The 284,039-nt window shown below is 47.0% G+C and overlaps 5 protein-coding genes across 7 annotated transcripts in view; 3 read left to right on the forward strand and 2 right to left on the reverse strand.

Annotated features, from left to right (window-relative positions):
* Positions 1-19,787: 19,787 nt before the first annotated feature.
* XDH (xanthine dehydrogenase) lies at positions 19,788-83,022 on the forward strand. 3 transcript variants are annotated; one of them, XM_027796451.2, is made up of 38 exons: positions 19,788-19,958; positions 23,589-23,693; positions 35,875-35,932; positions 37,731-37,827; positions 39,061-39,169; positions 40,816-40,942; positions 41,782-41,843; positions 44,006-44,074; positions 44,888-44,956; positions 45,398-45,484; positions 46,794-46,935; positions 47,710-47,802; positions 48,576-48,727; positions 49,663-49,756; positions 50,569-50,678; positions 54,402-54,586; positions 55,113-55,287; positions 55,749-55,838; positions 56,481-56,650; positions 59,856-59,979; positions 60,364-60,483; positions 61,709-61,805; positions 63,766-63,890; positions 64,659-64,792; positions 66,197-66,284; positions 66,913-66,999; positions 68,431-68,622; positions 69,112-69,257; positions 69,858-69,939; positions 70,515-70,610; positions 71,349-71,477; positions 72,377-72,451; positions 73,256-73,308; positions 74,417-74,531; positions 75,179-75,244; positions 76,992-77,180; positions 78,500-78,667; positions 79,631-83,022. In XM_027796451.2, the coding sequence occupies exons 4-38, from the start codon at positions 37,790-37,792 to the stop codon at positions 79,679-79,681; spliced, it is 3,909 nt and encodes a 1,302-aa protein (XP_027652252.2). In that variant the 5' UTR covers positions 19,788-19,958; positions 23,589-23,693; positions 35,875-35,932; positions 37,731-37,789; the 3' UTR covers positions 79,682-83,022. The 3 variants fall into 3 exon arrangements, 2 of the variants coding, with proteins under 2 accessions (XP_027652252.2, XP_005244292.2); XR_003557401.2 differs by lacking the exons at positions 19,788-19,958; positions 23,589-23,693 and adding an exon at positions 28,931-29,176 and having other exon boundaries at positions 79,631-79,919; positions 80,392-83,022; XM_005244235.3 differs by lacking the exons at positions 19,788-19,958; positions 23,589-23,693 and adding an exon at positions 28,931-29,176.
* Positions 82,889-87,728, reverse strand: LOC106112897 (carbohydrate sulfotransferase 9-like). The gene is made up of 2 exons (XM_013304727.3): positions 86,508-87,728; positions 82,889-85,046 (listed from the first exon to the last, which is right to left on the reverse strand). Exons 1-2 carry the CDS (start codon positions 86,605-86,607, stop codon positions 84,235-84,237), a joined length of 912 nt encoding a protein of 303 aa, XP_013160181.2. The 5' UTR covers positions 86,608-87,728; the 3' UTR covers positions 82,889-84,234.
* A 23,257-nt stretch (positions 87,729-110,985) lies between these two features.
* On the reverse strand, positions 110,986-142,807 carry EHD3 (EH domain containing 3). The gene is made up of 6 exons (XM_013304733.2): positions 142,201-142,807; positions 135,229-135,405; positions 129,235-129,332; positions 115,730-116,142; positions 114,577-114,741; positions 110,986-113,041 (listed from the first exon to the last, which is right to left on the reverse strand). Exons 1-6 carry the CDS (start codon positions 142,425-142,427, stop codon positions 112,514-112,516), a joined length of 1,608 nt encoding a protein of 535 aa, XP_013160187.1. The 5' UTR covers positions 142,428-142,807; the 3' UTR covers positions 110,986-112,513.
* Positions 142,808-150,475: 7,668 nt separating this feature from the next.
* Positions 150,476-172,992, forward strand: CAPN14 (calpain 14). The gene is made up of 20 exons (XM_055816680.1): positions 150,476-150,826; positions 153,265-153,334; positions 154,298-154,416; positions 155,020-155,156; positions 156,274-156,448; positions 157,129-157,194; positions 158,583-158,668; positions 159,927-160,001; positions 160,657-160,820; positions 161,509-161,680; positions 164,398-164,607; positions 165,158-165,194; positions 166,040-166,102; positions 167,699-167,756; positions 169,687-169,751; positions 170,206-170,274; positions 170,402-170,480; positions 171,626-171,742; positions 172,399-172,454; positions 172,735-172,992. Exons 1-20 carry the CDS (start codon positions 150,596-150,598, stop codon positions 172,759-172,761), a joined length of 2,076 nt encoding a protein of 691 aa, XP_055672655.1. The 5' UTR covers positions 150,476-150,595; the 3' UTR covers positions 172,762-172,992.
* A 16,942-nt stretch (positions 172,993-189,934) lies between these two features.
* The window catches only part of GALNT14 (polypeptide N-acetylgalactosaminyltransferase 14), a 101,187-nt gene continuing 7,082 nt past the window's right edge, over positions 189,935-284,039 (forward strand). The window contains exons 1-13 of the mRNA XM_055816541.1: positions 189,935-190,194; positions 226,465-226,634; positions 248,588-248,686; positions 257,959-258,026; positions 260,608-260,673; positions 262,723-262,844; positions 267,404-267,491; positions 268,173-268,257; positions 269,621-269,724; positions 274,200-274,326; positions 276,983-277,075; positions 278,626-278,709; positions 279,891-280,035. Coding sequence (XP_055672516.1) covers positions 190,066-190,194; positions 226,465-226,634; positions 248,588-248,686; positions 257,959-258,026; positions 260,608-260,673; positions 262,723-262,844; positions 267,404-267,491; positions 268,173-268,257; positions 269,621-269,724; positions 274,200-274,326; positions 276,983-277,075; positions 278,626-278,709; positions 279,891-280,035 — 1,380 coding nt within the window. The 5' untranslated portion in view covers positions 189,935-190,065. The remainder of the gene's footprint in view (positions 190,195-226,464; positions 226,635-248,587; positions 248,687-257,958; positions 258,027-260,607; positions 260,674-262,722; positions 262,845-267,403; positions 267,492-268,172; positions 268,258-269,620; positions 269,725-274,199; positions 274,327-276,982; positions 277,076-278,625; positions 278,710-279,890; positions 280,036-284,039) is intronic.

A 284,039-nucleotide genomic window follows, 5' to 3' on the forward strand; every position in this document is an offset into this window, starting at 1 on the left:
AGTTCCATTTCTGCTAGGGTGGTATGAGTCTTCTTCTGCAGCTCCCATTTTACAGTTCACAGTGCCTCCCACCTGTCCATCTTTCTGTGCTTCTCACTTTGCTGAGGAGGGCCTTACTCTTCCCAAACCTTCATACATGCACTAAGATACACTAAGTATCTGTTGTTATAGTTGCTGCTCAACTCAAAATTTAGAAAATGTTAATTGAATTTACAGTGTTAACTATCTGAGAAACAGACTTAATTGCACTTATCTGAGTAAAACTGATAGGCTTTTCAGCTTGGGCCTTAGAGACTTTGGGACAGAATCTAAGGTTGTTTTCTGTTCTCTGCATAAAGGGTAGTTACCATCATTTGTGCAAAGCTTTGCACACATGTAGCCCCAGACTTGGTTTATCTTTCACTGTGAATGAGAATCTATGAAACAGAACCATTATTTCTGAACTTGTTCATTCATTTTAGTGATTCAGCCACCAAAATTGTGTGAAGTTCAGGCCTGGATCCAGATTTTGCTTGCAAATGGATAACAGCAAAATCCGGAGTGAATGTGAGCAGTTTTCAGGATATTCAAAAAGGGAATCTGAGTTTTGAAAATGAAAACTACTTCCATAATAGTTAATTCTAAGGCTTTCCAGGGACCAGTATGCTGTGCAAGAGCTTCCTTCTTCAGCAAAATAAGCGATTCCTTCTTATTCAAGGCAAATGATCTCTTAAATCTGTAGGCTGAGTTCAGGCTGGTTTGTGGCCACAAGGGGACAGACAGTAACAGTCGAATAAGATGACATACCCCTGTCCTAGGTGGAATAAGTTCATTGACGGCAGTCAGTGCCACAGTATTAATTATTTCTGGAAAGTCTACAAAACAAATGTATCCTATGCAGTACAAATCATATACAAAAATATATCTGCTGAGTAGCACAGCTGAGATCAGAGAAATAAAGTACATATATATTCCAGATACAGCATAGGAAAAAATGCCATAAATATTTAAGTGCTTGTAATTAAAAAGTCCTTTAAGTTAGGAGATTGAAGGAACTTAAGAAGTGGTATATGGTACCTGTCAGACACTTTAGTCCTATAAAACAACCTGGAAGGAAAGGCATGAAGAGGAAGACTTAAAAAATAAGGGACAAATAATGGGATTTTAGGACCTCTTGTCTCATGTTCATAGATTCAAGTCCACAGTGCAGACTTAGTGTCAGTCAGGTACTACTCTCCGAGTGTAATCATATTTTTTTTAAGATCTTGTGGCACCATTGCTTGCAGCTCTGTGTCATGAGAAACAGTGGACCTCTGCCACAGCACCACAGGACTAATGTCCCCATCACCCTTTCTGGCTAACACCTCTGCAGGCAAAGAGCTTCATCCAGCCCAAAAACGTCAGGTCAGGGCTCAGTCTCCTTCATCAGTCAAATTGGGCTGCTTTGACCATTCGTTACTCTGTATAGTCACAGGAAAGCTACCTACTGACATAGCTGATTTCAGAGTGATTGAATTCATTTAGGTATTTCCTCTCTCTTCCTTCTGAAGCTGATCACATGAAGACTATCTTCAGTGCTTCCTGCATGAGAAATACCACTATACATACTTCATTCAATTTTCAGTGACCTTTTCTTTATATTTGTTTCATGAAGTACTAGATTCATTCACAGGGCTATTAATTAGTACTGAATTCAGTCATTTTGGATAATTTTGGTTTATTATCATCCTAAGGGTGGAGTACGATCTGGTGCAATAACTTGCTTTTATTTAGGTCCTTGGGAAAATAAAAGCGCTTAAACAGGGAGAGAAGTCAGCTGTAAAATAAAGGGAATAAAAATTGACCTTTCTTGACAAACTGTACGAATTTTCGTGACTTTCTCATGTCTTCATGCTGTGAGTAATGCAAGGAATGCTGCAAGCAGAATGCCTGCAAGCTCAGATAGTAAAAATAAAAGCTATACAAGCCAGTTGCAGTTTCCTCTATCCACTTTGAGTTTGCTCATTCTCTTTTTTTTTTTTTTTTTTTTTTCTCCTTACAAGAAAGCAAATTCTGGAGATTGTTCCCATATGAAACAGTCCCCAACATGGGTCTGTCAGTGCTGTCGGGTCCCTGACATAACATCCCACTGCTCCTAAGAGATCAGTGAGCACTTGCTGATACACCTTCGCCAGACTTCTCCTGTTTTATGAAAAAATACGGGTTTATTTAACTCCTTACAGACCAAGGGCTTGTTAGAGAGCTACAAAAGGCTGCAAAGCCCTTCCAACTGACCAAGGGTGAATTTCTGAGCATCTCCTGCCATCTTGTGGGATGGAGGAGAACATTCACTTTGCTTATTATCAGATGTCAGAGCATTTCTTGTGGCCCCCACTGACTAGTGAGCAAATGAGACACTGAGCATGGTGGTGCACCCTCTTCTGCAGGAACAGTTTGGGGGGAACCTGCTGACCTCAATGGGACTGCCCTCAAATTCTCCTGCTATGCCTGTGGCTGGGCTGGCCAATTATAGACACATTATCTAGTCGTTATTAGAGGAAGGGATCAAAGTATGTGGGGGCTTCTCTTGCTGTTGGTCATCTTGGGGGGTGCCTGTGCTGCCCGCTGAGGAAAATCTGCAACGGTATTGCCTCTATATTCAGCAAAATTGCCAGAGAGGTCAAATAACTTGAGCTTGTGGTTGGAAGCCAGGGACTCCTGCGTGCAACCCAGCTAACCCGCACTAACCCCAGCTACGGCCGTATGGGTGGCCGTGGACAAGGCTCTGAGCACAGAGAAAGAAGCCAATAATTCCTGAGTGATAATCCCATGTTTGTCCTTTCTTAAAACTTCCCACAGCAATGAGCAACAGGTTTTCTCTGTGTAAATAAAGTAAGAATGATTGCCAGTACATGAACCACGCTGTCCTACAGAGCTCGTCGGTTGTGCAACAATTAAAGCACGGCAAGGCTAGAATACCAGTGGCCGGCCCAGATGAATGCTCCCATCTAACAGTGGGAGACTGGAAAAAGTCACTGTGGCTTGGTGTGACTCCTGAGTGAGTGGCAACAGTATCTTCAATGTGACAAATTTGTTTTTGCACCCATGTACACCATGAGCCAGCCTGTCGGCTTTTTTTTTTTTGGTGTCTCACTAGGTGAAGCTAGCTGAAATCAGTGTGTATATTTGTTTGCTTTGGGCTGCTTTGGTTGAGCTCTTCTGCAGATTTTGGAATTGCTTTGGGGTGATTGATTCTGCAATGTCAAAAATGCTCCTTTCCTATTTTCAGCTCGTTTTAACATTTGCCCTGTTTGAAACCACAGCCAGGCTGAATAGAAGAGATTTCCTGAGACCACTGGTGAGCCCTCACCAGGAAGAGGCTGTCATGGCTTTTGCAGATCAGTAATAGAAGGGGTCAGGACTCTTTTCAAACAGGTGTCATTGGTGCCCTGTGACAGTGGGGAAGCTGAGGTCTTGCTTGCTGTTCCAGGCTTTGGAGAGGAATATTCTTGCGGACATAGATTTATCCATTCATTCTCCCACCTATTTATTACCTTCCATCCCTATTGCTTCCAGACATAATCTTTCTCTGTTAGTTCCCCTCTCTTTCTGTGTCCTTAACCTACATTCCTCCCTACTCTTAGTCCATTGCTTGCCCTCCAATTTCCGTTATTCTCCCTGGACCTTGAAGAGTCCTCCACGAATCTTTGCCCACTCTGTCCCAGGCTATGTTGCTGAGATACTTTTTCCCAATTTACTTTCCAGACTTTATTTCCCATGTTCTTGTTTTGGGTCCTGCTGTAATGAAGAAACATTCCTTCCCCATACTGACTGGCTATCAGCAGGAGGGACAGACAAACTGCCTCCTTGCTTTCCCTTGCCCTTGTACCACTCTGGCACAGAGATGCTGCAAATGGGTAGCTAGCACACAGAAAACACAGAAAACTTGGTTGTCCCACATGTAGGCCTGGGCTGTGTTTTTATGAGGATGGCATATAAACATACAGGTCAGTAACACAAAGGATCTGTGAAATTTATGCATGAACAGTTGGTCTGCAGGAGTGATGCATGCACAACCTTGGCACACAGAGGAGTTGTGGGAATGCATGCTCAGGATAAAATTCCAGCCATTAGATGAAACAATTAAACAACTGTACTGAAGACAAAGGACTGCTGTCACCCAATGGCTTTGCATTTTATGAAACATGGGCAGATTTTTCTGGGGAACACTGGGCCCAGGTAAAATTTAAACTCTCTTCTTCATAGAAAATGCTTCTCTAGCTTTCCTTTAGTAAAAATAAAAACCAACATACACCCCGCCGAAGAAAACAGCTTTTGTAATTTTTTAACATCAAAACCAACCCTTAGCCTTATTCTTAGAAATGGGTGGATAGTTTTGATTGAAGGTTTCCAAATAATGAGGTACTAAGGCTAATAGTTTTTCACCTAGTATGGAAAACTGCAACGCAGCAGGTTTGGCTGACAAATGCATAAGCAACTGAAATAGTTGCTTTGCAACGGGAAGCACTAGGCAGGTTTAAAAATAAGGAGTTCTATTAATCTTGCTTATTCAAAAGAATGTCTAGTTTTCTCAGGGCACATGTTCATTGCCCTGGTGAAGTAAGTCTGTAACTCCTTTTCACCTAACCTAGATGAAACCTTTTCCTGTTACCCAGGATTGCCAAATAATTGGACCTGCCTGTTAATTGGCTTATTTACAAGTAGTCTGTATTAGATGATGATATTATTATGAAGTTTAGAGGAAATACACAAAGGAACTAGTATCAATCTCCTGCAATAACTAGAGATGTCTGTCCCTTGTTGGAATATCTCCCATTACAGGGGACTTGCGGCATATGTTGCCATGTTTTCACTCATGGAAGCTGACAGCAACAAGGAATAGTTATGAGGCTGGACGATGCATAGGCAGTCTCTTTCTCTGAGCCTGATGTAAAACTAATCCTCACTTTTCTTACATTGCATATTGCCTGACAATGCCATCACTTTATATCTTTGGACAGCACAAGACAGATACTCTGGAATCAGTTTGGCAGCATCTGTCATTCTAATGACTTACCTTTCCTCCACACATACATATTGGGGGAGACTTAGGTGACATAAGTAATACTGAAAATAATCCTAGAAGTTATGATGTCTCTGAGTGCAGCATAGTAGAGGATTGAAGTAAAAGAGAATCTAATCCCAAAGCTGCATTAGTTCTCTGAATTCTATTAAGATTTTTGTCACATAATTTGCTGTATACTGAGAAACTGAAAGGCATCCCAGGAAAAAAGAAATCAGTATTTTAAGAGTTCAAGATACTTAATATAGTCCATACACCTATATATACGCAGAACTTTTTTCCGCCACCTCACAGTAATCAGTGGCTCATTTTTTTTCTTCTTCTAGGAGAAGCTGCCAATGTGACATACTAAGCTGTTGTAGCTTTGCAGAAATACAAGCAGAGGAAATCTGAGCCTGAAATGTTTGCCTGATATAATGAACACCTATGAGTATGTTGATGGTATTGAATCTTTAGAGTATAGATGCTAAAGGGTCAGTTATTTTGTGGCAAGTCTTGAGCAAGAACCAGTTATAAGCTTAATGGCCTAATTTTGCCTACATGCCTGTGACATAGGTGTTTTATGGAGAATTTGTTATCAATGCATAGTTCAGTGATGCAGAGGCTTTGAAGTGAAATGCACACTCTAAGGGAGAACAGAGAGTCCTGATTTTACCTGTTATTGATGAAAATTAATGTTCTCTCACTTTCTTTGTTAGTTAGAAAATACCAGGGCTATCTCTGGAATGAATATGAAATATATAAGTCTTATTGAGAAAGACAGGTAAGTGAAGCAAGGGAATTTAGTCTGTCAAGATCCCCTCACGTTAATTAATAGTCTGTATGGGTATGAACAAAAGATTTGCAATAGTTTTGATGACCGAAAGGTGATTTGAGAATTTAACCTTGGTACAACTACATTATACTTTTTTTTTCCTTTTCATTTCTTCATCTGTACACCTTTTTTAAGTATTTGTCTTTATATTGTCTTTTTTGTACATCACAAATTCATTTGTTTACAGGTTACATTAACCCGATGTGTATCTCGAGGCAGCTGCCTAGTGGCAAAACATTTCCTTATCCCAGAGGATGGTGAAGTTATAAACTGGGTTGCTGAGGCCTAAGTGTTAACAAGCACCTTCTGTTTGCAAGGAGTCTGTGTGGGATGGCTTGTCAGCTGATGTCCTCGGCTCACTTGGGGATCAGAGAGAATCCTTGAATCCCAATGTTCCTCTGGAAGTTTCAATGAGTTTGGTGTGTAGAAACTGCCATCTTACTCAGAAAGGCCCATCCAGTAATGTTGTTTGATAATTAGGAAAAAAATAAAGAAATTATGATTTTGTAAATAGGAACTTTTCTGATGCATGAGCTTTGTAGCAGCCACACCGAAGAAAGTAAAAGTTGTTTCATTGGACGCTATCAAATCTGAATCAGGTCTGACAATCAAACATGTACTTACCTTAACTTCTAGGTAGCATTTTAGCACTGGAGGATAGCAACTAATAAAAACTGTCACCATCTTTACTGCTGGTTCATAGTGTTTAAAGGTTACCCCAAGGCTGGACAGGACACAGTCATTTCCCATTTTATAGCTCATTCTGCTATTACAGTCTAGTGAAGAAACTCTTACAGTTTCAAAAGTAGTAGGTCTGGGAAACTCTGACATTACTTACTCTGGACCTGACAGGCTTTTTAAGGAGTCTTTTTTTTTTTGGGTGGTGGCAGATGAGGGCATATCCATGATGCAGCACTATCATCATTAATTCATCCAGCTCCCAGTAGCTGTGTATCAGGCCCTGGGTTTAAATGGGATGGCAACCTGTAAAAACAATTCAGAAACACCAGGTGGAAACATGACAAGGCAAAACAGGGAAGATAGAGACATGCACCATTATTAAAATGGACAACTATAATGACATAACAGCTCCTAGGGCTTTGATGTATAGGCAGTGTCTGCCAAATGGTGCATGGGCCAGGAATTAAACCTCAGAAATGAAGTAACATTGAGGAGGAGGAAGGCAGGAGGCAAAAAAGCGTTTCAGATGTACTGACTGGGACATGTAGGAATGAGGCCTCTGTGGTTAGCAACTAGATGCAGACTCACGTTTTGTTCTTCAGCTTGCCATAGGCCCCTTGACTGACCTTGGGAAAATAACTTAACTTCTTATTCCTCATTTCCAAACTGTCTCAACCTACTTAAATTTCAGTCATTTAGGGCTGGGTCTATGTACTCACAGGATGGAGGAGCTTATGACTTTATTGGAACTTATTGATGCCACTGTGATATGAATAATGCACCGTCCTAATGACAGTTTACATAGATTCCCTTCTTTCTGCAGGGAAGTGTTAATAACCTCTGTGGCAGTGATGGCTCTTTTCAATTGCCAAACTTTGCCTAAAGTTGCTCACCCAGTTTATGACAGGAGTGTGGTGTCTGCCCAGCTGGTAGGGTCGGATAAGTGCTGCCCAAATTAACTGAGCTGTCAGGTGGAGAGGAGTAAATAACTCGCTGGAAGCACGTGTATTTAAATGCAAGGCATAGCGATGCGATTCTTCATAGGGGAAAATAGAGGTCTGAGAAATTTCTGCCACAGGAGTTGCAGCCAAGGCAAAATACTCATGTCGATATTAGAAATAAAAAATAGATGAGAATGACAGGGAAAATGGAGGGTAAATAAGGCTTTTTGTCTCCAGTGGTACTCTGGGGTGACACACGGGCCCTGCTGTAGGTGGGCTGTGTTAGTGACAAATGACATTCACCTGTATATGGTTAATAAAGGCAGAGGAAAGGGAGGAAGGGGTTCTTTGGTACTTCTGTGTTTTGGTAGGAAGAGCTGTGGTCCCTCTGAGGAGGCGGGCTGAGGGGAGCGGTGGCAGTGGTCCCTGCTGGGGGTCTGGACAGCCCTGTGCTCCGGCATTTGCCTTCTGGCAGCGTCTGTGATTTCTGGGCTGGCTCGGTGCTGTGGGCCGCTGCAGGCCCAGGCTGTGTGCCTGGCAGGCTTTGGCTGGTGGGTAAGCAAAATGACCGCCTCATGCTGGCAGGCTGCAGTCCCCTTCCTCCTCTGGGGAGGTTTTTGGTGTCTCTGTGTGTGTGAACGTGCTTGTCCTTATTTAAAATGAAACAAAACTCTAGTATATTTTTGTGGTATGTTAGTAGATCGCTACTTACGCCTGGGCTGGGTGCTGTGTGTTTTAGGGTGGAGGTAGGCTGCTTTGGGCGATGTTGCCCACTTGCAAGTAGGGCCAGGGTCTGTGGCTGTCTGTGCCGGGAGCAGAGTGGGGGTGACAGCCCTGCAGCCAGGGTGCGTGTCACCTGGCACCCTCTGTCCGCTCTGCACTGCAGCTCCTTGTGATCAAGGCTCCAGAGGGGCTGCTGGAGGCACCGCTCGCTTGAGGACCAGTCCAGTGGTTCCTGCTGGCTTTCTCCCGTTGTGAGCCATGTCCTTGCTGCAGGGATGAGGTGTGTCTATGGGCTCCTTCTTGGGAGTCCTCCCAGCCTGGGCTGGCCCTGGCAGTGGGGTCTGTGTGTTTCGCCTGCACAGAGCAGTGCCCTGTAAAGAGGTGGGTGTCTCATGTCCTGGCCTTCCAGAGGAGTGGGGCAGAGTGCTGTGAGGTGGTATGTGCCTTCCCTGTGCTCAGGGTGCAGGTCCTGGGGGCTTTCTGTCCTGCTGGCAGCTTGCTTGGTGTAACCTTCCCATAAGTGAGGTTCAAGGTCAAGTGTGTGAGTCTTGGGTCTGAGACAAGTGGTGTGGAGCCTGATGTAATGCTAAAGCTGGCTGGTGCCCTGGTGTCCCTCAGCCAGCAGGCCTGGCTGCTGCACCTGTGGTTTAGCACCCCGTAAGCAGGACCAAAGCCTCTTCCTCTGTGGCTGGTCATGCCCTGCCTTAGATGCCTGCCACAGTGTTGTCAGAAACTTGGCAGCCCTGGCTCTGGTCAAGACTGCTGGCCCTCTCTTGCCTGGTGGGTGAGCAGCCCTGTGGCAGCTGCTGGTGAGTACAGGAAGTTTGAAAGAACAGACCCTACAGCTAACTGGTCTAGGTTAGTATATTAGGAGAGATTTGCTAATGTAAATTGATTTTTGCTGTCTGCAGAAGGCACTTTTGATTTCATGGAATTAATCTGCCTGCAGTGTAACTTTAATCTGCCTGCAGTGTAATTTTTCCTTTCTTTTTCAGTATATGCTTTTCAGGGCTACCAGAGGACAATTAGAATGTAGATGTCGTCTTTAGGAGCTAAAAGTAAACCAGGCTATTATCTTCCCTTTGAGAAAGAGAGCTGCAGTTGTATTGTCTGACTCGTGAAGTTTCCATGAAAGTTAAAAGCTCAGCCTGCAACCTATAAAGATCATTGGTAAAGTTTTTCTTGATTTTTGGTGGGAATAGAGTGGCTGGGAGAATTAGCAGTATTGTAAAGAAGCAGATTGCTCAGTGAGTAAAGATGAGCCCTGACAGCTATGCTCCTTTGTAGTGCTAGATGAAAAAGATTTCTCACCTTTGCTTGCGAAGTTCAGCTGAGGAAAACTTGCCTGATACATTGTACAGGCATAACTACTGTGGGTGCTTTGCAAAGCTCAGTGTTGCTCATTGTGAATTTAATGTTAGTGTCATACTCCAGCTGCTTTTAGAAATGCACTTAATAGGATATGTCTTTATGATAGGCTGGTGAAGTAACACAGTGCAAACTGACACCCAAGGTTCAATACATGTGTAGCTAGAGCAAAACAGAAAATGAAACTGAAGTTTTAAAGGTCTCCTATGCATAATTCCTGTAAACTAGATCCTACTGATAGACTGGTCCTGGAGGAAGTTCATTAGCAGGTCTTTTGGCAATCTACTCAATACTTTTTCTACATCCTTCTAAATCAAAGAATGTAGCTACTGTTGCTGCTTATGCCTTCTAAAAATGTTGGCATGTCTGAGGAGCTGCATGTCATGAATGGCTTACACCTTCACTCTATTTTATACATATTACCTAATCAGATTTCATGGCTAAAGATGCAGCTGGATTCACCTGCTTGGAAAAGTAGTGAGTGGGCTGAACTAATGTTGAGAAATATGAGGAATGATCTTTCTTGACTGGCTTGCTCAAAAAACATTCCCCCCACCCAAAAAAAACCCAACAAAACAACCAACTCAGCAACAGGCCCACAACATTGTTAGCAGTTTTGCTGCCTGACTCACCTGAGCTTCTGACTGAAATTGAAGGGTGAAAAGGTGTCTGAAACAGCAGTGTGTCCTGGAACTTTAGGGCATTCCTAAGATTTTTGATCTTAGATTTATGGGGCAAAAATGCTACCTTAACAAGTTGGAAGGATACTTTCTTAGGGCAAGTGGGGAGTGTAGTCTGTACACTCCACATATACATTCTTTGGGACAGCTAGCAAGACTACCTGAAAGAGATGTGACCAGTGTAGGGTAAATCCAAGCTATGATCTTGTTTTTGTGATGCAGTTTGAAACAGGGCACACGAGCTCCCTCTCCCTTGGCTCTGCTGATGCAGCAACACTTAGGGTGGAAACCAGGCCTCCTGTGTCAGCTGTACACGGCAGTTTTTGTCAGGAAAGTCTTTAATGGATGCGATCTGCTGATTTCTACTGGCTAAAAAGTATTAGCACTGCCACTGCAGCGGATACAGACCAGGGAAGTTCACGGCATCGTGTAGATAAACATCAGATATGTCCTTGCCTTGTGCTTAGCTGCATGCTTAGTTCATGGGAAAAGTAACTTGGAATTTATGGGAACTTGGGTTTGGAAGGGAATTGGTGGAGTATAGCAAGTGGTTGTCTTTGCAAAGAGCACAACCTGCATAATCAACATGGATGGGTGACAGACTGCAGGGAAGTGCTCTCCTGACGTGCTGTGGTGTCTAGGTGCCTTAGAGAAGAAAATCTGTAATGTGGCGATGATGAAGATATGCTTGCACATGCTTTGATATTTAGAAAAAAATGAAAGGAAAAGCAAGGAGTAGAACAGAAAATTATTTAGCTTCTGAAAGGTAGTATGATTGCCTTTGGAGACAGATTAAATGGCTCAAGTTAGTTCATGCAGTGTTTAGCCAGGGTAAATACACAGACTGCTTCCCACAACTTCTACGCTATGACAGATACTGTCTTTAGACGGATATAACGAATAATTTTTTCAGGGAGTGCCTGTCTCAACAATACATAGTGTGTCCAGGAAATTCTAGGTCTGACACTTGAACTTGCAAGAAGGTGTGACTGGAAGATTTGACAAGCTCTGCATGGTTGAACACACTTTATGAAACAACCAAGGGCAACCTGAACTAGGAAAATATTCAGTATCAATTTCATCCTCTTTTGAAAGATTTGTGTGGCTTTTCCCCGCACTGTTCTCTTAATCATGGACATAGAAAACTTATGTAATACTTTCCAAAAAAAGAAGAGCATATATTTCCCCAATGTGGTTAATTTAAGTGTTGCAAGGAATACTAAACTAGGGAGGGACTAGATGATAGCACTGTTCCTAACAAACTCTTCCCTGAAGACATAAGATAGGGCGACTGTGACTGCTGTAACTGTAGGTAAGGTCACTGAGTTTCATCAGAACATGCTTTTTGTGTTTGGTGCTCATCGTGTTTGGGCAAAATCTTGATCTTCAGCAGCATTCTTAAAAAGCTTTAGTTCCAGCATTTTCTAGTTCTCCCATTTCCCAAGGGGATTAATGACATGGATGTTCCTGTTACAAATAATCCTTAAGCCAGCCGTGTGCTGTGGGAACAGTAAAATGCTTGGTGAATGTTCCAAAGTGCGTTGGCTCTGCTCAGGGTTGCGCCATTCACCTGAAGTAGGGAAGAGGCTGGAAAGGTGTTGCAAGCTGCAACTGATAGGTCATCTAGACATTTGCTACACAAGGATGGATCAAGGTCATGATAATTCTTCTCATACTCATCTCAAAACAACAGGTTACTTAAATCAGTCAATGTTTGCTCTTCTGTGATTGCAGTGGGAAAACACACATCTAAAAATGACCTCCTAACAGTGACGTTAGGCTTTCTGAGGTGTGTCTGTCAATTGGAAGCCATGGGAGTAATTTGCTTTTACTGTGGTTAGGCACAAGCGGAAGCTAGTCAGGTAGTAATGAGTGCTTTCATATGACTTATTAAAGTGTTAGCATCAATTATTTATTGCAAATGATGGATTTGTAATCTAAAAAGATCTCATGATAATGGACACCTCATTATGTTCTTTATTAATAGAAGCGGGGGAAAAAGCAGAACTAGTTTGAATTGCTTCAGTCTACTGTGGTCTCACCAAGTGGTTGTAAACACATCTTTGTACGATATTTCACTATCTGAGCTGGAAATAGAATGGACACCGTTACCTGTAAAGTAATCATTACTGGCTTGATGCTGCTTGTAACTGTCTTCATTATAACTACGGAATCAAGTGTCATCTGCACTTCAGGCACAAAATCTCATTGTACTAGTTCTAGAATGACTATGAGTGCCTTATTGATTATATCATTATGAGGATTAGTGAACTTCAGGGTGTTTAATTTGTTACAGCCATACAGAGAATGAATGTTGAGCCTAAGTGCTAAGACCAAAGTTGTATTAGTTGTCCAACCTGGCACATAAAGCTTTATGTGGAACTTCTGAATGTTAAAATTTAATCAAAATCTTAGATAGCATCTTCCTAATTGCATAAGCTTGCAGATTTTATCAGCCCTAGACCGAATACACAGGAAAACTCAATCACTGGTAACCATGGATATTAATTTAGAAGGAGTGGTAAGAAGTACACATCTCCTTCAGGCAGCAGCAAACCTTTTCAGATTCTTAATTGGCATAAATCAATGAAGAGCACTTTGAGTGGGATATGTCCTCTATTTAAAAGAAACAAACTTCAAGAGGCAGAATTGCTGAAATCTGAAGAAACAAAAGGCAAGATTTAATTGCAGTGGAGTTGGTGTAACTGTTAAGGGCTCTGGTTACCTTAGAGGAATTAGTAAAATATCAACTAGGAAATAGTTACCTAAACTTAAGAGGAACACTAGCAGCTTAATTAAGCAGAAGATACTGATTTTTTTACAAATGCTTCAGTTTTCACTTTATTCTGAGTTCTGGCTTTCAACCAGAGACAAGTTAGCACTGGCCCATCAAACTGCAGGAGAAATTTAATCAGCACCACTTTCCAACTATTGTGCAAACAAATTGGCAAGATAAAATGACAAGTAAGTTCTACAAAGCTTGTGCAATTGGTAGTCCCTGGAGCAATTTGTATAACTATTCAGTTTCATGTCCCTTGGTGAAGGCCACCAAACTTTTGCAATTTTTGATTGAATGGACTTTTAATAATCAAAAATTAAACCTTCAAAAGAGTTGTAAACACATCTGGAAATGATCCTTATACATGATGGGAATGTTTGGACTGGTATGTGGACTGGGTTTGTCTCTGCAAGACAAATCTTCCTGGTTGGCCATGTTTATTTCAGGAGCGTGATCATTGCCTCTTGAAAGAATGTGGGGCAGGGTGAGATTGAGGGCTTGCTTTTCCCTGAGTTTGTGCATGCCAGATCTTCCTCTGAGGAGGGCTCTGCAGTGGACAGCTGATGTTCTGCTCTAAAAACGTTAGAGCAGAATAACTTACTGATACGTGGGAAAGTAGAGCTGTAATGAAAAGTCCTAGATGGTCTTGGGTAACATCGAGCCAATGTAATTATTGGGAAAGAGGAAGAATTTGCAGGCAAAAGGGGAGTGAAGAGCTTTAGCTATAATCAGTGATTTTTCCTGTGGTCTGTTGCTGGATCAGCTGGGACAGTCTGGTGGAAATGTCTTTGTGTAGACTTGTGAATGCTCTGTATAGACCTGGAAAAATTGTCTTCCCTGCCTGCTCTGCCACAGATGCAGGTGGGAGCTGGAAATGAAATCATGGGAACATTCTTAATTTAGCTCTGCAGTATTGAAGTTTCTGCTTTCTAAGAATTCAAGAAGGAATACTGATTTTTCTTTCAAGAATCTAGAGTAAATGAAAATCAAACCCATCGGAATTGGGTCCATTTCAACAAATTAATTTAAAGCAGTATTTTGAAGTGATAGAATTAGTTGGATGGTCTAGTAACTTTAAAAGCTCCTAGTACAGACATTGTAGAAATGGGAGTGTGGATTGATTGCTTCTATTTCTGTGCTACTGCTGATTTACTATATAATCTAAGAGTTCCTCTTAGTGCCTCAGCTTTTCCTGTCTGTAAAACTGCAAGTAACAACATTACAGGGTGTTGTGCAAATGTTAATTAATGTTCATTAGATTATTTTGGTAGCTCTTGGTAACATAGCAACATGAAGTTATTACAGGGAGAAATAATAATATGTGGCCCAGTACCAGCAATGTGCGAAACCGAATGAATATACCTGTTAAAGTTTTTAAAGCATAGATCCAATCAAATCAACCTTAAACAATGGGTAAAATAGACTTAAAGAAATCCTGTTACTTCTTACAAACTCTTCTCAAATCATTAATATGCACATTGAAGATGTAAAATTTCAGGTTTGAATTGCAACTTTAATTCCAAGCCTTTATTGACTTTGGGAGCTTAATTGGGAAGGTATGGGGTACATAAGGTCAAGTTTATAATTCTCCTGAGGATGTATACCCTACAAAACACCAAATGAAAATAACAATTGATGCTTTGTAGAAAAAAAATTCTGTATGGGGGGGTTTAGGATTTTTTTAATAAACAGTTCAATTGACCAAAACTACCCTTTCATTGAGGTCTGATAAGGTGCTTCCTCTGTGATGATACAATTCTACATCTTTGTACAGGTATAGCTTTGAAGTCACTGTTGTAGTTGGATTACGTTCCCCAACAACGTCTTAGGTGTAACAGTATGAATAAATAACACAGAAACACTTCCATTCTGTTGTCTTGCAGGTTTTCTTGGCAACTTTTGTGCCCTGATACTTTTTCTGGCAAAGTTTTCTTTGGTAAAATGTCAATATATTTTGTATGTGCTTTTTCATCTGTAAGGTGTAGTTTTTGGTCTGTATCTGTTAGGTAAATTGGGTTACAGTCAGACTGTTTTAAGTTTACTGTTCATATTCTATTAATTTCATAGCTAAACTAGGAGAATACGACGGGATTATGTTGCATTCACAACATCTCCTTTGGTTTGCCAATTTATAAACAGTCCCTGGGTAATTATAAACACTTGTATAAACTTTCCAGAATGACATCATTGACAGTGTACCATTGAGTCATTTGAGGCATCCTATAATATGAATGAGTCAGAGCAGGAATCTTATTTGCTTTGTTTCTAGTATACTCTTTGAAGGATCTGTCTCTAGCATGTGTAGTATCCCACGTCTGACTTTGCAGTTCCTCTGCCATGTCTGTTTCCCAGCTAGGTTTTGTCACATGGGATTGCATAACTTGAGAAGAGGAATATGGTATTTCCAAATATTAATTTCTTCTCGCATCTCCAGTTAGGCTTTGGAGCATTTCTCACTCTGCTCTAGTGGATGATGAGGTGACACTTCAGTCCCTTGCTTTCCAGCAGCGAGGTAGCTATCTTGGCTCATTGAGACTCTAGCTCTCAGTCAATATTGGACTTGGGCCGTCCTGGCAATCCACATACCTCATGCACATTTATTACAATGAAATGTAGTTGGTTGTGGAGGGTTTGCCATGAGTCAAGCATAACTTTCATTTCAGGATTCAGTCAATGTTAATATTTGCTTAACTAGCAAATAGTTAGCGGGGCATTCTTTAATGTGCTTAAAGATTTTGTAATATTGATACCTGATCCTTATGAAAGTACAATAAATCAAGCAATGGGGCAGGTGCTGCCTCCATGCATTATCCTGTTGTTCTGGTATCATTTAGATAGTTTAAATGAACCGGTGCCTTCCTGTAGGTGCTGCCTCACTCCTCAGCAGGATGAGGCCCTTGTCTGAAGGAGCTGGAAACGGGTGTGGCAGACTGCATGATGCCCAAGTAGAGAGACACAAAAGGGAAGTGTCCAAGAATTCTAGCAAGAAGAGGTTGCTATGCTTTTGGGGCTCCCACTGCACTGGTTTAACTGATACATCATTTGATATGGAGTGAGACAGAAATGGAAGCTGTAAGTGGTGAAGACGTTCTTTATTAGAAGAAATTGTCTGGGCTAGAGAAATCATACCTAGGTCTAAATTGCTCCTCTCTGAGACTCGCGTGCGTATTGGAAAAGTTATGGAGGCTGGGCAAAGCAGGTAGGGATGCTCCATTTCAGGGCTTCCTGTCTAGCAGAGCAGGGACCTCACACACAGAGCTCATGAAGCCGAATATGTGTGAGAAGGAAGAAGCTCATCTGGGGTCTTCTGCTGTTTTATGCCTGAAAAGCTTGCTGTCATCCAGCTGTTTACTTCTAACAAATAGAGAAATAGTAAACTATGCTAGATTGCAGGCTTTTTTTTCTTAAGCTATTAAGAGGTGTCTAGGGTGACAAAAACCAAAATTAACCATTGTTTCTTTGGCAGAGACCGTCTGACAGGTTGGAGAGGACAGCAGGTGCCTATTTTCTACCTCTCAAGGGGTGAAAACAAAGCACTCTGTCGCTGTTGCTGTTTCTGTCTTTGTCTCTGGAGCTCTTCACCTTGCTTCTGGTCCTGACTTGTTGGAAATGTAGTTCTGATACTTTTGTTAAAGAATTCCAGGTAAGAGGTACCACCCAAGGTGAAACATGCCAGTTGGAAATGAGCTACAACAGCTACTGTAGGTGGTGACTGAATTGCAAATGTGGGAGCACATGTTTTTGTCTGCAGGACAATCAGGCTGGAAGAAGCCATCTGGCTTGGTCCTGGAATGCACCCACACTGCTGTGAGGGGGAGAATCCATTGCTTCACACTGAGGAGCCAGACACCTGGCCATCCCGCTTGGCAGATGGTTGTCTTTTCTGCAACCAAGCCTCCTCTCCACTGAGGTCAGAAATAAGAAGGGAGAGGCAGAGGAGCACTCCATATCCAAGGATGGAGGTGCACTGTCTTCACTCTCAAGGAAGTCGAGAAGGGTTAATGATTCCAGACTTGGGTCCGTAAGCTGCAGAGTAGAAGTAGGTGGCTGAGTAGGGGACAAATGTAAAGGGAAACACATCATCACCTTTCCAGATAAAAAGCCTAGCTCAGAAAGGTAATCAACCTTCTTTTGACAGTATGGTCAGAACTTGGAGGCAGCATGATCTGCTGTAGAGTGATTCTGCAGGCTAGCAAGTAGCAGATGTGGTCTGGAGAGACTGAAACACATGGCATGTGTCCTAAATCAACCAGGATTTTCAGGAAATCATAATAATCAGTGGAGATCCACAAGATGGATTAGATACTGTAGTGGCATCTGTTCAAGAAACTTCTCTAAGGGAATTGCTGTCAAAGTGTATTTATGATTCCTCTGTTTGGAATCTTTGATGGAACTTTTGAAGTCACAGTTTTGGATTAATCGAAGATAAAGTGGATCCTGAGTAAGAACTCAACTGAAAGGGGTAAGGGTCATGTCATAAGACAATGATTATGAAGGAGTAAGACTAAAAGCTGAAGTAAATAAGAACAAGAAGGAAACACTGAGATTTATCTGTTCCACCCTTTCCTTTCTTGCACTCAGAAGTTCTGTGGACCTAGATGGGAAACTCAAAATACCTAGTCAGAACCATAGATGAATGCCCGACTGTGGGAACACTGTGACCCCTGCTGGACTTGGTCTGTGGGCATATTTGTGCAGACAGTCCCCTGTGTTGAACTTGGGTGCATTCAACTCAGTGGAGTGAGACTGCCTGGCTCCAAGAGCCCTTTAAGATCAGTTTCCCTGTTGTGGAACTGCTCAGCCCAGGCTCAATGCTAGGATACCTGGGAAGACTCTTAAAATATAGAATATGACATCAAGTAAGTGTCTTCTGACATGTCACTGGAAAAAAGCTCTAGAACTTTTTTACGTGAAAACTCACTTGGTACCTCTTCATCAGAGCATTGCCATATTTGGAGAACATTGCCTATCTGTGCTTTTCCAGGCATGGGCTTTGCCTTGTTAAAGACTGTGTCATCTGGATGGTTCCTCCTTTCCCTTGAGGAAAGGGAGTTCCAATGCATTGCCATAACTTGACACCAGCTCTTCATTCTGACTCTCACTCTTGTAACTCAAAGATGTTTATTCAAAATAGTGTGTGAAATGTGGGATAAACAGATCAGCAGTTTAATAATTCTGGAGTATGCTGTGATATTGAGACATCCTTTATACAGAAAGGCTGGAACAACAATGCTGGATTTGGTCTTGATAATTTTTTTTGTTGGGGGGGGTCAATTAAGAGCGTTATAAAGTCTCACCAAGCAATAGTGACAAGAGTTTGCTTCTCCAGGTGAGGCGATGAATACTATCAATTGTATGATGGTATTTAAATGATTGAACAGTATCCAAAATTGTAAGTGGTCAGTTAGAATTGTTTGGAAACTTTGTGCATTGTGGAGCATGCTTCCAGGAGTCTGCATTATCAATACATCAAGAACAATTTGCTGGAATGATTTGTGAAGACTTTTTTAAAAATAAAAAGCATACAGGAAAATTCTCATTGTTTTGCCAGGACATAAATTGAAAAGAGGAAGGAAAAAAGTAATGTGGATTATTTATCCTGGTTTATCTCGATTGCCAGATTTCGGATCCCTTTCAGCTTTTACAGTGGAATAAACAAACAACTGTTTGTGTTAGGTTTTTTGAAGTTCAACATTAGTCAAGCTGTATGACAGAATCTGAATGAGTATTTTTAAAAATGTTTTTCTTTTCTTCCAGCCTAGGAGTTTCATATTTTAAATCAAATTTAGCTTATGCTATGTCTGTTTTTCCCAATGTTTTCCATCTCATGTGTGAAAGCTAGAAGACAATCAGCTTGCTGAGGTGTATTCTGGGTGTCCCGATGTAACACGTCTCAATTGCATAAATGGATTTTGTAATCTTTTCGCTCTGTTGCTTGCACAATATGGATTAAGTTAATTATTTATAGCTTGTCAGGGCAGCTGTTGAAGTGTCCCATGCAATGCAAAAGAAATTGATTCTGATAGGAAGCCATCCAACTGTGCCTTGTCAGTGCAGTTAGGGCCAGAAGACTTTTGAATTAATAGATGAATTTAGAAATTTTTTTCCAGAGAAACGAATGTATCCTATTTGTTCCATCGAATAATTTTCCTGTGTTCATAATTTCTTTTTGAAATGCTTTACAAGTGTCTCTGTTGCTCCCTTTAGCGACTGGCGGAGCAGCCGCCAGGTGGCGGGCGGCCCGCCGGGGCGCAGCGTGCCCAGGGACCCCTCACCAGCATCACTTAGAGGAGCGGGGGGGATGCCCCATCACTTTTTTTCTTGCAGGTCCTTTTTCTTCTCTTAATGTCTGCTGATGAGAGGGGTCACTGCATTTAAGCTGGCCTTCACAAACTCTTAGCCTGGAGGAGCTGCCATAAGTGGATGGTCAACTGTATCTCACCGTTGGGGTCCCACTGTGGAGTGAGCAGGGCAGGCAAGAGAATTACCCTGGTGGTGCCCCCCTGGCCATCCCTGCCTGCCCTCACCGGGCACAGGGCCCGGGTGCTGCCTGCCAGGCCCTTGACCTTCTCCTGCAGTCCTGCCGCTGACCTCTCCAGCTGACCAGCTCTGGGATCCGCTCCCCCTCCTCGCCCAATAGGGGCTTGCTTTTTGCAAAGTCGCTGCTGAGTCAGGCTGTCACAGATCAGCAGACACTGACCATGAAAGTTCTTAATTATTTTTTTTCTGTAGTTTATCCTGAACATCGTGTCATCTTTCTGCGTCCAAACTTCCTCTGACGTCAGTGCAAGTAAGGGATCAGGGTCAATTTTTTTTTTCTTACAAGAAATGCTGACCTGAACACTCATCAGGTTAGGAGACCTGAGAAACTTGAAGCGTGAGAAAAATACCTCATAAAATCAAAGATGTCGTCAATGGTGCCCCAAAACTGGTGGGTACTCAATTTTATTTATATATGGGTTTTTTAGTGGTTTTAACGTAAAAACCATTTCTTGTGCTAAAGGGATCTTCCTGAGATACAAAGAAGAGATGTGAATAACTACAAACTAAACCAGTTTGTATCTTAGACTGCAACATTACTTGAGTTGAGTGGCTGCACTCACTACAAATCTTTATCCAAATAAGATGTAATGGACATCTAGGACTTGTGATAACAGATTATACTCTGAACTCTCTAAACTCTCCTGCTCTTGGAAATTCACTGGATTATGCATTATGGAATAAGCTACTCACTCCATAGTTGTTTCTTAATTGAGAAAACAAAACTGTTCCAGGAAAATTGGTAGTACTTGCGCTGTTCTTCAAGCTTATGTTGCTTTCTCAGTGTGGGAAAACAGTCCAATGTGTTTACTTTTGTTTTAATTGATCTTTTTTTGACTTTGCATCCTTTTTTCTGGGACGTCAGTGCTGGGAACTGTAAACACAGTGAAGATATGTACATGTTATGTTTCTGTCAACAGAGTATAGGTTCTGGGTTCAGATTCTAGTCTCAGTGAAAACGGTGGGTGGTTTCCCCACTAGGTGGAATTCAGAAAGCATTTGATGTTTTATTTAACTTCTCTCCCACTGAGTACAGTGAGAAAGGAGCTCAGCTCTCAGTACTCCTGAAAATTTCACCCTTGATGTCATCACTATTTGTCCTGCCGTTTGGTCAGGTTCTCTAACTTCTCTGTACTGCAATAATTTCTTCAGTAAGATAAGAAACTCAAACTAGCTCTTTTAAATCCATGTAGAAATGAGAAGTGTGATGTGTAAAAAGGCTGGTTTTATAAGAATGTTCCTTTTCAAGGGATAGTTTTGTACATTTTATGATACTAGGAAAGTTAGATATAACTAAACTTTTTTTGTCCAAATAACAGTTCTACTCATAGAACTCATACATAGTGCAGACTACTCAATGCGTGACTCCAATAAATGGATCAAAATAGGTGTTTGAAGGCCAGCCTGGTGAAAGTCTGCATCCCATAAAGGAAGAGGCAACTATTAGAAATGGACCTTGCCTTTGAAGAATAAAATGTAGCTTCCAGAACAGTCTAGTGAGAGCCTGTCTACCATCACTTTTTGCTATTTCTAAAGTAACAATCATCATGTATCTAATTGGCTGCCACTCCTTGATCTTATGGGTGTTTGCTAGATTGTGATTCTTCCCCTAGTCTGTAGCTGCTTTGTCTAAAGTGGAAGAAGTGGAAGTGGTGACGCAGATACTCCGTGCTCTGAACTGCCGAAGAGACTGCCAGAGTGGGGCCCTGTTCTTGATCTTTGTTCAGTCACAGTAGAAGTGACTGACAATAATAAACTTCTGGACTAGGGGGAAAAAATTTAAAAAGTAAAATCTATGAATACAGGCAAATATTAGCTGACCAGTTCAACAGATAAGTTTCATAAAATAAAGATCTGATTAAAAAATTGCTTCTGCCATGCACAGCTGTGATGTTGTGGTGATGGAAAAAGATCTGAGTACTTAATATCTATGGCTTGGTGTTGATGCTAGAATCCTGTCAGTTCTTACTTATTTCACCTGTCTGTGCAGGCTACTGTTTGTATTTTTGTGCTTAATATTCTGTCATGTGTGGAATCTGCAGGAGGTTGCATGTTACAGACTCTACTGGCTTCTAAAAGCTATTATCTGCTGCAGTAATCAGTATCATAAAAATAACAACTACGTCTTTCCTCTGGGATCTCATAGCCTTTTTTTTTTTTTTTCCTTCAGAGGCTTTTGGTTTAGTAGTTTAGATTGCAAACTTTGTGGCACAGAAACTGAAATGTCTCCCTCTTATTGGAAGTATTCTATTGTGGTAATATACCCAATAATACTATAGAACCACTGCTGCAACTCTCCTGGGACAGAAATGTCAGAGCATTTATGTATGGAATCCAGTTTAGGATTAGAACCATCAAAGTCTTCAAGGGAGATGGATTTGAAATTCTGGGTTCAACTCCACTGTGTTTCTATTTATATAAAATAGCTTCTACTTTGTTCAAGGGAATAAAAGCTTTCTGTGCCATCTTTAATAAAGTGTCTAATATTGGCCTCTCTGCATGCTTGAGATGCATCTGATTTATCTTCTGGAAGGATCACTGAAAAAGCATTGCAAAGAAACCATGGGTTTGCTCAGCAGAAACCAGACAGAGGTGCGATCGCACATTCCTGTATTGCTAGTAAGAGAGATAACAGAGAGCAGAAAACAGCTAGGAGTTGGTTATCAATTTCTACAGTCCCAACCTTGTGTAACCATTAGGGCACACTTACCTTGTCCTGGGAAAAGCAGCTTTGAGAATTCCTATATATGCATATCTTTATACCTTATCTTCTCTTTTATCATTTTTCTCAAGTAGTTTTCTAAGCTGTTTGGTTAAAGCCTATCTTATCGTCTTAAATTAACAAGGTTGGTAATCATGTTTACATCGAGATACATCAGCAGCATTCTCCTGAAAGTACAGGTATATCTGTACTCTAGTTAGGTGTCTGCATTAGTCATGCTGGATATTTTATTGCAACAGCCCTGTAATTCATTTGTTGGTAAATATCTCAGCCTTGTTTTGCTGGCTTGAGTTCTACAAAGTAATCTCCTGCCAACTGTGAAAACTGTCAGCTCTGTCTTTTCTATGCAGATATAAAATAATACAGGATACAAAATAAGTGGGGGAAAACAGTTTTAATAAAAAAGGAAGCCACTCCAGTTCAAAAGGGAGATGAAAACAGTGGTATTTGTCATCAGGTGGTATAAAGGGCAATCATGGTAAATGATCAGAAATATTTTGGGTCTAAGTTCATCATGCAAATATAGGAAGAAGCATAACAGAGGGAATACATTAATTTCTATTTTAACTGGTTTTCTAGTGAATACTTGAAAAGTGGAGGTAACTTATTCTTCATGAATTGGAAAGCTTCAAGAATGATGAAGATGTAAGCTTTCTGTTTAGTGCCTTTAAATGCCCATACCTGGGCACAAAGTCTGTCACTGAAAGCAGCAAGTCTGACTGAGGTACTTATAAATGAAAATAATCCAGGTAATTAATATATCTCTTCTGAGTAGTCAGGGATTTGTAGACATGTTTAAGATGTACATAATTCCAGGCTTTCCATGTGCAGTCATCTTTCTTCCCTGTCTAATAAAATAATTTTGGGAGTATGAAGGCTTTTTTATTCCAGGTTAAGATTGTAGGATATCAGGAACATGACTTAAGAAAATCTGTCTTTCGGGTGTGAGGTAAGATTGAAGGGGAAACACAGGACTTGAAGTAATTTGAGTAATATTTGTAACTTCTGTAATATATGCACAACATATTATCCAGTTTGTAGGCTGTTCAAGGTTCATTTTGAAAGCAGTTCATCTCTTCTTTCATGCACTGCTCTTGGAAGGGTGTTCTTCAATGTTACTGCTATAATGTTTATGGCTTTTCTAATTTTCACCTTAAATGATTCATGCTGAGTTTGTAGCAATTGATCTTGAGCCAGCACTGCCCATGATTTTCCAGTGGGTCTTCTGCTTTCCTGCCTGATGTTTGTCTGTTAATATTTACGTAGTGGCAAATTATTTAAAATGAATTTGTTTTGAAGGTAAATCAGTCTGGGTGATACAAGCTGACCACAATGGCTGTAATTGAGACAACTATCCTGCTTCAGTGATGATGATGATGGCATCTGCTCTCCTGCATTATACTGGTAACAAAACTCTCCTGAAATTCTCTGGGGGACTGGCTTGCCATACTTGTTCAGTCTAGAAAAGTACTTTTGCCAAGTGTCAGTCTTCTTAATGGTAGAAGCCAGTTGGGACCTATAAGGAAATCCTAGTACAAGGTACTAAGAGGTACAGGTCTGTGCAGGGAGGCAGTCTTTTTCTTAGACAAACTTAAGTAGCTGGAGAATGCTCACAAGCTTTTGGTATGCAAATCCTTCCTAGACACAGCAGTCAAATATTAGGTTGATTCAGGAATCCTTCTTTTGTTAACAGAAGCAGCTGTGGATGATTTATTTTGAACAAACTGTCCACCAAAATACTGCATTCTAAAATGAGAAAGTGATTAACAGTGAGATACACAGGGCAGCCAGAGGAGTTGTGCAGATGCCTAGACAGGTTTAGGACAGTATACTAAATAGAAATTTACATCATATAGCTGGTACCACTGTTTCAAAAAAGGAGCTGTGTGCTGGACTGCATCCGGTGTATAGACAAGAGAAAACTAGATTAAATGATCTCTTGAACAAAATTCACCCATCCCTTCACCGGGACAGAAGAAAATAAGTGAGGCAGACCTCTGTGTAGAGACTGTCTCCTAGGAAGAAAAGCAGTGGAAAATTAGCCATGTAGGGTATGGGGTGGGAACAAGCTTTTACTGACTTAGGCTGATCCAGAAGCTCCTACTTGCCTGCTCAGGGATCTTGGAATATCAGGGCATTATTTGATGCCAGAGAGGAGGTGCTTTAGTAGCTGTTCAGAAGAATGAAGAGCTTTACATGGTCGTTGCAGCTGTCCCCTCCCCTTTCCTCCTTGAAATGCTGGAGATGGTGCTTCCACGTGTGACAAAGAGCAGCCAGTCTCTGCAAGAGGACTCTGCTGCTTTCATCCTAGGACAGAGGTACTCCTAGAATGTCAGCAGATGAAAAGGAAGAAAGGCCAAGAAGAAAGTTTAAAATACCTTACTGATTTTATTGAGTTATATTAGCAGGGCAGGGGTCTGCAGTTTCTCTTTCATGATACCCTGGAAGCAAGTAAAAGATGCCTGATAGGTGTCAAGTTAGCTGCTGCTGCTGAAGACAAGGAACACGCATTAACATGTCTGCTTGGAAAGAAGTTGCCTTTTGGGTCAGATATCTGAAACAACCTTTATTTGGTCTGCTGGAGCTAGGTAATGAAAGAAAAACTGCAAATAGAATTAATGCAAAAGTCTTGTTTCGCTAATAGTTCTGAAAACTAGTGACAACCGGTACTTCTCAACAGAAGGCAGAATTAACTAACTTAGTTCATTTCTTCTTGCTGCCAGAGGAAGCCAGGTGGTAGGACAAGGAAAAGAACTATAATTAAACTCCACCCATTTTCAAATGCAGCTGAAGAGATCATAATTCATGAAATTAATCCATACAATTAGACAATATTCATACAATTATAAACTGAACACTGAATGATTAGTGATTCATGAATAATGAGGTAGTATCCACTCACAAACCTCATGAGGAGATCCAATTTGTATTTGCTTTGTGACCATGATCCTTTTTAAACCTGTATCTGTAACCAGCAAATAATTTAGACACCTCATAAGAAAGTGCATGAAACTTAGGGGTTTTTTTTTGTTTTTACTCTGAGAAATGCCTTTGCAATAAGAAAAAAAATCTATGAAATTGCCATATGAGTATGAAAGTAAGGTATTGCGTATTTTTTCAAAGTAGCAAGTTTACTGCCTGGATTAAGATCCTGAAGATTCCATTTCTTTGAGATCTTTTGGGAGACTTTATTGGCAAAGTATGAATGTTCCTATCCAGTCAGATAAAAAGTCCACTTATTTCAGGAGCCAGTCTTCCACAGTGGTCAATAGGTGATGTCAGGGAGATCAGGCATCCTCAGGCAATACTCTGCCTTCACATTCACAGTCTATAATCAATACTATGTGATTATTTATTTTTTTTTATTTACACAGAGAACGCTCACAAGAAAACGCAACCACCAGTAGTTCATGCTCTGAAGAAGAATCTCTAAGAAGTAAGATATGGTGTGTAAAGCCCTAAGTAGCCTGGTGTGCCCTTATAACTGACTCTGATTGCAGCAGGTGGAGATCTCTTGAGACGTCTGGAAAGAGTGCTAGTGCATGTTTCCAGAAAGGCTATCTGTGCCAGCCACGGATCTAAAGCAAACAAGTTGTTTCCACTGGAAGGTGCTGTACACATGCTTTAGCAACAGTAGATACTTCATAAATTTGTAGAAGTAGTTTGACTATTAGAGAGAGGCAGCAGGCCTGCAGAGTTAATGTGAAAACCCTGGAAGCTTGATGCATGGGATACTGCATCAATGACTTGGGACTTTTTCTTTACTATTTGCTTTACAGAATTGCTCCTCGTAAATCCCTCCACAGAATCCTTTTCAGAACTGTCTGTTCTATTTGTTCTTTCCTTCTATTTTCCACAAAAGGAACAGGAGAACAAAGCAACACACCACCTTACCTTTGTTTTAAACCTTTTCCTTTTCTACCTCTGGCACTGGTTTGTTGTACTTTCATGTGTTTACCTAATTTTGTCAGTAAACTCCTTAGGTAGGAATGGGGTTTCTGTAAATTTTACCGTATTTATTGAGCTACACATATGGTCATCTGCCGAACAGATTATCATTATGATTGCAACAGCCAGGTCTGTGGGATTAATCAGTCAGAATGAGAAAAGCCAGCTGCTTTTTTAAAAAAATATTATTCTTGACTAATATCTATTGCTTTCTGAGCTTTTTACTGAGAGAGACTGCAGAAAATTTTGAGCTTCTAAACCATACCTATCTCTTAAGTTATGAATGGGCAAAGGGATGGTTTCTAAAATGGGAAACCTTTTAGACTTTGACTGACTGGTAAGTCAGAATGCTTTGTCTCATAACCAATTTGCATCTGATTGGCAAATTTTTTTAGTTTTAGCTCACTTGAGTTCTACACTAATAGAGATGTTCTTATGTTATAGAAGTTTACTGAGAGTTGGTGGCCTTCCTTTTTCACTCCTTTCTGTCACTTCTGGCAATCCATTGTTCTGTTTTGGGTGGGTTTCCAAAAATGGCTAGGAGACATCAATAGCACAAGCACTCTCATGCTCCAGAGTTATTTAGAGGATTTGGAAAACTCCTCTCCTAGGTGTCTTGGTTTGCTGCCTGTGAAATGGGTATGGTAATAGACTATCCCATCAGGTTGAGGACAGAATGAATGGATTTGGTACTGTATGATCAGTGACACTGCTGAGGTGTGGTCTGAAGTTTTATATTACGGTGTAATCTGCCTATAGAGGTCACTATTACGGATGTGTTTATTTTTATATTACATACATCGGAGATTGATGGGTCAAAAATAAACATTATGATGGCATATCACAAGATGCTGTTTCTGGTTTAGCAGAAAGGGGTATTTTAGCTAAGGCTAGGCAAAAATTTGCACATGGGATTCCTTAAAAAAGAGATGACTTGATTACAGGTGTTCTTTAAACCTAAGAACAACATTATGCGTTATGGAAAACACAGATTAGGAAATTAAGTACGTTTGATTTTGGTGTTAATGCTGTAATGGTTAGTTGCTTTAAGATTGCTGTAACACGTTACCTGTGGTTATGAGTAATAATTATTTTAAATATTTCAAAACTACTTATGAGTACTAGGCTTGTACACTAATTTTGAGATTGATGCTTGCTACGTGAGGGTAGTGCTTGTGTAAATTTGCACAGATACAAGGCAACACAGCCAAAGATTTGGAGAAAAGTGTCATTTTTCCAATACTCTTACACCACAAAGTGGGAGGTGCCAGACAATAGGTGTCAGCACTAGTTCAGCTATGCACAACTTTACTGCAAATGTAGATTAACAGCTGGTGTTAAGCACAAGTTTGCTGTGAACTATGCTTTCAGCAAACTGAATGCCTGTAAGGAAGTGCTGAGACAATGTTTGACACTTGTTATAAAATAGCTTTTCTAAAGGATAAACTGGGCAATAGAATACATGAGTCAGAAGAGAAAAGCTGGTAAAAATAATGTGTGTATTGTATTCACTCTGACACATTTCCAAAATACTGAAGGAAGGACTTTTTCTTAGGCTTATGATGGGACTCAGTGATCTTAAGGGTCTTTTCCAACCTAAATGATTCTATGAAAATAATAATTTGATTAGGTTTTGTTGTTTTGTGAATTGTTCAGAGAGGTTCCTGGGAGGAAGACTTTGATGTAATGCTTTCCCAGGGACTTTAAGAAAACAAAAGGAAACCCACCTAATTGAAACTAACAAGCCTGGTATGCTGAAGAAGGAAAGCAAAGTCACAAAAATCAGAATGGAGCAGACAGGATTAAGTACAGTGCTAGGAAATTTCCATGAAACTTTAGAATTGTTGTTTTGTGGAAGAACTTAAAACTGGAATTAGGGGTTTAGAGTTCTTGTTTGTGAAACCAACACATGCCATATTTGGCATCTGTGGACAATTCTGTGAAAATTTCAGAAGAAAAACCAGGAAAACTTTATGCAAAATGTATGGTTGTGTAATGGAGAAACCAGAAGAAACCACCACCAAGAAACTGAAAGACAAAACATTCTTCAAAGAATTGGCTTTCCTTTTTGTTTCGCTGGCAACATGCAACTAAGTTTGAGGATGTGAGGATTAAGCTGAAAAAGGTAAGCCTAAATGCTTTAAGAACCCAGTGAAAACATTGTGGTCTTAGCCCAGCACCTCTTTTGAGGTGCTGGATCAGAATGTCAGTTCTGTAGAATTGCTTTTATCTGGACAAAAATACATGTTTAAATTATGTCCTTGCAGATAGTGTACTGTAGCTTTAAAACTGTAAGGAAAATAGTGAATTAGTCTTGTAGTCTGTCTCCTGGCTGATGTGCATGTATTGAAGAGTTTTTAGATAAGCAGGCGCTCTTGTTAGGGATCTGGGCATGGTGGATGCCCAGTGAATGGCTATAAACAGAGCTTTTTCTTGTCAATATTCAGTGAGGGATAGTTGGGAGACACACACGCACACCCCTCCTCCAGAGTTTGCCTTGTATTGCAAAATACTGTGAATTCCTGGCAGCTGTTGCAGTGGCACACTGAGTGCCCCAAGCCTGGCAGTATACTCTAAAGGGAATGCAGCTGAATTGTGATCTATTGCTATATAAAAGGGGGCGGGTCATTCTGCTCTTTCCAGCTCCTTTTCTGTCATTACTGCTGCAGAAGCACCAACCAAACGCAGCTGGCACGCCTCTTCGTTGGCTCTTATATAATATGGGGTTACACAGGGCAATGATGTAGAAATAAAGTCAAACATTCTTTAGGCAGACTCATATTACTTGTCGTATCGCTGGTGCTCACTTCACTGTGGGGCATAGGGCTGCTCTTGGAAGGGTGATCTGTGACCCTATTTGAGTGAATTTTGGAAAGGTGTGCAGGATGGCTCCAAACGAGATGGGGGATGAACTAGTGTTCTTTGTGAATGGTAAAAAGGTAAGGAAGATTCCAGCTTTCTGTACGGCTTGCTCCTGGAATGTAGCTTGATTACTTATTTTTTCTAGTCATCTTTTTCCTCTAAAGTTTTCTGATACTGTCACAATTGCCATGGCTTTTAAATATTAAACTGTGAAGACTATTGGTTTGCTAAGTGGCTTTTTTCTCTTCTTTGACTGACTTTATGTTCCTTTTACATTTTAGATTTGTTGGCAATTTTGTTGCAGAATTTACTGCAATTCTGAGATAACTACTTTTTAAATAAAGGTGCACTGACTTAATACAGGCATTTCCAATAGAAATAATTTTAGTAATTACAACAGATCTGGAAAACCTAACTCAAATATAGGCATCTATATATAATTCATATGTTCAGTAAGTAATTCTGACATTTGATTTTTAAAAGGGATTTAAGTAAAATCAATGTTTGTTCCGTTTCTGTTTAAGAAGCTAGAAAACTTTAAAATCAAAGCCCATGAACTGATACTGTTTCCTACACCAACTGCTGATAACTACCTAAGAAGGGGCTGTGTCTCACAGGAGTGTGGGGTTGTCCTTGCACATGCTGGACACCTTTGAACAGTTTGTCCCAGAGCCTCCTCTTTCACTTTGGGCTTCCCCTGGCTAGCATTGCAGCCTTGACTCTTCAAAAGCTTGTAACAAGTCAAGGCTGCTTCTTTTATGAACTACTAGTGCCAAGTTCTGTTTCTGAGCTCAGCTCAATGCTAATCTTGCCCCTCGCGCCCCCTCCTTGCCTAGATACTTGGGCAGGGAAACTTATGCCAAAGCAGCTTCCAGCTGGGAAGCTTGGGGAGGGGAGAGGGGTGCATGTCTACTGGGTACTGTGGGGCTAAGAGTTTGTGGACCTTGCCTGTGCCCTGCTTAGGGGTAAATTACATGCAGCACTAATTTTGGGCTACAGAATTTTTTAATTCCTTGAGGGATCGCACAATATCCTTAGTTGGTTAGAAAGCTCTGTGCCCTGCCCTACAGACTGGCACAGGATTATTACCAATTTTGCTTTTGTTGATCTTTCATGCTAGTTTAGTCAAGTGTAAACGTGGATGAGATTGTTGCTACAATTAGGGTATTATAGTTATAAATTTGATCCTAAACTGGATTGGAATTTGAACTTTCCAAGGTACTAAAATATCAAAGTTTTGCTTTATGTAAGTATTCATAGTTAGGTGAAGAATGAAGTTTATCTAGTATGGATTCTAAGTTAAAGAGCTCTGAAATGTAATACTAATGTGGAAGCCAGCCCCGATTCTGAGGTTTTATAAAGAAGGACTGAAGAACTGAAGCTGTGTTCACACAGATTAGTAATGGTTCATATGTCAATGTTAATTGACATATCAGCTATTCATTGTTTCTAGAGAAAGGTGGAAACTTGAACCTCCATGTTAATCGTGACTAGCTAATTGAGTCTGGCAATCGAGATAGTGAAGCAGTGGCACAGGATGATCTGTGAATTTGATGAATTTTCTGCTATGATGGGCACAGATGGTATACCATTAACTTGTCTTCTTGCTCTGTGAATATTTTGGTGACTCCAGATCCCTCCTCTGTGAACATCAATTTTTAGGTGGAAAACTAGGAGCTTTTTGAGTCTTGCAGTAGGAGGCTGCCACAAGTGTGCTGGGCAATCCAGATCCTGATACAGACCAAGTGTGCTATCTTCTTTTCTTTTTCTGGTATGCTCTAATGAAAGAGAATTGTAGTTCTGGTGCTGGACCAGCTAAGATTCAAAACCAGTATGCCACTCATGGTAGGTATGAAGAGTTTATAAACAAATTCCTATATATGTTTACAGCTGGTGCTTCAGCACTGGCTTGTGCTCAGGTATTGCAGGAGCTCTGTGTAAATCAGTAGAAAAGCCCTTCTTCTTGGAGGAGACTCTGGGCTAACATATGAAAATGTGTATTAGTTAAAGCAAAAGAGAAGATGCTGAGCTGCACAGAACTGGATCTATGGGACCCTCTTCTATGCATGTGGGGTGAGGCAGAGAAGGGGAGAAAGAGCAGCCTAGACCCTAAAGGCTAGCAGCAGAAGACAACTAGTTCCTTTTATATCTGTTCTTGCTGTGTCCTGGAGCTAATGAGCATGCTGTGAATGGCATTGACCTTGGTGTGTTTCAGCAACTTTATGGAACTGCAGTTCTTGTTTACAAGAGCCACATCTTGTAGTTGACCTTGTGCACGTGTAAAGATTTATCACAGTGTGATCTTGCAGTTGTTGGCTAAAAAAATGCACCAGGGAACGATTAATACTACCAACAGTACCAACTCATTCCACGTGTCCAGATTATCTCAGCATCCTTCCCTGCTGGCTCATGGAAGGGGCAGTGCTAGCAAAGGAGCAGGTTCCACTTGATCAGAGAGGAGAGGGCTTCCTGGGTTGTGCTCTGCCCAGAGCCTCTTTTTTTTTTTTTTTTTTTTTTTTTTTTTTCCTATTCCCTTTTTGGGTGTGCTGTCAAAGTGGCTTGAGGTACACCACCACCACAGCTCCCCAAATGCAGGTTTAAGGGAGAATTGGACTCATGGGGCAATCTGATTTGTGGCAACAAATGTGGAGTTTGTTGGGATATTTCTGCACACGAGAGGTTATGTGATGGAGGGGGTGGTGGGAGTTGGCCGGGCAAGGCTGCTGAAACAGCAGGAAAGCAAGTTAGGGTATGGCTCCATCCATCTGGAGTCCTGACTAAATACTCCAGTCAGTTCCCTGCAAAGAATGTGATAGCATGGCCAGTGGGAAAGGTTACTGCTGTGTGAATTCGTGACAGCTTGACATTGCTAATGGGCTGCTGATATTCTGTCACAGTACAAAACTGCTTGATAAGAGGTGGTTGATAAGATAGGGACTTTCACGGCAGCAAATCCTTCTCCTGCATTAGCTCAGACTGCAATGTTGTCATGAAAAAGTCTCCTCAGAACAGCTGAGCATACTTCACATTCAGGATTGTTTATTTTAAGCACCTGTTTACTTCATGGGCATAAAGTTTGGCACACTGCTAAGGCAAAGTTATCTTGATAGCCTGCCTAGGCTAGAATGGAAAACACCACACACAATTTAAAGCTAATAATGGCAATTTTGTTTTCCTCAGCTGACGAATCTGTCTCATGCATATGTAACAAGTAATTTTAGTTCAAACATGTGGAGTCAATATTTCAATTTCTATCCTGAATATTAAGAGGGGTTCCGTGCTGGAAGCCACATTAGACCTCTTTCAGAGCCTATGGATCTTTGATTGCAGATAGGAGCAGACAAAATACAGGATTTTTTTGAGCTTTGGGACCCTCTGGGTCCTACACAGTGAATTACAAGTTCTCAGTTTGTTGGTTTAAAGCAGACAAAATGTTCTCGTGACCAGTAACAGATTTACATTGTGTGGTAATATTAATTTTTTTCATCTCTGTTCTTATCTTTTTCCCTAGTAAATGAATTTGAAATCTCTTAATGACTTTAGGAATACATACTCACAGATTTTAAGGTCCTAGGAGACCTTTGCTGTCAACTAGTCTAATGCTGCATGGCAGCCTGGTTAAAACCTTTCACCTTCCCTTCTTGCAACTAATTGAGTAACTAGGGACTAGTGATTGAATGGGAGCTTGTCATTCAGAAAAACATCTGTTTCTCATTTATAGACCCTGGCTGATGGAAAGGTTAGTGTGTTGTTTGGTAAACTGGGAAAGTTTCTGTTTTCTTTTCCTTTTTGTTCCTTTATTTACCTTGCACAGATACTGTTCTTTCAAATTAGTATACCCAGAAAGTTAGAGAGGATTTTTCAATTTAAATATGATGCTTTATGTAGTAAAAAGTTATCTGAGTTAGTGAAAAGCTGGTAGAGAAGATGGCAAAGAAAATACTGAGAGCCAAGATTTGTACATGAAATCACGGGGAAGTGAGCTCAACACCTCTCTGGACCACCAATGGGCTCTAGGAGTGTGGAGTACTGCTTAGGAATTTGTTCCGTGTAGTACTTGAAGCCTGAAGAACTACAGAGCCAGACCAGGCTCCCTGCTGAGATGATCTGAGTGCTTAGATTCCTAGAATCAGTGGACGAATAGATGTGCAGTACAGAGCAGATCTGTTGGGAGTCATGACTGTCAGTGCCATCCTGACATTTCCGACAAAGTTTCTGCATTTGATTAATTTTTAAGCTACCACATACAGTATAAGCCATAGTTTTGAATCTGTCAAAATGAAGCCATCAATCTGATGCAATATGAGGTTTGGTTTAAAAAAAACAAAACCAAAAACCTGAAATCCAGTAACTGAGCAAAAAGGAAATATTTATTTAATCACAATATCTAAGGAGGCCGATCCTACTCCCACTGAAGGCAATGGATAATTCGGTTTCTGTACAAGGACACTGATGGAGGTGAGAAAGAATTGTTTTGATGGGTAAGATATTCAGCTGTGAATCATATTGTTCTGGGCATCAGACAAGAGAAGATGTTATCCCCACCCACAGAGTTTTAAAATATTTTAAGAACAAATCACAGCAGGTGATTGTAACAAACCACTGGAGGAGTGACATGTTGCAGGATAAAACCAGCATCAATGACAACGAACAAAAGACAGGAACAGAGAGACTCATAAACAAGCATCCCTCCGTCAGGGATCTGAGGGCAAAGAAATGACCCCTTGCTCTCTGATGTGTGAGATTTGGTTTAATCCAGAACGCTCTCCAAACTCTTACCCCTTATCTCCCTCCTATCCCAAGCCTCTGCCAATATTGCAGATATACAGCTGCAGTGGAGCAGTTTGAAGTGACTGAAGTAGGAATCCTGGGCTATTGGTTTGAATAGGGTAAGAGTGTGGATTGTTCAGGATGTATTCTACTGCATAGTGGGAACCACTTTCTGATAAAGGTGAACAGAAGTTTGACTTTGGGACTTAACACATGCTCAAGTACTTCATTACAAGTCTGTGGAGCTGAGTGGCTAAATGAAGGCTTAGGGCTGCGTTTTCTTTCTTAACTTCCTGAAAAGGAGCCGTTGGACCAAACTTTTAATGGCTTGATTTGAGTACACAATGCGAGTGCTTCTTGAATTCTTTCCTTGAAAACTTCTTGAGACGTTTTCTCTGATCTAAGCATAGAATAATGTCAATGGTCTTTAATATTCTGAAGCTTTTTCTCTGTGCCTGGCTATCTTGGAAGCTGCTTTGGAAGGGTTTGCAATGGCTGTTGGCACAGCCCTGAGGAAGCAACTGAGTTTGACAGTGAGGGTATGAGTTGCTGGTGAAGGGTCTTTGACTGTGAAATGGCTCTGAAAGACCTTTTGTCCATGGGACATTTTTGGAATTATGTGCTCATGCCTGTTTACCAAACTACTGCAGAGGCATATACATGCTTAGTTTGAAACAGCTGGTCATGAAAGAGCCAACGTATGCTCTTACTTGGTTTTATGCATCCAGAAGGTGAGGGAACAGGAGCAGTCTGCTCTGAATAGCAGCAATATGAGTGCTATATGATTTACAGGGAGACATCCCCAAGCTAGAGGAATGAAATCTTGTTTCCTTGTAGATTATTCCCAGTGTAGGAATCAGATGTGCAAAAAGTGACCAGTTGTGTTTTGTAGCAGTGGCTTTATCAGGTATGATAAAAATGTGAACTCAAATAGGATGTATTAACTATGTCTCTTTAGAATAACCCTGTCACATGTAAAGGAATAAAACTGAAGCAGTACACAGGTTATGGAGGTTTCTTATCGGTAAGAAGAAAGGCTTACACGAATGACCTCTGTTCAATTTGCCCTTCAAACTGGGAGTGATTAATTTAAATAACCCGTAACTATTGTACTTAGGACTTGCACATGCGAGAGCCAAGAACACATGATTACATTCTGGCACACAGTGAATATGGAAAAGTTTCTTGATGCTCTATTAATAACAGAAAAAGGGGAAGACAAGCTCTGCAGCCATTTGGAGGCAAGGGGCAGAACTTTGGTTTCTGACCATTGGGCAGAGGTTGAGGTAAAATCTAATTTTATGTCTAATAGGTAACTACTAATAGTGTTGTTCACTAATAGCATGGAGCAGACTCAAAGTGCAGAAAAAATTTCTCCTTGGTTGGAATTCCACATTCCCACATTTAAGATGGCTACTAATGTCACACTGATTGATTTAACATTAGCAGGGAAGAAAGAGAAAATTCAAGATAATTGGTACTTGCTGGCTGTCCTGCAGCACCTGTATTGGTCATGTTAGGGTTTCCACTGTCATTTTTTTTCTCTGTGAAGTCTACTATTGATGCAGTTTCTGTCATTCTGTTTATCTGGTCATTTTCTCTGTCTCGTAATAGTGAGAAGGAGAAGGGACAGAGGTCAGTTATGCATGGTCAATAAAGATGAGATGCTATTTGGGGAGATGTCAGGAATTCAAAAGTCAAGCACAAAACAGTTCTTTATCTGCTCACCACTTACTCTGTTTGCCATTTTTGTTGAAGGGTTTTTTAAAATTTGCATCAGTGTGCCATGGCTGAAAACCTGACATATATAATGCTTATACTTTTCTTTGTCACACTAAATTCAGGGAAATGTCGTGTCTGGATACCTGTGCTGAACATAGTGAGGGGAGTTAATCACTGGTTCTGCTTCCTGCTTTGGAAAAGAAGAAAAGGCCAAACTTTCTCCTTCCAACATACCTGTGTTGTAAAGCCTTCTGTGTGTAACAGTACCTTTCCCTTCTTGCAGGTGGTGGAAAAAGATGTGGACCCAGAAACAACTCTTCTAACCTATCTACGAAGAAAATGTATCCAATGTCAGAAGAAATAGCAGAAGGGTTTAAATGCCTGCAGTATTTCATAATTGTTTACTGTTCTGCCTGTCACTTGAGTGCTAGGCAGAACTTGTGCACAGAGTTTAACCCGGAAAAGATTACAGCTGGTATTCTAAGCTTAAGCAATAACAAATTTTAAATAATATACTTTAAATAAAGTTTAAAGAATTCATTAGTGTTTTAAAGGGAAAACTCTCCGCAATTCTAGGAATTAGAATATGATGGAAAGAAAGCAATATTGAGATGACAATAAAATTGAAGGGAAGTTTAGTTTTTTCTATGCAAATTGTAAAGAAATTTCTGGCCAAAACATTACAGCCGCTTGAGCTGCTTGCTGTATCATCCAATAACTTGGTTATTACCGGATAGTTAATATCCAATAGCTTGGTTATCCTGTGGCCTGTTTATCAGATGACCTAGGGATGCAAACTCAGAGGCAAGGGTTCCCACCACATACTATGGGCATGTTTACGTGAGCGGATGCAAATGGTCACGTTTCACTCCTGTTTGAAACTGGTCGCCTCATGAGTCAGATTAGCCTCAGGAGCTGGGTAGCTATTACTGTGATGACCAGGCTGGCTATACCAGGTCTAGTTCAGTAGGCAGTGTCATCCCATCTTTTCTGAGTTTTTGTCTGACCAGCTGGGTGTGTACATTTGCCAAATGGTTCACATCTGTGTTGGTGTATTTCTTAAAAAGAATCATGCATATTTCCTTCACCATGCTGCCATGTCCTGTTTGTCTGGGTTCTGAAAGAAGTATGGGGGTGTAAAACACAATCCTCTTTGGGGTTTCCAGCAGATCAACAGCCCTATTTTGTCTGACTAACTTGGGTGGGTAAAGTTCAAGAGGAAAAATAAATGGCATGACTTGTGCCTGTGTGCACTTTTACTGCTAGACCTGTTATGTTTAAGTTCATTATTATCTAGTGCAAACAGCTTTGTGAAGAGGTAGTCGGAGCTCTTCAAAAGCTTCTGATCTTCTACTGACTTCTAATGGCTGGTGAGCTTATTTCATAGATATCTGGTCAAATACTTTGAGAAATATGTTTTATTGGGGCAGATTAGCACTGTTGTCAAGAGAAATGTTGAAAGGCATAGGAAAGCTGTATTTCTGCTGAAGCAGGGATGTGACTGTATGAAAAGTAGACATGGTGCTTAGGGACATGGTTCAGCGGTAGACTTGCCTGTTGTGGTTGGACCTGATGATCTTAAAGGTCTTTTTCCAACCTAAGTAATCCCATGATTGCTACGATTCTATGAAAATAGCCTGTTCCAGAATCTTTGCAGTAAAAAATTATTTGTAATTTCATTGTTACCAACGAAATTACAAATAATATGCAACATGAATTTTACACACAAGGAGGAGTCATCTTTGCAACAAGTCGAATTCTTGTGGTAGATTTCCTTACTGACAGAATTGTTGAATCGTTACTCATAAAGTTGAGCTCCTGCTCAACATTACTGAGTGCTTTGTCTCCCTGATGTCATTTACTTTTTTGAGTCTAATGGAAAGTGGGAACTGTTAAAGTTCAGAATTTTTTTGTTTATTCTAAGAATCTATTGGAATGTAGAATGCCTCCATATTAGGGCTTTGGGTGTTGATCTCAAGGCTCACATGCCAGCACTTGAAGCTTTGCTTATGTTAAATCATTAACATAACAAGAGTGCTTGGTTTCCAGCAAGAACTCCTTGTTAAGCCTTGATTGACATCTGTTTGAGCAGGCTGCTGCCAACAGTTTTTGTGTTTTCCTTGATTCCTGGTCTCTCAGTGGGCCTATGTGGAACCAAACTAGGCTGTGGAGAAGGTGGATGTGGTGCTTGCACTGTTATGATATCCAAGTATGATCCCTTTCGGAAGAAAATCCTGTATCCTTTGCAATTTGAACTCTTCAACAGAGAAATGAAATGAGGACACATCCAGGTTCTTGACATTCCAGACATGGTACTAATTTAAAAAAAAAAAAGTTATATAATGTATGTTTCTGCCAAAACATAATTCTTCACTTTCAGAGCATAAACTCAGAAGGCTAATGTGAGAACATATTTTTTTCTACAGCATTGCACAGTGTTGATAGGGAACTATTTTATTGTGCCCTAAAATATTTGCACTGACTCTAGCATGCAGGCTATCTGCTTTTCCCAATTCAGAAAACCTTTATTTTTTTTCTCTTGTAATGTAATAAACTTTTTGTTGTGATGACCCAAATAATTATTACTGTGATAAAATCTTTATTGCTGTTGTATTACTATAATAATCTGGTTTCTGTATGCCAGCAGATACTAACATTTTCTCTATTTCTATTATAACCTTCAGAATTACTCGTATTACCTGAAACAAACTTTCTTCCTGTTCTTACTTTAATTAATGGAAGAGTGAAGCAATGGAATCAAACAAAAAAGGGAATGGAAAGAGAGGATAAACAGGGATAGGCCAGGACAGGCCCTGGTTTATTTTTACTGGGGGGGAATGGAAAGCACTGAAATCTTGGATTTATTTGGAATAATGTTTGGAGCTACTTTGACTTGGGATCATTTAACTCTAGTGGTTCTGCTTAGGAATGTGGCCTTGAATAAGGTATCTTTAGGGTCATTATTCTGCCTTGATAGAAATGAAATAAAATAGCTAGTTCCTGTAAGAATTTTGGCAACATTATTCTGTTTTCCTTCAGCCTGGACTCCTTCCCCATGTGTACCATCTAGAAATGGTTTCCTAGGTAAAAGGCCAAGAGCTCTGTGCCTTTATGTAACTTTGTGAGTGGGCCAGGCCAGCTGTGTGACATCTTGGTATTTGTAGTCCACCCCTATAAATTACTTACATGGGTTCTGTAGCTTAACATGCAATGAGAATGTTTAAAGTTGTTATTTCTAGGTCAAACCCTATGGTGCATACTCAGTTTAAATTTCAAGCGAAGTTGATGAGAACTTCAGCTGACTAGGTGCTAAAAGATTTGCCTTGTAACTAATACCTGAATCGGATCTATTTAAGTTCTCCTATTGTGTCCACTGCTACAGTTTCTGAGTACTCTTTAATCCTCCGGTTCCCTTTTTTCTTTGTTGAGCAGCAATGTCAAATGAAGTGACCTTAATTTATTATTTTAGTCACCATACTGCCAACGCTTGCCTCTTCCCTGTTTGTGCTCTGCATCATGTAGCTGTAACTACTGTTGAAGGTATAGGAAACACAAAATCCAGGCTGCACCCAGCCCAGGTAAGATATTAATACCGGAACTTTCAAACCCTCTATTCATGTTTTCTTATGTTAATCCTGTTCCAGGGTGCTGGGACTTCCATCATGATGTGAAATTTGGGAGTGTGACTTTCCACATGAGTAGTCTTTACTTGCAGGAATGATTAAATGATGGAATCAAACTCCCGGGTCAATGCTGGAGCTCTGTTTTGCCCTAACAAGTTAACTGGTGCTATCCTAATGGTGCTAATTAGCACTTAACTGGTGCCAATGATTTCGTTCTAGGGCTACATGGCTGGACTTGGTCCAAACCTTCGTTCTAGGGCTACATGGCTGGATTTGGTCCAAACCTGGACAAATCCCGGGAACTGGGAAGACTGATGTGGTGAAAGCCTATATAAAGACTTGGAGCCAAGAAATCTGAGTTAGGTTTTGGCTTTCCTATGGCCTTCCATGAATGGCCTTGACTTCTTGTCTTGCATAGTTAGGAACCTTCACTGCAGTAACATTTGGTTCAGCAACGTTTCTGGAGTCCCAGAATATTCTTTGTGGGGAGGAGTGACAGGAATGCGAAGTCTTGCTCTTCTAGCAAGGTGTTATAATGCACTTTTTATGGAAGCAGACGTGCCTCGGCGTTTTCAGAGATACTGCTCCTTTAAAGGGAAACTATGATTTATCTCAGTTGGTACAGTGGGCAGGACTTGTGCCAATAACTATCTAAGACAGTAAACAACAAAGTGAAAAATAAGTTAGACACGCATGAATGAATGGCACCTAGTTTGACCTTTGTTTGCTTGTTGTCTTTCACTTCCCTTCCCTGCAGATTCTAACGGCTAAGCTTTGAAATTCAGACTCAGGTCTATACAGGTAGCTCCAGCTTTTCTAGCATGGTAAATCTGAAGAACTCCTAATCTCATTCTACTCCAGTCTCATAAGACCTTACCTGGAGTACTGCATTCAGCTCTGGGGCCCCAAGCATAAGAATGACCTGGACCTGTTGGAGTGAGTCCAGAGGAGGCCACAAAGATGATGGGAGAGCTGGAGCACCTCTCCCATGAAGACAGGCTGAGAGAGTTGGGGTTGCTCAGCCTGGAGAAGAGAAGGCTGTGGGGAGACCTTATAGGGGGGCTTATAAGAAAGATGGGGACAGACTATTTAGTAGAGCCTGTAGCTATAGGACAAGGGGTAGTGGTTTGCAACAAAATGTTCATAAATTTAGATTAGCTATTAGGAAGAAATTCTTTACTACAAGGGTGGTGAGACACTGGAACAAGTTGCCCAGAGAGACTGGATGCTCCAACTGTGGAGGTGTTCAAGGCCAGGTTGGATGGGGCTTCGAGCAACCTGGTCTAGTGGAAGGTGTCCCTGCCTGTGGTGGGCAGGTTGGAACTAGATGATCTTTAAGGTCCCTTCCAACCCAACCCATTCTGTGATTCACTGGAGGCTTCTAGTCGCTTTCAGTTACAGTGGGAGTTCAAAGCATAGATGCAAAGTGTTCCCTTCTTTGAAGTCTGCTTCACAGATTAATTGACCATCTCATCAGAGAACATTTGATGATAATCTCGGCTCCTCTAGCGAGATTGTATTTTAACAGGGATGTTACAGAAACAAGCACAATAAACTCACATTGATACTATCAGCTGATAATTGTTGTTACTTTTTCTCAGGAGAGAATAGCAAAAAGTCATGGGTCCCAGTGTGGCTTCTGCACTCCAGGCATTGTCATGTCCATGTATACATTGCTTCGGAACAAACCTGAGCCCAGAATGGAGGACATAGAAGATGCTTTCCAAGGTAAATGCTCATAGCCCTGCAAGAGATGAAACCTGCTTTGCTTTCATTACCCCTGCTTCACCAAAAGGGATGGAGGTGCACCTTTGTTTAATGTATTTTGTTAAAGACAACTGATTATTATGAGGTTAAGAACTAGCTTTTCTGCTAGGAGATTGGCCAGGTGCTATGAAGTGAACAAAAATGGCCTGTAGAAGATCTCACAGAAGCTCATTGTTTGCTCTGAAGCAGGCACAAGTGGCCTCAGTCTTGGATTAGGACCTCACTAAACGGAGACCAAAATGTGACCTGTTCATGGGGGGGGGGGCTTGTAAGAGCCTCCACACCTTCTTGTTTATTCATTGCTGTCACAAGAGCCTGCAGAGGTGACAGAGAGCATTTGGGCCAGCCAACCTCAAGTAAAGGACCAAGACAGCAATATAGGTGATGGAATGGGGCAGAATCCAGCTGAGTAAATCACCTGAGAGGCTGCTGTTATCGCTGAGCTAGAACTGTTACCATGCTTCCAGCAGTGACCTGAGGGGAAATGAGATGCAGGAGAAAGCAACCTCTTTGTAATTCAGGAGTTGGTATACTGATTAGGCTCACACAATTGAGGTAAATGAATACTGAATAGGGCAGACTGATAATTTTTTTTTAATTAATTTCAATTTAAAATTTCAACAAAAAGGGATGGTGGGATTGTTGCAAGATTACTAATGAAATTTTCCTTCTCCCGTTTTTTTTCATTAGCTTTATCTAGATTTGACCAGCTTTTGTGAGAAACAATAAAAGGTTCTAAAAGAAGAGAAGTTCTCAGCCAAATGACATAAAATCTTTATCCTTTTGTTTTGGCAATGCAGGGAACTTGTGTCGGTGCACAGGGTACAGACCAATTCTGGAAGGATACAGGACATTTGCTAAAGTAAGTGGCTTCAGATAATGTTTAAAAAAATACACCACGAGCTGAAATGGGGAAGAAGGAAACATACATGCTACAGCCACCCAGCTACAACAACACTGCTCCAACTCTTGACCCCTTTGTGTGTACTTCATGCATTAATAATGCAGGAAGACCAACTCTTTTACTCATTCCACTTGTTGGAATTGCAGCACTTTAATAAGATCTGCCCAATTGTCCCTTTTTTGTGTGTCTCTGAAAAACTCACTATCTCTGCATAATACAGCTTGCAGATAGATGATCCTTGACGTGGAAAAAGTGCAAAGGTATGGTGCATGAAAATGCACATACTGTGGGGGGGAATCTGATGAGAAAGTTGCTTTCTTGGAAGATCAGCTGCAGAGCAGAATAGCTCTGGAAAGAAAGTGGAGTCACTTCTGTATAGCTCCTGACTGGAATTAATCTGTTGGTTTGGGTGAGGTACGAAGCTTTGCCATAAGTTTTCACTAGTCCTTTTGTTCCTGAAGGACTACTGGAGGCTGTGAAGAAAAGTAGATCATTAGGTACTTCAGTGATTACTAGCCACTTGTGAGGCAACACCGGTATTAAATGTCAGAAGTAAAGAATTTAGAATGCTGCCCACTAATTCCGTTTCATTGTCTGGAATGATGATCACCAAAAGAGAATACAAGCAGTAGTGAAATCTATTACAATGGCTGGTAAACCCAGTTGATACAGTTGGGTTTCCAACAGGCTTTGTACAGTGTCTCACCAAAGGCTTTTAAAGACAATAAGCAGCCATGGGGTAAGAGGGAAGATCTCTGTATGGATGAAACATTGGTTAAAAGGTGGGAAATGACAGGTAGGAGAAAATGGTGTAGTTTTACAATGAAGGGAGGTCACTGGTGGATTTCTGCTGGGAGCTGTGGTGGGAGCAAGGTTGTTCAAGACATCCCTAAATGCAGTGGAAAATTGAGTAGTGATGTGAGAGAGTGAGTTAACTGATGTCAAGTTAGTCTGGGTAGTGAAAACAGTAACAGATTTTGAGGAACTTCAGAAGGACTTTATGAACCTGAGCGACTGAAGAACGGAATGGGATACAAAGCTCAGGGCAAATAAATGTGAAGCAAGTTACAGAATGAAAGGCAGTCCTCATTTCACATGTAAAATGACAGGCTGTGAGCAGACACAAGATCATCTTCCTGTTACCATGCAGGAAGATGATCTTGGAGGTATGGTAGACAGTTCCACGGAAGCATGAATTCAGTGCTCACTGGCAAACAAAACAAGTCAAAGGCTAGAGAGCAAACCAGAAAACACTGTCATGCCACTGTCTGCATCATGATTCTTCCTGCACTTGAGCGCTTTGTGCGGTTCTGGTCCTCTCATCTCTAATAGAGTATAGCAGAATAGGAAAAGATTCAGAGAAGTGGAATAAGGATCATATCTGTGGTAATCTGGCTTCCATACAAGTAGTCTGGGATGCTTCAGCCTGGAAAAAAGATGCCAGGGAGGGGAAGGGGCTCTACACAACCCTTACAGCGGTTTGTGTTGACCTCTGACAGAGAGCTACAAAATTGTGACTGTCAGGTGGAATGTGGACAGGCATCTGCTGTTTGCTGGCTCTTCCAATATAGAAGCAGTGTCAAGAAATGAAACTAGTAGGAGTAAGGTTGAAAACAAAGGCAGATGGTCTACCACCAGGTAGCTGACCTGCAGAACTCACCAAAGAGTGTTGTGGGTATCAAAAACTTACAGAGGCTCCAGGGGACTCTTAACAGGTACTTGGACAGAGCTACTAAAGAGACAGAAACCATACTGGGCTCAGGTAGTCCCCTGAGCTGAATGCAATTAGATGCAGGTGGGGTACCAGGGGTTGTATTGTATGTGCTGGTCCCTTTTCTCTGGGTATATCCTTTCAGCTCCAGCTGGACCAGAGATACTGGCTGAATGGTCAGAGTAGTTCTAAACCAGGTCTATCAGTAGACTGGATATGACCTAGACATCACGCTGCAGGACACTGCCTTCCACTGGCAAGGGAGACACCTACTTGCTTGGCACCTTCCATCTCCCATTCCTGCTTTGGGTATAATAAACGTGGGATCAATTTCTCTCTAAAGCGAATCAGGTCTACTTCATTTCTTTGGAATCTGCACGTTTTTTTCTCAGAGTTTTTGTCCCCACAGGACTTGAATTGCTGTGGCAGAGTAGCCAATGGCACTGGATGCTGTCGTAGTGAGAGGGAAAATAGCATGGTAAGCTGAATTTTAAAAGCCATAACCTCAATTTGCAATACAGTACTAGAGTTTTGATGCATTAGTCACCTCTCTGGCCCTACTGTGGTATACTGGCACATATTCAGAGCTGTCTGAGCTGGTCTGAATGTCTGCTTCTTAGAAAACACTGTGACTGCATATGTCCTGGTTAGCATGGCTAGCCATCATGACACAGGTTCTACTTCAGTGTGCTACATATGTTCCTTCTGAATCTGTGCGGTGCAACGCTTTCGTGAAATAAAATGGTGACAACTACAAGCAATGTCACTAGCTTCTGGTATATTGAAGTGATCCATCTTTCTGTGAAAACAGATCTGAAACCCACTTAATTCTGCAGTGTAATCTTTCTCAAACTTTGTAGTCCAATGATGAATGAAACCATTTAATCACCATTCCAATAAATTGCACAATTGGAGCATTTTGGTGTATCTGAAGGAAAAAAGTAAATCATATTTAATGTACTAGTTGAGGCACAAACAATGGAGGGCTGAAACCAAGGAACTGGGGCATAAGGTAGTATGAGTATAAAATGAGTTTAGGAAAGAGAGAATATAATTAAATTATTTTCCAGGAAATTCCAGTGAATTCCTGTGGATTCTTTTTTAGGAAGCATCCAGCATTGCATGGATTACTCCAGCAATTAAGGCTGCTTAGAGTTCTTTAGTCAAAGTAGTTTATTAATGAAAAGTATTACTGCAAATTTTTGTGATTGATAAAAGAGGAGGAATATATCCTGTAAACATTGGAATGTTGTGACTGTGTAGAATAGCTGAAGCATGCTTGTTTGTTCAGAATGGGGGCTGCTGTGGAGGAAAAGCCAATGGTCCAGGCTGCTGCATGAATGGAAAAGAAGACAATATGGTAAGGTGCCTCTCAAATATTACTTTTTTCTCTATTTCTGATGTTTTGAAGTCTTAGCTCTGTCTTGTTCTGTGCCAAAGCTCCATACTTCTAATTTATCTGTATTTATGTAAAGCAGTTTTTATATTTTATGGTGGTCTTGCCTCAAAAGAGGTACCTAAGATGTAATTTAACATGCCAATGTGGAAGTGATATCACTTTTGATTAGCAAAAGCCTGTTAGTGTGTTCAGGGTTCAGGTTTCTGACCAGACATGCGCTGTTATCAGAAAAAGATGACTGAAGAGCCTGAAATGCTGGTTCAGGTGGTATCTTTACACTGCATTTGCCATTCTTTGCTCCATGAAATAATAATAGGGATTTGACTGGAAAGAGGAATGAGTTAGGGCTGTATGTGGATAGCTTTCTCTGCTGCCCAGCCATTTGCTTTTTCTCCCTCATAGGCAATGATCTCCTCCAGCCTCTTCAACACTTCTGAGTTCCAGCCATTGGACCCTACACAGGAGCCAATCTTCCCACCAGAGCTAATGGTAAGTACATTCAAACAGAAATAGTATGTGGTTCCTTGGTTTTGTTGCTCTGCCCAGGGTTTGAGTGCCTGCAGTGTCTCTGCCTTGAGGAAAAGGCAGTACACAAGATGGCTGCTGGTGAAAGAAGATGCGTGGGCATGAACGTTCCTGTTTTATAAAAGGGAAGGCTTTTAAGCCAGGGTGGCTTGAAAGATACGCAGGCCAAGTGGCTGCCCCAGCTGGCTGGCTTTCCTCTCTTTCTTACCATACGTGCTTGCTCTTGGGTTGCCCTCCTTTCCGGTCACTGCCTCCCCAGGGGTGAAACAGTGGCTGACATCTAGATTTCAGTTTAATAGGTCAGATGTGAACTTCTACATTAGACAGCCGTATCTGAACTAATCACCCTGTGCTCCCTTTATAGTGTAGGAAGAGAAGCATGAGCTATGGGATGCAGCTGAATGTTTCAACTAGATGACCTCCCAAAAGCACCAACTTCTCTCCACTCAGTGTAGCAGGAGTAGAAGTTGGCTGGCTCACACTGACATAAAAAGTTAAATGTGATTAGTTTCTCTCCAGGTTTCGTTCCTGTCTTTTTTTGCGGGTAGTTTTCTCCTAAGTAAATGTGTCCCAGACAGGAATCTAGTCCAGCATATGGCATGTTTACAGCTTTCTTCACATTTAACAAACAACTGAAATCCAGCCCTTAATTCTGCTGCTGCACCCAGCCTAAACATGTCAGGAGCTGCAGCATGAGTAGGTTCCCATAGACCATAGCATAATATATATTTAGCTTGAGGTAAGTCCCCTCTGTTTCCTCTCTTAGACGTTTTCCTACCTAAGGTTGATCTAATGTTGCTGAGAGGCAGCCATGTTAGGCTGGTTTCTTCAGTCACTGGATGAAGGAATTAAAAAGGGAACCAGAATGTGGGCTTGCAGCTAGTAACTAAAATTCAGTGGTGCTAAAGACTGACATTTTTGCAGTGAGATAAGAATAGAAAACCCATTACTTCTAAGAATGCTGAAGCCATGGGCATCTACCAGAACTTTGGTCAGATGGAGCTTGCTGGAGAGGTCTTGCTGGGGAGATGTGGCAGCAGGATGCACCTGGCAGTATTAGGAAGGGAAAACTTTTGTCAGCATGAAAAAGACCCTTGTCACTGCTAGCGGAAGGATGGGGAATGGCTAACTGCCAACAGCAGTGTGGATATCACAGCCACCTATCAGTAACTCGACTGAAATGGAGCTGAGCCTGGCATAGGCGTGGGCAGCATGTGAGCGGGGATTCTTGGCTCGATGTAGGGTCTGAGCTCTATCTGAACTCACTTTGCAGACTCAGAGTAACAAGCAGCAGAAACAGATGTGTTTCAAAGGCGAGCGTGTAATGTGGATCCAGCCTACAACTCTCAAGGAACTGGTGGCTCTCAAATCGCAGTACCCCAGTGCCAAGCTTGTTGTGGGGAACACAGAAGTGGGTAAGAGCAGTTGGAACACTTTACATGGAGTATTTTGTGAGAACAGTGCAAATGTAAACCTCCTTCATGCCATTGCTGTTAATAATCTTTAGGATGTATGTAGGAACAAATTTTCTTCTCAGGTAGATTAATCTCACAGTGATGTTTTTCCATGGTGTTTGCTGTGTTGAGCAAAAAAAAAAATAAAAATGTGGTTATCTAGACCTGAGCTTTTGTGCTAGTTTTGTGGAATTTTGAGAAGAGGGGAGTGACACAGCATTAGTGTCCCTGTAATCGCATGAATTCAGATGTGAAACCTGTGTTTTGGAAGATTTTTCAGTGAATAAACTCAAAACTTGAAATCTTACTGTTTTTCCCCTGAAAATATATACTCCTGCATACATACATGCTGAGGAGGAGAGTTCAGATGTATTAGTAATTCTGTTATCCTGAGCAATTGGTTCAGGAAACAATCCTCAAACTTTGTATGGCTGATTGTATTCATTGTTCTTTCCTGAAGGATCATGTACAACAATAGCCTGGTTGCACAAGCACTAAACAGTGTATTTATGATTATTGTAATCCTAGAAAAGAGTCTCTAAAACTTCTCTGATGGAATTCTGGTATTAGTGAGAAAACAGCTTTTAGTCTGGTATATCTGTGACCTTACATAGTCTCTGTAACAGATGGTCAATGAACTGGCTCTTTAATAGTCTTGTTGCCATTTCTTTGGGAAACAGTTAACTTAAGCTTTGTCACCTGCACGTAACTGAAGGACTCTTCTTTTTCCTTAAGGTATTGAGATGAGATTAAAGAACATGCTGTATCCAGTGATCATAGCACCAGCATGGATCTCCGAAATGAATGCTGTTCAGCACACTGAAACAGGTGAGTAAAAAAGAGGCAGAATACCTGTGAAGTGAGTCGGGACTCCACAGAATGACAAAGAGGATATGAAGGAAAATCCCCAGTCTAAAAACTGCTTTCTGTATGCATTGATGCCTCTCCTGTGCAGGGAATCGAGTGAGTGATATATATATATAAAATAATTTGAGAATCAGAGGGCTTTCACTAGTATATCAGACATTTTATGTTTGGTGTTTTACGTATATTGACTGGGTTAATAATGGGTTTCAGTGGACAATCTTTTTATTTAGAAAGATTTTAAAATTAGTAACTGGGGGAAAGATGCTGGATTTGACAAGTCTAAGTGACTAAGTATTGCATTTATATTTGTGGTGGAAATAGGTCAACCTTACAAATAAAGTAATTAGGACAATGTAGTGCATGTGGCCCAATGTCTGGTAGCATGTTTAAGGTGTAGAAACTGGAGAGGAGGTGGAGTTCACTTCTTAAAGGCCAAACTAATACCTATAGGAGGGTGATATCGTTCATAATATAATACACTGAGGCAAAAGGGCGGTGGGTTACTTTCATGTGAGGGGCAGTACCACTATAAGCTGTGACTTAAATGTGAATTTTTTACTGAGAATGTGATGTTGACATGCAGTGTATACAAAATAGTCTAGTGTGACTGAATGTCTTCTCTAAACCCTGCTCTTTGATTAGACTCAGTGGCATCTAAGTTTTATAGATAGTTATAACTGTCTTCCTGTAGCTTAATGTTTGGGAGAGCAACAATTCTTTTTGTTTGTTTACAGGGGTAATCTTTGGTGCTGCCTGTACCCTGAGCTCAGTAGAGGAGGTTCTGAGAAAAGCAGTGGCAGAGCTTCCTCCTTACAAAACAGAGATCTTCCATGCTGTCCTTGAACAGCTGCGCTGGTTTGCAGGGCCACAGATCAGGAATGTTGCCGTAAGTGACTCAGGAGCATTAGGGACTGGAATTGAAAGAGTCTGAGCAGCTGGCCTGCCTCATCCAGTGTCGGTGTGCCTTGTGCTTCTCGCACAAGAGCATTTGCAAACCTAGGCAAAGCAGCTAGTGCACATAAACCAACCCCAGGAAATGATAGCAACGTAGGTCTTAGCTGGTGTCTGTGCTATACTGGTATCGCAGACTTAGCAAGCAAGGGAAACCTGGCAGTTGTCCAGCTATTCCACTTCTGTTATCAGGATAAGTAGGGGAAACAGTAGTGAGATTTGACTAGTTTAACAAAAATGTATTTAGAGTGCTGGAAAAACTTCAAAGAAGCAGGAGTGTAGATTTTTGCCAGCTCAACTATGGTAGTTGTAGTGCTAATGTATCAGATTGGCCAAATTTTCCTCTAGTTTTAAAGGGAAAAGAGGAAGTGGGTTTGGTGTGTTCAAACTCGTTATACTAAAAGAAAAAAATATCAAGCAAGCAGATGAACCAACCTACCAAACACAAAATTTTGTTCCACAAGATACTGTGCCATACACTTATTGTAGCCAAAAAACTTAGGTTCCTGAATGTTACTGAAAAGATGCTCTATACTTTCATGACTCTTCCTTTAATTGCAGCTACAGTGATTGAATTTTGGCATTGTTGGGCGTATGTGGTTTGAGCACGAGGTGGTTTTGATGCATTACCCAAAGACTGTTCCTAAAACTGTTTGGGGCGAGTGTTAGTATTGACTGGGACAGCAATTGATTTCATGGGGTTTACATTTTCCCACTTCATTAGGGGCCTAAAATTGCTGAGTGAACAAAAAGCATTTATCAGAGCTAACCTCTAATGCACTGTGTATGTAGCAGTGCAGGATTACAAGATACTATGACTGTATCTTCAGTTTTTTAAATATTTATCTGATGCATATATTATCACTCTAGGCTCTTGGTGGTAACATAATGACAGCAAGCCCCATCTCTGACTTAAATCCTGTGTTAATGGCAAGTGGAAGCAAACTGACTCTGGTATCAAATGGTGAGTTCCTTAATTTCCTCGTGGCACTGTGGGGAGTCGGATAGTTAACAGACCTTTGCCATGGATTGTTAGGTCAGGTCAGAACTTGAAAGTGGAAGTTAACATTAAGTAAAATAGGCTTAGTCTGAGTCTGAGCCCTTTTTAAGGCTGAATTCCTAAAGATAGGCCTAGGTTTGGCTTCCTAAAGCATTTTGAACTTCTATGCCATAATGAATTGCTGGTACTGTGTATGTATGTGTATGTTACAGACATGTCCTTGTGAAGAGCTGGTTGTAGATGTCTATTGATGTAAAAAAATAGACATGACGTTGTTTCTGTCACTATCATACCTTGATCATTGTGGATTTTTCAGATAAAGATTTGTTTTTTCTGTGAAGAAGGCCAAATGTCTCAGTATTTGCTCTTAGGAAGATTTCTTTTTTTAATAGATTTCTTGAAGTGGACTGTCTGATCAGTGACTTTCTCTTGTACTGGTTTGTGTGCAGCTTAGGGAAAGGGGAAAGAGGGAATTATGTTGGGATGTTGGAAACTGGTTCACCTGGAGGCTCAGCTTTAATTAGATAAAGGAGGGAGGTCTCTTTGATCAGTTCCTGGGCAAACAAATTGTGTGTAGGCAGAAGATGTCATAGATTCCATAAGGACCAAAGTAAATCTGAGAAAATCCTTCCTGATTTGGTGAAAGAGGGTGGAAAAATGAAAACTGCTATCATATCATGAGTAATTTGTGTAGGTTGAAGGCTTTCACGCATACAGTTTCCGTTCTTCAGCTAAGTTGTTCATTCATCTGCCATTGATCTCTCCTTGCTGTACAGAGGGCAAAAGGACTATCACAATGGATGAGAAGTTTTTCACCGGATATAGAAAGACAATAGTTAAGCCTGAAGAAATACTTCTCTCTGTTGAAATACCCTACAGCAAGAAGGTAAGCTTGTAGGAAAAGACTTCAATGTCCATGGAGCTAAATCACTGTTATCTGAGTGTAATTTTTAGCATTAGGCACCTTTTTCCATGGAGACTGACCTCCAAACGCAGTGTAGTTCCAAGTGGACCAGGAAGCAGCTAAATTATGTCATAAAAATCTAGCAACATGCTGGTTTTGGCAAGCAAGGAGAACTGGGCTTCATGGTAAAATACACTAAGCCCAAGTGCAAAGAATATAAATTTCATTTTGTCCGAAGCTTTTTGAATGGATTCAGTTATGATGAAAGGTGATGTTCCCAGAGGTCTCAGTTTTGTTGGCAAAATAGTACAGCAAAGGTGCTAGCAGTTCCTGAAGTTCTTGCTTAAATTCTGTGAACTGAAATGGGGAAAAGAAGTGGGGAAAGGTGTGTATGGATAAGAGGGAAGTTCAGTATCTGCATCCTTGCCTTGCAAGACTGAAACTACAAGGACTGATTATTGGGGCAATGATTAGCAATAAGGACTGATTATTATTTTGGCAATGTGGAGTTGCAACTTCAAATGTGCCTGCAAAACTTCCTTCAAACAGAGCAATGAACACCTCTTCTGTAGCCGCACTAACCATAACTAATTCAGAGTGTCTAAGAGAGAAACCTCTTTTTTCCCTTTAGGGCTGAGAACATCAGGCTGTAGTTTTATGGCTGTGAAGGTATTTACCTTTTTAGGGCTTAGAGCTAGAAGATGCAAGGATTCACAGTGTAGTGACACATTTTCTTTATAAATGGAAAACACTGACATACTTGAAATGTCATCATTTTATGAGGTAGAACCAATAAATCCTTTGTCTATCCTTTTTAGTTTTTCTAACTATAAAGAAAACACAGCTATTTTGTTTATGGTGTTTTCCCATCCATTTCTGAATAATTCTTCTTTGATCTTGTGATAATTGCAGGAAGCATTGCCTTTTGCCAAAATCAGAAACATGCTTGAGGTAGTCAATGGAAATCACCATATTCCTCCACCCATATGACAGTCATGGCAATTACCCAAAACAAATGTCTTGCAGCAGGGCAATGGCTTCACCCCTAGGTTATATGCAGCTCATTGATCTGAAAAACTAAAACAACTTTTGAACTTGCTACTTCATGGTTTCTTGGCTGATCTTTGCTCACAATCATCAAGTCAGAGAGACTAAAGCTCATCAGAGGATGTCTGAAGGTGCTGGCACGTGGCAGGCAAAGTCTTCTGGAACTGTGATTTCCTCACAACTGGAAGCAGAGCTGTGTCAGCACACAGCTAGATCAAATTTTTTGGTTTGTTTAAAACTGGTGTTGCCTCTTGCATTGATGTGGCTTGTCACACCAAGGGTAAGACTGGTGAAACAGACAGAATTATGCTAAAGAAGTTTAGTAGTTTATGAGATTCAGTGTTACTGCAGGGGAACTGAGCTCCAGGTAGTTTTTATCGCAGAGCGGCTGTTAAGGGAGAGGAGCTAACACTTTTATTTCCTGCAAGTTTGTGTGTCAGATATTTAAGATATTCAGGGAATAAAGATTTTTGAGTCTATACTTAGAAGGGGATTGAAGCTGAGCAAAGATAGTATTTAGAAAAGGAAACAGCTCACTGGATTAGAGGTAAAATATAAACAGATACCAGAAAAGAAAATTTGTATATAACAAGGCATTCCTAGAAGGACATAACCTTTGTTTAACAACCCTCTTTCTCTTCTGGACTATAAAAACATTCCTTGTGTTCCAGATAATGTTCGCAAATGTTATGATATTGCTTACTTAGCGACCATCATTTTTTTTATGTCCTTTCCCTTGCATACATCTTTCTCTATCACATTTGTCACTGTTACTTGATTTTTATTATAATAGTGTTCTATATTGCATAGATGTTTACTGGTTTTCAAATAGAAAAAGCCTGACAACACAATACTTATCTTTGAAAACCAATCTTAACCTACTGTTTGCTCAGTATTCCTGTCATAGGGTCATAGTATTGACCTGCTGAAGAGGCAGAAAGTAGTCATAAAGTCTTACTTCATCCTTATAGTTAGTATCCTCCAACCTTCATCTGTTATTGATCTCTGTATTCCACAGGGGTAGACTGAAAAAATTGACATAGAAACAATGTTTTTGCAGTTATGACTATTGCCTATGAATCTTTTTGATCCTGTGGATTTCTTTATGTGCTCCTACCTGGGTTTGCGTCTTATCCAGAAGGCAAGAGGGGAGACTAACCTACGTCCCCAATATGCAACAAGGGTTTCTTGGTTTTCCTGTGAGAATAACTAACAGAAAAACTTAGAAACTTTCACTGTGATAGTTTAGAGGGGACATGCTCTGTTGTTTTACCAAGAGGTAGGGAAGACATGGACAGCTGATGTGATGGTTACTTTACCTACACCTGGTAAGGAAAAATACACAGTACCTTTCCTCCCACAGAACTCTGTACTAAGAAAACTAAGGTGTCTTGTGAGGAGTGAAGGCAAATATTGGCCTTTTGTTGTAGTCATAGTATTGGAAGTCTTCTCTGAAGTGTGCAGTGAGAGAAAAGGCTGCTTTTTCTCCTCTTTAAAATGTAATTGGTTTAACAAGCAGAGTTGCAGAATGTCCTCATTGGGAGGATGCTATTGATGCTCCTCTGCTATTATCTGCTGGCTGCCTACTAATTACTTGAATTCAGGAAATGAAACACACCCTTTGGTTATATCTCCAGTAACAAGTTCTCTGTGCACAAAAGGGGTCTCTTGTGAAACTCTTCTCATTGCCAACAATAGAGGAATTGTTCTTTACAATAATGAAAGAATTGCTGTCCACTTCTGATTAGAAATAATTAATGGAACAAACTGCTATGCTCTGCAGAGTCACTTGGATAAGCTATTAGAGAAGAAACTTGGCAGAAAACTCTCCAGAAGGGCTGTACAAAGACATCAGATCCGATTCCTCTCTTAGTCTGCAGGATGCCTTAACAGCAATTTGTCCTAATCTGCCGGACAGGCAAGGGGAAAAACTGACTATACTGTGACTCCAGGATGACACTATCACTTGGCGTAGACTGGTGGAGTGTTAATCTCATATTTACTGCCACTCTTCATAGGAGAGCTGCTGAGTTTTGTGAGTTGTAGTCACTGGTGGATTTACAAGAATTTCCCCACTCTGTGGAGATCAGCAGAGGATTCAGAGTAGTTACTGAGAACTGTATTTGCAATAACAGATTGAAATTGTCTTATATTAATTAGTCTGGTCTGTTCTAGAACTGTGAGACATCTGTTATTATTTCAGTTCTTGCAGAGTTGAAAGACTTCTGAAGGGGTTTAGAATATGAGTTTTACTGATTAGGTTTCCATCTTAGCAGCCTGGAAGAAAGAAAAAGTTGCTGAGGAACTGTAAGCTTGTTTACTAAAAAAAAAAATAATAAAATAATCTGTCTTGGTTCTTCCTCTTAAGATATAGAAAAAAATGTGATAGATGCAAGCAGATCTGTCAGAGCTCATTTCCCACACAGTCCTAGGTTGCTAATAACCATTGTTCCAATACATTGGAATTAATCATTGAATGATGTGAAAATATACAGCGCTACCTGAACAAACACGTTGTGCTTGGCCCTGCAAGATGAACCAACCAGATATAGTTCCCTGGAATAGCTCATTCATATAGAAATAGGTTAACACCTTGTCATATTTATACTCCAAAGCATGCCAAGGCAGAGAATAAATAAATATTTTCCTGTCTTCTAGGGTGAATACTTCTCAGCTTTCAAGCAGGCTTCTCGTCGGGAGGATGACATTGCTATTGTGACCTGTGGGATGAGAGTCCTGTTCCAAGATGGCACTAGCCGAGTGGAGGAGATAAAACTAAGCTATGGAGGAATGGCTCCTACAACGGTCCTGGCACTAAAAACTTGCCAGGAGCTTACTGGCAGGTAGGAATTTTTCTGTGATAAGAAAGGCTCTCTGATGTGAAGGTGGTGAATTTTACAGGATACTGTAAATACTATAAATTCTTTCTGATAGGACACAGAAGGAGCAAGTGGAAGAAGCGTAGCTATACTTCTGTGGCTGGCTGTGTTTTGTGTGATGCCCTGCTGACTCCAGTACTCCTTACCCTCAAAGATCCATGTCAGTCCCTCACTGAGCACAGTTTTCTTGCTAAATTTGTTCATCCATTGAAGTGGGCAGAAGCTAGATGTGGGGATGACCTACAAAACTGATTTTCTTTCAAACTGGGTTAAGAAATCTGTAGTCTTATCATTTAATAACTTTGCCACATCTTTAGAAAAGATGATAGGAGCTCAAGATGAGAGCGAAGCTGACACATATACTATAAACAGAGATAGAACAGGGGGCTGTTGCTTGAGAGCTTGCGGGGGCTGCCATGTCAAAAGAGTTAGTCTTTCTCCATGATATTTAGGTCTGAGTATGGGCTCTGTCACCTTTGTTCCCTTGCAGAGACTGGAATGAGAAGCTGCTGCAGGATGCCTGCCGCTTATTGGCGGGTGAGATGGATCTGTCTCCTTCTGCACCTGGTGGGATGGTGGATTTCCGACGCACGCTTACACTCAGCTTCTTTTTCAAGTTCTACCTGACGGTCCTTCAGAAACTGAGCAAGAACCACAATGGCACTGTGAGTGCTGCTAGGGAAGGCAGATTTTAGGAAGAACCACCTGTATGTACCGTCCTGTTGGGGAGGCATGGGGAGGGTTCAGATTCAAGCAGAGTCATACCTGATGGTAAACTCCATGTTGCAATAGCTGCCAGAGCTACTCTGCTCCTTATGCTGCGCAACAGTGACTAGTCTATCTTCCCACCTGCTTTCCTGGGGCATCCCCGCCTGTGCTGTGGAAGGATGTTGATTTGTGGGTTCTCAGGAGGATTCCTGGACTTCTCCACTTGGTTGCATTACAGCTGCCCTCATGGGTCTGTGGCTGTTCTTTGCACAGAGCCTGAGCTTTGTTTGCCTTTCACCCAGTAAAAGTTGAATTATCTTCACTGGAAGATGGAGAATGGAGAATATCCTGGGCCACTGGGGAACGTGAGAAAGGGACTGGCAGGGAAGATGATTGTTCTTTAATATGTCTCTGGCAGAAAAACCTGTGTGAGCCCATCCCCCTGAACTACATCAGTGCTACAGAGCTGTTTCACAAAGATCCCATTGCAAATGCCCAGCTCTTCCAAGTAAGTAGCAGTACCTGCATGATGTAGACCCAGGCTTTTCTGCGCTTCTCCCTTCTCAGGTCGTCCCTCTGAGTATGGGCAACACATGAACTTATATAATGCCGTTCCTGAGGCTTATATTTGGGTCTCGGTCCCTTCCTTGCTTTAGGGTACAATGTCCTTTCCTGTTGTTGCCCAAGACTGTTCCTGACATGTACAGCTTCAAAAAAATTGCTGCAGGTAGCACTTTCCTCTTGCAGCCAGCTCCACATCGAAGCTCAAATTGCCCTGCTGCTTTTCCCCACTTACAGCCTGCTTTTCTTTGTATCTCTCAGACTTCACATTCAGGATATATCTGCTTCCTTATTTCTCTGTTAATGACCTGTTCTCTTCAGCTTTCAGAATAGAAACTAGCTTCAGAACTTGAACCTTTCATGCAAGCTGTCACATAGCAGTTTGAAAAACCCGAATCCCTTTCACTTCTTTCTCTGTAGCCCCCTCTGTGTAGCCACTCCATCTTGTTTACCATTCTTTCCCACAGGGCTGAGTCCCCATCCCGTTCCCCATCTCTCTAGAATGTCTCATGGTGCCTTTTGCTCTCCCATCAATGCTTCTGTCTCCTGCAACCTAAGCAGTAGTAGTCAGTTATGTGTTTTACTCCAGGAAGTGCCCAGGGGGCAGGCAGTTGAAGATATGGTGGGTCGGCCTTTTGTGCACGTTTCAGCAGCCAAACAAGCATGTGGAGAAGCTGTTTACTGCGATGACATCCCTCACTATGAGAATGAGCTGTATCTAACACTGGTGACCAGCACCAAAGCCCACGCTAAGATCCTGTAAGTGTTGCTTCTGAGTTTGAGCTGTTGGAAGCATCCAGTGCCTGGTGGCTTAGAAAACAATGATCTGCCAAGTTGTGGGTGATGGAAAGGTTTTTGCCTTAGTGGGAACTCCAGTTCATTGCACATTGTTACGTGGAGGAGAGCTGTATGTGTTACAGCTGCCTTGCAAGTCTGCATGTGTAGGAGTATGAGGGAATTAACACCAGACTTGGAGCTTTGCTGAAGCACAAATCCCTCAGCCCTTGGCAACCTTCTTGCATGTCCCATCTCTTCTACTCAAGCATGAGGATTAAAAAGGAGCAGGGTAGGAAAGCATCACAGTGTCTAAGGAGATGCCATTTTAATCACTAACCAGAGCATGCAGTTTGAATGTGCTCTTTCTACCTGAAAATTTAGATTGTAACGTGTGGTTCCACCACAGCACTCCAGCTGGTGAGTCAGCTGTGTGTGTACTGTCTTCTGGTTTTTGCCTTGCACGGTGCTTGCTTGCACTGACTATGATCAAGCCCCCTGCATAACAGTCCTATGTGAGTTAGCTTCAGCTGTTCGACACAGACCTGTTTGTGCTTCGCTGTAGCAAGGTGGATAGGTCAGTGTTTGGAAGTGCAGCTGTCTTTGAATCTTGTCTGTGCAGGGTATGACCGATGCATAATTTATAACAGTAGTGACTAACCAACTCTAAAATGCCTATCCTGGCAGGTAATGTCATCTATGTTCTCGTATGAGTTTTAATGCTGTTATGTCGCAGGACTGATGGCCCCCCACAATCCTTGATTGTGCTTATGCTGTGGTGGCTCTGCGGGCTCTCATCTGCCCTCAGCTGCTTTGGTGTGGGACATCGCATTACATTGCCTGGTGTCACCCTCAATAGCATTGCAACGTGCTGTTCATTTCTCAGGCAATACTTCCTGCCTATTTAAGCTTTGTGTCCAGAGGTTTCCCACAATGGTCAAACATGGGGTGGGCACCATGGTGGTCATGGATGCACAGATGTAGCAGTTGACTCCCAGGTTATGAAAGAAATTGCTCTGTCATCATACTTGAACCATAGGTATTGCAGTGTGGTCATTGATGAGGGCTGCAAATGCATAAGCATTATTACTACTTCCAGTGCAGATGGGGCAATAGAGAAAGCACCTGTCCCTCTGACCACAGTATTTTCTAGAAGTTGCTGTACACATTCTCTTGCATTTGCATTGCATGCTCGTATTTCAGGCTGTAAGCCTGTATTGTTCTGTAAAGGAAGTACTAGAATATGTCATCAGGTGACGGAAGTATGTCAGCCTATGATTTTGGCACTCAAAATATTGGCTCTGAAAGCTTCTACTTCACCCGCATCAGATTTTGACCACTGAGTGGAAATTAGAAGTCATCAGCCTCTGTATTTCTAACTAAAGGAAACTGTCAGGGGGCTGTTTCTCAGGCGTCACTGCAGAACCACGGGAAAGTGAACTTTCCAAAGAAAAATAGCATTGTCTTCGGTTCCTGGTGTCTAAGAGTTCATGTGGGAAAGTTCATTCAGACATTTAATGTCTTTTTGAAAAAGTCTGTAGCTCACTGGGATGCATAAACAGCTACTTTCAGGCACAGTTTGCACTGGAGTTTCAGGAATCTAAACAAGCATGCTGAAAAAATTGCAACAATTTACAGAAAACAATAAATCATTCAGCAGAGACAAAGCCACAGCTTTTCTATTTGCAACAATTCCCTTGTAAAGCAAGCCAATTATATAGCCAGTGTACAAAACATTGCAAAAGAAGCTTGAAAGTATTTTGTAATATATTTTTTATGAAGTGCTGCTTATAAATTAAATTGTTTCACTTTTCTAATTACTTTTTCTTGCTTGTCAATTAGTTTTAAGTCTGTAAATGATTCAAACGATTTTTTTGTTAGATACCTCTTTTGCTACCGAAGAAAAAGCCTTTCATGAAGCTTATTGGCTCTTGGAGCATCTTTCTTTTGCATCCTTTTAAATACCCTACCACTTCCTCGTGATTGATACTCAACTTCTCCCTGACTCACAGCCACATTTTTTTCTAGAGTTGAACCCACAGTAGATGATATATTTCTGCAGTAAAATTTCGTGTTTATCAATAGACAGAGAGGAATTTTGCCTTAACAGAATCATGGCAGCTAAGACCACAGTGGAGACATGCCATCACTAACATCCATCTGTCTTTGCTAAAGGGTATCAAGGGATACAGGTTAGGGGTTAACCTGCTGGGAGGCAGCTCTGCGGAGAAGGACCTGGGAGTGCTGGTGGGCAGCAGGTTGCCCATGAGCCAGCAGCGTGCCCTGGTGGCCCAGAAGGCCGGTGGGATCCTGGGGTGCATTGGGAGCAGCGTGGCCAGCAGGGCGAGGGGGGTGACCCTCCCCCTCTACTCTGCCTGGTGAGGCCACACCTGCAGTGCTGTGCCCAGTGCTGGGCTGCCCAGGTCAAGGGAGACGGGGAGCTACTGGAGAGGGTCCAGCGGGGGCTGTGAAGATGATGAGGGGGCTGGAGCATCTCCCTGCTGAGGAAAGGCTGAGAGCGCTGGGGCTGTTCAGCCTGGAGAAGGCTGAGGGGGATCTTATCGATGCAAACAAATGTCTTCAGGGCGAGTGTCAAGGGGACGGGGCCAGGCTCTGTTCAGTGGTGCCCAGCGACAGGACAAGGGGCAATGGGCACAAACTGCAACACAAGGAGGTTCTTCTGAATATGAGGAAGAACTTTGAGGATGACAGAACACTGGGACAGGCTGCCCAGAGAGGCTGTGGGGTCTCCTGCTCTAGAGACTTTCAAAACCTGCCTGGATGAGACTGTGCAACCTGCTCTAGATGAACCTGCTTTAGTGAGGGCTTGGACTAGATGATCTCCAGAGGTACCTCCCAACTGTGACCATTCTGGGATCTATAGTACATGTGGTAATAGGATCAAGTTCAGGTACGCCTTAGGGAAAAGATGTATGATACAGTATAATCCAAAGAAGCAGACTAGTGATCAGACTCAGTCAGGATTCAGATTATCCATATAGATCCCAAATGATTTTAGTCTAATGTTGCCCTTTCTGCCTTGGTCTCACATGATATTCAGGTGACAAATTCCTTCTCTTCTGCAGAACCAAACTTCAGGGAATCAAGCCTGAAAATGTATTGGTATCTCATAAGCGCTGTCAAAAACAAAAATGAGAAATAATAACACTGCCTCTCCTCCTTTCTTTAGTTCTGTAGATGCATCTGAAGCCCAGTGTGTTCCTGGGTTTGTGTGTTTTGTCTCCGCCAAGGATGTTCCTGGCAGTAACATCACTGGCATCGGTAATGATGAGACCGTCTTTGCTGAGGACGTGGTATGTGGTTAAAAATAGCCTTTTCCAATCACACTGCTCAGGAGATAGGATTTATTTCTGTATAAGGTAGAGGAGTTCACTAGACAATAAGAAATCTTAACTGCCTAATTCAACAAGGCCTGAGTCCCTTTGCCCCACACCCCTCTCCTCTGTGTTACCTGCTTTATTCTTCTCTAAGCTGTAGGCTACTGGGACAGGCTCGTTCACTTGGTTACTGTCCAAAGTTGTTTGTGATTGTTTTCCCTTGACTGGTTTTAAACAGACCAGTCTGAACAAACCAGTGAAAAACTGCCCAAAAGGAGCAGATGAACAGAATTATCATGAGCCTCTCAGTAACTGCATATATACACTCCAAATAACGGTGGGTCCTAATCTTGCCTGTAGGTCACTTGTGTTGGTCATATCATTGGTGCAGTTCTTGCAGACACACAAGAACATTCCAGAAGAGCAGCTAAAGCTGTAAAGATTAAGTATGAAGAACTCAAACCTATTGTCACAATTCAGGTAAGATGGCTCAGATCTGCTTCTGCATTTAGCTTGGGGACCCCCTGGTGTCTAGTTAACTTCTGTTCTCACACATGGTTATTTAGCCACATCTTTTGCTAGTCTTTGTGGGTGCAGCAGGATTTAGATAGAAGGAATCTGCATATTTAAAGAGGACACACCTTTATGTGGTACTGATTGGGTGTACGCTAACTTGTTCTGTGTTATTTAAAGCCAAGATAAACCAAACTCTGGTATATAAATTGTGCTCAGCAAAAATTTGTTTAAATTAACAAGGTTACTATCAGTTACATTCTTACCTGCAGGTGCTTGCTTTCAATAGTCTCTGGTATGGTCCTGCTGACTTCATTGGTATTCATTCATTCTTCATTCTCTGGTTTATAACACTTAATAATAGGATGTGAAAACATCTCTTCTAGCTCTCACTGCACTGCTTTTCTCAGATTTCTGCAGACCACTTCTTTAGTTTCTAAGCTCATGAAATTAATTTTCAAGACTTCACTCTCCACTGTGAACATTTCCACTGACTGTATGGACACAGCCCTTAAGTGGCTTTTCTCAAAGATGAAGAAAGTAATGTCAACAATTTGTGTCATTTCATGCTTTTTTTTTTAACTAGTAGAGTTGTTGACAAGATTTCCTTAGGTGAAAGTAAAAGCAAATGATAATATCTAATACAGCATTCACATCTAGAAATGAGAAACACTGTATGAAGCTGTTATTGGGTAGAAATTAGGACCATGGGTTTCTAATTATTTGTTTAACGGTCAGTATTTCATACCATGTATTTTGTAATGTGAATTGTATTCATGTAAATACAAAGACTCTGAATTGTCTAGTACAGACATTGGTACTGTCATCTGTGGACAGAGGTTTTGGGTTGTTTGTTTGATTTCTGGGTTCACAAATGTGTGAGAACTTTTCCTTTTCTGAGACTTCTAGTTGTTTATTCAACCAGAGAAGATGAGAGTGGAGCCAAAAATGTGCTGCTGATGATGTTGTTTGATCGTTCTGTGGATCTGGGTTGTGTTGTGGGTTTTTTTATTATGGAAAGCTTCAGTTCTGGCAAAAGTGAAATGTCTTTGTAGAGCTTCCCCAAGAAAAGTTATTGTATATTAGCTCAGAAGTTCTTGTGCTTTTTATCTTGGATATTTTTTCCTCAGTCAGAGAAAGCTTTGTTTTCACCCTGCTTCCACAAAAATTTCATTGTGTCATTGTTTCCTAGGAAGCCATTGAGAAACAATCCTTTCTTAAGACTATAAAGAGGATTAAGAAGGGAGATGTGAAGAAAGGATTTGAAGAATCTGATCACATTTTGGAAGGTGAGAATAAGCATTTATACTTCTTTTAAAATAGGATAGTTTGTGACAAAAGTCGAGCTATCAGCCTCCTTTTTATGCATATGAGACAGAATTCATGAAGTGAGGCTTGTGGGGCTAAATTAGTTTAATATTAAGTCTCAGCTAACTGTTTATATACAAATAGCTCATGAATGATTTAATTTCAATTTCAAACAGACTTGGATGCTCCCAGCTGTGCCCCTGTAAACACTCTCTTCCAATGAAAGGACACTTTTTTTTTAAAGCAAATATTCTACAAAGTGATTTTTTTTTTTTGAAACTTATCCATATAGGAGCTTTTTTGCTGTCCATACATAGTCTGGTCTGAATCTTCTAGACAGTCAGATTCCTTTAACCTGGTATACGATTTATGAAAATGGGACATAAATGCATCTGAAAATCTGATCCACTAACATTGGTGGCTGTAGGTGTCATGAAGAACATGGCACTGCCCTGTAACGCTTTCTCAACATTGACCGTTGGTCGGTCTCTGAGGACAGGTTTTTTTTGGTGGGCTGCTTGGTTTCATTTAGTTGGAGTCTGCCGAGCAGGCTGTACAGACATGGGTTAACACAGCAATTATCAACAGTTGTTTAAAATCGTTGAGTTAGAAGGGGAGAGTGCCAGAGCCGTGAACTAGAATATTCTGTCAGACCAATGTTATTGCTTGGTGTATGTATCACGATCAATAGCTCCCGAGAGGAGGAGTCTCAAACATTGGACCTTTTGAAGGATTATGTATTTATCAATAAAAGGGTGTTGTATTCCTCTTATAGATCTGAGAGGGAAGTTTAATCAGTTACAGACACAAAGCCTGCTACGAAGGGATTATCTCAAAGATCACAGGGAAGCAAAAACCCCTTACCTCCTTGTGGAGGAAGAGGGAAGTTATTTAACAGAAACACCCATTTCCAGGTCTGTTGTTTGCTGTATTTTGATAGGCATTGCTGAGACTTTGCTCTGCAGTCAGCCACTGGTGCTGGCACTTCAAAGGTGTCAGAAGCTGTTAACTGTTTCTTGTAGTGCACCATATTGCACAAAATGAAACCACCGTGCCAGGCAAGGCAGAAATTGTTCTCAGCTAGAAGAATAGCTTATTTGAAAGGCTGCAGTACTGTGTGAATGCCAGGCCAACCCCGTCGAGGAGACAAGAGAAGGGCCCCTGCTACATATCAGAGTAGGCGTTCTCATACACGTGCCCATTTCTCACTGATGTACCTAATGAAGGCAGCTATTTTGTTGTTGCTGAATTGAATAAAAGGAAGAGAGGAACAGGATTTCACGAACTGCTCTGAATATTAATTTTGGCAGCTGAATAGACCAGGGCCATGACTGAGAAAGGAGGTTGATTCTGACATTTAATAGCATGTAGCATGACTGGAAATTGTACCCTCAGCACTGCCAGGTAGGATGTCCTGGGAAAGAGCCACTGGCAGTGACAGAGAGATGATTCGAAGTTAGATCTTCTTAAGGCATTTTGGCTTTCTATTTTTGTTCCCCTGTTTCAAAGTGTGTAACCTTGTACTTGATCTGCTCAGCTAAACTATGCTTGATTTATTTTTATCCTTCATCTCAGTGGTGTTATGAGGGCAGTCTGAAAGGCACCAAATACTGCATCTTAAGGGATGCTAGGTTAATGGCATGGCGTGCAGGATTATTTTTGAAATGCCAGCCACTTCCACTTGTGGTTTTGGACTGAAGATTTCTGGAAAGTGGAGATAGGGGGCAGTATCTGGGGTGCTTTTGGGTTTTAGGGTTTATTTTTGTAATGTTGAACCAGAAGTATCAATTTTAGAACTAGGGATATCCAATGCTGGGCAATGCAAAGGGATTTCATTTTACACTTGTCAAAAAGGCAATAGCTTACGAGCAGTATGTGACAAGAGACAACTTAAAACACCAGGGACACCTTATTTTTGAGGCATTTCTTTCCATTTTCTAGGTGAGATGTACCTTGGTGGGCAAGAGCATTTCTATCTGGAAACTCATGCTACTGTGGCTGTGCCAAAGGGGGAAGATGGTGAGATGGAACTCTTTGTGTCAACACAAAACCTAATGAAGACACAGGTACTGCCTCGTTGACCTGCTACCTAAAAGGCATTTGTTTCTCAGTTTCAGACTAGATAAATGGTTGTTTTACAGTTGGTCCTATCTTGTCTTGAATTAAAAAAAAAAAAACCAACCAAACCAACAACACCACATAGACTTAGAGTTGGGTACTGGATCCAAAGTCCGTATCTATCCCACTTGTGTCCTGAATCTGCTTCCAGGTGACAGAGATGTTTCTGTTGGCAGCACATCTTTGTCACCAGGGATTGAATGCTTAACCCTTTCTAGAGAGGGTGCCAGCTGGTCAGTAGGCATGGCTGTTGAATGACATGTCAGAAAGAGGTGGTATAAGCACTGACTACATATACCAACTCTGCCATCTTGTGAGAGAGGCTGCTGGCACTATGGGGTGTCTTTGGCCTGTTTACTGACTCACCAAGACTGCCCAAAGGTCTCATAATAGAGTGAGGAGAATGGACAGAGTGGTATGGATGTCAGACTCTGTGCTAAATGAGACCTGTGTCTTGGTAACCTCACCTCATGTCAGTTTCTTCCTGAATCTGGTGCTGTCTGCTGAAGCACTGCGTGCCTTCCCACCTCAGAGATGAAATACTGAACTTACTGGTTCCAATTGCACCAAATCCAATTGCAGGACCAATAGGACTTGCAATATAACGGAGTATTTGCACTGCTGCTTTGATTGCAGAAAGGCAATATCTTGGTATCGTATCTAGTTCTCAACACAGCTCAGCTCTGTACGTGTTCTGCTGTTCCATTTTCCTTTAGGAGTTTGCTGCTAATGCATTGGGAGTCCCATCAAATCGGATTGTGGTTCGAGTGAAAAGAATGGGAGGAGGGTTTGGAGGAAAAGAGACTAGGAACACTATTTTGACAACTGCAGTAGCTGTTGCAGCCTTCAAGTAAGTTTGGGTGTGGGGAACAGGGCTTTTCCTTTCAGACTGGTCCAGCCTGCATCTTTCTGGGACACTATTTGCACTGGAGCACTTTCAAGACTCTTCATGCCTTGTTACTGTAGAGCTTATAGGAGGAATTGAACCAGCTCGGAGGGGCTAATCTTATGCGTGAATGTCAGCTTTTAATAGCAAAGGGGGAAAACTCCTTACTCTGCTCTGAAAACCCTTGTATCACAAATTATCTGCCTCTCCATCACAAACCTTTTAAAAATCCAGCACTAGCCATGCTTGCTTTGTGTAATAGGGTATGAGAGTCTCTTCCTTGCTTTGAAACTCCACTACACCAACCTTGGACCACTGTTTCTCTGCTCTTCTACAAACTGTCTCTTTGGGTTTTTGCCTTGGAAGGGTGGCAGGCCACTGAACAGAAATCCACACTTTTCAAACCCCTAAAAACTCAGGGAATGGACCTAGGCTATAACCATTTGTGAAGCATAGATTTGAAATGTTCTTCTGGTTTCTGAAGTTTTGATATAGGCTCGTCTTTAACTGTGCAAGTTTCTGTGGTTGTGAGGGAACACAACCTCTGAGATGACATTTGTGTAGCGTGCATAACACCACCCTCCCCAATACGGCCCTTGTAGTTCAGGATGCATCCCACTGGCAATGCTAGGTGGGTCTTGCAACGCAGTAGCAATTTAGTAAAGTACCTTTGGAAAAGGAGAGCCAAAATGAAGCTCCTGTACTTAAATCAGCTTTGTTTTTCCTGCTTTGAGCAAACCACCTGCTTTCTCTCATTAATCAGTAATACATCTGCATTTTTCTTTCCTTTATCTCCGCCAGCCAAACTGCTGTTTTATATCCCAAAGGTTATGAAATAAAATCTATGGCATTCCCTAGATATTTGTACAACCTGAAGAGAGTCACTGGGAAGGCAGAATTGTTAGAAAATGAAGAGCAACTCCTCTGCTCCTTGTTTTCCTCCTTGGATAATAAATAAGCAGATAAACAAGGTCAAATTGAAGGCTAGTTCATACTTAGCATTATTATATAACTCCGTATGGCCTTCTCTTTTGCAAAGCTGAGAGAGTGCCTTGAGAAATAATCTGGAAAATGGTGATTGCTCAGTTATTAGCATCTGTCTCTGTAAGAGATTCTTTTTAATACAAGAGTCTCCACAAGAGTTTTAATGAACCAGGTCCCAACCTGAAGTTCTTAATTTTTTTTTTCCCTTTTTTCTCAGTCTTGCCATCTTCTTAAGAGGAAGATATGTAAACCAAGCAGTTTACCCCTAACTCCCCATTGCCACTCTGGAAAGACAATGCTCACCAAAAAGAGGAGAGTCTTGCTCTGTAGGGCCTGTATTGTGGTGTGTTTCAGGCTTTGCCTGATAAATATATCCTTTAACAGAACTGGCCGCCCAGTAAGGTGCATGCTGGATCGAGATGAGGACATGCTGATAAGTGGTGGCAGACATCCCTTCCTGGGGAGGTACAAGGTATGCATACATATGAAATGAATGCATGTTGACTCGGTGTCGTCACCTGAAATGTCAGAGTAGTAAAAGGCTGTGAAAAAATTGCTGCTCCGGTTGTTTCACTGCTGATCTCCCCTGCTGCAAACAGATCAGGTCAGCTGGATTATAGCATTTTTTCTGTTAAAGTACTGCAGAGGTTCTTTTGGCTTAGATGGTTCCCTTCTTGTGACCTCAGCACAAATACTTCCCTCTTCCTTGTGACTGAGGTTCTGCCCCTTTCATAATCCCATCTCTTTTAGATGCTCCCCCATTGTTTATGGTATAATTCTACTGTTTGTTTTGACAAATTTCCTTTCCTCTTCAATCCCTATGCAACTGCTTCTGCTCTTCAAAACAAAAACCTGTTAAGGAAAGTGTGGCTGTGACAACTGGCCAGCACTTATTTTAGAAGAGGTCTCTGAAGCAAGATTAAGATGCATACGCAGACCCTTTACTGGGAAGCTTCCTCAGCTGCTGCCTGTGCTTGTCCTGTACTGCAGCAGAGGACAAGCCAGCCTTTTGCCTGCGTAAGGTCCATTCACTTTTTGGAGGGAAGCATGAAACGGAGCATTCTATAGGAAACAGATCACTGAGGACACTCTCTTGACAGGTTGGTTTCATGAAGAATGGGAAAGTCAAGAGTCTGGAGGTGTCATACTACAGCAATGGGGGCAACTCTGTAGACCTCTCTTATGGTGTAAGTAAAACTTTGATGGCTAACTAGACAGAAGATATTTCCCTGTGCAACCTTTTACTCTGACTTCAGAGAGTTGTTGGCTACAGCATTGCTTGCACATCTTGCTCTCTGACATGACTGAAACCAGACCTTGCTAGGTTTCTGAAGCTTCTACAGCTGCTCTCTGTGCCAACTGACCTGCCTTGGCATGTGCCACATAATTCTTATGGATGCTGTAATAGCTTGGATTAGGCAAAAGGGTCAAGAAAGTTTGCTTTGCATTACAGGGAGCTGTGATGGGAAACTTGTTGCACAATGCAAGATGACTGACAGTTCCCCAGCTTTGGGAAAAGCTAGTTCCTTGGTATTAGAAACATCCAAGTTAGTAGGCTGATCAGGGCAGAGTGCCTAAATCAGCAAGCTGCTTAAGGACTGGCTAAAATTAACATTGCATTCACAGGCACTAAGAATAGGCCTGACTTACACATTTGTCTCCAAGAATTTTTGTGCTCATGAGTAAAAAACTTTCCTTTTCTGTTGTCCGAGTGACCAACCCAATAGCCTAGCGTCAGTCAAGTTTATTCTAGCTCCCTTTCCTAGTCCACTGAGTCTTTGATCATTTTCTGCAAAAATGAATCAATTTTAGTAGGAGAGAACTGCAAAATCTCTTGACCATAGCCAATTTGACGCTAGCAATGTGGTTGGTGCTGGGCAAAGCAGAATTGCAGAGAACTGTCTTTGTGTAAACCAAGGGCCTGTCTGAGAGTACATCTATGGGAACTGTCTTTTTGACCGTGTCTGAATCGGGGAACTAGCAAGTGCTCCATGTTGAAATAAGGTTGGGGTGTGCATAATCTCCTCTCTGTGCTGCTGCTGGAAGGGAGATCTGGGAACACAAACCAGAAAGAAGCTCTTGTCCTTTCCCAGTTTGGACCATTAGAGGACAAAGATCTCAAACCTTGCAGTTTAGATGTAGCTACTGAAAATCTTTATTTCATATAGCTGCCCTTACTGCCATAGCCCAGTTGCTGAGTCACTTAATATCAGCAAGCTTTCTTTTCCAGTAACAGATTACTCAGTGTAATTAAAAGAATATTCTGGTTCTTCCACGTGGATAATGGTATTTAGTAGCAGTTTGGCTCAGCATGAGCCCGTGGCCAACAAAGGACTTTGAAGCTCAATCTGTCCCAGGGTCTCAAGTCTCAACAGAGAAGTATGCTTACTGTCCTGGCCTTCAGGAGGGTACCACTTGACACACCATTGCAGATGGACGGAGTACTGACTGCACCGCAGTGCTCATCCAGCTGTGGTGACTACAGAATTGCAGGATACAAGAGAAAGTGCTGGTTGTAAATTAGCTTCAGAGCTTTCTGTCTGGTTTTGGTAGCTAGTAGGAAGTCTGACATGATTCATGGAAAATGTATTCACCCCCATTTTCCTTCTCTTCACCAGGTTATAGAGAGAGCCCTGTTTCATTTGGATAACTCCTACAACATTCCTAATGTCAACAGTGTGGGCATTGTTTGCAAGACCAACTTGCCTTCCAACACAGCCTTCCGTGGCTTTGGAGGGCCCCAAGGAATGATGATCGCTGAGTGCTGGATGAGCGACATTGCTCAGAAGTGTGGCCTGCCACCTGAGGAGGTACAGATCCACTGACACATTTCAGGGTGGTGCTGCCTTTGAGTAATCTCAGGGAACTGAACTACAGAAAATCACTAAGCATAAGAACTTTTGCTTCATTTTTGCTAAGCCCTTAGCAGAATCTCAAACTTTCTGTAAATCTGCCACATTATAGCATGGATTATCTTCTGCTTCATTATATTCCCTGAATAGCTTCAGTTGTGAAACACCTGCTTTAAGGATAGATATTAAAAAATAAAAAGTCCAAAGGCACTAAGTACCTTAATCTTATTTACAATGTGCTTAAGTCCGAACCTCTACTGAAAATTCCCAGCCTTAATGTTTTAGTCCCCCTTTCCCATAAACAGATACATGTCTGTTAATTCTATTGTCCTGTAGAGTGAGGGGAGGAATAACACTAGGAACCAACATGTTTTTGATGTCATCTATTAAAAAGACCTAGTCTGAAACATTAAACTTGGCATGTCCTTCATATGTCTCTTTGGGAAGGTGCGAAAGCTCAATCTTTATAACGAAGGAGACCTGACTCATTTTAACCAAAAGCTGGAGGGATTTACTCTACGAAGATGCTGGGATGAATGTTTGTCAAGCTCTAGCTATCATGCCAGGAAGAAATTAATTGAAGAATTCAACAAGTAGGTGTTCTGGAGCTGTCCTGTTACTGAGTGCGCCTGTTGCCTACTAACCTCTGAAGTTTTCTTAGCAGCTTGAGTGATATGAAGTCAGACCTTATATTTGCATTGACTTCTAAAAATTTCTCTGTTTGAAATATATGCATGTTCACTGTGGGAAGAAACTTCTATCAGTGAGCTGGTAGCTTAAATAAGGCAGAATTCAGATCTAGCATGACACAAATTTGTAAGGGAAATGTAGAAAAGGGAGAGGGTGTTTGCTAAGTCCAAGTAGGCTTTTCAAATGGCTATCAAGGTAATTTGCTTAGGCTTTCCCCTGCCTTATAGTCTTTTTTTTTTTTTCCTAGTTGGCTTGTATGCACAACTGAATAGTTAATAATCCAGACAATTGCTTCTATAATGCCTCGGGAGCACCTTCAGTTTGGATTTCTTCCTGTTAGAACCCATGAACAAGCCAATTTTTCATAAAAATTACTGATTAACTCAGTCTATATTGCATTCAGGTATTTGATTTCTGCTTTGAAACCCAAGCTGTTGGAGGGAAGCGTAGTATTGAACTGCGATGAAAGCCTCATGAGTATGAGTAATGTTCTTTCCTTGCAGGCAGAATCGCTGGAAGAAGAGGGGGATGTGTATCATTCCTACCAAATTTGGCATCAGTTTCACTATCCCATTTCTGAACCAGGTCTGTAAGTGTCATTCATCTTTCCAGTAGAGAAGCTAGATTTATGCTGCCTCCTCCAGGCCCTCCTCTGTTTGTACCAAACGGGAGCCTTTCACAGAAGTAGTAAATTAGTGAAGAGCACGTATTTTTCAAACCAAAATGAGCAATGCAACAGTTACCAGTTTATATTGTCAAAAGACACCACAGTGCAGCTATGTTTCCATGGTATTGTGTTGTGTTAATTTCCCTGCCTATTCCTTCTTCCTCAATAGACTAAACACTGTTCCTGTATTTGACCTGACTTGATGGACTGTCAGTGGTATTTGCAAGTTTAGGTGAAGGGGCAGATTTAGGTTACTTCACTGGCTTTCTGAGCTGAAAATACTGACTGAGATTTGTTGGGTCGTTGGAACTTCTAGTGAGTTGGTGAGATTAAACCAAACTCACCTCAAGTGTAAGTTAGTGGCTTGAATTACACTGAATAATGATTTTGGTCTAGTTCTGCATTAATTCTCTCTATAATTTGTAACTGAAATCTGCTAAGGATTTCCCTAGATCATTTATGATGACTCTTGAATTAATGTTTCCTTTTATAGGCTGGAGCTCTGATTCATGTGTATACAGATGGCTCTGTGTTACTTACACATGGAGGGACTGAGATGGGCCAAGGACTTCACACCAAAATGATTCAGGTAATAATGAGTTTGGAGTTAACCACATGAGACATCTTTTCAGAAAAATTACACTCACTGTATAGTACTGCCTCAGACAGTTTGGCACTTCCTCTATGTGCATGCATAGGGTAAAAAATCATGACTAATTTCTCTTAATTGTTTCAGCAGCAGTGCTAGATTTCCAGAGTATTCTCACATTTAAGTATGAGAATTAGATTCTTCATCATCTTAACTCTTATTATCTAGATAATACAGTTTATGCTCACAATCTTCTTAGGCTTACAAACTTCTGTGGCAATTTCATTTCATCCCATAAAAATACAGTTTACATATGCTTGCAACATGACTTTTTAAAAAAAATATATCTATCTGCGTATGCTAACAGCTTTGTACTTAAAAAGGCCTAAGGGAGCAACACTGCTTTGGCATGGAAATGAAAGGGGAATCTAATAGGCCTCTTTATCCTCTGATTCTTATAATTGTTGAGAGAGGAATTTAGTCTCACAATAGTGAAGTGAATGTCTGTGTGGCAAAAGTGTACATGTATGTGCTTGCACACATTCAGTCTGTGAAGGGCAAACCTAACAATGTTCTCATTAGCTTTCAGTCACCAAATTAAATGGGACTTGAACAAAAACGAAATTTGGGACGGGAGAGGGTAGAGGTTGCGGTGTGGATCCTAGCAGTGTAAGCAGTGAATGATAATGCTCATGTATCAGAAGAGCTGCTTACCAATTGTTTACCTTTGCTCTGCAGGTTGCTAGTAGGACACTGGGCATCCCAACCTCCAAAATTTACATCAGTGAGACCAGCACAAACACTGTCCCCAATACCTCCCCGACAGCCGCATCTGTCAGCGCGGACATCAATGGAATGGCCGTTCATGTATGGAAACGGAGTTATTTAAACTAGCGGGTTATAAGCTAGGACTCTAGAACATGAGAAGCTGATATGTATTTACTGCTTAAGGAAAACATAACCATCAAAAGGCAATTCCAGGCTAAGGATACCTTTAAGTTCTTTACCTACTATAACTACCAGCGGTGTTAGGTGATGAATGACCATATTTTTTTCAGGTTGTTCAAAATTAACAGAACAAAACATCCATTTAAATAGCTAGCTAGCTTCATAATTAATGCAGCCTTATCTATAACAAATATATTGTGTTACAAATATTAATAGTAGATGGTTTGTGGGCTGTGCTCCAGAACCTCTAAGTGTTGCCACACTCAGCTCTGATGTAGTGGTTACGGATACAAATATTTGCAGGGTATGTGACTTTTCCACTGAAAAAAAGGAATTTAGGACTGCTCATTCTCAGCTTTAAAGAAAAGGGGAAGAGTAATCCACAAAGTAAAATAATCAGGCTGTTTTTATTCTCTGCACAGATTGTCTGAGTAGGTTGAATTTTGCAAGGTATTTTTTTTGTGTGTTACAGATAATCTTGCTAGATATGTTAAGATGTCCTGCTATGACTTGGCACGGAAAAAGTTACTGTATAAATAGGTGGACTTCTGATATTTTGTGTCATGCTATGGGAAGTTCTGTGCTGTATTTGGGATTTCCTTCTGCTATCGGCACAGCCAATCTGCTTTAAAATCTTTTTCAGTCAACATTTCTTCCTATATAGCATGACATCTGTTAGTGAACTTTATTCCTTGTTGTGATACACTGAAGGCAATATTGATTTAAACAGAAGGTTCTTTGAAACTCTTACAGGGCTCTTAATACTATAAGCTGACTTTTCAAATCTTAAAATACTGCTTCTCTCTCTTTGTTTCTAGAACGCGTGTCAGACTATCTTAAAAAGACTTGAGCCGATCAAACAGTCTAATCCCAAAGGATCCTGGGAAGACTGGGTAAGCTGTTTGTGTCTGTCACAAGACAAGGGGGCATTGTCAATGATCATTCTAATTACCAAACCCTGTATGCAGGTGTATTCGCCAGGCCTTCTGCATCTTGCTAGCAAAGACAGTGAAACAGAAACTAAAACATCAGTTATGACTTTAATACTGAGATTTCTCCCAATCCTGGGGCCTGCCTGTGACAAACTTGACCAAATAAGTCTTGAGTGTTTATATATATCTTTCTATTTAGGCTATAGTCTTGGGCAGGAAAAAATCTGATTTGTAGTGAAGGGATTCTGTAATAAAGATGACTTTTTGTTGAGCTGCTGTCCGCCTCCTGTAGTGCTCCTTGGCTGCAATTTTTCTGTACCCTCAACAGTAAGAGATCGGGGTGCTGTAAGCCTCTCGGGCCATTTTCAGATCTAAGGTGGTCTTTTCATGGGAGAAGCTTTGACTTGATGATTTGAAAGTCAGGAAAAGATTCCCTGTGGCCTCACTGAAGTCAAGATGACTGTCAGTTTAACCTTTGTCTCTGAGGTTGAAAGTCTAACCTGTAGCTGAGAGCTGAATAAACAAGAGCAAGTCTTATCCCTCTGCCAACAGGCAAGTTCTGGCCTTGGTAGCTGCTGACGGGGCTATTTGGGGAAGCAACTGCATCATGACGTTTCCCTTGGCACTGCTGGTGCTGGGTAGCATGACAGCTGTCTGTCACTAGACACCTTCTATTCATGCTCTCCTGGAAATGTGTTTGAGGCAGCTATTTTGCAGGGACTGGCTGGGCAACTACTGTTTTCAAACTCTTGTTCACTTTCCCAGATTAAAGCTGCCTATGAGAACTGCGTTAGCCTGTCGGCCACGGGGTTTTATAGGTGAGTGAATATTCACACTGCAGAGGCACAGCTTTTACTCGATTGCATGGGTTGCAGCCAGGGAAATTCTGGGAGGATTTACAGCCCCTATCCCCCCCGTCACTGCTCTGATTTAGGGCTGTGTTCCCTTTCCTACCTAGAAATGTTAAGCTGAGGAGAATCGGTTCCTGATGGAGCACAGCCCTGGGGGCCAAGTTGAGATCTCATGTAAACCTGAAGTAGATCTAACTTCACTCTAGCTGACCTAGGTCTGAGAAGGCATAAATGAAAACAGAGCTTTGCCTGGGGCTCTGCTCTGCATCAGCCTCGTGATTAGATTAGAGCTGCACTAGAACGGTGCAGGGAAAAAGGGGGCAGGAGTTGTCCTTGAGAGCAAAGCTGCTTACGGCAATTGGCTGGAGTGAGTGTTTTCAATTTCATTCTCCCATTTAAGCTCTTACTGGTTCCTGTGCTGTTCTGAAATGAGGCACTTTTCTTAGTCAGCTTTGTTGCTGGAGGAAGAGAGATCCATCATCTTTGAGGCAGAGGGATTGACATAAAAAACTAAACACAGTTTTCAGATAAGCCTATTTAGGACTAAAATACACTGTGAGCTCATTTCTGTTGCATCTCTGAAATGTGTTTTTTCTCTTAACTAAGTGACTGTCAGTATTTTAATAAACGAGTGCTCAGATAAGGTATTAATACCAGATACAAAGTTTGTCTTGAACTGTGCTTAAAATCCGTTCTTGGCTTAATCCAGTTTTTGGTTCAACTTGATTACGCTCTGAAATTTCATGACCTCCAACAAACATTCAACTACACTCTAAATGCGAAAGATTTCTTACTGGATTGGTGGGAATGAGGTCATAATGGTCATCACAAGCACTAAGATTCATGGGAAAATAAAGATGGCTGAAATAGTTTGATAGTTTCAGTCAGGGTTTGGAATACAGAACAGGTTTAGCAGATTACTATTTACAGTTTACACTTTTCATTTCTGCATGGGCTTGATGGAAGGGATGAAACAAAAGTGAATAAGGATTTCAACGTTGCAATGTATTTGTATTCAGTTTGACTGTTCATGGAAGGCTTGTGTTCATGTGGCTTTGTTTTTCTTTGCATCAAGAATTCCTGACCTTGGCTACAACTTTGAAAAGAATGAAGGGAGACCATTCTGCTACTTCAGTTATGGTGTTGCTTGCTCCGAGGTTGAGATAGATTGCCTGACAGGTGACCACAAGGTGAGGGGGTCAGCAATGAAATAACCCTCTGTGTTTAGGTGAAGGAAACATTCACAGGGAGCTAGAACAAACACTGGGTGTCAGCCTGTTCCTAGCTCTGCCATTGGTCTGGTGTGACCTTCAGTAAATTTCTTAACTCCTCTGTTCCACAGTGCAACAATCCGTAAAATATAATAAAATGATAATTATCTACCCAGTGGCAGGGATATTAGGAGGCTTAATGAATGATTGCAAAAGTTATTGGATTTGCTTAAGTAAGAGATAGCAGCACTGTGTTAGCACAAAAGAACAGAAACATACTGGAATTGAGTTAATGATTAAAAATAGCACTGAAGACTTTTAGAAAGGAAAAAAAAAATAATCAGAATCTGACCTAGTTGCTTATGCTCAAGTACAGAGCACTGGTGCTAGAAGCTTGGAACTGATATAAATTGGGTCCACTGGATCTCTGGGGAAAACTGCAGTGAGTCCCGTTGATTTACTTTAGGGATGAACTCAGATTAAAAATCAATACAAAGAGTTGAGCTGAAATAGATTGTTGAACACTGACCAAGTGTGGGTGGTAGTTGGATACCTTACTCGTACAACACCATGGTGTACAGATTTCAGTGTTCTGTGCTGATTTATTCTTTATTTCTGCCTTTTAGAACATTCGCACAGACATTGTTATGGATGTTGGTACCAGTCTGAACCCAGCCATAGACATAGGACAGGTAAGCAAAATAGTGCTGCTATTTCCACCATGTTAAAGCGATCATACTGCTCTCAGGCTTTTCTAGATAAGCCATTATCCCTCTCCAGGTTGTGCCTTTGCGAACAGAGCACTTTCAGTTTGGGCATCCAATGAGGTGTTTTAGGCTAGCTATGAAAACAGTTTGACCTATGCTTAACTCTGCAATAGGCACAGAATTATGTAGGAAAATATCCTGTTGGGGCTTTTTTGCCTTGGATTTTAAGACTACAGGATATTCCCCAGTTACCACCACATTGATGCTTTTTAGCATCTGCCTTGCCTAAGAAATGAATCCAGAGAATACTTATATGATGGAATGATCTCATCCCAGGCTTAATTTCTACAGTGTGACATGTGAGACTAAATCCCACACCTGGATTTTTTATACTCCTATCTGTCAATATCAAGTCCTACTTAACTCAGTGAAAATTCTGTGAATAAAGAACTAGGGTGGTAGATTTTGTCCTCCAGCTACTGCTGTGTAGGAATCTCAGTAGAAAATTGAATCAGTCACTTAGCTTGCAAATTCCTTGGGCAGGGATAAGTTTACTTCCATATTTTGTGCGGTAATAATCACAATGATACCTCTCAGCAAATAAAGGTAATAAACACAGGGTTGTTTGATACACCAACAGATGAATCATTAGACACTCACGTGTGCTCATCTAGCCATCTTGGCTCTCTTGCGAACTTTAGATGTTGATATGGTGTAACTCCAGTGAAACTGCTGCAGGATGTGGGGTTTACAGGAGAGCACAAGTTGCAGAGCTCTGCTATAGTTAAAATGAAACTTCTTTGAAGTGACTTTTTTTTTCTGAAAGAGACTTTTTTTGGAAGTGGCCAAGGAGACAAGGAGCCTTCCTGTCTTCACAGCCTGTCAGTTGGGTCTGGGAGTAGAGAGATCTATACAGAGCCTGTCAAAGGAGTCGTCTCCATTTCCTGTGTCCTTACATGAAACGCTGCAGAGGGTCTGGGGGCACGGGAGAGAGAGGATCTGCTGTGACTGGAGGAGCACAAGTACACAGAGCTGGGTTAATGAATGTCTGTGCCAAATCTTTGGACTGATCTGCCTGTCAGATCTCTGTGGGTGCAAAGCTTCTTCACATAAGGTTGTTCAGGCACATCCTCCTCTCATAGCTGTTCCCTTTTCTCTTTTTTTTTTTTAATTATTTACTTTATTCTCCTAAAGTTGACAGTAGAAAAATTATGCAAAGAAATCTTTAGTACTTGAATGGATCTGGAGGTGTTTTTGCAGGTGTCTGTGCTGATGACCTGAGAATGTGCAGGCACTTAGAAAAGCATTTATACTGAAATAGAAAGTGTGAAATAGTTTGTCTTCATATATGTCATCTTCAGTCCTTTTAGTCTTCTTGTCCTTTGAATTACCAGCAAGTACAACTCAGTGTTAATCTGCCTGTGAAGGAATCAATATTTTGGCATTGGGTTTTTTCCTTGTTTCATCAGAAAATTCTTGTCCTGCATTTACAGTATATCTGTTTGCTTGTATTTGTAAACTGCTTCACCCGACAGTGAAATACAGTCACATCCATATGGGAACACAGGAATTGTGCAAAGTGCTGAGCTGTACTCAGCAGAAGGGACATGAGACAAAAACTGGGGAATTAGGAGGGGAGGGCTGAAAACTCTGGTGGAAATTGTTGCTGCTCTTGTGCAGGGAAGAACGACAACAAAAAAAAGAATGTAACTTTGTTTGGATGCATTTGTAGATAGAAGGAGCATTTGTCCAAGGCCTTGGGCTCTTCACCATGGAGGAGCTGCGCTATTCCCCTGAAGGGAACTTGTACACTCGAGGACCTGGGATGTACAAAATCCCAGCATTCGGAGACATCCCAACAGAATTCTATGTGTCTCTTCTCCGTGACTGTCCAAACAGCAAAGCGGTTTATTCATCCAAGGTATACCTGCAAGAGCTGCAGGCCTCCCACTGCTCTAGAATTATGTGAAGCTGAGTGATAATGATGCATGTGTGTAAATAGTTAATCTTGTTACGCTGGCTTTATTCTGGTGTCAGGAAGTTTTCCCATTCCTTACCAGAAATATTTACACTGTCCCTTATAGGTAGGAAGAACTGAAATAACCAGCACAATGCCACCCTGATTGTCCATCAGAGAGAACTGAAGTGGCTTAGCTGTGCCAGTTGTGCTGTCACAGAGGCTGCCAGCCTTCCCCTGCATGTCAGCTCCCTGGTTGCCCTTCCCTGGCACCGCAGCCACCGCTACGGGATAACATTTCCAGCACTGTCATCCCCCAGATCTGATATACCAAGATCCTGTGTCTGAGTTCTCACGTTTTGCTTTCTTTACTGTTTCACAGTGCTTATATCACCCTTAAAGCTTCATTATTAATCCACGTGTCCTTCTGCTGTTTCCACTGCAGTCAGTGCTGTTCTCTGCAGTTAGCGAGGGCTGCACAGAGCAGGGCTGAGTGTAGAGTGTCAATGAATTTGCTTTACTTATGGTTTAACGGTTTAACAGCGCATTTGGAGAGGCCACCCCTATCTGTATATGCCCAGCCTGCCTCCTTACAGTTTCCCATTTCCCTTCCATCCACAGGAACATCTTCATCAATGAGGAGAACTTTTTGGGTGATTGGTGCTGAACACTTTGGGTGATAGTGCTGATGACAGAATTAAGAAAAATGGGGCTGGCAGGGACCTCAGTACTAGATAATACTTGTATAAACCCCAAGGGAAGCATTCCTGCTAGTTTGCAGGGACCTTCAGTGATGGAACAACACACTTTCTGGCCAGTCAACTCACCGCTGTCTCCTTATCTGATTCCCTTTCCTGCAGTTTTGGCACCATCCAAAAACCTGTGAAAATGTGTTAATCCCTCTTACCTTCACAACAGCCTTGCTGTGTCAGAAAGCTTACATTCTCCTCCTGTCTCTTCTTTAAATGGACTGGGTGTTGTTTTAGCTCAGTCTTTCCTCACTAATCACACCTGGCAGACTGGAGGCTGTTTCAGCTTTGTGTTTCCTCACAGGTAATATCAGGTAGACTGAAGTTCACTTCTGGAAGGCAAGGAGCTGTTTTGGCTTGGCCTTTCCTTCCTGATCACATCTGGGAGACTGAGAAGTTACAAAAAAGGAATGAGGAGTGGGAACAATTCCTGATTGTCAGTGGGGCTTGCTCATCTTTCTGTTAGCTCATTAGTCTTTCCAGGGCCAAGACTGTTTTGGGCTGCAGCCTCACTCTTGCTTGTGCTCTGTCTAGGCTGTGGGAGAGCCACCTCTGTTCCTGTCTGCCTCAGTGTTTTATGCCATTAAAGATGCCATCTACTCAGCGAGGAAGGAGTCTGGCCTGACTGAACTGTTCAGGCTGGACAGCCCTGCCACCCCAGAGAGGATCCGCAACGCTTGCGTGGATATCTTCACCAAAATGGTAACAGCTTCTGGTTTCACAGCCTGCTCCCTAGCCAGCCTACCCCACGTGGAATGTGTGTACTGGTCACAGTGGCCCAGGTCTGGGATTAGAACAGGATGGGGAGGCTGTGGCCCTGCGTAGCAGATCATTTTTATTTCAGGGATGTTACCCTTCGTTAAGATGCCACCAAATAAGAGAAATCCACAGAGTATGGGTCCCATTGCTAGAAGGGCTGCCGTACATTATCAATGGAATTGCAGTTCATCCTTCCATCCTCCAAGTGCTGTCTGTAGAACAAAGGCACTAACTTGTTATCCTGATGCTCCTGATTATCATCTCTTGGGGGATCACCACCACTAACATACCTTGCAGGTCCACTCTGTGATTTAGTGGTATCCCTCAGGGAGGAAGGGAGGGGAAGGTGTTACTGAAAATGCTTCCTTCTCTGGAGTATTGTAACCGCAGAGGAGCCTCCTTAGACGACATCTGACAGAGTGCAAGAGTTAACCCTGTCACTGTCTTTTCATGGGCTCCTCCTCTGTTACAGTGTCGTGACAGCACATCATAGGCGTGAGGCCCCACAGAGTCCTGCTGATTCCTGTGTGGCTGATAACATAGCTGTCTTGTCCATGCGGGCATCCTTCAGGCTTTCGTAAGCTTGAGCCCCACTGTGGTTAATTGCAAAACCTGTATGTCTTAGTCCTCCTCACCTAACACCTGCATCACTGTCTGGGGAGAAGGACTCAGAAACGGTTTTGAGAATTTGTACAAACTGCTGGTTGTCAGGCCTCCAGCTAGAGCCAGACACAGCTGCTGACAGGAGTGCCAGGAGACAGACACCTCTGTGCTTTGAAAGGCTGGGATATCAGCTCAGATCTTCAATGGGACACAGTCACCCATCTCAAAGGGAGCGTGGTGGGGCATGCTGAACCCAGGCCAGGACCCTCATTTGTTGCTAACTTTTGTTTTTTCTCTTTACAGTGCCCTTCTGCTGAGCCAGGGACCTTTAAACCATGGTCTGTGCGTGTGTAAATGGGAAGTCTGCAGAGTAAACTCTTCCTCGTGAAAATGAGCTTACACCAGAGGGACCACAATACAGTACGACTAGGGGGGGGGGGGGGTGGGGAAGAAAAAAGAAAAAAAGTAATCTGTGTTCATGCAGCTCATCCACTGATTAACGGAGCTTTCACATTTAAATGTCCAATCTTTGTTTTCTCTAGGAGAGGGAATTGCTGCAAGATTATAGCTGTGATGTAAATTCAAATGAAGAGTAAGTGGAAGATGATATTATCCAGGTGTAATTGAATAATCTTACAGGTTTCATTTAAAATTGCTGCAAGGACAGGAGACACGCTTATTGCCAGTGTGAAATGGCAGGATGGTTGTTTCTCTTTTTTTCTATTATGGGGAAAAGATGGATCACCTTGTGATGCTATGGCAAGAAGGACTTACATGCATTGAACCCAGACAGACAGTTCTTTAGCTGAGATGGGGGAAGGCATGAGAGGCACTGAGGGCTGGACCCTCCTGTGTCCCCTCTGCACACAAGCCAGATAGGAGGAAGAAGAGGAGGAGTTTTGAACTAATGAAGATGGTCTTACCTATGTAACAAAGTGGTTTAGAGGAAAACCCTACAATGTGACCAATAGCTGATTTATCCTAAGTTAAATGATGATTGCTTTGCCTGCATCAGGGCTTTAATGAATTCTTAGTTCACATGCTACCTTGCCTTCTCGATTAAGGATAAAAACTAGAGATACCAAGAGGACTTCCAGCAAGACGCTGCTTCGTTTGACACAGCCTTTTCCTGCCCCACACCTCCGCGTCTTTCCCCATCTTTTAAATAGCAAAGTGCATCACAGACCGCGGAGCGACAGAGAAAGTTACTCATTGTTGTTCCCAAGGCAATTTATACCGGCCCAGGCGAGGAACAGAGGATGGACACAGCTGTGGCCTAGCTGGCTCTGGGTGCCCTTTAAGGTCAATCCCTTGCTGTCATGCTATGGCCTTGCTTTCTTTTCAAGACAACTCGTAGTTTTGCTGAATGTAAGAGAATGGATACATTTTGCTGCAGGGACTGCTGGTCTGAAAAATGTGCTGACTACATGATGACCTCATGTCTTCTGGGTTGAATGCATTTTTCATGTTGGATTTAATGTTGGGCATCCCTCTTCACAGGTTTTGTCACTGTCAGGTTTAACACTGTAGCATCGTGTTATCTCTAGATGATGTCAGCCACGTACTGTACCTGCTCATCATGTGCAAACTTTTATCTGTTTCTCTGGCCCACAGCTTTATGAAAATGTCCTATTTTCTATTTTTGCACTCCCAGGGCCATCAAAAAAATATGGTGCATGAGGATGTAACTCCATTACCTTATATGAAATTTTGCTCACAAACAAACTGCTTAAAATTGGCCTCCATTGTAGGACTTAACAATGCGTGCACAGTTTGAAATATTTTTTTCAAGCACTCCGGGGTATATAGCTTGGAAATGTGTAGATTTATTTCTCAGCCTAAAATACTATGGTTCTACCATCTAGAAGTTGTGAGTTGCAGAACGTATTTTGTGTCTGTTGGGCTTGCTATGTAATTATTTTGTTAATTGAAATATGATATTGGTGTTTTGTAAGCTCTGAGGTACTGGGTAAGAACACATTTTTGTTCTGAAAGTTGGCAATATGTAAAAAAACCTCTTAGAGAAGAAAATGTCATCATTTGTGTGCAAGAACAGCAATCGGAGCCAGCATATTCATGTTCTTGGATGTCCAGGGAGGGATGCAAAATACACAGCCTGTGAGGCAGAGTGGCGCCAACGCTGTTTCTGTGGCATCTGCCTCACGGGATCGCTGTACATGCGAATTCAGACCAGGCCAAGAAGAAATACAGAGGGAACGTAATGTGTGTTAATGCAGAACGCGGGAGCTACAGGCAGAGCGCGTGATACTGAGGAGCTTCCAGCGTCATTTCTGGGGAAAGCTGCCAGCATTCACCAGAGGCCCCCTCCCTGTGAGGGTCCTGGGACGTGACAGGGTGTCACTAGCAGGGTGAGTAAGGACTCTTGATCCCCCCCAAGTTCTGGGGACACCTTTTTCATAATTGCACAATGGGTTTGTGGCATCTCACATTGCCACAGTGACTGCCTGGTCAGGTGAAAATTTTTAAATTAGATGTATCAAGTCTCTCTTCAGTGATTTGCTTTGTGCATTAATTTGAAGTGTATTTGCCAAGTCGTGTGTACATGCTGTGTTCAGAGCAGGCTGCTTCAGTGCAAACTTTAGCCTGTGCAGCCATTTTTGCTGCAGCATCACGAGCCGCTGTTTCCCAGGCGCCAGTCCTTGCCCACCTCGAGCCCACCCCAGCCCAGAGCCCTCTTACTACCCTTCCACAGCCAGTAGCTGATGGAAGGAGGAAACACCTTCCTTTTGGGGTGCACTGGGATTGAATGTAGATATCAAACACCTGAGGGGGGGCAGTGGTATAAAAGCAGGGTTGCAAAGCACTCAGAGATACGGGTTTTAAGGGTGTAAGGAAGAAGGGAAGCTTGAGGACTAATAGGAATTTACAGTGAGATGATGGTAAAGCCTGGTTGGGCTGTGGGCGTGACAGGGACCCTAAGGGACGCGAAGCTGAGACTTTGCATTTCACTTCTCCATCTTTAACGTTTCATTACATTGCTTTCCCATAGAACTAAGTGCCAGGCACCTCAGGGAAGGACTGAGACTTGCTGCAGAGGGCTGGCAGGAAAAGATGCTGCTGTAGGGTAGCCCCACTTAAACCGTGGCCTGTGCCACAAAGCGGTCCAAGGGCAGCTCTCCTTTGGGAGTGCACGGCGCTGCCCTCCACTAGGTGCTGCGTCGGATCTTGTCACGCACATCGCACATCTGGCTGCACGGGATTTCAGCTTGCAAGGGACAAGCTGCTTACGGAGAGAAAAACGCTCCTTTCCTAGTACTTGTCAGTGAGATACAGCACGGATGCTTGACTCCAATGCTATGTGTGATTGGAAATTTGCTGCTTCTCTCCTTCCAGAGCTGTGCCCTCAGAAGGGGAGCAATGCCATCTTGCTAAACCGTGAAGTATTACGCACAGTAAAGGCACTTCAGTAACAATGGCTGTAACTGGATAGTTTGAGGGAGGGTGAAAGGTGGCCACCTGATCTGATGTCTTCATACTATTAATTGCATGTCCCTCGATGAGAAGGGGAGGCCAAGTTTTCAATAAATATTTTTAGATCAGTTCTAATCAACAGCTTTTGCTATTGTTCTTTAATGAGCATTGTCAAATCAATGTGTCTTTGTCACATGAATGCATGCGGGATTCTCTGTGAATGTCACAACATTGCAAAATAAAGCTAAAAAACATTCTGAAAACTGGTATGCTCTGGTAAAAGTCTGTCACAATTTGAAAGCTGGACAACTTCATCTCATCCTTGGTGTTTGGCAAGGACGGACTCTTTCCAGAGGCTGCGAGGTGGTTCACCTCTGTGGCCACAGCTGGCAGAGGCCAGGTGATTGCTCTGGGCTACCCAGCGGGACACAAGCCAGCTGAAGAGCCAGGGTGTCCCCCAGCCACGCTGGCAGCCAGCTCTGAAAGCCAGCAGTCAGCCCTCATGCTGCTCTACCAGGAGGAGCTTGCAGCAGGGAGCTGCATCGTGTTTTCCACACAGTGATGCATCCTGATGCTCTGAGGCACCTTCACGGGGCCTGCCAGCTGCTGGGACCAGGTGGAAGGCTGGCTGGCCAAGTGGTGTGGCTGCTACGTGGTCCAGGCTGCCGAATCCTTGTCTCGTTGCTAGTGAGTAGAGCTGAAAGCCAGGCTTGGCCTCTCTGAGTCAGCCCTGTGAAGGAGGGATCCTCACCCAAAACTTGCAAAGGGAGCAAGCGTGAAGTTGCATCCCTGGGGCCCTCTTGAGCCTAAACGCACAGATGTGAGGTCATAAAACAGGAACCGTTGACAGAACAAATAAGACCAAGTGAGGGGCTGGGCTGGCCTTCCTGAGCATGACAGGATTGGGAACATCACCAGTGGTTCCCCAGGTAGGTGTCCCACTCTGTGTCCTCTCTCACCTACCTGTACAGAGTAGACAGGCTCCAGGTGACCTGCTCCTTCGGGAGCACTTCTTGTTATCTGCACTGGGGGGGGGGGGGGGGGTGTCATGAAGAAGCCATTGCCAAACCTCTTGGCCCAAAAGGGAGCCCAGAATGCCAAATGGTACAACAGGCAGAGGGTGTGCGAGTGCTGCTGTGGCCTGTGGCGGTTCCACCCCACCCCAAACCACCAGGTTTGCCGAGAGCTCTTTACCCCAGCACAGTTCAGCTCACGCAGTTTTCCAAGCTCCAAAGCCTTGTGCTCCCCTAGTGCCTGCTTTTGCTGTATTGAAACACAATTCAGCTGCGTGAAGAACGTTGACTCCCTGTCCGTGGCCTGTCCCTGCTCTCTGATGTGCTGTTTGGAGCTGTGACATGGACAAGCATGCTGCCTGCAGCTGTGGTGCAAGGGTCTGTCTGTGACCCAGCTGGTATCCTGAAGCACTTGCGTTTGGATTAACGTTCTCTGAAACAGTCCCTCCAGCCGGGGTACTTCTACCAGGTCTCTGGGGTGCTGAGGAGGTCTGACAGAAAACTGCTAGGAAATGGGAAAGCAGCAAGATCCCCGCGATAGAAATGAGACAGTTGCTGCTTCTGTTGGAGGGACAGCTCGCTGAACATCTGCTCGGATAACCAGCTGTAGGTCCACTGCACTTGGGTGTCAGTGAACTTGGAGAGGAGGCTGTCCGCGGGCAGCCCAGCCCGCCGCAGCAGATGAGCCAGCTCCTGCCTCAGGAAGCCAAACACCACCACGTAGTCATACTGCACCAGACAGGGCCGGCAGAGGCTGACCAGTGGTTTCCAAGCCGCTCTAGCCTTCTTCTGTCCGCTGTCTAAAACATCCTGGACAAAGCTGCTGAAGGAAGGGTTGGTGCCCAAGCCTTGCATGAACGTGGAGATCAGCCTCTGGAAAGGGTCCCTGACAAAGAGCACCTTGGTGTAAGACCCTAACATGGCCTCGATCTCCGTCAGGTTGAACTGGCTCAGCTGTGTCTTTGGACCGTGCCGCCAAGGGTAGGGAAGCGGTACTGGGAGTGTCACGTTCTCCTCCTCCTCTAGCTTCTCCAAAAGCTGCTGCCATTCCTCCATCCCTGTCGATGGCACTTGGCAGTAGAGGAGGTCCAGCTTGGTGCTTACCCTCAGACTCGAGAGCAGGTAGGCTTTTTCCTCCCTGCTCCTTGGCATCCTGGTGACTTTGCCTGATCGGCTGCAAAAAGCTCTCAGTCTCTTCTTCCTGAGCTGCTGAACGTGTAAGAAGGTGTCCAGTGTCAAAGTGAAACCCTCCTCCGCCTCGGGGGCCAGGTCACCTGGAAACACCATTTGGAGATGAAGGTGAGGAAAGTCCGTATTAGACCTCTGCCCTGAGCTGGCACCCAGTGCAGGATGCTGTAGCAGGCTCTTTTCCAGTTATTCCAGTGTGGAAAGGACACGGCATGGACAAAGAAGATGGCGAGGAGAGAGGAGACCAGCCCCAGCAAAGGGCTCAGGTTTGCTGAGAAATGAGGTTGTGTCCCCATGACCATGTGAGATCGTGGACACCCGGACCCCCCTTTCCCCAAACTGCTGTGTCCCAGAGGCGATCTTGACCGTAGCTTTGTGCCACAGACCTGTTCTCCACTAAATCAAGTATTGCTTTGAACTCCTCACTTCTGACTGGGCTTAACTGAGGTGAGTTTACCAAAGACAGTCAGAAATATTCTGAGAGACTGAGTAGTAGTAAATTGGTTTGTTTTCACAACGCCCTGCAAAACTTTTTTGCATCTCTTAATTGGTTAACAGCTATCAAAGATCTGTGAAAGCAAAAGATTATTTCTAATGGCTGGGGGCAATTCAAGGATCCAAATGACGGAACTTCTTGCCTCACTTCCATATGTAAATTTTTTCTCCTGTAGATAGAAAGGCAAAAGCAAATAAAAAGCAAAAAGCAAATAGAAGCAGGAGGACAGCAAAGCAAATATAAAAGGCAAAAGCAAATAAAAAGGCTCCATGACAGCCTGTTTAATTTCTCAGATTTCAGCTTTGCTCTTTACTCTTTTTCTTCTTATTTTTGATGTAAAGAGGCCATAATGAGTTTGAATACAGACAAAGAATGCCTGCCTTGCTATTTTTTTTTACTTCTAGCAGCAGCTAATCTGCCTCTCCTGCTCAGTGTAGGCATTTGGCAGCCCTGTGGGGGCGGTTTGATGGTTTCTCCTGGCTCCTTGGGAAGTTAAATATTTCACACTGATTTGGGGACGCTGCTGCACAGGGAAGAGAAGCACAGTTAAAGTTAGGAAAAGGACACCAGGAACGAAGGCACAGCGGTGCCTGAAGCTGTCCTGGGCTGCTCGTTGACTCACCCAGCCCCAGACTGACAGTGTCTGCAAAAACTAGCGATGACTTTGTCCTGGATTGACCAGGACTGGAGAGGGGAGGATGCGCTTTTTAGGTAAGAGAGGCATTAATCACTGACGTCCTTGCTCCCTTTGCCTCCCCAACAGCATTTCTGCCTTCCCAGCGAAGGTTTTGGGAGGTACCTCCAGCAGTCTGACACCTCCTTTCCCCACCACACCTGAGATCGGTGGCCTCGCTAAGGACATAAAGCTGCAGGGCTCCACAGCGGGGGCTTTCTCCACAGGTTATCCTGCCCCTGGCACTGTGCAAACAGGGTTTTCTGTGCCGTAGGCATTTGCCCCCCAAGGACCTCTAAAAAAAAGCTCTGGGACATTTTCCCCACAGCATAGACATGCTGCCAGCCCTGCAGAGCTGTCGCGGCGCCCAGGCGTTACCTCCTTGGCCGGCAGCCGGGCTCTGGAGAAGCAGCCTCCAGCTCAGGAAGGTGGCGATGCCCAGGGCGGCTGAGATGACGAGACGTTGAAGGAATCGCATTTTTCAGGTGCTGCTGTGGCACTGGGAGCCCAAGACCATGCCAGCAAGCAGGTGGGGACCTGGAGGAAGGTTCTGGGGAACTTCCTGTGTTTATTTAAGCAGAAACACACCCAGAGCTGGGTTAAAGTACTGTTTGGGCAGCAGCTCTGCTAGGGGCAGGGGAATGGCCTGAGCCACAAAAGCTGCCCCCTGCCCTCTTTACAACACGAGCTTTTGAGCCAGAACCTGCCTCTGTATTCAAGGCCTGTGATACCCACAGTGCTTGGCCACGCCAGGTGACTATGGTCCCTGTGAGAAATGAGCCCTGCACCCACAGCCCCGTGCAGGTCCTGCAGAACCTGGTGGTGAGGTGTCCCCAGTCCCTTGATGCACCTGGTTCTCCACTGGCTTCGCTTCTTAGGGGAATGCCTCTGCCGGGACTGGGGATCAATAGGTGGGCCGTGGGTCCTGCCTTTGTGGTGCTGGTGGATCTTTTAAGGTAGAAGCTAGGGCAGGGGAGGTGATGTGATGGAGCGCATCCAGCAGGTCCATAACTAACCAGGGAGTGGAAGTGCTGAGCTGCTGCCTGTGCCCTTTCTGCTGGGGGCTGCTTAAAACTGGTGGCTGCTGCTTGTTTTGTGAGAGCAGCTGGAGACCCCAGGCAGAGTGGCAGCCCCGTTATACCGAGAAGGGGGGGCACACGCATGTGGGCAGACACATGTGCTGTTCCTCCTCTTCCCCAGGGAGCCACAGCCAGAGCAGGGAGTGTGACAACTGTGAAGACCAAGGTAAAGGGGACTGCAACGGCCTGGGGAGCGTGACCTGCTCCTGTCCAGCCTCATGGTCATCCCAGCTACAAAGACATCAAAATCAGAATGATTATTTACAAATGACCTTGTTGTAGCGAGAGTTGCCACCTGCTGCCAGCAGCATCCCTCTGGCAGCCAGGCATGGGCTGGCGTGCCGCAGGGACGAGGTCTGGCTGAAAGACCCCGCAGCAGCGAGGGGCTGCGGTGGCCGAAGGAGAAGGGATCGGTGCCCCAGAGCTCGGGGCGAGCAGGTGGGCACGCCGGGCACACAGACCGGGACACCGAGCCAGGCAGTGCCCAGCGGGTGGGCCCCGGGGCTGGGCTGCATGGGGGCCTGCCGGTGACAGCCCCCCTCCCAGAGACGGGGCGGAAGCCAGCGCTGTGCCGAGGTGGGTTTGCTCTCCCTTGGACAGCCGCGACTTTCCCACCAGAGGGCGCTCCGCACCCGAGGACCCCCCGCCCGCCTGCGGGCGGTGGCCGAGCTGGGCTGGGTACCGTGCGGCAAGTGCTACACGCAGCTGTGGCGTAAAGAGCAAACCTCACGGCCATCGCAGCCACGTTTGTGACTTGTAAAGCCTGCTGGGTCTCCTTCGAGCCTTGGGAAAGCTGCTGGGACTCTGGGAAAGGCTGTGACGTGCTTTCCACCTCTCAGCTAGGAGGGCAGCTTGCCTAGGTCCCTCTGGGTGGTGGGATCCCCGTGTCGGCAGGTCAAGTCTCGCGGCCAGACCCTGCAGCCTGTCCCCCCAAACCCAGGAGAAGCACGGGACAGCCCGAGGGGGGTGCACGGGGGCAGGGGTGGACGGCCACCCTTTTCTTCCCTTCCCAGCAGAAGACATGCATTTTACTTCAAGCTGCAGTGCCACGCTTACTCCTCCCAGCCCGATGGGTCTTGGGGCAGGAGGGTGGCAGAGTGAAGGGTAAATATTAATTGAAAAAAAGCGTTTCTTGTGTTACTGTAGTGCTGATCGCCCTGCAAGGGCTGCATGGTCATCGGGACGTGACCGCAGCGCGAGGTTCTGTACCAGGCAGCACACCCTGCTTTTCCCTGGAGCAGGTGAGCTCTGTCAGCACAGAGGTTAGCAGGTTAGCCAGTGCAGAGAGCAGCTCTGGGGGACCAAACTGGTGCTCAGCAGCACTTCTCTGCAGCTCCCAAAGCTGCTCTTCGGCAGCTGGGCAGCATCATCTGTGGCCTGGCTGCACGCGGGAGTGGCAGAGCCCTGCAGGGGCTGCAGCAGGAACCCGTCCAGCTGCCAGCAGACCCAGCTGCAGCACGAGGAGGTCCTTTTTGTTAAAGGTCTGCAGTGAGGTTAATAAATAAAAGGGCAGAAGGAACTCTGCAAGTCCTCTTAGCTAAGCAGGTGGCAGCAGCACGTGCCTTCCTGTGTTAAAATATAACATTTCAGCAGGGGCTGTCCCAACCGCAGCCCTGGTGAGCTAAAGTGCAGCTGAAACTAGTAGAGAGAAATGCAATTTATTTTTATTTTACAGTCATAAGGTGAAAGCAAAGATATGTTCTCTGAGGGAAGAAAAAAAACAGGGAAAAAAAACCCCCTTTGCTTTGCATTGCCAGAAACAGCCCTTGCAGTTTTATCAGCGTGGGTCTCTTCAGAGTACAAGATAGAGCAGCGTCTGCGGTGCCTTTGGGACCTGCAAACAGGACGAAACTGCTCCTGAGCTGCTTGGGGCTGGGGCTGGGCAGCAGCTGCTCCGCCGGGGCTGCTTCAGGAGGGGCTGCCCAGGGGCTTGTGCCCCAGATGCAGATTTCCCTTTGTCAGCAGATGGTAACTGGCTCAGTTCGGTAACTGGAGGTCTGATTCCCTCTGGGTGCAGGCAGTGCTGGGGCTGCCGAAGCCCTGTCGGCCAGCGATGCCCGTGGGAGCTCCTGTTAGCGTCCAAGCACCACTCGGATGCTGCTGGTGGTCTCCGTCTTCCTCCTAATCAACAGCAACACTAACGGGCCGGGGGGTACAAGGACCTGGCACATCTGGCCTTACCCCATGGCTGCAGAGCCACCTCCCAAATCTGAGACTGCTGTGGAGGTGGATACAGGGAAGAAAGAAGCAGGGAAGCTCTCCTCAGCCATTTCAATGGTTAATGCAGTGATTTTCTGCTCCCCACCCCTCCCCGGTTTTCTTGTTGGGTTTTTTGGGTTGGTTTTTTTTTTGGTGCTGCAAAGTTTTCCCAAGTGTCTGTAGACACATTGCATTTAAACTTACTGCTGGGCTCTCCCTGCTCGTCTTCCATTCACTGCTTGGAGGTGGTCAACAAGGCTGAGGCTGCAGCTCTTGACCTGGAAGGCTTCCTGCCCTGCGCCCTGGGGAGGCAGCCCCCTCCTGGGCACAGGGGCTGAGCCAGGCATGGAAAGCCACTTCCATCCTACTATTTAATGCAATCACACAAGGGAATTAATTAGGAAATTCATTTGAAGTTTCACCTTATTTAGGAAAACTCTTACTGCTGTGAACGTGAGAAAAAGCTATTATCTTTTTCTTTCCACCAGCAATAAGATCGCCTGAATAAGGATTTCCAGATTTAGCCCCACTGATGGCTTGAACTGGATTGCCTCAAGCTCCCTTTTTTTTTTTTTTTTTTCTTATAGGACACAAACCCTTTGGAGATATTCTTATATGTTAATAAACATCCTCGTCTTCAGCCTTCCCGCATTCCTCCCACACTTCCAAATTTTGCAAAGTATTGTCTTGTGTGACCATGACCCGCGGGCACTGGTGTGCCGGTCCTCCCCCGCCCGCCCCTGTTCCTTGTTCCTCCTCTTGCCTGCCTGCGCTTGTGGGAATGTGAACTTTGCAAAGTGATGGCAAACACCGCCATCAGCGAGGGATGTTTTTACATCGAGAGCAAAGGAAGAGCAGATAGGAAACCTTCTTCTGCTGCTTCTTGTTTGAAAACTCAGATACGCCGTCCATGTTTTGCCTGCGCAGCTGGGCCCGTTGCTCAGCAGAAACACAGGAGCATCCGGACAAGGAAGGAGCTGCCCCATTCCCAGAGCATCATCTAACATAGAAAGTCATTTGCCTTCCAGAAGGACAGTCCTGAGAGCAGGGCTGCCAGGCTGCTGGCTGGGGATACGTTGCACTGGCTGGAGGAGGATTCCTTGGAATCAAACCAAAAAGTCAAGGGGTGGGGGTGGGTATTTGTGGATAAACTGGGTGCGCTGCAGCCTGAGCGGGGAGCCTCTTCTCCATAACATCTCCTGATTCCCTGAGCTCCTCTCTGTGTGCTCACGGAGAAGCTTGGCTGCCCAGCTTGCTTTGGCCCCAGGGCACAGAGCTCCCCACTGCCTGCCCACAGGACTGCCGGAGTCTCAGGGGTTGCTTGGAATGAGGTTTGGTGTCTTAAATGCATGAACTAGAGCACATCTATAAACATCAGCTCTCGTGGTCCTCTAAGAGATTTGGCCAAAAGCATCTGTTCTTGGCTGCTTCCTAGTGGGGAAGGTTTGGGACTTTCTTCTACCTAGCTCCTGCCAGCTGTGGGCAGCTGTGGGGTGAGCCAGCCTGCCCAGCACCCTGGGCCCATCTCCATCTTCTCCAGTGCTTGCATTCAGTGCTGCCACCGAGCTGCCAGTGTTCGTGGTGGGTTAGAAAGGGGTGTCCTGCTGCACCGGACAGAGAGCGCCAGGCTGGCTTTAGGCAGGTGTGGAGAGGCTGGAGGCCACAGGGACCAACCGATGCAGCAGCATCCTGGGACTGGCCAGTTCTGGACCAGAAATAGTTACGCAAGGCAGAAAGGAAAGGAAAGCAAGTTCACATTGCACCCAAGGAGCGGAGCAGGTAGGACAATGTTTGGAGTGGTTGTACAACTCCGGCGCTTCCTGTTTTCCCGTGGGCAGGAGCTGTGATTGTCACTTCTTATTCAGCTCCTCATCCTGGGAGGAAGGCAGTATCGGGCTGTCCGGGGCAGCAGGATGTTTATGTGGTAGGCTGAGTCAAGGTGCTGCTTTTAATACTCCCCAGAGCAGAGTCATTGGGGGAAACATACATTTTAAATATTTATTTTTTTTAAAAAAAAAAGGCTCATAAACACCCAAAGCACTTTGGAATTGCCATGCTGGCTGCGTGGCTTGCTGCCAGCGCCAAGTGTCATTTTTTTTTCTAAGGCTATTACAGAAGGATTTTACAAGGTGCCATGAACTATTGGTAATTTAGGGAGGATTCATGTAATTAGCGATGCTATATTGAGAAGCTTTGCTTAATTACTACATAAGCTGTTAAACTCTGCATCGACTCCAGCTGGGCCCGCAACAACGTGAACACCTAACAGTGGTGGAGGGAGGCTGGGGCCGCCACACAACCTCCACCTCATGCCTGCCCAGAGGAGCCCTCTCTTCCTTCCCTCTTTATTAAGGACAAGTGCATTTTCCTGGGAGAGGGGCACCAGGGGACTCCATGGGCCTGACCTTCCTAAAAACTGAGGGATTGCAGTCATCATCTCCCCGTGGAGGCAGATGGGAATCCCATGGGAAAAAAAATACAGCATGTTTGGATCTACACATGCAGGGGAAGGATGCTCATGGTGATGAGCAGCATCACCTCCATCCCATCATCTGCCGTGGGACTAGCAGACAGCTGTCCCACCACCTCCATCCCATCACCTCCCACGGGACCAGCAGCCGTCGCCTCCATCCCAGCAGCTCCTCATGGAGCTTTGCAGTGCTGCCTGAACAGTGCAGGACCTTTCCCCGCTGAGCATTTCTCTAACCAGATCTCAGTCCTGCTTTGTGTCCCGGGTACCTCCCAGCTCCTCCTGGCCTTCCTCTCCCTTCCTCTGCCTGTTACAACACGGCAGCACTGCAGGGAGAAACCCCAAGTGCTCGCAGAGAAACCAGGCAGCACCTGTGCATGCCTGGTAATTTGGAAAATCTAGTCCTCCACCTTTTCTTTCTCGTTTTTTTTTACTATGAAGCAAGCCTCGCCCTGGCTGTTGTGTTCCGTGTGCTTTAGGGTGCGACTCCCGGCTGCCCTTTGCGTTTTAGGGCCCTGACTGTGAGCAATTAGTGCAGGCAGATGCTTCTTTATTTCATCCAGATGCTTCTCCTCTTTGGACCACTCTTCCCTTTGGGACCACAGGAAGAGGGGGATTCTCAAAGCGCCTTCAGGAGCCATTTCCCCACCCCACCAACGTGGGGGCAGAGCCTCTGCTCGGCCCCCAGCTTCACGGAGGTTGCAGGGTATTCCTTGGCTGGCCGCAGCGGTGCTGCTGGGGGCTGCACAGAGGAGACTGGGCTCTGAAACATCTCAGGACCTCCTGGAAAAGAGGTGGTAGTGGTGAAAAATGTTGGAATAGCGGGAAGGAAACCTCAGATGTAAAACGTCACTCACTGGAGCCAGACTTTGATCTCCCTCCTGCAGTCCCTGAAGGGAAGGGGAGGTGTGGGCTGAGAGGAGAAGGGCAAAGCAAGGTGGGATCTCATGGGGTTTGGGCTCCTGTCTCCAGTGGGTCCTCTTTTCCTGAGCCTTGGCTCCCTCACTGAAAAATGAGGAGCCCTTCCCCAGGCTTCACACCCTGTGCCTGCTCCATTTTTGTGGGGGGAAGTCCTTTTGCTTTACCTTTACGGCAGCATTTTTCCCTTTTCGCCTCTTTTTCTGTGCCGCTGCCTGGCTGGGTGAGGAAGGCTCTCGCACAGCCCGGTTGCTGGACATGAGGGGATGGTGTCTCAGGAGCTTTTGGCCCAGGGCCTGGCTTTTCCTGGTGCTCCCCAAAAGCTGAGCTTGTTTGAGGGCTCAGCCAGACGCCTGCCCCTCGCTCCTGGCCTCTCCCAGGGGATGCTGCCACACGATGCTGCTGGCTGCTACATTTACTGCCTTGCTGGTTGTTTCCACTATTCATGCAGCAACTCGTTCAATATTCGGAGATCTCTGACTCTTTCTGAGTGACTTTTAGAGGAGGCAGCAGCACAGCTCGCTTGGGCTACCTCCACACCTGGCTCTGCGGGATGCTATTTCCGATGAGCAACTTTTTTTTGGAATTCTTGAGTCTCTGTTTTACTGTACCAGAAGTGGCAAGGGGAAAAGGGTTTAAGGTCTGTTTGTTTTACTTTTTTGTCCAGACAATAAGCCAGCAAATACTCCCAGGTTGTTTATATTTGGATAAGGCTGCTCTGCGTCCTGTGAAAGGAAAATGACACATCTACTTCTCCTGGGGAGAGACAGCGTAGGACAAACGGACCTCGCTGCAGGCACGGAGGCCAGAAGCCTCTTGATGCCACTCAAGTGATGCACAGGGTGGTCTGGCCACATTGGTCCAGACAGGGAGGGCACAGCAGGCACCGAATGCCTGGTTTTTCCCTGTTGGTGGCATTAAGGTCGGGGGCAGATGCACAGGAGGGGCAGAGCTTGGTCCCCTGCACTAGCCCCACGCTGCTGCTGCTGCCTCCTCTCCCACTGTCTCCTGTGGGATGCAGGGCTGGGGGCACTGGGACGTGGCCTCATCGTTTTGCCCATCCAACAAGTTGTTTTCAGAGTCTGGGATGCGAACCACAAACCAAAATCCTGCTCCTCTGCATTTTTCCCAAAAGTGCAGCCCCTCTTGGCATGACGCTGTGTGGGGAGAGGACAGGAGGCACCGCAGCAATCCAGCCGCAGGGCTCTCAGCTGGCTCTGCTCGGCTCCCCCCCCCCCCCCCCGGGCACTGACCCCACCTGGGGACACCCCCACCCCTCAATGGCCCTGAGCCTCGCACCTTCCCGCAGCTGATGGGATTTATCTGCTGCAGACAGGACTGGCAGCAAAGCCAGGACCCAGCCAGCGGGGGTCAATGCCTGACGCTACACCAGGCAGCTGGCGGAGCCCCTCGCCTCAACACAGACCTTCTCCCAGCGTCAGAGACTGCAGGACTCATGTGGGGATGCACCACACACAGCATCCCCCGCGGTGATACCCTCCCAGGGCCAGGCCCCGGGGGCTGTGCGAGCCTCTGGCCCCCATCCAGCTGTGCAGAGCCGAGGGATGCTCTGCCCTCCTCTCCTCTCCGCTGCCAGGCTCCCGCAAACCAAACACAGACCTGAGATGCTTTCACAGGAGCTGGGCAGCCCCTCCCGGCCAGGCACAAACAGCAATGTTAGAAAAACAACCCCAAAACATTTTTTTTTTTTATCTATTTTTTAAATTACTCACTTGGAGACAGCACTAGCTGCTTGCCTGACAGAGAAAGGTCGGGAAGAGGGAAAAACATGCGACCCCAAGGCCCCACCACACCACCGGTGCCGGGACGTGTCAGGGGAGAGGAATTTTCTTGGCTGGGGATCGAGCGCCTGGTTTGCCCTCGTGGAGCCTCGGCAGCTCCCGGGCGAGCTCTGCCAGCTTCACCCTGGAGCTCAGACAGCTCCAGCTGCGCCCAGCAGCGTCCTTCTGGATCTCAAAATTGGTCAGAATTTTTTTTTTTTTTTTTTTAATTTCCTCACGGTTATTTTTATCTAAAAGTGAAGAAAAGAGAAAATTCTCTCTCTATTGTTTTTTCCCAGAGTTTTTAGAAGAAGGAAGAGGGGAAATTACTTTCCTCCCTCACTCAAAGCTGGAAAACGCTGCTGAAAATTGCCTCCTCCTCCCATTATTTTACTTTTATTAGTAAACCTTGCCTGACTGTCTGTAAATTGGGAATTTCTGCAGATATTGTCATTCTGTGAAAAAACCCTCTCCCCTGCCTCTCCCCTCTGAAGAGCCTACGTGGCTGCTGGAGATCCAGAGGACTGCTTTCCATGAGCTCAGGGCTTCGATGGACCCGTCTGGGGGTACCTGGGGAGATGGGAATGCAAGAGCCCTGCACTTCTATCACTCCTGTTTATCCACATCTTCATCTGTACATCTCGGCTGACAAGAAGCTGCCTCATTGCAAAATCTTCCATCACCGGCTGCCTACCACCCTCCCAGCCACCTCCGCCGCTCCATAAAGGACACCGCCAGCAGCATGGCTGGTCACCAACCCCGACAGCGAGTGACCCCTCCGTGCTGCCTCCTCCATTCTGGGGTGCAGCTATTACAACATGGCAGCATACTGTGTTAAATTACATGGATTTAAATATGATATATTCTCCCTATCCCCCTTCAAACAGTTGCTCTCAAACGGTTGTGACAATATTTTTCAGTGGGATCACATTTATGTCCCTGCAGGTGCTGAGGTGCATTTGATTTAAATCTTTCCAAACAGGCTGGAGACAAGGGAAGAGGCTTCTTATCGCCTGCAGCACTGCAGAACAAAAACGCGATGGTATGAATGAAAGGGCCTGGAAACACTGAAAAATCATTTGAGAAGAAAAACCATGCAAAAGAGCAAATGGCCGTTTCACACACAGGGATGATTAAGGAAGTGCTAGATCCCAGAGTCAAGGCAGTCTGGGTCTGAAAAAGCCCGAAGGATTTCAGCTCTGCTTCCCAGTGCAGGGCATAAAATGCAGCAGCTGTTAAAAGTCACGCTCTGGTGCTCCACCTGCCCCGTGTGCTGAATTCAAAAGCAGGCAAGGAAACTCTTAACAGGGCAAGAAAGGTACGAAATGGAGGAGCAGAGACCTCCGTGCCTGAAGGAAAGGTCCAGGAGGGGTGAAGGGCTGTCCCACCCCAACAGCTGCCTGGATCTATGAGCCTTCATCTTCGCCCCTACCTATTTCCACTGAAGGTGGCGGGTGGGAGCAGGTCCCATTTTGGGAGCTCTTTGGAAGCAGGGATTTCAGAGGCACCATTGGTAACCCTTCCTGAAGACCTTGCGGCAGGTTTGGCCTCTGGGAGCTCATGACCCTGGCTGAGCATCCTCAGCTGATTCTCCTGGTGAAGATGAAGAAGGATGCAAAGAAGATGGGTGATGGAGAGGTGGGTCCCTTGGGAAAGACACCTGCAAGCAGGCATTCACTGCTTGCTTCAGCCCCTGAAGGAGGGCAGGTCAGCAGGGAAGGGGTGGGAAGGTGCAGCAGACCCAATGCCAGAGCAGTGCTGCAATGCTCTGAACAGCTCCCGAGCGGTGGGAACAGGCATCACTGCTGGCATGGAAGTGCCACCTCAGCTCCCGGGGTTTAACAGGAACAGAGGACTGACATGCCCCTGAGACCTGGCTCTTGGGTCCTCCTGGCTTTTTTAGACCCTTGGCTGGTAGTTTGGTGTTGCTCCAGCACATTCCCTCTCCCTTGCTCCTTCGCCAGCAGCCCCCTTGCAGAAGACCATGCTGGTGTCCCCAGAGAGCTGCCGGTGCCAGCTGCCTCTATAAATACTCCTGCTATAAATTCAGCACGCTCGGTCCCTGACAGGCACAGCCCTGCCTACGATCACCGCGTTGCAGGGTGCTGGGCTGGAAACACCGAGGCTGTGCGCACTGCCGCATGAGAAACAGCTATTAACATCTTGTTAGAAGGCTTACTTTTTTATTTGCAATAGATTAATATAAGCGAATGCAATGGTGGCTCTCTTGTACTGCAACATTTCTGTCCCCTTGGTCTTATTGAATTCAAGTATTTTGATTTTTCTACCAGAATAAATCGTATTTAGAAAGCAAACTAAGACACGGAGGCACGCAAAAGCACTGTAGGCTCCGTGGCAATGGGCTGGGCTTAGGTGTAGGTGTGCTGGGGTCACACCTGTGGGTCTTTCACCATTTCTTTGAGGAGTCAGCGTGAAGCTCCCCCTGGTTGCAGGATACGTCCTCCCATGCCAAAGGCTGGAGAATCCTCAGCGGTAGGGGGCTGAAGGCAGCTCTTGCCCCCCTGCCCCACTCGCTCTCCCCAGCCTGGGGAGAAATGCTGCCACAGCAGGATCTCTCAGGGTCACCTAAGGGACATTTCTTTGCGGGGTCCTTGCCCAGATTTGCTTTCTGAGCCTTTTCACATGGCGAGGCCAAGCACCCAGGAATGGCCCCGCTGGATTAAAATCCCTGTGAGGAGGAGGAGGAGGAGGAGAAGGAGGAAAGCCTCGTGCCCACATGTCTCTGCGAGCCCCCCCCCCCCCGGTTCCAAAGGGTCTCAGGGCTGGGCTGCAGCCAGAGCCGCTCTCGGTCCCGAGTGCCACATTTGCTACATCCACAGCCCCAGTGAGAGAATCGAGATTCATTCTTAAAAGGAAAAGACCATGCACTCTTCCTGTTCTCAGGGAAAACTTTCGCTCCCTTTTCCTCGCTTGCCAGGAGGAACAGCGTGCTGAGGGTTGAGGGAAGCTGCTGCTCGAGACCCAGGAAACATGTGAATTCCTTTTCACGTTCCTCTTGGCGCAGCTCCTTTTAGTACTTGAGGATTTCTTCCCTGGTTGTGGAGAAAAGCTGGCAAGAAGGCAGTAGGAGCCGGCAGGTGGCAGAGCCCTTGCTAGCCTTGTCCTTTCCTAAACGATGCTACTGACCTTGGTGGCTTTGAAATAAGGTTTTGGGGTGTGAGTGGCTGCCCAGGGCAGACATAGCTAAGAAGAGCAATGCTTTTGTGTTACAGGAGACTGGAAATCATCGGCATCCACGCTCAAAACCGCCTGTCCTGAAGTTGTGGTACTCCTGTGTCCTGCAGAGCATGGGCAGAGGTGGGGAGCAACCCTGGGGAGCATCCTCACATGTCCTGGTCCTCCATGTAGCACCGGGAGCTGGGCTGGGGAGCATGGGGGCTGTGTCATGGGGGAGTGGGAAAGGTGGCGGAATGACTGCTCTCCTGTGCTTAAATTTATCTCCCGATTGACGATCAGGCTCAAAAGACAGGATACACCTCTCTGGAGCCTGACAGACTCACAAACATCTACCTGGGAAGGATGGAAACCCAAACCCTGCTACTAAAAATACTCAGGCAAACAGAGATTTTCCAAAACAGAGTTCCGGAAATGCTAAATTTGGTGGCGATTCATGGAGGGAGGGGGATACAGCTGCTTTATTTTTTTTCCCTAAGACGAGCGGGAACAATGTAAATCCCAAACACCGTTCATCCTACCCCCTTGGCTGGGCTGCAGTGCTTTGAAGCGCCCATCAATAACCACGTAGGCACCGAATTCCCAAGAAGGCAGATTTGCTGCAAAAACAGGAATCCCTTATCGGGCGGCAGGAAATTCTATTTTTACATGAAGTTCAGATTAAAAATAAAAGGGAAAGATAGACACCGCGGGTGCCAGCTAAAATTAAACCTTGAGCTTCTCCCCTGCTGGTTGGCTCCTGCTGCTCGCCTGATTGAGAAACCGATGGTGAACACCAAGGAGCCCATTGTCACCAGCTGCTCTTGGTGGGATTTGCTCTGCTATGGTGCGTTTCTCCTCCCAGCGAGCTTTGAGTGTGGCTTAAATAAACCACCTTGGACCACTCCTGTGTCTTGAGCAAGTGGGAAGAGGCTCTTCAGTGTCTTCTTCATGTGGCTCCTTGACATATTTCTGAGCCAAAGTCTTCAGTTTCTGACTGCTTGGTGAGCTGCCCTGACCTACACTCAGCTCAAGCCTTTCTTTGAACAAAATTTCTGGATCCAGGTGGTCCAACATGATGTACTCATGCATCACGTGGGTTTGTCTTGCTCGAGTGGCTCCACCATTGCTAGCTTTGCTCTGCTCCTCTGCAAGGGATGGACCAGCACATCTGGTCTGTATTTTGAGCATCGCTTTACGAAGTTCCTTGTGATCCTCAGTAATGAAACAAGCCCTGAACCACAGTCCCCAAATCACTTCCTTTCCTGCAGTCCAACACTGAAAAGCAGCTGCCAAAACAGCGCTGTGGCCGTGTGTTTTCATTACCGCTGTGATTTGTACAGCAGACACGGCCCGTTTGCAGCCAGGCTTTTGCTGTTCGGCACCTGAGGGCTCTTCCAGCTGGAGCTGCTCTCAGGGCTTTCCTCTGGGCTGCACCAGCTTCACCGGCAGGGTGGCAAGTCCCACAGGGACCGTCGGTGGCGAAGGTGGCCCTGTGGCACCCTGTCAGCAGCTCTGTCAGGCAGCTCGGTGCAGGCTTAGCTGTACAGGGCCTTGGACTAAAAGGCTTTTTGCTTGGCTTGCAAAAAGCAATTAAGATGTATCCAGAAAAGTCACCTCGTAAAATAAATGCATGAGGTGCACATCTCCTGGCTAACCACATTATTTTTTATGTATATATATATACATCTATATGTATGTATGAGTACAATCTACCTCCTGCCTTTCAAATGTCTGTAGAAAGCAGGAGGGCTTTAGAGCTCAGGTGGGGGCTCTTTGCACCACCACAGGGTTTCCAGCTGGGTGAGAGATGCCCAAACACCACAGAGGGCTAAACCCAGCTCTTTAGGGGCTGCAGAGGCAGCAGGACACCTCCAGCTCACTTCATTGTCACGAGGTCAGGGATGAGTGCTTTGGGGACCAGCAGCACGGGAGTACAGCCTGTAAACGTTGCCGCAGCCCAGAGAAGCAGCGGGAGGAATGCAAAAGGCAGGCAGAGATGATAAACTGCATGTGCAAGTCCAATGTTTTGAAGCTCAACAGGAGCAATGGAGCCAATGTTTTGAGGTGGAGGGCCTCAGCCACCGCTTGCCCTGGGGGGGCCACCGCCAGCTGTGCCCAGGCTGACCCTACACAACTGTCCCCAACAGCTCCTCCGATTTGCCTGTTCCAAGAGGGGGCACGGCAAAAGCACATGGTGACCTTTTTGTGCAGCAAAGCTTTGCCCTGAGCCTTTGGCTACAACATACACCCTGAAAGGTTGCTTGGCTTGGGAGAGGTGCTTGAGGGCGCTTGCAGCCTTCACCAGGAGAAGAAAGGCCAGAAAAATTGAGTGGGGCAGCCTGAGTTAGCTAGAGCCCTGGAAATGCTCAGCAAAGGCTTGGCTGGCCAGGTGAACAGGAGTTGGAGAGCAGAATTTCTTTCACCTGAGCTGGTCTCCTCCTACTTAACACAATTACAGGCAGGTTGGAAAGGCTGGGGAGAGAAGACTGGTGTTGGGATGCTGCTGAGAGACGGGTTGTGCCATTGGAACAGCCTTTGGAGAACAGGTAGGGAAGGAGAAGGTGGGAGGGTGAATGATGACAATATATTTGGTGCTGGTTTTGGATACTCTTGGATGCTCAGGGTTGGTGGAAGCTGCCTGGGTTGGTGGTTCAGCCACAGGGTCTTTTTTAGAAGATGGCTTTTTGATCATGGAGATGGTAGGGATGCAGTACCTGTTGCTGCTTGGGTTTGTGGCTGGCCTGGTCAGCTGTGTGTGTTGAAATTCAATGTTGTAGCATTGTTTGCTTTGCCTGTTGGCTTGTGCGCTGCAGCAGGGGTGTGGGAAGAGCCCTTGCCAACCTTGCTAGCTACTGGGGGCAAGAAATTAAACTGTGTTGGGCAACCTCGTGTGTGAATTGCCACATGTGGCTTACGTGCAGTGGAAAATGGATGTCTAAAAGCCCACAACAATGTAAGTCTGTGATCTCTGCTATGTTGTGTAAGTTACTTCTCGCTTCTGTAAGATGAAGTGGTGAAATCTGGCTTAAAGGAAAAGTGATGTGAAAAGGTGCCTGGTCTGATTTGGAAAAAACTACCGATCAAAGGGCTGCTCTTCCTCCGTGGAGTGCTCTCTATTTTGAGCTTCACTCTGTACAAATATCTTGCTTATGCATAAAAGGTTTTGCTTTGCATGGTACCACCTTGCTGTTTTGCCCCCTTGAAACCACTGTCACAACTGTCCAGGCTGCTCCTGTGCTGCAGAAGATGGGGGGCTCTGCCACTGCCTTCGCCCTTCCCAGGGGCAGGGGTCACCTACCAGAGGATAAATGGAGCACTTAAATATGTTTTTACTTCATCTTCTGGAATATACTGAACTTTTAGCTATCTATATTTTGTTGAATCAAGTGCATGCAGTGATTTTTTTTTTCCCTTTCTGAAGAAGAAAGGTTTGTGAGGCCATGAAAACAGAGGTGCGCGTGAATGCCTTCGGGCTGGGACTGGGGTGGGGGGGGAAAATCCTCCACCAAAAGCCCCCTGGGCAGGGTAGCACTTACAGGGGAGGGCAACTGAAAGGTACCCCTTTCTCTGATACAGCCTGTTCAGCCCAGGTAGAGGAGCAATGGTCTGACCCCAGTAATCAGGAATAGTGGGTCTGGGAGGTGCGGTGAGGTGATGGAGAGGAGAGGGCTTCCCACAGAGGCCGTTGGGATCCCCGGGCTGCTGCGAACACAGGGCAATCTGCTCGGGAGCGCTCGGTGGCGACTTTGGGCTTTCAGGTGAAAGCCTGTGTCCGAGATCCCCGCGGGAATGTAGGGCAGGCTGGCAGTAAGCAGGAATAGTCGCCCATCTAGTGGCTTTCCTCAAGCATGCGTATGTGCCCCAACGTGACGGAGGTCGTGCCGCCCCCAATGAGACCAGTAAATGCAGAGCTCGCGTCCCTCCAGGTTTCAGCTGCTTCTGCCTGTGCTAGAAAGAGTGAGTGTGGCTAGAGGCGGTGCGAAATGCAGAACTTGAGAGAGCGCGGGGGAGGACCAAAGGTGTGTGCCGAAGCTGATCCATCATCCCCAAGCGGTGATGGACTCTGCACGCTCCTCTCGCCTGCTGCCTCAGCTGACGCACTCAGGTTTCTTGGACCTGGTCCCCATTTCTCATTCAGCAAAACAGAACGGATTTTGCAATACAATGTGTTTGGGGGAGGAGGAAAAAAAACCAACCAAAACCTGTCACTCCTTCCTTTCTGAGATGTTTGAGAGAGTCAATTTTTATCAGGGGAAAAAAAAAATTAAAAATACAAAAAACCAACCCAAAACTCAAAACAGGAAACTCTTATCAGCTTGCCAGGAAGCTCTATTGCTTTGTGGAAGTGTTACGCTACGGTCATTGCTACTTTCAGTAGCTGTTTGTGAGTAATTTATGGCTTTAAGATGGGCGTCAATCTTCCATGCAAGCAGGGGAGAGGCCCTAAAGCTGGAAGGGGTAGTGGTAGGAGCGGAGGGTGGAGGGGAAATACCAAGGAACAGGATTTGTATTATCTTACTACATATATTTACAACGATAAGATTTTCATTGTCTTCTATGGTAAATTATGATCCTGTTTTTGTTCTGTATTTGGATCAGGAAACAACAAACCTATGCCTTCAAAAAAAATGCCCAGGCTTCGTCTTAGTGACTGTTATTCAGCAGAAGTAATTGAGGGACTCGGGATGATATGTAATTTCTTGGCAGGGGAATTCTGAAATTATTGCCTTATGAAATTCTGTGTGCTCGTATTCCAAATGTGTGCAGGTGTCTCTGTGCAACTATATATATATATATATATATATAAAAAAAAAACTTCTAGTGAGGTTTGCTGGTGCTTTTTCATGCCCCAGTTTTGGTGTGCCCATCTCCAACACAGAGGGCTTGTTCATGCCCAGAAGTAACTTCTTTTAAAATAGTGTTCGTCCAAAGTGCCTTTGGATTAACAAAAAAAAAAAAAAAAAAAGTGATATGCAAGGTAGTAAAAAGTATCTGAAAACTCTGTGTGCGTGTGTTATATATAGAGCTCCTGAGCTCTAAATTCGAATCTACTGGGTAGTTGTGCTGAACAGTGCTGGCTCCTTGCCCATTATTTCCTTTTTTTTTTTTTTTTTTTTTTTTTTTTTTGTCCCTAGTGTATCTGTTCAAGTGCTCTGTGGATTGCTGTCACCCAACATTATGGCCATCTTTCCAACAGAGCTATTTCATGTCCTGCGAGCTGTACTCGGCAGACCTGATGCGAAGAAGGAAGCCCAGTGCTTCTGCCAGGTTATCGGCTTTGTCGCCTTGACTGCTGACTAAAGTGCTTGTTTTATCTTTTAATTTGTGCTGGCAAATCTCTTTTGCTTAAAAACAACAATTAAACTTTTGTCTGGAAAGCTGAGCTTCTGGACCATGAAGGAAAAAGGGAATTTCTGAGTACGTAACCCATGACCAGCTCTCGTAAAGGCGGTTTGGCAGCGGGGGGCGTGCGGGGGAGCCCGGCCAGTATCCCAGTTAAGCTTGCTGGGTGCCACCAGCCGTGCAGAGCCCGGTTCTGTGGGTTCCTGAGCTCTGGCCTGGCATTTAGCAATGCACTGTGGTGTGACCAGGCTTTGGGAGTGTGGGGAGCGATGGGTTTTCCTGGGAGCAATGCATTTCTCTGCACGGCTTGGGCTCCTTCTCGGCTGCAGGAGCCCCTGTGAAAGCAGCATTGGCGAGGTTAAAGATCTCCATCCATCTGTCTCATAACAGATAACGAGCACGCTTTGAAAACTGGCTTCTGGCCCAATACCTCTCTCTGAAATGGATACTTAAATAGAAAGATCAACTTCCCCCCCTCCCCAGTTTCTAAATGATGCTCTTGAACCTCGTGGCACAGAGCGCCCTGGGTTCAGCATGTCGGCATCCAGCGCTTCTGGGAAGGAGGGTGGTTCCATTGCTCCGGGTCTCTGGGCAGGCGTAGCTGATACGCGGAGGTGCAGCATAATGACCGTGCTCGTGTGTGAACTCATTTTTCCCCTTTAATATGCACTTATCTTTCTAATAGCGCATTTGAAGACATTTGTCTGGAACCCAGTAAGCAGTGGCCTTTTTCTCTCCTTGGATGACACTCGGTGTTTGCAGTAGCACTTTGTTAGGAAGTAAATAGCTGTTTGCTGGGGCTGTAAAAAAAAATAAAAATAAATAAATCCCTCTTCCTTTCCTTGTACCTTATCTCGTCTTCCTGGGCAAAAGTCAAGAGCCTCTTTCTTTCCCCCCACCCCTTCCCTCTTGGATATACAATCGGATACAAATGATCCAAGGGCTATGACATGCCAGGTATTTTGCACACTCATCTCTGGGAAGCTGATAACAGCAGCCTGGTTTTCTTGGAAATGGCCTCTTGGCCTGCACGCTCTTGCTGGAGTCAGCAGCTGCTTGCGGGGCCGGGGGGTGCTCCGCTCCCTCACCCCTCCCGTGAGGCGCTTGGGGGCAGGCAGGGAGGTTGCATCTCAGTGCCTCAAGAATAATTAATGCTGTTAGCTCATTAGTAGGTCTGGTGGCTTAATTGCAAACCTCCATCCAGGGTGGTGGGGTCCTTAAAAGGTATTTTCTCAGGCAAAGGAGGGGGGAAAATTGGACTAAGAAAAGATCTGACCAGCTGTGGAGCTGGTGGGAAGCCAGGTCTGAGCATCCTGTGTCTCCAGGTGGCTGAGGTGAGCCTGCAAGCCCTGTGTCATCCTGACCCTGGCAGACTTTCCATGTAAATCACAGCTCGGACACTCATGTCTGCAGCAAGATGCTGTATGAGTAAATACCCTTCTGGGGAGAGGGGAAGGGCTGCAGCCTGCTCGGCGTGTGGGGGGACCGTGCCAGCTTCTGTTCGTAACCGTCCTCCTGAAAGGAAGCGGTGAAAGGCCGCCAGCCCGTCCTTATTTCTGTGAAATGAAGTGAAATGAGTGAGGCGACCCATCGGAAGCAGATCATTAGAAATATTCATGACCTTATGTGATCCCTACAGGGCTGGGATAGAGGCTGCTGGAAAGGGTAACGTGTCCTCGTTTGTCACATTAGCAGTATATCATCTCCTGCTCTGCAGGGCTTAGTTCTCTCCCCTGTGAAGGAGAGACCCATGTTTCCTGCTGGATGTGGAGTAGCCACTCCAGGATGGTCGGGCAGACCCTCCACAGAGGCATGACCTGCTTTCAACACACTACTTGTACCAGCCTGCATGGACGTGGCACCTTGACCAACTCCCAGGAGTTTCTCCTTATCTCCTGGTCCCACCTCTGACCCCCTTGGGCTCCCTTCATGCCCGTGGCAGCTTCTCCTGAAGGCTGAGCTTGGAAACCACCTCAGCTGTGTTGCTTTGGGACCTGGCACGGACTGGCTTTCTTCAGGGGGCTGCAGGACAAGGGCCATCACTCTTGCCTGTCTCAGAAGGTCTTTGGCGTGTCAGGATAAGCACTTTTCTTGACCTCCTTCCCACTAACTGTGTAGGTTAGAGGGAGATCTGTACGTCCCCAAAGCCCTAGTGGGAGGAAAAGGAGGACAGAAAAGCCTCGAGAAGAGAAATCGCTATGAAAAACCACACAGAAGGCCTGTAACTGCTCCTTCCAGGTTCTCGTGGGAGATGTGGGACTCTGACCTTGGGTCTGTATGGAAATGCTGCCAAGGCTGAGATGATGTGATGCTTCTGGGGTTTGTCTGAGCTGTGTAGAGGACTGACTGAGAGGGAAAAACTATTCAAGCCTGGATTTTGCTGCTTTATAGGCAGCACGTGGTCTCTTCTCTGTGCTTTTCTACTGAAGTGCCTGAGGCTTGGCAGAGTCTCCTCCCCGACATCCCCTCTCCTCATAGACATGGGAACGTAGCTTGGAAGGCTGGGAAAGTACTGCAGGTGAAGGGCTGGAGCAATTGAATCAGCAGAGTTTTTCCTCTGAATTACTTATGCTCAAGAATTACTCAAGGAAAGTAATTCTGCCAGACCTCGCTGCCTCATCAGCCACCTCGCCTGCAAAGTGTTTTTGGGGAAAAATCCCAAATGACCGAAACCTCCACCACCATAAAGGTCACATGGTTGCACAGTCAGCTTTGAGACCATCAGTTTTCCATGGACTGCAGTGTGCTCCCTGTAGGCCTGGATGTTTACAAGGCAATCGGCCACTTTTGTTGCGTGGCGTTGCTGTACTGGACGGCTGCAACTGGTAAGGCGGAGGACCTGTGCGGCTCTGTGAAGAGCTAACTGCTGGCTGTAGCATGGACTGCCTACCTTGGGCTGAAGCAGGTCTGAACCAGAGCTTAAGAATGTGGTCCCAATGAATCATCAGTATTTTATCCATGTACTGATCAGGATTCCCTCTGAGACCTGGGCTGACATTCACCACTTGCGTAACTCTTATTCTGTCAAGACCTCTGTCCTCTCCTGTGCATGCAAAGCATCTCCGGGCAGTAAAACTTCTTTCTCAATTGCTCTTCTAGTTGCTGGATTATCTAGTGGCCTGGAAGAGCCTACAAAGTTCCAGACCAGCATTGAATGGCGACCACTAGAACATATCCTTTCCCCTTCCAAGGCTGCTCAGTTTCAGATGGAAGAGTCCGGTGTTGCGTGGCTCAGTGGGAAGAAAAGTTTTAGGTGTGCTTTGCAAACCGATGTTGGTGATGGCTGGTGGGACCCTGGGAAGCATGCCACCATTTTTTATAGTTTAGTTTGCAAGCTGTGATTTCTTGGCAGAGAGGATGGTCATGGGTCTGCTTTTATCCCTTTGGCATCCCTGAGTCATTAAAATGATGATGATATTAATTGGAGAACTAATCTTCATTTGCGGTAAACGGCATGGGTTTCCTAGTTTGCCAAGTGTCTAGTCCACACTAGAACTGGATCGGTGGGTGCTATTAGTCGTTATGGCTGCTTAAACTGCTTATGATCTTTCTGTGTCTATAAAGGAATTAAAACTCCTAATTGGCATATGAAGGGACTTTTTACTGAGGGATTGGGTCCTTCCACCTAACCAAGGAGCAATTTTGCTTTTGAGAATTTAACATACCCGTTAGCTGCCAGCTGGGAGCCCAGCTGCGCAGTGTGGTACACACTGGAGTTGCCTTTGCTGTGTGATATACAGGATTTAAAGCTGGTTGGATGCAGACGATGCCCCCTTGCCTGTTTTGTGAACGGCTTCAGCATGGTCGGCAGGAAACGAGCTCTTATTTTGATACCTTTCCACTGTCTTTAGGAAAAAAGCTGCTGAAAACTAGCAGTTGAGGGAGTTAAGTGGCCGGAGAGCTTTCCCTGGGAGCCGTACTTTCTTCTGGACTCTGCGCTCCCAGCACCTTATAGGGACCTTCTGTGACCACCACCATGCTGATAAATGCGTAGGGTGGTAGACTGAGTGGGGGGTAAAAGCTTTTTAGAGTTTTGGGTTGGCGTTTGCTTGCAGTGATCTTGTGCGGTGTAAGGAGAAGAATTCTGTGCATAAGCCCTTTGTTTGTCCGTGCAGCAGCGGAGGCAAGGAGGACAGTATAATCCAGGACCTATAAATATCTCCCACGTCCGTGTCTTCGGAAGACGTTAATGGAGCCCTTGCTGGTGCCTGTTTACACAACACGTAACTAGCTGGAGAAGAGCCCATTTCAAACCTAGCAACTCGTACAGTGTTTGAGGTGTTCCTGGCCAGCGGAGGCATGGGCGCAACGGGCACGCTGCGGAGAACGTGCGCTGTGCTCACCAGGCACTTCTGTCCCTTCGGGCAGAGACGAACTGTTTCGAAGCACATTTGTCCTGCTTTCAATACCGGCTTTGTCACGCTACCTGCGGTGCCCAAAGGGACTGGAAAGCTACCCAGCCATTGACCTGCCTGCACTAGCCGTGAACTTATGCTGGGTTTCCAGACTTAGCCTTGTTCACCCCCACCACCCTTGCACAGACTGGGAAGAGGAGGGAAAGGCTCATAAGCACAGGGAAGGAAAGGGAAAGACCAGAAAATAATAGGTGCTGTATTATGAAAACTTCACAAAATATCTCGGGTGTTGTAGTCAAGCTGCTCCTCTGGAATAACTCAATGCTGTTCTCCATGAGTGCTCCCAAACACCCACCTGTCAACCTTTGAAGCACTTGAGGGCTTCTGAGCCTAGGAGGGTGTTAAACCATGTCCTTTGATTTGCTGAAGCCTAAATGGGGGGTTACCTAATCCCTCTTCCCACATCTTGTCCCTATAGTAAGAGAAAGATTGAGATAAACAGTAGCAGAGGAGGAAGCTGTCAGTGATGCAAGAGGTATAGCGTGTTCTGAGGTGAATCCTGGAGCAGCTTGCCCTGGTTCCTGCTGGGCTTGAGGATCAGTCGCTCTGTGCAAGGTCAGCTGGCCCATCACTCTGTGTCCCCCACCAAAGGTTGCTGTCAGATGGACAAAGCATTAAGGCATAACCAGGACAGCAAGTTGAAAGAAGTTTCCAGGCCTGAATCTGAATTTTATTGTTGTGTGAAGTTTATGAAGGAACTTAAGATGATGGAAAAACTGATTCTAACCTTCCCTGTTTGATTAAAAATCCCTCTGAGCTCCAGCACGCTGGCTAAATTCCAGCTCACAGAAATAATTGCCTTTTCCTAAACTATGCACCTCCTGCCAAATCTTATTCGGGGAACTCGGTGTAATTACTATCCTTCCCCTTCAAATAAACGGTTGTATAGCACTGTTGATCCAATCTGCCTGTCATGTTCTATAGTAGAGAGAACTTAATTTTTCAACTAACTCATATAGCATGTAGGTACAGATTTTTCCTCTCTAAACCCTTCCCAGAAAGGAAGAGAAAAGAAAGACCAAATGCAGTTCCTTCTAGAGGAAAGAGAAAGGGATTCCTTGTTCTTCTGACCTCGTGGAAGCTCTTCTGTCCGAGGATGGGTAGAGAGGGGCAGGAGGGGATCAGGAGCGAGCGATACTGGCATGTTCATGTGATAATCCCCCACCCACGGGCATGAGCAAATGAATAGGTTCCTCTGTGTAATGTCGTGGGGAAACCTTGTCCAGTAATTGAGAGCTGCCCTGAGGAAAAGGCAGCTCTGTGGGACGCGGGTGATCGCCTTTGGGTGCGTGCGTCAATGAACCGGCCAGAATGCCCACAAGCCAGAGGGTTGTGTGCGCAGCCTCGAGTCCTGGTGGGCTGGAGAAGTCACGTATTTGCTGCAGATGTGAGAAACAGGACAGGTGGCTGGGATTGCCCAAATAGCTGTAACTCTGCAGGGAAATGAAAAGGGGAAAAAAACCAAAAAAAGGGTGCGGGGGTGTGCAGCTGCTGTCTGTGGGAAGGGGGTGGAGGAAATGTATGCATTCAAGGCCACGCTGGAGAGTCGGGCTGCTGTGCTTTTGTACAGAGAACTTCAGGGCGCTTGAGATTTGGTGTGGGGTTGTTGGTTGGTTGGTTTGGTTTGTGCGTTTGGTGTGTTGTGGGTATTTGTAGGTTTTTTTGTTTTGTTTTTTGTTTTGGTTTTTTTTTTTTTTAAGCTTCCTGAAGACCTTAGCAAAAGTGAAATGTGCTGCCTAAACTTACCTGAGTATGGAGGACTGCTCGTAAACTGCCTCGCTGCAAACAGCCTCTCAAGTTGCTGTCCCCTCTGTGACAGGGTTGCTTTGTCCCCTGCCTTGTTGCTGAACATCAGTGCAATCGCGTTAAGTAACTCCGAGCTGATCACTAAAATGCTCATGTTGGTTTTCCCCCTCCAACACGACGGGGGAAGTTGCACTCTGACAGCGCAAGTGGTTTCTAAGTGAGTGTCGAAAGAAAACCCCCACGCCACAGTGCTGCGGTGGTGTTCTGTGCACTGGAGCTGTGCTGACAGGGTGTCGCTCCCGAGTGAATCCTGCCCAGGCACCCCAGAGGCTGCCGTGGGGAGACGGAGCAGGAGCCTCAGCATGATGCGCAGAGGCAGGAGCTGCGGCAGGTGCTGTAGTGCTGGCATGCCCTAGCTGTGGTGTGGGGGGTGAATGTTGCTGCCAGTGACACAGAGAATCTCTTGCTGTCTTCTGTTTAAGAGCAAACTTTTTTTTTTTGAGATGGCTAAAGCACAATTGCTGTCCGTGCGATGAAAAGTAAACTACTACACGCTTTAACAACAGGCTAGTGGTTTGGTTTGTGAACTTGTACGCCCAAACAAGCAAACACAGGCGGCTTTGTGCCCTGAAAGCTGTTTGATACGTACTACAATGAATTTTTGGCCAAGCAGCTTGCCGGTGTGTACTGGAAAAAGACTAATAGACCTTTACCTTCTGCTGTCCCCTTTGAGAGAACCAGTAATTTTCTGCTTTTAAAAAAAAAGCGTTAAATTTTAGCATGATACAACTGGCACGAGCGGACATCAGAAAACCATGCCTGCGCAGTGGTAGGGGCTGATCCAGGGTGCTCTGTTCAGCCTCAGCCTGGAGTCAGATGGATGCAAATTCCACAGCAAAACCTGGACAGCGTTAGCAGACTGCACACTGTAACGCCTGCTAACCCAGGGGTTACTGGATAGTTGAACTGGAGTGACATTCAGTCTGCTGACTTTTCTCTAAATTTGCATTTATTGGTTCTTGCTCCCCACCCTACGATTTCCTCTCGCCCCTCTCATCCTGTGCAATGCCGTATGGAAACCCTGGCAGCCACTGCAGCTCACAGCCTTTATCCCCCAGCACCACCCTAACTGCTCTCGCTGCCTTAGTTGGTGCATCTCACTGTCCCTTTCTGGGGACAATGATCACTGTAACGAACCTGTAAAGAAAGGGCGATGAAAACAGAAGTAAAATTAAAGCCAGCAAGATTTAAGACTAAGGGTTTTTTGTGTTCTTTCCAGATCTTGATAAATCTGTAGCATTCCCATCTGTGACTGGCAGGAGGAAACTCTTTCGATATATTCCTTACCCTATATATGAAATAATAATTGAATATGAATGAAATAATAAAAAAATGAAATAATGAAGTATTTCTTTGGTTGTTACTTCTGTCCTGCGTTGAACAAGGCGAATCGTGGGTACAATTCCACTTGCTTCAGCAAGTGTCAAGGTCGTGATTAGGCTGCCCAAAGAGAAAGGAGACACTGCGTATGTTACCCAGCCATTCAGCAGTGCACACCCGACTCTGGCAAGCCTGATCTGTACATGCACGTTTGGGAAATGCGCTAAGAATCATTTCCTCATTCTGTTGCGTGTGAAAATGAGTTGGGTTTTTTGGTGTTTTTTTTTTTTTTTTTTTTTTTTTTTCCCAGCTGCACTTCATTTTGCCATGTAAAGAAATAGACAGATCTGGCCTTTCTTTTTTAATAATGTTTTAGGACCAGGGTACAAAAAAGGTTAATGCATTAATTCTTAAGACAGGTGATAAATGTACTGCAATAAGCACATCCTACATACACAGAATATATTTCTCTATAGAATATGAACACAGAGATATAAAATAAGTTATACTTGTCTTGGTTTTTCATCACAGTAGGAGCTCAGCTTATATAAAGTGACAACAGGAATTGGAACAACACGCTGCTCCAGAGCAACAACAAAACCCAGAAGAGTGCCTGCGAGTGTGTGTGTGTGTGTGTGTTTGGGAAATAAAATAGGAAATCAAGGGATTTCTGCCAAAATCAAGTCTTGGAAACAAAAATTTCATAGAGCGTGAACGAGCAGGGGAAGGTCTCTTGGCTCAGGGTAGGGGTTCTGGAGGGAATAGAGTGTTACTGTTTGGTGAGGAGAGTGGGTGAAGGCTGTCAACATCTCCGCTACACCTGTCGGGGACTCGGGCAGTAGAGCAAGCTCTGCCACTGCCCTACCGAGTTCTCTGCTGTTATGGACCATCTACCTGACAGTGCGGGGTTTCTATCTTTACAGAAAGAATGGGACTTAGCAGCTTTCACTGTGCAAGGTGAGAATAAACTTATCACTTCGCAGGAATGATAGCCACCACCATTGTTCAGAGGGAAAACGCTATCCACCAGTTGTGAAACACTCAGTGAGCCTGGGAGCGGTACTCCTCCCTCCCAGCCCACCTGATGTCTACCTCTAGTGCCCCCTCCTTCTGTTCCCCTTGCGGGGGTGGTTCTCTTGGCTGTGCCTGCAGAACAAATCTCCCCCAGGGACTGAATGGAAGGTAGAGAGGACTGGAAATCCTTAGTGCTTGTCCCACAGTGAACAATGAGGAGCTCCAGTTGCCCAGTTCAAAGCTGTTTCAGATTTTATTTATTATTTTTTTCTTTAAGGACAGGGAAACATTTGTAAAATTTGCATCTAACAGTGAATCGAGGTTCCTAAAATTCTGACCTCTGGGGTTTAGTATCTAGTATTTTAGTGTGGTCTTATATTCATTAGGAAGTACTCTTTTTAGTTTGGCCAATAGCTTGGAGAACTTGTAGTTTCCTCTTCCCCATCAAGATCTCAGTCTCCTGAGGTTTGCGAGACCCATTAAACAGCAGAAGGTGCAGCCAAAGCTCAGGAGCGATACTGGCAGTTAGGAGATTTCTATCTGTGCCTACCCCACTCTCAAAACCATGCAGCCCACTTCAGGTTTTTCTTCTATTCCCACTTAACAGATTCTGTTAGTCTCAACATCCTTTCTTTACCTTCATCTTTACAGACTACACATGAGAAAGCAGGGACGTTACACTGGAAGAGTTAATTGCATATTATCACGAAGAAGATTGGACCTTTTTGTTCTGCTTTTGTTTTTTTCATACAGCAAAATAAGTACAAATCCAAAGGTGATCTCACATCTAAAGTATAATTTAAGTAAACATGTTTTTCTAGATCTTTTTTCCCCCCCTTCCCTCTGCCCTGTAACCTTCCTTTCACTCTGTTATTTTCCTTTTGGATGGAGGGAGGAGATGGGAAGGGAGCTCATTTGGCAGCTCATGACCCTCCAACTTGACTTTAATGAGATGATTCGCCAAGGCAAACTCCTCATCATCCAGCATGCCATCTTTGTCGATGTCAGCCAGTTTCCATATCTTGCCCAGCACCGTGTTGGGCAGCTTAGACCTTACCATCTCCTTCTTTGCATTGGCACCAGTTATTTTACCATCAACAGGTGACAGTGTGTAGAAGATCTCATCATACATGGGCTTGTCCCTGGCCACCACCCACTCAGCATCATCGATCCCTTCACCAGCGCCTTCGCCGTAGCCATGGCCGAATGGACCATGCAAGGTGCCCTCAAAGGCTCCTCCCTTCACCATCTGCGTTGGCCGCTGCGACTCTTCCTGGCGTACGAGCACCATGAGCTGGGCGATGTCATTAGCCAGCATGTCTTCCACAGTCTCCAGCAGCTTGCTCTTCAGCGGCTGGAACTTGCTAAAATCCTGGGCTTGCAACTGATCCTTAAAGTGGGACAACATAGCAAGAGGTGAGTGACATGGCCATGCACAGTGCAGTGACAGTGTAGAGTGGGATGCCTGTCTCCTGTCGGGCTCAGAACCCTGCTATTGCAGAGGAAGAGTGGGGAGCTCAGCGTTCCCTCCTCTGATAGCCCTGCTCCTCAGCATGTGATGGGGTCTCCCTGGTTGGCCTTGCTCTTACCTAAATCCTCTTTAGGTCCTACAGAAAATGACCTTCTCAGCTTACAAAGAGGGGCTGACATGGTACAGAGAGGGGACGTAGTTTACTTGTGATGGCCATATGCAAGTAAGACTCCTCCTTTCCAAGCCACACAGAAGCAATCTCCTTGAAGACCAAATTGTTCAAGGCAAACTGGTTATGCAGCTCTTGCTACATCTTGCAGCCAGTGCTCTGCATTCCCTCCCACTCTGTACTCTGGGAAGGAGATGTGCATCTCTCTGATGCCATAAAGACAGCAGCACATCTATAAAGAGGTGAGCACGTCTTTACAGCATGGCTCAGTTTCTGTAATTTTCACAGCTAAGCAAATTGCTTTGAGCAGGGCCTGCAGATAATACCTGCAAAATAACCTACAGCTTTATCCTTTACCTTCTGCTTGATAAATCTAGACTACTCACTCCTACTGGATTGGAATGTCACGTTTAAATGCTTAAACACACATTTTTAACTAGCAGTGAATGGGATCCTTTATTGGACACACTCTATAGATCCCATTCCCAAGAACTTACAGAAAATATACTTTCAAAAAAGAGCAAATGTTGTGTTTTCCATACGAAGCTAGTAATGACTTCAACAGCTAGCAGCAACTCGGAACAGGTTTCTGCTTGGACTGAAGCCACACAGCAATGTATCAGTGTCCAGCATTGTTTGAATATACAATACAAGGCTCTGATCCAAGGCCCTTTGAAGTCTCTGACTGACTTGAACACTGGGTCAAGTCTCAGCTCTGTGAACAGAAAACCTGCTTCTCTGCTTAAAATAGAAAAGGGGCTGTGAGTTTTCACAGCCCCCTTTCTCTCCTAGAAGCAGAGTGAAGCAGAAGACTTAAAAAATACAGCTCTTGAGGAAAGGGGCATATGTAGGCTTTTTGGGATACAGCTTTCCTTTCGATATAAATTAACAGTATTCTTAGGCCTGAAAATATGCAAAAGGAACCTAGAATTAAAAATAAAGAAAAACAGAAGAAATTATTTGGTGTAAAGTGCTATTCAGGCAAAGATTTGAGAAATGCAGGCAGCTGTAGCTTCACATGAGCTCTAGGTGCAAAAAGTGTTCATGCCCGAATATCGCCTGCAACATTATTCCAAGGCCCGTTTCAATTCATTTGTTCAATTTCATTTTCAAATTCAATTCAACAAAAAAAATATTTCAATTTTCAATTCAAAAAAACATATTCAAGGCCTTTCCCACAAGCAACGACAATCGATGTCTGCATGGTTTCTGTCATAGTCCCTGCGATTACTGTCATGCTCTTTCCTTGGATGTCTGGTGCTCCAGCCAAGATGCCACTGCTTACCTGCATCTTTCTCAGATTAGGGAAGTCTCCTGGTGAGATCTGATGCTCCCGTTCAATCCGGGCATAAATCTCTCCCAAGTTGTTAACAAGCTCTTTCTTTTTATTGTCTTTCCCAAACATCGATGGCATTTCTTTCTTTAGGGAACTGATGATGTAGGCGTGGACCTGAAGGGCATTAAATGATACAGAATAAAGACGACGGGTGTTAAAGAGCACACCACAAAATTCTTCCCAACTGAGTATCTGTGCCCAGGACTTCAACCCTATCTTGTCCCACCCTGAAGAGCAAGCCCAGCTCCTCAGCTTGCCTGTACCTACTGGTTATTACTCCAGTGCTAAGTGCAGCTCAGCTGTGCACACTGTGCTGAGATGAGGTGTGAGGACAGCGTATGAGTCCTGGGCATACAGACAGTGATGTTCATACACACCTCCTGGAGGGGAGTGATGGTTTTTTTCTTCCACTGGGCATGGCCTTCCAGGGAATAGCCCCTTTTCAGTCCAAACCATACAGGTTTTGGAGCTCCCTAGACTTAAATGTTTTAGTACAAATACCAGTCCTTAATTTATGTGACATTCTGGCTTTTTTTTAATAGTGGACTAAATGTTTTCTCTTAGAAATGAAGACCTTTGCGCAGAAAGCTTTTTACAGATATTTTGATCTCTTTTCTCCACTGATGTGGGGTTATTCCCTGTATTCTGAGGAGCTTCATTCAGCTCATTTCAAATATTCAGAGATACAGCAGGCTTATTTGCCGTTCTTGTGAGTCTCCACCTCCTCTCTGTCCATCTAAGCCAGGTATCTCTCTTGGCTAAGAAAGTTTAAGGCAAAAGACCTAGAGCTTACCAATTCCCTTGGTATGTGATTCTGACATACTGAATTGGTCCTAAATCAGTTAGAGCAACTGCTTTCAGATCCCTTCAAGTGCTACCTGCTAGATACAGATCTGTGGCTATCTTCCTTGCTCTGGCCTGTTTACTCACCAAGCAAAGGAGATGCTTTCTGCCCTGAAGTGCCTAGGCCTGAGTGAAATGGGCTGGAAACAGCAGGATCCATGAGCTTTGCACGTCGAACCGGCCCAAACCACTTCCCCATAGCCTACATACTGCAGACAGCCCGAACTGAATGCTTGAGGGTTTCTATGCCAACACCCACCTTGGCCAGCCGTGCTCGCTTGATGAGATCATTCAGCTTCCTCAGGGCTGCGTTGCGGGGCAGGCTCTGGATATCCCTGAACAGGTCCTGCTCCTCTGCCTCAAACAACTTGCGGTTGTCGGGGATGAGCAATGGATGGGACCAGAAGGAGCCAATGTAAACCCTGATGACCTCAGGAGTGTTGACAATCTTTCCTAGGGACCACATGAGGGCACCGTACACCCGCATCAGCTGTTGAGTCTCTATCTGGTCGGCCTTGTTGAGGACAACTCTCATCTTGTCCTCGTGGTTCTTCAGGGCCTTGATGACCTCAGAGAACTCATCAGAGATGTCCAGCTTGTGTGCGTCAAAAAGAAGAATGATGCGGTCAACCCGCTCTGCAAACCACTCCAGTACAGCAGCGAAGTCATAACCTGTGAGGGGGGGTAGAGGAAAAACAGAGATGTACATGCATAGGAGTAGGGAAGCCTCCCTGCTGTACCTGGCCTATGCCACCTGAGGATAAGCTTGCAATGAGGAAGCTTCCCCAGTAGATCAGGTAGCTTGGTAAAGGAAACATGAAACATCATTCTTTGTCCCAAAGAAGGTGGAGATGAGGCACTGATCCTCACACTGAAATGCCCAAGATGCGCGCAGTTAAGGATAGCTCTCATCTTCTCTGCATTAAGAGATCACTCAAAGAAGTCTTAAATTTGTGATACAGACGCTTCATTCAAATGCATATAAGGAGAAAATGGCCATATTTAAGCAGCTGCTGCAGAAGCCTTGCATGTGGCAACAGAGGCAGTCTAGTTTCTGGATTGCTGGCCATCAGCATAGCCTACAAAAGGCTGCAGAAAGCTGGATAATTGCAGTACTTGCACCCAGACTGGTTTGAGATGCATATCTCTACTGCGTCATAACTCTCAGGTCTTGTTTGGTTGTGCGAGACTAACTCTGTCCCATCCAATTCAAAACCCAGGATGCAAATAACCTGCCTTACCTGAGCGATTGTCCTGTCATACCTGCTGCATGTGTACGAAGCAAAATGACTTGTGTTTACTTTGCTGAGCCCTTGACGCTTAGAAGGCAGCATTGCTGTGAACACCAGAGGTGGACTCAAGCTGCGAACAGCGGGTTCAAATTTCCTATGCCTCAGAACCAAGGATAACGGCTGCGCAGGGTTAGGCTTGGGTTCATCTCTAGGCAATATAGGGCGTGATAAATAGTGTGTGGAGATGTTTTTAAAACAACAGTAATGACAGCAACAAAATGACCTTCTTTCCTAGCTCTGTAGTGCGTTTTCACCTTCTTCAAAGCCTCACTGAGAGACTTGTGCTCTCCCTCTGCTCTGTCAGATTGCTCTCTTATGTTGTGCAACACTTGAGGTTATCTGTGTTGCCAGAGTGCTCCACTGTTAGGAGCGTTCTGGACAGAGCATAAGCTATTTGCATTCAAATAATTTAACATACTATTTTAATCTTGGCTTTCATGAATAAATGTATGATAATTATTAGTTCAGTGCCCCCCCCCCACCTCCATTTTCTTTTTTTTTTTTTTTCTTTCTGCCCTCTCCAAAACCTAGAAGGCAACCAGTACATCCTAGTCTTTAGAGCAGAATGACAAAAGGGAGGATGACTAAGCTCTGATCTTGACTTACCAATGGTCTTTTCTCCCTTGTGATTAAGCAAACTGGGGTGAAATGCTGGCTCTCAAGTCAGTAGTAAAGCCTACGTGAACTTTCTCTTCAGCAGGATAAATTGGTATTAACTATTTTCCAGTGAGAACTTTTATACAACTGCAAGGTATTATTACTTGGTAGTGTTTTGTTTCAGTCAGTTATAGTTTGCTCCTTACAAGAAAAGGGTAGGAGAGGGGAGCACTCTTGGATGAGGACAGCTTGCCCTGCTCTCTTTCATGGGATCTACAGACACTGTAGATGGAAACGATAGATGTTTGTCCTACCAGCGGCCTTCTGCTCGCTTAGGACACTGGTGCCTTCCCTAGCAGCAGCAGGTAATGCTGGGCCCTGTCTCTTTGCTCAGCTATGTTTGATGCCGAGAACTTCAGAGAATTCAGAATTAGTATTGCCTGCTGAGCATTCAATATATTACATTGATATCTGTATATCTTGCCTGGTCTCACCTCAGCAACAATCATGAGTCAGACCCTCTTACAACCAAAATAAACTTGGTCCTGCTTGCTTTCAGATAATAGTAGCCTTTTAACATTAGATGTTCTCACTGTATGGAGCTTGCCTCTGTTATCTGCTGTAAAGCTACGCATGCTGACTCGTTCCCAAATTGTGCTAGGAGGCAGTGGCAGCAGGGCAAAGTCAATGCCAGCACCTCATTTCACTTGGACTGGGTTCAGGCTGCAAGCTGTCCTTCTGCAAGCAGATCAATGAATTTGCAAGTGGGGACCCCCCATGGCATGCACACCCACACCTAATGTTTTGTTCTGCCTGGGCTGTACTGAAAGTCATCCAGCATGGCAGGATAGTTTATTCTTCATACACAGAGCTACACAGTTTGCTTTTTCACCATGGAAGCAATGAGTCAGGGCATCTCAATTGTTGTGGAGATGTTTGTGCATTTAATCTTGTCAATCTCATTGACTGGGATGCTTTCTTGTTGAGCTGGCACGTGTTTGAATTGCACCATGACTACTATTTTCAACCTTTTTCTTGGGGGTGTGTGTGTGTGTGTGTGTGTGTGTGAATCAAGAGGGAAACAGAGTTATTCTCTCTAGGGCGCCTTGTAATGCTACAGTGATGTCCTGCCACAGATCACCTGAGTGGTTTCCTTCTGACAGCAGAGGAACAGCCACTGTTAGGCTCTCTGTTGTTAACAGCAGCTGGGATGAGGTGTGGAGTGTCTGCACCTGACAATCACCCCACCTTTTAGTGATTCAGTGGAAGTGGGGACTTATTATTTAGGTAAGAAAAAAAAAAAAGGTGACATTGGAGTTTTGGTATTAGCTGAGGACTTGGGAGACTGCCCTTAGCCCTTTGATCTGTCTGGGTCACAGGGTTTGTCCAAAAGTATCTTTAGGTGCTTAGCTCTGACTTTTACCATGCATCAAGCCTGGATCCACAGTAGCACTTCCAGAGTATCTGCTCTGTGAGCCTCTCTTTCCTATTCACAAACCAAAATGTTGCTTTACCCAACGAAAGGGAATTAATATCTGCTCAGACCTTTTGTATGTTCCCAGCTGCTACAGTAATACACACAGAGTCTTGAATGCCCCTGTGGACTTCATTAAATGTCTAGATTGATTAGCAGACTTTCTTTCCCAGCTTCTTTGTTTGTTTGGAGACAATCTTCTGACAGTGGTCTCCTACATACCTCTATTAAACAGAACAAAGCCCTGGGGAGTAACACTTGGCGATGTTTCAGAGCAGTCACATCAGCATGGACTCATCTGCATCCCATGCTGGGACAAAAGCCCAACCTACACATTCCTCTTGTACGTCCTGCTTGCTTTGGTGCTTAGGGAATGTGGGAGACCTAAGCAAGAAATCAATCTCTCTCTCTGCAGTTCTAACAAGTGCTCGTTGCACCTGCATTCTCCTGTATGGAGGTATTTGGCAGGAAAACCAAGGCGAAAGCATATGTATTTTGATCTTAAGTGACAAAACACTTCAGAGGAAAACTATCGTGAGTGGTACAAGTGTTCCTTACTGTGTAGCATGACATGTGGAAAGGGCAGGTGGGCAGGTTGTCTGTTGACAGCTCTCTGCTTGGAGTCACTGACTGTGATGGTGTTTTCTCCATCAGATAAGTACTTAGAGAATTGCTACATAGATGATTCATAGGGTTGACACTCCAGTTTTGCTTTTAGCATATAAAAGAATAGACTGTTAAAACATTTGGATAGCAGGGTAACAATGTAAAACCCTAATGGCAAGCCATTAATAAAGCTGTTTAAATTAGGTCTTAAATAAATTAGGTCTTAAATAAAGGTCTTAAATTCATGTTTTAATGTTTATTTCAGAGCTTTCATTTCTGGAGGACTCTTCAATAGCATAGAGAACTCAGGACATTTTGCCTGACTCCAGCTAGCACTGGAGGTGCTCAATACCTGAAAACATATGAAGCTCATTCTGTAACTAAATCTAAGCATTATAGCCTCACTTTGATCTCTCCTCCCTGCCCCTTTTGTATTTCACAGAGGCATGGGGCCTGACTCTTCTGGCAGTTTATTAGTGTGTGAGCTTAGACCAAGAACTGATCTTGATCCAGAGACAAATTAGGAGTTTTTGAAGTTCCACTCTAAACGAGTTAAGTCTCTTTACACCCTCTCTCAGTGTTGTAGAGTGTTGCTAAGGCCTCTCACAAAAGCAGCCAGTTACTATCTCTGATTTGGCAGTGTTTCAGTGATGGGTGAAGCTATCCACATAACATAGCACAGCTTTATTATGAAGTTACAGGGCATTTGGGAAGCCATCTGCTTGCCAAAGCTGCACAAATACAAACCCATTATTACAGGGATGTTCAGACAGAAATGTAGAGGGGAGAATTTTCTGTTCAGTAATTCCTGTCTGTTTGTGGTTACACTTGCATTTCTGTTGAAAAATATGATGCATATTTAAACATTCTCTAGTATCACTGATGCAGCTTCTTTCACAACCTCCAGATAAGGTGAACACGAATAGAAAATTAATCCTAACCATACAGTACTAGAAGGACAAGATGAACATGATAATAATTTTGTTCAATCGGACATTTTTTCATGGGACAGATTTCCTTCTGACTGAAAAGGACTCAACAGATTTAGCACAAAGCTGACAAGTCAGCAGAACTGTCAGTGGATCCAGTCTACAGAGAAAATGATCTTTCAGACACCCTGCCACCTAGACTCCATAAGGCAGACTGGCTTAATGAATACTTGTCTGTGCACTACTGGAATACCTGGCAGCATGCATTTCACTAAGATCTAGCAGGATGATGCAATTACATTTCTGTCAAGTCAGACCAGGCATGATACAGTCTTTATGCTGACTGGGGGAAGGAGGATGATACCTGACCCAGCAGAAAATCTGCCTGGCTGTAACATTTTTAAGCCAATTTAAACCAGCAATGAGTGTGCATGTATTGGTTCAGCATTTCTAACTGTGTAGCTAGACTGGTTGGTTGGGGTTTTTTTTGTCTGATAGTAAACACGCTACTGGATTTCCTGTCTTGTGGAACCATGGCCACAGCCATGGGGGGATGGAATGGGAATAGTAAGATCATGAAATACTGAAAAACCTAAAGCTGCTGCTTTGCACCAGGTATCTCACAGCTTGCTGTCACTACTGCTTTTAGCAATACACCTCTTTCCTGCTGAATTTTAGTCAATGGGAGCTCCCTTCTCATCCTTATAAAGCTGCTGTTTATCCAGTGACTGAAAATTCACTAGATCATGGCCCACTATAGAGCTGAGTTTTATGGTTGTGTCCCTATTTGTCAACGGATAGATTGGTTTTGTGTGTCTGAGGACAGCATCAGAAGATGGGTTGGTTGGCATAGTGAACACTGACTACCTAGAGAAAAAGCAGCTCTTGGAGATGAAACAAATGCTATTCCGGGGAGCTAATTACTTGATCTGTATTTTTAAATTGATTAAGAGGGGTTTGGGAGGCTTAGTCTAACTGGTCACAGTGATACCCTGCCTGAAAGCCCTTCAAAGTCCAGGGAAGAGGACTATGTCATGGCAAAACAAGCAGGCAGCCCACACTGGAGGGGGAGAATGTGCCAGGAGGGGCAGGTGTTACCTGAGCGTGACAGATGGCTGTAAGCAAAGAAGGAAGGTGGTGACACAATGGTCAGAAGAAGAAAATGCAGGGAGGAAGGGAGGGGGAAGTGATACATCTCTTTAAGGAGACACAGAGTGGGAAGGAGGGTGGGTGCCTGTTGTGAGACCCAGGGAGGGATGGCACAGTGCAGAGATGAGGGTGCTGGGAAGAATATGAGAGATGAAACAGCTGGGACTGGGTGGAGGAACAGTAATTTGGGCAAGTTTCTCTCAAGGTGAGGAGCTGGCGGTGCCAGCAAGGAAAGGACAGAAGGGAAGATGAAAAGCGAAGGATGGGTATTGGATATACATTGCAGCTCGTCATAAACCAGCTTTGTAAAAAGCTGCCATACTCCTCTCTGGAAGTGGCTGCCTTCCAAAGGGATATAAAGAGATTCCTGTAATGTATGTCTGTGGGTGTGTTGGGAAGTAGACAGAAGTCCCTCATGATGAAAAGATTTCTATGAGTGTTACAGGTCATAATTTCTAGAGCAGGTCTCAGCTTGCCGATCACTTTTGCCTTTGCCTATATCCAAAGCAGCACTCTGTCCTGGAGCTGCTGATTCACAGCACTAGGAGCTACATCCCCCAGCCAGTGCTCTGCATTTCTTCCTCCTCAGTACCAGGAACTAATGGAAACATTACGTATGTTTTGGAGACTTAAAGGTTTCCAAAGCAAAGGCAAAAGGACTCAAAGCACAGCAAATCTGCGTTCTCCACTAGGAAAGATGGGTGGGTGTCGGACTTCTAATGCTAACATTTACATTAACCAGTACCTGGAGTGGCAGACTGGCCTTTTGCTTTCATGTTGTTTACTGCAAGGGTTTCAGGGTTGGGAAGACTGGGAGCCTTACAGGGCCCTTGCTTTATGTCAGTGGAAATTGTGTGAAACCTCACTTGGCATATTCAAATCAGGTGGAGCGAAACTGATGACAGCATTGCCCAGAGCAAAGTTTCCTTATAACAGCCTGTTTAGCTTCTATGTACGCACAGCAGAACTTGTCCCCTCTACCCTTTACATATTTACGTCTTTGTCATTTGTGACAGATGGATCGAGTGTTTCTTCGTACTCAGGCCAATCCTGAAAACAGTTCCTAGCCAGATTTCGAGACCTCAGAAGGCATCTGAATATAGGCCAAGTTTTCCGGAGAGGTCAGTGCACAGCAGTGCTGAGGCATAGCTGTAATTCCAAGGAAGTTTCTTTACCATAGTGTCCAAACACAAACTAAATTCTCCCAGTACACATAGTTTAAGCCTGGGGAGAAATCGTGTTTGAAAACCTGGCCATCAGTAACTGATAGCTGCTGCCAGTGACCAGGAAACACAGTCATCCTCCACTGTTACTCAGGATGCTGAAAGAATACATGATGGGCATAAATAATGCAAATTGATGAGATAGTGATGGGCACAACTATCTTTCCTTGATGAAATAGATACTTAAGATATTTTTGGAGTGCACAGTGCACAATAAAATGGACAAACTGAACAGCTGTTCTAAAAATCAGACTTGTTTGGTAACACAAATTAAGTGCTTATTATATGTTAAACAGGAATTAAAAAAAAAAAAGTGCAGCCCTTTCTATCTGTGCAACTATTTAATCTCAGTTCTTTTGCATTCTTTTTTTTCTCTTCCAGTTCTGGAAGTGCAAAATATAGCAGTATTTCCAAATTAAATCATGGAGACAGCCCCTCCACCCCCCTCCCTGAACAAAATCATGGTTTGGTTTTCCCCAAACCCAAATATAATCTTAAGCTGTTGTCTGCATCCTGCTTTCAGGTCAGAAGAGTTAGGCTCGTGGCTTCGCATATTCCTATGAATAAAAGGGATTACAGCTGTGCAGATTTTCCCCTCATTTTTGCATTGCTCTTAGAGGAAGCGCAGAACTGTGACTGTAGGAGCTGAGCCTTTCAGTGCAACACTATGTGTTTGTCAGATTGTGATAAAATCAGGCAAGTTGGCAGAGCAGCTACTGCACTGCAGCAATGGAGGTGAACTGGGAAGTCAAAACTACACAGTGCACTTTCACCTTCCCAGGCAGAGTGAAATACAAAATATAAGCAAACATCACCAGCAGGGAGTATTATAGCAAATATTTGAAATGCCTCCCTTTTAGAGTCTTTCAGGGTGGATGCTTTCAGTTGTGTATCATGCTGTTACTAGCACATGTGACAAAACTCTTTGGGAAAAGTATTTTCTTGTTGCCATTGTACCCTAAATGTGTTGCGTGAAGTGGGAGAACATCAATTCCCTTGGTGTTTGCCTTTTCCTTCCAAGCATGGCTATTTGAGACACAGTCAGTCTGAGAGCTCTGCACCGCCTAATACTGTTGCCATTAGCATTTTTCTTACTGTCAGGCTGCTGAGTGACTAAATATCCTTGGTGCTGAAGCTGCTGGTCATTTGGGAATTTTTCCTTCCCAGGAGACACTGTAAGGCTAGTGTGTGTGTGTATGGTTTGGTTTTGATTTTTTTTTTTTTTTTTTTCCCTTGGCTACGGGAAACCTGGGCTGCACTGCAGCCAGCAGAATGGAACTGGGTGGAAGGCTGGAAAAAGGCTGGAATAGTGTGTACTGGAAAGAAAGCCAATGGGGAATGATGCTGCCAGTCCTCCTGGGTAGGCCCTTGTGCTCACTGCTAACACAGTAAAGGGAGGAGGTGACATATATAGGGTGAAGATGAAGTAAGTGTTCACGACATACTCAGGAAGTACTACCCTGAAACAGGGATCAAACGCAACTTGTCCAGGGCATCACCCAACTTGGCAGACTTGGATCTGCTTAGCTCAGGGCATGTGTAGGTTGAGACGGATGGTTAGTGGAGCATGTAATGCTCAGCCCCCAGGGATGGCCCTGCGACTCAAGTGTATGAGCTGCTGTTACCAGGTGGCTCAATTAGTGTGGCAGGCTGCACAAGATGATGAATTACGAGGAATTCCTAACTCCTGCCCTGGCTCTGCTGTACTGCATGACCTGACCCGTGGTCATTCCCTTCATCCTCATTTATTTCAGTACAGTCATCCCTTTCTCATCCTCCCTCCCAGCAGGGTGGCCTGGGCTCATTATGTGACACTAGAACAGTGTTTTGCAAATGGATAGCATCTGTATTACTATCAAATTGTCAAAGCAGCCAAGACTGTGCTACTTTGGTACAAATATCTCCCCTATGGGCACCTCTGCAGCCTGCTGTTGCCTCAGGCTTAGCTGGAAACAATAAAAAACCAGAAGGACACAGTGTGAGGGGCATGTGGACATTGTCACATAAGAGGGCATGGATCTAAGACCAGAGAAGAAATGGCTGTTCTCCAGGCAAGGACCATTCAGAAGAGTGAAGGGCAGGATGCTTTGGGCCATGACATCCTGGGAACTTCCCAGGCCTGTAAATGAAACCTGTATATCCTAGGGGTCTAGCTACCATACCTGTGACACCATGGGTGCCCACCATGAAGAACTGCATGAGTCACAGGAGCTCAGCAGGACAAAAGTACTGCAGGCAGCTCCTTGGCTACATGTTTTACTAGAGCCTGAGTGCAGCAGCTGTGTCAGTGCTGGTGATCTCACTGCATGCCAAGGGGACGTGGACTTCAGCTATGACAGACTGCATCACCCTCAACTGCTTGACAGGCCTAAACTTGTTGGTCTGCTACTGGGAAACTTCATGGGCTGCTCTGTGGGGGGAAGGTGGCTCTTAGGATCATGTACTGGTGTCCTGGAAGAGAGCCAGCACAGTACTCCGTTTCTCAGGACGACACAGCATTCCCTGGAGGAAAGTTTTCTACCCACTTGCAAAGCCCTGCTGCTGGCTACACAAGGCTGACTGCAGTAACACTGGTGCTTCTGCACACTGGCTCATCGGGGAAGGGACTGAGTTATCTGTCATGTTAGTCTTTCCAACAGCAACAAGGCAGTGAATTTAATTCAGAGTTGAGTTCAGACAAATGCAAAGCTTCAGAACCTGGTCTTGGCCCCTGAATCATTCCTTTAAACTCCATTTCCTCACTCCTGCTACTTGAAACATGGATGTAGTAACAGCAACAGCTATTGCCTTGAAATGCAGGGGTATAAGGTGGCCCTCGTGGGTTGCTAAGCTTTGATACATGGTATTCTGCTAAGCTGGCACTGTAGATTAACTAATGCTCTTGACGTCTAATGCGAAAGGAGACAGACTTGCGATGTTCCCAGTGAAAGGAATTTCCTATTTTTAGAAATACTGCTGTTTCTCATGGGATGGGCAGGCTGGGAAAGTCTGCCACATCTTTTGCATTTTTACTTTTCCCTTCAATCTTATGACAGAAAGCTGCTTTACTGTCTACTCCCTTCCCTGACCCTGCTTCACAGGTACCCCGGTCTGAGGGTCTTAAAACCTACTAGTATCAAAGGGTAAGGAGCTCCGCTGTTCCCGGCAGTGAAAAAATTTCTAAGTGTCTCTTGGGAAACCTCTGCGAGACTCCCTCAGGTCTTGCTTCATTCCCAAGTGAAATCCGAGCAGGCTGGAAAGGTATAGAAGGGCAGAGGCACTTTGTTGTGTCAGCAGTTTTAAGCACTGTCTTGTTTTCTGCCTAGAAACCACGTTATTGCTCTATCTGCCTCCAAAATCAACTTGCTAATGAGGGCAGCAGGCTTCTTAGCTTGGTAGCAAATGCACCAGCCTCCACTTTTTCCTATTCCTCTTCCATGGAAGCTGGGAAGTGAGCACTCCATTTCAAACACCAGCTTCCTAGAGATAACTTCAAGCAAATGCTGGCAGCAGCCCTTCCTAAACATAAGCACCCCAGCATTCTTTTGACTCTTTCTGCTCCCTGGGCTGGATCCCCTGCAGACAGAAATTGCTGGAGTTCTGCCAGCTTCAACAAAGCTATGTTCTTCTAAACCAGATGAGGATCTTGCCCTGTAACTATTGAAAGGCCATCCGACATAACCCATGTGACCAGTTTCAGGCTGCCCTGGATATAAATGGTGACGTACTGAGATCCCATCTACCCTGTACTTTTAACTGCTGTCACTAGGTCAGTCAACAGCCAGGATGTGACAGTCCCCTTGTCTGGTTAGAGGTGTAGCAGAGCAAATTCTTGGGATGGCAGGATGAGCAGGAGGTGGCTGGGCTCTGTCTAGAGTTCTCATCTCCTGGCAAAAGGGTGGAGTGACCACACACTGTAGTCACAGGACCAATGCATAAGCACTTAATTGCACTAAGGGCAGAAAAGTTGTCCAGGAAGAATTTGCCCCATGTGCTGAGACAGGCCTCCAGTTCTACAACTAGGTATAGCTTAAAGAATCGGGACTCCCCTTTAGCTTTCTCTGCTTATGAGGAACATTCCCTTAGCTGTTTCCAGATGTCTGGGGAGGCGTTATTGGCTTGGGTCAAAATGCACCAGTGAGCTTCCTAACAGCGTACAGCTGTGCATCACTGTGTTCTGGCATTGCTGGCATTTACCAGAGTAGCTGCAGGAATCACAGAATCCTTTAGATTGGAAAAGACCTTTAAGATCACAGAGACCAACTGTTACCCTAGCACTGCCAAGTCCACCACTGAACATGTCCCTAAGCACCACATCTGTATGCCTTTTAAATATCTCTAGGGACAGTGACTCCACCACATCCCTGAGCAGCCTGTTCCAATGCTTGACAACCCTTTTGGTGAAGAAACTTTTCCTCACATCCAATCTAAACCTCCCCTGGCATAACGTGAGGCCATCTCCTCTTGTCCTATGGCTTGCTATCTGGGAGAAGAGACCAACTCCCACCTCACTACAACCTCCTTTCCAGGTAGTGGTAGACAGCGATAAGGTCTCCCCTCAGTCTCCTTTTCTCCAGACTAAACAACCCCAGTTCCCTCAGTTGCTCCTCACAAGATTAGTGCTCCAGACCCTTCCCCAGCTTCACTGCCCTGCTCTGCACACACTCCAGCACCTCAACGTTTCTCCAGGAAAATGCTGTGGGAAATGGTGTCAAAGGCTTTCCTAAAGCCTAGGCAGACAACATCCACGGCCTTTCCCTCATTCACTAAGCAGGTCACCTTGTCGTAGAAGCATATCAGGTTAGTCAAGCAGGACCTGCCTTTCATCAACCCATGCTGGCTGGGCCTGATCCCCTGGTCATCCTGTACCTGCCGTGGGATGGCGCTCAAGACGATCTGCTCCATAACCTTCCCTGGCACCAAGGTCAGGCTGACAGGGCTGTAAAATGGGACACCATGGCTCACTGGGAAGCTGATAAGAGAAATTTTGCAAAAGGAGGAGCAGTACGTTTTGCAGGAGGATATTTTTAGTACTGGAAGTAGCTGGAAAATAGGAAAATCTTGCAATATATGTCAGGATTTGAACTGGTGAGGAGATTTGGGAAAGGGGTTATGGAAACTTCTTTAGGGATTTGAAATGGGTCCATTTTGACTTGCTTTTTTTTTTTTTATTGTATGAGGGAACAAAAATATTTCCTCCTAAGCAAGTTTTCTTCATAGTGGTAGGTCCACAAGAGAACTGAGTTGCTTTCAGTGGCATTTTTTGACTGAAAAATGTTTACATCGTGTAATACATATTTTTGTTTACCTCTACTTCTAAACACTTTCTGCTGAAAGGAGGAATGCTTGTACAGCATGTTTTTCAGCCTTCTGATGATGAAGGCTTGTGCGTCTTGCTACCTTTTGTAGACTGCCTGGAAGGAATTTATGATCACTTAGTAGTGCAGAGACCCATGGTGAAAGAGCTTAATGTGAGTCTTCAGCTAACTCTAGCTGTCCTTTATAGCTTTATTGGTGCTTCTTTAACTAAGGTTCCTGTGGTGGAAGATCCCAGTAAAACAAACTTGGCTCTGTGCAAGGTAGCTGCTCAATTAAGAGAAAAGAACTTGCAAGAACAATTTTAATTCAAAGGAGCATTATAAAAGTGGGAAAGGCATGAGTCATCAGAAATCTTATGGGACAGAACACTGAAACATGGGAAAGGCCTCAACACTTTGGGTAGAGCCTGTGCTGCTGCAACTTAATTGTGCATTGTTAATAGGCAGTGTGAATGAGAACTGATCTTTCCAAACCTGAATGCTGTGATTACTACTCTTAGCTTTCTTCCAATGAAATGATGGAAAACTACCAACTTTGTCTAAGGAACCAGCAAGAAACTAACTATAGTTTCTTACAGAGTAAGAAAGTGACCACAGATGTTAGGTTTAAAGCATCAAGATGTTGCCCACTTCAGAGTGCCAGCCCGAGACACTCAGAAGGTCACTGAAAGACTCTGCTATTCATCAGATCCATTTAGCATCCCGAGGATTTCCAGATTCCCCATTGCAATGAGGAACCTGGGTGCCAATGGCTCTTAATCCCAATCCAGTCCCATGCTAGGTTTAGGGAGCCTGGCCAGTACAAGAAGCCTGCTAGGTCAACTGGAAAGAAACCAGGTTGATTGCAATGGGGGCCTTGCCCATGGCTTATCAGTAAGTCACTGGAAGCAAGTGTTTCTGCAAAGCAGGTAGGTATTAATTGACTCTTTCTGATGGAAATCAGTTCCCCTGGGAAATACCTGACCGTGACGGAGGTACTGCTGACCTTGTCACCAACCTTCCCTGAAACCATTTAAATTCTTTATAGCAGATTACCTACATTCCTTTGGACTCAATTTGCAAAGTCGTGCTGTACATCTGAGAGGCTCCTACTAGTGTTTCCGTCCACATCCTGTACAGCTTGAGGTGAAACTCCTATATAGAGTCCCTTTGGTTTTCAGTGCTGTTGTTTAGAAGAGAACTGAACTTGGGACTTACCTCTGCTAATTCTCTGTTTTTCTCCAGAAAGGATTCCTGGTGTATCAATGACGCTGATGCTCTCTAACACGGGATTAGGTAGCTGAGCACAAACAAACCTGTGTTTGAAATAAAAGAAAAAGGTATCTATGATGTGCTGAACATCACGGGCAGTATGGGACAAGCCAGGCTCTGATCTCACAACTCTTCTGTTGGAGCTTGGAGCTACTGCTGATTTAAAGAAATGAGAAAAAAGCTAAACCTGAGCACTTTCTCTTACTATTTTGTTGCTTCTGGAACATGGGTCTCAGTGATGACCTATGACAGGGTTTTTTTTATGTGACCCCCAAATTGTGAATTATTAATGAAAATGTGGAAATCCAAATGTCTTCATTTGCTCTTTAGATTTTAGAGTGAAGTGGTATTTGTTTTTCTTCACTTTAGCGTTCCCCTGCAGAGTCCTGAACTCAAGTGAACTGAAATAACTCGTTAAAAAAAAAATAAATCAGCAATGTTGTAAGATATTCATTCTTTTTCAAATCTGTTCTTAAACAGACAAAGTGTGCTATTCTTGCACCATGGAAATCCTAAAGCATAGGCAGCATGAGATCTCAGGAGGTGGTTTAGTCTATCCTCTGGCCTCAAGGCAGATCAATCAGATGTTTGTCTAAAGTGTTCTTCAAATCCCTAACGATGTAGACTCACCAACCTTTGCTGGGAGTCTACTCCATTGCTTAATTATCCTTACAAAAAAACCGCTTTCTTAATGTCTACTCTGAACCTCCCATGCTACAATGCCTTTGTCTCAAATACAGTAGACATGGAAAATGATGTATTTTTCCCCTCCTGTCACAACATATATTACTGTCATCCTGTCTTGCCTCAGTCTTTCCTTTAAAGAAAACAGTTTGGGTTCCCATCCCCATCCACCCCACCCCCAATCTCTTTCAGTTCTCTCTAGCTGCCTTTCCAGCTCATTTCTAAATCCCTGAAGACCCTTGCGGTTTTCCTTTGAGTCCTCTCAAACTGCTCCGTATACTTCTTCAGGCATGATGCCCCAAGCTGACATGGCACTCCAGCTGTGACCTTGCCAGTGGTGAATACAGTGGATGGATTGCTCCTTACCTCTTACATATGACAGTCCCGTCATATCTTAGTAAGATGACTGCTTTTTTAACAATAGTATGACACTGTTGACTTACATTGTTTGTAATTCACTCTTCCCCCCTCTGCAGCTTGATTTCTGTGTAATTGCTCTTTAGCTAGTTGTTCCTGTCTCGTATCTGTGCAAATCACTGCTGAAGAGTAACTTGCACTTGTTCGTAAGTGGGTTGCAGCTCATCTATTTCAGTTGCTGGTAACAGCAAAGGACAGTAAAAGCCTATCCACTGACATGGTTGGCAGTTAGCATTTCATGGATAGCCTTTTTGTGGTGGCATTCCAGGCAGCTATAAATACGTGTATGTATATGTACATACGCATATTAATAACGTGGTGTGACATCCAGGCATAAAAACACATGTTACTGTGGGAGGAAGCAGAACCATATAAAGGATGGGGGTTGGCACAAGGGCCACTAGATGCAGTCATGGCAGAGCCCTGCAGTGCTCTGACAAGTGGCTGGTTCTGTTGAAGTCCCTGCATTTATGAACTCCTCCAGGCTAAAACCTCACCCCAATTTTTCTACTTGTATGACTCTGAGATGATTCTAACAAGAGTGAATCCTCATGGGTTAGATTAGTGTCTTCTCTCCCTAAGCTGTCAGCTAATTCAGACCACATATTACAGTCTCTCTCTCCCACATCCACAGCTTTGCAGGTGGCAGCAAGGAGCGTTTTTGAGTGTGTAACACTTCATGTAGAAGTAGGGAGCTGGCTTGATTCTCCTGTTGAGTGCCAGGCACTGCAGCAGAGAACAAAAGGCTCAGGAGGTCATGTTATTTCCCTGTCCTGTCAGCCCAGGTTTGCTCTCCCATTGTCATAGCACTACACATTCCTTGTGGTCTAATATTAAATGGCTCAGGCAAGGGGATTTTCCACCAGCTTCTCTAGGGAAAGTACTCCACGGGAGATTTCAGATATAAGGTCAGAGGCCAGCATGAGTGAGTGCATTCTGGCTCTGTTGGCAAGATTGTTAAAGTTGCTGCCTTCCTGCTGTCCCAGCAGAACTGCAGGACCTCAGGGAGCATGACCTAATTGTATCTGGGGCCATACGAACATGGTGCCAGACTAGACTTTCACTACCTCTACAGGCAGAGCATGGGGGTGAAGGAAGAACCTGTTACCCATGATGTCTCCCACTGCTGACAGAACAAAAGCAGGACTAACTCCACCTTAGTTTCCCAAGACAGACTTTGGTGGTAGAAGGAATCTTACAACCAAGCCAATGTGATATGAAAGTAATGGCTGAGATTCCTGATTTTGCTCCAGGTCGCTGGTGCCAAACGAGTCCTCCTGATAACGAGGTGCAACCTGTAATCTCTCTGCTGGGATCCTTCCAGAGCTGTGGTACTGCCAGCAGAGCTGGACTGAGGAAAACAAGTCCTCTCAACACCCAGGAACCACCTGGGGCAAGGAGAGGTGGACAACAGACAGGGTACTGCAAAGCTGCTATCCTCCTCTCAGCCCTGTCTCTGCCCTTAGCCAGGAAGGTATGGGCAGGCGTTCCATCTCCGGGGAATGAAGGGAGGGAGGAGACAGGCTCTGGGCAGCACAATTAGCTGCTGTCTCCCAGCCAAATCCTGACTGTATCACTCTTCCCTTACTTCCTGGAAGGCAGCAGATCCTAGTCTCTGCCAGGAAAGGAGTACCAGTTGAGGCTGGATGCTCACTCCTGCTCCTCCATTTAGCTCCCCTGGAGCAGCAGGCTCTGCACCCACAGTGATGTAATAATCATTCACTTTAAGAAAGAAATATGTAAATATCTATAATGAAAACCAAGAAAGAATTTGAAAAACAGAGGATGTTAATCAACCCTTGCAAATGGGTTAACAAGACATGGCCTTGGGAGAAGGAATAGATACTGTAAATAAGTCAAGCTTAGAAATAACAAGATAAGCTCAAGAAGAATCAAAATGTTTTACTGTGTGTTAAGAGTTGCGCTGTGTTTGTGGATTTACCACCTAGAACCCATCTCTGCACTGATAGGCAACAAACAAGCATCTCTGTTCTGTGTGTGGATTAGCACATAGGGTGAAGAACCCAGATTTGGAACAACAACAGGACACGGGGCTGTGGGCCACAACCAGCAGGTCGGTGTGAATGCTACTGCCTTGTGCTGTTCTGTTCCTTTCCACTGATGCCCCTGTCAATCATCATCTTTAACCATCCACCGGTAAAATTGACTTGCCCTCTCTTATCTCAGCTTAGAGGCATGGCTTTTGGAGATTACTTCCCTTCTACAGATTTCTTGCTCCCTGCCTCCTAGCTGAGGTCAGTGCCTCAGCATACGCATAGCAGCAGCAAGATCTGTGGAAAGCAGAGACAGCTCTGCATTCTCTTGCCAAGAGGCCAGGCCCACAACAGGAGTAAGTGTGGGTGGCTCAACCCAGTCCAGTGAGTGCATCCTGACTTACATTTGCTAAATTTTTGGCCCTCTGAGTCAATTCTTGCATGTGCTTAATTTCCTAATTAGCTGGGTATTAGCATCTGCATTTTCAGCACTGTGAAGCTCATGCTGCTGATCTAGTCCCCCTTAGCATGTCTTCCTCTGCCAGTTTAGAAATCATTACCCCCTTGTGGTTTTCTTTCAATCTGTCAGCAGAAAAGGCATTAATTAACTGTTGTGGCTACTCCCTGCATTACTAGCAGGACTGCCCTTCTGCTGCTGAATCACTGCTGTGCTCCTCTACCCTACTGTCCTCACAGGCACATGCATGACTCCTTCCTCACAGGACAAGGAAGAGTAGTAGGAGAGTAACAGGAGCACAGCATGATGCAGTGAACTAAGCTAATGGACACATATTCCTTGCTGTGTTAGGAACAAACTGCACTCTGGACACATCAATCAACCAGTTCAGGAGCCTTTGCTTTTTTGCCCTCCATGTCTGGCTTTCTTACTCCTTATGTTGCTTCTCCTCTGCAGTGAACTGGTGGCCAGCTGTGGCTGTTCCTGGCTAGCAGCAGAGCTGCTCTGAATGATATTCTCTTCATCTACAGCCATGAGGCCTGTTATTTTCTTCGAGCAAACCACCTTCCTCCCTTGGTGTAGGGAGTGGGCAGACCCCACTGTTGGCCAGGTGCAGATGTTCTGAACCCTCTAAAACATTGAAAACATCTCCAAGTCTCTCTGGTGCAGGACCATGTTGAGGTATTTGAACGATGAGCCTGTGAAATGATCTGACGTTGCTTCCAAGTCACCCTGAGGCACTGTGAGGTTCTCTGCACCGTAGCAACGCGGTTGTCCCACAAGCAGGTTCCATTACCTGGTGTGCAGCACTGATGCGCACACCGACTTGAGGTATTTCGATCTTTTTATTCTAGTTTGCATGAAGTTGGGAGCTAGTTGGTAATCCACAAAAACTAGCTCCTCTCCTCACACATAGTAAAACATTTCATACATTTTGAACAATTGTTTACAATTAGGTTTAGTCACACAATTCTCATTGGTTCTTACGAGCCTCTTCTCCATTTAAAAGTACAGTATTATTTTTTTTCACCTCACGTTCTGTGGGGAGGGGGCTTTGTTAGTAGGGGTCTTTCTTTGCTCAAGGATGGATCTTTTAGTATGCTAACTGGGACAGTTTACAGGTAGTTCAAGTAATTTTGTTTGGTCTCATTAACCATTTGGTTCTCCTTGAGCTTATCTTGTTATGCCCCAGCCTGACATTTTTATGATGTCTATTCCCTCTTCCAAGGCTATGTTTTGTTAACTGTTTGTAACATTCTGTTTTTCAAATTCTTTGTTTTTCATTATAGACATTTACCTATTTTGTCTAAATTTCAAGTTAAGTAACAGACTAGCCTTCTATTAATCACTTATCTAAGACCTGGTCCCTACATCTACAGCCCCCGGATCTACAGCTCCAGCTAGGTCCCTCTTCCCTCATCGAGCTTCTCCCCACGCAGGTCCCTTTCCCAGTCTTGCTGCAGTCCACACCAGCACTCTCATGGTCAGTACTGGTAGGAGATGCTGTACTCTCAAGATAGATAGTCTATGCTCAGAAGTTAGAAAGGGAGCAAAAAACAGGCTTTCCTGGTCGTTTGGCTGAGCAGCTGCCATGTTTGCAATGTCTCCCACACTGTGTTAGCAGGGAAGGCGTCGATGATGGGTGTAGTCAAACAGTTTGTTCCCATCTGCCTGTAGTAGCACAGTGTGTGCTCATCTAGGATATGGGTGTGTGTTATCAGCTTCCTGCAAGGCCTAGATCCAAAATTCACTACGGTTGGGCTAGGTCTAGGGGTTGGAAAGGTTACATTTCTCATGTCTCAGAGCCACTGTCCAAACTCCCTGCTACATTTTCTTTTTTTACAGTAAAGACATTAGAGTTGTCATCAGTTTGCACCTGAAGTTATATGTGTAAGGCATCAGAATGGAGAGGGCCTGGTATTGTTACAAGGGGGATATTCAAGCAATGCTTAAAAATGCAAAAAACCAAAGGTGTGCATTCTTGTGCCAGTTCCACTTCTCTGCTGACTTCAGTGGCTACATCTGGTTGGACTATGTAGTTTCAGGGAACTGAACTGATTGCAGAATGGAAAAAGCTAGGAATATAAAAGCAAGGGAGAGCAAAGTGTAATAGAAATTTATCTCTAGACTCCTACAGGATGAGCTTAACAGGCTGTGCTGTAGTTTTGTTTGTTCAAGTAAAATGAAAGTTTGTCCCATCTGAATTTGTTAATCTGCTCTTCAGTGGCTTACGTGCACCTGGTAGGACTGTAATGGTTTTGCATCAACCATGTAAATTTGGAAAAAAGGAAGAATAGTGTAATGCCTCTATCCCTTTAAATTGCTAGCTATGCTGCTCATTAGGTTCTAGTTTTATTCTCCAGAGCAACTAAGTTCTTGAGTACTGACCTGTTCAAAAAGGCATTGCCAAAGGCGTTGAGTTTCCTGAATGGTTTTTTGGGATCCACAACCAACGCATTTCCAGGAACAATTCCTTCCACATCTCCTTGCATAACTGCTATAAAGGAGTCAGTTGTAGGCTCCGGTCCAATCCTCATCCCTGGGAAATCCTGCTCCAGCAGGTACCTGTAGGTGAAAAAACAGGGTGTGGGCATGAGACATGAGCTGCCTAAGTCCTAAGTGAGTTGTACCAAAGATTGCACTGTAATTATGAAGCTCAAGAGCATGGATACTTCTGAGACTATTTTTAGCATTGTCACTGAATCGTTTGATAAATGTCATAGTAGCTTTTCTACTCAGGATCTCCACATTTAAAGCTTTCCTATTTCAGGTAGATTAAGAAATCAAGATGATTATAGCTGCTAGGAAGAGATTCTCATGGTGTTTGATCATTTTGTGTATTTTAATCCTTAAGACATTTGGAACAGATTTAGCACAGCAAAGTAAAAACAGCAGTTCACTGCAGAGTTAATCCCAAAACCTTACTGGCCTTTGGTGCCAATATCAATTACTTCACTGCTGCTCATTTCAGCAGACTCATCCAACTAATGTGCTTAGCCCCCAGTCCAAATCAGTTGCTCAAATGCTAACTTCTCCTGTACTTGATTGGTGGAAGTCTCAAATCTCCCTTCCTGCATGCTTCTGCAATGCAGCTACAGGTTTGCATTACAAATTGCTCAAGCATATTGAACACTAAGCATGTGGGTAGCAAAGTATACCCCAATATTTGTTATCAAGCTAAATAGTACAGTAAGCATCCCTTATTACTTCCTAAGCCCCTGACAGCCTCTCTAAAGACAGTGTCTGGCAAATTCCAGGGAAAAATGGCACTCATGGGGCTGTAGGACTTTGAATAGGACTCTGGCAGCACATTCTGACTTACCCTGCCAAATTCAGGGTGGGTTAATGGTATGCACGGGACAGTTCCCTGTGGTTCATGAAGGAGCCAAATGCTATCATTGAGGTCAGGTCTGTGCTTGTGTGTGCAGAAGTCATCATACCTGCTGGTCCTCTGCTGAAAACTAAGACCACTGCATCCATGTGGCTTGCAAAAAGTACCTAGAGCTGGTCTAGCTCTCAGTATGGGATGGTGTTAGACTACCTGACCTGGTGATAAGCTATTGACTGTTAGATGAGGAACATGCCTGCCAGGTTATGGAATTTAGTGTAATACTGTGTGGCTTGTTGCCAGAAGATAGCTGACATTTCCTCTTCCATTGCTTTGACCTAGTATGTATTTATCTTTTCTACCTACTAAAGATTTGCTGTGATGTTAGAAGTAGATTCAGGGGATGGGGAAGAAAGAAAATGGAAGGGCTGAGGATTTTTCATGACTGAGACCAGTGTGTTTAACTCAGGTGAGTCTTACCAAAGAGGGTAAGTTCCTATGTGAGGTACTATAGGACCACTGGCATGGAGGCTTGTGGTAATTTAGGGGTTCCTGCTTTCACAGTCATTTTAACAGACTTAATCACCAGTGTTTGAGGAACAACAAAATATTGTGCTTATTCAGCATGGCCCTTTATTGACACCATGTTAGCAAACGTGTCTTCAATTCCCAATGGACCTAAAGGTAAAACAAGCAAATGTGCACTCAAGACATACTGTGAATCATGCTACTTATCTGGCTTAGTGCACCTGAACAGCTGCAGCAAGAATAATTCCAGTAATAATATCCATATTTCCCTTAGGAGCTGACCACCTCCTTTATTGGTATTTTATCATGCATTTTCTTTTTCATCCAAAGGGATTTTTCAAGTCTTCTGCTCACCAGAATGCCACCAGAAGTGACTTCTCTTAAGGGGAGCAACTCTGAGATAAAACAGCAGCTGTTTAGCAGTTCCCAAAATACTGAAACAATCCAGGAAGGCAAATAGCCTTCTGACCTCCTATACTAGGGTGGGTACAGCCTACCTACCCAAAGCCTATACAGAGATTCCTCAAACTTTTATAGGAAAGTAGCTCATTACTTAACAAAAGCTGACTGCAGCTAATGCTGGGGTGTGCCACCTCTGTGGCTGGTGACCACAATACACCTTCCTGGCAGCTACAGTTACTTATCTCTAGCTTGAAGCAGCTGAGAACAGGGAGGAGCTACTTCTCTCCCACCGAGGACTCTGTAGACTATCAAATGAATGTTCTTGGCTCCATTCCCTGGAAAGCTCTTCACACCGAAACAACCATTTGCTAGGTTAGAAGCCACTTGGCCAGACTCTGGAAACTAAGTTCAAGCTTGCCTGATGGCATTTCCAAAGCGTTAGCTCCTGATGGACACTGCTGTGATGCTAGTTACTGCTACTGGCTTTCCTCTGCTCCTGCTTTGTATTTCACTTTTTGTCTGACATAATATATTTAAGAGTGATATACAGATGGGCAGTCACTGAATCCATAGAAATCATTGACCTCTCCCCTTGCAAATACTGGAAAGAAAAGAAACAGGTAGGGTTAACAACTGTCAATGCAACAAGTGAAGCACTTCTGAGAAACACCCCTTACTCCCAATGCTAGGTCACAGCCTTGCCATAACAATAACTTGTTTTTTACAGGTTTGAGATGCACACAGTATACAACAGCTTTTGAGCAGCAGGGAAAAAAAATGCCTGAGGGTTTTCTGTCATTTATGGGCAAAGCTTCTGAGAAAGACTAAGCAGAAGTCCTGCATGTAATAGAAACATTCCTCCTCCAGCCAGGCTGCTCAAAAGTATTTTATCACAGCTCCACACAGCTAGTGTTTCAAAGCATTTCTGTGTTTCTTGTATAATTTTAAAACAACCCAAAAAAACCAACCAAAAAATCCCAACAAAAGCACTCTCATGCAGAAGTAGTTACAAACCAATGTTAATTGACTTAATGTGCAACAAGTACTATGAAATCAGAGAGATTATTTGCACTGCCTAGCATCATAGCATCTATTTTAAGTAAGGCTTCTCTGGGAGATTCGGGTACATTATGCAGCAGGGTGGCTGCAGCACAAGAATCTCATTGTACACAGGATAAATACAAGGGGATTTATTGACACTGTCTGATGAGGGGGGAGAAAGGCACTTCTGCTAGGCAGTGCCACAGTCTGCCTCTGCTAACTCAAGCAAGCTGGAGAACACATGCAATTGTCCCATTTGTAGGGATTTCTGGGAGAGAAGAGCAAACAATAGCTGTAGAAAACACCAGCCAACAGTGAGCAACTTCCCCTTCCAGTATAGGGTGCCTTACTCTGAGCTGCTGAACACCTTCAAGGGCCTGGGGGAGTGACCTCCAGGCAGGCTGGAAGCCTGCACAGGGTGCCAAGCAAGAGGTGAATGGTTTATTTTAATGATGAAACTGCCTTTTGGAGAATTGTCTGGAGTTGGTATGTGGCTGGGAACATCATACTGTTTGCCCCATTTCAGGCCTGTCCCTGCTCCTGGCAGGGGAAGGTGAAGGACAAGGGCAGGAAAGCTGTATTAGTGCCAGCCTGGCTTTGGGTACCCTTTCCCAGGTAGGTCTGGAGCAGTGTAGGAGCCAGGCAAGGAGATCCCGGGCTCTCTGGGCAGGAGTGCCTGCAGGATGTGGGGGAAGGGGCTGTTTGCCCGCGATGAGTCATGCAGGAGCTGTGCAGGATGCTGCTGTGTGTGGCAGCAGAGGTGATGCAGAGCAGGAAAGGGAAGAAGGGCAGAGCAGGAGGAAGTGGAGACAACAGTCTAGTGCAAGCAGAAATGAAAGGTTCAGGGCCACAGGGGGAGGTCACACCAGAGCTCTGTGGGTAGCCTGTGACAAAACAGTATGGAGAGACCAGGACAGAAATGATTAGCTGCAGGAGGAAGGGGTGGCTACACCAGAAAAGCAAGCCATGTTGACAGTTTGTAGGGCTCTAGCAGGCTTGTTTGTTTTATTAGCAGGATGGCTGGACACAAGCCAGGACTATTTTTAGAAAAGACCACAGAATCTAAGTTAATTAGGAGAGTAATGTTCTGTCCTGTACTCCCACCCTCTTACAGGAAACATAAAAAGCAATAACGTTATCAAGGCAAGCTCCAGTGACATCCTGCTGTGGCTGTCAGATATTCCCAGGTAGAGGTGTTGCCTTGTCCTCACCGTCACAGCCTTTCAGATTTCAGCTCTGCAGAAAAGCCTCAGCCAAATGCATGCTGAGGAAAGAAATGGGAGTGAGCAAGAAGAGAGGATACAGCAGGAAGCAGGAATGGAAGAGCTGCAGTTAGCAATGCTACATCTTTCACACAGCAAAGCAAGGCTCAGTTCTCTGGGTTCCTGAAAGCAGGAGAGAGAATAGCTTAGTTCCACAGAAAACAAGCCAGTGCTCTGGTCTTGCTTCACTGGCTTTGACCCACACAACTTACCTCCCTCCTCCCCACCTCAGCCTTAGGAATGTTTCTCACTGCTGACCTTGACTGCTCTCCTTCCACCAGCAGCTCCTGACACAAGAAGCATCTTGCCTCATTGCAAGATGCTGCAGAGCCTTGCATTTCTTCCTTGTTTCACCTCCGATTCCCCAAGAACAAGGAAAGATGTTTGGGACAAACCCACCTTAGATGGACAAAGGACCTTAAGTCACTTATTTTTTAATGGTGTACTGGGATCTAGGTGAACCAGGACCAAGTTCAGTGCCACTAAATACTCATGTGGAATAAGTCATCTCCCTAAATTGCATGCCAGTACAAGCAGGATACAATATAAGAGTGGGATGGATACATAAGGATAACACTAATTATACCCATCCTGACAAGATTATGGAAGAGATGTCCAGAGGTTGTTTCTTGCTTCACTACTGCCAAGACATAATGGTTGTCTCCCCTCCCACTTCTTCCCCCAGTTGCCTTTAACTCCTCCCTGTTCTCAGTTCTAGCTCCCACTCACCTTCCCACAATAACTCTGGATGTTAATCTGATGCTTATCTCTGCTCTCTGATGACCAGTGCCTGCAAGCTGATGCTGGAAGCCTATCACAAGCAACACTTAGTCTTCCACCACCATCTGCCCTTCTTTGGTTGGGAACGTATTGGAGTAAGATCCTCACATCCCTCCTATTATTACAAGCCCTGGGGTTCTCCACGAGTTCTCAACTTTCACCTTTTTATGCACTATTTTACACAGGGAATACTCTGTCTTCCTGGAAGGCCTTCTCAGGTCCATTTTGCACTCCTGTGAAGCAGAAGCTCCTGGTCACTTCTGCTTGACCATAGTCTCTGGCTAGGCTCATCCCAGTACTTCCCACAGAAAAGCCTGGGAGAAGAGGACAGAACCATGAATGAAATCCCGTGGTCAGAGAGGCTCAGATCAGCTTGCTTACAGCAAAGCAAAGGGGGTGCTGCCATCCCACATGCTTCAGGCAACCAAAACTTCTTATAAAATGAGCTAAGGCTTACAGGAAAAGGACTTCACTGAGCAGAGAGGGGCAAAGGCAGGAAGTCTGCAAACAACAGCATGCAGGTGAGACTGCAGGGAAATGCTGATGCTGGCAGTTTGGAAAGAAGCATTAGGAAGAGATGCTCTAGTTGCACCACCAGCAACATGGATATTCAGCAACCTCCTGGTGTTCAGCAGAGGTTCTGTTCTGAGTGTCAGTAACCCAGAGGACAGAAAAAGCCTTTCAAATTGGTTCCACCCCAGATCTTTGTTCTGTGATTTGGTACCAAACCTGACAGCTACGCTATCCAAGCTAGCCTCTCTAATTTTCAGAGGAGTAACTCCCCTTCCACCCAGCTGCCAAACGCTTCTTTGCGTCATTCATGCCCATTCATCATCTACCTGACCTGCTCAGGTGAGCAAGGCCTATTTTACTCAAACTTTGTTTTCCAGGTACATGAAAAGGTAGCAGAAATGTATTCTGTTCTTGGCTCCTGGCTGGGACGCTAAGTAGCAGGAATACTACAATACACAACCCCCCCCACCTGCATTTCTCAAGGTCACTCCTTAAGAAGTGCAGTCAATTTGATTCACCTCTTTCTACTTTCCACAGCCCCCGCCTCCACCAAGAAATACTGGTAGAACAAAGGGCTGGCTGCTTGTGGCTTGCGTCCAGATTTACACTGGGGTAATTCCACAGATTTCAACACAGCCACACCAGAAAAAGACTGGAATTTAACGCTAAGCTTATGAATCACATAGGAAACACAGACAGCGCAGCTTCAGCTATGATCCCAAGAGACTGCCTGCTGCAAGTTGAACTAGCAGCCCGAATAGAGATCCCTGCAACCAAGTCCAGCTGGAAAAGTTTAACCCTTTCTTTGACAGTTTCACATCAAACCTGCTACTGGCAGCTGCTCGCTCTTTATAGTTAGGAACGAGCTTGCCACTCCCAGAATCTCAGCAAAGCAGGCCACAGTTAAAACAGGGCTAACTTCTGGAGCCCTGAAGATGGGCAGGTTTCTCTTGTGCACACCCCCCCACACACCCGAGCACATGTGCTTCTCAAACTAGGCTCTGTGCATCACCTCTGGGCACAGCGCGGAGAAAAAGACACAAGGGTGAGACACAGACTCTCACAAACCCAAGCACACACTTTAAGGTTCCCTAGCTCATAGGTTGCCCCACCACCCAAATGCTACATCAAGTTGAAAAGAAGGGCTGTTAGAAGGGCTACCCTGCCTCAAGCGGTCACGGAGCAGCCCTTGCACTTTGAACGCGCAAGGGCCCCAAGTGACTCACATCTCTGCTCCAGCGCCCTGCCCGCACTCCTCAGCCCTCCCCTGGGCTACTTTTTGCCACGTTGGTGTTTCACGGCACCTCTCACACCACCCTGTCCCTGCGAAGGGATACTGCCAGAGTTTAAGTGGAGGCAGCTTTTCAGTTGAAAGCTGTTGATGGGTACCGGGGGCACAGGGGGGGGAACAGAAGAGGGATGCAGGTAGCAGGGACCCCTTCTGCCCCACGGCAGGCGTCGAGGGTGCAGGCACACCCGGGAGGGAAGCAGGCAGGTGGGTTTTACCTGATGAAGGTGGTCTTCCCAGTGGAGTACTGCCCCACAAGGAGCACCATGGGCTTGTTGTCGAAGTCGGCATCCTCCAGGGCCGGCGAGTGGAACTCGTGGAACTTGTAGTGCTCTTCCAAGGGCAGCAGTTTGGTTTTGTAGAGCTTTTTCAGGCCCTCGCTGACCGTCTGAAACACCTCGGGGTCCTTCCTCCGGCGGTCATCGGTGCCCAGCCAGCTGAACATCTTGGGGCTGCCTGAGGCCAGTTCCGCAGCGAGCGCCGAGGCTGGGCCGGGGGGCGGCACGGCTGTGGCTGCCGGCGTGGGCTACCCCTGCATGCCCGCCCAAGCCGGGCGGGCGGCGGGGCTCAGGGGACGGCCTGGCAGGCCTCGCTCCCCTCGGGCGCCCACCCGGGAGGGCCGCCTTCCGTTACGCGACCCGCACCGGCGGCCTCAGGCAGAAAACGGTCCCCGCGGGAGGCTAAAAAAGCCGCTTCTCCTCACAGCCTCGGCCGCGCGGCGCCGGTGGACGCCGCCTACCCTTCACGCCGCCGGCTCCCGGCGTGGGCATGCCGCGGAGGCGGGGCGGGCGGTGGCGGCGGCAGCGCTCTGCGAGCGCGGCGGGCGGTGTTTAAGGGCGGCCCTCCAGGAAATGGGCCGGCGCCGGAAGTCGACGGCTCCTGGCAGGCGCCGCCCGTTCTTCCCGGCGGGTGAAGCCGCAGCGGACGGCGCCATGTTGAGACGGGGCACGACGCGGAGGAAAAGCGGGAGGGGCCGGGCCCGCTCCGCGGGGTGCGGCGACGCACAGCGCCCCCTGGGGGACACTGCGGGCATTTGTAGCCCGGCCGCCATTTTCTTCCCCTTCTCCCCTCACTTTAAAGTAAACCCCTGCATGCGCAAATTTGACAGGACTGACAAGTCAGGGCTGACAGGACAGCTGCCGAGTGAAGGCAGAAGCGCTTTGGCCAAAGCCTGGACGGGTTTTCCAGCGGCGGCCTGTCTCCCGGGCCGTGTCCTGTCAGCCGTGTTGCTGGGCTCTCCACATCACTGCTGAGTAGGTGGGACAGGGCAGGGCATTTTTCCTAAAATATCTCCAAATGTCGTTTTCACTTGAGTTGATCCAGCGACCGGGAGATATGTGGCACAAGCAGTTCTGGAAGTGGCCCTGCCGTGTGGCTGGCTCCTGCCCTTCCCCGCCATTTGCAGGCAGGAGGAGCCCAGGCCCAGCCTGCTGTAACTGGAGGCAGTGGTGCAGTTGTTTTTCATGGGCCGGGGGACACCCAAAGACACCGAACAACCATCCAGGTCCCATTCTATGCACCTGGCTGTAGCAGCAGGCATTTTCCTGGCTGTTCCTGTTGTGTGATCCCAAGCACTTGTGTGCTCTGCAGCTGTGAGGTAAGAGCCACGGCTCCAGGGACCGGGTTTCTTTTTCTGGAAAAAAAATAGCAAGCTGACTGTATTTTCTGAAGGTCAGGCTTCTCTGCTTTCCTGCCAATGCCTAAAGCTAGTCTGAAAATGGAACTATGTTTTGAAACCTCTTTAAGAGTAACTTTCCTCGTTTCTTTGGTTTTATAAATAGAGACTTTTGGCTTTAAGAGTTTGATGACTCCTTTCCAGTAAAAACTCTTGAAAGGCCCATAGAAATCAGCATGATTTGGCAAGATTTCCTCATTTTGTAGGAAAAAAAAATCACTTTCATCTTCTAGATAGTTCTGCCATTTAAGGGCTGTGCTTCTCTGATGCTGTGGTGGTATTTCTGCAGCTATATATGGAGCCTCTTTGGTGCTTGCCTGTGATATCCTCAGAGCTGAGTAAAGGTCAGGCCAGGAAGCCTTTGATTGTAAATCTCCCCAGGCCACCTTGATGCCCTTCCTGAATACAATGAATGGGGGAGGAAAGCAAGGTTTCTGTTGGGCAAGCTGCAGGAGTTGACTCTTCAGGTATGGTGGAGGCACGCTTGTCCCACATTTACAAGCAGAGGATATGTATTAATCATGAAGTTGCACTAAAGATAAAGATGTATACCCGATGGCTAAACGGCCAAAAAAATGTTTCCTTGCCTTGTCTGAAGAGAGTCCCTTTCCTTTGGATTCTTTATCACCGAGGCAGATCACAAGGAATCTTGACAGGTTTTATAGACTTTCTGTAGGTGTCTCACAAACATTGCACAATTTTATTTATTTTTCAGTCTGCTTTCTTAGCCATTTCTCTCTGAAAGGCTGACTTCCTCAAGAACTCTCTTTACCTTAAACCACAGTGCTTGTCAGAAACAAAGGAAAGTAAAATTAGGCAAGGAAGTTCAGAGTATAATTAGGTTTTTCTTTTTGCCAGAATTCAAACTGAAAATTTTAATCTGTTTTCATTGTTTAGTCCTTTTCATTTCTTAAACAGGGCTGTTTTAATGGATGGCTTTCTGTTGGACAGATTGGTCTTACGGTGCAATCTTTAGGCATTTTTTTTAAATAATTTACATTTTTGTAGTTTTGAGAGCAGAAGATGAACAAAACCAATTAAATCTTTTTTCCAAATGATGGTTTTTCATTTAAAATATCACTGCTGGAAGAAGGGCTGATTTTCTTGAAAGTTTCTGAGCTGTTCAAATAGAAACCACTCTGCTGCAGTGCCCAGGACATACACATATCTGATACTGATGGGGGTCTGCTACTGCCCTCTACTATAGAATTTATCTTTTTCTGTCACGCTGTGACAGATTAAACTTTTAGCTTTGTATTTTCTTAGCCATGTCCCTGCTGTTGGTAACATGGCTGGCAGTCACTTAGCTGGATGCTTGCCTTGACTGGGAAGAGAGAGACTTTGCTGGAGAAGATTCACTTCCCTGTTCCTGGAAGTGAATGAGGCTGGACTAAGTCATGTAGTATCTGCATTCAAAATGAAACCTCATTTTTGGGGGTGAAACACAATGTTGTATAACTGAAACTCATTTAATGTGATACCAAGTCATGGTGATGCGTGTGTTTGTTTATCTCCTGCCTTAGAATGAATAGGTTTTCTTCCTACGAAAAGATCGTCTGAGGTTGGGGACGTTAGGAAGTCACCATGTTTGAAAAGAGGTGGTGACTCAGTCAGTACTGTAACACTTTGACTGTTTGAAAAATCTTGTGGGAGCAGTGTAGTTCAGTAAAATTAACTTCCTGCTAGTGTAGTTACTGTCACTGTTCATTACCAAGTAAGAAACCCGAAAACCCAGTGTCAAAAGTTCAGGTGGTGATGGGTTCAACAGGGAATAGCTAGGTTTGTGGAAAAGGGATGAGGGGAGAGGAAGATGCAGTGGGCCCCCAGAATTAAACCAAATATGCCAATTTGAGAAGTAAGAGAAGGAGAATTTCCTCTGGTTCAGCTAGATCAAACTTCCCAATCGCTTGCTGTGCCATGCGGCCTAGGAATAAAATAATCTCCAGCGTAGTCTATCCTTTTCCTTACTCATTGCTTTGGTTTTACAACTCAGAAAGCTGCGGCCTTCCTTTCCTGTCCTCATATGCTCCTTCATATTCCTATGAAATATTTTACTTTATGTTTCTCTTACCATTTTTTGAAGGTGGCTTGGTATGCATATGCTGTCCTTTTCCCTGCCCTCTCCATGCTGCTGTTACCCCCTGATTGCCTGGAGTGGAACAAGGTGCTGGTACCCAGAAGTGCACCAGAAATAGAAAATGTAGGGTTGGATAATGTATTCCCACAGTGAGTGGGAAGCATGCTTGCCTCCAGAGAATTCACTCCTTAAATATATGCAGCAAAGGAAGCGTATTGCACATAGGGGACCTGACCCTGTGATGTCTGCAATAGTGCCTAATAAGCACTAATAGAAAGAAAAATTCTCATGAGTCCTTCACCGTGCTTGCAGTGAAGAAACTTGGAGGTTTCTCCTGTAATTCTTGGATGGTTTTGACTGTCTCTGTCATAGGACGTTTACTTCCTTCAAACTTCTATAAATCTTCTTTTTAGAAATTGTTACGATTTAGTGATTGACAAAGTGGATAGACTGTCATGGCCCTGTCTGTTCTGAAAAAATGTGGGGGTTTTGAGTGTATTTCCTTTCTGAGCTTTTTCTTACCTCAAAGCAGAAATCCTGTTCTACCTCGTCAGTGATGTATGGAGAGTTGTGGAGTTTTGTGCTTTGAATAGTCAAATGGCTAAATAAACAAGGAAGCTGCCATCCACTGAAGCAATGGGTGAGTCAAACGGTAGTCTGCACGATGGGCTGACCTCTTCTTTCATGCCTTCTGTGGAATATTTCGCACTGGGTTCTTCAGAATTTTTCTGGCATTACTCAATATGCTTTTTTTCCCCACCTCCTGCTTCTAACACAGTGCTTGATAGGGTAGAACGCTCTCAGGGTTACGTAAGCGAGAGAGGGAGATACATAAATACACACATAGGTAAAGATAACATATATACTATTTATAAGTAGCAGGCATCATTGCCAGTGGAATAATTATCCTTCGCTGTGAGGACACACCTGGAGAAGGTAGGACATCAAACGCCAAGTGCTGTGTAGAGGGATTTGGTGCTGGCATTCAGCAGTCATCTGTGGCTAGCAACAGTCAGGATTTTCCAGGGGTTTGAAAGGAGCAGAACTCTGTCACCATAGTATGCTGTTGAGAGGAAGCTGTGCTCTGGGACATAATGGGTGTATTAGTTATATGATGCTGCTGGCCTTGCTGAATGCAGCAGCTGCTGCTTTACTTTTTTACTTTTTTTTTTTTTTTTTTTTAACTTTTACTTCTGGAAGTGTCCAAGGGAAAGATAAAGAGTTTGTATCAGCAAACCCGAGAAGAATGGGTGCGATGTAAAGCAACTAGATGAGATACATCAGCTGCCCTGCATGTGACAGCTCTGAAGTTTCTGCCTGCCAAATGGTTGGGAACACAGGCTAGTGCTAACCTAGATTTTGTGCGCCCTTGTTCTCTCAGGTTTGCTGTTTAGAGGCAGTTTAGCAGATACTTGATCACAAAGTATTCTGCAGAGGTCAAAAGTTTCATCTCACTTCAAAGGGCTTTGTGGGCAGTCAGAATCTGTAATGATTAGGATGATTATGAATAGGGTGTTGTAACCTTAAGTGCTAAAGCACAGACCTTAAATAAATGGGATTTTTCTATTTCCACTGATTTTGATGTAGCTTGGACAATTTACATAGCAAAGAATATGTATTTTATGTTCTCAACCAGTCTGTAAAAGTAAATCTTTGGTCAGAAGGTATTGTTTGAAATTCTGAAAGCCATCCAGGCATTTTTGCTAGACCTTTTGTTAACATCAGCAGGACGGTCTGGGACAGGCTCACTGCTCGGCCTTGAAAATCTCAGCACCAGAAGGTGTTTGTCAACTTTTGGGCCAATAATCTAAGCACTAGAAATTCAGGGCAAGGTCCTCCACCTTTCTGTATGTTCATTTGTTTTGTGAGAAAGCACAGTTCAATGTTTCTTTTCAGGATATCTCTATTTGCTAGAAAGCCCACAAGAGTGGGAGGCAGATCTGAGTTTTTATTTCTGAAATACACCACTATGTTTAATCAATCTTTAATCAAAGGCTTGAAATTGTACCTGCAAGTGCCATTTTCATACTGTGTGTTTAGAGACTAATAAAGATTAACAAAGCCTAATACAGTCACATTTCTATTCTAATGACTGCTAATTTCTGTAGCTAATGTTCTGCTGTATTACAAGAATGGTTATAAAAGGTGGCCCTGCATCGTTTGTTCTGTTCACCTTAAAATTTATTATTTTGCATGCAAGTATTTGCTCTGTTCCACACAATCAGGAGTGGCTCCTCAGTGCAGATACAGATTGTCTTCATCGAACCAGAGGAGCTGGACTGAGCTCTGTCAGCTCCAGGTTTAGCCCTCGAATTGCCAACTGCCCCAGTGTTACCCGAGATAAATCCTCTCACAGAGAGAGTAAGAGGCTCTCAGAGAATTATTTCATGGTCCAATTCCTTTTACTGAAAGCAAAGGGTTTGCTGTGGATACTTCAGATTCTCATTTTAAGGCCTAGGGACGAGGCATCTGAGATGCTGAGAAAGATCAGAGGAGATCATAGGATGCTAATGTAGTAGAAGGACTTGTGTCAGATGGCAAACATTAACTAGGGGAATGTGCAAAGAATAGAGAATCAAATCCATCGAACCTACTGGTTCCTGGGTTCCGTCTAAAGCTTTTAACCTCTGTCTGCTACACTTGGCTGCTTTCCCTTAGAAATTTTAATTGCTGGAAGAGATACATATGCACACACTCTGCTCCACCTGTGCCAGAGGACACGGTGGGACACTGATTCAGTCTGGTTCAGTCAGTAACGTTTCTGTGATTTCCAGGTATACCTTGGCTCATCTAAAACTGTATCTGGCATCTGCTTGTACACATGGGTGCAGCCAGACAGCAGGCAGAAGGTTAAAACACGAGGTGGAACAGCCTGTGGCTGTCTAAGCAGTGACTGTTCACGACACATAAAATGCTTCATTACATCTTTTGATCAAAGATTTCTAGGTAATTTGGAAAAGAGTTTAAAACAATACACCTACAGGCAGGTTCACTTGGGAGGTTTTCAAAACACATAAAGTAGCTGCATCATTGACTCTCAACATACACTGTTACAGTTGGGGCTGCTGGCTGAGTTTCTCAAAAATAAGGCTATGTATTCAGGTGATTTAAAGCTCCTTTTTTGAAAGGCTTGGTTTTTTTCATGCTATCTCTGGGTTTCAAGGTCTATCTATAACATTTAGTTCTTTTTCAAATAAATGCCAGACTGAGGTGAGAACTAGTGAATGATTTTATCAGGCATTGTGCTCTGCACATCGCCAAATCAAGTCTCAAGTATTTGCTCTTCAGTGTAGATCTAAGTATGTCAATTCCTCACCAATTCTTTCCTTGGGGAGCAACAAAATGAGAAATTCTTTCACATACATGTTTTGTCTGTCTATATAAAGTACAGCTAGTATCCAGTCTGTTTTCTTCCCCTTGTTTTTCTCTTAAATCTATCTATCTCTCTGTTGCTCATATTGTTGTAGCCGTGAAGGTCAATGGCTGTAAAAAAGGCAAGGTTTGGAGGGAGGGACAGTATTTTTCATCTGGAGCAAAACCAGACAAGTTGTTAGGCACTTAAATCCTTCTTCAGGTCTGAAATGTCTACGGTACAATAGAAAATTGAATTTTTGTTTCCAGGGTTATAATGTGAAGATTTTCTCTTGGTTGCCCTTGAGGATTAAGTCTTGTGGATCAGTTGTAGAGTGGTTTTATAATGAATGAGGGCTCTGTGTGGGAGGACAGCACAATCGGAACACCGGAGAGCTTCAGCTTTGATGGGAGTAACAATCAACTGGTTCCTAACTGGTTTCCTGGGGTGCCTGGGGCAGTGATTTTGAGTCTCAGAGCCTCCTCTGCAGGGAAGCCTTCCAAATACTGTATAATTATGGCCTGTGAACCATTTATTGAACTTTATAGCCCAATTCATTTTTTCAGTCCACACAATAATGAGAAGGCTATGATTATGATCACCTTCTTACCACTGATAGGCATGATTTGCCTGCTGAGATTTTAATCATGATTTCTCCCAGGAGCCCACCACTTGCAGGAAAAGGTGATAGCTGCTAGTGTTTAACATAGCTGCTAATATTTAAAAAGGGCTGTGAGATCACTTTTTGCTGTTTTCAGTGGTGGGATGAGAAACATCTGTCTTGGATGTCACAAGAAAAAATACCTCAGCATGCGATTTCATGTGTGGATCTGTGGTAATCAGCAAGATGGAATGTGATCTCTTGGGGAAGATTGTATCATTCTCCAAAATGAGGAAAAAATGGCAAAAAACTATTGGGAGGATTGTGAGTAATAACTTTGTAACATCTAATGTATTCCATTTTTCTGTTAGTCTTTGGTTTCTCTTGCCTTTTTTTTTGAGGGGGGGTTGGGGGTGGGGGGGAAGGGAGTGGTGGAAATAACCACATGCCAGAATGTGATTGAATAAAGGCTGTCGTTCATATTGCAGCAAGTTATAAAAATATCCTGGAGAGCCTAAAATAGTCCAGAGAGAGACTGAAAATAGCCATGTGTATGGTTTCAAAGCCCCAGTAAAAATCAGTGGGGTCACTCATTTTGATTGCACTCAGCTCTACAGCAAATGTAAAGCCTTGAAAACACAGTGATAGGTGCTGGTTTAGATTTGGGTGGGTCCCCACTCCTCCTGGGAGTGCCACCCCTCCTACCCCCCCTCCCCCCAGCTAAGAAGGAAATTCTAAAAGCCATGATTAAATTGACTTTTTATACTTGTTTTAATCATCAGGAATTCTTCTGGAGAAGGTGTGCCTCATCCCAAGAAACCAGGAGTTTCCAGCAGGACTGTGCAGGGTGAGATCCCTGCAGAATCCTCTGTGGGAAAAATTATCCTGGTATTGCTGTGGACATTGCCATGCCTTTTCTGCTTTGCTTGAAAAAAAAGAAGTCACCTGTGCCTTTAGGCAGGAGTATCTTTCAAAAACACACCCCACCCATTCAGCACAACTACCAGACTCTGCTGGAGACCTGCTTGAAGAACAAATGCCTGTTCACAGATGACACCTTCCCTGCTCACATAAGTTCTATTGGAACAGGAGCACTGCTAAAGAAGCTACCCCAAAATTTACAGTGGAAGAGGCCACATGTAAGTGATTTGCAGTGAATACTCTAGTGTAGTAGGGTAATTTCAGCTGATAGCCAGCAAATAGATTTAGCATTTAGCAGACTGCTTTTAGACTTTGATTTAGGTGTGCTTTAATGCTTCCAGAGATTATACCAAAATGACACAAAGCTATCATTTTGGAAGCTGGAGTACATGGAGCTTCATAATTGCCTTTAAAGCATTTGTTGCCCAAAATCATAATTGGCCTTATTCAGTTTATATCCAGTAATGCTTGGAGCAGGTAGGGAGAGCAGACGGAGGGAGCAGGGGGAGTGTGTGTCCTTGGAGCTCACATCTCCAGTGATCCCATCATCTTTTCACGATGACAGTTTTCATGCCAGTGATCCTGCTCCCCAAAAATCAAGATCTTGACCTTTTAGATTGCTGACTTTCTAGACAGTTCTTAGCCTTTGACCTCTCTCCCATGGACAACAAACCATTGTGATGCTGGAGGCTGCTACTTTCACAGGCAGTGGCAGGTGCCTTATCTTCTTGCTGGGCTGCTTTTTTTTCTGCTTAACTGTTTAGTCTATTGTACTTGGAGCAGTCTTTTCCCAGCTCTCAAGGCTGAGCTTTGATCAGGACCAGTAACTGGCTATCAGTGAGTTGTTTGTAGTTCTGGGGCCTCTGTTTTCTGCTTGTGCCCATATTTCCAAGGCCTTTGCTGGTATCCCATGCTTGAACTGAACATCACGAGAGACCAGGTTGTAAGGGCTGGTCACAGAGCAAGTTCTCATAACAAATAGATAGATAGCAAGCCTAGGAGGCCAGGCCAGGAGCCTGGCACAGTTAGATAAGGCCTTTTACTAGCAATGGCAGTTCTGTTCTTACTGAGCCGCTGAGAAACATACAGACAGTTAGATCTTCCTAAAAGCAATGTATAGAATTAACCAAAAATTTCAGTAACACTGACTCCTTACGTTACTGTGTCTGTAAGGCAGTTCTGCCAGGTAATAGCAGATATCTCCTAGCTAAGTTATTTTCTAGCTGTCACATTTTGTCAGAGTTAACTAATTTCGTAGAAGGGCTGAGTTTCTGCAAAACTCATGAAAATTACCAGGAAATTAGGAGTACATTTGCAAAGCAAGCAGGAGACCTTGGGAACAGCAGACCTGGTTCTCAGAGTTTCATATGTAATTTGGTCTCACAGACAGTTTGTATTAAGTCAGGATCTGCAGGCAGAGAAAGAGTGGAGTCCTCAGGGACCTGAGCTGGGTTGTGCTGGGCACTGCAGCTGAGGCAGCTGTATCAGCATAGAGGTATTTGGGAGGGAAAGGTTAACATGAGTCCTGGCCTCTACAAAGCCCTTCAGGTGTCCCTCCACCCCAGAGATACTGAAATGGACTTGACACCTCCTGTGTCTCTCAGTCCACTGTTCTGCTGCTCTAAAACTGCCTCGTGAAGAAGGCTGGCATTTGCTCTGAATACCAAACTTAGCCCAGCAAAGGCTCTCTGCGGATGGATGCTGTGCATCCTTCAGTCCCTGTACTGCAGATGAAATGCTGAGATTCTGCTGTTCAGCCTGCAGGCTTGTAGCTTGCTGCATCTATGACTGATGGCCTGCAAACTCAACACCCAAATTCACCGAGGATAGGGGTTGGTGTCTAATTACTCTAAGTGTCTTCTGAGGGTTTGCTGTTTCTCTGCTACTGCCTGAAGGGGAAACCAACAGTGTGAAAACTAGCTTGAGCAATTTGTGGGTCATTCAAGTGAAACATAAGTTTGACACTTAGGTTATTAATTTAACCCCAGAGGCAGCTGTGAGAAGAAAAAAATATCAACATTATTTCTTTCTCAACAATTATTCACAGACCCACTCTTGTCACAGTAACAGGAACTTCTGTAGCAGCCATTGGTTAGTCTGTAGCTTGATTGTCAGTCAAATTGTGGAGATGTCAGCTAGGTTAGCTGAAAGTTTGAACAGTTATGCTATGCCATTTTAGTTTCTTTTAGCAGAAATTTGTTGGTAATTGTGGAGGAGCAGGGCTGGCAGGTCTGAAGGGTTGTCTTCCAAGCAAGGTGTTTGTGGAGACCAATGATAATGTATCTCAGCACCAGTGGCTTAAATTAGAGACAAAATTCAGTGTAGACCAAGCACAAATGCTTGCCCAGGCTTGTGTCAGGTTAGTCAGAGCACATAACGTTAGAGTTATACACAAAGCAAACAATGTCTGCTGGAACAAAAGGGACCCTAAGTATTTTGAAAGCTTTGAACAGGCAGAAGGAGTGTTTTGTGTCAATATCCATGAGGGTTTTACACCCTAGACTAGGAACTCACTGGATTTCCCATCTTAGAAAATTTCAGCTCTGCACGCAGAAAGTCCTTGACTTCAAGCTAAACCAGCTCATATTACTACTGACTTGACTCTTTTCCTCCTTTTTTTTTTTTTTTTTTTTTTTTTTGGTTGTGTGCTTCCTAGGCTTTGCACAGAAGTCCAGTATTTTATGCTGCAAACAGAAAGCAACTTGATCTCTGCCAAGGATTGGTGGGTGAGGAAGCTCGTTTGTAAAAATATCTTAAGTGTTCTTACACAAGGTGACATTTTTCATGTAATTTTTGACTGTATAAAACTTGACATAGAAATAGAAGGTGTGCATATCCTTATCTCTTCACTTGGCATGGGGTGGATGAAGCAATCATTAAGATGGGAGAAGCTCAGTAAAAATCCTGGCAAGCTTCAAGGTGGGATGTGAGGGGGTGAGAGGTGTCTCCACAAGCTGAAATTGCCACTCTGTGTTGCTTCTGTGCGTGCTAATACTGCAATAGGAAGTGATCCTGTGCTCTTAATCCTCTGTAATGCTGCTGTTTGATGATTGAACAGAGACCACAGAAGCAGCAAAATCTGAGACTTTTGCTATCTTTGTATCTCAGGTTTAGTGTGTGTGTTCTCTTCTCAGCTTTGCAGTTAGAAAAATGATTTTTATGCCCATGTTACCTAAAGTAAAAGGACATAGTCATCTGCAAAACAGGTAGGAGCTGGACTACATTAATTTTTAAGTGTTTTAAGCCCCTGAACAGGAAGTCTGATAAATACAGTCTTACATGTGAGAGCCATTAGAAATTATTTTTATTTTCTGAAAAAATTAATGTTTTCAAAGAAAAAGGGAAAAGTTTGGGTTTTTTTTTTATAGTATGCCTTTACAGAGAACAAAAACCCCACACAATGTCAGTTAAAACCAAGAAAGTTTCCATTGAGAGCTATTTCTTGCTAAATTTCTTACTTAACCAAACAGTATCCAAATGCAAAGATCATGACAGTACAATTATAAACCAATCATGGTTAGGTTAAGTAAACACACATCTGGATCGTCTCATTTTCTGTGTATGATTTGTTATAATTGTAAAGACATCAGCATGACAGCTCTTCTGCTAGGATCTTGGTGGTGTTCCTGAACTTGGCTGACAACTTGTGCTTTTCAGCCAACTGCATGTGTCCGTTTGTCTTGGCACAGAGAACTGCTGGTTCCTGGCGGCCCTGGAAGCCCTGACGTTCCACCAGGACATCTTGGCTGCAGTCGTGCCACAAAACCAGAGCTTTGAGAGGAAATATGCTGGCATTTTCCACTTCCGGGTACTTCTGCTCCCGCAGAATGCAGGAGGTTTTCAGAAATCCTGTTCCATTTTATGTCACAACCTTAGATAATTTGTGTGCAGTTCCCCTTGGCGAGGGGCAAGTAGCCAGAGGGTATCCCAGCCTGGAGAGTAGCCCACCTGCCTCCCACAAAGCAGTGCAGGCAGCGGATCAATGACAAGCCACTCTGAGGATATACCTCTGCTTAGTCCTTCTCTCCAGCTGTGCCCTACCTATATTTTAATCCAGGCAAAATTCTTCCTCTATAGTAGCAAGGGTCAGAAGGACTTGAGCACATCTGCTCCGACCTGCTGCCCCTTTGCCCAGCTCTTGATGTAATGCCACTACCCTGCAGTTAGGAGCTCCTTCCCCAGAAGCCCATCTGTGCCTAATTTTCCCTGCTTCATCCTTTTACACCTGATGCATGATTTGTTTTCTCCTCTGGCAAGGTGGGGCTGAGGAGTTGGTTCTGTAGGTGAGTTAGTGCAGCTTACTGACCCAAAGCAACTTGCTCTGTGCCCATAGCTAAGCTGTCTTGTCTTTCCTGTTATTTCAAGGGGAGGTCCCTTCCAAGGGAAACAGCTCATTTCTTTCCCTTGACAGTTCTGGCACTTTGGTGAATGGGTTGATGTGGTGGTTGATGATCGCCTGCCAGTGAACACGGTGGGGGAGCTGGTCTTTGTTTCCTCAGTCTATAAGAATGTGTTCTGGGGAGCCCTTCTGGAGAAGGCATATGCTAAGTAAGTGACTCATTCCAAGTTATGCAAATAGTGTCTCTAAAATATGTTGGTTGGTGCCTACACAGTTTGTTCTTGTTTATAAATGCATCTCCTAGGCCTTGTCATATTTGGAGTGTAGTAAATGGTTCTCATCTTTCTATTATTACGCAGTAAAAGCTGCCACTGCAGTAGCTGTTATCAATCCAGGCTTTTCAGTTTAAGGGTTTAGGAGTAGGTGTGAAAACAGACTGTCCTCTGAGTGTTATCACTGTTTGGGCTGTACTGGCTAGGCTGATGCCTTCATGTAGATACTACAGAGGAGTGGAAGGCCACAGATAGGGATTTTCAAAGGTAAATGTTTTCTGATGCCTCCCTTGATGTATTACCAGTCTGAGAAACTTCCAAGGAGTTTCATTTTGGGGGTCTGCTGAAACATTGTACTTTGGTTTTGGTAGAAGTTCCTGCTCTTGGGTCCCCCAGAACTGAGGCATTTAATAAGTCATGTGGCATGGTAAGAATACTGGCTTCTTTACAGGGTGTTTTATCTAGAGTTGTTTATCAGGGCTAAGAAGAAAGCACAAGGCATATCTGATAAATTTTGTTAATATTGGGTTGAAATAATCTCTGCAGAGCAGGGGAAAAAAACTAGTTAACATTGAGAGAAAGATCACAACAAAGGTGGGAAAGTTCAGTTATTTTCATTTGATGTTAACATTAGAACAAAAAGACTGATGAAAGTTGTGCTGCAATGGTAAAGAAAATCAGATTGGAGATTGAGCTCTCCAGACAGCACGTCCCTCAAGGCACTATAACTTAGATACAGCGTGGCGTCTGGTGATGAAGTGAGGTGACATTTGTTAAGGCACAGTTATCAAAGAAGTAGCGATGGGCATGTTCTCACTACTGTGCAGTGGGAGATGACAGCGAGTGAAGAGTCCCTTTCAGACTATGGGCAATCGTAGAGACAATTTGCTATGATCCCCTTTTCCTAAATATCCAAGGTTCCCCTAAGATTAAACATGAGTTACAGCCTTCCTTTTGCTTTTGCAGACCTTTGTTGTATGTTTTCATTGGTATGCTGTTCTCAACCTATCATCTGTGACTATAACCCCAAGAATATATTGATGTCTCTTGCTAGGCTGTACGGCTCCTATGAAGATCTGCAGATTGGGCAAGTTTCAGAAGCCTTGGTGGATTTTACAGGTGGTGTTAATATAAGGATAAAGCTTGCAGCAGCTCCTCCTGATCTGTGGGGTATCCTGACAAGAGCAACCTACAGCAGATCTCTCATGGGCTGTCAGACACATTTAGGGGTGAGACTTGGAGTGACAACAATTGGCTTCACAGCTAAAAGCCTTTGCAAACCCTCTGCTCAGCTAGTCATTGTGGCTTAAAATGTATCAAAACTGCCACATGTGACTTAGTAGAAATCACATTCTTAATGTTAAACTTTGCACATGGATTGATTCCCTGCTGCTCTCAGCTCCCTGTTGTTATGTTAGGAACTGGTTAATCCATCAAAGAACCTCTATTAAATAAGGACCTACTGCATTTTCCTGTTTTTGTTAAATATTTTTTCCATTTTTGCACATGATGCAGTGACAGAGACTCATGGAATAAGCTTATAGCTAAGAGAGAGGTGTGTAGTTCGGAACATGAATTCAAATCTTGGCATCTAAGCCTTATGCTAATACTTTAGCTGTTGGGAAACCCTACCATTCTGCAAATCAAAGCCTGACCTCCTGGACTTTTAAAAATGAGATGGTCTCTAGCCAAAGATCCACAATTTAGGAACCGAAGATCCACAATTTAGGAAGGGACCTTCCCAATCAACCTTTCAGTTCCAAGCATACTGCAAACTATGGCTGTTGGGAGTTTAGACTTAAATTTTTGTTTCAGTTCAAACCATTCTCCATAGTGGTATGAGTCTGCTGTGTAAGTAAGGATAGAATAAAAAGTTTATTTTCATTCGGTTTCTCTTCCTTGTGTACAGGCAACAAAGGTCCTGAAGAATGGGCTTGTTGCTGGCCATGCCTACACAGTAACCGGTATTAGAAAGGTAAGACTAGCCTTGATGTCCAGGGTCCAGATTTGTTTGGATGTCAGCAATTTTTATTGCAGTCATAGGTTCAACCCTTAAGCAGGGCAACTGTGGTGTCTCCTCCCCCAGTGCTCTTCTCTTTGTCCAAGAGACTAAAAGAGACTGCATGTTTTGCAGAGATTCACCTTCAAGTATGTCCATTTTAGTCTCATGACCTTGATGTAAAGGACAATGGTTATAGGTCAGTATATCTCTAAAGGTGGGAACGATTCATAGGGCTCTGCTGAGAGCATCTTAGCTGTGAAGAATGAGAGGACTGGCCTTTGGGGATGCTGGGAGGATGTGCTGAAACCTACATGGGGGTAAAAAGCCTTCCTCTGATGTCAGAGGAGCAGACGTAGAGAAGTAAAGATAATGGAATACAGGGACCAAAATATGAAAAACTTCAGATGAAATGTGAATCAGGGCCTAAGTAAGGGAACCGAGCTGGGCTCCTGTGCAGAGAATGCAAGTGGACCCCACTGTTCTCCAGAAGTATCACTGGGAGTCCCCTAAAGACATTTTTCTAGAGGTAATGGACAGTAAAATAACAGGTCCCAGAAAGTGAGAGAAAGCTTGAGCTTTCTCATTCTGGATTGATGGATGATTATCTTGTCCAGCTTCAAAAGGAGGTTGACAAGGATGACAAAGGACTTTGTCGGGCTTTGGGTATGTGATATAGGTGTGGGTGAAAGCACGTTCAGTACCTCTAGCAGGAGATGCTATGAAAGCTGGAAGAGATACTATGATCTGAATGATGCATGCTTGTGTCTCCCATGCACAGTAGGAGGGTTTTAGGTATGGACTTTATCAGCAACAAGTCTGTCACTGTTGTGATGCCACTGATGTCATGAAGAGCCAGGCAGGAGTAAGGAATTGACCAAGCATGTGGAGCTGATGTGACGTCAGCCATTCTGCTGTATGCTGCAGACAAAGCCCCTTGTTGGCCTGGCTCCCTCTTCTCCCACCATGGCACCCCAGTTCAGAAGGCACTAATCTATGTGGCCACCCCATGGATCGCATTGTGCTGTCCCATGGTGCTGGGGTAGGACTTAGCTTTCAGAACAGCACAGTCCTGCCCCCACATAAGCACAAAATGAGCAGATGTTGGAAAGGGAGAGGAATTTACGGTCAAACCTCCAAATTAGGTTTGTGGTTTCTGTTTTCAGATGTAGAAGGTAGGATAAAGCATCTTAATCTCTTTGTGACGGCATTCAGAGTTGCACGTTCATAGATTTTTATCATCATATTTGCTGGCATCTATGAGAACAAACAAAATCTTTGTTAGTATCTGGCATAGTACAGTGGTATAAACCAGATGGGAACTGCTGAGACCTTGGTAAGCACATTGTCACTTTTTTCCGCAGGTGACCTGTCAATACGGACCAGAAAACCTAGTGAGACTGAGAAATCCATGGGGAAAAATTGAATGGAAAGGAGACTGGAGTGACAGGTGAGTTTAAAACCGGGAAGGTCTGATGCTGGGAGGAAAGGTTTCTTGGAGGAAAGCTGCTGCCATCTTCAGGCATGAATTAGTGCTGAGAGCCGCATTAAGATTAGTTGCTTGTACAGACCCTCTGGCGTCAAAGCAATGACTCGATAGACTTGTATTTCTCCAGCAGATAGTGCTCACGTAGTTGGGCTCATTTCACACATGCAGCTTCAACAAGCTCAGTTCTGCTTTTCCATTCATGGAATACCAGCAGAAACATAATATGAACATCAGATGCTGGCCACGTTGCTGTGAGCTGGATGGCATGCAAAGTGACATAGCTGTGTAGGAGGCTCAAAACAAACGGCCTGTTTCAGGGCACATGGCCTTTTATCATGGGAGGGACTATGCAAAGTCCTCCATGGACTGCAAAGTGTTGGAGTTGGGTGGCTGTGAAGGAGTCCTCTGTCCTGGCCACTTGGGGAAATACAACCGAGTATGAGATCAGAGGAAGCAGCTAGTGAGGCAATTGGACCCTGTATTTGCATCTGCCTGATTTTTTTGTTTGGGATCCATGAAAGGCAGCGGTTTGTATTCTGGACCATGGGAAACTGTAGACTTGTGTCCTAGTCCTCTTTGAAGCGGAGCATGTTCCTTCCTTCCAAGCTTTGCTTCATTCCCTGCACAGATCCTGTTTGCTGAGGGTCAGGGGTAGGGAGGAGGGAAGAGCAAGAGCACAGGGCAGTGCTGGGAATGTGAGTGACTTTCACCTTGTCTGCAGAGCAGTAACTTCTCTGATGCACGCCTGTCACTTAATGACAACTACCAGCTGTTCCTGTTGAAGAGCATAATGAGCAGCGTACTGTAGGCCTGCCTTTTAAATGGCTCCCAGCTGCCTCTTGTGCTGTCCTAGTCATTCATTCATTATGCCGAACACTCTTCCTATTACATCTCCTTTGACAGAAAATTAACTAACAAAACAGGCCTAGATTTTTATATTTTAAGCACTTGGAAGCTGCGTGTGCAAGTGAATGGACTGGCTGATGGAAATGGAGCACTTCTGGCTTTTGCTGGAGGAAACTGGAGCCATTTGGCTATATCTCATGGGACCCAGACTGCTTGTGGAGAGCGTCCCGTGGCTGAAGGCACAGGGAGGCCTGTTTTAGTGGGGGATAAATATGGAGATGGGGTGTTGGCCTCTTTTTATAGTGGAAAGCTCTGTACTCTGCCTTGCATTTGAGGCCACATTTGGCTAGTCATCTGATGTTTTTGCACTCAGCTCTTACAAATGGGAGCTGCTGAGCCCGAAGGAGAAGATTTTGCTGAGGAAAAAGAAGGAGGATGGAGAATTCTGGTAACAGCGCAGTCTCACTTCTATCCTCTCTGCCAGTAGCTCTGGGGCTACGTCTGGAGATGAAGCAGCACGTTGCCATTTGGGTCGAGGCATATGGGATCTGCTTTGTAACAGCTCGTGCTTACTTTCTTGCTCTCCTGCTTGACGATGTGAGAAGCTGTAGCTGTGCTGACGCAGAATTAGGTGCACTGTTCTTCAATGGCAGGAGTGAGGGAGAAGGGGGACGCTGTCGGGTCTCCAAGGGCTGCTGGAAGCATGGGCAGCTTTCAAGAGCTTTTGTCCTGCTTTTTCATTTTAAGACAGCTTTGGGAAGTTCTTGCTTGCCTTGTGGAGAAACCGGGAACAAACATAGCTTCTGCCACGGGGTGGCAATATTGTCGCCCGTGTCATTTCACTGCCGTCCCTTTGGTGGCAATATTATTTTAATCGCTATGCTGCTATCCTTTGCTGAAATTTTAGTCGTGCATTTGCTACTTCTAGATGCTGCTGTTGGAGCAGACGCTTTCTTCTTTACTGCCTAATAAAATATGAGCATTACCATATGTAACACAGAATGGTGCGGCTTTGAAGTTCCCTGCTCCCTTTTTTTTTTATAAGCCATATGGGCTAAACTAAGCTGCTGACAAAATGTCTCTTGGCACTCTTTTTTTCTCAGGATGTCTCTGCGAGATTTTAAGATTCATTTTGTAGATCTGGTGATCTGTAAATTAACTCCGGACCTGATGAGCCAGGAAGATGGGAAGAAGTGGATGTACTCCCTGAAGAGTGGGAGATGGGTTAAAGGAAGTACAGCAGGAGGAAGTCTGGGGTTCTGTCATGGTGAGAGGTGCTCTTTTGGATGACTCTGGGGTAACATTGTTCTTCCGACTCAGTTACCAGCATCTTATACCTGTTAATACAAAATTGGCAACAAGAACATGCTCTTCCTCCTTAACCCTCCACACAAAGCTCAGAAATAAGCATCTGAAGGACTTTGACTAGCTTCTGCTATGACAGAAGTTGCATCACTTGCAAACACAGGCCAGTGGGATGGTTACGGCATGAAATGAGCTGCAGGATCCTAGGATCAATTGCCAGCACTGAGCTTCTTTGGGGCATTAAAATTATCTATTAAAATTTGCATCCTCAGCACTTCCAGGAAGTGCTATTTAGGTAAAGTGAGTGGGAAATACAGAGGCTCAGCCCTTCCGGAAGCAGAGCAGGTGGGGTCTGAAGTCAGCTAGCCCATACACCGAAGGTGATAGAGGGGCAGTGATACATTTATAAGCAAAACAAGCTCTTAGTTGCGGGTGAGCAGGAATGTTCCTTGCTCTTTGGCCTTCCTTCTGTCTTACATAGTGGTTGCACTGCTAAACTTGCAAACTGCACCCTAAGATCAAATTCCTGTGGTGTCTGGAGGTCCAGAAAACTTGTCACCTATTCAGTCCAACATCAGGCATCACGTAGGAAGCTGGCAACCAATTTTGTGACGGAAATGACATCAAAATGTTTTTCTTGTTTTGCTTAGGCACCTTTTGGATGAACCCTCAGTACTGGCTGAATGTTTTACCCGTTGAAGATGGTAAGAAAAGCCAGGGTTCCTGCAGTGTGGTTATATCCCTGATGCAGAAACACAGCAGCAAACACCGGAACCGAGCTCCTCACCTCTTCATTGGATTTTCACTCTACAGGGTGCAAAGAATTTCTTTGCCTTTCTTGCTTTCACCAAATAGGAAAAATTCCAGCCCCTGTAAACTGTAAAGCTTTGCAGACCAAGAGTTTTGTTGCGCACAGGGTGATCTGTGCTTTTTTCTTCTTGCCTGTGCCCAGTCTCCTCACACATCAGGGCTAGGCTTCCTCAGGCTCTGAGCCCCGCTTGCTGCCTCTCTGGCATGCCGTGTGTTAGCCTGTAGAGCAGTGAGAAGTGCCTCCTGCTTCAGAGCACAATGGGCTTTACTTTGCCCTCTCTGAAAGTATGTGCAAGAGTTGGGAAAGGGTGCCAGGAGTCCCCTTACTTTGGGGCAGGGGGAGTGTTGCCCTTGGGCTATTTCCATCCATAGTAAAACTGTGCTTGAGAAGTGGTCTTAGTATGATATGGCAGCTGCCCATGTCTGAATACTGCTAGTTCCCTGTGTATCCAGGGATAAGTGGATATCTCTAGAAGAAGTAGAGTTTCCTCCCCTTAATTCTCTGCTTATCAGAGTGCCTTGCAGAACCACTGTCCTCCCTCGAACACAGCTACAGCTTTTGTTGCTGCTGTGAGTTTGCACAGTTACAGAGCAATTACTGTGAGGAAGGGTTTTCAGGTGAAGAGGCTGAGGTTTTTGAAGGCAAAGACTGCAGCTAGGCATATGTAGCCGCTTCCCAGCAATGACATGGCTATGTTGTGTGAGACTCAGAGGTCCCTGTCTGACAGATGCTCTGTTTCTTTTCTTCCTGCAGGTGGACCTACAGGTGAGTCCCCTGTCACTGCTGCTGGCTGTTTGTTGGGAGATCTGGGCTGGTGCACCTGGTATGACAACATTGAAGGAGTTGTGTTTGCCTTTGTTCCTTGGCTGATAGCTAGTCACAGTGTACGTTGACAAAGATCAGTGAGGCACCACAGTAAGTGGTTTTAATGCACAGCTATCCATTGACTCTTTCTTTGAAAAGCAGTCCTATCAGGAGGGCTCAGTGGCCTTAAAAGGGGTTGTTAGTTGTTCAGCTTCTGCACTGAGTCTTCAGAGGTGTTAGACGTGGCATCAGTGTTTACCTGATCAGCACTTTGTCCATGCTTCAGTTGTGAGATGGTGCCCCAGTTCTTGGCTGTGTCTAAGCTAGACTCCCTGCAGCTCTCAGGGGATCCAGAGCTACCTTTCTGCTGCTTCCCAGACTTAGGATGAGGTGGGAAGAGAGCCTGTGTCCCTGGAAGTCAGGGGCCTCCTGCAGAGCTCAGGTTCCTTTCTGCCTGGGCATGCTCTGGAGCTGATGCTACAGGTGCTTTCATCTTCCTCAGGCCAGCTGTATTTCTAACATTTTCTTTAGCCAGGAGCCTTTTAGACCTAAGGAAGGGCCCTGAGTGTTAAACCCTGATGTAAGCCCCAGCTTCAGCCCCAGCCTCAGAGGGCTATTTAAAACAGGGAAGGCTTAGCTCCTTTTATCTGGAAAGGGCATATCTTCCACGCTGTTAATACTCAGAACACCTCTTAAACAAAAGTCCCTTTGAATTTGGGCTGCTAAAGAAGTAGTTTGGATGTATGGTCAGGGCAGCACAATTGTGTTCCCAGTTACTGTATTTCTAGCATGGTAACCACGAGGTAAGATGCCACTCTTTCCTGACTTAAATATTTTGGGCTCTATCAGGGTTACAAGTGAATTAAATTTCCTGGCAGAGGCGGGTATGAGCGTGGCCCTAGCACACTGCTGTGCTGCACCCCAGAGGGAACAGTGGCAGCCAGAACTTTAATTTCAGGTTTGTAGTGGTTGCCAAGATCAATACAGAGAGATGGCAAGCCAAGAGCATCTAAGGCATTGGAACTACGGTCAACAAAGTATTGACTGGAACATAAAAACTTTGAATTTAACATAAGGGGCGTGAGGAGGAGTAACCCTGAACTCTTCAGAAGAAAGATTGCTCTATTAGTAAGAAAAATACTGGCAAAGGAAGAGGAATAGCATCTCCACTATGAAGCTGTGGAGTAACATGGCTAAATGTTTTGAGGAACAGCCAAGATCAGAAGGTGACAGTGGTTTTAGCTAGCAGGATTATTTATTTGGCTTGTGTCCTAGGCACTCAGTGGCATTAAAAATCATTTCAGTGTTGCCTGGATCAACACTTTATCCATCCTACTATTGCAGAAAAGTGTCTGCAGAGCAAAACATTTGTAAGAGCCAAGAGTGCCAGGCAGATCAAGGACATATGTGTGGAGTCAGGGCTAGGGATTAGGTTGCTCTTGCAGCACACTCAGATCACAGGCGCTCCGAAAAATCCTCTGCTACCAGATCCCTAGTGCAAAGGACAAGCTGGGGATAAAGTGCATGATACCTATGGGATAGGAGGAGTGTTCTGTCTAGTGAAGAGCAGTGTCTAGAGCAGTTGCTGCCTGCAATCATTTCTGCCAGTATGGAAATGACTCTTGCAGTAGCCACTTTGACAGGAGACACTTCTCCCTAGTCTTTATTGCTGTTCCTTCCTTATTGTTGACAAAGTTGCAAGAAGCCCTGTTCTTTGTCATATTAGTATTGGGCAGGGGTGGTACACAGTGAGAACCACCATGTGCTGGGAGGAGACTGAGTCCTTTGGGCCCTGTTATCTGCTTGTGCTGTAAAGAAATCTGAGCTGTGAAGGTAGGATGTCTATGCCATGCCTGTGAATTCCTCTCAGGCCTTTTGTCCATTTGTTTAGCTGGTGCAGAACACTTTTCTGTTTTGTCCCTTAACAGTACCAGGAAAGCAACAGAAAGTTGCCCCCATCTTTCTTCACCCAACATCAGCCTGTGAACAAGCACCAGGTTTTCCTCGATGAGCGGGAAGTGACTCATGACTTCCACCTGGAGCCTGGTGTCTATGTGATTGTCCCATCCACCCTGGAGCCTCAGAAGGAGTCTGAATTCATCCTGCGTGTCTTCTCCAGGAAACATGTGCTTCAGTAAGATGCTGCTACCCCTCTGCCAGCACCTAATTCTCTGGGATGGTGGGATGATCTGGTATTTCTAGTCTAATGGGGGCAGCATAAAGACTTCAGTCTGCAAAAGGCAGCACAATCTGTTCTGGAGAGGGTGGCTGTGGGTTTCTCTCGCCTTAGGATTCTCAGTGGCTGAAGCACTGCTTTTGGCCTTACCCTTTCAAGAAGTGTTGAGCTAGGCCCACACAAAGGATTCTTGCAGCATGCTCATGTTTGAGACTGTAGAGAAGGACAAGTTTTTGATGCACCATTGGTTTGCCAGGAGGCCCTGCTGGCAATGCTAGGGTGGTTGCTTGTGCAGAAATGATGCTTTGGAGACTTCAGATGCCAGCAGCCCTTGGGGAGCCATATGGATGTGAGGGCTTCCCTTACTGCGGCTGTTACACTAGGGAAAAAACATATGCTGCAACAGCGGATTGGGGCCCCATCTGGGGATGGGGGATGCCACCTGTGATAGACAAACACACAACTCTGGGATATCTCCTTAATGTGTCTGACTTTTTTGCACCTCTAGGGAAATGGGTGGGAACACCAGTTTCACCCTTTCTAAGGTGAGTGAGTATAAGGGAAGTGGGAGGTCTGTGGTTCAGTCTTCAGCTCTGCATGTTGGGTTTTTCCTGGTGCTCTGCCCTAACAGAGAGGCTGAGTGAGAATGTGAGTGCTTGTGTTGTGGCACTTTTGAAAGTCCTAAAGAAAGGACTCTAACGCAGGCAGAGTCCCTTGGACCATGCAGACAGATGCAGTCAAGTGTGGGGGGTGGGCAATTTTATAGACGCCTTTTTTGCCTTTTTGCAAACTTCTTTTAGTGACACCATCTTACTTGCTCTGCAGTCTTTCCTGTCCATGGCTTTTTGGAGACTCCTGGTCCATTCTCCCCACTCCTTTCATGCCTTGAAAGTTTTGAAGACATCATGGGACCTGAGCAGTGCTATATAGGTTATTTTCAAAATAATGGAGCTCAATGGCAGTGCATGCACATCTGCAGTTTGTGCCAGCGAGTTTATAGCATAGTCTGGTCCCCTGACATAAACAGGGGTGGTGTTCTTTCATCTCCTCTATTCTCCTGTATAAAGAAGGACCAAGACCCTTCTCTCTCTTCTTGGCACGGAGCAAGCTCCATCCTTTGTTGTTGCACAGCTTGCTGGATGGGGGGAAATGTTTCTCCCTGTTGAGTCTTATCTGAGTATTTCTTTCCAAGAAATAGAATTTCTGTGAGGTGGGGAGCTGTCTTAGCATAAGTGGGCTGTGTTAGTGATGTGGCATTGATTGCAGTGGTGGGAAGAGGTTTGGAAGGGCAGGGGACAAGAATGCAGTTTTGAGAAAGCATCTTTAGTAACTCGGGTGGTCATATTTTTCTTCCTTATGTTAATGATTTTTTTCTTTTGATATCTTAAAGGAAATTGTTGATAGGTATGAAGGCAAGATTTGGGAGGATTTTTTCACAAAGCATTTTAAACAGGTAAGTGTGTCCATAAGTGTGTCAGAGTAAACTCCTCCAGAGCTACTATGTGGCTCTGTGAAAGCAAAAGCATGTGGATATTCAAGGGAGGTCTGGACAGCAAAGTGCAGGGAACAGAGAGGGGCCTCAGGAGGCTGGGCTGTGTGTACAGCGCTGATTCTGTGCAGCAGATTTGACTTAGCAAATACGGTAGCATTGAGCTAGGCTTATTTCTCTGCACAACAGGATGTGAATGCCTGGAACTTAGTGACACAGGACATTGTGGGTGTGATGGTATCAACAGGCTCAAAAGGTGTTAGCAAACTGATGGGCAGCGGGTCCATAAACAGGTACTAAAGGACTAGACAGGGAGGTGTCCTCTAAGATCCCTTTTCCAACAGGCGTGGGTGCCAGGGAAACAGGAGAATGGACTGCAAAAGCTGACCTCTCATGTGCTCTCCCTAAAAAGTAATCCCTATTGCCTCTACTGGGGACAAAGTGGTGGGCTGTGTGGATCCATCCTACCCTTTAGGGTGTTCTTACACTCACTGGGGAAAGTCGCCTATTGGAGAACAGCCCCTGAAATATTGACACTTGTTTCATGTATCCTTTGTCTGAAAGCTAACTTGCTTTGAGAGGTGAAGTAGATAACAACTGTCTCATCATCTCCTTTTTTCACTCATTTTCCTTGTGAAATGTGATCCTTATTATGAAAGATTATTTTTAGCGAGGTGATGGTGAGCTATGGTGAGGGATGCAAGTGTTCCACCTTTCAGAAAAGGTGGCTGTGTTTATTCAGCAGCATACCCTGTATTTGACAAACACAATTTCACAAAAACACATTTGCACTTTTGATGGCAGTATTTTGATGGAAGCTGTTACAAAAAACAAGCAATGCTTTTACTTTTTGCTTTGCTTTTACTTGTTTAAGATTCTGATTTGGAGAATGGTATGGCTTTCATATGTGGTAGAAATTGCCATGTATTGTGAGGTGCTTGTCCTTTGCAGTCAGGAGGTCCAAGTACCCACAGAAGTGAGCAGTACTGTCACTTCTTAATGCATTACCCTGGCATGCCTCAATGATCTGAAAACAGGCTTTTATTTTTTGAAGAGTGACATTTAAAAAAAATATCTCCAAACAAAAAAATGTCCCAGTTTCTAAAAAAACCTGTAAACTTTAGTATAACAAGGAGGAGGGGAAGTCAATGCTTTGAAAAGTTTGGGGAGGGAGTATTCCAAAGTTTCTTTTGTTTTGTTTGTAAATGATAAAAGGGAAATACTTGAAGCAGGTCTCTTGACAGTGTGCTTGATGGGAGGGATGGTGCTAGGGCTGAAAGGTTAACAGTCTGGATCCTCACTCAGTGTAAATCTGCAGTACAGCATTGATCTGTATGGAGCCCTGAGAACTTAGCTCAGAGCAGACTGCAGCTCTTGCAGGCTGAGAATCTTGTCATATTCAAAGGGAGTCTTTTCTATTGATTTTCACAGTGACTGGAGTGGGGCCAGGAAAGCAGAGAATGAAGATGGGACATGCTGGGAAAACAAAAGAGGGAGAAAAGTGATTTAAGACTTAAAAAAAATAATTTTAAAAATTAAAAATTCTCTTCCATATCACAGAATCCTGAAATAAATGCTGTTCAGCTTCAGAGGATCCTGAATAATATATCTTGGAGAAGTAAGTGCTAAGAAATAAGGTTTCTGTAAAATAAACCCTCCTAGAGAAAAGCCTAAGCTCCTGTATTTGTTTCTTGATTTCTGGGAAGAGAAACTGACTTGAATCTGACTGAACTGACTCTTCTGATGCCATGTTAGATTTCCAGAGAGAAAGAATTTGCTGGGGTGTGAATCAACATGGTAGAAATTTTAGAAGTGAAGCGGTGGAAAAGTTAAATATCAAACCAATCACGGTCTCCCTAAAAGACCCAGATCAGCCAATTAGGATAAAACAGTATCCCATCTCTAGAGAAGGATTACAGCCAGAAATTGAGAGTCTTTTAACTGGTATCTCTCCCTTTGAAATGTTATATGGGATGCCTTATGACTTTGGATTATTAGTGAATTTGGATTATTTTTAATTTCACCAATTGAAACAATGAGGGGGAAGAGCAAGCGTAGATACTGTGTGTGGATGCAGACTCTGGATTTGACCTCCAAACCCAGCTTGACCTCAGCCTTGAGAAGATGTATGCCTGTGCCACCGCCACAGCCTCAGCAGTGCCACTGCTGGAAGGTGTAAAAAGTCAGCCTCATCTGTGGGCAGTTATGTGGTGGAAGGGGTCTTGTCTTTACCTTGATGTGCCTGGTTCTTGCCTGCTATTCCTATTTACTCTTCCCTGCTATGCATGCATAAGGCTGTTCCTTGCACTGTTTGTGTTTGGGAAACAGAATGGAGGTGCGGGTAGCCTGTGTAATTACGCTTGTAAGAAGCAGGCGAGCCCAGAGGTTGTCTTTCGTGAGGATTGTGACATCCACTCTGCCAGTGGCAGCCCGGAGCACTCCACAAGCTTATAATTGGTCCCTAGTTATAAATAATGCTACCTGGACAGCAACGAGGTATTGCAGTGGCTCTTTTATCTGAACAATGATAATGAAGTTACAGATACAATGATTATTCCCAGTTTTCCTTCCCAGTTTCTTCACTGGTAACAACTGATGGGCAACACAGAAAATACACTATCCAGCAATTATAGGCAACAAAGACAATGAACAAAGGGCTGATGTGATGCTTTTTCTAGTTAGGCTGTATTTGACATTGTTCCCTTTTCTACAAAAATGGACCAGGATAGCTCTTCTGTCTTTGCAAACTGACCCAGCAGGCCCTGTCTTATCTGTGGGAAGACTATGTTGAACAGTTTTAATTTTTTATAAGTGATCAATTTTAAGACAGACATTTAAAAATTTTACAATACTTGATTCATATTTACTAAACAGGGCTATTACAAGATTAAAACATCTTCACTTTCTGCAGAGAAGGGATTGGTGAGTTATGATTCTGTCCCTTGCTCAGTGGAAGTCTACAGACAATCTATAATCATGATTTGCAGTGAGATTAGAGTCTATTTCTGCTACTCTTCATGTAACTTATGTATGAACCAGGAATGGTTCATCAGTGCTTTGATGCAGGATCATGTTTTCAGTGATGCCTGTATTTTTAATTATATTAACAGACCTAGCAGTGTGTCTGTGAAAGAGCGCGAGAGAGATGCTTAGCACAAGGGTTTCAATTAATCTGCAGTGCTGCTCCCCAAAGCTCTTCAGGTCAAGTGACTTTGCTCAAGGTCATGCAGTAAATTCTGTTTGGGATTACAGCTTTGGATGTCCTTTTCCTTCCATTTTCTCTAATAGCTTGAGATAGTGCACCATATTTCATTCCATATTACATGCCTGCAGGGAGCTCATATTGGATTTTCTGAGACTAGTAGAATCCATCCTGTTGCCTCATATTTTTATCATCATAAATGATACGTCTTCTCAAGTGGGTATAAAGTTTCACAAAGGCTTTGAGGCCTGAGCCCTCTTAAGTGAGGGGAAATTTTGAGACTTCATTTTTCTGAGAGATGTTCAATGACTCCTGAAAACAATATTTTTTTTCCTTCTCTCTCCAGACTTCCAGAGTTTTCGCCTGAGTTTCAGTCTGGATGCCTGCCAGGGTATCTTGGCACTCCTGGATGTATCCTTGGCATGAGTGATACTTCTGACTCATACAGTACTTCACTGGAGCATTATTTCTTCGGGCAGACTGGGTGTTACTGTGATTTCTTTACCACCAGGACATGGACTTTCTTATTGAACTTCTCACCCTCCATAACAACAGTTCAGCTGTGACAGAATGGAATTGGTTTGGGAAAGAGTTGTGGTTTGGGAAAGAGTTGATTCCTGCTGCCTCTGAAATCAGCAGCCAGATTCCCATTGACTTTAGTGGGAGGAGGATCAAGCCTATAGATAGGCCTGTGGTCTAAGAAATCATTATTCTCCTATTACAATTGTTTGAATGCTGGAGTGGCTATGTTAGTTTGTTGTTTGGAGTGGCTAGTAGTTTGTTAGGGGTTTGTTTGTTTTGTTTTATGTAATGGGTGCTCTCTGACATTTAATTGAGATCTTCTGACCTTAATTCACCCATGAAGCTGAACGCCTCTGGCACACTGAGTATCCAGGAATTCAGAGCCCTGTGGAAAAGGCTGCTTTTCTATTCGGTATAAAAATAAATTCTGTGTCCCCTTGCAATATCTCCCTGGTCACAATCCCTTTGGTGTCATCTGTTGGTTTTTGGTGGGTTTTTTTTTTTTGTTGTTTAAATATTTTATCTCCCTCACCCCCCAGGAAGTTTTCCAGAAAAGAGACACTAGCGGATCAGGAAAGCTTGGCCTTGTGGAACTGCATGCAGCTGTACAGGAGACAGGTGAGCCCACAGCAGATCTTGACAAGTCTCATCCTCTTTGTCGTAAAGCTCAGGGCTGGGAAACATCTTGGGAATTGTAGGTGAAGCCCAGGAGGGAGTGGAAAACATCACAGGCTGCATGGTCTTAGCCATCTCTGCTTCCCTCTTTAGCTGGGTAAACACATCTGAAAATTATTTGGCTGTGGGATGGGCTACTTAATCTTTGCCCCAGTGTGGTCTCATATTGATAGTTCTCTGAAACAGAAGTGCCTATTTTAGACCCAGTTTTTAAATCCCTTCCTGTTCGTTGCTAATTTAATTTTAAAAGACTGTGGGGGGTTGTGTGGATACATGCAGGAGGCCAGATCTAGCTCATAGTAAATTGCTGCCTCTGCTGAAGACGACAGCTCAGGGACTGAACCTTAAAGTGTGGGACTTGCACAGAGGTAAAACTGGTTGCCTGAAGCTTGATTTAGAAATGGAAGACAATACATGTAGGTCCAAATACTGGACCAAGCTCTGTTGCTGTTACCGGGCTTTGAGCGGGGGCTGGTGCTCAGTCTTTTAGCTTATTTTGCATGTTAACAGCTTAAATATCACTCCTCTTTTTGGTGTGTGTTCACCCAATTCATCTGGTCAGTGAAAGCACAGTGAGAAACCCAGGCCGACCTCTGCTAAAGCAAACTTAAAATCCCAGGCCATGAACAGAAAATGCTTTTATTCCTTGCAAATGCTGCCTGACATTGGGACTGATGCTTTCTGTATGAGCTTCCTCTGGATTTTCTTTTTCCATCTCCTTTACTACCCTCTTGTGGGGTATTGCTCTTAAACACAGCTGCTATTATTATCCTCATACCCCATAAGCAAAGGATGTCCATGTGTATTTTATTCCAGCTCTGGCAGGACTGAGTATAGGGGGTCAGATCTGAACACATTTAAGTCTGGAGGAGATTTTTCCATATAGTGGTCTGGTCTGCCTAATATTTGATTATCTTAGGGGAGGTTTGAAAAACCAAACTGTTGGAGAACGGCTGAAGGCCACTCGGTTGTGCATGCTCACAGCTGCGTGGACACCCATAGCACATGCAACTGTGTACAGCTGGAAGATGCCATCTCAATCTGTTTGTTTGTTTGTTTGTTTTTTCTTCCCCTCTCCTTTTATGAAGGCATTTCGCTCAGCAATGAAGTCTGTAATTTGATGGCAATCAGATATGGTGACCCTGACTTACAGATCAGCTTTGAGAGCTTTGTGTGCTTCATGCTTCGAGTGGAGATCATGGGAGGTGAGGCTGGCGTTACGTGGCTGGCCGGGCAAGCTGGGCTGCCCAGCCAAGCTCTGTCTGGCCCTTCTGATGCTGCTCCAGCTGGCAGTGGCAAGGTCAAAACTAGGATTGGGTTTCTGAATAGACCAAGAGTAATCAATTGTAAAGCAAGGGACAGATATAGAAGAAATCAAGCACTCTACCTTTCTACCAGTCACTTTTCTACAGACATCCAGGCTGTACATATCAAAGTGATTTAGGTCCCTGCAGGTTTGCACTTCTGTAGGAAGAGGTAGGTAAAGTCCAGGTAGAGACTGTTCATTTTCCAGGAAGAGGAGAGCCTTGGAATATACATTTGGTGGGACTGCTGATAACTCAGTCTGTGAGCTTGTCATGTAGACGCTTCACACGTGTCTCTAAACTGTGGTGGGTGAGGCTGGGATGACCTGCATTTCAAGGTGTCACAGCTGGATGGACAGGCAGTAACATGCCTGACTTTGTTCAGCTGCTCCCTGTGTTCCGGCCCTCAGGGATCTTCCAGTGACAGAACAGAGAAGCTCACATGCACTTGTGAATAGCCTACAAACTCTCCCATTGAGGTTTTACCTGAGACAGAATGTCTTGGCTGGTGTTGCTCTCATGGCTATCAAGTTAATGCTGCTCCTTTACTTTCGCAGAGGCCTTTCGCAACTTAACACAAGATGGCAAAGGCATATATCTCCGGGAATCCGAGGTAAAGCCCGTTCCCTGACTGTCAAATGCAGGTTCCTTCTTTGCAAGTGGCACTGCATGTTTTGTTCTGTAGCATTAAAAAAGGTATCTTTACCTGATCACTGCCAGAGTAGGTTACTGAAGCCAAGGAGCTTCAGGCTTCTAAGTCTTCTCCTTTGTTATGGCTTCTGCTCCTTCTGGAGACAGAATGTCCAACGCCCCATAGTCCAGTTCAATTGTGAATATTGCAGAGCTCTCACAGGGACGGATGAGTTCAACCAACTTTCTCCATTAATTTCCAGTGGATGATGATGACGCTGTATTCCTGAAGCAACGTTGTACTGGAGGGGACACCCAGGCCTGTACCAGGAGGAGGAAGGCTGCTTTCTCTCAACTTCCTCTGCGTGCTGGACTCTCTGGGCTCAGCCCCGCAATTTACCTCGTATGAAAGGTCTTCCCCCAGAGCAGATTTGACCTAATAATCACAGACTTGGTGAACTGAAGTCTTGCCAATTAATGCATTTATGATGAGTCCTATTTCACTTCAGACAGCCCTTCTGGAGAAGAGACTGCTAATCACTACGAGTGCACAGTGTGACACTGTGCAGTGCAGTGGCTGAGTTGTTTGGGTCACCTACTTAATGCTGATGTTTCACTGCTATAGGATGGCATACATTGTGGTAGTGCCCAGAGGCTGTGCTTGATGATGGGTCTCTTGAGCTTGGGAGAGAAACATCCCCTGCCCTGCGTGGCTTGTCATCTAATAGAGGAAATCCCAGTTCTGCAGCTGCTAGGCCCATGGTAGAGGGCAGGAGTCTGTCGTGGCAAAGAAGGGCTGGGGACTCTCAGAATGAATGCTTTTCCCTAGCCATGACTTGGAAAGGTGATTTGCAAGCATTCAAACCATCTCTTTTTTTTTTTTTTATAAGTCAGTATAGCCTTATTGAAGTTGATTTGACCAAGCAATGAGCTGGGCCTCCATCTCTTTGTTGTGGATGGAGGCTGTGATGTCTGAATACATCTTTCAGAAAGGCAGTGGGTTTTCTCTGCAGATTGAAAAGTACAGTGCAGTGAGCAGTAAACTGATACATATTGTCTTAAAGTCACTGGAGATTGGCAGCGAATAGATGTTCTCTGTAGCATGATACAGGAGCAGTCTGGTAAAACATTTGGATATTTGCCAGTTACATTTTATAAAGCAGGATGAGAGAGAGAGAGTGTGTATGTGCGTGTGTGTGCTTTTAAATGATGCAGGCACATGTAGGTTGTAGCTAATTAAATAGTAGAAACTGGGTGCATAGCTGTGAAGAGCATTAGAGAACACATTATGAGTGGGGCTATTCACATCAAACTCTGTGCTAGAGTTACTTGATGCATCTGTCTGTAGGATCCATTTATTTATTTGGGCTGGAAATTTCCATGGTAAATGCCTGTTACAGGTTGATGCTTTGATTGGGATTTTTGATTTTGTGGTTTCTTTTTGGATTTAGGCTTTGGTGGGGGGTTTTTTGCATTCCTGTGGACAGCACAGTTGTGGCTTTTTTCCAGTGCACAGCCTAGTCTGGGCACTGAATGAAACTGCTCCAATGGGAATGAACATATGATGAAAGACCATACTCTAATGCTTTTGTATGAAGGAGTTATATTCAACTGGCATAGTCAGCCTTCCCTCTGGCTTTTTGTGACTTTTTAGTGCTTAATCTCATAAATATCCTTTCAGAGTGCTCTGAGATCCAGGGATGAGGTAGATTGTAGATAAGAATGTAAACACAAGCAAAAGACTAAGCTCAGGTAAGTGCTTACCACTGCATTGAAGCCTGTGCAACAGCACACGCATATTTAGAGAGGAACCCCATCGTGTATAAGTGTTCCAGTCAGGAGGCATTAAACAGTAAAAACAACAGTATGCACTTTATTCCCCAGAACAGCCTGTTTCTAAACAGTATCATTTTCATACTGTTTTTATGAGAAAACTGTTAGAACCAGATAAATAGATAGCTGGGTTTGTACTTGTTTATTACAGATGATATATCTATCTTCTGTTGTGAGTGGCCTGCTGTGGTGTCACTGGAGCCACAGGGTCCGGATCTGCAAAGCAGAGCAGGTTAGAGGGAGCAGGGACGTGCAGGGCCCTAAGCAGTGGTGGTGCAGCATTGCTGTCCTGCTGGGCTCCAGAAGAGGCTCAGTTAGCAGCTCCGTCACAAAGCATGTGCCCTCTCCCAACTGTCATGCCTCTGTTTCCTTTTGTGACTCACAGCTGAACACGATGATGCAAACTAAATTAGCCTGATTTAATTTGCACTCAGCTCAGTGGGGGATGTTATAAACACTGATTTACCATGTGCAGGAGCAGCACTGGAAGAGCTGAAAAGGTTGATTGAGAGAGCGTAGGTCTTGCTTTTTCAGCACGCTCTGATAAAGGTGGTCACTGTCACCCACAGGGGTGGCCAGGGGCGTCTGTGTGAGTGCAGAGTGTTCACAGCAGGACTATGTTGGACATGATGGGGTGAAAATCTGTTGGTCCTGACTGGATTTAGTGCACAATGTGTGTGATCAGCTGAGCAAGGATCATTTGAGGCTAGGAGTATGCTGGACATAGCTCTGCCACAGGTCATGTGCGGAACTGTGGTGCAGGGCACCCCAAACTGCGGTTCATTTTAATGTCGTACACATTTTTTCTATCAGATTTTGTACTTATTTACTTCACACCTCTTTAATGCAGAGCAATGTAATTGCAGGGAGATTATTTTGCTATTGATTACTTGATCCAGGAAAGAAACAGGATTCATCCATGCTATGAATCACTAAGCATTTGCAGCAATAAACTTTATTGAGCCATGTGACTTGCTGTTAGAGAATTGTAAAGAAAGCTCTACTGGAATGATTATACCAAACCATGTACAATTCAAACTGAATTATCTGGCTCACAATAAAATGTTTTTGGCAAGGGCATCTACTCGGACACTGTGAGGCTTTTATATTGCTAACTGAATAACGTTTTCAGGGCAATTTTGAAGATATATTATTCCTTATTTACAATGTGCATTGTGGAAAAAAAAATGGTTTAAAAGGCTGTTGAAGGATGCATTTGTTTGTAACCACAGCATTTATAGAGATGCTGAGCTTTGCAGTGGGTGGTATTGCTCTAGCAGAAATGAAAGAAAAGTGGGGCTGCGGCTTGAGACTAGTATTGCTAATAAAGGTCCTTTTTGGAAAAAGCAGGTGCAACTAACAAGAGTAGCAAATAATGGCTGCAGTATGAAGAGAAGCTGGATGATGAGGTATACTGTAAAAGTAAGACTGAGATGAAATTGAAAGGAACGAATGAACCCTTTGCAAACCAAATACTCAGAGCTTACTGCCGCAAGATACATGCGCGTAACTGGAAGTACGTCTTGTTTCCTGGATATAGCTGGTGCACACTTGTAGTGTGCAGTCAGGGTACAGCAGGTAGCTGTCAGCCTCGCTGCGTGCATTCTGTGTGGTCGGGGCTTCTGTCCAGATGGCAACAGGACAGGCTCGACTCTTGAGCTTAACAGAATTCAAAAATAGGCAAAGACTTGCAGGAACAGCAAGCATGGCTGGAGCGGTCATGGCCTCAGTGAAGAGCTGTGGCAGAGACCTGACATCTGGCTTCAGGTAAAAGGGGAAGAGCTGTCCTCTAGGGACAAATTACCCCAAGGCAAATCACCCCCAAGATCTTGCCCTTGGACAACTAGGGATACCGCCTTTCGAGAGGTTCCAAGCTGGTCCAGGTTCGAGATCGAGTGTTTCTGCCTATCTGTGTATTTCTTTCTGGGCAATCAGTTAAAATTGGAAGGTCTACACGTTGTTGAGGCACTGCGGTGTAGTTCTCTGCCTGAGGTCACATCTGTGCTTTTTCACTAGTTTTACAGTGGGGCCAACAAGACTCCTGCCTTACCTGAAAGCATGTCCTTTGCTGGGAGGTGTTCTATCCAGGTAAGTGGCTACTGCACAAAACACCATCGTAGCTGGCCAAGCTGTGCCAGTAGGCTTTGACCATACGACGAGATGCTCTGCTTAGAATGAATAATGGTGCTTTGTTTTTAATTATTAAGCAGTATATGTAATCCTAACTCCATGACCCACAAAAGGGACCTCTAAAGGGCAAGTTGTCATTGCGCCAGAGCCATGAAAATGAGAACTTTGAAGCTTTTGAAAGGAAAAGCCTGTTTCCCGTGGCAGGCAGTGTCCAAAGGCAGGCTGGCTGCTGAGCAGAGTGGGTGTGAGGTGTCCCAGTAGCGCAGACCTTTGTGCAGGGCACTGATGGGAATGAAGAGACACCATGGAGTCAAAGTCAATGCCAGACCCAGGTGTCCATCAGGCCTCGTTCACCCCCTCCCTGGTCCTGCAACTCCACTGGGAGACTCTGTTAAACCAATGGGATTTAAAAAATTTCCAAACCTTAAGTCTTTTTTTTCAGGCCAATGTTTCAAGCTTTCTGCCCAAACGTGGAGAGCTGTGGACACGCCTTTCTTTGATGTTAGTCCTGCTGGACTCTGGCTGAATGCAACCCTGTGCCCCAGTGTGGAAGACGGGTGAAAAGCTGGGGGTTCCCCACAGGTATGCTGTTTACAGCCAGATTCAGAGAAGTTAAGGGCAGAAATCCTTCGTCATTTACAGTGCCACAGTGCTGAGGGGAGGAAGATCAGGTCCACAGGGTGCTGGGTGCTGTGTGATACGGAGAGCAGGATTTGCAGTCTACTTAAAAAAGTACTTCTGCAGTGCTCGGGGCAGGGTGAGTAATCTGTCTATGTTCAGCCTGGGACTCTGTAGTCAGGACTTGAGCTGAACCTCAGTTTCCTGCAGCCCAGCCCACCAGCTCCCCTTCCCTTTGCATAGCAGAGCGTTGCTGCCCTATAACCCCCATACCACTGTGAGCCAGATTTTTCCTATAAGCAACACTTCTTTCTCGCTGGTACCCAAGAGCCCAAGTTATGAACCCATCCCAAGGTTTGGGGCTTGGCAAGAAGCCAGTGATCACTGGGTAGTTCTGCTGCACCTTGCTATCTGCACACAGGCCCCCACACAAACCCACGCACACTATGTCACCTTAAAAATAGTTGCAATGCTGTGCTGAAAAAGAAGGGAAAAAAGATGATCTTTATGGTGGTTTTTTTTTCTCCCCTGCTCAGAGAGCAGCTCCTTGCAGAATGAAATGCTAACAAGTGCCTTCTCCTTTCCTTCCTGCTGTGTCTTACACTGGATTAGACCTGAAAAGCAGTATCACCAAGCTTGAAGTTCAATTTATCAGTGCAGTCAGGATTGATTTGTTACACTACCTATTCTGGGGAAATGAATGTCTCCATCGCACTCCCTTCCAATGCAGGCAGACCTTTGTTTTGCTCAGATCAGCTATGTAATGTAGGAAGCTGACGTTCCACAGATAAAGGAAAAAACCTACAAAATCCTCACTAATTCTACCCAGCCTGGCAGTGCTGGAGGCTGATGTCACTTGCAAAACACCTGCCTGGCATTATGGTGGCTGCAGATACTGGGCAGAAAAAGTGCTCTCTGCCTGGGCTTATCTCCTACTTTTTTTTGTTGTTGTTGAAGAACTGGTAAAAAGTGCCATAGAAAATTATTCTTGGGAGAATTACACATCCCCTTTATCACTTTCAGTGTTATAGCTGGATGGTCAAGTTGGTCCTTGGAGCTCAGAGTCATAGTAACTTGGTCATAGTAACATAGGACTTTGCTCCTGCTTTTGTGGAGAAAAATTTTCACTTGTAATCTAGCCCAAGTGATCTCCATTAAGAAAACATGCAATTAAAACATCCAGTTTTCTCCTGAAGCCCATCTTGATGGAATATTGACAGTGAACCATGTACAAATGCGGGAATTACATTTTCAGATTCAAAAGACCCAGGATGTGGATTGCTATGAAGAGTCATATTTTAAAAGACCCATTCCTTTTTTCTAACAGGTCATGTATGCATCTTATGTGGAGGGAAGGGTTAACAGCCAAGCACCCTGCAGAAACATGTGGAGATCCTCACGCTCCTGCAAACGTGGCTACAAGAAGGAAGTCTATAGCTGGTGCTCATTAAGTGAGACGAAAGAGGTAGTTGCTCTAAAGTGGCTTTTTTTTCCTCAGGTGAAAGCAGGATTTCTTTCTTTCAAATACGCTGCAGCTAGACATAAACCACTTATTGCTTGAAAGCAGCTCTGCACTGCCGAGGAGCTAGAGCTCATGAGTGAGAAATTGGGTCTTAAGCAACCCTGACCCGGGTGCTTTCAGCCTGGCTGCTGGCAGCAGCAATGCTGTTTTTTGCCTGGGTGGAGGCTGCAGAAGACTCCTGCCTCTGCAGCCAAACGCTGCGTTTCCAGAGGATGTGAGGAGAGGAGTTATGTCTGAGATAGCCTTATTACCACTGTCCCTCCCTTCCCGCTGCCCCCTTCCAAACCAAAGCTAGGAATGCCACTCCGGGAATTGGGGCCATGCCTACCCTGCAAATCTCTAGATCCAGCCCCCTGTTAACATGTTTCCTCTAAAAATGGAGCAGGTGATGCAGCAGAGCACACAGTGAGTACTCCCCTTCCAGAAAAAGGGTCATGGAAATGGCCACAAGGCATTTTGGATGCAGTGAATATCTTGAAGGGCTGCACATCTTTGGCTATGAGATTTCATGTTGCCCCTTCTCTGTAACTTGGGTGTTTATTGTCATTTATTGTGTTTCCTTTTAAAAGGAAAAAGAAAACAAACTCAACACCACACACTCTTCCTACCTGCTCCTTAATCTTACACACACAAGGGTCACAACCCTAGTCCTAAAAACTGTCTCCTACTCTTAGGGCATGGGTGCACATGTACCAACAGGTTAAAACTGAAGGGCTGAGATGTTCCCCCTGACTAGCACTAGCTCCGGTTGTTCATTAGCTCTGGCTCTGCAGGCTGATGTCTGAAGTCATACAGGAGCTGGCTCCTGTCAGCCCATGTGTCCCAGCACTGGGATCTGACTGTATCCATGAGAGTGGTGGGACAGACCACTGGAGTTCTTACTTTAACTTGGAGTTATGCTTGTCACAGACCCCTTTTCTGAGACCCAGGAGCTGCCTGCGCTGAGCACATCTGTGGTAGCCAACTTCTACCACCATTGTGCTACCTGCCTTTTGGAGATACTGAGGAAATGTTGGCGTGGTCTTAAGGTGCTCATCCTCAGGGGCTGCAGGGAATCGTGGCTCCCGGCCTCCCAGTGCTCATTGGGCACATACAGACCACAGAAATAACCCTGAGCATCTCCAGAGTAGTTTGATATGAAGGGCTTGTGATTTTTGAACAGCTGAGATGAGCATTTCTGGGAACTCAGTTTCCACTTCAGCCTGCCCTTCTGCTTGTGCAGGGCAGAGTGTGGAAGCAAGGCTTGGGCACTTCACAGCCCCCACTGTCCGGATCAATATTTTCCAATGTGCAGAAGTTTCCAAGATTTAAACCGCTGAGTTTTGCAGAACTTTAATTGTATCAAATGTTAAAAAAAAGAAAGGGACACTTTATCAAACTAACACATAGCTAACCACATAAAGAACTTAGGGGATGAATTAACAGAAAATAATTCATATACTGCAAGAATAAATTGCTGAGTCCAGCAGAAGGAACCTCTGCTTTTTTTTCTTTTTTTTAATGGTGCACAGCTACTTGGAAATATAAAATTGCAGGAGAAATTTGGTGGAAGTCCTTGTGGGGGTACCGTTCCTTAACACTGCTCTTTAAGTTATGTAAAATGTCACAATGAATTTGAAGAACATAAAAGAACTTGTATCAACTCCAACCACCTGAAACAGCTGAAGCAAACTGAGAAGTCCCCATCGCCTTACTGAATGAAGGTGCCAAAACCTGAGCTACAAACACAGCTGTCACTGGGGAGCTTAATGTGACAGGAAATCAAGCCCTTCCTGCTGTGAGGCAGACATTCTTTTCTCAAATTATTTAAAGCAACTAGAGGCAACAGATCCTCAGGTGGCCCACGCTGTTGCACATGCATTAACATATTAGCATCAGCTGAGAGTGTTTCTCCTCAATGACTTGGCATATAGAATCATAGAATCGTTTGGGTTGGAAGGGACCTTTGAAGGTCATCCAGTCCAACACCCCTGCAACGAGCAGGGACAGCTTGAACTAGATCAGGTTGCTCAGAGCCCCATCCAAACCAGCCTTGAATGTTTCCAGGGATGGGACATCTGCCACCTCTCTGGGCAACCTGTTCCAGTAAAAACATTGTAAAAGATATCTTTCTTATATCTAGTCTAAATTTACCCTCTTTTGGTTTAAAGCCATTACCCCTTGTCCTATTGCAACAGGCCCTGCTAAAAAGTTTGCCTCCAGCTTTCTTATGAGACCCCTCTAAGTACTGAAAGGCCACTATAAGGTCTCCCCAGAGCCTTCTCTTCTCCAGGCTGAACAACCCCAACTCTCTCAGCCTGTCTTCACAGGAGAACTGTTCATCCCTCTGATCATTCTTGTGGCCTCCTGTGGACCCGCTCCAACAGGTCCATGTCTTTCCTGTGCCGAGGACCCCAGAGCTGAAGGCAGCCTCCAGGTGGGGTCTCACAAGAGCAGAGGGGGAGAAGCACCTCCCTCGACCTGCTGGCTGCACTTCTTCAGTGCAGCCCAGGATATGGTTGGCAATAGAAGAAGAGCTGCCTATAGTTAGCAGGGTCTTGAGGGCAAAGCTTAGTGAGAAGGTCTCCTGATCTTTGGTAAAGTTGCTTTTCTAAGAGGCTGTGCTGGATGCTTGTGCCCTTCCCTGCCTGAGTCCAGGAGCTGAGCTAGCTGTTTTGCAGGGGTGAGTGGCAGGGTGGAGGTCCTGCAGCATCAGCTAAGGCTGCCTCTCTGCTTTTTGTGTTAAGTCAGTGTTTCTCCCTTGCTGAGTAACCCTGGGTTTGGGATTGCTGCAGTGGGGGATGTGGCTGTCCTGATGTTAATAGGAGCTGGTTGCAATGGGATACAACCCCTTTTGTATTGCTTAGGTAGCAGGGGTAAGCATGCCATGGGGTAGCACAAATGGTGGAAGGTGGGCACGAAGTGTCTCCATCAGTAGCCCAGCTCTTTGGAGGCTGCAAGGCTGTGCAAGCCTGCTCTGACATATTATTGCCCCCCAAAACCGAGGATATTCCTGGCTGCTCCTGGACTGTGCAGACAGAGCCAGCCTGGGACCTGAGCCTCCCCTTGCATCCAGCACATGGAGGAAGAAAATGAAAGGATCCATCCTCCCAAGTCAGGCTTTTTGTACAGCTCTTCAAACTAGAAACTGCTCCTCTTTTTCCTGGCACTAGGCTCAGCTTGCTTAATCTTAACAAAGATTAAAAGCTTGAATTCCTGTAAAGGTACTTTAATGGCAGCCAAAACAGGCTCCCTGGAGATTAACTATCCCCTGGAATGAGGGGAGTTTGAGCCTTAGCAAAATGGACTGGTGAGAAAAACATAGCCAGTTGTGCAAAGATGAATTTGACAAAGGTGGGCAGAGCACACTGAAGCCATAAGATGCTTGGTTAAGTGTTAGCTTTTATGTATAGCTGAGTTCTAGGTCTTTAGACGAGACTTAATCTTTTCTATAAACAAATAACACATTCATTTACATGAATAATCCACATTTCTTATGCAAATCATTTCCCTGCTGCTGTTTCTACTGAGAATAATATTCAGTATAATTACCACATTTATTTAGTGAATCTATTTGCACAGGGTGGCTCTTTGTCCATGAATACTCTTCACCAGAGAGGCCCAAAGAGCAACAGGGGAGCCCAAGCTGCCAGTCATGTGCACCCTCCACTTTCTATTTTTGTTCCAAGAAAGCATTCTGGGACCATTTGAGATGTCTCGGCAAGAGCAGAAGGATGTCAGCATCCTGCCTCTGTCCCAGGGAGAGCACCTGCTGCTAATGGAAGGCAGCTCTCCCCTGCTTGCTAGCCTGCTGTTTGAGCTGGAGCTAACTATAATGAGGCAAGGCACTCTGAATAATAACTTTCCTTTGGGTATAAGGCTACATTAATTTTTTGTGTGTTTAAGTTGGTAATTGCCATAGAGTTTTGAAAATCTTCCAGGTTTTACCGCTCTTAATTATGTTCTCATGCATATACATTGTCTGCTCGTGCGCTCATTACTGTGAGGAGATCAGCACCCGAAACGTTGGAGCGGTTTCCTCCAATTATCTCCCATATGCAGAATTTCTGTGAAATACCTCTCCTGCATGGGATAGCCCGAGCTGTTTGAAGCACATCTTGCTGTCCAGAGCACATTTTGCTCTGTGCAGTTAAACCAAGATGCGGTTTTTTTACCCTCCTGTGTCTCACCTGGGTTGCTCCTACCTGGGATGTCCCCTTGCTTGTAGCACCAGTTGTTGAAATGCTCATTCAGGGGAAGTTATTATGGTGTCCTAATGGAAAACAGTTCAACTTTCCAGGACCCTGATTGCCTTTTTACCTGCTCTGTTTGCATCTATTGATCGTTCAGGTTCAACAAGAGCCTCTGGGACTAACAAATTCTAACAGGTTTGAATGCATTAATGAGGTGCTATGTGGGGAAGGAAAAATAATGCTGTTGGGCTTCTAACTTGCTCAATAACAGCAAAACGAATGTGTGCAATTAAATATTACTTTGTTTTCTAAACAGCAGCCTTGAGATTTTGTCATGCTAGTGGGGAAATCAAGCTGATGCTTTGCTTTCTAACCAACAGCAATGATTTGGTGATGGAAAAGATGTTAATCCACCTGAGCACATTCACAGTAGAATAATGTTCCCTTGTAGGCAGGCAAGATTTGTAGCACCGTGAGTGTTTTCATGTGGGAGATCACAGTGGATCCCACGAAAAGGTCGACATGGAGCAAATGTAGACCTTGCTGTTATATACTCTTTGTGTGGAGTAACTGCTTGCTTTTAACTATTTTCCAAGGAAATGCAGGGTTAGTTGTTAGCCCCTTGGGGCTTTTCTGCTGAGAGCAGAAATTGCCTGATCAAATATAAATCACTCTGTCTTCATACTTAAAGTGTTGGATTGTATACGGAAGAAATGTCTATTCCTAGACGCTTCACCTAAATAATGGGATTGAAATCTTAAGAAGTTAGGTGGTGTATGGTTTGCTCTCTTCAGTTTTTGGATCCCTCAGGGGAGGGGAGGGATGAACAGTCAAGAATGTTTTTTATGAAGAATTTTCTAAGTGGAAGACGAGGGCAAAACTTTTCATCCAGCTGTGAAAACGCTCCTTCCCACAAAATGCCTGGTGCAATATTACATATTGCCAGCTGTGTTAATAGATGCCTAAATCCCAGTTGGCATCAGGCCACGCTTACATATCACAGAAGTAGAGATTTGGCTCTGAAGGTTGCTTAACACCTGCACACAAAAGGACAGAGGCATTAAAGGTGTTTTAAGGACAAAGCTTTATTTTGCCTAATGTGTTCTCTCACCCACCACCTGACTTGTTCTTTATTCTGTTGAGTGTCACCTGTCCAAACCCCAGTTATGGGCCTGAATGTGTCTAAGGGATATAGTCCTGCAGCTGGGTGACAGGACTGATTTAGCATATTCAGAGTAACAAAATGGTTTGGTCTGAACTCTGGCAGAGTTCTCTGCTTTCTTGGAGATGGATGGGGAGGGGGTGTGCACACGCATGCGTGCACACAGGAATGCATCTCCTTGGGTAGAGCTGAGCTGAGCTTCCCCTGTAGATTTACGGCAGCTCTGGGGTCCCCTGGTTGCCTGCCAGAGCTGTTCTGAGGACTGCAAGGTGCCCAGGACCTTCCAGGCTCAGGTGCTGCGGGTAAAGATTCATCTGCCCTGGGCTGTGTTTGCTTATTGATCGTTTGCTGCCACTTGGCCCATAAAGCTATCTGCTGCCTCTTGCCTCAAATGCTCCTCTGTGGCCATTTGCTGTGGCTGCCACTGGTTGCTGATGCAGTGACCTGGAGCTAGGCAGCTTCCTCCTGGCCAAAACACTGGAAAAACAGGCGGTGGGTTCAGCAGCCATTGCTTATACGTGGGCTTTTCCCAGAAAATGCCTGTGTTGGGGAGCATTAGGAGAGACTATCAACCACCACAGACACCTGGAGACAGACAGGACCCAGAAGACTTAAGTCTGTTGTGGCAATAAACTACCCAAAAGCAGGGCTGGTCAAAAGCAGTCAGTGAACGGTACTGAAGGTGGCCACAGTGGAGCACTGCCCAAGGGATCTGTTCTTGTGCTCCCTAATGTGTAGCCCAGCAGTGCATCTCACTTCAAATCTCCCATTACTCTGGCTCTTGTTCCCACACCTGCTTGTACTGGCACTGCTGGGCACCTGGAAACTTTGGGAGCTAGTAAAAAGGCTGCGTCTGATCCAGAAAAACCTATGATCCAGCATATGGAGACAAAGACTGGGGAGAATGTGAATTAAACACAAGTGCAAGTGGGTGGCCACTTGATTGCAGTTGCTAAAAATGCAAGATGTAATACCTTGTGGTGGGCAAGAATTCCTCCCAACCTCCTCCAGTTTTACTATGGAGAAGTTTTTGCATTTGCCCTGATGCTGAGGGAGCTCAGCACTGCCTCATCCACGGGGGGCACACAAGCTAGGCTGAACGTGGGAAGCCTGACTTGTTGGAACTGCAGGCGAATGCCTGGATGTGTGCTGGTGCCCATCTACTCAGGGAACAGCTTGTGTTCCTGCAGCTGACTTGATGAGAACTTCAATTAACAAATGCTATTAAAGTAGCTCTCCTCTTTTTTTTTTTCTTTTTTCTTTTTTTTTTTTTTTAATGCATCACATTTCCTGACAGCTTAAACCTTTAATTAACTGGAGATGCCATCATGGAAAGTTTGCTAGAAAAGAATGCTTGTGGTTTAATTAAAAAGAAAAAAAAATCCTTTACAGTTACTGAAAAAGATCTGCTTGCATCTCCAATAGTGGCAAAAAGCCTGCAGGAATTCCTCCGTTTCCCTTTCTGATTGCAGCAGTAGGTGAGGAGGTGCAGAGAGATATCATTCCCAAGTGGAGCAGGTGAGTACTTCACAGCTTCATGTCTGACCTTTGTTTAGGCTGCAGATGTAGGACAAGCTACAGCTCTGCTATCTCAGGGAGGGAAAAGAGAGAGCCAACTACAAAGCTTTACTTTTTTCAAGAACTTTAACTTACAGTTCTCCTGGTATTAGGCCAGAGCTGTCTCTAACATTTGTGGTTTTCTCTGAGGGCACCCAGGGAGACCGTAACCACTCATCTTTTTTTTGGCTCTCATCACAGCACAAAAGCAAAGGCAGAGCTTACCTGCCACAAAAATGTGGGATAATGTTCACGGTATCTTCAACAGCCTTTGTGGAAGCTGCTTTTTGACATCATAGGGGACTGCCTGAGGCGGCAGAGAGTCCTTGCTGCTGTTCACAACCCTGCGGGCTGTGTGTGCTGGCAGCTGTGGCTAGGAGCCACCAGCTTGGTACACACTTGCAGCCTTGCAGTAATAATGCCACCGGACCAAGGCACGATGGTGACAAGTGCTGCAGAGCTGGTGGATCCCCATCGCAAAGCAAACACCTCTCCTTGCTCCTGTGCAAAGGACTTGCTGGCTTCTTCCCTTCTTCTGCCCACGTTGACCGGATTAAGAACAGACCAAGTGACCTGGAGGCTTTTGGAACAGCTGCAGATCCTAAAAGGTATTTTTGTTCCCATATCAAATATAAACCTGGAAGAGTCACTGACCATCTGAAGCACAGCTCCACCCCTAGACGAGTGGCAAATGGTTTCTGAGTCACTGGGGCTGTCGGCGTGGTGCCTGGGCCAGGGCCGTGTGTTGGCTTGCTCTGCTGGAGGCCCCGCACCCAGGCGGGCACCTCGGCTGCTGGGTGACAAGGGACAGCTGGGCTCCTTGTGAAATATGCAGATGCTCAGCACCGGCCAAAACAGCTATGTGGGAGCAGTCTGATGTGCTCTCCCCCCTCTCCTGGCCCTCTCCTCAGCCTGGTTAAATCCAGTAAGCGCAGCACACCCTCTTCCAGGGGTGGGAGAAAAACTTCTTTCCCCAAGCCCGGAGCAGGGAGCACGAGGGTCCTGTTGACCACTGAATGAAATCCATCTCCCTGTGTGACCGTGTGTTACCATGCTGACCCTTTCACATGCTGATCTCTTATTTCTGCAAACAAACATTCGTTCTGATATGTCTGCTACCACAAGCAGCACCTCTTTGTGGGGAAGGTGTGCTGCCATAACCAGCGGTGAGAGCTGGGCTGTACCAGACCCCCCCAGCAGCGGGGCTCCATGTCCTAGGAGGCCCTTATCAGCCAGAGCTCGGTGGGGTTGCTCCATCTTACAATAACCTGTGATGTTCAGCCGACACTCCTCACCGTTGCAGGCCGGGGGTAGGTTTTAATCCTTTCCTCTGATCGCTTCTTGAGTGTATCTGTTTGAGCCCCTTTCAATTTTCCCAGATCCAACTGCAAACTATTTGTCATCCTTTTGGAAAAGAAACACGGGTTTTTAGCCTGCACATGGGATCTCAGATCTGAACTGAACTCCAACCCAGGAGTAAAAACCGCACTGAAGCAGCGCCCAGCTGGTTTCGAGACCCGGTGGGATGAAATTGCCTTGAAATGTGCTTTATAGATGCCCTTGAAATAAATAGCGAGGACAGCTGCTTTGCCCACTGCCCTTTCCTTAAAGGCAGGACCCTGCAGGGCCATCACCTGAGGCTGCGGTTGTGGAGTCCCCCTTCCACTCAGAACGATGTCCTTTGTCTGCTCTCACGGAGCCATCGCCTCTGTCAGCCCCGCCGTGCCCACGCCACCGCACGCTAAAGGCCCGTGTCCCGGGCTGTTTGTTCCTGGCGGTACTGCTGGCCTTCAACATTGCTCTCCTGGAAACAAGTAGTATGTTATGGACCTCACTCGTGAAGCAGCCGAGATTGGCAGATGAAAAATTAGAAAAATGGGGAAGATAGGGGTATCAATAATACAACAGACGATTTTTTTATTGCCACGGTTTTAATGGAATTGCAGTAGAATTTGTATGCAAGTCTCTGAAAGTCCATGACTTCAAACAACTCTGAACCCACAGATTTGTACTCTTGCCACCTTCTTGTTTAAATAGCTGTTACCATCATCTGCCGGACGCGTGCCCTGTCCCAGCACGCACACGCTCAGAAGGAATATACTTTCCTGGAGACCGTATGCATTGCTAGAGCTCCTCGAATCTCCTGTCCCACGGCGGGACGCTGCACAGGGCAGGCCCAGAGCTGCTGTCAGCAGGGAAGAGTCAGGCCTTGGCCCGTTATCTCTGCCGGGCACCGGGCTGTTCATCACGGCGCTGAGCCCTGCCAATAAAGCTTTCCCTCAGCAGAGGGAGTTGTTTCTCAAGGTAATAAGATAGCATTATCTGATTGCATTTTTGTCAGGTATGTCCTATTTATTACCTTACCTGTAATCTAATTTGTAATGTATTTTCCTGATATTTTCTATATCCCTCCCCCCCCCGTTTTTTAATAACTTCTGCTGAAAGTCTGACCTACAAAAAAATACAAGGTTTTTAATCCAGCTTTGAATGATAACACCCCCCAGGTGCCTCTATCTGGATAAGCTCTCCCAGCACGGAGAGAGGTCTGGTAAGAAAAACTAAAGCACCTTCTGCAAACGTGTCAAGGGAACGCTGCATTACGGCAGCTGAGGTCGCTTTGTCCCAGCCAGGAAAGCGCTGGTGGCTACTTTCTACTTGTAGCAAGATGATCTTTTTGGACAAAAAGCCATTTCTGCTCCAAAGGCATGTGAGAGGCAGCAACCAGCCCATGCCAATAGCTGGGGTGGGCATAAGGTAAGAAAACAACTATAAGCCATGTGAAAAGCCACCATTTATGTGCCTCAGCTGCTGAAAGTTGTTCAGGGTCTTCGCTGTAGCTTCCAGGAGAAAGCATAAAGTAACAGTCTGGGGAAGAGAGCGACACCTGCACCCACCTGCAGGTCCCCCCTAGGCTGGGCAGAGATGTCTCATGGTGGCAGAGCCGGAGTGCTACCAGAGGTAGAGCCAGAGGTCAGCTCCCCTGAGCACCGGGCTGAGGAAGGTTAACTGGCATGACAAACGATGCACACCATGGGAAGAGGTGGCATTTTCAGGCTGGCACATGTTTCCCAGTGACATCGGGCTGGTGGCTCACCAGGGCACCGGGGCTTTCTGTTCTCTTTGCCCCCAGTTAGTTCTGCTCCTGCTTGGTTGCACTGCTGCCGTTGTTGTAAAAGAAAGTTCAGCCTAAGCCTGCCTGCTGGACCTGGATTTCATCATTCTGGTAAAGGTATTTTAAAGTCAGACAGCCTTAAAACAAAGAAAGAGGAATGTCCCTTTTTGTGGATGCTAATGAAATTTTTATCTGGGCATCTTTCTGTGAATGTTGGGCCTGAGAGGCATGGATAATGTTAGGGAAGAAGGGCTTACTGAGCCCTGGAAATAAATCAGAGGAGGACAGAGGATGAAGATCACAAATGATAAATTAGCAAGTGACAGAAAACAACTGCAGGAAATAATAAAACCAGGAGGAGTGTGTGGGAAATGCATAGGAGAGGTTGTTTACAACATGTGCATCGGACTTCCCAGCACTTGACATCTTATCTCCAATTCATTCCATATGTTACTTTATGCATGGATTCCTGTTTTTATGGGGTTTGTTCTATAGTTTTTGTACTAACATGAATGACTCACATCTGCTCCAATACTTAATTTATTCTCTAATGTCTTCTGCAAGGGGTTGCTCAGCTCGTGCAGTACTTGTTAGTGGCGGGATCGGAGCAGCAGCGAGTCAGGCAGGTGAGCAGGGACGCCTGGGTGAGGCAGCTCTTTCCTGGAGTCTTGCTCTGTTGGTGGGTTTTTTTTGTTTTGTTTTGGTGGGGTTTTTTGTTGTTTTTGTTTTTACTTTCCCCTTAGCAATATCTATAATTCCCACTTTGGCTGCCCTGCGTGGACAGGCTCGCTGTGCCTGGGCTGCGCACGGAGCCAGCAGGGACCGTCCCACAGGACACGGCTGACGGCTGAGGGCCATCCCCGCAGGACCACGGCTGCTGCCGACACGCCAACAGCTCATGATTATGATTTTATTTTTTAAGTGCTTTTGACAGCTTTGGAGACTCACATCTTCTCTTCCACATCCAGTAATTAAATTCCACCTACCTGAATTCCCCCTGCTGTTTCAATTGGATAAATTAATCTTCCCATCGTGTCTGAGCCTCCCCTGCCCGGTGCAACGGTGCCGTCCCGCGGACCCGCGGCCGGCCGGGGACCGGGACCGACCCGGGCCAGGCTGGCGGCGGCGCTGCGGGGGGATGGGACCCGGACCCACACCCGGGGCGCGGTGAGATGGGCGCCCCCCGTCACCCCCGTCACCCCCCCAGCCGGTGACACCCGGGGTCCCCATCCCCGGCGGAGCGGTGAGGGCAGTGCTGCCTGGGCGCAGCACCTTCCCTCGGCGAGCGGCACCGGCTCCAGCCCCCCCCCCCCTCCCGGCGCCTCCTCCTCCTCCTCCTCCTCCTCTTCCTCCTCCCCTCCCCTGCAGAGCACACACAGCCCGGGACTCGCACCAGCGGCTCCGAGGCGGGCGGGCGGGCGGGCGAGCCCCTGCTGGCCGCCTCGCCCCGCTGCCCGGCCCCCCCGGCTGTGCCCACCCCCGCCGAGGATGAGGCGGCCGCCGCGGCGGCTGGCGCTGTCGGTGCTGGGGGTGCTCTGGCTCGCCGCCCTCCTCCTCCTCTTCCTCGGGGCCCGGAGGAAGTTGGAGGCGGCGGGGGCCGAGGGGCGCGCGCCGGAGGTAAGGCGGGGGCGCGGCGGGACGAAGTTCCCGGCGGCTTTCGGGACCCCCCCACCCCATCGCGCTCACCGGGAAGTTTTGCACCGGCTCTGTGCCTGCGCGGGGGGAGCGGGATCTTGCCTTACCCCCCCCGTCGCGGGGAATGAACCCCCTCCTCCGCACGGCCTTGGGCAGCGGCAACCCTAGTCCCCGTCCCCGCCCCCCCCGGGCCGGTTCGGCGGGGCTGCCGCCGGCGGGGCTCCCCGCGCCGCGGGGTCCGGCGGGGGGGCAGGGGGGATGCACGGGAGGTGCACGGGCACCGGTGCCCCGCCGCCAACTTCGAGCATCCCTCGCGTCGGGGCCGGGGGATAGGGGGGCGCCCCAAGAAAATGAAGCGCGTGTTTTGTGTCACGCGTGGGGGGCGGGCGACTCGTCTCCCCGGTGGGTCGTGCGGCGGTTCCCAGCCCCCTCCTAAAGCAGAAGGGCCTGATCCTGCCCCCTGGCCGAACCGCCGGGGGGGCGGCTGGTGCCCGGGGGCGGCAGGGCTGCAGCAGGTATAAGCCGCTGGGGTTGTTAATGGCCGGTGGTGGTTAATGAGGGGGTGGGGGGTCGGGGTGCTGCCGTGTGAGGCTCAGCCTGGGTGGCCAGAGGGTGCGTTTACAGCCCCGTGTTTCAGTGGCGTGTCCGAGTCCCCGGCGCGCAGCGGGGGTGGCAGCGGGGGGTGCGCAGAGCATCCCACTCCACGCGGGGGGTGGCACGGGGGGGCTGTGCTGCGAAAAGCCGGGGGGCTGTGAGCAGCCGCCTTGTAACGAGGTCCTGCGTCCCCCCCCAACTGCTGGGAGCGGCCGGCGCTCAGCCGAGGGGGAACTTTCCAAAGGACGCAGATTCCATGCTGCGCTTGGTTCTACTGTTGTAAATCTTGAATTAATTCACTGGGGTTAGAGCCCAGGTCCTGCACATCTGCTGAGATTAAAGGTTATCGTGGCAGAGAAAGGGTGCCAGCCCCTTTTTTGCCCCCGTGACACCCAGCTGAGTGTTTGGCCCGTGACATATGGCAGCTATACGTGTTGGCTAGGTCTTTGGAGGGTCTCGTACATGTGTCACCTCTGCAACTGAATTAACGACCTGATTGGGGAGGAAAAAAAAAAAGTCAGTACTCATAAAGCTTACTTTGATTTCTTCATCCTGAGGAATTATTGCTTTTCCATGGTTTGGTTTTTTTTTTTTTTTCTTAAATAAAAATGATTGAAGAGGTTTTTTTCAGGCTTTCAGAAATCTTTCAATCCTAGCAGAGGAGAATGAGTCTATGCAATTTCAGGCCCTAAAATAAATAATTATGTATACATTTATTTATTTATTTACGTGGGGGAAGGCAGTAAGTCACTGAAAACAGTGAGAAGACAAGTGCTTTCTTAACCGTGCTTTGGTGTCAGTAGGTTTCTATCAGAACGGCGTTCTTAAAAATTGCTAAATCAGATCTCTCCTGTGTGACGTGAGCCCCTGTATTCTCCTTGAGATGAACCTTGCTTCTCGCTGAGCACCAGCTGCAGCCCAGTCACTGCCATTTTGCAGCCCATTTTGACTCGCTGCTCCTGCGCCCCTGCCCGAGGGGCAGGTTGGATGCTGTTAGAGGCCGGGCTGGGCTCCTGCAGCTGCTGAAGTGAACTTCTCCCTTCACACAGGATCAGGCCCCGAGTTTCAAAGCTGCGACTGCCAAGTTGCCATAACTCCAGCAATTTGACTGCTAAAATTGCCTCTCCTTCATTTCCTCTGAATTTTCGATCAAAACAGTTGCATCCCCTTGAGATCTGTTGAGTGCAGATTCTTTTTTTTTTTAATGCATTTTTTGGCTTTGCAAACAGCTTTTGAGCAGTATGAATTATAAGCTGGTTGTGAGAGCAGGGATGTGGTGTCACTTCAGTTAACCCTTCTGAACGGCTGCAGAGCTGATGGCTACCAGAGGCAGGGATGCTACATTCCAGAGGCAGGGATGCTGCGTTCCAGAGCAGAGCCTGGAGCTGTGTCCCGTTCCCCTGGCCAGCGGGACCAGCTGCTGCTGCTGCTGCAAACTTGAGCAGTTAGAGTTGCCCTCCCAAATTCCTTTAGAAACTAGTGGGGGTAGTAGGTTACCAACGGCAGTGCAAACTTTGTAACCCGGCTCCAGTGGAGAAATGGAGCAAATCCACATCAACTTCACTGGCAATGTTTTCTGACGTGTTTTGGGGTTTTTTTATCCCTCTTCTGCCTTCACTCTGGGTCAAGCTTTATTTCTGCAGCCATATGCACGCTGTGTATCGTGCCTCATGTGGAGTTAACCTTTAGACCCCTCAAGTCAGGTTCCAGCTGGTAGTGTCTCCTGCTGCCCGTGCCTGGCTCCCGGCATGTGCCTCATGCTGGAAGGCCACGGTGCCCCAGCTCGCCGGTGGGCACCTTGGTGGCTTGCCAAGGGCCAGTGGCAGAGCCGCTGCTCACGGAGCTGCCGCCCTTGGCTGTAGGGAGAGCTTGCCCCTCCATTGCTGTTATTTTGGTCTGTGCCCCCACCTTTACCCCAAATCCTGTGCCAGATCCAGTGCTCAGCTTCCCACAGGAAGGCTTGTGATACTTTTCCTATAGGTGGAGAACCCTGTGTTGGGGTTGGCGAGGTCTCCAAGGAGCAGGTCCTTGTGGTGAGGGGTCTGCTGTGGGTTTTGAGTCCTGCTTACCCCTGACACCCGCTGCTGGCGTGGCCTCCCGTGGCCCTGGCAGAGCCAGGCGGTTGGGACAGGTCCAATGGTGGTAGCTGAGCTTTCCTGAGCTGCTCGTGCCGAGAGAGGTGGGCGCAGCTGCCTGTTGTAATTAACTTGGCTTCATCTCCCTGTTTTCTCCTGTTTTCCCCTCTAATCCTTTCTCCATGGGTCTCCCACTGCTGCCTGGTGGCAGGCAGGCTCAGAGGGCCCTCCTTGCTGCCAGCCCTTGCTCCCCTCAGTCCCTGTCATCTCCTTTCCCTCCTCTTCCTCCTCGCTGCCTCTTGCAGCCTCTGGCAGTACGTGCTGGGGCGGCCGGAGCAGGCTGAGGCTGGATTTAGGGTGTGGGACTCCCTCCTGGCAGGGGGGTAGGGTATGGAAGAAAATAACATGCTCCGTTTAGGACCATGAAGCTGTTCCTGGGACAACATCCCCGATCCCTCTGGTGCTGTTATTAACTGCTGTCGCTTGGGGTTTGGGTTTTTGGTTTTCCTTTTCCAAAGGGCAGACCAAGCCCTGTTGGTGCAGTAAGCAAAACTTACCCTTGCCCTGTCCTTTAGCAAGCCCTATGAATCGGCTGAGGAGCCACAGCAGCATTCCTGCCTCTGCCGGGTGCTTTGCCCGCGTGGCCCGGCCGGGTGCCCAGTTAGCAGCCGTGCGCGCATCCTGTGGGAAAGCCGAGTCTGATGGGTGAGGGTGTAAGGACATGGGGCTGGTTGGGGTTACGGATCAGCTGGGACCCGTCGGTGCCTCCTGCCCTTCTGGCCTTTTGGCAGAAGGTTTTGAAATACTTTGCAAGCATTAATTAGTTCCAGCCTGTCCCGGCAGTTTTCTGGCTGGATAAACCGGGACCCGGAGAGGTTAATTGAACTTTGTATCCTTCTAGCTCTTGTTGACTCCGGAGGAATTGGAGTCGCTCAGCCCTCTTGGAAAATCAGGCTGTTGGTGACCCACCTGAAGTCACACAGGGAGGTGGCACTGGGGCTTGGCATAGGCTGTCGTGATCCGGGCTGGTAATCTGCGGTTGTGGCCCTGCGCTACTGGCCAGCATCTCCCCTGCCTCCCTCTGAGCTGTCCCTTCGCTTTGCCTTGGGAGGGGGGACGATGATGACGGGACATATAAATTAATAACTTAATTACATTAAGAAATAATGAGGGGAACTGATACGCGGGATTAATTACAAGCAAATTCCCAAATTGATTTGTGAGGAGTGTGTGTAGCTGGCTCTGCAGCAATGCGCTGCTAGCGTGCTGGCTCCCCTGGTGCGGGCTGCTGCCTGTGCCCCCTGCCCGGCTGCCTGGGGGTGCTCGTGGGGGAGCAGGAGAGGAGTAGGTGACAACCCCGTGGTCATCCTGTCTCTCCCACTTGGTGAATCCATACCAGACCAAAGAGGAGAGCCAGGTGCATAGCAGAGCCCCAGCGCAGCGAGGGGCTGGTGGGGGTCTGGGCTCTGGTGCTTGGGGCCAGCAGCGTGTGCAGGAGGGGCAGGAGGATGGGTTTTGTTGGGTTTGGGGTGTTCATTTCTCTTTGTTCCCTCCTGCATGCTGGCTTGCTCCCTCTGACGAATGGCTGAAGCACAGCTGACAGCCTCTGGAGGGAAGGCAGATCTGTTGTGGGCTGGATTGCAAGAGAAAAACTACAGAGGAGAAGTTCCTTTTATTAAAAAAAGTGACCTGATGTACTTGGTGTGTACTAGTGTTTGCAATGCTACAGCTCCTACAGCTAAGTGTGTTCAGATGCAGGTGGGAGTGGCTCCTGGGAGCTGAGAGGCTCAGCACCCTTGCTGCCTGTTCAGAGTGCTCTGGGGTGCTCAGCACCCTGCAGGATTGGACCTCAGTGCGAAGGGATGCTTGCCAGCTTTGTGCTTGTGTGCCTCGCACCAGCCTGCGCTTCCTTCTGCATCATCGCCATCTAGAAAGCCTCAGCACCTGGAGCTCAGCTGACAGTCTCTCGATATTAAATTCCTGTCAGTTTTATAGCAGCAGAGCCACTTAACAGATTAAAATAACTGTGTATCCTGCAAAAATTCAGATCTTCACAATTAAGAGATTGAAGTGGCAAAGCTGTTGGGGACAAAAAGACAGAGCATTTAGCACCAGGGAAGCTTGTGTTGGCTGGGGGCTTAGCTGAGGGCAGGGGTAGGACCAGGATGGGAGAGAAGAGGAAACTTTGGTCACACTTTACTGGTGAAATCCCACCCTGGAATCTCTAGGAGCAAACCCAGGCTTTTTAGGACCTTGTCCAAAGCTTTGCTGATGCAGGAGATGGGATGGAATCCCATTCCTCTCTCCTGCTGGTGTGTTTGATGTGATGTCCATCACAGTGTGGACTTACAGACCAGAAAAGTCTCGTCCTCATCTGTGGGACGAGACAGGAGAGGTGCATCAACGGGTACCATTTCTCAAGCACTTGCTTTTCTTCTGGAGGGCTTGGAAAAGAGGTTTTCCCGGCATGGCCACCTCCCTGTACAGATACCTGCATCCTTGTGGGGCAGGAGTGAGGTGAGAAGCCCTGCCAGAGTCAGCACCCTGTCACCTCAGCTGTGGACAAACGAAGAGCAGCCTGCCTTGTACATCTCGTTTAATTAATCTACCCTCTGCACATCAAGGCGCTGTCTGAGATACCCGTGAAACAATAAGCAGTCAATGAAAACCCTGTTGATTTTTCACTGGTAATTGCAATGAATGAATTTTACCCCCATTACATGCTGGTAGAGCTCCATGTTGCAGCTGTGACCGATGGGGGCATAAATATTGATTGAACAAGACCCGTTTGCTTTGCAGAACAGCAAGCACCAGGCTGGCCAGGTGCCTTTCCCAGCTTGGTGCTTTTAAAAATAATGTATCAGAGAAGGAGGGAGAGGATGCAAGGATTCTACTGCTTTGTTGGGGAGATGCTAAATAAATGTCGATGCAGCTGCTATGTGTCTTGTTGACAAGAGGTACTGAGCACCAGAAAAATAACTCTTTATTTCTGCTTTGGAAGGATAGAAGGAGCTGGGAAGGTCCGGCTGCTGCTCTCCGCAGGGGCGTTGGAGGTGGCGATGGTGCTGGGGTGAGCTGGGCTCAGGAGTGTCACGGTCTCTCTTGTAATCCATGTCTCCCAGCAGGGTCCCTGCAGAGCACCCTGCACGCTCCCAGCAGGATCGCTTTGGGCTGCAGCATCCCTGGGGCGCTGGCGTGGTAGCGTCCCCTTGGTAGGTGGCAGGGAAGAGCCTGAGCCCTCACCCCTGCAGCTGGGTTTTTAGGAGGGCTCAGCTCTGGCTGGTGGCCCTGCGCACTCGGTGACCCTGAGGGGTGGCCTTGACAAAAGCAAGTTCTGCTTTTGAGCAGGGAGGTCTCTGAAATCAGCTCCACGGCTGAATGCCAGGGCGTCACAGGCACAGCACGTATGTTGTGGAGTGTCTGCGTGCTTGACAACAGAAAATACATCTTCCCTGATAGTCAGCATCTATTTATCCATTCGCCACCTCGGATGCGTACAGAGGTGGATTATTTACTAAAAAAACCTGGCTGTTTTCTCCTCCTCACTTTTCCTTTCCTTGATAAGATAATATAATCCTGATTTATTTTGATGTGCTCGTGGCCCAGGGTCTGGCTTGGCTGGGTTTGCTTCAGCTTGCTCCGTTGAGGCATCTGTTGACCCTGGCCCTGCAGTGTGATCCCTGCATCCTGCGGGCAGCTGGGCACACGGGATGGCTGCAGGGCGAGGGCTGTGGACAGGAATGCCGTGCCTGGGGAAGGCAGGTCTGTGGAGCATTTTATGGTACGGGGACTAGGCTTTTGCTTTCCTTCCTAAAGCTCAGAGGTTGGTTCTAAGTGTAGAGGCCAGGGCAGAGCACGCTTAAGCTGTCCAAGTGCAGATGCAGCATCAATGCCCCGGGCTGGCAAATCTCTGGGGAGCTGAATCTGGGGTTTGAGCGGAGGTGGTGTGAGCTGAGTGTTTCCTCGGGTCCACGGATGCGTGTCTCCAGTGCACGCAGCCCATGGGATGCTGGTTTGGTACTTCTGGGTGTGTTTTGCCTGTGCTCCAGTCTCTTTGCTGGTGGGAAAAGCAAGCTTGGGAGAAGCTGTGGAAATGCAAAAGCAACCTACTGCAGCTGGAAGGGAGCGCCACGGTTATAACCATTTTCTTCCATGAGGGCAGCCCAGCATTTGGTGCAATAAAACCAATTACTGGGAGTGTATCTGCAGAGAAAGCAAAAGCAGGATCTGTTTAAGAAAGACGTTTCCGTGAAGGGGTAATTACGTGTAGCCTAACGACAAAGGGTGCAGTGGATTGACTATTAATTGGAGTAGCGCAAGCAGGAGATTGCTGGCGTTAGCTGTGTTTCTTGCTGGCTTCCTTCTGTTAAAAGGAGGAAGGGGTGAGGAGCAGATGATGGGGGGTGGGGGGTGCCTGTGTTCACTCTCAATCCATTTTCCTGTGCAGTGAAAAAGCCATTTCCCCCCTCCCCTTTCTCTCACAGCAAAATGTTCAGATTTTGCCAGTGACACTTAGCACAGTTGCTTACTAAGCTGCAATTAAATTGATTTCCTACCCTTTTTTTCCCCTTTTTGGTTCCAAAATCTCAGCAGGAGTCAGCGTTACGGGAAGAGCAAGCCAGGGAGGAGATCTTGGGCCCCATCTTCTGCTTGTCTGAATCAGTGCTGCTCCACTCTCCCTCTGTATATTTTCCATAGGAGCCGGAGACGGTGGGCTGCCTAGGGAGATGTTTTCCCCTATAGCCACAGCTGTGTGTGGGGGGCAGCCCTGGGTCAGGCTGGGTCAGTCTATAGGGTACCCGGGAAGCCGCCTGCTGTGGGATGGGGTGTTGGGTCTCCCTGGGGGGCGGCTGGGGCTCCGGGTGCCCCTGGCACAGGGTGCTGGGAGGAGGAGGAAGATGAGGATTTCTCATCATTAACTTGTGCCTCTGGAAAATGATCAGCGGTGACAGGTTCAGCAGGAGTTCACTGCTTTGTTTGTGGAGGTGGCATTAGTAGTACTCGTATTTTGCCTTCAATCCTGCTGTTTAGAAGCTCCTTATGAGCCTTAATTAACCCTTACCACAGCCCTGAGGGAGAGAGGGTGTAGCAGTCCGTGGCGTGTCATACAGAAGCGTTTTGGGAAGGGACAGTGTCCGTGGGGACATGCCACCAAGCCAGCACGGGGACTGTCCCCAGCCAGAAGGGAGGCAGAGGCACTGATGGTGGCACTTGTGGGGCTGGAGGGGGGGGGCTCGTGTCCCCCACCAAACCCTGCCTTGCCGCACGTAGGCAGGAATTAATGATGATATACCACAAAGCAGCTCGAGCTCCGGCTTTGTGATATTATTTGGAGGAGCAAGTGAGCTAATGATTGCATCTCGTCTCGGAAAGGACTGCAGGAAGTGTGGTGCCAGAAGAGAATTGATTCAGAAGCAAAACAGGTTCATTTTCAGACCAGGCTGAAAGACAAGGGAATAACAGATTATTGGTAGTAGTAGTAGTAGTATTTGTTAAATATTTTTCCCCCCCTCTGCCTCAAGTGTGAGTGAGGGTTTTAGCTTTTCCCTCCTTGGTTTGCTAGTGGGAACACCAACAATAAACCTGATTGGAAAGCGATATGAGGAGAAGAGGGTTTGTGCGGTGCAAAACCAAACAAGCTATGAAATCACCTTCTATTCTCTAAACGTTATTTGCAGAGCCAAGGAAATTGAGACAGATTATCCATTTTTTGGTGTTTTTTTTTGTTGAAGCCACTGAAGGAGTCAGTCCAAAGGTTGTAATTTGGCCCAAGCAAGACGAGCAAGGCTGCTTTGTCCTGGCTTTCTAAATAGCTTTGCCTGCACTTAGCCACACACCATTTCCCCCTCAAGGACCACTGTTGGCATCCACCGGCTACAAACACACCTCATAACACATTATGGAGGCACATGGCTCGCAAATAAGACATGAATATGTTCAGTGGTGTGAGCCTTGGTTGCAGCCCCCCTGGGCCAGGGGGAGTTCATGCACATCTTTTCTTTGTTGTGCCTTGAATTTTTAGTTGCTTGTCGTTAGGTGAGATTGGGAAGAGGTGGGAGGGAGGAGTTATGGGTGTGATCAGGCTCATTTTCAGTGGCTTGGGTCAGGTCTTGTCACTAAATATGGATTTTTTTAATGTTTTGGGTTTTTTTAAAAGGGGTGTTTTTGGGTTTTTTTTGGTTTTTTTTTCTTTCCGTTGGGGTCAGGGTAATCTGCTCTACCCAGTGGGTTGATTTGAGGACCTTTGGGATGGGCTAATATCTTCTCGTATCCTTCGGGATCTGCCTTGGGGTATGTTTGGGATGCAGCCACTTAGCACTTTGACCTTGCCCCGCTGCAATGCGAAACTCAGGGGGTCTGGGTGGGGAAGGTGAGGGTGGGCAGTGGGAGGACAAGGGGGGCTGCTGGAGCCAGGCTGGGAGGGAAGCTGTTGTCTTGCACAGCCTTGCCTTTTGGCAAGAGAGGAGAGAGATGGGGAGGGAGCGGGGAAGAGCCATGGTGTTTGTAATGCCCGTTGCATTCTCCCAGCGTGATAATACGGTGTGATTTGGAGAGAGAGAGAGAGAGAGACTCAAACATGTGTTAACCAGCCATCTGCTCCTACAACTGGGATCAAAACGGATGAATATCTGTATAACGCTCAGAGTTAAACCGTGCATGGTGTGTAGGCTGCCCATGGTGTGCGCCTCGTGGCATCGCAAAACGTGAGCCCCCCCATCCTGCCCTCCCATCCCGCAGGAAGATCCCTGGTGTAGGTCGCTTAAGGAAAGAAAGAACCGACCACTGTGCAGCCCTTGGGCAGAGGTGCTCAGCCCAGCAGTCCTGTCTGCTGGCCATGGGGTGGAAAGAGCCAGTTTTAGGGTGGAGGAGACAACAAATTGCCTGGGGCCAGCCAGCAGCATCTCTCCTGCCCGGCTGCTGTGGCATGGAGCGAGGCAGGGATGGAGGGACAGCTTGCTGTGGCAGAGGGGTGGCACACGTCCTGGAAAGCTGCTAGTGGCGGTTCTGCTATGGGGTTGGAATTTGGGGAAGCAAGCGAGAAAATCAATTTGCCTTTTTTTTCCTTAAGTTTTGAAATTTTTTTACCATATAATTACCCACAAAAATAGTGTTCTGGGTGTTCAAAGAGCAGGACTGAGATTTTTAAAGTGGAGCATGCGGCCATACCCGTCACTGCTTTGATTCAGCCCCTTGAAACGGGTGTATTTGAATCCTCCCTGATGCGATGATGTACAAGGGTACCCACCCACCATGCTGGGCCACCTCTGCCCCCTTTTTTGTTCCTTGCTGCTCCCTGCTGACGCTGGAGCCCCGAGATGGAGGGCAACGTTACGTACTTCCACGCAGACTTTTCTGTCGTGCTCGATGCTCATGCGGCCAAGGGCTTGGCAAGCAGTAACGGCTGTGCTTGCACAGCTCCTGGAGAAATAGGGGTGTACGTCCCCCTTGCAGAGGTGGTGTGTGAGGGGTTTGGGCAGTGCTAGAAACAGTGAGATCAGGCCTGCAAACAGCCTGAAATCTGCTGAGACTTCAGCTGCTGCAGTCTTAAGAAGTGTCAGGTTTTTGTGCAAAATTAGGTTTTGCAAAGGCTTCTCACTTTGGCTGGTTTGGTGGCGTTCTCAGAGAAAAATGAAGTATCTGAGCCCATTAGAGAGGCTGTCATTGCCCAATTTGAAGTCCCAGCCCCAGAGCTTGGAGATGGAAGGACTTCTCAAAGCAGAGGTCACCAAGGCATTTTCAAGTGAAATATCTGAAACTTGAAATTAGACTTGCACGTGGCAAAAAGAAGAATTGGAGGATGAGAAAAGCATTATGCTGGCTTGGTTGCAGCCCCCATATAACAGCCTGTGTTACTGCACACAGGTGTGGCTGTGTCTCCTCAACAGGGGCCTCCTGGGTGCACCCATGCACTCAAGAAACATGCTTCCAAAATCAAATATAAAATATAAATGAAATCTGCCTTCTTCTGAGGTGAGGATGGGCTCCAGCAGGCATCTGAATGCTGAGGAAGGTCATTCAGCTGTTGTTTCTCACCTGAGGCACTGCAGGGCTCGGGGAGATGAGGACATCTTCCCTTCTGGAGGCAACGTCAGCAAAATCAGCTCCCATTTGGCCTTTGCAAGCAGAAGCTCTGCTGGCGTGCTTGGAGCAGGAGGAAAATGCGGTGGCCCTTGAGGGTACCAGCTGCTGGGAGGTGAAGTGCGGTCGGCCTTCCCCACCAGGCACAAGCGGTGGCGTGTAAAACAGGATTCCTTTGCTCTTGGTGCTTTGTTGCATCCTTTGGAGATCAGGTCCTGCCATCAGCATCGTGGCCAAATCCTGACTCTAAGTGAAATGCAGCCCAGAAGTGAAGAACGTCTCCGCCGTTTACCTAAACTCTTGCACACCTGCTGCTTAACCAGAGCATTGTGCTGCGGCCACAGCTGCGGGAGGGGGGCAGCAGCTGCGAGAGGGGCACTTGCTGTCAGTCCGGCACAGGGGTTTGTCCCTGCCGTAGCTGGAAATGAGCTCCTTAAATACAGTGTAATTTGCACCTTTGAATCTCAGTGATGCCTGTGTGTGGGCACCTGTATTTGGGGTAAAAGCTTATTCTGCTTCCATTAATTTCACATCAATATAATGTGACTGAAAGGCCAGGGAGTTATTCCCCTCCCCTCTGGTGCAGAGGTTGTGTTGAGATAACCGGGGAGGGGGGAGCACCTGCCGAAACCTGCCTGCACCATCTCACTGCCACACAGTTCTGAGCTTCTGTGTGTAAATGTTAACTGGGAGCAACTAATTTGTGATGCAGATCTCCCAGTATTAACACTGGTGTGGGCATTAGCACCAGCTGTGATGGTGGCCTGGGGCAAGCCAGCGTCTCTCCTTCTGGATGCAGGCTGGAGTCTCAAAGATGTTCTCCCCATCTTCAGGCAGAACTAGCAGCCAGCCCTGTATCCGAAAGATAAAGCAGATGAATTCCCACTTCTTTTCCTAATTTCCAGAAACTGTTTCAAGCTGGTAGGCCAGCAGTGGCTGTGTTTCACAGGCATTTTGTTACAGTAGGCTGCAGTAGATAACTGGCCACTTCTGCATCGAAATCATGGGGAACTTTACAGAATGATCTTAATCCAATAAAAGAGTAAAAACTTTTAAAGTGTAAAAGCTGGGGATCTTTTTCCTTTGAGAACGGACTAACGCTTGACCTGAAAAGTGTGATAGTCGCTAGTTCTGAGGTGCAGCTGAACTCAGGCTGTGCTCAGGATTTCTTTTCCTCCTCCAGCAATCCTTTCCCGGTGCATCCAACACGGGTATGGGATATTAATTTGCTGAAGGTCTTAATGTTTGCTCTGTGTTACAGGGACCCAAGTTCCACACGGGGCGGGCCAGCTTTCACTGGAGGAGCCTTGAAAGCCACCCAGTTCATCCCAGTATGTGTTTCAGGGCTTTTGCCACGTGGGATTTGGTTTGGAGCAAACATATTGGGAAGCCAATGCTTGCTTTCCTGGAAGTGGGGTTGATTTCAGACGCTGTAAGGAGCATGGTGAAGTGTGATAACCCAGCAGCGTGGTTTAGTGCCTTCCCTCGTGCTGCCTGGCTGTGCTCTTGCAAGGAGCCACAGTGTGATTACAAGGGCTGTTAAATGCCCTTAATATTCCTGCTGTTAGAGGGAGCATTACTCCTGCAGGCTCTGCTGTCTGCTGCTGTTTGCAGTAGCATCGTGCCGACGATTAAATCACCAAAGCCGCGCTGAACAGTGTGTGAAGCCCCTCCAGCCAGGAGATTCAAAGGCAGAGTTAAATCCCTCCCGTTTGCCCATCTCATTTTTTTTTTTTTTTCCTCCTCTATCTCTTAATGACGTTTTTTAAGGAAACAAAACACAGAGGGAATGGTTCAGAGACATGAAATGAGGTGGGAAGTGAACCCCTTGCAGAGAGGTTAAGAGAACAGGGCATGGGTGCTGCGAGGGAGAGGAGCCGGGGGGGTCGGGGCAATACATGGATGATGCAGCGCTGCTGTGCACACCGCTTCTCCTGGTGCTCTTTCCAGGCATGGATGAGAAAGGCAGCAAACTGAATAATATATATTAGGTAGAAATTCTTTACTGTGAGGGTGGTGAAGCACGGAACAGGTTGCCCCAAGAAGTTGTGGATGCCCCATCTGCATTCACTGTGGATGCTGCTCCCTGTTGTTTTGTTCTCTGTGGGTCAGTCGGTGTTGGGTCTGGGGCCTGCCTGTTCCCTGCCGTGCCGGCACTGTTGTCCCAGCTCATGGGTTTCCGTGGCTGGCGCCGGGATGCAGCTGTTTCCCCATCAAAGCCTCGTTCCTCGCAAACTGCACTAGGGGCATCACCCTGGCAGGTATTTTAGGGAGAAGAGCCAAAAGCAGGTTCTTGGTACCCTGCTTCCCTCATGGGGCTGCTCCCCATTCCTCTCTGTCTCCCAGGGCTGCGTCCTCTCTTCCCTGCTCAACCGCAGGTACTGCAGGCGGGTGGCTTGTCTCGGAGGTGTCCTAGTGCTGCCCATTCGTCCCCAGAATGTGTGGTACCCACCTGGCCATAAAGACTTGGGTTTAGCTTGTGGGGCCAGGGGCTCTGAAAGCCCCGTGGGTGTCCGAGAGAGGGGTGCTGAGCCGAGCATCCTTGTCTTTGGGGAAACACCGTGGGCTTTTCCAAGCCCAGTTCCCAGGGGCACCACGGTGGCCTCCGCAGCCCCTCCTCACCGCACCAGTATTGCCAGGGAGAAGGCTGGCACTCCACAAAGGGCTCGTTCCTGTGGCTTGCTTTCAGAAGGTCTTGGTGAGAAGAGTGCTGACGGGGTGGCCATTAACGAACCTGTCGGTTAATCGCTCCCCCGTCGATTCGAGTTAGCGAGAGCAGCACGGCGGGGACGCCTGGCTGGGCGCCGGCAGGAGGCTTGGCTCAGGGTTCGCTGCGCCTCCATTGATTTTTGAGCTTGTCACAGTGTTCATTAGGAGAGGGAGAGCGAGCGAGGTGCTCAGCAGAAATGCGCTGGGTTGATTCTGATGGAGCAGGTTTCTCCCCTGCCCGGTGGGGGAGGGGGGCACATCGCCTTGTCCAAATCTTCTCCACTCCTGGAGCGCTCAGCCCCAAACTCCCATCTCCGGGGTGCCCGGCAGGGCGTCCGTCCGTCTGCCCTGGCATTGCCCCATCCTCACAGATTTGCTGCAGTGAAAGAGAGTGAAGAAAATTGCGCCGTTGGTGGTCTTGGTTCGGGGGATGGTTTTCCACACTGTCCCTCCTCCTTGTCCTGCCGGTCCCCCTTGTATGTTGGGCTTGCTGCATCCCTTTTTCACGCGGCTCATGCCAGAGCTGCACTGATGGAGGCAGTAAATCAGCTTACTGGTGCTTGGAGATAAATGATGGCTGTAATGGGAACTGAGGGGGAACGGATAAAAAATAAAATAAAAAGGGTGGGGGCAGGGAAAGAAAAGTAAAAATCAGGAAGAAAATAGTGTACTCCGCAGTGGATGAACTATGAAATGAAATATCTAGTTCCCAAGGCCCTGCAGCACATCAGCGTGGTCCCGACGGTGACTTGAGGTGCTGCAGTGGGATCTGTTGGGAAGGGAAAAGGGGGTTCCCACGTGTGCGGAGCGGCGCCAGCACCCCACCTTCTTCCCCCTCACCTTCCGACAGCAGCTCATGGATGGTGCGGTCAGGCTGAAAGCTGGTATCGCAGCGTGGGCCGAGGTGCCAGACTGAACAGAGGGCATCAAATGGAGGGAAATCGTAGCCCAATTTCTAGTCCTGCTGTCCACAGCTGCGGGGAAGGTTTGAGCGGCGATGCTATTGTTTGAATGTCTCTGTGGCTCTTAAGGTTGCAACCTCTCCATCTGCTGCCTGCCTGAGCAGGGCTTCTTTTCTTCTGTGGTTTTATGTTTGGTTTTTTGTTTTTTGTTGGGGTTTTTTTTGTGTGTGTGTATGTGTGATTGGGGTTTTTTTGGTGTGTCCCCCCCGTCCCCCTCCCCCCCCCCCGTTTTAAAGTTTATCCCTGCTGGTGAAAGGCTGTCAGCCCCAAGGTTTCGGTCTTCTACCGCTTTTGGCAGGTGGTGGTGGTTTGTGGGCTGCCCAGCACGTGTCCCTCAGCCCTGGCCCGTGCTTTGGGGATGGAGAAGGGTGTTGGGAGCTGAGCTGGTGGCATCTCCACCGGTGGGTAATTATCCACTCGGAGCTGAGCAGAGCCTGCTGGCTCCCTGTGGACTGCAAACCAGATGTGGGGTGGCAGTGATTTAAAGCCTCTGTCATCAGGAGACAAAATGGTGATAATGATTCTCTTTTTATAGACGGGGACTTGGAGGCACGGGAAGATTTAATGGGAGATGCTTTGTAAAATTAGCTACTTAGCTAAGTTTAGTGAAATCTTAGTCAAATTAACTAAAAATGAGCTAAATTCAGCTAAAATCATTGAAGAATTGTCATTTTTGATAGGGAAAACCCAGAAATCAGAGGGGAAAGTGAAAAGTTAGTAACACTGATGAAGCTGTGACCCTGGCTGGTAGTTCAGGAGCATGCCCCTGCCTTGAGCTGAGTTTTGGGCATCTCACGGGGGTGGGTCCTGGGTTGGAAGAAGTGAAGGTGGATGATGGGAAGTTATCTTCAGGGGAGAGAGTGACTTCATGGGTGGACTCGCTGCTGCTGGGCTTCTGTGGGGTCGAGCACTCGATGGCTGGCAGCAGGAGGATCTGACACCTGGGTGGCCAGCCTCAGCCACAGCTTCTATAAGAAGAGGAGAAAGAGAGGGCAAAAAGAAGTCTTGTGACTCAGGATGGTCTCCTGCTGGCAAAAAATGGGGGGAAAGCATCGCTCGTAAGGGAGCTGGGTGTAGCTAACCAGCGTGGGGAGATTTACATCTTCCTGGCTGGTTTTGGAAGCAAGGTGCCTGGTCGGACAGTTTGGGAATGACTTGTTTTCTGAGGCTGGGTATGGAGAAAAGAAAAATCAACGCTGTTGTAGTCCTGCGCCCTTGGAAGTGAAATGTGAGGAAGGAGAGATGAAGAAAAGCCTCAGTGGCTGAAGGAGGAGGTGAAAGAGGGTATGATGAAATTCAATTCTGTGAGCCTGGCCATTGGCCAGGAGGCTGTGGTGAACTTCTGCTATGTGCCTCGGGATCTGTCGTGACCGGGAGCACTTAGGAGCTATTTTTCCTACAGCAGAGCTACATCTTTCTGGAGATGTTAAGCTGCCAGAGACAAGACAGATCGTTGCAGATGTACGAAGGGCTTGGATGTACATTTTTCCCTGTATCCCAATTTACATTTGAGATAGTTGCAAGCCCCATGGAAAATTATTCCTGGTAGAGGATCTGGTGATGCGCTAGTGGCTTTCTGCCTTTTGGCTTGTCCCAGAGGCAGTCCCGGTGGACTAGCAAAGGGCTGTCAGTGCTGCTGGCCAGCAGGGGTGAAGCTGGTCCGTGGGGTCACCATCTTCTCCTCGGCTGAGGAAGGCCAGGGAGCGGATGTCACCTGTAGATCAGGAGACATGGTTTTGTGGACCGTGTGTGCCCAGCCTGGCTCTTATCTGCCCACCTATTTTTAGCCCTTGGAGCCAGCAGAGTCATTGCATCTGAGCAGTGGCAGTTCAGCCAATCAAGTGGGCTGATGCCGGGGGAAGCCGTGTGGCAGCATCCTCACCTGCAGCAGCGGTGCTGGGACCACTGGGTGGGACTTCAAGGCTAACAGTGGCACTGCTGGGCAGTGAGAAGGGGCTGTGGAGCGGGTTTGGTGAGCAATGCGGGGGTTTGCCTGGCATCCCCTCCTCACTTCTGGGGCAGGAATTATTGCAGCACTTTCAGGAAAGCAGTCTTGGAAGGAATATCCTTGTGGAAGCAGAGATCTGAACAATCTCATTTTGCAGGCTGCTTTGATAAACTTTTTTTTTCAGAAGCAAAAAACAGGTCATGCAGTCTTTTTGCTTCCTCCAAAAAAACCCACTCCCCTCCCAAACCTACCCTCTGCCATTAACAGTGCGGAGGGCCAGGAAGAAATAAATATTTTTTCATTTGCATTCATCAGGTATTTTATCAACATTCACCTCGGCCAGCCCAAAAGCACTTAGTTTTAATTTAACCTCTGGAAACTCTCCACCGACTCTAGAAAGGGTGGGGATGCTGGTGGACCAGGGCACGTTGTTGCAGTTTGGTAGCTCCTGTGCCGGGCATGGGGCTCAGTGTCCCATCCTGACCTTGACCTTGGTTTCCTCCCCCGTGGCTCCTGTGTGCCCACTGGGAACACGGCGGTGGGACACTGTCACCAGCCAGTGTCACCCTGTAAGGTTTGTGGGTAATAACGAGCTGCGGTGTGAAATAGCAGTTTCTTTTAAAGCCATCTTCTCTACAAAAGTCCCCTTGAATTTAATGAAGACTTAGAAAGTTGTTCCTGAAATTTTTATGCTGGCATATAGATATCCATAAAAGAGCCCTCCCATAAACGGAACAGAAAGGAAACCATTCATTTCAGCGTCTGCGCATTTAGGGATTGATTTTTGTAAAATCCTTTTCGTTTCACTGCCAGTAAATGGCACAAGGACTCTATTTCAAACCAGACAATGTCACGGTATAGAGGTGGGGATTAAATATCATCCTACCTGTTGCTGTTCAGCTCTAATTCCTGCCTGTGTCTGAGCAGAATATAATTGCAGAGACCAGGAGTGCCAAGTCGGTCTCCTTCCAGCTCTTTGGTTAGTAAAATCATTAGGAACCAGGATAACATTAGAGGCTGGCATTACGCTGTTTCAACAGCCCGTTAAATAGTTCTGATAATTTTTGTGCAATGCTTTCTTAAAAGCAAAGAGATGCTCTCCTGTAGCTGTCCTTTGGTGCCTGCTTTTGAGAGAGCAGTGATTTATACACCTCTTCCTAAATAAACAAGCTACAATGAAAAAAAGAAAAAAAAAAAAAAGCACCCTATAAGCCACAGACTGCTACTCGTCCCCATAACGCAGATGATTTCTGGATTTTTTCTTCTCCTCCCACTGCCAGGTGGAGGACAGAGCATCCTCCCGCTGCCTAGGGGGCTGTTGCCAGCCTGGCTCCCCCTGCCCGCAGCTGGCACGCAGTGTGTTCCAGTGGCTCTCGACACTTCATGTTGGCGTTCGGGCGACTGGCAGCCACGTCGTTTCATAAACAGCCACCTCTCCTTGGGCTGAGGGTAGCTCACCTTCCAGTGTCAGTACCAGTCTCTCAGATGATCATGAATGAAAACATGCTATTAACGTAATTTCCATTCCCCCCCTCTCCTTGTTTAAGCTCGCTGCTTTGTGCATCTCGTTCGGTTTTGGCAGTGCAGTGCTGTGATTTTCATTGATAAGCAGTTTTACTTTTCTACCTCAATTCCGGCTACGTTTGGGTTGCAGAATGTGGGGACTTTGCAATTAAGAGCAAAACTGAGCCATGCTCATTGAAGCAAGGCAGGAGGAGCAACAGCCCAACACTTTCAGCATTACTAGGTTTTCCAAAAGTTGTTCTACTGTCTGGGGAAGAGTGGGCAAATGTGATGCTTCAGGTTGAATGTGTCTACACCGGGAGCCGAGGGGATGCTTTAGGGGGTACCTGCAGTGGGCGGTGTGCCTTGGGGTGCAGAGTGGCATCCCAATGCTTTGCACCCTCCTGGAGGAGCTGACTGATGCCATCTGGCATTGCCTCCTCTTTCCCCTGGTCCTGCTGCACGCATGGGGTGTTGCAGACATATGGAAGGGGACATTGGTGACACTGGCGGCTGCCATAGGGATGCAGAGCCCGCCGTGAGCAACAGGTATCACTCATGACTGAGGAAAGCGCAGGCTTGTCCATAAAATATTTGCAAAAGGTTAACCACAACCCTGTTACTAAGTGCTTGTATTTGTCCCGGCTGCCTGGGCTGTGCCTTTTGTGGCCCGGCAGCCCTAGGCATGTGCTTCTCTCTTCTCTCCCTGTAAAGCCGATGCCACGATAAATGCAAAGGTGGTGGCCTGATGAGGGTCAGGAATATTTCGGATCTGTTTCAGTAAGTTTGCCATAGCAATTTCATCTTCCTCTCTGCGTCTTCCAGCAGCACTGGTAGAGAAGAGAAGGTGTCTGGGGCTCAAGACGGAGGGGAGTGTGGCACGGCAGGTGGGGGGACACTGCTTAGCCATGGGCATGTCAGTCTCCTGCTTGGGAAAAGCGAATCTGTGATGCTTTACCAGGCTGTTTAGAAAAAGCAAAATAATACAAAAGTCTCCTATATATCACTATATATCTGTACGTTTTTCTGTACGTTTTCCTTTTTCTGTAGCTGAGAGGGAAGGGTTGTTGCCAGGATCAGTGGTGTAGCCTCAGATGCTGTGTGTTATATAGGGAGCTGCTGCTGCTGCTTTTCAGCCGGCTGATCACAGCCACAGAAATCTGTCTTAGAGTAATTTCTCCCGTTTCACCTCTGCAGGCCACCCAGGCCACCCCTGTGTTGAGGCCAACCTCATTGCAGTGGAGACTCTGAGGATGTCACTGCAGAAGGAGAAAAGGACCTTTTTTAGGGGTGGGTGGAAGAAAGGAGAGGGATGTTAATAAGAGCCTGGCTCTGAGCTTATCCTCTCCCTGGCTCTTATCCTACTGCTTGCATCCTTTGCCTGCTGCATCTTGCAGGCTGTGGAAGGAGAGAGCTGTCAGGGTGGACAGTGATGCCCGACCGATCGCCCCGCTCTTCCCCGGCCAGGCAGGCCCCTGTCAGCACAGCCTCGCCACCTGCTCTTAATGCCTGGGCGCTGGGGTCGGAGGAGCGCGTGGCTCTATTGCTGGGCAGCCTCAGGCTTCCCCATCGATCTGAGCGAGGAGCCCCCCGGCCCTGCCTGGGGACCAGTAAAAGCCTTGGTGAGCCAGATCAGTGCTGAGCTCTCCGAGGCCGTGCAGACGCTTCGAGCTTGCCCTTTTTGCCGTCTGTAATTTATGAGCGCAGCAGGGGCCAGGAGCTGCGTTTGGAGTGGGTTAGTGCCAGGGCACCTCTAAATTGCAGGGCTTGGCTCCTGGCAATCACAGGATCTGGCCGTAACATCTGCAGCCTAAATTTCAGCTTGTCCCAAGGTTTTTGAGTCTGTTTGGAGCTGGGATATATTTTTATTAATTATTATTATTTTTTAATTTTTTTATTATTATTATTTTAAGCTTGAATTGGACTGTGCCCAAAGAGCTGTCCTATATACCGGCAGCTCTGGGAGAGCCCAGTGGTTGGGCTAACACATTCCTGGTGGGTTTACATCCCACAGAGAGTTTCTGGGCTGCTGTGGGCAAGACAGTCACTGTCTCCGCACTTTAACTGTCCCATCAGGACGTGGGGAAGGGATGGGGGAGCCCAGGGGCATGGCAAAAGCTCACTTTGCTACCTTCTTTGCCCACTCCGAGGGTTAAAAGCAGCTTGGTGGCTCCTCATGTAAAGCTGTAACAAAAACTAAGCTCAAAACAGGGCTAAAATCCCACTGCTTTTGCCCTTTATTTATTTATTTTCTATATTTAACATGGTTGCTTTTCATGAGTCAACTGAATTTTTCTGTAATATTTTTTTTCTCAAATATTTATCTGTGTTGGCAGAAGGAACATTTTAAAATGAGCCTTGCAGAGCTCGCCCTAGATGCACTAGTGTTTCTTCTGGCTTCTCCTGCTATTGAGCTGGAGCGGTTACTCGCTTCACATTTCCCACGTGTTTTCCCTGCTGCTTCCAATACAGATAAAATGTTTAATCAAAACACGAAAAGAAGAATTTCAATTTTATCCTTTACGTACACCACGTTTATCTTGGAAAGTGACTTGGGCCAGTGGGCTTAGCCTGGTACCAGGGGCAGAGATGTGCTGCAGGAACTTTGGCTGCCCATTCCCGCTTGGCATCGCTGGTGCTGGGCAGGGGGCGAGGGGTACCCCACAGCGAGCCTGTTGGAGCTTAGCCGTGCTGCTGGAAATAGCAGAGCCCCTGCTAAACGCCTTGTGAAGGGGAAGAACATCTTGTCCTGGTGTACCAGGACCCTGGTGCCTTTTAGCAGCCTGGACTCATCTTTTAGAATAATGGAGCTTTTGCTGCTTGTCTTTTTGTGGCCACATTTAAGTAGTGAGGTGGGGGACAGGGCCGTTGGGTAGACTCTCCCGGGTGATTTGTGCTTGGGTTTTCCTGTGTGGAGGGGAGTGATGCTGGGGGAGCAGCCAGCCCCGTAGCAAGCGCTGAGGGCTGGAGCGTGGTGGGCAGGTTGATTGTGTTGCTGGTGAACCGTGGGTGCTCCAGGGGGGAGGGCAGGCAGGGTGCTGGCATCTGAATGCCTGGCAAATCCTACCTGCTGTTTGCTCCCTGCCACCTCAGAGAGGTAGGAGCGGTGCAGAGAGGGGGCACGGGGTGATCGGGGCTTTGGGATGGCTTCTCTGTGAGAAGTAGGCTTGGGCTGCTTAGTCGGGGATGGAGGAGAGGGGGTGGTAGTGGAGATCTGGAAGATCATTAATGGCAGAGGAAGGGCGGATAGCAAATACCTTCCATCTCTTCCCAGACAAAAGCTGGGAACATCAAAGGAAGCTGGCAGGGGCAGGTTCCATGTGGATGGATGCAAGGTGGTTGCAGAGCCTCCTGCAACAGCATCTGCTGGGTGCTGAGAGCCTGCGTGGGTTCAGCAGTGACTGGACAGATGCGTGGGAAAAAGGCCCTTGCAGGTGTTGAGCGAGAGGATGGGAGTGTGCTGGCAGCAGCAGGGTGCTCAGAAGAGGTGTCCCTGTGCTCACTTGTCCGAAGCTTTCCCCACATCTTTGCTGTCGAGACTGCCATCAGGGATGGGGTATTTAGGCAGGTGTGACCCAGCACCACTGCCTTTCTGAGCAGCCCTCTGTGCGTGGCTGTCACCCCGTGCCACAGCGGCCACATGCCCTGTGCCCCGAGTGCATCCCTGGGACAGCTCTAGCAGTACAGCTTGGAGGCTCTTTGCAGGGAAGGGTGTGTAAATGAGCAGGAAAAACACGGCGTGCATGCATATATGTGTGCATATACATTGATATATTGAATTTACCACATCCCTGTAAGGAAACTGGGCTGTGGAAAGCTGGGGCTGGGTTTGGGAATGAGCAGCTCGGCAGGGAGGGAGCTGTGGGCACACCGGTCCTTTCCACAGGGGGTGCCGAGGGAAGTCTGCTGCGGGGCTGGATGGGGCCCAAAACCCTCATCCCTCCCCTTGCTGCTCTGCATCCCTCCACTGGCTGCATCCTGTCGTGCTGGCCCTCACCTGGGAAATACCAACCCCTGGGCAGGCGCTGCCGTGTCCTGCCTGCACCGTGTCCTGCCTGCACCTCACCTTGCCTGGTGGTGCGTGCTCGGCAAAGTCCAGGAGCAGTTCAGAAGTTGGCAGAGAGTAGGAAGCCTTTTAAAGTAATTTGTTTCCTTTAGCATGGCTAGATATTATTTTTTTTTCCTTCTTTCTCCCTGCTCCTCTGAGCACCGTATTCCTCAGCTCAGCAGTTTTAGAGCCGGGCGGTACAAGCGGGTACAACCACAGTGGCTGTGCCTGGCTGGGGCGAGACCCCCGCGCTGCAGGGTGCTGGGCAGGTGTTACTGGTGCCCACCCAGGGAAGGGAGGAGGGTGCACCCCTTCCACAGGGGCTGCCACGCATCCTTCTGTGAAGCATTAAGTGGTGTTGGAGACAGCTTACCGGGGACCATGGCATGGCACAGACCATTAGTCTTGCTGAGTACAGCTCTGATTGTACTTAGTGCTGCCTTCCTATCTCTTGTTGCTGAACCGTAGAGCACTTTGAAGCGATTAATTCAGCATGGGACTCTTAAGTGAGCATTATTGCCCTTGTTTTAGAGCAGACATAAAGGTCGCTGGCAGACCAAAAGCAGAAACTCTCTGCCATACAGATGTTCACCAGCCTAGCTGTCACAAGCCACCAGTACCTCTCGCTGGACAGCTTTTGTCTCAGCACTTTTTTTTAGGTCCGTTTTGTTGCCCTTGTTGTTCCTTCCGCAGCAAAAAGCGGGGATGCGTTTAGATGCTCAGCTGTACCTGGTAGTTTGGGATTAAAACTGTCTTTGCCTGTGTAGGAGAAAAAGTCTTGGCTTGTGTAACCAGTTATTTCTGGCGCATCTCTCCAAGCATCTGCGTTGATGTGGGCAGCAGCATCAGACGCTGCCGGCTGCAGAGGGGCCGGTCCTGCTGCCGGCTGCACGTGCAGGCTTGCTGGGGCTGTGGTGGGCATTGCAGCTGGGGCTCTGCATCCCTCCTTTCCCAGGGCTGTGCACGAGCCAGTGGCGGGTCATCCAGCTTGGAGCTGGGAGCCTGCAGTGGTGTGTCCAGAGCTCTTTGTATCTCGTGAGAGTTTTTTCTCCTTTGGGCTCTAACGAGGGCAGGAGGAGCACAAAAACACTCAGCTGGAGCTTGTGCTCCAGAGGTGCCTTTACAAGCAGTAAACAAAATATAAAAGCAGTCAGGTAGGATTTCTAGAGGTATTGGGACCGGTGCTGGCCTACCTGCCCTGCAGCTGGTAGGACCTCAGCACTGACTGCTGTGGTTTTTTGGGAAGGGTCTGTGGAGTAGCACATCTTCTCCTTGGCAGGTCTTCTCCATCCACAGGGTTTCTGCTCCCCACCCTTCCTTCCACGAGGTATTGTGGCTTTTGCTTGCTCCGGCATGTCTGTTGAAGCCTGAATGTATCTCCAAGCCCTTTGTGTCACCATCTTCTCCCCTCTGCTTGAAGGCACACTGTGGCTGGTGCCAAGGGCTCAGGGGGGCGAGGGGAGGTGGAGGCATGCCTGTAGCTGGGGGCAGAGAGCTGCTGAGGGGGGGAGGAGGAGGTGAGGATGGAAAAAAAACCAGGAGGGGATGTCAGCTGGTGGATGCCCAGTGTTAAGGGGAACAGCATCACCAGTTCGGTGCTTGACTCATGATTTAGGACCATCCAGACAGCAGAAGGGCTTGGTTCATCTCCAGTTAGGCAGAGCCAAGCAGGGGTGGTGCGAGAGCCTTCCCTCCCGTGGTGGGGAGCCTCCCCGCTGCTTCCACTCCCCACCTGCCCTGGTTTCCACCAGGAAGCCTGGCTGGAGCCATGGCTCCTCTGCAAGGAGAGTCCCTTCCCCCGGCAGCTGCGGGCCGTTGGCTGCTGCACGGATATATCCAAACCTGTGGGCAGAGAAGCTGCGTTAGCCCGGTCTCAGCCGTACCCCTCCTTTCCTCTCCTGCCAGCCCGGAGTTTAACAGCGTCTCATTTCCCTCTGGCTGGGAAGACTAGCTCCTCATTTCTTTGCAGCTACTGTCAGCAGCAAACACGACCTCATTTGTATTATCCCGTGTCTGATCCCACCTAATCCTTAATGCAGTGCTGCCGGCAAGGGGAGCGTGTCGCGGCGGGAGCGAGGGGGATGAAAGGCGTGCGGGACGGTTGTGGCTCAGCTGGGCGGTGGGGTGTCTGAAAGGGGGTCCAGCCCCTGCTTTCCACTCCTTGCATCATGTGGGGCACTGCCCCTTTCCCCCATGGGTCTCTGAGAGCAGGGACCTTTGCCTTCAGTGGGTATTGCGCAGCTTCTGGTGGAGCTGATGTGGCCACCTGGTGTGAAATGCTCTCCGTTGAAGAGAGCATTGGGCTGTTTTGGTGCTGGCTCTGAGTTTGGAGGTCCTGGAGGTGTTGCCTATCGATTTGTTTCTGGTAGGCGGGTGGGCAAGCCTTGTGTGTTGACACCTCCATGCTGCGTTGGCCAACAAATGGAGCCTGTGTTGACTTGTGACCCAACAGCACTGCAAGAAGCTGTACCGTGGCCGCAGCCACAACTCCCTTCCAAGCCTGGTGCTGCCAAAGCATCAACAGATTTAGGGGGCTTATATCTGCCCTGATTTGAGCCCTGCCACTGGCTTGTATCATGCTTGCTCTGCTTGCCCACATGCCCGGTACCTCCTCACATCATGCACAAATACAAAATGCCGTCCATGGGAGCGCTTTAGTGTCGGCACTGGAGGGGAGGAGGTTTGGGAATTTGATGCGTTGAGGTACGTGGCAAGGCTCCCTGCTTCCAGGCGTGGGTTCACCACGGTGTGTGGAGTCATGGTGGAGCCGAGCAGGAGTGTGCCAGGAGCCGTTAGGTGCACTGCCTCACCGTGGTGGAGGAGACATCTTCCCGTGTCAGCCAAGGAGGCTGGTGCATGCCCAGGCTGGAGCTGCCCACCAAGATTTCCATGCTACGTTTTCATAACCGGTGACTCCAAAAATGCTCTTTTCCTTATTGCAGCGAAATGTGTGTGTATGTGTGAGAGAGTGCCAAACACAGATTTTATTTTTTTTCCGATAATAACAACAAAGCTCATTGCCTGGTTGCTGGTTTCCATCCAGGTCCCCATGCTTTTAGGAGGTGTTTTGAATTTGCTGCATCAGGTGACTTAGAAGTGGGGGTTCTATTGTTATTTTGAGTGGGGGTTTTTGGTTGACGTTCTGGGTTTCTTTTATCTTTTAGAGATTCGCAGAAATATTGATCAGATGTTGCCAGCGTGTTAGGGAAAGGGGGAAGGGAAGGTTGTCCTGTGTCTCTGGGCTGTGACATAGCAGTGCTTTTTGAACCAGCATCCTCCTGGGTGTGAGAGCTCCAATGATGAGCCCTTGGTGGTAACACACCTGTCCTCCAAATTACAGATGTTGTTTGCTACAAGCCCAATTACAGCTTTGATTGTTTTTGTCCATGTCCCTGTGTGACCACCCCCCAACCCGCCCCTGGCTCTGTTTTCCTTTTGCATCTCTGATCTCCCAGCAATGTGGGAAGCTGTGTTCCTGCCTTTGCATGAGCTCAGCAGGAGGGGGTGGTGGGGTGTGAGTCTCCATACTCATTTGCTTGCTTTTTTTTTTGGAAAGGGTGATGCTGTTTAAGCCTGTCCCTTGAGAGGAGCAGGTGGCTTTTGCGGTGGCAGGAGGGGGTCTTTGCTCCAGAAGAAGCCACGATTCTTTCCCAGCACTGTCTCTTCTCTCCCTGGGGGCTTGATTTTTCAGGCAAATTTACCCTAAAATATTGATCAGGCCTCGATATGAGCTTTGGCCCATGTTGTCCTCAGGCTGTCCCTGTTGCATGGACCTGGCATGTCCCACACCCTGGTTCCCATGCCCAGCTGCAGCGCTGCTCAGGGTTTGCTTGTGCAAGCAGCAGCTCTGTGCTGCTGGAAGGTGGCTGGAACCGGCAGATCTGCCTGTGATCTGCCTGGCCAGGCCACGCTGGCCATGCCTTGCCTCTGATCTTCCCCATCCCCAGCTCGGCCTGCATCATCCCAAGGCACAGCCTTTTCTGGAGCTCCAGCAGCGCCTGTGCTTGCGGCTGGCAGGGACCCGCAGTCCTTGTTTATTTTCTAACTCACCATACCTTGCTACAACGCATCTCTCACTAGCCAGGGTTGGGTTTTTTTATTCCTATTACTGAGCTGAGATAGGAGAAGGTTGGGCTGACACATACGCTCTAAATTATGCTGCTGTATCTCTGGTGCTGTCAGTCATGTTGCTCCCAGGCTCGGGATCTTGCAGACACTCCAGCAGCAGGTACCTAAGGATCAAAGGTTTAGATCGGTTCTTGCTGTCACAAATGTTTTATATCTAATTCCTCCTTGAGCAGAGTTGCGGGGAGGATGGGCTGGCAGCTGGGTAGTACATGCACCCTGGAGCACTGATGCCATGACCTGAGCTTCATCCCCTCCTGCCTGCCTGTTGAGGACCAGCTCCGGGTTACAGAAACACCTGCCCCTCTGCAAAATGCGTTTGAGATGAGGAGGTGGGTCACCGGGGCTTTTTGGTGGTGGAATGGTGCCTGACACGTGGGCACCAGTGGGTCCCACACTCCAGCTGTGCACTGAGGGTTTGCAGGATGCCCCACGGGTTGGCACCCACAGCCCGTGCTGCCCCTGCCAGCTGCTGAAAACCCACCCCAGGCTCCTGCATCCTCTCGGTGTGGGGTTGGGCCGCCTGTGTGTTTGCTGGTGGTGCTTTTAAATACGTTGGAGAGGTCATGCTCTGACCAAGAACATCCCCACTGGTACCAGGGCAGCTGGTTGGCGTGGTTTGGGCTGGGCTGGCCTGCAGCACATCGCTGCACACTGTGCACAGTGCAGGAAAGATCTCCAAGAGGGCTTGGGGCATTTTAGTTGGTCACCAGCAAGGATTTTCCTCTGCTTTTCCCACTCTGCAACGAGTGAGAGATGGGAAGAGCAAAAAAGGCCTCGTGCTGGAGCTGCTCGGCACAGGTGATGCTCCCTGGGGAGCCACCCACCAGGTGGGAACCTCGTGAGTTAATTGTAGGAGCAGGGAAACTGAGGCACGGCTGGGGGGGAGTCCGGGGCTTTGCCAGAGCTGGAAATGGAGTGCAGGAGTGGGGAGTTTTGGCTGACGGCATTTCTTGTCCTTGCTGAGCTCCTTCCTTGGAGCACATTTGCCTTGGTGCCCGCTTGGTAAAGCTCTGCTCCTCAAAAGCAGTTGGCTGACAGAGGGAGGGGGAAAGGCAAGCTGGTGGCTTCCTGAAGACAGCTGAAACCATGCATATAACTGCCTTGCATACTTGAAATTATTTTATTTTGCTTGAATATCTGTTCTTCTAACCTCTGGGGTTTTTTCCTCCTCTGTTAGAATAAACCAAGGTAAAATAAAGGCTGAGCTTTCCCTCCCTTAGAGGCACTTTTCCCTTCAAATTAATATGCTGCTGTTATCCATCGCCCCTCGTTGCTGCTCGGTTTGGAAAGGCGGCTGCTCGGGGAAGGATAGTAGCATTAGTTTATAAAGCTGGGTAAAGATCCCCATGGAAGCAATTACCAGATGGATTACCCCTGGTTTTGCTGCTGTGAAGAGGCCGCATCAGGTCGAGGATGCCGAGTGTATTGACAGCACCATCTCAGATCAGCCGCTTGCTTCTTCAAGGGCTGGGTTCAGGGCAGGACTCGGGCTGCCGGCACCTTTACTCTCGCCTCCCTGCCCTCCTTTTCCCTCCGATGCCACCTATCCTGGGCTGGCCTCTGGCATGTGGGACCCACAGCTCTGTGGGGAAGGGGGAGACCTTCCCCAGCCCCCGAGGTGCTCAAGCTCTGTGGTTTGGTAGGAGTTTGGACTTTTATGCAGAAGGACGAGCAAAGCTCAGCTGGAGACCTAGCGCAGCTATGGACTCCTAAGTACTAAATCATCTGCTGCTCCTGCTGAAGCTTGGGAAGGCTGGTTTGACCTTCATGGCTGGGAAGCAGCTCATGTCTGTCCTGAAACAGCACAGAAGGAAAAACAAAACACCGTCTGTCTGCGCAGGAGCTCTGTTTTGCCACGCTACTTGCCTCTGTGGGTCCGGGCTCTTCTCGGTGTGTTTGACCTCCGATGATCCTGAGAATGAGCTTAATCTGGCTCGTGTGGAGGTGACAGGGGGTGCTACCTTTGTTTCTTTCCCAATTAGCGCCCCATGTAATTGCTGACGACCTTTGGGGAGCAGCTCTGGTGCTCACCCGCCTGCTGCCCTGCGCCATGCGGCCAGCGGATGGTGGCACCAGGCTGTGGAGGGGCTGCTCGTGGTCCTCCGATCAGTGCAGCACCACGGCTGCAAAGATGCTCTCTGCCGTCTCCCAGCGCCCCAGCGAGCCGGAGCAGGGTGCCAAGGGGACCCCCTCTGGCCAGGGAGCAAAGGAGCTTTGGGAGCTGGCATCTGGGAGGATGGAGAGAGCCTGGGGGGGCTGCAGGTGTCCCACCGCTGGTGGGAGCCACAGTGGGGGCATCAGGGAGGGGACTGTCCCCATCAATCTGGGGGGCTTACTGTGGGGCAGAGCTGCTGCCAAACCAGCGCTTTTCCACCTCTTTTGTTTTTTTTAAACCTGAAGTCTTAAAGAAAATAAATCATCTCAGTGGAAGCAGAGTCTCTTATAGACTCTTGAAACCTATTTGGTTGTCGTTGCTCTCCAGGATTGCTGTTTGCAGACCCATTAGAAGAATTCACAGGTACCGTCAGGCTTGGACTGGCCTTGCTCATCCCTTCTTGGGGGGCTTTGGGAGAGCCCAGAAAACCTTTTTTGGCAAAAGTTTGGGAAGACTGATGCAGCCTGAGCTGCCGTCCCGCAGCATCCCAGGGGAACTGCGGGCAGCGGGAGGAGGAGATGGCTGAAAATCCCCTCCATCCTCCTGCTTGGCTCCCGGCGCAGACAGAGCTGGGTCTTCTCTTTTGTCCAGTCAGCAGCTTGGTTTATGCTGACCTCCTAAATATTCAGCTCATTATACGGTGTAACGTATAAATAAAACAGAAGCAGGCAGCAATATTCTCCAGAAGGATATAATCGGCTTCCTTTCCTTTTTAATTATACAGGATTTGTCTTCATGTGTCAGGCTATCCTACAGGCTAATTTATTATTTTAAAGAATGAAAGCCTGTGTTCTTTATGAAGTGAGTCGCTTCTGTATGTACCTGATTTGGGGGATCCAAGACGGAAGACCATCTTTCCAACTGGGAATACAGGGAATTTTGTAGCTGCATTTTGTTTCTAGAGGTCACTGGCCTGGATCCTGCACTCCTCCCCATTCTCACAGGGCAGCAGGAGGTTCCTCAGCATGTTGGAGGTGATGGGGGTCACCACGAGGATTCCTTGGGATCTGGCTGGGGTGTGGGATGCTGGCAGGCAGTGTGCATTGCCTCCCTCAGCACAGAGGCAGGATGGTGGCCTGATTGCAGGGGATGGGTAGGATGCAAGCCAGTGGGTAGGAGCATCGTCCATGCGTGAAGCTCAGGCGCAGGCTGCCTGCAGGAGGAAGGGGGTCTATTTGAACCCGGCACTGCTGCCGGCATGGCTGATAAGCATGGTGTGAACTCTGAGCTGACTTGCTTTCTTCTAAGGGAAGCCCTGGAAACAAAATTTGGCTGTTCATCAAAGCAATGAATCTGTCATCTTTCCCTTCTTGCAACTCAAAGTCTCCTGCTCCTGATTTGCAAGGGAAGTCCCCAGTTTGGTGGCTTCCCTGGCCATCTGTTTTTAAATTAAAGCTTGGGTGCCCTTACTAGAAAAAGCATCAATAATTCTCCAGTGGCTTTTCATACCATTGTATTTGGCTGGATTTATTTAGCAGATTTAAGCCTCTGGAGGGTGTTTTTATGTCGTTTACCACAAATCGGGACAAGAAGATGTGCAAAGAGCTGGTTCTGGTTGTGACTGGTGTAGCGATAGCTCAGCCGCCCTAGGGCTGTGTTGGCTGTGTGGGCTGAATCAGTGGCCAGCAGCCTGTGCTGGTGCTAGCTGGGCGTGGGGATGGTGAGAGGAAGACACTGCAGAACCTTCTCCAGAGCCTGAATGCGGGGATGTTTCCATCCAGGCAGTGGTTGCAGCTGTAGTTCTTGAAGGTCAGGTCTTCTTCCATGGCCAGTTTCTAGCCTTTTCAGTCCTGTTGCCTGATGCAGGAGGTGTCTTGATTATGCAAACCTGTGCATGTGCCACATGAGAGATCCAGCCACTGCCCAAGCAGGAGTGGGCATTAGAGTGGTGGTTGGAGGGAGACAGGTAAAGGAAACTGGGTGATGGGCAGGAAGGGCAGCAAGGGTGGTGACAGCATGGCCTTGGCCTCAAGGCCAAGTGAGAAAGTGGGACGCTTACTAGAAGGTCCTCAGGGACTCATGTTCCCTGCCCAGGTAGCAGAGGAGGTGGCGATGCTCTGTCTTTTGAAGATGGAGCAGCATGCCCGTGGACGTGTGCAAGCAGGAAAAGGTCAGTGGCAGCAAGAAGCTTAATGGTGAAAGTTCAGAGCTTCTCCAGGGAGCCTAGCTGCAGGACAGGCTTTGCTGAAGAAGTGCTTTGCTTTAATTGGGTATCCATATTAATATTTAATTTGATTTTTTTTTAAAAAAAAATTCGTTCTTTCTTCCCCCAGCAAGGGGGGTCAGAGCAGACTCAGATCTGCAAGTCTCTCTTGAGAGGCAGTGAATCGCTTCTGAGCAGTGGGAGATGCTGGTCCTCCTTGGGGAAGGGTGGGATCCTGGCAGACATGGGTCTGCTGTGTACCCCCATGGGGTCCCGCAGGAGCTGCCACCAAGGAGCGCCTGAGCGTTGTGCCCAGGTAGCTGGGCAAGAGGAGGAGTAGTTTCACAGCCCTCAAATAAAGGAGCTGGAGCTAAAATCCCCCCAGGGCAGAAGACTAATTAAGGGTGGATGATGGCTGGAGCCCAGAGCTACCTCCGTTTCCACTGCATGGTTGCTGTTAGCACAAAGCTGGAGAAGGCGGCACCGAGCCAGTGAAGCACTTAAGCAAGTACTTAACTTCAAGCATTTAAACAGGGATTTCTGTGGGCTCCTCCAAATGCCTGGAGTCACTTAAGTTTGTGTTTAAGTGCTTGATTGGCTTGAGGGCTGTGCAGTTTGGCGTGGGGACGTGACCCTTCCATAGGCCGTGCAGGTTTGCTGCCAAGTGGTACCTGATGCAGGGGAGGATGTGCTGCAGGAGGGGTACGAAACCTGTTCTGCAGAGACCCACAGCCTGATTTTGGCACTGCCACACGCTCTTCGGACGGGGCAAAAAGCATGGCTGTGGTGCTCTGTCTCCCTCCCCCTTGTATCCTGGGGATGAGGCCATCGGGGCACACAACACAGTGCACGGGGCTAAGCCAAGCCACTGGGCGCTGGTGTCGAGAAGACTACACCAAAGCTCTGCTGAAGGATCTCGGACCTCGATTCTCCATCTGGGCTGTTTGGGGAGACAGGGAAGAGGACAGAGGCAGCGTGATGCTGCCCAACTTCTCTCCCCTCTGGGGCTGCTGACCCTCTTAGTGCTCGCACTGGCACGGGGGGACAAGGAGGGATGAGCCCTACCCTGTTTGAAGTATAATCCTTTCAGATGGCATTAGCGCCTTGGCTGGTAACAGCTCTATAATTGAACCTCCTGCTTGCAGGGGCCCTGTGCTTCAGTGAGAAGTTTAAATCCAATTTCTATAATGCCTGGTTGCAATTCCTGCTGAAAGATTGCCCTCGGCCTCCCGTGCCCCCGAGCTGTGCCGAACGCACACGTGCTCCAGCCCTCTGCACACAGAGGATCGACTGAGGGCGGCCAAGCAGCAGCATGCCATGTGGCATCCAAGTTTCTAGAGTTTTTGCTTGTTTATTGGAGATTTTGCTAGGCTGGTGCATTTTTGTTTTTTTTTTATTTCCTCCTGTTTTTCTGTAATGCCTGAATCCCAGGGAAGGCAGGACAGAGGCTCAGCAGTGAGTGCTTGGTCAGGGATTATGTAGGGAGGAGATTTTCTAGGGAAAGCTAGGTGTGTGTGGGGCCAAGGTAGAGGCACACTTGGCCACAGCCAGACCCCCTTGGGGTCATCGTTGCACCGGCACAGGCAGAACCCCTTTGCCTGGCCAAAGACTGGGGCTCCCTGGTGAACCTGTCGGGCTGGCTTGGGTTTGCTGCCTCTTGAAAGGATGCTTGTGGTGCCGGTCCAAGTCACCCTGGTCTAATGGCAACAGTCAGCAGCCCCAAAAAGGGAAGCAGCTTTTATTTTAGCGAAGGCTTAAGTTTTCTATTTTAAAACAGTGCCACAAAAGAAGAAAGTGAATCAGAGTCCGGTTTTGGCTCGCACTACCCACTCCTTTTCTTCTTGGGCAGCTGCAGGCTGGCCCTGAGGACGGGTGCGATGTGCCCATCCCCAGTCACCGCTGGCTCTGCTTGGGCCAGGCTCTTCACCCAAAACGCCCTTTCCCCACTGGGCTGCCTCGCTGCGCCTGCCCCTGCCCAGCACCTAGCCTGCTCCGGGCTCCCATCCCCTGCCCAGCACCCAGCCTGCTCCGGGCTCCGGTGCCGGCGAGGGGTACTGGGGGCTGCGGGCAGGGGGGAGCAGAGCATCCTGTGGGGATGCTGTGGGCCTGCAGCAACAGCCAGCTGGGTTGCTTGTTCCTCCTTCCCGCTCCAGCGATCCCTGCTGTACTGTAATCACACAATTATTATGCCATTAAAATGTCATATTCGCAGAAATCCACATAAACAAGGCATTAGCAGTTGCCAGAAAATTGTAGTTTTACTGCTAATGACCCGCTCTCCCCCCGCAGCACTGCTTCCTTTTTTTTTTTTTTTTTTTTTGGTTTTGGTATTTTTTTCCCCTTTTTTTTTTGTTTCTGAGCCATGATCTAAGAGGCAGATGATGAATTACATCTTTGCACCTAGAGGCTTTCAATCCTTACTGTACAGTTGCGGTGAAAAGCTGCCTCTGTGCTTGCTCTGGGGTTTGCTGCTTGCCCTTTGCCGGCGAGGCTGCGAGCGGTTTTAGGGGGGGGCGGATTTAGAGAGCTGGCAAAGGATGAGGGCAGCCCTGCCCTTGGCTGGATGCTGGCGTGAGATGGGATCTGCTCTCTGCAATCAGTTTTGTCCGTGTCTCTTTGTGTGGAGGGGTGCCTCTCGCTGACCCCCCTGAGGACCCCCCTGAACGTGGTGTTGGCAGAGGTGGCACCTGTTTGCCAAGAGCAGCCAGCTACCCCCTTGGATATTTTTTCCTCTCTTTCCTGCAGAATCATTGAGTCTCTCAAACTCTTTTAAGCACTGACTGTGTTTCCTATAATTAATGCCAGCCATTAAACTGCAACGTTGAAAGAGAAATTACCTAATTCCAAGAAAAAAAATGAAAATTTATTACTAGTACATGGGAGAAAATGAATATGAAACTTGGAGAGAGGAACCCTGTAGAAGATAAATAGAAAGGCAAGTGGAGTATTGACTTGATCCTTTTCTAGTGCAGGGTAATTTGGCTTCTAAAGTGAGTTAGATCATAATAAATTAAATTTAGATTTCTGCACATCAGTTAAATAACTCCCAAGACGCAATTCTGGTGTGAGGAAGACGTGATAATACGTGGCGGAAATACTATAATGAAGACCTTACCCAGTAACCCCTAACTGATGTGCCGCCCCTGGGTGAGCGAAGGGGATTTCTCCTTATGCCTTAACTCGCATTCCCTGTGCCTGATCGGGCACAGAGACACAGGTGAGTCCCCGTGTGCGGGTCAGGGAGGTCTCTTGCCTCCCACCACCTGCATAGCTGGGAGCTTTTCATCTGAGGATGCTGCCTCACTTTCCCTCCCTGCTTTGCACAGGTATTTTTTTGCAGAGGTTGGTGTGCACCTGTGCCCAAGCATCCCGCTCCAGTTTTGGTTACCCTTGCAGGGAAGCTTGCGATGGAAACCTGAAAAACACCCAAAAGATCTGGACAGGAGATGTGGATTGAGAGCAGATGACCAAACCTGGGTATCTGCTTCTGGCTGAGAAAGTTAACAGAATCCCTGGGCTTATTTCTTGGCCAGATAGTGGTTAAAATAACTCTGTAATATCTATTTGGCATCAGTTTGCTCTTGATCTCAGATGTCTACTTACTTAGCTACCTGATATTTAGGAACCATCCTACTGATAGCTTTTCTCAACCGAAAAAGGAGAGTCTGGGTGAGTCGAGGTGGGCTGATACCTTTCAGGTGGAGGTTTCACAGGGGTATTAGTTATTCACTGGGGTGTGAAACAAGAATGCAACCCTTGGATGAGAGGTATATCCAGGGCAGGCTGAGAAGCAAATGCCATGGGATAAAGCACCGGCATTTGTCCACGTATCCACTTACTGCTGGGACCCCCCAGTAAGAGGATGGTAGTGGGGTTAGATGAATGCTGGGGAAATGCCATCCCAGACCTCAAAGCATGTCCCGGGACCCTTCTCTGCACTGACTCCCTGCTTCTCCTGGCCTGGCCAGAGCCCTGCTGCCCTTGCAGCACATGTAGAAGCTCCAGTTTTCCTGGAGCCATGGGAATCCATCGGCCCTCCTGCTCCAGCCATCGGATGCTCGCCTGACTGCACCCTTCTATCTGATTCCAGGCTATTGTGTTTAACTGACATTAACAAAAATGTGTATACACACATCCGGCAGCCTTAAGTGCTACGTGGCCACTTTTAAAAACCATTTCTCTTCTTATTAAGTTTGATAAAACCAACTTTTACTTTTCTTCACAGCATTAAAATTTAGGGACCGCAGCTTGGCGGCAGTTGTGTTAATGGCTCCGGGCTTCCTGGGGTCATCGTGAGATCTTATAAATGCCAGGCTGTCGGTGGCTCCGTGATGCGATCGGCTCACTTCTCCCTGGTCTTTTACTGCAGCAGTAAATCTCATTTTGCAAGATGCCCTAGAAAAAGCATAAGCAATATTTATCACCCTGTGTACATCAGTCTTCCCGAAAGCTGGCAGGCGGGTTACATACATCCCCCTCGTAAACCTCCTGCAGTGACCTTACTGGTTTCATAACTTTCTCCCAGTCCTGAATAACTTTCTCCCAGTACAGCTGGTGGCTCGGGGCTTTCTTCTGATCTTCCCTGCACTGGGGTAAGTGCTGCAGTTGCTCCTGAGAAAGGCTGTGGGGTCACACTAGGGCAGGATGAATACAACCCTGTGTCTGGAGCCCCTGCATCCCATCCCTGGGCTCTGTTGGCTTTTTGGGGGTGCTTGTGTCACGGTGACCCAGGGTGGTGTGGGGCATCGTGTGGATGGAGGTACCTGACTTGATCCTGCCATGGTTCACTTGCAGGAGCTGGTGCTCTGTCCTCCCCTTCCTCTGAGTAAAGAAAATGTGCTGCCAGATGCGAGTAAAATCAATTACAGGATAAAAATCGCCCATTTCAAAAGCTTCATTTTGCACTATTAGCAGGCAAAATCGGCTTTGAGATGGTGTGAATTGAGGAGGGGAAAAAAAAATGAAATGAAGAAGAAAAGATCAATTATTGGATAAGATCACAATTTTCTTTAGGGCTGAGATGTCTGTAAATGTTTGCATCTCTCCGTGTTACAGGTAGGCTGAGATCAAAGAAGTTGGGCTGCTGTAACGATGAGATCTTATCGGCGCTGCATTGTGCTTGCTGGCTCAGGCACCGTGCCACCGAGGAATGCTTAAACCCCCTGAGAGCATCGTGCTGCTGAGGGATGCTTGAACCCGCTGATGACACCAAGCCGCCCAGGGATGCTTAAACCCCTCATGGCTTGTCGGAGCTGCTGGGTAACCCCAAAATGCAGTTCCTCCATCCTTTTGGAGATGGGGGGATCACACAGGCATGTGCTTGCCTGCTCTTCTCCCTGCAGTTAGGGCTGAAGTCCTCGGTGGGAGACTCTGTGGCAGAGATGGGCTGGGAGGGTGACGGCCCCCTTCTCCCAGGGTCCCATTGCTGGAGCTGGCTCTGGAGCCAGGATATGGCTGTGGAAATGTTGGATTGTGCTTGATGAAACTGCTGCTGTGTGATGGCCCTTTCACACCTGAAGGGTTACAGGGGCGACAGGGCGTCTGGTGTAAAATACCTTTGTTTTTTGGCTGGAGGGAAATTAAAAGCCTAACGTGATCTTTGCGCTTTTATATTCCTTGAGACCGTGCTGTTTGAGAGGAGTATCCACCAGAGACCTGAATTCGGTTTCAGATCAGTCATTTTCAAGTCAAATCAGCAGGCTGTCTTAGAACACACCGTTTGAAGATCTAAGAACAAAAATCCCCCAAGCCTGAAGACCTAACGAGGGTCCCTGTTAGCCTGCTGTGGTGATGCTTGCCCATGCCAGAGGGCTACCGACCTCCGGCGGGGCCGGGGCGGACCTCCAGGATGGGGTCAGGCGTCCTCTGGTCTCTCCTGTCTCTAATGGGGCTGACTTTGTGTGTGCAGGGCTCGGACGTGGACTGGGACGACCTTTGGGATCAGTTTGAAGAGCGGAGGTACCTGAGCGCCCGCAGGTGGAAGGGCGGCGAGGACCCGTACCGGCTCCATGCCTTTAACCAGCGGGAGAGCGAGAGGATCCCCAGTGACCGTGCCGTCCGTGACACCCGCCACCACAGGTTCTGCCTCCCCCCTGGTTTCTCCTCAGCTTCCTCACAAAACTTCATTACATGGGTGGATAATCCCGTTCCTCTTCAGGGCCGTGGTTTTGGGATGCTAGGTGGGTCTGGGGCCTTCACCCATGCCCAGCGGGTGTGCTTGGGATTGATTCTGTCTGCGTTGTATTTTTAGGATTGACTCTTTCAATGTGCTTCATTTCTTGGCATGCCTGGATGTTCTAAACCTATTAATTAAGACCATAGGGAAAGAAAGGGAAAGCCTCTTCCTTTTTTCCTTCCAAAAAGTAATGGGTGTATGAAAGTGCATCTCCATGATGGGCAAAAAGCCTTCACCAGTGCTGGGAACTCTGGCTCTGCAGAGGGTTCAGTGAGATGGTGCAAGGGGGATAAAATAACTGTTGAGGACTTATTTTGCTCTGTAGAGAGAGAGGTTAATGTGGGGAATAAGGGACTTTTGCTGAGTGAGGGAGAGAGGAAGGTAAGAACTTGTTGGGTTACCAGCCGCTCCAGCACCATCGGGATCAAAAATACCCTTCGGCACCCAAAGGACCTCTGGGGAGACACAGGGAGGGGTGCAGCGAGGGTTGCCTTGCAGGACCCGCGCTCCCTTACTGCTGTCAGTGTGAGAAGGGCAGGGTGGGAGTTTTGGTGCACCACGGCTTGCCCTGAGCAAGCTGCAGCCTCCCTCCCCTCTCCAAACGCATCCCTTTGCAGCTGCAGGCTGTTGCTGGTTGATGGGGTTAACTGTTAGTCTGCTGGATGGAGCGATGCTGGAGGGTCCCACCGGTCTGGGAAACACCCACAAAGTTCCCTCGAGCGGTTTTTCTCCTTGTCCACAGGCACAGCATATACCTGGCCCCCACCGGCAGTCCCCAGCCCAGAGCCGGTGCAAGCCCTTCCCGAGGAGCTGTGCCTGGCATTACATCCCAGCCCGCTGGCAGCAGCCCCCCACTGCTGCCTTTGAGGGGGGTCCTGCTCCGGTGGGAGCTCAGTGCCGGACCCAGCCCTGGCACTGGCTGCCCGGGCTGCTCCTTGCTCCCAGCTCAGACTCAACTCCCGACTCTGAATTTCCCCTCTTCCAGTCAAAAATGCAGCACTTAGGCTGAAATGCTTCAACAGCACCAGTTCTCCAGCACTATAGCAAGCGATGTGCTTATTTATTTATTCTTTTAGCTCCTTTTCATAGTAAGGACCAGATGCTCCTTTCTCCGGAGGGGATCTCTCAGCTCTGACGGACGCCTGTTATAGCTGAGCAGAGAGCGAGCGTGCTATTCCTGGAGAGAATTAATGCCAGGGATATTAACCATCTGCCCTATTAAAAGGGAAGATCAACTCAGCTGCCCCCTCGCCGTACCCCCGCTGCGTGGTGGCAGCCACCTTGTTCCTGGGTGGGCGGCCACGGTGCTGAGTGCTCTGGTGAAAGAAAAGTTCTCCTAATGGAGGAAGCGAGGGCACAGCATGTGGGAGGGGCTGGGGCTAATTGCATTTGCTTCCCATTTCCTTAACCCGGTAATTGGATTCTGATTTATTGAATATGTCTGAACAATGCTGTGGATGATGCACCATTAACTGAGCATTAGAGCAGCCACGGTGGAAATGGGGCTGCCAGGAGGTCGGGGGGAGGCAGGGGCTGGTGGGGAGGAGGGGGGGGGGGGAAGGGTCTGGGCATGGTGGTTGAGGGGGAGAGGAAGGTGCAGAGCTAAGCCGTCTCTGGAAAGACAATCCTTTCTCACAGCACAGGTGTCCCAGGAGCTGCCGCAGGCGATGCTCGGGCACTGCTGTGCAACCTGGGAGCTGGTCTTGGATTGCCCAGCAGAGCTGGGTGGGAAAGCATGGATGAGCATGGCCTGCTCTTGGAGCAGGGAGAAATTCCTGATAGCTGTCCAAAAGAATCCAGCGTGGGCTTGACCAGGAGAGGCCTTTCCCCTGAAGGGGAGGGCAGAATGCCATGGTCCAGGCTCCCGTGAGAAACCCCCAGGGTTCATGCTGCGTGACCTGCTGGAGGCTGTGCTTACAGACTTGCTTTGAAGGGTAAACCTGGCTTAGGCTGCTTTGTCCGAGCCAGACTGAAAGTGCTCAGGCTTGCTTGTTTGAGAGCAAGTCCAAACAGTCAGACCTCAATTCTGTTCCAGCTGACCTTGGAGGAAGGTACATCCCAGCACGGGCCCCATGCCAAGGGCACCACAATGCCAAGGGGCTCCTGCCCGGCTCACGCGAGGAGTTAGAAGGCTTTGGAGAGGGTCTCACCCACCTCTTTAGCTCATCCCCATGGGCAAGCAGGTTCTCCTTCAGCTTCTCAGCCAGATGTTGGTGCCCAAAGTGGCTTGGTCTGCTCTGCAACCAGGTTTTCAGTGTGTTTGCTCTCCATGGTTTATCCCCTCTACGATGCGTGGCAGCACCGAGACCCACAGACCTGCAGACCAGGGTAATGCCTCAAGGTCAGCACCTCGTAGTCCTGACCCTAGGGCCTGGAACATGGGGCTGCTGCTCCTTACAGCCTCTCTGTGCGGCGTTTTTCACCAGGATGGCTGCAGAAGATTTCCTGGGGTTCTCTTTGCTAATCCAACCAAGCATCTGGACTTGCCAACAATAGCTGAATATACAAAATCTGGCAAGTGCTGAGCAGCAATATTCTTGCCAGAAGGTCATGGAGAGGGCAAATACTTTTGGCGGGGTGGGATGTGGCACTGACAGCCAGTTGCTTAGCAATGTTTGCTGGATTGATTTTGTTTTTAAATTGCAGCCAGTGGAATAGTTTCAGATGGAGATGAATTGCAGTGCTACGAGGAATTGGAGCTGGAGAAACTGTGGTGGCTGTCTTTGCCTGCCTCTGGCCAGCATGGGGCTGTGAGGTCGCGCTTGGATTGTGGGTGATGTGAGCCAGGGAAATGTGGCTTCTGTGGACTGCATCATGTTGCTCAGCTTGGGAGATCTCACAGCTGGAGCATCACTCCTGGTGACCTGCCTGTGCTTTGCTGCTGTTAACTGTGTTCCTGGTTGCACGTTGACTAAACCCTTGGACCACGTAAAAGGGTGTCTTTCTCCAGGACAGGACCTTGTATGGTGGTATATCGCATCCCCACCAAGAATCGAGGTTAAAAAATCCCCGTGACTACAGCAGCAGGCTGGACCCGGATCTAGGTGATACATCCACGTCACGCGCAACCAGCTTGTGCTGCTGGTGTAGGTGGCTAGTCCCCCTCCCACGGTAGCCACATGCCACTGGGATTATCTCATCGCCACATCCCACCTTCTGCAACTCCCACCAGCAAACCGCAGGATGCAAACGGCAGCGAGTGAGTCAGTGCCAGGCATGCGCATGGGGCCAGGGGGTGTGAGAGGAGCTGAGGTTTCCAGTATTGCTCAGCGGCTTGGAAAGCCAACAGGGAGGATGCGTCGCCCCCAGCCAGAAGATTTTGTCATGATGGCTCCCGGGCTTTTTCCATCTGTGGCAGACAGCTCCCAGGGAGGCCGGTATTCACCACGCGGTTACTCCATATGCTGCTTGGGCTGACCTCCGCCTCCCAAATGCTTCGTTGGGTTTAATAGATGTGCAGATGCTGCTGTGGCTGCCAGGCTGGGCTGGGACCACGAGTCGTGGCCGGCACCGACCTGAGCTGCCGTTAGTGCTCACTGGTGGTGGCGAACCAGAGGTGAATTTGGGAACAAAGAGGGTAGATGAGAGGGTAGTGGCTGGAGGAGAGGAAAGGTAAGAGCCTCTAGCAGACTTGCCTATTGCGAATCACGTCAGCCAGCCTCAGGCATCCTCCGCTGCCTGTTTTCCTCTGTTCTTCTTGCTTTTTCCCTCTGCAGCACTGACAGGAGTTTAGTAGTGCTGTCTGCAGAGGTGGTAGAGCAAGGAGGCCAGGGATGGAGCCCTCTCAAATTCCGGTGTAAGGCAGTAAGTTCCCTCCCTCCCCGAGTTACAAGTGATTTACAAGAGGCTCTACCTACCCAGTTAAGCTTGAATTTTACAGCTGCTTGAGCGCGTGCGTTTGTGTGCGTATGTGCATATCTGAAAGAGAGAAAACAGCTGCTAAAATCAAGTTGTGGTTGAGATGCGAGGCTGGCAGGGATACTGGCAGACAGGAGGATCAGGCGTTGCATCTTCTGCTGAAGGTGAGAGCATCCTGGCAGCCCTGGTCATGCCAGCGTACGCCCCACAGAACAGCTCTGCCCTTGTAGTCTGTTCTGTTCCCTTTGAGGGGAACAGCACACACCGTCAGATTTCCTCCAGGTTTCTGTGCTCGAACCCCCGGGCGGTGCCAGCTGGAGAGTGTCCATTGGGTAGGAAAGCTGCCCAGGGCTGGTTGCTCTGCCATAGGGGCTGTTCACGGAGGGATGGCAAGAGATGATGCCTGTGATGTTCCCTTGGGGCAGAGAGCTGCTGTCTTGCATTCTCAAGGTCCAGAAGTGCCAGGAGTTTGGCCCTGGAGCAGAAGCACTGCGCGCTGCGGTGTCATTTTCACCCGTTAATTGCAGTGTACATCCCAAGGATGCAGAGGCTTCACCTGCAGCATGTTGGAGCAGCTCTAGTTGGGGCAGTCAAAAATATCCAGCTGTGCTGTGCGTGGAGATGACTGGGAGGAACACATGGTCCCAAGCAAGGGCGGTCCTACCTCTGCCAGGTGTGGTACCTGTGTCCACGGGCATGTGGGGCTGAGCATGCATCTCTGCACTGCACACCCTCCACATGTCCCCATGTCCCATGTGAAGGTGTTGGGCGCATGGCACGTGACAGCATGCGTAGATGTCCGCGTGCAGACTGTGTGAGGGCAGCTGTATCGCATGCAGGCTTTGAAGTGGCTCCGTTTCTGCCTGAGTTGATGATTGCATCCCAGGAGTGGCAAGCAGTCAAGTGCACTGAAAATATTGTAGTACCTTCTGGGAAGTGAAGAGTCAAAGAGGAGAAAAGTAGATTTTGATAGCATTGCCTTTGCCTTAGCGTGTTTATGATCCCCTTAGACTTCTTGCATTGCCTTGTCTTCCATCAGCTTCCTTGCCTGCTAGACCAAAACCACTTTGAGATGAATCAAGAGCACTGTGTCTCACCAGCTAGAAGTTCATTTTGTACCCCACACAGGGATTTAGGCATCTTATCTTTCTTGCCTGGTTTCTTGAGAGTCCCCAAAGGAGGAACTCAGTGTCTGGAGAACGACACGTGTGGAAAAGCACATCTTTTTCCGCAGGTGGAACAGAGGTGGGGCTCTGCTCTGCCATCCTCAGCGGTACCTGAACATTAGACCTGCACTAGCGGGTGGGTACCGAGCAGATGGCCAAACTCACTTTGAATCTGAGGGAAGGTTTGCAGGGAGGGTACTTGGGTGGACCTTGAACAGCTGAGAGCAGAACTGAACCTAGAGGTTTTCCTGGTCTGCTGCTGCCTTTCCCTTTGCTGACTCCATACATTTCTCAATGTGGCCTCTGGACTGTAGCTGAGCTAATCCAGTTTGCTGTGTAATGCAGACTAAGTCCTAAGGGATTCTGTTATTTTTAAAATTTGCTTATTCAGGCAGTGTCTTGTGAGTTGCTGACTCTGGATATGCTGCGTTGTAGACCAGGGCAAGAAGTGGCGTGGGTGCAGGTGTGGGTGCGGGTGGTCTCCCTGTGCCTGGTGCTGCTGGGTGCATCTGGTCAGGGCATAGGGGTGGTGGGACAGCACGGAGTGGGGTGTCTGGGCAGAGGTGCTTAGAGTGTGGTGGAGGTGGATGGAGCTCTGTCCATGAGGGTGGAGGGAGCCAGGTGATGAGGATGGTGGAGAGGGAGTGCTCAAATGCTATCACATCTCCAGACTTGGCATTGGTGAAAGCTGGAGGAGGTGTCCTCATGCAGCCCTGTGTGCATACTGCTGGCTTTTCTCTGTCCTGCACCCTTTTGTGTGGGCTGGGGGTCCCTGTGTGGGTGCTCCCCCGTGAGAAGTGCAGGATGCCCTGGGGAGAGCGGGCTGGCAGCACCTTGTGTGGGCTGGGGGTGGCTGCATGCAAGGGGGTGCGGGTCTTGCTTTTGGGGCTCATTATTAGCTGCTGTGTGACTGCCAGCGATATCCCAAAGAGTTTTTCCTCTCCCTTGATCTGTTTATTCCAGCTGTTACACTGTTCTCTGGGTAGAGCTGGGGCATTTGTGATTGCATTGCAAAATAAGATTTATGACATTTCAGTGAAGTCCTGTATGCGCAAGAGCTGTCCCTGGGTCTCTCGCCTGCAGAACATACTCCGAGGCTGAATTAGCCGGTAAGAGAAAATCTGGGAACCCCCTGCCTTTGGTCTCCTTATTTCTAATGACAGGCAAGCGCATAGCATGACCCTGCGGGCGAGCAGTTGCACAAACAAATGGTGGAAAACACATCGGCGATGAAAGTATTTCCATTAGGAAACAGCATGATTGCTTTAGTCTCTTGGACACCAGACCTCAAGAGGTTAGTGCTCAGCACTGGGTTTTTCCATCACCTCCTTAGGCTGAGATCTCAGGGCGGGGGCGGGGCGGGGGGAAGATATGAGAATAGTCCATCAAGTAGAGCAGGGGTTATCGGGTGTCTTGGGGATAAACCAGAACCACCTGCATTGGCCAAGGTTGTGTTTCTGCCATCAGTCAGCTGGCCTTTGTGGCCCAAGTCTGAAAATTTCACAGGCTGGGCAACGTCTCAAGAGAGAGGACTGCTCATGCCTTTTCTGTGCAGCCTGGTAACCCTGTGACAATGGTAGAAATAGCTAGCGCAGGCTGGTGATGTGAAGGAAAGTATCTTAATATGTTCTGTAGCTTCTGCTAATGCAGTTGGGCAGCTGAAAGTCAGTGAGAGAGACAGCTTTAGGCAGCCAGCTCAGCCCCTCCCCCCCCGCCCCCCATCACCAGCCACAGATTGACCATTTGAGATCCAGCCATACCATGTATGTAAGAGGGGATCGTCATGTGATGCTGGGTTTTATTTTATTTTTCAGGGAACTGTCGTTATTATCTCTTCTTGTCATAGTTGCCCTGTTTCCAAGCTCTTCTGGCCTCCAGGAATTCAGACCTTTGCTGTACAGGTTGGTTGCTAGCATGGTCAGTTCCCCTAGCTGGGAAAATTTGCAGTTTGCTGACAAAAGATCCAGATGGTGCTCCCCTTATCAAAACCCACTATCTTTACCTTTGTAGTACAGTTTATATGTGCTCACACTCACAGTTTGGACCCGTGTGTGGCTGGAGAGCTGAAGCTTTTGAATGAAGCGTGAAGCCTGAAGTACAGTTTAGAGGATGCAAACCGGGAAGGTCCCATCTAGCCAAAGACTGAAGGGTGAGGCATAGGTTGAGTGAGGGTATATGCTGTGTCCCCCAGACTACCACACACTAGATATTTTGGCCTTCTAGCCCCTGTCAGACAGCTGTACCAGCATCTCATGGTTGTGATGGCCAGTTTGCTGCCCATCACTCTCGGGCCAGCGCGAGTTTTTGTGTGTCTGTTGGCTAAACCTGCCCCCCGCTGTGACTGTAGGTGGACCAAAATCAGCGTCTTTCACTCGCAAGAGCTCAGTTCTGCACTTTGTGGATTCAATCCATCTGGAGGGCTCACCACACATAGTGGCATTTTGCCCTTGGTCTTCTGGGTGAATTTAAACTTGAAACTCCAAAGAGGTTTGGGGAACAGGTATGTGATGGAAACCGAGAGAGCTTGTTTTCAGGTAGCACAGAGAACAAAGAGTACTGAGATTTGCAGTTGTTGGCAGCTAAGCAAGGAAAGCGAGACAGCTATTAATCAGGAACAGGCACTTCATGAAATCATAGAATAATTCTGGTTGGAAGAGACCGCAGGAGGTCCGTGATTCAGCCTCCTGCTTGAAGCAGGGTCAGCTATGAAATCAGCTCAGGTTTCTCTTGTTGCAGAAAACACCAAGCTCTCTCGGGACTCCTGCCTCTCAGGCTTGGCCCAGCGCTTTGTAAGAGCTGACATAACTGACAGACGTTGATTGCGGCACACGCAGTCTGTAGTACTTCTCCTTCCATTGCCTGTGTTTGTGTAACAAGCTTTGAAGCTGCTTGAGCTGCTGTCCTCGCCGCGCCTGTGTTACCCGTGCCTTTCCTGTCTTGCAGATGCGATGGGCTTAATTGTCCAGTCAGTCATAGTGAGTGCATTTAACTGAGAGGAGGGGTAGGTGCACGCTGAAGCACGCTGGCTCATCCTCCCATCCTCGCTGCCTCCCATCTTTCCCGGGATTGATTCTTACGTCAGCAGCAAATCTGTGTTTCAAACCTGTGTACCGCTGTGGGGTCGCCCTGATGAACGACTGCTGAGGTGACTGGAGATCTTCATCCATGTGATTAACAAGCAAGAGTGTGCTGCTGCTTGGGTGGTGTTGGTATGTTTGGTGGCCTTAGGTCGTTCTTGGTGGGACAGCAGTGAGAGGAAATCTTTCACCTCCCCTTTTGGGGTTCATCATCTAAGAGCACTTAACTACTGCACTCATGTATTTTTTTCTGGCTGGACGTTGCAAGGCTTTGACAGTGGTGGGGTTGCTTAGACTCCAGTGCAGCCCCCATAGCATTTCAGGATCAGTGTTTCATGCTGGTGGGGCTCTGCAGCTGTCTTCATGCCCTGCTTCGCGCCGTGCATCCTCCGCAGTGCGAGATGTGGTGCCCTTAGCACTGCATCCATCCCAGACTGCTGTGGAGATGGAGTCTCCTCAAGTCAGCTGGCCAGACCTGTCCTACAGGCCACATCAGCAAAGGAGAACGCCTTAATGGCTGGGCTGTAGGCAGTACCCTGTGTTTTCCCTATGTTTCCATGTGTGTCTTAGTCCCTGGTATTTCAGAATACGCTGTGCACACAGAGTTCCACATCTTTTCCCTTTACATTTGTGTAAATCCAAACCCAGTGTACTTCTTCCAGTGGAGCGGTTCTTGGTTTATCTGCGTTTCTCTGAGAGAATAGGACCCATCGTTTGAAATGTTCCATGCTAGGGATGCCTGAACTCGCTGGAGGACTGACTGTGACCATCTGCTTTGCCTTTCCTCACAGAAGAGGGGAAGGTCCTGGCTAAATCCTGCCTAGACTGCAGGGCTGCAATCTATCCAGACTTCTGCTCAGAGAACGCTGGGGAAAAAAATTTGAAAAAAAAAAGTTACCCTGACTCCTCATTTCACACTGGAACTGAACTCCTAAACTTTTCTCTCTCCTGAGGCTTGAGAAAACTCCAGTCAGAGACAGAAATCCCACAGTTTGCACTCCATATTCATTGGACCATTTTAGCTCTGCAAAAAACTCAGTGTTTCATGTTCTCCTCCTTCTGCTGGAGTTGGCATCTTGCACAGATGTGGGGACACCTGGTAAGAAGTAGGTAAGGTGCCTCTTTTCAGCAGCTGCACCTACTGCTTCTGGAGAGCATATCCAAGAAGCGTGATGGGTCTCTGGGGACTTACTGGCTGGGAACTGGGCTGGAAACACACAGTCCTGGGAAACAGCTGGTGTCTGTCCAAATCCCCATATGGGGAATGCAAGAGCATCTGTGACATTTGCTGCCCTGTGTTTGCTGTCTGCGGCCCGTGGGGCAGCTTGCCAGGAGGTGGAGGGCTTGAGGAGCAGGCCAGCTAGACCTGATGGCTTCTGAGGCAGGGGCTGGTGGCTTCGAGGGACAAGAGCTGATGAATGCGATGATCTGTTTCAAATATCTTTCTATGTAATGTCCTCTTCCGAAGCTTTTTTTTTTTTTTTTTTTTTTTAATGAGGTGGGGGAAGGAAGAGTTGATGAGAAGGGTCTGCATGAAATGGGATTGTAGTGGGCTTGAGCACTGAGAGAAGTCACATCTCCCCTGAGATGGCTGCTCATGTCTGAGCTGGGGGCTGTCTTTGGCCAATGTTGCTGGCCAGACCATCATCCCAACATCCACTTGTCCTGAAGAGCCTGTTCTTCCCTCCTCAGATGCGACAGGGCTTCTGCCATGGTCCATGTTGGAGCTGCTGGTGCTTGTCCTGAGAATTAGTGTGTTCCCTGAGCCTCACCGACATCTGAACCGCCTCATGTGACTTACACAGACATTCCTGAGGAGAAGAGAGGCTTGCAAGTGCTGACATCCCAACCCAACCCCAGATTTTGCTCTGATGTCCAAGGCAGCCAGTGATGCTCCTCTGCCCTCCCAGCCCTGCCCAGTTACTCCCTGGAGCTGGAGGCAGAGACAGAGGGTGTTCATTACCACCAGGCTAACTGAATCACAGCAAAAGGACTGCCACCCTGTTGATTTCAAGGTGCTATGTCTTCCTCACCGTGGCAGCACAGTGGCTCTGTTCAGGTTTTTGGACCACAGCTCAACTGATCCCAGTCACGGGCACTGGTGCTGGATGGTCATGGTCACCAAGGGGGCAGGACGTGAGGTGTTGTGAGGTGCTGCGGTCTTGTATCTTGAGGGGCTGCCTGGAGAAAAGGCAGGCTGTGGGGCTTTTGTTAAAAATTGGGAAAGGATGCTGGGGCAGGGGCAAGGGGAGGCTGGTGTTTCTTCAGGAGCCGGGTTGGTTGTGTCTCGATCATGGATGCTGTAGGGGAGTGGGAAAGGTGACAGTGTTTATTCCGCAGTGGTGGATTTGCATTGGTATTCCTCCCCCCCCCCCCCCCCCCCCCCCTTTTCTTTTTCTTGAGAGAGAAGGATGAGGGCAACTCTTGGGAAGGAGTTGAGGTGAGCTAGACTGTATGTGGAGCTGATGGCAACATCTAGCCGGGTGGTTTGAATGCAGGAGGATGTGTCAGTGAAGTGGCTGTTACTCCTTTTTTTTTTTTTTTTTTTCTTTTTTTCTGGAGGGCAAAGCTAGTTATATCTGAAAGAGCTGTGCTAGAAGTGTGAGTTATGGCACCTGTCTGCACAGCGAGCAGAAATGATTCCTCAGCGTGTTCTTGGCTAAAAGTTGTCTGCAGGGCAAAGGGGTCGGCAGCGTGGGTACCGGGGCAGCCTGTAGGACTTCGGTGTCTGGGAGCCTGGCTTTGGGCAGTAGGGGTGACTCTGGACTGTTCCAGAAAACACCATGGTATAATATTAAATTTCCTACTGCTGTATTTTGTTTCTCCAAGTTGTCCCTTGTCCTAGCCCCACAGTGCCTTGCTGGGTAGGAAGAGCATCTGCACAGGACAGGTATCCTTCCGAGAGGTGTCTGAGGAGCTCGCTCAGGAGCAGGCACAGCCTCCATCCCAGCTGTCCCTCCCCTGGAAGACACCTTGATTTGGTTGGACTGTTTTGCCTGCCAAAAATTGCTGTTTCAGAGAGAAAAAAACCTGAAAGCCGTTTTTTCCTCCTCTCCAAGTGATGGATTTCCTTCATCTAAATTATTTTGGTTTTGTTTCCCCGTGACACAGTTTTGATTTCATTTTGGAAATTCCCCCCCACCCATCCATTATATTTTGCCGAGAGAAATGCATGCACAAAATAGTTCTGGGTCAATCTGAAATTACCCTTTCCTCATCCTTTTCCAGTTCCTCCACTTACACTGCTTGCACCGCAGCCCTGCTCTCAGCAGCCTGACGGAGAGGTGCTGTGCGCCGTACCCCTGATGAGGGCTGCTCTGCAAGCGCTGAGGGGGCTTGCTTCCCCGCAGCCCCCGTGGGGACCTGCTTCAGCCGTCGGTTTCCCCCGTGGGAATAGGTTTGTTGGTAGAGTGGAGGAGTTCGGGGAGCGCTTGGGATTTCCCTCATGTTGTGCAGAGCGGGGCATCAGAGCGGTGAGGGAAGGGGCTGCCTTGAGGCTGGTGCTGGCAGCGGTGCCTGGGAAGAAGGGGCTTGCACTGGTGCTCTGGTGCCAGAGCTCTTAGCTGAGTTGCAGCGCCTTGGTTTAAAGTGTGTCCTGTACCTGAGAGCATATATATATAGGACAAGCAGAATAAGCCCAGCCTTTGGAGCGGGGCTTTGCCTCTTAATATTCTACAGCAGGTTAGTTTGTGTTGAGAAGTAACCGCTGGTGAGCTGCACTGCTAGCCCAGGGTTGAGGCGCTGTCTATCCATCAGTGCCACGTGTCCCTCTCCAGCCTCCGGTCCCTCGCTCGGTCCCTTGGGAAGCGGCAGAGCTAGTGCTGCCAGGGCTAATTATTCCTCAAGACAGAAGACATGTGATAAAATATTAACCTTTTTCAAAAACAGATCTCCAGTTAATTAGCTCCACTTTTGTGACACGTTCACCCGGAGATAAAAGCTCATTCCCCAGATATCTGTCTGTGGCAGGGTGATCTTGCTGCGTGTCCCTGTCACCGTGGGGGACAGAGAGGGGGTGAGAGCTGGGAATTTAATAGAAGGCAATGACCTGCCAGTTGCTGTGCCCTGGGGACGAACCACTCCGTTTCAAGGTGAGTGGTGTGTGGGCACAGGCACCGCTGCTTTCCTGTGAGGGGCTGAAGCTGGGAATGGAGATGGAGTGGGTGGTGGGATCCACTCTGCTCCCCACGCCTGGGTTGTGCCCGTGCTGTCAGTGCCACATCTCTGGAGCCTGAACCTAGGGGCTTTGCTGGTGGGCAGGGCTCAGTAGATCTGAGTGAATAAACGTGTTTGGGTTCTTTGGTTATTTAAGAAAAAGAAAAGCCAGGAGATAGAAATTCCCAGATAAGCCAAAAGCAAAGCTCTCAGTGAATCTAAAAGTAAAAATACAGGAAAACTTAAGGCCAAAAGGATCTGTTTTTCTCATCCTGAAAAGGAAGAAATTTCATTTAGATCTCAAATGATTTTGATGCTTCTAGTCATCTGAAAATGACAGGCTGTATTTAAAAGCAAGTGATTTTGAGTATCAGATGAAAGGAACATATTGGGCTCCTCTGGAACAAGCAACGTGCTGGAGCAGAAGCGATGCCCCAGTGCGTGTTGGCGGCCGCGGGAGCTGCCACTGGGAGGACGTGGCAGTGCCGTGGCAGTCACTGTGCCAGGGAGAGGGGCTTCTTCCCGGTGGAGGGAGGGATGAGGGTCTGTGATAGACCAGGATCGACCGCAGCCCTGGACACGACCGTTAGGGCGGGGGTGCCAACACCAATCAATCCGTGGAGGTGTGAGCTCTCCTCTTTCAGCTCCATGTGCCTCCTTCCCCGCAGTGCACAGATCCTGGGGCTTTTGCAGGGAGGAGAAAGCCTGGTGTCTTGGTGTCCTTCGCAGGGAGCGATGCTGCACCCGCCTGAACCATACCAGGGCCCGCCGATGACTTCGTGAGGGACATTGCTTCATCACCAAGTACTTTTGGCATTCCTGGGGTGCCATTGATCACTCGCTGCTGGAGCCGTCCTCTGCCTTTGACTGCTATAACATATTGACCGCTTGTCTTACAGTTATTACGTGCCATCGATTACTTTGATAACTTGCTCCAAGTAATTCTGACAGAATGAAGTTGTTTGTTTAACGTTCGTGCTTGTCTCGGTATTTCTATTGACCCAATATGTTTGCATAGGCTGAAATCGAAGTCAAGTATTAGTAAGTGATGGAACTAATTCTCTGAGGCTCACTACTATTGATAATTAAGGCCATGAGACAGTTTCTTCCATCAAACTCTTGTTTGTTTTTTGGCTACTCAGCGCCTTGAAGTCCTACTCCCTCAGACATTGCAAAAGGGCCATCACAGGCAGTGTTTTGGGGCCATTTAGGTGGATTTTTGCTGTAAGCACTGTGGATCCCTGCATGTTTAAAGTGGAGTTGGGTTTGTGCTAATCCAGTTACGACTCAGGAGGGGTTGTGGGGATGGGGACTTTCACTGCTTTCATTTGCCATGTGGTGCCAGGAAGCTCTGGTCAGAAAGCATCCTCCCTAATGTATCTTTGCATCTGTAGTTCTGACCCTCTGAAATATGGTTTCAGGTTATCTTGGCTTCTAAAGATCTTTAATAAAGGATTGGTGGCTTTCCAGGAAGGTGCAAGGTGCCAGATTTTGTTTTTTCTTTCACCAGGTGAAAAAATTTGCTGTCAGCTCTTGTATTCTGGTAAAACTGGCATCAGAAATTTGGTCACAATTTAACGTTCTACTGAAGACAAAGAAGGTTCTTTTTTTTTTTTGCCTTTTTTTCCCCTTCACTTTTGTTGGCTCCTTTTTTCTTTTTGTCTGAGTTCTGAAGAAGGAAGGGTGGAGGGACTAAAGAAGCAAGGCAGATCCTGAGTCTGTGTGGAGAGCCTTAGAAATATGAATTATTCATGAGCTGCTTTGAAAAATCAAGACACACAATCTGGTTTAACTTGTTTTTAAATGCAGCCACGTTATTCTCTCCTTCCCTTGTTAGTAGGTACTCTTTTTTTTTTTTGACTCCCCTCTTTTCCAAAAGCAAAAATCCAGTGAATTTTTAATAAATTATAAATGCATCATCTCATTAGTTTTGAGGTTCGCAGGCAGCAGCTCATCATGTGCACAGAAGGTTATTTTTGCTTTCTTGCATTTCCCCCTTTCTTCGAATTTAGCCGTTTGATTAAATTTTTAGATATCTATCTTGCAGGGAAAAGAAAGGAAGAAAGAGACTGAAAGAGACAGGGAGTTAGAGGAAATACTAATTGTGCACTAACCAAATATAACAAGTGTTTGGGTTTCCAGAAGCTGTGTAGAAAAACGTCCTTCTTTGTCAGCCCAGGAAGGCTGACCTTCTCAGGCCAGCGTGTCGCTGGTGGTGGGCAGTGTGTGTGGTGGTCCCTGCCGAGGCTTGGAGCTTCTTGCCTGCAGGCAAGCACTAGCTGTGACCATCACGTTCCTGGTAGCTCATTGACTTCAGAAGAACACAGAGGCTGAGAAGACCTCTTTCATCACTGGTTGCATCTTCTGCCATCGGGAGAGCTCTTCTCTTTTGCCTGTTTTCTTGTATTTTTGTGGTAGCATGTGCGTGGGAGGGGAGAGGTGGGGACTTGGACAGGTTCTTCTGGGAGTCTAATCGACAGCCAGAACTGGTTCAGCACCCTGGTAGTGTTTTCTTGATGGTTTTCCTTACAGTTTTACCCAACTACATCTGGCTAAAGCCTGCTGAATAATTTCTTGTTAGCTCTGATGGTAACCCCTGTTGCATGTTCATTGCAGATGTGCCTCCGCACCCTTGCTGAAGCCCTTGCATGCCCCCAAGTCATCTGCTCAAGTAGAGGTTCCCCTTTTTGGATTGCCCCCAGCATCGCTGAGGCTGCTGCATGCCCCCCTGGGGATTTTTCAGTCCCTTTTTGGGAACACAGACCCAAGGCGTGTGCCAGCCCAGCACAGAGAAATCCTACCAGCTTTTCTCAAGGGTATTTTTTCACTTGGGCCAGCCAGACTCCGGCTGGCATTCCCTGCAATCAGGTGGCATCACCAGCTGACATCTGACTCCTGGTCCATCCTTCTTTCCTTTTGACATGGCTGCTTTCCAGAGTCTCTGCCTTCCAGCTGGTTTTTCAGCAATTCTTTGTTCTAGGCTTTTTGGTGTTCCAGTAGCACCAGCCTGCCCTGGCTCACGGCCAACCCAAGGTGGACCTGCGCCACCAGGACAGGCAGAAGAGGGTCTGTAGCTGGTGGCAACCCCTGCAGCCACTGCTCGCTGTGTCGTGCTACAGAGGTCACATACGTGCTCTGAGCAGCAATGTTCATCCTCGGATTGTAGTGTGTCCTTGCGGAGCAGTCAGCATCAAAGCTCTTGGCTTTATGGAGGAAACCCCAGAGCTTTCTCAGTAGATCTTTGTCCCAGACCTGACCCCAAGCCGTCCCATGGCCGCGGGTGCCATCCAGAGCGCAGTGCGTGGTGGTGCTGGAGGTGTGCAGCAAGGCAGGCCATCGGCAGCCTTCTGCTGGGCAGCCTCATCCTGACTGAGGGGGTGCAGAGCATACCTGTAGAAGGAGGAGGAGCTGCTGGCATGTCTTGGGAAGACCAAGTAGGAGTTTGAAGGTCTTTCAAAGCTGACTGACAAAATATTCCGAGGTAATGCACAGGAAGGATGGCTTGGGGGAGAGCCAAGAAGAACTGAGGGCGGTGACGGGAGGTGAATGTCATGAAGGCAGCCACTGACCCCTGTGTGCTCTGGTCGTGCAAATACCGAATTGTCACATCCCATTTATACTGTCTTATGAGACGGTAATGTCAACAGTGCTTCTTGGATGTTCCATCTCCGGAGGGCGTGAAGTAATGATGTTTTGAAAGGTGCTCTGCAGTCAGACACAAGTCCCTGGGTTTAATGCATGCGAGAATTAGCTGAGAGCTGCACGGATGGCTGGGGAAAGGCCAGGGGTAGCTGGGGAAAGGCCAGGGACCATGCTCCCCAGAGGTCAGGTGAGACCATGCACGGCCCGGCCCAGCAGTGAGCTCTGTGAACTCATCAGTTTCCATACGAGCTGGCACATACGTTGCTATATAGCTTAAATTGCAACATGTCCAGGGTCCCTGTTTTTAGAGTATTTTCATGGAAGTCACCTGTAATTTTATTTCAGTTTGAAGATAGGGGTCTAGGCACAATGGCTGCCCGCTGGGGGGGGGGCTATGCCACCCTGAGAGGTAGGACCAAGGTGCCCAGGTGTCCTGCCATCCCTGCAGGCATGTGGACCCGGGCACGTTTGCTGCTGGCTGGGGCAAGGCAGCTGGGGCTCTGATCTCTTCCCTCCTTGCTCCAGTTTTTTCTGGGGTCCTGGGGGGAGGAACTAGAGTGATGACACCAGCCGCTATAGTTAGGTGAAGCAGCTCAGACCAGAGAGGGCCGAGCTGGTTTTCATGATAAGAAGTAAAAATGAGAAATGGAAGCTCTCCTTGTTTTTCGTTCCTGGGCTGCACGCATGCCCAGAAGCAGACTGACTCCTGTTCCTTTGGTAAGGTACAGGCACATTTTCAGCATCTCTGGTCTTTCTCCACCACTTTCTCTGGGTATGGGGTGGCAGCAAGGCCCCTGCGAGGCAGTGTTGGCTGACTGGTGTGTAGCATGAGCAAATCTGTAGAGGCTTCTCCCAGGCGTGGATGACTTGATGCAGCCCAAGGCCAGGCTGGAGCAAGGGCTTGCTCTGGTCCTGAGTGGCTGAGGACCTTCAGAGGTGGGCACCAGGCTGGCATGGTCTCTTCTTCCAGCATGAGCGTGAGCCAAGAGCTTTGCCATTAGTATTAACCCTTCCTCGAAGTTGCTGTGGACAATTGTGTAATTCAGTTCATGTTTTCTGTGAGCTAAAAGGACTTGTTATTTTTGCCTCTTCCTTCACCGAGTTCTTCCCTGCTTCTGGTGAGGTGGCCAAGTCTCTAACGTGCAGCTCACAGTAGCTGCGCTGCTGTGACACGACTCTTGCATGTACCCTCACTCCAGAGGGCCGTCAAGCTTGGAGAGCTGGGCAGACTTGGGGAATGTCACCTGCAACCCAAAGCACTGGTAGGTTTGTCTGTCGGTGTGAAGCCATGCTGTTTCTGGTGGCAGGTCCCCATCCTCTGCGAGAGGGAGAGCCCTGTGAGTGCCCAGCGTGGGGACAAACCGCAGTGCTCTTGGTTTAGATGTGTGGTGATGAGGCTGCTCTCCCACGTCTTTCCAAGGAGAAGAGAGGAGCCAGGAGGACGCTGAAAGATGGTGTAGCTCTGTCTGATGCAGCTGGCTGTTGGAAATAAATATGCAGAGATGCTTTGAAAGTGGTGAGCTGTGCTGAGGGAGGGTTTGGACTTCATGGAAAACTTTAAAAATTCAAAGCAGAGCTGTTGGCAAGTGATGGCTGTGGAAGCAGAGAAGAGGAATGAGCAGAAGCCTGGCAGGGGAGGCTGGGGGAGTGGGATGAGGGTAGCAACCTCTTGAAGAAGTTAATGAGGCACAGGAGAGGATGAGCCTGAGAAGTGGGTTTCAGGAGACACAGTGCAGCTCTGTGGGCACAGGAGGGCAAGTGTCAAGGAGGAAACACGCTCTGGATGAGCCCAGGGGTGGACCAGGAGGGGTTGAGGAACGGGGTCCACATCTGTTCACGCTGTTAGTCTTTACCGTTGTGCTGCATAGTGGTGTTTCCAAGGTGGGCTTTGCTTTGGTGCAGGCACTATGAGTCAGGTCTGCCATTTTAAACGTAAAGCGGGTTGAAATGTCCAGGGAAGGCATGTGTTGCCCATCAGGAGGACTTTGAGGGATGCATGGGTGGTGGTGGGCAGAAGCCACCAGGATGTGATACCCCATCGTTTGCCAGGAGCACCAGGGTCAAAGCAAACCAAGAAAAAAGTCTTCAGAGTGAGGGACCTCAGAGGTCTGCAGGGATCACTGCAGTGTCCAAAGGTGAGGACTTTGCGGGAGCTCCAGCTGCCTGCTCCCTGCCCCCTCAAACGCGTGCGCCGTGATTTATTGCTGAGCTGATAACGGCATGTTGGGAACACGGAGATGAGAAGTGCTGCTCCTTCCACCCTGAAGGAAGTACTGTGAGCAGCCGGCCAGGCTGGGGTTTTCCAGGGGTGCTTCCTAAGGTGTCCGCAGCCAGAATGCTTCTTTCATAACTTCCTGATTCTGAAATGATTGCAAATTGGAATGGGAAATAACCTTAAAACAGAGAAGTGAAACCTCCCATCAGATGAAAGTTTGACTTCTGGGTTTGCAGAAGGAAATAATAATTGTTTCTCCAGCTGGATGCTCCCTCTGGGGTTTCCAGGGCAAACCAGCCTGGCTTTTGTCTTCTCCTGCCCCCCGGGTGCTGTGAGCTGGTGGAGCAGCCCATGTTGGTGGAGCAGCCCATGTTGCAGGCAGTTCAGCCTGGCAGTGCTCCTGCTAGCGCTTGCTGTGCTACGATTGCTCCTTGGTCCTCCCGCAAGGTTTAAAAGCGTGAAACTTCAAATGACTTCAGCCAGTGAGTTTCAACACACTGCAAGTGTAAGCAATATAGTTATTACTTCTTCTTTTTTTTTAACAATCTAAAAAAAAAAAAATAAAAACCTCAAACTTTCATTGGTTTCCTGAAAATGTTGCGGGTGTTGTTTCTGCTTTTTTTCTTGTTGGCAATTGGGTGACCTATGGAATACCATAAGCAGCACAAAACGTTTATCCAGTGACAGCCTGAGGTAGCACAGGCAGCTCTTAGCGGGTTTATTTTCATTATTACAGCAATTTTAGGGCTGCATGCTGCAATTTTCACTTGCAGTGAGGTATTAAATTGAAATTACCCCAGATGTAATTGTCACACAAAATAATTCTGGACATGCTGGATTTAATGCTTTTCCAAGCTGTGGTTTTTATTACCCGAGCAAGTGCCAAAAAAGCACTTGTAGTCAACAACTTAAACTGAAATCTGCCTTCTGGGGAGCCAGGACGTTTAGCCGCAGTTATGCTGGGGAAGGAAGGGAAAAGAAAAAAAGGGACCACCTGGAAGAAACTTCAGGAGGGCTCCTGAAGGAAGGGCCCAGGGGCAAAATCCTGGGCAAGGGCAGAGTCAGGGCCACGTAGGGACCCCAGAGGAGCCCTGGCAGCCTCAGCAGCTCAGTGTAACCCTTTTCAGGCTGGCTTCTGGGGGAGGCGAGTCCCACTTGTGGTGCAGTGCTGGTCCCGTGGGCGAAGAGGTGCCGCTGGGTCCCTGCCTGCGCCGTAGCAGCAGCCCAGCCATCGGTCCTACCTTTGGGGTGCAACGAGCCTCATGAGACAGAAGTTGGGGCGAGTCGCTGAGCCTGTGACCAAGCTCTAGAGGTACTTGTAGATGACATTTCAGTGTTTCCCACAAGCGTGTTGTTTAGTCAGGCTGATCTGGTGCACAGACATCTGGAGTTTTAAAAGCAAGTTGTCATGCACGAGGAGCCTTCATTGCACTGCTGGCAGGCTCAGCCAGCGCAGTATCCCCAGCACTCCCACTGGTGGGTGATGCAGCCCGCATCCACCGCCGCTGTATTTAACTATTGTAATAACATAAGTATTGATGACTTTGTATTTTCCACCCTCTTTCATTCTTTTCCAGAAATAGCTTCCCTTGTTTGCTTGACAGAGACCCTCCTGATGCCGTGTTGGAAGTCGGTGGAAGGACACACATCTGGGAACGGCTGGGAGATAACGGTGTATAAATAGCACAGGGAGAGCAATTCTCATAACTTGTCCCTGCAGCTCCGCAAAGCAAGTGAGAGCTGAGCCTGAGCGTGACCAATAACACGCCGAGCAGCAGCACCAGCTTCTTTTTCATTGTGTCAGGTTGGGAAAGCTCGGCTGAAGTTGGTTGCTGGATGATGCAAGGGCCACAGCGACCCAGATGAGCAGCTCAGGGCATGACCCCGTGCTGTTTAGTAATTGAGAAACCCTCTGGTTTTAGCATCCCTGAGATGTAACTTTGATGAATGAGGGTGCTGTCACACAGGGCAATGTTACAGAATTTTCTCCTGTGTGCGGAATAGCTGTGAAACTTTGGTGTCCTTTGAGGATGGACCTACAAATAGAATTGGTTCGGTGGTGAATTTCTGGGGTTGGTGACTATGCTGAAAGAACAGGGTAGTAATGAGAAATCCCCTTTGGTCAAGTTGAGGCAGGATTTGGGACATGTTTTGAATGAAACAGTGGAAGAAAGCAGCAACTGATTTAGTGTGAGCTTGCAAATATTTTGTCCCACGCAAGATCACTTTTTTTTTCTTATCTTTGGAATTATTTCACCTGATGCACACTCTTTTCCGTTTCATTTAGTTCACTTTGTAAATAATCAAAAATGCAATTTCAAAATGAAAAACCTCATTAAAGTGAGTATCTCAAGCATTTTGGCATTTCTGAGGTGCAGTGTGCCGTGCCAGTAGCATAAACCGATATCTGTATACCCTTACTTACTTTCTCCTCTCCATCCCAACTTAATTTTTTCCTCTCTTTTTACTTCGCCTTGCAGATACTGTGGTCCAGAGCTCTGGGGAAGCAAACTGATGGTTTGTTGAAAGAGTGGTTGCTCAGTCCTCTTTCCTGCTTCATTTGAGGGTGGTAGTGGTAGCACCTGGGCAGTGACACAAGAGCAGGCGAGTGGCACGTGGATGGGAAGGGACATGGTGGCTGTGATGGGTTGCTCCTCAGGCTGGGCACGAGGTGCCCTCCTGCCACTGGTGTGTCATCTTAAGGCCATCACAGGGACTGACAGGGACCTGGAAAGAGCAGCACAGATGTAAGAGGTGTATCTGGATTTCCTGAGCTAGGAAGATGTTGGCGTCGGTCTATAAAAGCCACAAATTTCATCAGCTAAAGGTCAAAGTAATTACACAGTCTATGACGTTTCCTCCTGGGAAGGAGGCAGCAGGGGCTGCGGTTGCAGTTGTGGGTTTTCAACTCCTACAGGCTGACTTGGAAAATGTGAAATCCCAATCTTCCCTGTAGTCAGGTTATGCCATTAAGGCAGAATGAATAAGGAAGCAATCAATTTAGAAACAGGAGCTGGCTTACCTTGCAGCTGGCTGGTGGAAATGGCTGCCTGGGGAGGTGGGGGTGAGGCAGCTTGGAGCTGGAGCTGCACTGATGCTCCTGCCTCTGCTGGTGCCACTAGCCAGGTGGGTGCAAGAGCACTTGGGTCCCTGCCTCAGTTTGAGAAAAAAAACTCATCACGATACCCTAGTACTTGTGGGATGACACTGAAAGCACTGAAAGCCCCCCGAAGCTCACAGAACCACCAAGGCAGCAGAAGGCTTGCAGCTGGCCTGCAAGCAACTCACGTGTGCCTTACCTCTGGCCTGAAGGACCTGTTTCTGATCCCGTCGTGCTAACGTCACTGAGCAGTGTCTTTGCTGAAGGTGGTGTTACCCCAAATAATATCAGAAGGGGGGGCCTTTATCTTCCCCCCGCCTGTTGGTGGGGGAGGCTGGCGGTGCTGGGAGGGTGTGCTGGCTGGGAAGCAGTGGGTAGAGAAAAGGGCTGCAAGGTGGCTGCCTCCTTTCTCATCCCTTCCTATTAATGACAGTTAAGCTCTTCACTGCTTTAATCCTCAGCGACTGACTTAGCAGGTTTCGGACTCCTTCAGAAAGGATTCACACAGGAAAAACTCCTGCGCTTCTGTAATAGTGGCTGGAGGCCCCATCTCCTGACGGACTGTGCTGCCTGCGTTAATGAAGCGAGCTCCTACTTTGAATTCCAGCACCTGAACGGTGTTTTCCTCTTTCTCCCTCCCCAGGTGTACGACTTTGCACTATCGCCAGGACCTCCCGCCAACCAGCATCATCATCACCTTCCACAATGAGGCCAGGTCTACCCTGCTAAGGACAATTCGGAGGTAAGAGCTCCCAGTCTGCTCTTAAAACTGGGTGACTGGGTTAGTGGGTTTTGTGAGTAAAGGCAGAATCTGCACTCACTGCAGCAATGGGACCGAACCTGCCAGCTATGATCTCAAATGGTTACTGGGAGAAATTAGTGTGAAAGCTGGTCTCCGAGAAGTAGATTTTACAGTGGGATGCTCGGGAGAGTAGGTAGCTCTGCTCCCTTTGCTGGGTGTAGCACGGGACGCTCTTGAGGGAGCAGCAGCAGATTAGGCAGTCTGGGATAAGAGGTTTTAGATGGAGCTGGGTATCAGTGCTCAGCTGTATTTTGTCCCAGTCCTCCAGGGACAGGTGTCATTCGGCAGATGTCTGCTCTGGTACTGCTGTTTGAGCTTCGCCAGTGACCTATTGAGTGCCAGAAAGGCTTGCTAATTGAGAAGCCCTAATGGTGCACATGCAGACTAAATTTTCAAGGATGGTTTCTGTACTCCTCTGGATACACAGTGGAGCGTTCTGGGCATGTGGCCATTCCTTCATTTGTTGGTTTGTTCTTGGCTGTGTTTTGCTGTAGTGAATAGACTAAAGGCTTCATTTTCACCACAGGTTTTTGAAATCAGCGTTTAATCCTAATGTGTGCCTTGAATCCACAAGTTCTCTTGCGGGAAGATGTAGTGGGGTGTGTTCGGCGCACGTTCGAGGGGTCTATCTCCGGGTCTTGGCTGGTGGGTTCCTCTGTAGCCAGCTTGCGTGTGCTCTGCTCTTTACCAGTATTAAGTGTTTTGCAGGCATGTCTCATGCCCACATAGTGAAGGTTTGTGCCCCACCGCAAGCCTTGTCAGTTAAATCCTGACATCTCCAGAGACCACTTACCATCATCGTGACTGGTCAGGTTGGGGTTGCTGGCTGGGGGGAGGCTTCAGCTGTGCCCTGTTCACTGTCACATCCTTTGCTGGGTTCTTCTAAGAAACAGCATCCTTCCTCAGGTGGACACACACAGTGCCACGAGTGGGTTTGACTGTCCTGAAATTGAATTTGCTTTATAGTTTCATGTCCAATCGCATCTCCTTCACTTCACAATACTTTTTATCATCACTTGCTCTCTCTCTAGGGTGTGTGTTTTTTGGGTGTGCGTAGCACTGACACTTGGTGCTGCGTACCACTTCCTTGGTCCTGGACCTTCTCTTTTATCTTTACAGTGCCTTGCATGGGTTTAGCATTCTCCAGAACCTATTGTAACAGAGATGGCGAGGCAAAGCCAAGTGGATGCTTATAACATTTAGAGTGCAGGGATGGACTTTAATCTCATTTCTCCCCATAATTCAGCACTTGACTGTCCTGGCCAGTGTGATCATGAGTGATGTTGTCACATGAGAGATGTTAAACCCATGATACGGCTCTTATGCCTGGATCCCCCATATCTGGCTTCGTGAGAACTGTTCATTGCAATGATGGTAAGGTTAGTAGGTAGTTTGAATTTTTCCTTCTTCCTCTAGGATATTGGACTCTGAAGTTTCTGATTTCCAGCTGTAAAAAAGACTTTCTTCCTTGTTCCTCTTGTTTTCTTTGTCTGACTTGATTAGTTGGCTTTGCTGCTTTCCTTACGCAGTTGCGTGTGGTTTCCACCACAGCCTTGCCCCCCATGTACTGCTCCTCCTTGCTCACGTGCCCTGGCAATTCCAGGGCTTGTCTTTTGTTTGTGGGGAGGTTTCCCCAGCTCTGGAGCCCCTTCTGAGCCCTCTTCCCTGTAGGCCGATCTCCAAATGTTGCCAGAGCCCCATGGAGCATCCTGCTGAGCTGCACTGCAGAGGTGAGCCCCAGGCAGTGAGGGACAGAAATGACAGCCTTGTGTCCCCATCTCCCCTGCCTCACCCTGGGCCAAGACCCTGAGCTTTCCTGAGCTGACCCTCCGTTTTCTGGTCCCTGTGGTTTGGAGGTGGCCTCCTGGCATCAGCATTTACTGTTTTTCCTCCTGGATGCAGTACTCAGAGGCTTGCTGTGATCCAGCCAGCCCTAGGAGTACCAGCCCTTGGTGGCAAGTCGTGCTGGTGATGTGGCTCCTGCTCTGCTCCTCTCCGGCCATGATTGTGCACAGATTGCCACCTCCCTGCCTGGCTTTGGACCCGGCTGAGAGCTCATCTGCCTCTTCAGCCTCTGTAGGTTAATTTGCTGTGCCTTCTGACTACTCTGGTTTCTCCCCGCCTTGCTCAGCGAATGCTTAGTTTAATTAGATCTTCCAAATAACTCTATCCCATGGTGGCTGTAACAACATGGGTCATTTTCCATGGTCATTTAAAACCAACTCTGTCCTCCTGACGCTGCTTTGTGCCTTTTGGAGCAGCCTGTGGCCAAACGTCAAGCACTCTTGAGCACGGCAGTGGGTTAAATGTGCAACTCTTCTACCCTGTTCTCCCCAGTACATCTCCACTTTATGTGGTTGGTAAAACCCAGGTGACAGATGGACAGTCTGAGGGACAGAGAAGTGATTCGTCTGCAGCTGGTGGAAGATTTCGGGTTGCAAACCTGGTTTCCTGAGTCCCAGTAAGCTGGGTTTTCCAGCCTCATTGCAGAATGACTGTTCTCAGTTAACTGCTGTGGCAGGAGCAAGAAACAGGGCAAGGGGACGTTGCTTGGCTTGTTCAAAGTGGTGGGTGACAGGGCAGTGCCCTCCCAAAGGGCACTTCTTACAGGACCCTGTGTAAACACAGAGGAGTGGCAGAGGGAGATGCTGGTGAAGGCCCCCTCCAGCCGGGGGGGACATCAGCTGTTGCAGAAGGGACCACGCAGAAGATGAGCAGAAGGGATTTTGCTATTCCTATGCTTCTCCTGGCTGCCAGAGGGCTTCGATGCTGCCGGAGCACCGAGGCTGAGCTGTGTCGCAGGCTCAGTGTGTTGCGTGTGGCTCTCGGCGAGGACATGAGTGCTCTGACCCGTGGGGCAGCGGCACCGACCCCTGGCCTCTGCAGCACCCCTCACGCAAGGCACGTTTCCACTGTTTGGGGTAGTTCATTTAGGAGCAATCTGCGTTGTCAGAGCTATTGAGAAAAGCTAGTGGACTGTGCTGAATAATGAATTAATTAAAAAGTTTCATGATCTTTTCACTGACCATTTGCCAGCTGGAAGAAAAGGCAAGGGGGAGGCAGGGGGGAAGAAAAGCTAAATTAATCAAATGCCCAAATCCCTGCAAATCATATAATCAGCATTTATAAATGTAACTATGCTTGTGAATATGTACAAGTGTCCAGGTAGCAGGGGATGGGTGTCATGAGAAAGGGAAATAGAAGGGGGGGAAAGAGGCCAGAAAGGAGGAGATGGTGAATAGCAAAGTAGCTCTTGAGATTATTATTTTTTTCTTTTTGTTTACTGTGCAGACAGTGAAGAAGCTACCATTAGGCTGTTGTTTCAGCCACTCACTTTTCAAATGACCTTGGGCAAGTCTCTTATCCCCCTGCGGTTCAGTTTCATGTATTCATGCTCCAAGGCTCAGTGCATTCAAGGTGGTGAGAGTCTTTAACAGTGTGGAGATGGGACTATGTGAGTAAACCCAAGGAGGGAAGGCTGGAGCAAGGCAGGGGGGGATAAGCTCTACAGAGGCTATTTTTAATTATTATTATTTAAATACAGTTTATTCTTTCCTCTCTTTCCATCCTGTACTAGCCTGGATTTGGGAAGGGAGTCCAGCTCATTGCCCAGCTCTAGGTGCCCAGCTCCTCCAGAGGGAGAGCTTAAGGATGTCCCCAAGGCCATAACAGTCACTGGAGGAGAAAGAGCAGCGTGATCAGGAAAGATGCACTCCTTGTCACCTGGGGCTGGGCTGGGTGCTGGCGCTCTCAACAGTGATGGGTAATAGTGCCTCTCCATCCTGTAAGCCCAGCTGGTGAGGCAGATCGACGCCATGGCTTGCTTATGAGAAAGTAATCCCTTTTCCTCTGCTGTCCCTCCCCTGCAGTCATCGGCATGCTCATGCCGAGATGCAGCCACTGCAGGAGGACCAGTTGTGCTTTCAGGGCTCGGTGTGGTGTGGCATCCCATGCTGAGGTCCAGATCTGCAGGGAGCAAGGCGTGGTGTGTGTCCCATCCCTGGCAGCATCCCTGGGAGCAGCGGGGAGAGCAATGCTGCCTGCCCTGGAGGCAGGGCTGGGGGAGGCAGGGTGGCAGGCAGCCGGGGGTGATGCTCTGCTCCCGGGCCATCAGTGACCACCGTGCTGTGACCCTCCAGCGGGGTGGTTTGGGGAGCCCGATGGCTGCTCAGCGCTGACACAGGCTGGGCAGGAGCGGGGCGCAGGAGGCTGTTGTGCTGGCGACCTGCCGGGCAGAGAGTGAGACAGCCCCGTTTACTCTGCTGAGTGGTCTTTATTTATTTATTCTTCAAACTTGCAGCTGGGGAGCTCAGAGAAGGAATAAGGAAACTTAATTATTTACCTCTCGCTGACAAACCAAAACACGTCCTTTGGCAAAAGTCCTGACGCGAGTGCTGTGAACAACACATCAAATATTTAGATCATTAATTAGCAGAAAGAATATCATGCCTTTCATTTTCCAGTGCTCACGAGTAAGAGAAGTGATGTCCTGGACAGCCAGCACCTCACACCTTCCCCTCGTGCCACTGCCCTGTCTGCATCCAGACACGTCTGAGACAGGGAGATGACAAACCGTGCGCCTCCTTCCTTAGGCAGCAGCAGAACTGTACAGAGTCTATGCCATAACTGAAACGAGCCTAATTAAAGAAGCAAAACCAAGCCAGGTGTTGCACAGAAACTGTATAATTAGCACTTTGTGCTGACTATTTTTTTATTTCTTTCCCCCCCCCTGCTTTTTGCTTAAACCCTGGACTTTTTTTTTCTTAATTTGCTAATCATCTCTCATGGTGACTAACTACACAGCCCTCCGTGCGCTTTTACCTTTTGATGTTAACATAAGAGAACTCTTGAATTTCAAAGAGCTTGGTGGGTATTTGAAAGAATAAAATGCAAAAGCTGCAGCGTAATCAAAGCTCATTATGGTTATTCTTGGTGTGATGTCTCTCTTCCTACCTAATTAGCCATTTTGGGTTGTTGAGGCAGTTCAGTTTGGCGGGCATTTTCTCGCCGTGCTCCCCATCTGATTTCGATAATTATGACCCTTAGCCCTTTTGATACTTTATTATAGCAAAGGTGGGGTTTTTGTCTTAACAAGTCCCAATATGTTGCCTTGGAAAGGTTTAAGGGGTTCATGAGTTCCTGAGGATGGATGTCCACAGCCACCTCTCTAAAGCAACCGGTATTCTGGGTGGTGACCAAAACCATGCTGACCTTTGGTCAGAAGGTCTGGACTCCTCCTTGCAAATATTTTCCGTCTCTTACATGTCAGGGTGACTTTTGCAGTGGTATTTCTGTAGAGATGGAACTGTTGGATGCAGTGCTTACCTCGGGGTAGGTGGAAAAGGATCCCAGAAAATTATTGAGGAGGACAGAAGGTGGACCTTACCATGAAAATTTAAGGTAAAATTCTCCATGGGTACATCTGCATAATGTCTGCTAAATCCACTGAAACAAAGAAAATTTAGCATTAACTTTTCAAGATAATTCAGCAGCGAATCTGGTCTTAATGGGTTGACTAAGCATAAGCACTTTCTGGACTGGAGGTATGTGTTTTCATTTTGTTGGTAACAAGTCTTTTGGTGATTTAAGGGAGAAAGTGTTGGGATCTCTGGCTCCACAGAACTTAAAAGCTGTTTTGATTTGTTAAAATATGCCCATTGCTGCAGTATATCTACCTATGTTTGATTTCGGGGAAAAAAAATCTATAAATAAGAGGGACTTCAAAGCACTGTAATATTAATTGTCTTCTGATTTTACCCATATAAAAGGAAAAAAAAACCAAACCATGCACACACATAAAGAAAAGAAAGTATAAAAAAATATCAAAGTTGAGCAAAGGCATAAGTAACAGAAAAAGTGGCTTTGAATTTTTAAAAGCGCTTTTATAGTCCATCTGGAAAAAAAAAATCCATGTAACATGGAAAACATGCTGGATTCAGTGCCTCTGTTTCCCATCCTCCCCGAGGAACGCCACGGGAGGGGTGTTTACCATCTCCTGTGTTTCCAGTGGCACGGGTTATCGTGTGATTAACGGAGCACAGGTAGAAAATGCGTTGGAGATGTGAATTTGGCTTTGATGAAAATCCGGTGCGCTTGCCCTCTGCTGTGTCGGGAAGCAGGCTGCGGTTACGGTGCTGCAGCCTTTGCTGTGGGTCTCTTTGTGCCTGCGTCAGGTGGCCCTTAGCAGCGATTTGGGGGCTCGCAGGTGCCTGTGCACAGGTTTGCACGGGCAATAGTGAGCTCAAAGCCTGCAGAAATGAGTAGCATCAGGTCCCTTAGAACCATGGTAGACCCAGCCTTCGAACCACCCTCACCAGGGCTTTGTTCACTCGGGATTTGGGAAGGTGTCACGCAGTGGGTGAATCCCATGAGGGGAGTGATGGGAGAGGGCTGTGATGGTGCAGGGTGAGGCTGCTTGTGGTGCCAGAGGATGCTGCATCACCCACGGAGGTATCTGTCGCTAACCCCATGGAAGGATGGCGGTTTACAGAGCCAGAGCAGTCCTTGGAGATGTCCGTACCTCGTCAGCCAGCACGCTAACTTTTTGCCCCTTGCCCTGGTCAACCCTCTGTGCCCCGCAGATGGCTCTTGTTGGCGTTCAGGGCCCATCATCCCTGATTTACGAGGTGCCGAGCCGAGGCACAGAGTTGGCAGCAAACTGCTTGACCTGGGAACAGCGGGAGCCTGCAGCTGAGCAGAGACTGGGCTGCCCATCTCCCCAGCCCAACGCCCTGAAAATGGTCCGTGCTGGATTTTCTTCCGTAGGAGGTGGCCTGGGCGCAGGTGCTCCAAGGCACTGAGCAGCGCTTAGAGCCCAGGTCTGACTCCACAGCCCAGTGCAGCGGTTTTGGTTGAGTTATTCTTGCTGGTACCAGCACAAGCAGAATCAGCCCTTGTGCGACCGCTTTCCTGTAGCGTTAAGCCCTGCATTGCACTTTGGCAGCCAGATCTATAGGGGAGACTGGGAGGAGGCAGGCTTTGAATATTCAAGTTGGTCGCTGCCTCCCCCCTCTCCTGTTCTCAGTGGGTTATTTATTTATTTCGCTGGCTTTTTTACAAGCCTGCTTCTTTCCTGCAGGTTTCACCAAGTTAGGTTTCCAGGCAATCAACGGTTGTTAAATATTCCACTGAGCATGATATTGCTCTCCTGTCTCTCTGTACTGATGCTTAGCTGTGGTAATTTGCTGAACTCAGCTCTTGCATATGGGGACTTTTAAAAAAATAACAAACCTATTAATAATAATAATTAAAAAACACTTGACAGGTGGGAACAGCACATCTAAATTGTTCTGCGTGTCCCAGCGGGTGAAGGAGTGTTCAGCCGCTTTTTCTAATACTTTGCGCGGGCTGCATGTGTTGGTGAGGCGATGCCTAACCCTGCCTGGGGCAAGCCTTAGCAGTGCTGGGGTGGCCACAGCACCTCCTGGCTGATGGGGCTCCCACCGTGGCTGTTGCTTTGTTGTTTCTCTTTCTCCCCACCCCAACCTTAACATCATGCAAGGCATCTCAAGTGGGGGAAAAAATCACGGCTTTTGCCAAGATCCTGAAACTGGAGGAAGCAGGGATTGTGTTTCCAGGGAAAGTAATTCTTGGAAGTGATTTTTGAGGAGCTCCACAAGGGAAGTGTCAGCCTTACCCATTCCGGCCTGAGATAAAACCCCCTTTTTTTCAGGATTTCTTTGGGGGGGGGGGGGGGAAAACCCAAAACAAAAAAACCAAAACCAAAACCATGGCGGGAGGATCCATTTCAAGTATCTGTCTTGGGATGTCCTGTTCTCCTTCCAAAAAAATCTGGCTCACCTCTTTCTCTCTGGAGGGCTGTAATTCCAGCACCTGGCACAGGCAATAAACGTAGATACTCCAAGCTCTCCTGGGTGGGCTGAACTTGCACTTTATCCTGAAGGAGTTTTCATCGGAGAAATGCAGCCCTTTGGCTGAATGTCCTCAGATATCGGGGGGCGATGCCGTGAGACCCCTCTGGGTCCCTGCCAGCTTGGCTCATGGCTCCCGAGCACTCAGGTCCCCTGGGGATCCTCTTCACTGGGGTCTGGGGCAGTGATGTGGCATTCCAGACTTCCAGGCTTTTTGCCGGAGCTTTGGGACCCTGAGAGATCAGGGAAACCTGTCAATAAGCATCTGGAGGTATCCGGGGCTTATCAAGGTTGTTAGCCCGTGGGATTTCTGCCCTCTTACACCAGTGAGAGATTCGAAGGTTTTTCCTAACCCAGACCAGAAGGCAGACTGGGGTGTGACATCTGGGTAGGTTTTAAATCCTGTGTGAAAAAGGAACCATGCTCAGGATGAAGCCAAGAAGTTTAAATGCTGGGAAAGCCCATACAACCCAGCTGGCATTATCAGGGACTTAGGGGATTTTTGGGATGCCCTGGGGTTTCTGCTTCGAGTAGTCAGCCTTGACCTTTTGCTGGGGCAGGATTTTAAGCATGTGTAATTCTGCTGACCTCTGTGCCATGCGAGAAGGAAGAACGGGTCTAGCCTTTTTAATAATGACGGTGATGATGATGGTAATAATGTAAAAAGCCTTAGTGGCATAATTAAGGGAAGACTGTAGCTTTCAGCCACGTTTCAGTGTCTGTCCACCTGGAGGGAGCTGTGAACCACATCTTCCAGTCCCTCTCTTTCATTCAATGGGCAGGCTCCAGCCCTGCCGTTATCCTCTCGGCAGTCTCTGAAATGCAATCAGCTCGTGGATAAAAACAGGAGTTGTCCTGCCATGACTGTGAGCTCTCTAAAGATGGGTTTGAGCTGGGTAATTTTCTCTGTGTTGGCCCTGCTGTTGGCAGGCACCGTATCATTAGCCCCAGGAGAGGTGGCAGGGTGATGGCAGCTTTGCTGTAAGCCATGTTAGGAAACGTGGTGCAATGTGTATGTTGCTGAAAAGCCGGTGGCTCCTGACTTTATGTGGTGCTCTGTTTGTGCCCGTAAGGGTGGTAAGGGTGAATCTCAGCCGTTTCCCAGGAATACTGAGTCCTCGGCTCTTAGATCATGCTACAGGAAGCAGATAGCCAGGCACTGGAGGTTACTGGGGAGTAGTGGCGGGTGGTTTCTGGGTCTTATCTAGTAAATCCTTCCTGGAAATCCAAGCCTGGCCTTCTGTGCTTTGGCAGGGATCCGCTCTTAGGCTTTTCCACCCCATTTTCTGGGTTGTTGAGTTGGTCAAACACTGTCATGGATTTTCTTTCTTCTTTCTTTAGCGTGCTAAACCGCACCCCAGTGCATCTCGTCCATGAAATCATACTAGTGGATGACTTCAGTGATGATCGTAAGTGACCCTTTTTATGTTAAAAGTGAGGGACCAAACTGAAAGAGCCTGTGAGAGCCTGGGATTTACGCAGAGGGCGGGAAGAGTTTGTTGAGGTGGAAGGAAATTTAAAGCTCCATAGGTGTGAAGAGCAAATCACCCTGTGCCAGGTTTGCATCGCAACAGGGAGGATTCGAATTCGAAATGATCAAACCTCTTCTCATGAAAATAATACAAGAATAGCTCATAGCAAACAGGTTTTATGCCCAGTAAACCTGAATCTGGTCCTTACCCGGTTGCATCCTGCCACAGGCATGGTGTGTTTGATCTGGTTTTCAGCTGCGGCCAGGAGCGATTCTGGGCTGACACCACCAGAATTTCACAGGATGATGCCAGTCTGACCCTCCTGGTGTATGCATATGTTCTGCATATGTTTACGTAGGTGGCCGGCACCTCTTGATTTTTTTTTTTTTTCCATCCTCTTTTCACCCAGTGAAGAGGAATTCTTACATGGGTTGCCCATTTCTGGGATGCACCATAAATAGGCTGTACGCCACAGACAGCCCACGTCCTCCTGCTGTCCTCTCCCAGTCAATAGTGTGACTCAAGTGAGTCAATAGGTCTGATCTCCAGCAGAAGTTGGTAGCTAAAGCCCCAGTGGCAACTAGGGAACCACCTGGAAGTGGTTCCTAAAGTCTTTACCCAGTGAGATGGGTGAATGGAAAATCCAGGTGCAGAGAGTAAGTGCTCAAAAAATCTGTCTCGGGCATAAAAAGGTTGATAAAATACACCTAGGCTGGGTGGTCTGTGGCACTTGCATTTCAAGGAGCTGCAAAACATAGCCATTTACTAAGAAACATGAAAACAAAGCCAGAGAGGTTTAAGAAACAAAATGGATCTACGCTTTGCTCTTGGATGTTTTAAATAGGCATCACCTCGGAGAGCGTTAGGTACAGATTTCACATGAGACCCACTTCTCGGCATTGACACCTCCCTGGGAAGTTGCTGAAGCCAGGGAAAGGGGTTGCAGTGAACTTTGGTGTGACTCCAGCACACGGGGTCCAGGCTAGGCCAGTCTGGGGACTGACAGAACAGCTGCGATGGAGGCGAGGAGCAGGTGCAGGGACTGGAGCTGCCCTGGCGTACAGCAGAGCAGGCTTTTTGAAGGGTGGAGGAAGTAAATGCCAGGTATTTGGCTGAACAAAGTGCTTGCCTTCCTGCAAGGAGAAAGGTTTGTAGGAATGCAGCCTCCCTGTTGTAGTGTGCCCAGTGGCATGGCCTGGGGAGAAGGAGCAGGGCTGGGCTTAAACTCATCCCAGGGCACCAGGGGGGAGCCTGTTTCCTGTATAACTTAGAGCAACCCCTTGGCTACTCAAAATCAGCGCTTCTCAGCTGTCTTACATCTTCTTTCCTGTGATAGCCTGAGCCTGCTGGCATCTATTCTGCATGCATTTGCATAAAATACATGTATTTGCATAATAGACTATACACACATGGTCAGTTTTTTCCCTGCAACCCACCCCAAGCAATTGGTGCTTTCATCTCATGCCCAGTTGTGTCTCTCTCTCGCCTCTCTGCCTGCTGACCTGTTCCTCGCTGGGATGCAGCTGTTCTGCATGCGGGTTCCTGCTATTCCCAGCAAATTTCCATCGCAGGTCTGTAGCCAGCCCCTGCTGCTTCTGCTCCCCCGGTGCGCACGGAGCAGCGCAGCTCTGTGCCCCCGTTGTTTACGGGTAGGGGCACGGTGACGTCTCTTGTCAGCAGAGCTTGGTAGAGCGGATGAAAGCGCTGGGAGGTGCGTGTGGGTGGAGGGGACGGGGCACACTCTGTGTTTATAGTGTCGAGGAAATGGAGGCAGAGAGGTGAGAGGCACGAAGGGGATGCGGTGGTCACGGTGTGGGTGTGCAGAGGTAGAGGGGGCTCTGATGGGTGCCCCTGCCTGCAGACCCAGCTGTGGCATCCTCTACCTTGCTGGGAGAAATCCAGTGAGGAGGGATGCTGGGGCTGCGGGCAGCACCAGGGCAAGAGCAATGGCAGCAACTGGGTGTGGGATTGCAGGAGCTCCCCAGCCTGGGCCCAGGTGGCTGTCAGGCCTCTCTGCCCCATGGAGCTGCTGCCCGGGGTGTGAGGAGCCCCCAGCTGCCCCACGAGGCTCTCTCTGACCATCCCTTTCTCCTTGCTGAGGGCTCGCAGGCCACCCTCAGGAAGCTGCTGCCCTGCCAGGCAGATGGCATCGAACAGCTGAGGTATTGCTTTGCAGCTACCAAAAACAGTCGTTTGCATTAACATGCAGAAAGTCAGATTCTGACCCCAAACCATAGCTCTTCTGCACTGACTTTACAGCGTAATTTGGCTGTTCTTGGTGTAAATCTGCTGGGTTTACACTAGTTTTAGGAAAACTGCTGCTCTGCCAGTCCTGATTTATGCTGCATGAACTGAGGGGTAAGACTGTTGTGCCCCAGCAGTGCCGTCGCCCTAACAAGCCATCAACCAGCCCAGGACAGAGTCCTCTCCCTGCTCCCAGTCTCCTCTAGGACCATTTCTGCTGCCAGAGCCACTGTGGGGGCTGAGGGTGACATGTCCTCCTTTTGTGTTTCCCAAGCCGATGACTGCCGCTTGCTGGGCAAGCTCCCCAAGGTGAAGTGCTTGCGGAACGGACGGCGAGAAGGTAAGAGCTGCAGGAGGTGTGAGAGTGATGGAGCTGGCGGGGGGAACCTGCATGGAGCAGGTGACGAGGAAGGTCAGCATCTCCTGGGGACGGGGGGCCCTGATAAAAGGAGATGTGATCAAGGGCTGGGATTTGAAATGGATCCCCCTCCTTCGCTGGAAAAGATGGGACTATTAAGATAGCCAATGATGCTCAGCTGTAGCTTATTAGCCAGAAAATTAGAACAGGCAAAACAAAGCCCCGGGTCTTATTTTTGAAGATGTTTGCTCTAATGAAAAAGAGGAGAGCTACTCCTGCTGCTTCTGTGGGGTGGTTTGGTTTTTTTTTTTTGTTTGTTTGTTTTTTTTAAATAATTAATTATATTTGCAAGATTAAGAAGGGCTGTATGGAGGATGAATGCTTGTCCTGCTGGGCTGCTGCTGGCAGCCTTTTGAGACATTTTCCAGCTCCCCGTAGTCTGAATGGGTGTTAAGTCCTACTTTGCTAGGAAAACAGAAAAAAAAAAGGTTCTTCATGCTGAAGATCAAAGGTGTGACTCCAGGTGTGTGTCACACTGGGGAGAGTGAGGAGCAAAGAGGGTTTGTCTGTGGATTCTTTGTGCAGTTCTGGTGTCAGGGTGGCATCACCCCACCAGGAGTGTAAGAGGCACACCTGCTTTGGCAGGAGGCTAGAGAAGGTCTCCATAGACCTGCACCTCCTTCACAGCTTTTTCTCCTGTGCTATGAGGGTACGTCGGTGTTCACCACCAGCACTGGATGAACCTGCAGGTGTTGGTGCTCTACAAAGCCGTCAGGATTTGGGAACCCAGCCTAGAGGTCTTAACTCACTTAATACATCACTGAAGCTGTATCCTTCAGGATGTGCTGGGACTTGGCAGGGGGGGCTGGGGTGGGTACAGCAGACCATGCCCACCCGCAAGATCTTAGAAGTCGTGGAGAGTGATACAGGGACAACCTGTGTTGCAGGAGGTGATGCTGGCAAACACTGGATTGCTCCAGGCTTTTTTCTGCTGGCTCTCTTCTCCTGCTCCGAGGCTGTTCCTTGACTCATTTCCTATAGGGAATTTTAATACAAAAGTCAGCAGCCTCCTCCTGCACAGACCTGATGTGCGGCTGCTCCCTGAAACCCTTTTGTCTCTCTTTATCTGCCCCTGCCTCCCCCCATGTTGTCACCATTTCTCCTTCATCAAGAAGCTCTGCTCCCCTTGAGCAGCCTGCGTGCCCTCTTGTTTGCCAGCGGACCATCTCCTTTCTGGTGCTGTGGTTCAGGCAGGAGGCGTGTTGGAAAGCCAGTTGACTCCTGTATAAATAGGAACAGAGCATCTTTAAGAGCAGTGATATTGCCAAAGAGTCTTGTGTGAAATCCATGCGTGCAGCCGTTTTCCATGCCCTCCCTCTTTGTTCGTTTTTCTCTCTCACAAACACACGCAGCAATCCAGCTCCAAAGGGCTCTAAGTTCATGGTCAGGGCCCTGATGAGCCAAGTGGGCTCTTAGCACCTCGAGAGCTGACCCTTTTTCCTTGCTGGCAACGTGTCCCCATTGAGCTGCAGATCAGCAGTGCCCCCAGGGTGGGAGGGAGACCTGGGGGGTCACTGGGACAAGGAAAGGGGCACAGCAGGGAAAGCTCAGCAGCCTGAAAAAAGCCTAATTCTGCCATGAGGTGATCCCATCCTCAGCTCCTCTGGCCCATTCCCCACTGACTTACAGCTGTGTTAGATTTATTGCCTGCAGGGGATTATGAAAGTGTTTTGAAGTGTTTTGCCCCAGAAGGTGACAGCAGAAAAAATTGAGCAAATTAAGGATTGGCATAAATGCCGTAAGTCATTAATCTTGGTGGAGCCATTTATTTGCTTTAGTGACCTTGGGACACGGTTGGCATGCCTTGCAGCGCCAGAAAGGGGGCAATGAACCTGAGCTACGTTTTATCTGAGTGGGATTTAGATGGGTCAAAACCCAGGAGATGCATGAGTGCAGGAGACCACACTGGAGGAGCCTGCGGACGTTGCCCAGCCATCTGGGCAGCAGCTGATGTGGTGTGTCCCTGAACAGGTCTGATCCGGTCCCGAATCCGAGGGGCAGATGTGGCACAAGCAGGAGTCCTGACCTTCCTCGACAGTCACTGTGAGGTGAATAAGGACTGGCTGCTCCCTCTGCTGCAGCGGATCAAAGAGGTGAGTGCTCCTGAGAGATCAGGGCCACCCTCAGGGGATGCACCATGACGTCCACCTCCTCTTCCCTCTGGTGGGCATGACCACCCAACCATAACCAGCTGCATGCAGGCATCCCAGTAGGGAAGCAATGAGCTTTTGGGGTGCAAGGTGGAGGCAAAGTGGACCTTTGCTGGTCTTCCTCCACCCAGCAGCCAGGTGGAGTTGTCACCATGACTGGGAGAGCTTGTGGGTGGGTGGGTGGGACAAGGTGCCTGCCAGGGCAGCGGGGCTCTCACCAGCAAGCACAGGTTGAGCGGTGAAAGAGGAACACGTGGGCAGTGCTCCAGCAGAGTTTTTAATTAGGCTCATGTAAAATGTTCAGTGCTGATGATTTAAGGGAGTGACGGCTTCTTGAATAGGGGCCGAATTTAATTTCATGCAAATTAAGCGCTAATAAATTGATTTAATAGGATTTAAATTCTGCTGATTTCAGAGCAGACAATGACATTCGCTTTCGCCGGCGGCGACTCTCTCCCCAGCCGTGCGCACGGAGCCTCCCGCACCTTGTCACCCGGGTCAGAGGGAGCTCTGGGCTGGTCACCTGCTGGCACCATGCAGGGGATGAAGCCTCCAGCTCCAGTGTGGACCCATGGTCCTTTCCATTTGCTGTGCCTTGTTCCTGCACCCTTACTACACCTCTGGCTCCTGATTGCTAGCATTTATTACTCGGGAATTTTAAAATTACTGGATTGTGTTGAAATAAGGGCAGCTGAGGAGCAAGGGGGTAGCCAGGGTGGTGGGTTGTGGAAAAACCTGTTCCTCTGGTGTTCAGGGTGCTCCTCATCCAAGGTGCCCTGCTTTTCACACCTCCACACCTGATAGCTGCTGGCTGGGCTGTGCATCACCTGTGTGCAGCAGTGATGGGACAGGGGGAAGGGGGCAGAGCACCAGGTCAGGTCCCTCCACAGTGGGCGAGGGCAGTCGGTGCTGCTGGCACTCATGGGTGCAGCCAGCGCGGGAGAGGTCCCAGCCACAGCGTGCAGGCTGCTGATAAATGGTAACAGACAGCAAATGGTCGCTTTTCATATTATCAATCGCAGCTCCGGTGGAATTACAAGAATACATGCTGCGATACCCCACTGGAGCCTCATAGCTGCTCATAGCTGGCCTGCCCCAGGGTGGGATTCACCGCTAAACATCACTGCATCGGTTGTCTCTCTGTGCTTTTTTTAAGGCAGGCATGCCTTGTTCTCTGCCAAAGCCCTGCCGTATTTTGGTGAGGAATATCCAAAGCAATCGCCGCTTTCCCAGGCAGAGCTTTTGGTGTGTTTTGGCAGGAGAAGGGCAGCGGTGGCGGCAGGAAGGGGGCTGGCAGAGCTGCTTTCACGCACGGCTCCAGGACTGTGCCCCACGTTTGGAGCTCGTGGGGTGGGTGAACGTGGATGCCACGTGTGGCATCACCGTAGGAGTTTCACTGCATCGTAGCCTGCATATGGCATCAAACACATACATCACCTCTGCGAACCTTTTTATTTGCTCTTCTGGGTTACATCTTTCTCCAGCTGGAAGCAAGGCAGTCTGTGAGCTTGCACTGCTGCTCATGCTGCTCTTACCCTGCCCAGTGCCTTGCAGCCCAGCCAGCAAGGGAGGCTTGCAAGGAAGAGTGCTAAGGGACTTGCAAAGAAAGTGGAGTCCTGCTTGCTTGTCTTTTAACTCCTTGCAAAAGCTGCAGGATAAGGGCAGAGAGTCCTCGGTTTCCTTCTTAGACCCACGGTGCCATCCTTTTCCATCAGAGTTAAAATATTGATCAGTGAAGTGTATGGAATGTTCCTGCTGCCACCTTCAGGCTGTGCTAAAGAGGTGACGTCCCTGCGGTGAAGATGAGGTGCGTGGAAAGAGCATGTTCTTACCACTTACAGGAACAGTCTGCTCTGGGCTCATGTCATTTAAGTTTCCAGCAAAGGAGTGGTGCGTGCCTCGCAGCACAGCCAGCGCTTTTGCCACCACCAGCCACCCCGCGTGTCACTTCTCTTTTATTTTCTGAGCCAGAGCAGCTGTTCCTGCAGCTTTCTGTAGTGGGAAACATCAGAGCCCACGTGTGCCACCACGCACCTGCGTTAAGGTGCCCCTCAAGCCCCACATCCAGCTTTCCCAGCAGCCGGTGGCATCCCCTCCGGGCTGATGCTGTTGGGTGTGGGCAGCTCATGCCCAGCGTATGGCTTTGGAAACGAGCAGGACAAGAAAGTCTTAAGAGAAAGTGATGGGGTTTGGGGGGAAAAGAGGGGTTTCGGGGGGCTTCAGACCTGTGCCTGGGAGGATGCGTGTCCCAGGGAGCGGCAGTGACAGTGGGTGTTTTGCAGCAGCGCGTTTGCAAGCATATGACTGTGACTGCGTGGGCACGGCCTCTTGTTTTTACTTACAGAACAAATATCTCTAAAGCCATTAACGGTGCATTTTGACTGAATAACTTTTCTAAAAATGTAATTATACAGCCCAAGGCGTTTTTACAGTATGACTCAACGAGATCCCCCCCAAACTGGATTTGCAAATGGCACTGGGATGAACTGGTGCATGGTGCACCCCCACTTCGAGCTGAAGCACCCCCCCAGTTTGGTGCTCTCCTGGGGCAAGGGGAGGCAGGTGAGGGGCAGCCTGACCCGCTCGCCTTGCCTAGTGCTGCTGTGGGACCGAAGGAGCAACCGTGGTCCATTTTGTTCACCATTACAAGGTCATGATTTAGGGGTTGGGAGACAAGCTGGAGTCAAGGTCATTTTCCAAGGCTGAAATGTATTCATTGTCTCTTTTTCCTGCTGATTTAGTTCCATAGTTTGGTTTGAGAAGTGTAATGTGTTCTCAGTTTTTTGAGAATTTCATGTGAAAGAGGATTGAAGGTTTGGGTGTTGTTAATATTAACATACCCTGGCATGGGAGGGTATCAAAAAACCAGAAAGGTGAAGCTGCCTATAATAAGATCTGGTGCTCAACCCAAAATAAATCATAGCAACAGCGCTGTGCTCTTGAGCATGCTGTGCTTTTCTTTTGAGGGTCAGAGAGACCTTCATGAAAGCTGAGTAAATATAAATGTTCCCAGGACATGGAAGGGAAGGTGAAGGAGGGAGAAGGTTGCACTGTTGAAGGCTAGCGTTTTGCAGTAATGCACTCAGCCAAGATATAAAGGGCATTTTCTTGCACAAAGTTGAGTGGTGCAGTGAGTAGGAGTGGAATTGAAATTGGGGATGAGTCTCGGCTAGTTAGAGGTGCTCACCAGTAAGATGCTTGAGGGGCAAGTTTTAAATGACTAGATGCAGATGCTTTCCCTGCAGCGTTCAGCCTTACAACCTTTCCCCTGCCCTCAGGCAGCTAAAGGATGCTGGGGTGTACTGAGCTGGGGCAGCTTGTGGGGCACGGTGCAGTAGCTGCGATGGGTTTGAAAGGCTCATTGCGCTGGGACATGACTGTGTTTCCCCACGTGGTACCTAGGTGCAGCAGACCTTGCCCTTGCAGTGGGATGTTTGACTTGCAGAAAGGCATGTTAAGACTCCTGACTTGATGCTCTTATGGAAACAGCAAGTATTTGTCATGCTCATTTGGAAAACCTGAGCTCTAGTCCAGCTCCCAGCTCATGGCCTTTGGTTGCTTCTTTCTACAGCTGCATTTGAATACATCTTTGTTAGGTTGAATTTCTAAAGCAAAGTCTTTTCCTAGTGAGAGAGCAAGCCAGAGTGTGCTCCGATACTCCCTTCTGCATGGCTGTGAAAAACAATTTGATCTGGCAAGGGTAAAAGCTTGAGGTTTGAGCTATAATTGGAGTTTGGGATTTTTGAAAAGAAAAAGGGAGATAAGAGACCAGTCAAAGCTGTTAGAGTCTCTTCCTCCTGTAGATATTTTTGTTCATAACTGTTTGTATAATCTCTTTGCTCATAACAAGTTGTTAATGAAATCACCACCAACTATTTAAAATAATTCAGATCTTCTCTTTTTTTAACGCTTTCACACATTTGGCAACACTCTTAACTGTATCCCCATAGTTTATACATTTAAAAAAATTCAGCTTCTTGACTCTCTGTGTTTTTCCTCTGCCGTTTCAACTGCCTGTTTGTCGCCTGAGTTCTGAAATCCAGTAAAAAGTACTTAAGGGAGGTGAAGGGGAAATACATTAGTGAGTTTTCAGAAAGCAGACCGGGCTTTACATCCAGCTGTGTTGGGTGCCGAGTACAGGCACAGCCTGTGGAGGGAGAGACTGCCAAGGGAGGGACGGGGGGCGAAGCCAAAGCCAGCAAGAGATGCTAGCTCAATGGCCCAGCAGCCCACAGTCCTCTTTCCCAAGAGACGCAGTGCCTGCCTTCCCAGTCTTTCTCGCTGGTTCCCAGCAATACCTTGGCTGCTTGGTGCTGCTGCCGTTAATTCCTTTGTCGAAGAGGTGCGATGGCTGGGGAGGCTGTGATGGGCACTTATCCCTGACAAACCTGAATGACACCAACGTTTCCAGCCACCTACCGTCTCCAGGAGTTTAGAGCATCCCTTGACCAGTTAGAGTGGTGTGATCTGAAGTCATGGCTCGTTTCGCTTCTGCTTTCCAGGATCCCACCCGAGTAGTCAGCCCCGTTATTGACATCATCAACTTGGACACTTTTGCCTATGTGGCGGCTTCCTCGGACCTCAGAGGAGGTAAGTCCAAGCTGTGAGCATGCCCCATGGGCATCCATCCTGCAGTGTGAATAGGTACTGGCCTGAGATGCTGGCGGCTCTGCACCACCCCACTGGCTCCTGCTGTCTTGCAAAAGGCACATTAGCACTGTTCAGTGCTCCCCGCTGGCTGTTTTCAGGCTATTTTAAGGACAGGTAAGCATGGTGTGAGGAATGGTGTTTGCTACAGTGGATAAGGCAGTCAGGCACGAAAGAAGGGTCATATTGAAGCCACCCTTGGCAGCACTGAAAGCCAGGCTGCTGTCAAGGGGAGATTGGGGATGTCTAGGCAACAAATGGAGAATGCGACTGTAGCGCTTATTAGTATGCCTATGCTATTTGTAGCATACAATATCCATCAGAGCATGTGTCTGTGTGCACAAGGGGACAAAGCGAGGTTTCAGCAGCAGCTTTAATTCTGACTTTTCCTGCCTTTGGAGTGCTTGGCTTTGCAGTTGTAATGCAGCGTGTTGTTTCTTGTTCATATGCAGTGGTAAAATACATTAGGCATTGGACTCTTCTCCCAAGAGCTGCATATCCATGGCTTAAGTCTTTTGAAAGTGGGGAAAATACTCGATCAAACATGGCTTCTGTAGCCTGCATTGCCTCCTAATCCATGCCCATTTCTGATTTCCCTATGGTACTTCTCTACTTCGGTTTTAGGTTTTGACTGGAGTCTGCATTTCAAATGGGAGCAGCTTTCCCCAGAGCAGAAAGCCAAACGACTCGATCCCACCGAACCCATTAAGTAAGTCATGAGGGGAAGGGAGGCACCTGAGGAACGTGGGGCAGGACAGGTATCTCATGTGACCTCTTGTGTGTCACCATGCACTGTAGCAGTGTGACACTCCTTCCAGGACAGCTCCGAACTTTGAATACCTATAGCGAGCTCCTGGCTAGCTTGGGTTTGGCAGTACAGCTTCACCTCCCAACACTGAAGCTTGAAGGTGCTGCAAAGGTAAAAGGGTGTATTTATGGTTATTTGTGTTTTGGTGGTGCTAAGGAGGCTGAATATGGTTAGGGAAAAAGCCCAGTGCTCTAGGCTCCTGCTTCTCTCAGCTCTCACTTTAGAGTAGGGCTGTGTCCTCAGCCCGCTTGATAAAATCACGGTGTCTAGACCAGCCTTTCCAGGTCAGTGCTGCTTTTCTGGACCTTGCTGGAGGCTCCTCAGAAATTCAGGATGTGCATGAGAGCGAGCAAAACTCAACGGGAGAGATGCCATCTGTCCTCCTGCCGTGGGATGGAGGGAGTCCTTCATTCTGCTGAAAATCTCTCCTGGCAGCAAGCCTGGCGTGGGTGCCTGCATCCCCAGCGCGAGGGTGTGCGGCACGGAGGAGACCAAGAGCTGGGGCTTGCAGGGAGCAAAGCACTGCTGCTCCTGATGAGGCTTCTGTTAACGAGCTCACTGGCTTCCCAAAGGCTCACCTTGTGTTCCTGGTCATCCTGCCACGGAGGGCACTGTGGAGGTTAGCCTGGGCACAGCAGTCATCCCGGCTTCTCCCAAGCCTACGCCAGGTTATCCACACTGCAATTGGAGATGGGACTTGTGCCAGCAAAATAGCTCGAGGAGGCATCTCCTGGGTCTGCTCTCCCCTCCTCCATGGACCTTCTCTGTGCCATTTTCTTAGCTAATACAAAGAATGAAAAATAACTCTTGTTTTGAAATAAAGATCACACAGTTAGTGATGGCTTTTAAAAACCCCTTCTGAATTGGCTCTGCCTTCCCTTCCACAGTGGAATGGTGCACTTAATAGGCTGGCTCCAGGCAAAAAGCCCGTCTGAGTGAATAACACCCCCACCCCCCCTGAGTGCTAAGTGCATTTTTGATGCTGAAGCCTACAATCAGGGCTGTGAACTTTGGGCTTGTAGGAGTTGTGCTGATGGGTGCATTAGCCAGTTGTTAAGTGCCAGGCAATTTATGATTGACAGAAAATACCAAGACAGCTGAAAGGAAGGCTCAGATGCTTTTTGAGGTGTGTTGTCCTGGTTTGGTGAGAAGGAGATGTGTAGGTGATGTCCTGATGATGGGAAAGGGAAGAGCTGCTTTTGTGCATCCAGGTGCTGCAGCAGTGTTTGAGAGTGTGTCCTCTCTTCCCTCACCCATTCCGCAGGACTCCCATCATTGCTGGGGGGCTGTTTGTGATCGACAAAGCCTGGTTCAACCAGCTGGGGAAGTACGACAGTGCCATGGACATCTGGGGTGGGGAGAACTTTGGTGAGTCACTTTTCTTCCTCCTGTGCCTTGCTGTGTTGGCTTCTCTTCCTGAATCATGCTTGATGGATACAAGGTCATTTTGGACTTCGCTTTGAATGCTCTGCACAGTTTCCTCACTTACGTTCACAGGTTGTGGTCTCAGGTGAGTAAGGCATCCAGCAACCATAAATGATGAGAAGTGAGCAATTGTTTGTGCTTGGGACTCCCTACCTTTCATGCTACTTTGATTTTTATATAGGTAAATACCCTAAACCACTGAGTTTTTGGCTTTGGTGTTACCAGCAGATAAGAAAGCACCGCATGCACCCTCCTACTCCTTCCCGATCTCATTTCCCCATTAATAAAGCAAAGTCCCTTGTCTGATGACAGCATTTCAAAGCTATGAACTGAGGCATCAGTGCCTCCCGGAATTTGCAGAGTGCCTGAAACAGTAGCTCCATTGGCATGCTGCGAGCAGGTGGCAAGGTAACACGGCTGCTTGTCCTTTCCTGTATTGCTGGAGGGCTGAGGGCTGCCAGGCTCTTCGACACTTATTTTTCCTGCATGGGAAAAAAAGGTTAAAAGCTGACCTAAATTCAGTCACCTCTGGCCATAATCATGGGGCAAGGTAGGCATTAAGAAATCTCCTGCATGCAAACTTGAGAGGGCACATGAAAGAGGTAGCAGCCTGCCCCTTATCCCCCATGTCAAGCAGAGCTGGATCAGGCTGGGCTGTTCTCCCTTTGAAGCCGTAGCAATGCCGCAGATCAGAGCAACGGACTGTATCCGTGGAGGAAGGGGGAGGCACTCGATATCAGGGAGACAGATCAGAACCTGGCTTTAATAGCTCACACCTCTGGGGAGTATGGCTAGCAAGGAAGGGAGGATCTTGTGTCTTAACACATACAGCGATGCTGTCAGTCATCCAAGGGAACAGATGCTGCTGCCTTGCAGTAACCCATCCGCTGCCTGGCACTGTTGTTTCCTTCACATGCCTTTTTTCATCTAGCATATTTCATTTATTTATATCTCGTTATGCAGTAGGATCTCACTCCTTTGTTCTGTCTCTCTGTGGGTGGGTGTCTTGCCACCAGACTGACCCAAAGCATCTGCTCCTGTGAGTGGGGTAGCTCTGAGGAAGCCTGGGAAAGGAGCAGGAGTCCTCCCACCTCCCCTGCTGGATCGATGGCACAAACAAAGCATTCAAGAACGGAACTAGAGGGGAGGAGAGGGACTGCCACATCGTGCCTGACCCACTGTCCTGTCTCTGCTCATCATTCAAGTCTGACAGCAGACAGCCCGAGCTGCTCGTGGGAGATGAGCAGCGATGGGGCAGCCTGCCCTGCAGGGAAGCTCCATCCCAGCAGCTTGTCCGATGCCCTGTAGTGGCAGGCCTTGTGCTCCTTATGCACACGATGTTTCCCTGGCTGGTGTGTGCCCTGGGAGGCTGGTCCCAACCGACCATGGGCTGACAGTGCTGCAGGGTGTAACACTGCCTCAGGGCATCAGTGTGAGAAGGGAAGCTGGGCAGGTTAATACTGCCACAAAAAAGTGCAGGTCTGCACAGCAACAGAGTGGATCCTGTCTTGCCCATCACCCTGAGAGCAGAAGCGTGCCCGGCTCAAAGCTGCATCTCCTGCAGGGCAGTGTGTCCCACCTCTCCTTTGCACCCAGGCAAGGGCAGCTGTGACCCTGCTGGCCTCGGTCAGTTCTGGGCAGGTGACGGAGAGCAGGAGCTGACTGAGTGGCTGCTCATTTGGGGCACTTGCAGTGAACCATGCTTTTTCTGGTAGCTTAGTCCTGGCAGGATGCAGGACTCTGGTCCTGAGGAGCATCACTGCTGCCTTTAATGTTGTTGACTGGGCAGCTAGAGTGGGCTGGAGACTTCAGGCAAACAAAAGCAAGCGTGTTTGGATTTAGGAGGACATTGTAGGTGTTCTACTTCTTAAATTGGCTTAATCCCCTGTAGGTGGATTACTGAGTAATGGCAGAAGGACTTGCAGGCCAGCAAGAAGCGCTAAAGGTATTTTGCCAAGCTAAGGCCAAGCCCGGTGCGCCTCTATGTGTACTGCTTACATCCCTCCTGGGAGTCCCTCGAAGGGGCCACATCCACTGGAGACTTCTCTCGAGGGTCAGGTGAAGCACGCTGTCGGTTCCTGCTCCCCTGGCTCCTCTGAGCTGGCCCTGTGCCATGCCTTTGCTGGTGCCTCGGTTTACCTGCTCTCGAGGCATTTAGCTCTTGGCTGCTTGTCTGGAGACCTTGTTCACCAGCTGCCATGGATGCCTCCATGGGTCATCCCTGCCTGCTGAAACCTGTGCTTTTATTGCTTCTGCTGGGACTGGAGCAGGGGCTGCAGGGTGCAACATGTCTGAAGCGGAGAGCTTAGACTCCTCACTGTCTTCTGCCTCCCTGGCACTGTGTTCTCATTCCAGTCTGCAGTGCACAGAGGTCACCTCAGCCCACCTCTTCATTAGACTTTAAATTAAGAGCAGGCGAGGACTGAATGGTGCAGGTCTTCCCCTTGCAGCACTTCAGGGAGCTGCTCTTCTTCCAGGCTGAGCAGAAGGGCCAGAGGAGGGGGACGCACTACGCAGCAGCCATGCCATGGTTCACAGCTGCTCGGCTGGTTGTCCCCTTTTTTCGGGCACCCTTCTGATTCACACAGCAGAGCTGGCGGGGTGGCCGGTGCTGTGACACACAGGCAAAGAAGAGCAACAGCCATGTGTGAGGGGAACTGAGCATAGCAGCTTAGGGCGGCCGCATCCTGCTGTAATCTCATTTCCCTGCAGCTGTGATTAAGGTGTCTCCCGATATAGCACCAGGACACGGCACAAGGGCACATGTTATTGGTCTGTTAATACCCAGCGCTGGGGAAAATGGTGAGGCTCCAGCTGCTCTTGCAGCTTCTGGCTGTAAACACAGCAGTGAAGGAAAAGGGAGGGGATTTCTGGAAAGAAATACTCCTCCCTGCTGCGCTTTCCCACCCCAGCCCTTGCTGGCCCCTGCTGCCAGGGCCAGCTGTTGGGGATGGGCTCAAGCCTTGCATTTTGGACGGGGGCATCGAGGCAGGAGCGCTTTGCGGCTGTGCCAGCCCTGTTTCCAACAGCTCAGGAGCAGGCGGGCGTGCTGGGAGCAGGGACGGGAGCAACACGAACCTGGCTCTGACCTCTGCAGCAATGTGCACCTCCTAGCTCAGCCATGGGTGCTGAGGAGACTTTGGAGGTCCGGGAGCCAATTCTCCTTTGCTCCCTGAAGCTGTGAGTTGTTTTTGGAGGGCTGGCAGCTTTGCGGGCTGGCAGTGCCTACCCTTGGAGGAGGGGGAGTCCTGTCCGCACTGCCCAAATGGCCTCCCCGCCACAGACGCTCCTCTTGCCAGCATCTGAGCTGGGGACAAGTCATCCTTGTGCTGGCATATGCGAGGGGACTGCAGGGAGCACAAGCTGGCAAAGACGATGGGTGTCCTCCTGTCTGACTTCTGTAGCTGAATGTGTGTGTGGGGAGTGAAAAGGAATTTGTCATTTTGGAGGAGATACATGCTACGTATAGCTCTATACTGTCAACGGATGATAAAATAGGATGCAAAGAACTGCAGAAGCCTTTTCTTTTTAATTTTTTTTCCATGCTGGTTCTGTTTAAGCATGACTGTCTGACAATATAGCTGCAAATTCATAGCTTCACAAGCGTTAGGACCAGATGGACCCATTAGATCAGCCGTTCCACTCACCCATCCTACCTCGCCAGTTAGGATTTCATCCAGCTCCCTGCCAAGAGCCCCATAACTTCTGGTATCAATTGTGCCACAGGCTCGTCTTCCTTGAGAAGGGCCTCGTGGGCCAGCCAGGGTGGCTTGGGGCAGCTGGGAGACATTTCCCGTATTGACAGTTTATGCAGATTTGGGGGATAATCCCTCCCACCACTGACTTTTGCTTGTGTGAAGGTGTCTGCCTTGTTGGACCATGTTGGCACTCATGGCCCAGAGTATGTGCTGGGCAGGATAAGGTCCTGTCCATTTTGGAACAGGTGATGGATGCACACAGCTCGCTGTTCACTTTGCAGAATTAATGATGGATTCATAAAGACAATGACCGTTGTAGTCATTAATAAACAGAATTCATGGCCTCTCCTGGTGAACTTGACAGCCCTTTGGAGGGAAGTGACTCTGAAAGAGGCAGTGCAGAAGTAATTAGGGGAACACAAAACTGGCAAGATGATTCTGCGATGTAAGCAGGGCTGCATGAAAAGGGACCTACTTACTGCCTCGCTCTTGCCATTGTGATAGCGCCTGCTGCACTACAGGTAGGTATCAAGTGCACTGACTTCAAACAGATCACAAGCAGCTTTGAAAAGCACTTTTAAGGCAGTTGTGCCTAGGAAAGCCCCTCTGGTAATCAATTTACTCCAGTTTAATGTGGTGGAGGATAAAGTGAGAGGTAACGCCAGGATCCAGCCTGCTGTAGGACAGAAAGACAAAATCCTGAAGCTGCTTCTCTTGTAGAAATCTCTTTCCGTGTGTGGATGTGTGGAGGGAGCCTGGAAATCATCCCCTGCAGCCGTGTTGGACATGTCTTCCGGAAGAAACATCCGTACATCTTTCCAGAGGGAAATGCCAATACCTATATTAAGTAAGTGTTTTGTGCTTGCTTTGTTTTTTGTGAAACAGGGTAAGGTGCTGCCTGGTTGCGAGCGGGGAGCAGAGAAGACAGGGAGGAAAGTCTGTCTGGAAAACTTTAAAATATCCCTGGGCAGGAATCTCCTGAGCCGAAGAAAACACAAGTCGGTACGACTCTCTCAGGGTTTCTACAGTGCCGAGAATATGACAGAAATAGGACACTTATATGGTACCTTTCATGAGCACAGAAACGAAGGGAAGGATAGCGCTAGCTACCATAACAGCAAATAATTTAGACCCTAAGGTCATCAGAACACATTTACAATGACCTGAAATCAGGCTGCCAGCAATGTCTGTCAGTACCCAGTGACCTTAGCTGAGGGCTAAGCGTGGCTCAGCTGAACCAGAAAATTTGGTTCCTGATGCCCCTCCGAGAGGGGAGCCGAGCAGGGTGCCAGAGTGGGTGGCTTCGCCTCCAGACGCTGGTGCTGCCTCTCAAGCAGAGGTAGCAGTGGGCTGCACCTTGCTGGTGGGGACATGGAAGGAACTGCCAGGGTATCCCAACCGAAGGGGACCTGTCTTCATGCACAGGAACGTAGAACTGAATCTGGCACTGAAACAGCTAACTGAAAAGAGCTAAAGTCCTGGAAACAGCAGGCAAGGAAGGAGGCAGAGGTGGGAATTAGCATGGGAAAGGTGGTGGGAGCAACTGGTGAAGTCAGGAAGCATTTCCTCCTTTTATAGAGCATGAGGCTGAAGGTTGTCCATTAAGTAGATGACAGGGAAAAACACCAGGGGCACTTAATGCAGGGTTGTTTCTCAGCTGAACTGCATTTGTGCATGTTTACACACCTTTTGGTATGTCATGTTTACACATTCCTTTTGGTGTGGGTTTCCCAGTGTTGTTAGGAGCCAACAGTATTTGGGAAGAGCCAGCCCGCTGCAGCAGGGTTACCATTGACACAGGCTCTCTGCAGCTTCCCCACACTTTGAATGAGACAACAGACTGGGGGTGTGCAAATGACACCTCTCAGTTACACTTACCATGTGATTACAACAGACTGGGGGTGTGCAAATGACACCTCTCAGTTACACTTACCATGTGATTTCCAGCCACGCAGTGTATGGGGCAGGATGGGGACTTTGTCACCTTGCTTCAAAAAGACAGCCGTGAGGGGCACAGGACATTGCTGGCATCAAGGAGGAGGCTCAAATCTGAGAGTCCAGAGGAGGGCTTTTGCTTTTAGTGGTGAAATAAGACTGCTACAGAAGAGGCTGGGATGGGGCAATATCTCCACTGTCACAGTCGGTGCGAACCTGGGTGAAAAGGTAGTGTCTGCATTGCATCACCTGCAGGAGGAGCAAGGGGAGCTTGAATGGGTACAGCACCTCAGGCACAGCCTCTGGGGGCTTCGAGGATGTCTGAATCTACGCCTAGGTGCAAGCCTTGGCATTTATTCCCATGTTTCTTACAAACCCAAATGAGAGGAAGCCAGAGAAGAAACCCCTGCGCTTTGGGGAAGGTTAGGTACAGACGTAGGCGCTGTGACTTGGGCATCTCTTCAGCAAGAGCACTTAGACTACTGCAATGGCCTTAGAGAGGAAGAAGCACCGTGGATCAGCAAGGGACTGAAAAGCGATCTGGAGAAACATACCTGTAAGCATTAGGAGCTGGGCTTTTATTAACCTTATGATATCTAGCAGCCTTAAACTTAGTGTTATAGTATATAGACTGAGAGGAGAAACAGCTTTCTGGCAACCTGATGCTATGTGGTACCTCTGTTTAAACACAGATGTTAGCAAAAAATATCTCTACCTTTCTGCCCGATACTGATACTTTTTCCACACAGCCTCTGCTTTGGTGTGAGAGACAGCTCAGGCTCCGCTGCTGTGCTGGCTTCACATGCAGACTGTCTCTTTTTCTGGCCACGTGGGACTTGGCTGGATGCAGAGCCTGCCCTGTGGCACCTGCAGCTTAGTGGTGTGGTAGCAATAGCTTGGAGGCACCAGCCTGTGCTGGGGCAGGAGCTTGGAGGATTCCACTGACCCGGGCAGGGATAGGCAGGTAGGCGTGGAGCCAGCAAGAAAGCAATTTGCAAGGAGAGTTAGAGCCCTCTGAAGTCAACAGATTTCCTGAGGATCACAAACCTTCCGCAGATGGGTGTGGAAGACTGACATTTATGCTACAGCACTGTGTCCAGAGGGGTTTCTCTTAAGTTTTGAATGCTGAGATTTGTCTTGGTGAAATACAGGAGTGCAAAGCAGGCGAATCCATACAGGGTTGACACAAAGGAAATGTTTGCCTTCAATCGTTGGTAAATTTTGCACCGCTTCTCAATGTGCCAGCCACTAAACAGAACCCTGGTCGTGCCTGCCTGGGAGATGATGCTTAAGAGAAGCTTCAGTTCTGAGTCTGGTGGGTGCAAAGCATCCAGCTGAGTCTGAAATGGTGCATTTTTCACCCAAGCTTTGGCCTGTTGTGTTTGGTCCCTGGAGTAATGGGGAGGAGTAGTACCTTTCCTAGCAGTGAGAGGTGGCCTGGTTCAAAGGTGGTTTGGGTTGGCCAAGTTGAGGATGGGAGAAGAGCAGGATGGATCAGCTGATGAATTTTAGTAAATGTCACCTTGAAGGCTTCCTTGGTTTCACCTGTCTTTTGTTGCCTCCTTCAGGAACACCAAGCGCACCGCGGAGGTGTGGATGGATGAATTCAAGCAATACTACTATGCGGCTCGTCCCGCAGCCCAGGGGAGACCTTATGGAAAGTAAGTGTCTGTGCTGCCTGCGCCCTGCCTGCACCTTCCCTGCACCCTGCCTGTGCCTTGCCTGTGCTTTCCCTGCACCCAGTCTGTGCCATGCCTGTGCCCTGCCTGCACCTTCCCTGCACCCTGCCTGAGCCCTGTATGCGCCCTGCCTGTGCCCTGCCTGTGCCCTGCCTGCACCTTCCCTGCGCCCTGCCTGCACTCTCCCTGCACTCTCTCTGTGCCCTGCCTGCACCCTGCCTGCGCCCTGCCTGCAGTGGGTGTTCACGGTGACGTCGCCCTGCAACAGAAACCCACCTGCGTTGTTTCTGTAGTAACGCTCAATTAAATGCTAATGGTAGGCAGATGCTATGAGCACAGCAATGAAACATATAAACAGCTAGTTTATATGCTGTGCTAGTTTATCCCAGTGAGTGAACCAAATCGAGGTGGGGGAGCAACCCCCTGTGCCTACGTCCTGCCCTTGGCATTGGGTACAAGTACTTCTGGTTCCAGAGCAGGGTTTGGCAGAGAGTCCAGAGGTCTCACCGACAGCTGAGGGGCGGGAAATCATCAAATTTTGGGCCCACTAGGGCTTTATTGGAAAGGAGCAAGCGCTTTGTATGCAGGGAGTTTGCTCTTCGTTCTGTGAACAGTCAGAAACACCTCCCTGTCAGGAGGACTGTAAATACTTGCGTTAATTTCTCATTTTTGTATGATCTTCCTTCCCTCAGAAAGTTTCCTTTGCATCACAGGGGGTTCCAAATCCAAACCCAAATTCCTTGTGGCTACTCTTCAATCTCCAGGATAAATAAATCAAAGTCCTGGTGTCTAGCCCATTTCCACTCAATTCATACCCTCTTCCCATCCGTCAGCACCGAATGAACTGTAGCTCTGTGCTGCTAAATCCGTGATGGTGTAGAGGAGAGAGCCTGTGCGAAGAAGGGAAGGTACTGGAGGCTTCCCACTGCTCGGTAAATGCCGGCTCATAGCAGCTCCATGGGTAGAGGCTGGCCCAGGGAGGAGCTGGAGTTTGGAAAATACCACTGCACAGCATGACACCTCAGCAGAAGTTTTGCCCTGGTTAATGGAAGAAAGAAATGTTTCACTGTGTGGTTAACTTCTGCTGGCTTAAGGGCACGCTTAGGTGCTCTTGGAAATCAAGGCCTTCTGTAGTCCTGTAAACTTAGAGTAACTTATAATAGCATATATTAATTTCCTAGTACATTAGTATATGAAATTAGTGCTTATTGCATGTAGTAGATAGCATACATTTTTTTACTAATAATTTTTAAATTGCTGGAGTTTTCCATGAACATTTTCATGCACCAGACTCCAGGCTCCTTGTTAAAATGGCAATATTGTGCCGTTTTACCCAGCGAGACCTCCAAAGAGGCAGGGATCAAAATGACTGCCCGAGCTCAAGCAGGAGAGAGCAGAAAACAGAGCTGCTGGTGCTCTTGTGTTTGCTGTCCCTGCATATCTGTTGGGTTTCTCTAAGCCTCCCCTTTTTGGTGCGCTGGGTCTCACCTTCATAATTTCCATTGTATCTCTGTGATATCTGCTTCCCACAGTGTCCAGAGCAGAGTGGAGCTACGGAAGAGGTTGAAATGCCGCAGCTTCAAGTGGTACCTGGAAAACGTTTATCCCGAACTTCGGTACGGATGTGTGATCTCCACCTGTCTGTAGCAGCCAGCGGGGTGCCCCATCCCTCCTGCCCCACAGAGCTGTCCTCTGCACCTCCAGTCCTCACACCTCCCCCTGCCCCAGAGACACAGGCACCCCCTCCCCTGGGCTTCACAGAAGGGCACAGTGAACTCCGTGCTGGCTGTAAAGACAGCTCGCTCACGGTGTGACATGGCTCATTTGTGATCCTGCTTTCTCTAAGCAGTCTTGTAGACTCCGTGGCTTTTTGCTGCAGGGCTGGTGAGGGGCAAAGCACCAGGTATTTCTCCTGGGGCTTCCTCAGGCATCTTCCTGCCCATGCTGTGGGACAGGTGGCACCGGGGAATAGCCAGTTTTCCTTACAAAAGTATCTCAAAGTGGAAAATCCACCGTAGCCTTTGGTGGGTTGTTTCATTACTTAATGATTTTTGCTTACAAAACAAGCACCTAATTTCCAGTCCTTTCACACTGTTCTGTGATACTCAAGGCTTGTCTGTTGTGAAACCATCCACTCTAGGAGTTTATGACCTGTATTCAGGTGGCTCTGCCTGACTCCTAGCCTTATGCTTTGTTTAATAGGCACTTCCAGAGTTGCTTTTGCATGGATCCCTTTTAGTTATCAAAATTACTCCAGAAGCCATTGCATCCATTCTCCCAGTCACTATCAGGAGCCATACTGAGAAAGGGTGCAAAAGTTCTGGAGATACCTCCAGGGACCTGCTGGTGCAATGACTGAGTACAGAATCACAGTGTGAAAATGATTTATAGCTGTTTTCTTGCTTTTTTGCCAAGTGTGGCATTGCACAGCAGCAGCATTCACAGGGAATGCCAGTGCTCTGTGGTGGTTTGTTATAAAGTTCCCCACTCTTGTAAGCTGAAGGCTGACCTTCAGCCTGCTCACAGTCTATTATTTGCTTCTCTGTTTGCCTTGTGCACTGTTATTTATTTTTTCCTCTTATAAAGGCCATCCATCCATCTCTGAGTGCTGCTTCTGCTGCGTCCCTGTCCATGTACCGCTCAGTACTGAGTGGTTCAGTGTTGTAATAGACCTTGCCATTCTCATTTTCTGAAGGTGAAATGGTGTGACTGCACTGTTCCTACCCCACTGAGCCTCCCTGCGAGTACTACATGTGCCTGGGGGAGTAGGGATGTTGTTTTTATGCTTTTTCCACAGGATTCCCGAGGAATCGCTCTATCAGACTGGGATGATCAGGCAAAGGCAGAGCTGTCTGGAGTCACACAAGTCTGAGGCCCAAGAGTTCCCCATCCTGAGCTTAAATCCTTGTATCAGCAGCAAAGGCACGGCAGCAACGGCACAGGTAACGTGTTGCAAATCCTTATGATGCTGGCTGGAGAGAAGGCTCTGGGGCAAATTCAAGATGGTTTCTTACATGTGCTAAAGCTCTCTTGGGAGGATTACCCATTCTGCCAGCCCCTTTCCTCAGGTAGCATGTAGTTAAACCCTGGTAAACCCTCCTTGCCTCGGTGGGGGCCCTGGGCAGCAGCAGGAACTGGTGCAGGAGCCCCAGTATGGGGTGCGCTGGTTAACTGTGAGCTTGCCTGCACCGAGCGCTTGCTGCTGCTCAGGAACGCCACGCGCCGTTCATCTGCAGAGATCAGAGAAAGACAAAGAGAACTATAATTTCCTCTCATCTTTCAGCCTTATTTCTTTCAAAATGCACTGAATTGCAATGGTATTTATAACTTCATAGTCTGCATTCTCTCAATATTAGATTGCCCATTAAACTTGTGAGAATTTAATGAGGATGATCTAGGTTTTTTTCATTCTCACTGAGATGAGAAAAAGCTATATGAATCTGTGTTCTCAAAAGCATATTCTAGGAAATGTTAGAGCCAACAGCAGGCACATGTGCCTTGCAGCGGAGTTGGTGGAGCAAGACCCTGAAGACGCAGCTTCAAAACCTGCCTTTGCTTCAGGCTCTCTTTGTGATTTTGGGCATGTCAGTAAGTTCTCTCACTGTTCCCATCTATAAAACAGGGAGGATAACAATCACACACACCTTCAGGAGTGTCTTGAAACAGTTTAATAGGCAACAGTGTATTTGCTTCCACTTGACTGTACATCCTTAACCCTGATGGTTATGCATTCAAACCAGGTAGCTATGCATATAAAAGGCCCAGCCTGGAGATGCTGCTGAAAATGTCCCTAATTTGTATGTGCAAATGAAGCATGTCATTATGTGTATCTCTTTTGCATGCAGTTGCATGACTGTCTTTAGTTAGGAAGGTAATATCTGCTTCACAGTGCAGTAAAGTCAACAGTGACTACTTGAATGTTAGTCAGTTCAGAAAATATAGTGAAAATAACTGCAGATACTGCATAGCTACAGTTCTTACAGTTTAACTAGTTTCCACATTTTAGAGTTCTTTTTCTTTCTTCCACTGCTATGAACAAACAGCAAGAGAAGTGAGCTGATGAGAGCAGGTCATCATGTTTTGCACTCTGCTGAAGAAAAAAAAAAGTTTTAGTGGCAGTTGCAACTTTCAATGAATTGGATGTTTTTAAAAAAAATTTGGAAAATCAGAATGGAAAATGTTGCTACAAGCTAGCATTTCCAAATGAAATGGATTTGGTCTTTCTGAAATATCAATTTGATGTGATACTTTAAAATGAGAAATGTCATGCCTACAAGTTGGGTTGTTTCATTCCCATCAAACACATTTTGTTTTGACATTTCTGTGCAGTAAATTTTTTGGAATTTTTCAAGCCACAAACTTTTCACCTTCCCATTCTGATTCTGCAGCAGTTGTAATAGGTCAACACTTCCCACTGGATGGCAACTCCATTTCTTGTGCACACCCAGGACTAACTCTGCAAGGGAACAGAAAAATACACTACAAACAGATTGCTGAATAGCTACACTCGTTACACAGGCAGGAATAGAGAACAACTTTTCCTTTTATCTTTGTCTTTCTAGGATAGTTCTCTGTTAGTTGTACCCATAGAGAATATTTCAGCTAAAAGCAGGACATTTAAATTTTATTTTTAATAGAAACTTGTATTTTCATTAAACAATTGCTACAAGACCACCTGACCTTGTGGATGACGCTGGCGTTATAGTCACCAGGCTGTGTAGGATAGATATGCAGCAGTCCTGAATGCTACTTGGCTTCATGTGTGGTATACCAGAGTAGAGCAATAACCTTCACTTTTAACATACTGAGGTCACATCTTGTTTACCTAAGCTTCATTTTTTGAAAAATAGGCTTAGCTAATTCAAAGCTGTGCTTTCCTGGCATTCAGCAAGTACTATGGAAATATCCTGGCTATCCAGATCCTTTTATTATCAGTGTTAGTAGCATTAATTTGGTTGCTTGATTGCCCTTCCATAGCTGTCTCCCACTAGGCTCCCCAAGCCCCTTACCAACATGACATGCATGAAGTCCTGGACTGGGTGTGAGAAGATCTGGGCTGTTATACAGCACCAGGGCTTGAGGAGAGAGGAACAGAAGCTGTCAGATGGCAATCAGTTGCTCTTTATTTTAGTTTTTTCTATCTGTAGTGCAGAGGAAGGGTGTTGTGAGCCCTCTGGCCCACATCCATAGTCTGGGTAGATTCAGAAGAGTAGTCAGTGGTGAAATCAGGTTTACACCCCTACGAAATCTCCCAAACCTGCCCTGATGTGCCTGGAGTTACTCCTGCAGTACTAAAAGGGGCACTGAGGCACAAGAAGACCCCTTGCCTTCGTGTAGGAGAGCTCTGTCCTCTCGTCCCTGGGACCCACGTGGTCATTTCCAGAAGTTCTGGTAGCAATCAGGGCAGGCTTTTTCTCCCGAGGTGGCTCTCAGAGGGACCTGCTCTGGAGTTAGTGACTGGCAGAGACCTTTGTGCAGTGCTGCCCATCCCCAGGCCACAACGGGCTCTGCCTGCGCTCCTGCCCACCAGAGCCTTGGTGCTCTATGTTTTGTCGCGTCTCATTTGCTAAACAAACCGATGGATTTAGTTTTTCACAAGAGAAGCACATCTGAGGGAAAACAATTGATAATTTTTTCCTGGTCTATCTGGTGAAGATGTGAATAGTTGGGTTGTTCGGTTGGCTTTTTTTTCAAACTAAGCGTCAGTTGATACTAGTCTGTAGATCTTTGGAATAGGTATCTGACTCTGGGATTTCTTTAAATCATTAGCAGTTTCAGGAAAACTGACATCCTTCAGATAAAAAAGCAGAAGACACTTTGACCTGGATACTCACACACATGTAAGCAGTAGCTGACAAGTGAGGAAACAGTGGGTAGTTTGCTGCATCTGTTTCCCGGGCTTGCACCCCAAAATATCTGGGCCTTGGAGCTGAGTGGCTGCCATTGCATCTGGGTTGTATGTCCTTGATCTTACTGTGAAGGAAATGCAGTGATAATCTGCCTGATGTGGCACTGAAGCTCACCCCAGTTGGCTTGAAGACCTCTGTGCGTGACTAGACTTGGCACTTTCTTGGGAGAACATTTAGCATCTATCCATACTAACCTGACAGCGTCCCTCCTGAGATATCTCAACCAGCAAAATTATCTTCTGACCTTTCTGCCCACAAAGGTCTTTGTACTTCTGCTCCGTGGGCACATCTTGCCGCAGCTGTAAGCCAGCTGGCACTGCGGGAGCTGGGTAGAGCGGAGGGGCTGGCTGGCAGCGGTGTCACCGCCGCACCTGGGCTGCCACGAGCACCTTGTCTCCTTTGCTTTCCCTCTCCTGAGGTGCCTGTAAGTGCTGTTTGCATCCCAGGGCCTTTTGATGAGTGAAGCACTTTGGTGCCCTTAGGTGACCCATGCAGTTGTGTGCCTTGGGAAACCCTTCCCTGTGATTTTAGAAAGATAATTGAGGGCTGAGGTTGTTCCTGGCTTCTTCAGAAGTATTTTTCTCTAGCTGCTGCTCCGGGTTTAGGGTATGGCTGACCTCTTGCTCGGCAGCAGAGCACACACAGCTCTGTCACGTACCACTGGGCTCCCGTGGGGCTGCTCCCTGCTAGGCTGAGGGGCTCCTTTCTCCTTCTGCCAGCCAGGCTATGCCAAGCCGAAGGTCACATTTTAAAATAATTTCCTCAATTCACAATGATGCTGAGTAACAGTGACAGGTGCCTGCTCAAATGATGCTAAAGCCTTGAAAAACAGTCACAGGCCTGAGATGGGGTTAGTGTTATCTGAGGCTTCAGAGGAAGGGGATTGCTGGCTTTAGTGTCCAGCCGGTAGCTTGGCTCTCCCAGTCCACCCTTTTCCTCCTTGCTCCACCACCACTTCATCTTTGTCTGAAAAGGCAGGAAATCTTGACCTCAGTTTCATCTTGTACGTCTGCTTTTCCTTGCTGCCAGGGTCAGCT

Source organism: Falco peregrinus, chromosome 11 (assembly GCF_023634155.1).
Source record: "Falco peregrinus isolate bFalPer1 chromosome 11, bFalPer1.pri, whole genome shotgun sequence".
Lineage (NCBI taxonomy): Eukaryota > Metazoa > Chordata > Aves > Falconiformes > Falconidae > Falco > Falco peregrinus.

Coding starts and splice junctions, on each gene's coding strand:
- XDH (XM_005244235.3), top strand. CDS start 29,123: ATGGCTCCAAACGAGATGGGGGATGAACTAGTGTTCTTTGTGAATGGT. Junction 37,828..39,060: donor CCCTTTCGGAAGAAAATCCT/GTATCCTTTGCA, acceptor TTATTATTTTAG/TCACCATACTGCCAACGCTT. Junction 70,611..71,348: donor TTCACACCAAAATGATTCAG/GTAATAATGAGT, acceptor TTTGCTCTGCAG/GTTGCTAGTAGGACACTGGG.
- LOC106112897 (XM_013304727.3), bottom strand. CDS start 86,607: ATGCGATTCCTTCAACGTCTCGTCATCTCAGCCGCCCTGGGCATCGCC. Junction 85,047..86,507: donor CCCGGCTGCCGGCCAAGGAG/GTAACGCCTGGG, acceptor TGGTGTTTCCAG/GTGACCTGGCCCCCGAGGCG.
- EHD3 (XM_013304733.2), bottom strand. CDS start 142,427: ATGTTCAGCTGGCTGGGCACCGATGACCGCCGGAGGAAGGACCCCGAG. Junction 135,406..142,200: donor GGGAAGACCACCTTCATCAG/GTAAAACCCACC, acceptor TTTCACCTACAG/GTACCTGCTGGAGCAGGATT. Junction 129,333..135,228: donor GGCAATGCCTTTTTGAACAG/GTCAGTACTCAA, acceptor TTTCAAACACAG/GTTTGTTTGTGCTCAGCTAC.
- CAPN14 (XM_055816680.1), top strand. CDS start 150,596: ATGCCTTTTCTGCTTTGCTTGAAAAAAAAGAAGTCACCTGTGCCTTTA. Junction 170,275..170,401: donor AAAGGCTGCTTTTCTATTCG/GTATAAAAATAA, acceptor CTCACCCCCCAG/GAAGTTTTCCAGAAAAGAGA. Junction 172,455..172,734: donor TATATCTCCGGGAATCCGAG/GTAAAGCCCGTT, acceptor ATTAATTTCCAG/TGGATGATGATGACGCTGTA.